Source organism: Taudactylus pleione, unplaced genomic scaffold, assembly GCF_031769625.1.
Source record: "Taudactylus pleione unplaced genomic scaffold, aTauple2 ptg000191l, whole genome shotgun sequence".
NCBI classification, from domain to species: Eukaryota; Metazoa; Chordata; class Amphibia; order Anura; family Myobatrachidae; genus Taudactylus; species Taudactylus pleione.
In genome coordinates, this window is record NW_028284593.1 from 3,405,077 (window position 1) to 3,682,530 (window position 277,454).

At 44.7% G+C, this 277,454-nt stretch overlaps 1 protein-coding gene across 5 annotated transcripts; it reads left to right on the plus strand.

The window, feature by feature from the left end:
* The first annotated feature begins 361 nt into the window (after positions 1–361).
* On the plus strand, positions 362–207,987 carry TANGO2 (transport and golgi organization 2 homolog). Of its 5 annotated transcripts, XM_088476716.1 has the most exons (11): positions 409–425; positions 19,291–19,377; positions 20,238–20,354; positions 101,579–101,719; positions 111,255–111,343; positions 111,606–111,725; positions 119,698–119,812; positions 182,146–182,216; positions 202,686–202,839; positions 206,682–206,786; positions 207,811–207,987. In XM_088476716.1, exons 4-11 carry the CDS (start codon positions 101,664–101,666, stop codon positions 207,929–207,931), a joined length of 831 nt encoding a protein of 276 aa, XP_088332842.1. In that variant the 5' UTR covers positions 409–425; positions 19,291–19,377; positions 20,238–20,354; positions 101,579–101,663; the 3' UTR covers positions 207,932–207,987. The 5 variants fall into 5 exon arrangements, with proteins under 5 accessions (XP_088332843.1, XP_088332842.1, XP_088332839.1 ...); XM_088476713.1 differs by lacking the exons at positions 409–425; positions 19,291–19,377 and adding an exon at positions 89,954–90,079 and having other exon boundaries at positions 20,336–20,354; XM_088476712.1 differs by lacking the exons at positions 409–425; positions 19,291–19,377; positions 20,238–20,354 and adding exons at positions 82,080–82,267; positions 89,954–90,079.
* Positions 207,988–277,454: the final 69,467 nt, after the last annotated feature.

Consider the following 277,454-nt stretch of genomic DNA (forward strand, 5'->3'; position numbering starts at 1 on the left):
CTGTACCTTTTAAGGGTGCTCATTAATTCCACCAATGGGACACACTGTTTCCCTCAATTACTGTAACTTATTAAGGATACCAGTTTATTCCCCCAACCAAGGAGAAGGGACTAGAAAGGTTGATTAAAAAAAAGAGAACATTCTGTTCCCTAAATATATTCCCTGCAATAACAGCACATTAAAATTGCAGTCTTGGAGAAATCAGTTATGTAGGCAATATGATTTCCTTTCCAAATGCCCTTTGAGATGATTTTAATTAAGGAGATAAGGACATTTTGCAACTGCAGTTATTTCCTGAACTCAAAACCCATTGCTCAACTGAACCAGCCCATCTGGTGCATTGTGAAACTTTCAAACTGTTTTCTCATCAGCAGTTAATCCTTGAAGGAGAGCTGAGGAAGATACGGACGTCAGAAAGTTACAAGGTAATCACAAATTGTTAAGGTATTTTCTTTGTTCGCCAAAAAGAATGTGACACATTAATTACTGTTTGTCGCTTTACTGAAAAAAAAAGTAGAATATTTTGGATAGTCAATTTCCCATTTGTGTATAAATTAGTAGACAGAGAGCAGCACATATAGGGAAAAACAGGAAAATTAGGAAATATTGTCAGAGGTGCAGAAGTGTTCTAACAAAAAATCAAACCTTCCTTAAACAAGTAAGCTGGAAGACTCAGGTGGACGTTCTGTCTTCATCTTTCTGCTGTAGACATAACAGTAGTACATTCATAAAATTGCATTGCTAGGAAGTGTACAAGAAGTCCAAAAATGTGTTATATGAATAATGAATATAAACTGGTTGATAAGCAGTACAGTGTGAAGGCATGTAGAAAAGGAATATTTACGCTCATTTACCTTATGTGGCAATAATTACCCATAATAAGAAATCTACATACAATGGACATAGTTGTTAAGTATGTTTTTACGCAGGTGTGAAAAGTAACCAAACAGATGGCGCAGGGGCTATAATGGGTGCACCCATTCTGCAGCCGCCGGCCCGGTGCTGGCTGCAGAAATCACCTGGAAAATGGCCACACGGAGGCTCCAAGCCGGACGCCCGATTTTATTACCAGTGGGCACCCGGCACCTTCTCTGCAGTGCCGCGGTAGCCGGAGGCTGGAGTCTCTCCCGAATTCCAGCTTCCGGTTCTCCCCACGGGCACTATGGGAGAGACGTAATGATGTCTCTCCCATAGTTCCGAGGAGCAGCCGGGCAGACTGGACGGCGGCGGACGTAAGAGCGGGGTTTAAGGTAGATATTGGTTTTTTTTGTGTAAGCAGCACTACAGGGACATTACCATATGGGCACTACTACAAGGGCACTACAGGGGCATTACTATGGGGGCACTACTACAGGGGAATTAATATATGGGCACTACTACAGAGGTATTACTATATGGGCACTACTATAGGGGTATTACAATGGGGGCATTAGTATATGGGCACTATTACAGGGGTATTACTATGGGGGCATTACCATATGGGCACTACTACAAGGGCATTACTATATGGGCACTACTACAGGGGCATAACTATATGGGCACTACTACAGGAGCATTACCTCAGGGGACATTACTAGAGAGGCACAGCTGGAGGGGGCATTACTATTGGGGAATTACCAGGGGAGGTGCCAAATTGCTGTGTTGCCGCGGGTGACAAAAATCCTAGTATCGGCCCTGCTATAGGAGATAAGATAAGTTAAATACTTTATTGACATTGTGCAAATTTCAAACCAGGTCAAAGACGTACACATTTCAGTACTGAACAGCATAATTATTAACGAACGCCAACTAGGTTCATCTTTACAATAATGGATGGAAAAAAGCTGTTCCTATACCGAGAAGTGCTGGATTTAATACACTGAAAATGCCTTTTAGAGGAGAAGAGAGAAAACACACTATGATACGGATGCTGGCAATCTTTTATGATACTGTTTCCTTTCCGTAAACTATTCTTAAAATAAATTTCTTCAGCAGATGATAACTCACGACCAATAATACCTTCAGCTGTCTTAACCACTCGTTCTAATAGCCTATGGTCCGATTTTGTGCTGACCCATACTAGACTGGAATACAATATGTTAACACATTTTCGATTACGCAGTGATAAAAATTCAATTGATTTGTCTTTGACAAGTTATCTGCCCGCAACCTCCTTAAAACATAAAGTCGCTGTTGGGCCTTCTTAACCATGGCCACAATATTAGAGCTCCATGACAAACCAGCCAAAATTATGAGCCCAGTAACTTAAACTCATGTACCCTATCAAACTCCAAATTGTTAATAAGTAATGGCAATAGTGTAGACCTGTGTGTTCTCCTAAAATCAATAATTATTTATTTCTTTTTTTTCGAGTTATAAATAAACAATCTCACTCCATTTATCCAAGTTATCCATCTCACCGCGATACACTTTCTCATCCTCATTAGTGATGACACCCATTATTGTCGTATTGTCAGCACATTTCACAATGGAGTTAGATTGAAATGAGGGAACGCAGTCATAAGTAAATAACTAAAATAAAAGTGCACTTGAAACACACCCCTGTGGGGTACCAGTACTTTTGCTGTTAGTAGAAGAACTCATATTACTCAGTCTGACTTGTTGCGGTCTATTAATTAAAAAATCCAATATCCAGTTGCATAAAGTAAAAGGAAATCCTAAAGTCAATAGTTTCCTAATCAAAGCAGTTGGTAGGATGGTATTGAATGCTGAACTATAGTCAACAAAGAGTACTCTGACATACTCTCCAGATGACAAAGGGAGGAGTGAACCACGGAAATCAGTGCATCCTCCGTCAATCTGTTATGCTTATAAGCAAATTGATAGCTATCAAAGCCAGCAGGCAAATGACATTTCATGGTATTGATAGCATCAATACCAGCCTCTCAAAACATTTCATTATTAACGATGTTAAAGCAATTGGTTTAAAATCATTTAGGCCCATAACTAGGGAGTTTTTTGGGACTGGAAACTCAAAGTGTATTTAAAACAATCAGGGACAGTGCCGCATGCTAAGGACAAATTAAAGATATATGCAAAAATCTGAAAAATTCCATCAGCACAATCTTTTAATACCTTCTCTGGAATGCCAACTGGGCCGGACACTGACACCTAGCAGACTATCCCTCATTTCTGTCTCGGAAAAAAACTAATACAGGATCCTCACAAGCAAAAGGCAGTTTAGAAATGACAGAGTTGTTGTTCCTGTCAAATCAGGCGTAGAAATTACTTAACTCTTCCACTAAATCAGCATCCACATGGCCGACGAATACAAATTTAGTTTTATAGTTGGTTAAACTATGGATTCCCTTCCACATATTCCGAGAATCCAAATCATTTTCAAAGCTAGACTCAATTTTATCGGAGTACTCCCTCTTAGCCTTCAGAATCCCCTTTTTCAGGTTAAATCTAGCTTCTTTATAAGCATCATGATCCTTAATCTTAAAAGCCTGATTTCTAGCATAAAGAAGTCAATGTTGTTAGTTATCAACTATATCTGTTAATATGTCTACTGATCTTGTATTTTTACCTAAATAATAGATAGATAGATAGATAGATAGATAGATAGATAGATAGATAGATAGATAGATAGATAGCAATGGCAAAATGCATGGAGAATGTGATTTTTCACCTCAGTATACTGACCGTGTGACCTGTTACATCATAAATAGCCTTTGTTATGTCACTCAGCTGTGGTAGAAATGTCACCATTTCGTAGAGAACTGTCAGTTATCAACTGTATCTGCTAATATCACATGTCACAATGTAAGGTATGCTTATTTTCACCAAAAAGTTATATGAAAATAATGATAGATAGATAGATAGATAGATAGATAGATAGATAGATAGATAGATAGATAGATAGATAGATAAAGCATTGATGAAATGCAGGTAGCATGTGATTTATAACCTCGATATACTGATAATGTAAATTTCTATAGAACAGTCAGTTATCAATTATAACTGTTAATATGTCTACTGACTGCGTAGTGTAACCTTATTTTAACCTAAATGATAGATTATAAATAAATGATAAAAAGATAGATAGCAATGGCAAAATGCATGCAAGAATGCAAAAAGTGATTTTTCAGCTCAGTATACTGAGACCATGTAACTTGTTGCATCATAAACAGCCTTTGTGATGTCACTTAGTTTACGTGGAAAGATCACCATTTTGTAGAGAACTGTCAGTTATCAACTGTATTTGACATGTCACAATGGGCCGAATTCAATTCAGTGCGATGTTGAATAGGAGGGAGCTCCCGCAGCTATTCAATTCAACGCGCTGTTTGTCTGGTTGGGAAACAGATAAGTCTGAGAGTGCCGGTTCTCGGCAACTTAACCTGAGTGTTAAGTCGCAGTAACCGGCATTCTCCAACTAAAGGGCCGGGCGCGCGGCTGCTAGCACCGCACTAAGCCGGCAAACATCTGCGCGCCCAGCACTTTTGTTGGATTTCTCCTCGCATCCCCAGGGGGGTGCGAGAAGAAATCCTTTAGCCGCCCAAACAGAGCGGTGTATTTAATAGCTGCGGGAGCTCTCTCCCGCGGCTATTGAACATCGCACTGAATTGAATTCGGCCCAATGTATAGTATACTTATTTTATCCTAAATGATATATATGAAAATAATGTTAGATGAACAGAGATAGATAGATAGATAGATAGATAGATAGATAGATAGATATGGTGAAAATTAGGTGGGATGTGATTTATAATCTCAATAATTTGATCATGTGACTTGCCATAGAACTGTTATATGCCTACTGGCCAGAGCCAGATTACCCCCACGGCGACCAAGGAGGGTAGGTCCAGGGGGCCCGCTGAACAGTTCCTGCCCGTCGCTACAGTGTCTGGCATACCTTTTTTTCCACTACTCTTAAGCTATGTACACACTAGACTATATGACTTCCGATCCCGCGGATCGGACCGACATGTCGGGTACATCATCTTGTGTGTACCCATGATATGCACGCTCCCGTGAGTCGCTAGATATGTCATCCAATCTCGCGGATCGGAGCAACATATCGGGTACATAGTTTTTTAGTGTGTACCCATGAAGCGCGTACTCCTTCGGATCGTTAGCAACATTGCCCGTCAGCCCTACTGCAGGGCTGACGGGGGATTTCGCTAATGATGCCATGCTGCAGAATGCAGTATGTCATGTAACTCCCCCTCCACATGGGACCTGTTATTGGCAAGTGTGTATGCACTTGCCGCATGCTGGGTCCCATCGCCAGCGATGTCGTGCTGGGTAAACATTGTGTAGGATGTACCCAGCATTAGTCTGTTGGCCGGGCTTTGATGTCTGGACCCTCCCCAGGACCAGCAACCAATCAGCAGCATTTTTCCCAAACCTGCCGCCTGCTCTTCTCTCTCCTTCTTGTCCTCCTTTTCCCTGCTGTCACTTCATAGTCACTGCTGCCATCTTCAGGGACTTGCTGACACCACCACTGCTCATCTGGCCATGAAGTCTGTGTGGCATGGAATTTAGTAATTGAAGACAGAAAACAGTGCTCTAGACTACCGTCCCTTGCCTTAGAGAGGTAGTGCAGCTTCAGACTTCTCGGGCTCCCCTCCTCCACTATCCCTCTTTCCTCACTGGTGGGACCTACAATCGTCACTACGTGGGCTGCATAGTCCAGGAAGGGGAAGCCGCAAGGTGTGTATACTACATCTCACTCTTCTCAGTGTCTGCGCCCCCCATCCCCTCTCTCGGAAACAGACTTATTATTACAGGTTTTTTTTTAAAGAGGGTGCCATCGGGAACAAGATTAATGGGTAAACAAGGCCGGATTAAGGTCTGTGGGGGCCCCTGGGCAACATATGTGGGGGCCCCTGGGCAACATATGTGGGGGCCCCTATTAAATATGGACGAAATTGGGGTATGCGCAATGGGGACTGCATTGCTCGTAAGTGGTACATTTGTCAAATACTGAAAGGAGGACATAACCCCTTTAGCAAGTGCTAAAGGGGTTATGTCTCATTGTGAAATGGGGCCCATGGGCTCCACATGAAAAAAACAACACAGGGGCTCATACAAAAAAAACACACAAAATACACCCACAGGAAAAAAAAAACACTTATAGGCACCCACATAAAATATTACTCACCAGTTGCGCAATGTTATGCACTTTATACCACACATAGTGCCCCTGATTCACATTACATCACATAGTAGTGTCCCTTATTCATGTAATGACACACAGTAGTGCCCCTTTTACACAATGCCCATAGTAGTGCCAATAATACACATAATGCCCACAGTAGTAGTGCCTCTTATACAATGCCCACTCCAGTAGTGCCTCTTATGCAATGCTGCAGTAGTGGTAGTGCCCATTATGCAGTGTCCCCAGTAGTGGTGCCACTTATGCAGTGCCCCCAGTAGTGGTGCCCCTTATGCAGTGCCCCCAGTAGTGGCAGTGCCCACAGTGGTAGTGCTCCTTATGCAGTGCCCCCAGTAGTGGTGCCCCTTATGCAGTGCCCCCAGTAGTGGCAGTGCCCACAGTGGTAGTGCTCCTTATGCAGTGCCCCCAGTAGTGGCAGTGCCCACATGGTAAGGACCCTTATGCAGAGCCCACAGTAGTGGCGCCCCCTATGCAATGCCCCAGTAGTCATGCCCCCAGTAGTAGTGCCCCCTGTAGTAATGCCCCCAGTAGTAATGCCCCCAGTAGTATTGCCCCCAGTAGTATTGCCCCAATAGTAATGCCCCAGTAGTAGTGCCTCCAATAGTAATACCCCAGTAGTAATGCCCTCTGTAGTGAAGCCACTTACACTGAAAAAAAACCCACAATACTTACCTTACAACCTGCTACTGCATCCGCTTCTGTCTGACAGGCTGCTCCTTGTAACTATGGGAGAGATGTCATGATGTCGCAAGGTGTGTATACTACAGTTGTGTATACATCATGATGTCTCACCCATAGTGCCCTGCACACTGCGGGAGCCGGAAGCCAGAGCTCAGGAGTGAGCTCCAACCTCTGGCTGTCGCTGGTGCTGCGGGGAGGGAGCCGCATGCGCTGGTAACTAAATCTCAGCAGGCACCCGGCAAATGTTGCCTCCCTGCGGCGCTGGACTGAGGTGGGCCAGAGGAGGCAGAACTGGTTCCGTCTCCCGTTTCTGGCCCACTTTAATCCCTGGTGGGTGTGGGGGCCTTTATGTGTGGGGGCCCAGGGATGACCGCCCCTATAGCCCCCCCCCCATGTTAATCCAGCCCTGTGGGTAAAAAGGAAAAAGGGTAGTTTATAATTTGGTTGCCTCAGAATGGGTGCTGACAGAAAGCACGGCTTTAAATGGGCGAAAGCTTCCTCTGACTCAGGCAGCCATACACAAGTGTCTTGACCCTTTCTTGTAAGAGCAGTGATGGGAGCTGCGATGGAAGAGTATTTTCTGAAGAATTGATGGTAGAAATTGCAAAAACCCAGGAAGCATTGTATAGCTTTCAACCCGACTGGACGGGGCCAGTTAACAATGGCAACAAGCTCCTTTGGATCCATTCAAAGGCAGGAGCCCGAAATGATGTACCCCAGAAATGTTAGTTCCTTCTGCTCGAATGATCATTTCCCAAACTTGCAGAAAAGCTGTTTAGCCCGGAGTCATAACAGCACCTCACACACATGTTGGCGGTGACTTGCTATATCTTCAGAAAATATCAGGATGTTGTCCAGGTATACCACTACGTACTTATATAATAGATCCCGGAAGATATTATTCATGTACTTTTGGAAAACAGCTGGGGCATTGCTTAATCCAAAAGGCATGACTAAGTACTCAAAGTACTCAAAGGCCATCTTCCACTCGTCCCCAGACCGGATTCTAATTAGATTGTAGGCCCCACGAAGATCCAGCTTGGTGAAAATCTTTTCCCCTTTTATCCGATCAAAAAGCTCAGAAATCATAGGTAGTGGAAAACGGTCCTTGTTGGTAATTGCATTCAGGCCCCGGTAATCGATGCATGGTCTCAAACCCCCTTCCTTCTTCTTAACGAAAAAGAGGCCAGCTCCAGCAGGTGATTTAGACTTCCTGATAAACCCACGTTCCAGGTTCTCTGTAATGTATTCAATTACTGCCTGGGATTCGGGAAGCGAGGGAGGAAAAATTCTTTCACGAGGCGGCACTTTCCTAGGTAATAAGTCTATAATGCAATCCCACTCCCGATGAGCAGGAAGCATCTCTGCAGCCTTTTGACTGAATACATCTCTGAAGGACTGGTATGGAGCTGGAAGCTGATCTTCGAAAGAGACGACTCAGCTCCGAATGACACGGTGTGGTGGTTTGACAGATAATAAACAGGACCCACGGCATTGAGAACCCCATGACAGGATTTGAAGTTCAAAACAGGAGCATGCTTGCGGAGCCAAGGAAGACGCAGGATGACCAGACTCTCGGTTGATGGGAGGATATAGAATGTTATCAATTTTCGATGAAGAGACCATATTTGCATGGTGAATTCTGTCGTCCGCGAGTGAATGGTAGCCGTAGGAAGTTTATTCCCATCCATACCAATGATACAAAGGTGGGTTTGCAGCAGCATATTTGTAATCCTTAACTCTTGGACCTTCTTAGCTGTAATGAAGCACCTGCAGCCTGTACATTAACTGTAAGAGATGGAACTGGTTGTACCAGAGCTACACCGACTCGTTGCATTAGCATCTGCAAACACTGAGCCTGGTCTTGTTCTTGTTTCTCGACTCTGGTGAGGAGGTTCTCAAGCAAGTCATGTGGAGATAGGTTACAAACAGCATCCCTGTTGGCCAGAGTATTCTGTCACAACTCTCAGGTGGATAGTGGATGCAACTTGTATTTGGGGTTTGGCGTGACCTATTTCTGAGGTGCGGAGTGTAATGTGCTGGCAGTATTTACGAGGGTCCCTCACAAGAAGGTATGGACTTGGCTGCGTCCGACACAAAGGTCGTGGCCCTCAGGATAGGTTCCCCTATACAGGTGCTAGTAAACTCTGGATGGAGTGGAGAAGACTTTCACCATAGTCATCAGACCGGGTCAAAACCAAATTGACAAGATGGTACTAGGGAGCAGGCGTATGCGGGTCACAGAGGATAGCCAAGGTCAGAACCAGATATCAAACATGGTACCAGGTGTCGGACGAAATCACAGTCACAAACAAACCATGGTCAAGAACAGGTAACAGGATTTGCACAGGAATGCTGGAGTAAGGTAATGGAGCCTATACTCTGGCATAGGAGTGCTCCAAGGGACTTCTTTAAATAGGCAGGCTTGAATCTGGCGCCTACTGTGACATCACCAATTAGGTGTATATGGCCCTTTAAATTTTCCTGCGGTTTGGCGCGTGCCCCTAGGAGAGCCGCGGCCACCTGCAGTTTGAGGACTGCACAGCGGGGGGAGCCGTATGCCCGCAGCTTGAATACCGCAGTCTATACCGAATAAATTTGATGGCAATCTTCTAATTGGGATTCCTCCCCATTCTGAATATTCCTCTAATGGGACTCTGGGTTTTCCGTCTCCATATACCTCTTCAAAGCATGTTAATCCCTATCTACAAGTGCTTTCCATGGAGGAATTTCTTAAAAACACCAAGATCATGACCTCCTCTGGGAATTCTAGGACTCACAGTATACAGAATCTTGACCAATTAAATCTTCTTCATCAAAAGTTGATACAGTTACAAAGACTTTTGACCAGTATACTTTCTGTGATACCTGAAATCCTCAGGAACACTACAGATTCAGTTAGACTTGGTTCATCATACCCAGTGACCAAAATTTTTTCTGAGTTAGGCTCCTTCAGAACCAAGATTTTGTCTCCCTTGCTGAGAATAGATAGACACCAGAGTTACCCGCGCCCCAAGCTCTCTGAGGCTGAACGCCAGCGATGCAAGGAAATTGTCACGACCGGCTGTATGGAATCCCCTGCTGAGGGGTGCAAGCTGAGATTCAGGGCTAGAGGAAGTCTGAGACGTGGGCCTGTACACAAGGTCTCCCCATCCACGAGTACCAGTCGTTGGCAAGACCTGACCAGAGGTGCGGGGTCTAACCAGCGGGATATGGGTTTAGCTGCACCCAGATGGCAGGTCGCGGTCCTTTTGTCAGGTAAATGGTACTCACGGGAATAGAGAGCCTTGCTACTGTGGCCCTAGAGGATACTACACACAAGGATTAAGCTACACCCTAGTGTAGCTACTAATATATACACTGGAGGACCCAGGAAGTAACAAGGCACTGAGGATTGGTGCTGTAGTATCAGCGGTACTGAGGTTGGATGCTGTAATGACAGTGGTACTATGGCTGGATGCTGTGGTGACAGCAGAACTAGGCCTGTATGCTGTAGTGACAGCAGAACTGAGACTGGATACAGTAGTGACTGCAGAACTGAGGCTGGATGCTGTAGTGACAGCGGTACTATAACTGGATGCAGTAGTGACAGCAGAACTGTGACTGGATGCAGTAGTGACTGCAGAACTGAGGCTGGATGCTGTAGTGACAGCGGTACTATAACTGGATGCAGTAGTGACTGCAGAACTGAGGCTGGATGCTGTAGTGACAGCGGTACTATAACTGGATGCAGTAGTGACAGCAGAACTATAACTGGATGCAGTAGTGACTGCAGAACTGAGGCTGGATGCTGTACTGACAGCGGTACTATAACTGGATGCAGTAGTGACTGCAGAACTGTGACTGGATGCAGTAGTGACTGTAGAACGGAGGTCGGATGATGTAGTGACAGCGGTACTATAACTGGATGCAGTAGTGACTGCAGAATGGAGGTCGGATGCTGTAGTGACAGCGGTACTATAACTGGATGCAGTAGTGACTGCAGAACTGTGACTGGATGCAGTAGTGACTGCAGAACGGAGGTTGGATGATGTAGTGACAGCGGTACTATAACTGGATGCAGTAGTGACTGCAGAACTGTGACTGGATGCAGTAGTGACTGCAGAACGGAGGTTGGATGATGTAGTGACAGCAGTACTATAACTGGATGCAGTAGTGACTGCAGAACTGTGACTGGACTCTGTAGTGACAGCGGTACTAACTGGATGCTGTAGTGACTGCAGAACCGAGGCTGGTAATTGCTGCAAGCACTGGAAAGATATTCTGAACTCACTGTAGCACAATACTTTGGTAATTACTGCAAGCACAGGAGAGATATTCTGAAAATACTGGAGCACAATGATTAGGTAATTGCTACAAACACTGGAGAGATATTCTGAACTCACTGTAGCACAAAGCTTTGGTAATTGCTGCTAGCACATGAGAGATATTCTGAACACACTGGAGCACAATGATTAGATAATTGCTGCAAATACTGGAGAGATATTCTGAACTCACTGTAGAACACTGGTCGGGGAACAGGGTAAATTACCCCAAATGGGGTAAAAATGAAATTCCTGGGGGTAATGGAAGGACAGCCGGGCATGCATATTAATCATTGCATGCCTGGCTGTCCGTCCATTACCCCTAGGAATGGAGGTCACTGGCGCCGGGTACGGCGCCAGTGACTTCCAGCCCGGCGCCGCAGGGAGGCTCTAAGCCGGACGCCCGCTGAGATGTTATTATAAGCGGGCGCCCGGCTCCTTCCATGCAGCACCGCGTTAGCCGGAGGTTGGAGTTCTCTTCTGAACTCCAGCTTCCGGCTCTCTCCATGTGCACTATGGGAGAGACATCATGATGTCTCTCCCATACTGCCGAGGAGCAGCACTTATTATGGTAAGTGTTTTTTTTTTTTTTGTACAAGCGGCACTATATTGGGGAACTACTACATGGGCACTTCTACAGGGGCACTATATGGGGGCACTGCTACAGGGGCATTATATGGGAGCACTGCTACAGGGGCATTATATGGGGGCACTTCTACAGGGGCACTGCTACAGGGGCACTATATGGGGCACTGCTACAGGGGCACTATATGGGGGCATTTCTACAGGGGCACTATATGGGAGCACTGCTACAGGGGCATTATATGGGGGCACTTCTACAGGGGCACTGCTACAGGGGCACTATATGGGGCACTGCTACAGGGGCACTATATGGGGGCACTGCTACATGGGCATTATATGGGGGCACTACTATAGGATTTCCTTCCTTTCAAATCAAGGGGGTAACGTCGGCGTATCTAAATATATTTTGGGGTAAAAGGTAAAAAAGTTCCCTGACCCCTGCTGTAGAACAATACTTTGGTAATTGCTGCTAGCACAGGAGAGATATTCTGAACACACAGGAGCACAATGATTAGGTAATTGCTGCAAGCACTGGAGAGATATTCTGAACACACTGGAGCACAAGAGTCGGCACAGGAGTAACACAAGGACAGACCTGGAACGAAGTAGCATCAGCAGACACTGGAAAACGACAACATTGCTCAGGCAACTTCCTGTGGTCTGCAGTCTGGCTTTATCCCCTGCATTAGCAGATCCTTGGTGGACAGCGTCAGCTGACCACTGTCATGCTACCATTTGGTATGGAGTCATCAGGTGATGCAAACTGTCATGGCCGCGTCCATGACGGCAACCGCAGAAACCAGGCAAGGAGCAGTCCAAGGCAATTCACATGACACTAAGTATAATACTCAGCGTGCTAACCTCTGCCGCACCTGACTTCTGACCCCACAGAAGATCAGGGGAAGTTGGCGCAAAGGTGAGCAACGGCCGATCCTAGGCCACAACCTGACAGAAATATATATCTGTCTCTACTGTGGGAATTCAGACCACTTCATTAAAGACAGTTCCCTTTACAAACCAAGCAGTGATGACAAGTATCAGCGTCACAGTGTCCATGCCTTCTTCCCATCAGCCATTGGCAGTTTCAGTTTCTTCAGCCCTGGGCAAGGGGGTAATGTCTGCCATGCAAAAGAAGGTTCAATTTTATGATTGAGAACCCATAACAAGATGTTCCTACTCTAGATTTGGGAATCAAGGGAGAATGTCCAAATCTCTCATAGCCAGAGAGACACTTGATTTGCCCGTCTCAGGAGAGGCATCTGATTTGCCTACCCCAGGAGGAATCTCTTCTGCCTATTCCGGTCCTAGCCCAGATTCTGCCTGTTCTGGTCCCAGCCCAGATGCTGCCTGTTCTTTTCACAGCCCAGATGCTGCCTGTTCCGGTCCCAACCTCTATTCTGCCTGTTCCGGTCCCAGCCCGAATTCTAACTGTTCCGGTCCCAGGCTGGATTCTGCTTGTCCCAGTAAGGGACTTCCACCTGCTTGTCCCAGTGAAGGACTTCCGCCTGCTTGTCCCAGTAAAGGACTCCAGTCTGCAGCCCCAGGAGGGGCATCTGTTTTGCCTCAGAAGAGAAATCTGATGCTTTGACTCCAGGTGGGTTATCTGATGTTCTAGTTGCAGAAGATGCATCTGAGCCTCTAGCTCCAGGAGGGAAATGTCAACCCCAGGAGTGGTATCCATGTTGCGAACCCCAGGAGGGGTATCTAAGTTCTCGGCCCCAGCAGGGGTACTCAGTACCAAGATTCCAGATGGAATTCATAGTGCCATGGAACAAGTCATGGATTACTGTCAGCCACTTTCTACGAGTGCCACCATGTTGCCTACCAGCATGGTTCAGGTCCAAGAAGGGCCATCTGAACATTTTGATTTTGCCCGTTCCAGTTCTAGTCAGATTCTGCTTCTTTCGGTTTCAAACAATTCAAGTTCCTCCAGACCGAATCTGGTTCTCTCCGTATGTCCGGTTCAGCCTCCTTCAGTTATTACTGATTCAAGTTCATCTGGACTCCATCCAGTTCCATCTGTCAGTCTGAGGTCATCTCTGGTTCTAGCCGGTCCAGGAAACTCTGATTCCAAAATTGTGCAATCCTGTTCGGTTCTTACTGATTCAAGCGTCTACTTGCCCAATTTGTTTCCAGCCGGTGATCCAAGTAGCCCAGAAGGTGCATTAGAGTCTTCAACTTCCGGAGAAAATTCTAACCTGCTAACCACAGAGCGAACTCCAGAGCCTCAGCCTCAGGAGGGACTTTCTGTACAACAGGTGACTTCTGTCAATCATCTCCTGAGAATATCATCCTATTGGACGACAGTCTGAATACCATTTCTTCAACTCTGTCTTTGGATTCTACCCATTCTGGTTTCAGCCAGATTCTGCCTCCTTCAGTTCCAACTGGTTCAAGTATTCCTAGACTCAATTCAGCTCCACCAATCTGTTCAGGGGCTTCTCCAGTTGCAGCTGACTCCAGTTCCTCTGGACCCCATCTGTTGGTTCGAGTAAGTGAGTTGCCAAACCCAGAGGAGGTCTCCGGAGCCTCAGCCCCAGAGGGGGTCTCCAGAACCTCAGCCTCAGAGGTGGTCTCCAGAACCTCAGCCTCAGAGGTGATCTCCAGAACCTCAGCTGCAGAGGGGGTCTCCAGTACCACAGATTCAGATATGGACTCCTGTCAGTCACATCCTGAAAGCACTACCGTGTTGACCACCAGCATGGTTCTGGCCCAAGAAGGGCCATAATCTCCTTCGGTTCCAGCCGATTCAAGTTCATCCAGGCTCAATCCGGTTCCATCCGTATGTCCAGTTCAATCTCCTTTGGTTCCAACTGATTCAAGTTATTCTGGACTCCATCCAGTTACATCTGTCTGTCCAAAGGCTCCTTCGGTATCAGCCGGTTCAAGTTTCTCTGGGCCCAATCCAGTCTCATCTGTTGGTTCGAGTAAAGGACACCAGTCTGAAGTTCTGCAAACGAATTCCTTTTCTACTCTTGAATGTGCAGCACAAGCTTCAACCTTCCAGAACTCGTCTGTTGCTCCACCGCCCATTTACTTCGATGGAGATTTGGCACAATATCACGCATTAGTTAATCAATACCTTACCAACATGGAGTCTGCTATATCATCTGGTATCACTCCTACCAACATTATTAAATACCTTTCCTTGTCCTTCACAGGTGTAGCTTTAGAATGGGCTAATCCGCTCATAGAGTCTAATGATCCTATCCTCCAGAATCTAGTTATGACATAATCAAAAATTGAGTTCAAAAACTTTGAAATCTAATTCTTCTAAAAACAACTTCTCTAAGAAAGTTTCCAATTCTGTGCCTTCCTCCAAGCATTCTGCCCAGTCCTCCACTCCTCTGAAGTCTGAGCAAAATCAAGCTTTAAAGGGCCAGCATGCTGACTTCCAAGCCTCCAAGAAAAGCTGCATTACAGAATCTGCATCCATGGACATGAGACTTGGGTACACTTCCTTGTCTCATTCTTACAGCAGTGCCAAGCAAGATCAATACATCTGGCATAAGAATAGTCCAGAAACAGTTCAAAGACAACAACCTGTTGACTTAAGAGTTGGCTATCTTTCCCTCAGCTCATCTTCTGATTCCTTTTGGGTATTCTAGTCATATAAATACTTCATCCAATTTAGCCTCTGCTTTTTCCAGGGAAAAGTATCCAATGCTTGCTTTGGATATGGACTCTGATTCTGATTTTGACCCTGTTCATGATAATACTCCCTTTCCTGATGGTCTCATGTTTCCTGACACTGTTTTACCTAGCCATATAGTTTCCCAAGAATTGCTGATGAGATCTACAGGTTTCCAGAAGAAGGCTCCAAATTACCATACAAAATATCAATTGAATATTCGTGGATCTACAGTTTCTCATTCCAAACCTCTTTGCACCTAGTCCCAGAAGAGCATCTTTATGCTGTTGGACTTTTGAAATGAAGAAAATTCAGTTTATTTTGATGGAGAATGGTCCACTTGTTCTGAAAACAAAGGTCTTTTTTCTGGATATGAAAATTGTGAGGATTGCTGAAAACTTCAGTTTGAGAGTGTGTTTCAAGATCCTTTAGTTTTCACTTCTCCAGTTACTTTTATGGAAAATATTCTTCAAAGTACTGTATTTCTGAGATTCATGTGGGTATCCGGAGTCTACCCATAAAGAAGGGGGTACTGTCATGACCCTGACTTATGTTTTACTAAAAGTCCTGTGACTTACCTCTGCAACCTGCTCTGCAGGTCAGGATATCCAGATTGCCTGCAGGCTGCAGCATGTCTGTGTTGCTAGCTCCTGGATTCCTTTCTGGACTGATTACACACCTGTGTGTCTCTCTGTCCGTGAGAGCTGATGAGTTACACCTGAGCTGCAGAGATCATGTGGATGTGCTGTTCCAGTCCTTTAGTGCTGATCATTCTCCCTGTATGGCTCCAGTGTGCAGCATTCACCGAGGAAGCAGGGTCTTCTCTGAGATACTAGTGTCCAGCGTTCTCCATGTGCTCTGGAGACTGGGCGCTGCCATGACACTTTCAGTCAGCTGACAGCTGATCCTCCAATCTCTGTGTCTGCAGTGGTCACATGATTCCATGCACCACTCAGCGCCTGGTTCCCTTTCTCCAATAATTCACTACAGCGGACACCTGACCCTGTTAGCCAATCAGTGCATGGTCAGTACTATAAAAAGACTTCCTGCTTCACAGTCTGCTTGCCAGTGCAAAGACTTCCACAACCCTGCCTTTGTCCAGACTACTTGTGCTCCTCAGAGACCTGTTCCTGAGTCTCTTACAGTGGATGCTGCTTGAAGTTCCTGTGCTGTTGCAGTTCAGCAAATCCCCTGTACTATTCTTATTAAGTCCAAGTCCGGATGCAGTCCGGTTCAGTCCAAGTCCAGTTCAGTCCATGTCTAGTTCCAGTCCGGTTTATCCAAGTCCGGATCCAGGCCATTTCAGTACAAGTCCGGATCCAGTCCGGTTCAGCTCAAGTACAGATCCAGCTGATTTCAGCCCAAGTTGCCTGAAGAATCCAGAGTCTTCAAGCCTCACACATTTGTCCTTCTCTCTGAATCCAAGCCAAATTCACAAAAACCTCAGAGCGTGACAATGGTAGCTAGATAGATAGATAGATAGATAGAAATGATGAAATGCAGGTAGAATGTAACTAATAATCTTAGTAGGGTGATCATGTGACTAACTGTCAGTTATCAACTGTATCTGTTACTATACCTACTGACCTTGTAATGTAAGTTTATGTTAACCTAAATAATGGAAAGAGAGAGAGAGAGAGATAGCATTGGCAAATGCATGGAGAATGTTATTTTTCACCTCAGTATGCTTAACGTGTGACTTGCTTACATCATAAACAGCCTTTGTGATGTCACTCAGCTTTGGTAGAAAGGTCAGATAAGGGCCACATGGGCCTGAGGTTGAAAATGTTCAAGGACCTATACCGAGAAGGGGAGGGGCTATAACCACTGCTGGTTAGTATACTGACTGATGGCCGCCCATTCTTGCCTAATCAATGCTTGTAATTTTACTTCAGTAAACCATAGTAACATCTGACAAAAAGGTCTAAAAACACTGAAGCAGCAAACTTTGTGAAAACCAATAAATAACATAACAATAACATAACAATCTATGCTATCTCATCACATCCCGCTGCATCTAACAAAAGCCTCCTGCTTCTTACTCCTATCCCCTGCATCTCACAACAGCCTCCTGCTTCTCACTCCTGCCCCTTGCATTTCACCACAGGCCCCTGCTTCTACTCCTGCTTCTTACCACAGCCCCCTGCATCTCACCACAGGCCACTGCATCTCACCACAACCCTTTGCTTCTCACAAAGGACCTCATTCAGACCCGCTCGCAAGCGCTGAGCGCTCATAAGCGGGTCGATGTTTAGGCCCTGTGCACGCGCAGCGGCTGCACTGCGCAAGCCCCGGAGCGAGAGAGAAATTTTCTCATTCCGGGGCTCGCTACCAACGGGGCGGCTGTCGATGTTGTTCGACAGCTCTCCCTGTTTAGTAGGCGGGGAGTGGGGGTGGTTTCACAAACGGAGGTGTTCCTTAGGGAACGCTTGCCATTTTGTGGGCGGCTGCACTGACATCAGCAGTGATGTCAGTGGGGAGCTTCCTGCTCGATCAGAGCAGGAAGCTCCCTGGGGCTTGCGGTTCCCGAAACCCAACTTCAAGGGTCTCTTGACCATCGCGACCATCAACCTGGTCGGTCGCTAAAGCTGTGGGTGGTAAACCACAGCTTAGCTAGCTACTAGGTGGCCACACTTCAAAATACAAGCAGCCGCCCACATTCAGAGCGAGCGCTCACATTTTGTGAGCGCCTCTGAATTAGGGCCAATGTTTTTTTTTCAGATGGCAGTGTGTTTACCATTTGATGGTGGCGGTCCGATGTTTGCCACCATTGTATGGAAATCATTCAATGGTGTTCCAATGGTTGTGTGTGTTTTTTTTAAAATCCTGATAGCTATGCCTACCCTGGCTCCTTCCTGGCTACTCTGTCTGTATCAGGACATCTTTATAGGTTCATTGGAGGCTGTCTTTCACTCTGTCTGCCTCAAACGTGACCCTGCTCAGTCCCTGACTCCCTCCCTCTCTAGGCTGCTGCTAAGAAACAGGGCACATTGCTAGCTCTGATTGCCTCTCACTGTCTCAGAGAGCCAATTAGAGCGCTGCCCTCACCCCTGAAGCAGCAGCAGCAGAAGTCAGTCAATCACACAGCACAACAGTTTTATCTGTGACTTGCTTCAGTAAAATCGTCACTGCTCGGCTCTCTTTTGTCACAGATGAATGGTTCATACACCTAAACTTCCTCGACCAATACTGTATAGAATAGTGAAGACCCCATCAAAATCCATCCAGTGGTTCAAGAGAGTAGCCCAAACAAACAGACAGACCCTAAACCGGGGAGTATATATATATATATATATATATATATATTTGAGAGATATAAGTGAGTGCCACACAACTACATACTTGGTTATTTTTCCATTTTCTTAGTATTTTCATGATTTTCCGAGGGACAGCTCCAGGTTTTAAAGATTTATCCCTAGTTTTCAGTATTGATCAACTGTACAATACTTATTTTGTACATTGAACTTAATCCTCTCTTTATAGTCATTAAAATACATTGAGAAAGAGCATGTAATGTGAAAAAAAAATACATTATAACTATGGTCAGTCAACATGCAATGTTATGAATTATAGTTTACCAAAGGCAGTGGCGTAACTAGGGTGGGGCGAGCAGGGCACATATCCTGGGTGCCGTGGCAGGCCCAGCAGAGGGGTCTCTGCAGGCCAGGGCAACATACCCTGGGACTGTCATCTCAAAGTTGCCGTTATAGAAGAAAAGTCCCGTCCTTCTCATAATGTTATGGCAACTTCCGGATGACATTGTGGCTATGGATACTGACTGCCCCTCCTCCTCCTCTCATTCCCCTAAGTTCAGCGTGTAGCCAATCAGGCAGCACAAAGTATGGAGGATGTACTGGCTGTAACTAGCAGCCACCTGCACATGCCACTCATAGCTTTATTTCTAGAGTAACAGCTGTATAGTCTAATGGTGTCCTCATGTATGGTGACTGGCTGCAATTTTCTTATAGTCTCCCAGTCACAGAGCAGAGGGGGCTGGACCACAGCAGCTTTAGCTGCCATTTTATTGTAGACATCCCTGACACAGCCGGAGCCAGGTAATGTGTTCTGTATATATTATTATTATATAGAGGGGAGGGGACTGTACAGTGATATATGAGGGGGAATAACACATCTCCCAGCACACACTGATATGTAGTATTTATTATATAGAGTGGAGGTGGACTGGACAGTGATACATGAGGAAGAATAACATCGCTCCTAGCATACACTGATACTGTATGTGGTATTATTATTATATAGGAGAGAGGGGACCGTACAGGGATATAAGAGGGAGACTAAAGCTGGCTACATACGGTACGATGTGTACCCAGTGATGCGATGAAGGATCTGCCAGGCGACATATTGGAAGGTCCCCACACACGGAGTGAGCCGATGCTCGACTCCCCGATATTCCCCCCCTGCGTAGACCAGAATGGGATCATTCGTCGATTCTACAAATCTCTTGTGCATGCAGAAAGATATGAAGGAGCAATGGACAACCCCACGTTAGCGCGTAGTGGACACTATCATGCCAACACACGGAACGATATAGATGCAATATCGTTCCAATCCATCGGATCGGCCGCTATATTGCTCCGTGTGTGGGAGCCTTAACACAGCTCCCAGCATACACTGATATGTGCTATTATTATTACTACACAGGGGGAGGGGACCGTACAGTGATATATGAGGGGGAATAACACAGCTCCCAGTACCGCCTGCCACAGACTCCCATTGATGATGGTGTCACTGAGAGATGACGTAGGGAGGAGATTATGGATGTGGCCGAGAGACTCAGGGGTGAGATGATGGTGCGGCTGTGAGATGCAGGGGGTAGAAAATGGCACAGGGGTCACTAGTCTGGTTGGTCCACTGTTGTATGATGATGACCTTCATAATATTCCAACACAAACAGGCATCTTCCGGACCATGTGATATCCTACCTGAATAGTGAATACCGACTGAAGACGCCGTCTGCCCAGGGAGGATACATTTCTTCAGAGGTTCCCAATTGTGAGTCACCACCATATAGGTAAGGAATGTTACTAGAGTGACTAGAAACTGCCGTGTCATGTTGATACTCCCCCATTTTTCAGTGGCCACACCCACTGTAGCATGTGGCCATACAAATTTTTTGGCGTACATGCTTTCGGCGCATGCACTCAGTTGGGGGGCCGCCATTTTTCATCCTGCCCTGGGCGCCAAAGACCCTAGTTACGTCTCTGACCAAAGGAGACTGATGTGCTTAGAAGTACCTGTTGAGCAGTAAAATGTCCCTAGAACAATTTTAAAATGTAGACAATTGTGATGTTTTCTTTTCTTCTCTTTTATTTACTAATGAATTTAAGACAAAATAGACAAGTGTACTCGCAGGTACATAATAAAACTACAAAAAATAGACAACAAAGCTGCATGAGGGTTTCAGATATAAAAACCCAGACAGTATGTAGAATAACAAACAATATTAATGGAGTAGCCAATAGCTTGAGTGCTAGTAGAAAATGTAAGCAAGCACTAAAAAAAGTTGACAAAAAATCTGCCCTTTATGTCAGTGGCATATTAATGTAGTGGCCCTCTCATCTGAGCAGCGGAACCCCCCATGCAGACATCGCTCCATCAAGCCGGTCTCTCCTCCTCCACGGCGCCATCTTCCCAGTGATATTTCGGAAGATAGCGCATGCGTATTAGTGAGTATAGGCTCTAGCACAGTGTCAGAGTATTTGCTATCACTGCGCAGCTCCATCTTCCAGAAGAAGTCACTGGGAAGACGGAGCTGTGTAGGAGGAGTGACCCGCTTGCCAGAGCAAGGTAAGTATACTTTGGGTGCAGGGTGTGGAGTGTGGAACCGTTTGCAACACAAACCATGCACTCGTTATAAAAACGACATTGCTTGCTGACCTCTTGGGTGCCTCATCCGGGGGGGGCAGTCAGGTCGGCACTGTGGGGGGACATGGCGGGTTTGTGGGTGTGATGATGCGATCGCATCATCGTAGTCCAACCCTCATTACACAATGCTGCAGTTACTGGTTTTGTGAAGCGAAGCAGAGCCACGATGATGTGATTCAACGCATATTGCGTCATTAACATTTTCCACCTACCTAGTCAGACTCGGCAGTATTAATTTTCACCGCTACTAAAGTAGTAGTGAAGGCATTAACAGAGATAATTAACATAATGAATAGGCCTCTTGGTAAATTTATATCTGTCTTCTAATAAGTTTATGAGCCAGAATTTGCTTGGTATTAAATTGCTACTTAGAGGAGGAGATTAGGGTTTATGAATGCTCGGATAAAAGTGAATTGGGAGAGTTTAGATGAAATACCGCAGGGAGAAACTTGTGGGTTCTTGAGTAACACCGGGTACACACTAAACGTTATGTCATCCGATCAGGTGATACGCAGCTGCGAAAAAATACTAATAGTCCCAAAGATCACCCGAGCATAGGGGCGCCCACTGCTGCCTTCTCATCTGTGTACGACGTCACTTACCTGCATAAATATCAATAACATTGATTCACATCGAGCAGCCATCTTGCCCTTGTAGGCAGCTCTAACCAGCCACACACACTGCAGCTCTTCTGACACCCAAAGAGCACTCATGCTGCGTATATGATCGCAATGGCAAATTTATGCACAGCCATGTAAACGGCATGACACACCTGCGTTTTTCTTACCACCGCCCGTTACCTCCCCCAAATGCTGACTACCTGTCACTCACCTTGCGTATCGATCCTCTGTTCATGCATAATCGCAAAACAATCGTAGCACATGCGCAGTGCGGCTTATACACATGCACAATGACTAAAAAAAAAATTTTTGAATCAGGCCCCCCATGCATAATTAATTCAAGGGGCCTGTGGAGAGGTAAATTATGATGGAAGTCAGAAAAAGTGAGTTAGGGTCCTAATTTTTATTAACGATGGGTCCTTGGGACCCACATAATTTTAAACTTGGAACAACCACTGGAGTCGAGTTTTTAAATAGCATTTAATTGCTTGGAGAATAAGGGCTCGATTCAGAGTTACATGCAAGTCCCTTTTGCAGATGGAACTTGCTGTTTTTCGCATGGCACATGCGTTTAATCATACACAACTCAAAGTAACAATGGGCAATTCAGAGTTGTCAGCCACAATTCCCCTTGTGGCTGAATGGGTGTATCTGCAGCAATTCTTAATCACGCCCTAAGGGCTCTATTTACTACAATCCGCATATTGAATGCAGATTGTAGTGTGATATTATCGACTGAATTCGCATTTCGAATTCAGGCAATATCACAGGGATTTACTACAAATCCCTTGCAGGGACAGAGCTTGTGAGACAGCTCTGTCCCTGCGAATCCCCTCCGCACACTAGTCACGGTATTTTCGCAAAAAATACCGTAACAAAGTGCCTGCGCAGGTGCCGACCGGCCGCCGCTGTTACCCCCCCCCCCGACGCTAAGCTCCGTCCCCCGGTGCTAGGCCCCGAGCCCTGCGATCGGGGACCCCCCGCGACCCCCCCTCCCTTAATTACACTTACCTGCATGATCCGGGCCTCAGTTGATATTCTCCATGCCTCCGATCAGGCATCTCCCATACTGCACTGGGACCCGATCACCTGATGACTGGGCCGCAGTGCACTATGGGAGACCAGCTGACCGGAGGGGAGACATCACCGGAGGCCCGATCACCGGTCCCTGGAGTCAGGTAAGTAAAAAAAAATTTTGACAATTTTTTTTTCTTTTTTTTACAGTAATCAGCCCGCTAGAGTAGAGTAGGAGGCCGGTAACCGGGGGAGACCCTGGATAACGCCACCTCCAGGTGGCGTTATTATCACAGGGCTTTCCCCCATATATTTTTACAATTTATTTTTAGTAACTCTGGTCGGATCACATTTCCCATTACAATTATGGGAAATGCAATCTGATTACTAAAAATAAGTGTTACTTAGGGGTTGGAGTAGAATTTTACGAATTCTACTCCAATTGCCCTGTATTAACTATAGGTGATACTAAAATAATGTGAAAAGGGTGTGAAAACACCCTTTTTCACTTTATTTTAGTAAAAATAATGTTAATAAATAGAGCCCTAAGTATCTTGTGGTGTGAGGAAGAGATTTCCAGAGTATAGGTGCAGCATGATAGCACCCCTGAGGTAGGTATAAGAAGAGGTGATCAGAGGGAAATGGTGGTACTGTTAGATTAAGATTTTGAGTACTTGAAATGAAGGTGAAGATATAAGGAGTGTCCCAATACTGAGGGCTGTGTAGGTTAAAACAAGAATTTAGAATTTTGTCTGGTTCATGATAGCAGCCAGCTTAGGCACAGACTGCCCTCTCCATCTCAGCCCATTTGAAATAGCTTAAAGGCAGGGTCATCTTAATGTATAGGCACACTGGGCAACTGCCCAGGGCCCAACAATTCTAGGGGCCTTCGAGCAGGTGTGAGCTGGACCAAGAGGCATAAACATGGAGTGTGTGGCCGCTCGCTCCATGCTGTCTGAGAGGGAGGCAGAGAAAGATGCTCCTGGTTGTTCTGATTGTGAATTACACACAATCAGAGTGGCCAGGCAGCATTCTCTACATGCCTCGCAGCCTGCAGCCACAGAGCCGGATTAAGGAGAAGGCACATCCCTCTCTAAGAAGGCGCCCCCATAATTTAATCACAGCTGCAGTGCAGAGCAGGAACTGCAATGCGAGCTGGAGAAGAGAAAAGGGAGGTGGAGTCTGTAATCCTTGCTTTACATCATGTTTTTGTATATTTAAGCATTGATTTTGTTGAAAAACCCATAAGTCTAAAGGTTTAATTTTACTGACCATTCACATTTTTATTACCGTGAATGAGTGGGTAGGGGACCCAGCTTACTGCTTTGCCCAGGACCTACAATGCTGTTAAGACAGCCCTGCTTAAAGATTATTTTCTACTTAAACATTAAATTCTGTTGTGGGTGCCATTCCATAAATTATGCAAAATTGTCGAATATTACATACATGGGGAATGGCATTCCACCAGATTTGGTGGTTCCTCGGTGTATGCTGAAATTGTTGCTATTATTTCTGCTGAAAAAAGTTTATGATAAGCAGCTTGTTGTCGATCAAAAATGAGGAGAGCATTAGCTTGTCTGATATTATAGGACCTACCATACCATATACTGTGCTAAGCAATATTCTGTGACAATGTATGTATAGCTTATGGTACTCCATCCAAATCGGGATATTCAGTTTTGGGTGTGGGAATATTAGGCTACCAAACTTGGCTGAGCAAAACACCATATGACATTATCTCTAATCACTGGCTACCGTGTCGTTGACAGCTTAACTCACACAAATGAAGTTGTCAGAACATAGTGAAAAATCTGCTGTTGTGTTTGTTTGCTCCATAAATTATACAGGACAAGTAGTTTGCAGTTTGACAACAGTGAGCTTCTGAATATCGAGCTATATGACAGCTGCAAATGTCAAGACATTTTAATTAAATAATGCCATGACTTTAGGGCACCAACAAAGGTTTATGGTTTAACGTATTCAATGAATGTCTTTCAGATGCTGAAAATATTAATTGCTACATAATTCTCAACACTGAGTACCAGTGGTGAATTTCTCATTATGCACATGCCTACTACCTACTAGGGGCCCCACTTTCTGGGGTAACTCCTCCTGATCACTTCCTCCATCCCACTGTAGACATAGGGCCATAAGGAGGGTGGTGCTCTGGTGCCATCGCACAGGAAGGGCTGCCTTGGGGGCAATACCAGCAGTACTCCCCCTATGCTGCAACCAGCAGTCTGCTCCAGTTCACAGCTCCTGCACTCTGTGGGGAGAGATGTTATGTGTACTCCCACAGTGCCATGGGATCTGTTCTGCCACTCGGAGTGTCTGTAAGATGCTCCAAGCAGCAGGCTAGCACTCCGGAGAAGGCACTCCCGCCCACCTAGCCACTGGGGCACTCAGTTGTGACGACTTAAGCACCGCTCAGGGGCCGGGTACAGCACAGTGCCACCCTAATATAGTGCTGTCTAGACAACTCAGCTATTCAAGCACTGGTGCACTCATCAAACTGGTATAATAGAGGGAATGGAAAGTGATTGGATGTTGGAATTAGTTAAGTGCTGGCTATGTCTCCCCGTCTGGTTTCATAATATTTTGATGGTCCCTGATTCCACAGTGGACTTTTCATACCCCAATATATTTTAATTTAGCAACCCCATATGTCTTTAAATGTGTAAATATTCAATTTGTTTCCACTGAATTGTTATTTTGAGTTAAATGTAACATAAAGAAGCATTTTATGAATTTATTGAAAGGGTTCCTTGGGTTACATGTACCATATACATCAGTGTTGGCTAACCTTGACACTCCAGCTTTTATGGAACTACATAACCCAACATGCACTGCTACAGTTTTGCTATTAGGGCATGCTAAAACTGTGGCAGGGCATGCTGGGATATATAGTTCCACAACAGCTGGAGTGTCAAGGTTAGCCAACACTGATATACATAGTGGCCAAAATGTTAAAATAGTTTCCAGTACAACTCTGCTGCTAAACCTATTTATGCATCTCATGTGTGATATTACCTCTGTGGTCTACAGTCCCTATCATGTTATCATGATTTTGAATATAATGTATGTTTTTTTTGCATATCAGGTAGTCCTCCTCAAATATTAGGCTGTGAAGTCCAAAGAGAAAAAATGGATGTGAAGAATCGTACTACCTTTAAAATTCTACTTAAAATGATGTGATGATGCTAGGAATTTTAATGTGCAGCTTATAGACATAAATTTAAAGTAATGAGTAACAATACCTAGATTGATAGATAGATTGACAGACAGACAGTAGATGCAAGAGTACAATATTAAAGGTAGACCTGCAGGAAACAGCATACAATGCATTTGAGCTCAGAAAAAAACACTCAGGGACCTATTCATCATTAGTAAACTTTCCCTGGAGGTAATTAGGTTTAGAACTCGCATGGAGTTCTACCTAATTACCAGACGAATTCATCATTCCTCCTCCCTATAACTATCTATTCCGAAAAGCTGTCATTTTTGCGATGACAGCTTTTCAGGAAATAGATAGTTATCCCTGTCTACACTAACTTACCGCAGCTGGAAACAGTGCTGCGCATGCGCTGTTAAATTCGTTAACCCAGCGCATGCGCAGCACTGCCTACACATGCGGTAAGTTTGTTTCCCCCCCGCTCACCTATCCCCCCCTTCAGTACTTACCTGTCTGTGCAGCAGCCTCCGGCTCCATCCTGCTGGTCTGTCACATGGTCTCCCAGCAGACCACAGTGCAGATTAGAAAAAAAAAAAAAAGTTTTTTTTTTTTTTCTAATCTTTATTGTGTTCTTCTGGGAGAACACAGTGTCCGACCAGCCTCCGGAGCCAGAGGACACACCAGAGCGCCGGAGGGAGACTCCGGGGGACCTGCACAACTGGAAGCAGGTAAGTTTCACCTGCTATTCGCCACCTCACAGTGGCGGATAGTACCTCCATCAAATTCCGAAAATTCTGAATTTTCGGAATTTGATGAATACCATAATTTCCATATCCCCATACTAATGTACGGGGAGTGTGGAAATTAACGCAGGGGGACTTAGCAAGGAGATATCAGTGATATCTCCTGTGGTAAGTGGCTTCATGAATACTAAAATAACGTTATTTAAGGAAAATGTCCTTAAAAACGTTAATTTAGTGTTGATGAATAGGCCCCTTAGTCAGTAGGATATGTATAATGATAAGATAAACATAAAATATATACCAAATACAACAACCTACATAAGTTCCTGTTGACAGGGTGGTTTAAGAGAGGAGGGGCCGTGTGCTGTCTCTATGTGGACCCCCACCTCTCTTGCTGTGCAGTAATCTCTGGCACAGTGACAGAGTCTACTGCGCATGCATAAATCTTTGGAAAATGGCCACAGTGCCATTTTTTCTGTGATTTCTGCAGGGCTGATGCTGAACTCTGGAGTGGTGAGTATAATATATGGGTGCAGGGTGTGTGGTGTGGTGCAATGCCCATGTGCACCACACAACCTGCATCCATTATAGATACGCCACCGTCTGTTAAGCTGGTGCACTTAAGTACATCACGTTGCATGCAATACTGTCCCTGTGGAACAAGGGGCACTACTTTCCATATTATAATTTGAATATTAAAATCTGTTTTGCATTTGTATTATAACTCTACAATTAGTATTCACAGACGAAAAATGTTTAGCAAGAATTGCATCAGACATATAGAAAAAGAGGAATTGTGTAAAACTGTTTGCCAATAATAAAAATTGGGACATTTACAGGGACAAATATTCTAGGGGCAAAGTATTAAAACCTGGTACTGTCCCTGGATACTAGAGATAGTGTATACAGTAATATGCTGTAACAAATTATCAACACATTAGAAGAGGAAATAGCTCCTGAAGCATCATAGCACTCTCCCTCAGCTCTCGTTCCCATAGTCTATGATTGGAAATATGAAGGTGTTGCCATGGTATCATGAGCTACTTACTTCTGCTTGCCCTAAGGGCCAAACAAATCCAGCCTTCCCCTGATAAAACTACTTGATTAACGCAAATCTCTTTTGATTTTATCTGTAGCATCAGTATTAAACTCCTTCAGACTGAAGGTACAGTGCAACTAATTTACCATTGTGCCATTTGTGTTTTGTTTTGCGCTTCTGCTCAGGGCATTGGTTAGGACCTAATGTTCAATGTAAGTTAACTACACAAATGAAGAACCAAAGAAGTGTTTATGCAGTGTCCCACTGAACACTTGAAAGGTTAACACACAGACTGTATAACTAAATAAACACCCAATTTTAGTGACATGCAAAGTGTCAGTATGTGGCCTGGGATCCTCCGCTACTCACTGCTGCGCCGGTGTCCTTGAGCTTAGGTGTTCAGTCGCCGGGGGTGGAGGTGAGTGGTGGGCTGAGTAATCTCCCCGGGGTCTGCTAGGGCTCCCATGCATGCGTCCTGGTTCCTGTGGTGTTGGTCTTTATCACCTGACTAGTCTCTCCCAATGGTAGTCTTGCAGTCACTCAGCTGATCTTCTGATCCAATGACCAACAACCTAAGGGTATTTAGCGTGTGTGCTCAGTACAGCATCCATGTACTGACTCCAGGTGCCATACTCTGGTGCCAGTCCTGCGTCTGGATCACCAGCATGTGTAGTTGGTACAGCATCCGTGTACTGACTCCTAGTGCCATTCTCCCATACCAAGTCCTGTGTCTGGATCACCAGCGTGTGTACTCAGTACATCATCCATGTACTGACTGCTAGTGCCATTCTCCTGTATCATTCCTACATCCGGTTCACCAGAGATACTCCCTAGTGCTAGCCCATGCTGGGTTCCCCAGTGTTCTCACGTTCTCAAGTTTCCTTTGGTGCAGACCAGTGCACGAACTCACAGTATTCTTTGTATTCATTATTCTGCGTACTCATCTCTGATCCATATCGTTACACAGCGTACGCAGAGTCTCAGTCATCCTACTCCCAGTGTCATCTCCCGGTCTCCTCGTCAATCTCAGGTACCTGACCAGACCAGAGGGCCGTGATCTGCTCACTTGGTTCTGCGAAACCCAAATCCCAATAGGAGGGGTCACTGGTGAAGACCACCAAGTGGGTTAGAGTCCGCGCCTCTGATTAGGTCTAGCCAACACTTGGGTTTGACCATTAAGGAGGACATTAGTACTGTCACCCCATCAGTTGCTTCCTAGCCACCATAACCCCCTGGCTCCCAATCCTTCAACTGAGGAAATCCTTGTTTCGAATAGTGACAGAAAACACCTATAGATAATAAATGCATATTAAAAAGTACAAAAATATAAATGAACAATAAAAACAATAGCATATATAGTATCAGTCAACACCAGAATGTAGAGGTAATACATTCTAACATTGAATAGTTCAATACAGTGGCTTAGAATTATACGTACATGTATTTTAGATATTGTCATTGAATGTGATGATTGGCATGCATATATGTTTAGACATCTACCAGTGAAATAATAGTATCCACTTTTGAAAAGACCGACTGTATGAATTCACCTAGAAATAATTGAAAACGTATGTTCCACTCAATGTGTAGATTTTGGGGCAGTATATAAAGTTAGTTGATTTTGTGGCTAATTCAGCATTGCATGCAAGTGCAATGCTGAACCCAGATTCCCGATTTTCGGAAACCTGATTGACAGGCAGAGGCATTTAAGGGGTGGAGTGGGGGCGGGGTCTGTCAGCGTTCCCGGAAATGGTGGGGGTGTCTGCCCTGTTTTCCGGGAGTGGCAAGGCCAGGGGCTGCGTCCACTGACATAGGGCTTGATTCAGAGCCGATCGCTAGATGCGGTCGCTCGCTCCCAGCATATGCAAATCCAGCGCATGCCCAGCAAGGCAGGCGATGGCAAGGCATTAGCACGCCCACTATGTCTTGGCGAGCGATCACTTTGTGTATGCAACCAGCCATTCATAAGACACCCACTTGTGCACGACATCTCCTGGAAGAGCAGGAAAACATTGGTACATCGAGCACCATCGGATGTGCTCGCAGTGCTTGAGGTTGACTATACTTGGCCGCAAGCACTGCGATCACTTCAGTGTGAAATACAACCAGGTGACATGTACAATGACGCTGCCTGTTAATTATGCATGTCTATGAAACGGCGTTGAAACACACAGGCACGCCTGCGTTCGTACCTCCACTCCCCCATTTCTAGTGGACTGCCCCTGTTACCACCCACAAACGGCCTCTTCTGTCACTCATTCAACTGGGCTGTGTATGCTGGGCGACCGAGCGCCACCCGATGTATCGCAGTGGTTCGCGCGTGCGCATTGTGATGCATACGCATGCGCAGAATGCAAATATCAGCCAGCTACGAGCGATCGCATCCTAGCTAGCAGGTCTGAATCAGGTCCAGGCTTACTCCGCTGGCTGGCGGCCCAGCGCCGTCCACCATCGCGACCGATGGTTGCAATGGTATCCTTGGTCGCAGTGCTGGGATCTCAAATGCAGCAGGGGTTGTCATTACAAAGATGTTTGCATGCAGCTTTGCAATTCCGTCTGAAGCTAAATCACCCCCTTTGTACCACCTAGTTTGTAATGTAATCAACAAGTGCAATGCCATTGGGAAAGCATACAATTCGATATGTAGCGTAATATTTTATCTGGCATGAGAGTACATTATATGAAAATAACTAGTTTAGGTTTAGAAATATCTTCCTAATGTGGCAGATGGAGCCTGAGTACCTTTTGGTGGCATACAGGAGAGCAGGACCTGTAGGAACAATGGGCTTGATTCAGGGCCAGATGCTAAGCCACGAACGAACGCTATGGCTGATAATCGCATGTTTGCGCATGCGTATGCGTCAATATGCGCATGCACGAGACACTGCGCTTGGGAATTGTGTGCTCGTAGTACACAGACTGGACGCTAATTTGTGGGTGGTAACAGGGGAAGCTGCTTGTGAACGGGGGAGTGGATGTGCGAACGCAGGCATGTCTGGGCATCTAAACGGTGTTTTAGGGGTGTACATAATTGGCAAAGAAGAGTCATTGTACACATCACTTTGTTGTATTTCAGCCTGCTGTCGATGGTTCCGATTATTTATACACTTCCTGGATATAACGTGTGTTAAGAGAGAAAAGTGGGCGTCTTTGTACTGGCGTGCGTTCGCTCTGCCGCCGCTCTAAGACATAGAGGGCGGCCTTCCACCAGACAGTGTGATCGCGTCATTTGCATACCCGGCCCCTTTTGGCTGCGTTCGCTCGCTGCTTAGCATCCGGGTCTGAATCAGGCCCAATATTTCCAGTAGTAACGGGTGCCGTAGATGGAGTCACATAGAAAAGGGTCATACTTGGATCCAATTCATATGATGCTGTACTATATGTTTAGTGAACGTGTGTAGAAGCATAGATGGTTTAGTTCTACCTTCCTCTTAATTTAATGGTGTTGTTAACTAATTACTAATTGTGTAAAACAGCCTTCTTGTTGCCTCCTCTAGATACCGTAATATGGAAGCAATATAGTATAATAGTATGACCCAACAAAATGTAAAAAAAATAAAGGGACTGATTCTTAGCCAGACGCAGCCGCGTCCATGTCCACACCTTTTGCCGTTTGCATGTCTGCGACTTTATGCAAATGCCACTAAAAAGCCCTTCCTTGGTGTACACATGCATGCATACGAATGTGCAAGGATTGAGACGCTGCAATCGGCCACACCATCGAAACTTAAACCAGCCCTGTGTCAGGCAGGGGTGTAGCAAGTGTGGTTCCAGTGGAGCGCCGGGCGCCAAAATGGATAGAGGGCGCCACCCAGGGTTCCGGAATTCATGGGGTGCTGCACAGTATGACGGCCACCTGTTAGTTTTATCTCGTGCTTGTTTGCTCTCTAACCTAAATAAGGGCCTGATTCAGAGCCGCTCGTAAGCGGCCGCTCATTCGCTCCGAGCGATGTTCGCACATCTGCGCATGCGTATGGGTCGTAATGCGCATGCGCCAACCAGTCAGTGCGGTCGAAAATCGTGCGCTCGCAAAATAGCGAGTGCCTGCTAATTTGAGTGACAGGATGAGGCGTTTGTGGGTGGTAACAGGGGAAGGTGCTTGAAAACGGGGAGTGGAGATCCGAACGCAGGCGTGCCAAATGGTCAAAATGGGCGTTTTAAGGGTGTGCGTAATTAACAAAGCAGCGTCATCGGCCACGTCACTTGGTTGTCTCTTAGCCTGAACTGTTCGCATGATTGCGGTAGGTAAATCCAACCACAAGCACTGCGAGCAGTTCAGATGCCTTTCGATGTACTCGATTAATCTAAAAAATAGCGGAGATGACGTAGGATGCGAGCGGCCAGGGGGCGTCTTTACAAAATAGAGAGCGCATATTTCTTTCGCTCGCTCAGACATAGAGGTGTCAACAGACCACAAAGAGCGAGCGCTCTATTAAAATATCCGGCCCCTTTTTCTGAACGAGCGAGCGCAAATAGCGTCCGGCTCTGAATCAGGCCCTAAGTTACAGATCTGAGATCCATTTCTACATTTCATGCTCCCTCAAGATGCCCAGATTGCCTCCCCTCCGGCCCACCCTCTTCTGTGATCATCTTCTGTCACCTCCTCTTCCCTGTCAGATTCATTACATTCACTTCTCACCTCTTTAATTCCCTCTCCTCTCTACCCTGTGATCAGCTCTTTGTCCTTCCCCTTTCCTTTTCTTATTGGCATCTGTCACCAGGGGCATCGAGAGGGGGGGGAGTGGGTACTATTAACCAGGCCCGGGCTTGCTGGAGAAGCCCGGCGGGGGCCCGGGTCCGGCACCGCTCACCGCCCCCTTACATCACAGCAGCCCAGCACACGCTGCTGTATGCTGGGCTGCACTGGGAGACTGCTCGTGGCTGCTAAGAAGCAGCCACAGCAGTCTCCTATGCCTCTGGGGGGAGCGATCAAGCTGATCATGCCCCCCCCTCGCCAGCGCGCGGCGCTGTACAACTGTTTTGTTTTTTGAAACCTACGGGGCGTGGCCACAGCTCCCGCAGTTAGGTCACGCCCCCTTTTTTACCAGGGCCCAGCGCGGCTCTTGGCAGGCCTGTCTGTCACCATCCCTCTCTGATCAACTCTTTGTCTCTCCCCTCTCCTTTCTTGTTGGCTTCTGTCACCACCCCTCTCCTGTCCTTTTCCTATTGGCTTCTATCACCACCCCTCTCTGATCAACTTTTTGTCCCTCCTCTCTCCTTTCTTATTGGCTTCTGTCACCACCCCTCTCCTGTCCTTTTCCTATTGGCTTCTATCACCACCCCTCTCTGATCGACTTTTTGTCCCTCCTCTCTCCTTTCTTATTGGCTTCTGTCACCATCCCTCCCCACTCCTTTTCTAATTGGCTTCTGTCACTAGCCCTCTCTGATTGGCTTTGCCCTTCCCCTCTCCTTTTTTATTGGCTTCTAGCACCATCAATCTCTGATTTACTCTTTGCCCCTCCCCTCTCCTTTCTTATTGGCTTCTGTCACCACCCCTCTCTGCTCCTTTTCTTATTGGCTTCTTTCACTTCCCCTCTCTGATCAGCACTTTCCTCTCTGATCCCCTCCCTCCTTCTCTCCTCATTCATTCATTGTGCCAGTGGCGTAACTACTGCCCCCGCAGCCCCCGCGATGGCTTGGGGGTGCCAGGGGCCGTAGCTTTGCCACTGTGAGCGCTGGCCTCTGAAGTGATCGGAGGCTAAGGAAGCCTCCGATCACTTCAGAGGCCATCGTTCCCAGGAATGCAGTGCGCGGGTGACGTCATGACGTCACCCGCGACATGAGGAATCTGAGCAGCCGCGTCTGCTGGATCAATTGATCCAGTCAGCACGGCAGCGGGAGTCGGGAGAGACAGCCCGGATGACAGCTGCACGGAGTCAGGTAAGTACGATGGGGGAGAAGTTGGGGGGGAACAACTACAGGGCGAACTAATTGAAGGGGCACAACTACAGGTCGCACTACTTGAAGGGGCACAACTACAGGGGGCAGTGGGCACTACTTGAAGGGGCACAGCTACAGGGCACAATTACAGGGACACTATAAGAATGGGCACAACTACAGGAGGCGCTACTTGAAGGGGCACAACTACAGGGGCACAGCATATGGGCACAGCTACAGAGGGCACTGCATATAGGCACAACTACAGGGGCACTACTTGAAGGGGCACAGCTACAGGGGCACTACTTGAAGGGGCACAATTACAGGGGGCACTACTTGAAGGGGCACAATTACAGGGGGCACTCCTTGAAGGGGCACAATTACAGGGGGCACAACTACAGGGGCAGTACTTGAAGGGGCACAACTTCAAGGCAGTACTAGAAGGGGCACTACTTGAAGGGGCACAACTACAGGGGCACTACTTGAAGGGGCACAACTACAGGGGGCACAATTACAGGGGCACTACTTGAAGGGGCAATACATTTAAGGGGCACAGCATATGGGTACAGCTACAGGGGGCCACTACTTTAAGGGGCACAACTACAGGGGGCCCTGGATAATGGGTACTACTACAGGGGGCATTGCATAAGGGGCACTTTTACAGGGGGCACTAGTACAGGGGGCATTGCATATGGGCCACAACTACAGGAGGCACTGTATAAGGGGCACTAACCAATAGGTTATAAACTATGTTCCCAATAATCTGGTTCTACATGGACATAAAAACTGTGCAACCTGTCTTGAGCTGAGGTGACAGACTGGCAGGAGAGGAGGGTTGATAAAGGGATGTAATGGACATTATTGTGTGGCATAATGTGTAATGGGCATTACTGTGTGCACAATGTGCTATTAGGGGCATTACTGTGTGGCATTATGTGTTATAAGGGGCATAATGTATAAGGGGCATTACTGTGTGGCATAGTGTTTTATGCGGCATTACGGGGTGGCATAATGTGAAATAGGGGCATTACGGCATGGCATAATTTGTTATAAGGGCATTACTGTGTGGCATGTGTAAGGTGCATTGCTGTGTGGCATAATGTGTTATAGGGGCATTCCGGTGTGGCATAATGTGTTATAAGTGGCATTACTTAGTGTGTCATAATGTGTAAGGCACATTACTGTATCATGAACATGAAACCACATACCTTAAACGTCGTCTTTGGGTGTGTTTGTTGTTTGGGCGGGGGCGCCTGAAATTTTTTTGGCATGGGGGAGCAAAATATATAGGTAAGCCACTGCATTGTGCTTCAATGGACTTAAAAGTGACACATCTGAGGTAAAATCCTACACTTCAATTTTAAGGTATGCATTTTAAAAAAGTCATTGCTTTGCTATTTAAAGTAATGAGGGTGATACCGCCACTGTTTGCTGTTTTGTTTTTCTCTTCACTTCAGTATTCCCCCGCAGGCTGAATACTGACCAAAAGTACTATGAAAGAAAAATTAATTGTTATATCTAATTTGACTTGCTGAATTGGTATGTAGCTTTAATAGATTAGTGATTAAAGGGTGGAGTTTTATAGGGATCAGAAAAGAATTCCAGTTAGAGAAGTGTGAAGAAAGCATATTGTTAACTATTTGAACTATTTAAGTTGCTGAAGTGAAAGCATTATATTTGGAAAACTACACAAACTAATATAAATATATGCAAGAAATAACAATATTACTGTCTTGCAAGTTGGGGATCTAGTTGATATATGAGTTATAAATCTGCCACACACTTGTCAATGGAGTGATAAGTCCTATATTTTGTTAATTAACAGTCAGAGAATCACAATACAGGAAGGACTTTATTAGCCCATGAAAGATTTGCCATTAGTATTTTCATTTCACTCAGGAGAGGAGATTGGTATAGGTTATTAGAATGCATCTTTGAAGACATCCTGGAACCAGGTAACTTTGGCAGAAGACAATGTAATTGCCAGAAAGGAGTTTAGGACACACACAGCCTTTGTCTATTGGCAGCCAGAGGAAGCCAACACAGTGTGGGGGAAATCAAACCACCAAAGTATATTCAGCATCACACAGATGTTTCTACACCAGATCACAGACACATGACATTTGATATGGTTTAGGACATAAAATATAATTTCCGAGGTATGAAGTATTGCCTTAATACCACATCACACAGCTTCATAATTACAGTCAACAGCACAGACGGTGTAATGGTTAGCATTGCTGCCTCATAGCACTGAGGTCGTGGGTTTGATTCCCACTACAGCCCTAACTGTGTGGAGTTTGTATATTCTCCCTGTGCTTGAGTGGGTTTGCTCTGGGTATTCCGGTTTCCTCCCACACTCCAAAAATATACTGGTAGGTTAATTGGCTCCCAACTAAAAATAACCCTAGTGTGTATGTGTGTGAGTATGTAGTAGGGAACTGATAGATTGTAAGCTCCTCTGGGGCAGAGACTGATGTGAATGGCCAAATATGCTAGGTAAAGCACTGTGGAATATGTGTGCACTATATAAATAACTAGTAATAAATAAATAATATTGCAGCTAAAATAGCAGAGATTAATATGATCACTCTGTATCTTAGGTAATCATTCCACAGGGGGAGTTATGAAGAATTATTTGGTTTTAAGTTAAATGTGGCTGAAGCAGTGTGGGGAGGGTCCCAGATCTACTTAACTAATCAACCAGTCAGCCGAGAATTGAATGACATCATCCCATGTGTAATGCTCTGCTGATAAAATGGATGAGTAGCTTTTGCTCTGGGGTTCAATCCAAGGCCCGTATTCAATTAGTTTTGCACCTGCGATACTTTTCCGCCTGCCGGACTTTTCACCTACATCGCGTGTTTTGCATGTGGAAACATATCAGGCGCGCTCCCGCTATTTGCCGTATTCAATTAGAAAGGACGCGAAAACGGCACCCGGCGAAACTCAAACAGGCGAAAAGTCCTGTCAAAAATGGGGAACTCAGCCTGACACCCCCCAAAAGATGCACTAACATTGGGGATCACTATAGATGCCCCCGATTAGCCCTAATGAACGTATTTGGGATACTTAAGTTGTGTCAATTGGTACCAATTAGCGCATTAACACAAGCGGTGAAGAATAGCATTAAGCAGTATTTTTTGTGTGAACATAACTACTCCCAGCAAATTTGGGGCACTTGAAAATGGGTGCTAGCATATTTTTAAGTTGCTAAAGTGAAGTTTTAAATGACGCAAAAAATCCACCTGCCACAAGCACCTGCAATCAAATAAACACCTGCCCCATACTTGGGGACCCCCCAGAAGTCTATTTCGCTATTTTTAAGTTTGTCCCCTAACTTTGAACATTTTCACCTCTAAAATCAAAGCTATTTGGGGTGTTCTAAAGTTTTTTTTTACTTTTTTTGATACAGTTTATCTTTGGGGGACTGTCCCAAGGGTGCAAGGGGGTTTCCCGAAGTTTGCACCCCAAAACCGCAATTCTGCACTTTTTTCCGCCTGAAACTTTTCCAACGATTTCAATGCATTGACTTATCGCATATGCAAAAAGTCTTTGGAATTGAATACGGCGGAAACTTTCCGCCTGGCGAAATTATGTCATCCGCGATACTTTTCCGCATATTCAGACTTTTCGCATCTAATTTAATACGGGCCAATGTGAGGGACTAATCTATGACTTCTGCAGTGCCCCCCAGCTAGGATTTCCTATGTGTTAATCTGTAATTTTGTTTTCTTTTATATTTAAAAGTGCAATACATGTATGTACCTTTGTAATCGTTTTCTTTGTAACATTTTTATAAATAAGCATTGTACTATTTTTGTAAATAAAGTGTTCTTTATTAGTTTATTTTCTATATGCTCCCAAACCCAGTCTTTGAAGAGACTATTAGACCGCTATGACTATGCTATATCTATTATTACTTGCTAGAAGCAGGGAGTGACCAGTTAACTAAGTAGGAATTGTGTTGGCGAGGTATTCAACTTACGGCGCTCTGGCCATAATCAGAGTGCAACCCACTCAAGGATACTTACTGAGGTCCCAGACATAATTGGTTGGCAAGGACCAGGATATATTTTTATTTAAATTTACTAAGAATCGAGTTTGGTTGTGTTTGGTTGTGTTTGCAAACTCATGCGAGTTTAGCCTTTTTTTCAAACTCGCAAATTTACTAAGACCAAACAGGTGTGAGTTTGGAAGTGAGTTTTCTCTTCTCACTGTTAAAATTCATGTGAGTTTGCAAACTCAACTAAACTCACCATCGGCCAAACTAGGAAGTACTTTACATGACAAAGTTGCAACTCGCAAATTTACTAAGAATCGAGTTTACAATCTGGGATGAGTTTTGTAGCAAACTCACTGTGAAATTGATGTTTCAAATAGACCACCTCCCGAGCTGCGAGTTTGGCAGAAACATACACAGATCAGTGTGATTTGTGTATATTTCTGCCTGAATACCTAATATAAAGTGTTTAAAAAAAAAAAATACATGGGGTTCCTCCCAAAAGCCTAACCAGCCCCGGACTTGCCAGCCAGTCCTGGTTCCTAAATTTATGGGTAACAAAATGAGTAGGGTTCCACCGTAATTTAGGAACCAGCACCTGGCTGCAGGGCCAGTACTGGTTTAAATATAGGGGGGAAAAAATGCATAGGGGACCAAACTCTCACTTTTGTAAATTTACCCCTAGGTGTTCTTCTGAACCTTTCCATATGAATATGATATAATCAATGTACTAGCTCCATTTTTGTAGATTTGTTTTATATGTTTCCTCCAAATAGTTTTCGTTATATTCCCAATATGCCAAGAAAAGGTTCACATAGCTGGGTGCAAAGCGAGTACCCAGCGTGGTGCCCCTTTTTTGCAAATAATAGTCACCGTTAAAAAAATAAAACATTGTTTTCTAGAATAAACTTGACAGAATCTTAAATGAAGTTCTTAACTGCAGTGGAGTGTTAATTTTGTGCCAAAAACCAACTTATGACTTCTCCATGATGATGTTCTATCACGGTGTATAGTGACGTGATGTCTGCTGTAACTAAAATCATATCGGATTCCCATGTGATATCTTGAAGTTTGTTTATGGTATCACCATTGTCTTGTTACTAGGGGATGTAGTAGATGGTTCACAAGAGCAGAAAGATTGGATGTAATACTGCCGGTCCCTGGAATGATGGGTCTTCCTGGAGGTATCGTGAAGTTTTTATGTACTTTCGGAAGTACATAGATGGTTGGAATGATGGGGTCTTCTATGTTGATAAAGCTATGTTCATCCTGCTTCCAAGTGTTCATTGATAAGTTTCTGAAAATTATTCCTAATCCTGATGGAAGGCCCTTTTTTGAGTTTCTGAAAGGTGTTGTCTTAGAATCTCCTTCTTATAATCATCTTGAGAATTGCGATTCCTCCTCTCTTATCAGAGGGCTTTATCACTATGTTTTCATCTTCCTTCAGACTAGTAATTGTCTCTCTTTCTTTTTTGCTGAGGTTTCAAGTGATATTCTTTTTCTTTTTTATTTTCTAAAAGTCATCTGTTGGCAGCTTTTGAAAGGTATCGATGAAATTCCCTTTGATGTGGACAGGGTTAAAGTGTGATTTTTTTTCTTGAACTTGATGGATGTGTCGTCCGTTGTGTCATGGACGGTATTGTCTTCGGGACTGTTATCTATCGGATTGCACTTTTTCTTCATCTCAAAACATTTTTAGAGAGAAATCTTTCTAATAAACTTTTGAAGGTCAATAAACTTCAAAGTCATCAGGTAGAGATGTCAGGGCCTTTTTTGAGGACTCCACTATGACTGTGAGGGATCTGGAGCTTAAATTGAAAATAATTTGTCTTTCTTCATCTTTTGCTTCTTCGGATGTGTTAGATCCTTTGCTGGTAGATTTACTAGGGTTTGATTTTCCGGTCCTTTTACCTCATTTTCTTTTTTAATAATTTAGTGGTTTTGGAAATACTGATTTTGTGGTTCTTCTTTTTATTTGGCAACTTCATCAACATTGTCTTCTCTGGTCTTGCCTTTCTTCGCGAAAAGGGAACTTTCATCCAGATGATGTATTTTCTCCTGGGTTCCTTTCATTGGGAATGGGCGGTTCAGATGTTAGTTGTCTTTGATGTTCTAATGGAGTCTGTAACGTTCCTGTGGCAAGTGTTTCTTCTGTTATCCTTGTATTGTGGGGAATATGATCTATCTCTTCTTCTTTTTGCCTCTAAGGGTTGGGGAAAAGAGTATCTGTGAAAGGAAGGATAGTAATGTCTTTTTTCTCTGAAGTCTTGTTGATATCGTTTGTGTTCGTAATTCCTTCTTGGTTTGGTGTGTCTGTATCCATTGAGGTATCTTATGTTCCTTTGTGGAGTCTGGGCCTGATTCAGAGCCGGACGCTCTGACCAGAGCGCTCGCTCTGAATCAGTGCCCTCCTACCTTAAAATGGAGCGGCCTCCAGGCCGCTTGCATAGCTGTGGGTGACCACCCACAGCATATGCAAGCGGCCAAAAAGATGGTCGTGATGGTCAAGACCATCGCGACCATCGGGCTTGCGACGAGACCCTTGTGGTAGGGTCTCGTTGCCGCAAGCCCTGGAGTGATTTTGGCTCTATCAGAGCCAAAATCACTCCCACTGACATCACTAGTGGTGATGCTTTTTCCATGCTTTTTCCATTTTAGAAATTTACGGGAATTGTCATGGGATGATTATATGATGTATTCATTTTGTTTTGAGAAATCTCAGTTTCCTGTTCTCTGTTAGGATTGGGGAATGTATTCTTATTCCTAAAATGTTTTTTTTTATGCCGAATTTGTAGAAATCAAAGTCGCACTGTAGTTTTTTCGCTTCTTTTTTATAAGTTCTTTTGTGCTTTGTTCTATATTTGATATCTTTTTTTCTAGAGCATCATATAAAGGTAGTTGCATTAATGTTAAAGATTCTAGACATAAACAATTCAAAATCATAATAAGAAAATATTGGCATATTCTTTGTAAAGATCCTATTCTAATAGAAATCATTCCCCCAAATCCTTGGCAGCAGCACCGTTGCCACCCTCCAGTGGCACCTGAGTTTGGCTCGCAGGATGCCTGGAAGGGCACCCTGCTGCCTGTAGGGCTGATGAAGAGCCGCCCTGAAGCTCAGGCATGCAGCCTGTAGAGGGGCCTAGAGTGTCCTTAGGACCCTCTGGATATTCATCTTCCTGGTCCCAGCATCCCCGCCAGCCTAATGTGACATCATGATGTCACATGTTTGGGGCGCCCTGCTATGCCACTGACATTGAGTTCTATGCAAATGGTTATACTTGCCTACATTTGAAAAATAATTTTGAGGAGATAACTATGGTGCACCATTGAGGAATGTGTCTAGCTCCACCCATGGGGTGTAGTAACATTAAACTGGAATATATTAGCTATTCCCTGTATTTTTATTTACATTTGATGATAGGGGAGTTTACTATTTACCTCCTAGCCCTAACAATAAAATTTCAGATGAATTTATTGAGGAGGATATAGCCACTAGTACTCTAGTCTCTAGTCAGAAGTACATAAATGAGTGAGGCAAAGAAAATATAAGCAGCACTATAGTGGTGTAAATTAATCACAAATAAATATGGGTAAAATACCTTATTTATTAAAAAATATATAATATATTCTATTAATCAACATATAATCATAAGCATCCTGTACAAAAACTTATTTGCAAACATACAGTGTACATACGAATTACATAAACCAATATGCATAGCACTCTCTGTGCGAATATATAAAAAATCTATTCATTGTTAGCTCAATGATTTGTTAAGTTCAGTCCAGAGCAACATGAGAAAAAAACAGAAAGCAGTCTTTGCTAGTAAATATGCAAGCAAAATGATTGATAGAGCCGGCTTACGACCTGCTGTGTGCTCCAATACAGTCACTCAATGCCTTAACCACTGTGGTGTAATTAAGGGGCAAACGGAGGTGGCTTGATGCCTGCCAGATGACGCTCCTATGCGATTGTATCCCCTGATACCTCCGGTATACACTCTCGCTGGTCTCCAGATATTGAGATGTGTAGTAATGACCTGGCAGGTCGCAAGCCAGCTCCGCTGGCCCCCCTCATTAGGCCCCCTAATAAGTATATTGCTTGACTCAAAACTTGTGCTGCGTGCTGGGCAAATATCTTAACTACAAACCCCCTTCTATTTGTAAATATATCAACTTTAACTTCCTCTTACCTTTATACAGTGCTTACCCAACAGGATGGCAAGCATAATCAAGCGGCCAATGGTAAAAGGTTGGTACAGGGGAGCAGGGCCACCATCAGGGGGGGACAGCCAGCACTCCTGTACGGGGCCCGGACAGCTGAGGGGCCCGGACTTCGGCAAGCAGAGTTAATTGCTAATTTATTGCCCTCATACAGGACAGCTGAGGCTGCTAAGTGCTGGCCAGAGAGTTCTATGAATGAGTCATCACTCACTGCTCAGCAGTGTGTGATGTGACTCATTCATTAATGATCTCTCCGGGCAGCACTGCATGATCATCATACACACACGCGGCACCAGTGTCCTGCTTCTGTTACTGTGAAATTGTGAATCAGGAGCAGCTGCAGGAGGACCAGCTTATATAATAAAGGTAGGAGCACTGGGCCCCCTCACAGACAGGTTCCCCTCTCAGGACCCTATCAAATTAGTTAATTGAATCACCTCTGCCTCCATAGTTGCTCCACCCACAGCTCCCCCCCACACTGCTCTCATTGGCCAGATATTGTGTGCACTGCGCTGAGGAAGGAAATGTGAGAGAGCAACTGCGGTGCACACACTGAGGTACCTCTGCCCCATCCCTCCCTCCTATACAATCTGCCCCATTGTCCCCTGTACTATGCCTATCTGCCCACCCCTCCCCCTCCTATACAATCTATCCCCTGTACTATTTCTGAATCCTGCTCTGTCCCCCTCCCCTCCTATACAATCTGCCCCACTGTCCTCTGTAATATTCATGAATCCTGCTTCTGTCTCCCCCCTCCCCAAATTTCTATCTCTGTACTCTCCCTATATGTGCCCATATCTGTGCCCCAGTTCCCTCATAGCTGTGCCTTTGCCCCCTCTCCATCTCTGCCTCTGCCCACTTCCCATTTTTGACTCTGCTCCTATCCCATCTGTGTCCTTTACTTAAGTGTGCCTCTCTCTATTTGCACCTCTGCCCCCTTGCCATATCAGTGCTGGGCCTGATTCAGACCCTGTCGGTAAGGAGCGATCACTCACTGCCGGGCGATTGTTGCTCAATGCGCATGCGTCTAATTCGCAGTGCGCATGTGCAAGCCAGTCTCTGCGATGGGAAATTGTGCGCTCGTAGCACACAGACTGCCCGCTGCTTTGAGTGACAGATAGTGCCGTTTGTGGGTGGGTAACAGGGGAAGGTGCTTGTAACGGGGGAGTGTTGTTGCGAATGCAGGCGTGTCAGGCCAACAAAACGCAGTTTAAAGGGTGTGCATAATTAGCAAAGTAGCGTCATTGTACAGGTCACCTCCATGTATTTCAGCCAGCACTGATCGCAGTGCTTGCGGTGGGGTAAGTCTACCTCAAGGGCTGCGATCAGCTCCGATAGCTCTTGATGTTACCGATTCATCCAACAATCCCAGGAGATGATGTGTGTTGCAAGGGGAAAGGGGGCGTCTTAACACACTTGCGAGCGCTCAGTGCCGTAGCTCGCTAAGACATAGAGGGCGTCCTTACGCGATGCAGTGCGATCACATAATTTAAATATCCGGCCCTTTTTTTTGCAACGAGCGAGCGCATCTTGAGAGCGGGTCTGAATGAGGTCCAGTGTTCCATACCACATACAGTAATTGAACCTCCGGATAGCAGGTTAGTACAGCTCTGTTGTAAATCATTAGGCTTTTCTCAATTTAAGAAACAAAAAATCTGTTTATTCTTTTTTAATATTTAAAGGAAAAAATAATATATATATATATATATATATATATAGATGTACTCCAGATACCAGAGCTCAACCCCACCCCTTTGCGTCCACCAGACCTTTGGGGGGAAGAACAAAGGGGGTGGGGGGGCCCTGCCTTTTTCATTTGTACCGGGCCCCACGATTTCTGATGGCAGCCCTGCTGGGGAGCACAACTGTAACACCTTTTTTACGCTTTATTCTAGTCTATCAGTGTTAGTGGTAGTACTTCTTCCACTGGAGAGCATTTGTATCCTCAGGGAGCAGTCTGGTCTATGTTTGAGCCATGTGCACTTGATCCCTTCATTCCGGCCGAATCGGAATGACCTTTCGGCAGGATCATCCAGTGTGTATGAACTCTCTGTGCACTCCCGTGGTCGCAAACGATATCAACCAGTTGGCCATGTTGCATGGACAACCGGACAATATCGCATGAGGTGCCATTGCAGGTAACGAAGGATGGAATGAGGGATAATTACGTTCATTACATTGCTCAATGGATACCCACGGTACAATATGTTGGCCCGTTGGGATGACATATCGTCCGAGTACACATTGCTAAGTGTGTACCCAGCTTTACACTTAATCAGTTAAGCTGACCACACATCTAAAGATTATCTGTCCAACCAGCCAACTAGTTGATTGGTTGGAATGAAAATCTTGTAAGGTATACAATCAGCAATTTGTTCCCAAACGCTGGAAAATGGGCCAAAACTGTTGTTTGAACAAATAGTTTAGATCAAACATTTAACAAACTTGTCTGACGACCATTTTCATCTGTTTTCTGGCATTTAGGAGCAATTTGCTGATCATCAGTTACTCCCATACGTTACCAGATTTTCATTCCAACCAATCAACAAGTTGGCTGGTTGGATGTAAGTTGGTCTAGTGTGTGGCCACCTTAAGCCATCAGATTGAGTTCCATCAGAGTAGAGAGGGGTCCACTCCGATGTGAATAATCACAGTTTATGTGGTACCCTGAATAATATTTGTTTGATGTGATTATAGATGGATTATGACAGGCCCCTGAAAGGAATGGCTCTTGCCCAACTCTTCTCTTTTACAGCTATCTCTCCACTTTTCCCTTTAACAGCACAGCAGAGAGGCACTAATTTCTCCCCCAGAGGCAGACAGTATTCAGACCAGGTGCCAAAATAAAGTAATAGTTATTTCTGAAACCATCACCAATAAGGCCATTTCGGAGCATGTCACTTGCATAGTTACTTTAATCAAAGTAAAGTGGTTTAGCATAAAACATATAAATGACATAGAATGGTATCATGTACAACAACAGCACTATCTTACAGCTTATTGCCACTACACAATACTATTACTAAACAATTTGAACAGTGCTTGCAATTATAATCCACTTATTTGGTTCCTAAATATCACAGAAAATGCTATTCACTAATTCCTGTCCCACTTAAATAAAACTTATGTAACACAAACTGTTATTAAGAACTCTTATTAATTGATTTGGTTAAATAGCTGTCTTAATTTCACTTCACTGATGAAATGGTAATTGGTTGCAGTTTTATCAAATGATGCAATTAAAACTGCTTATGCACCTTACTTAACGGAATGGAATTGAAATACTGGCAGCTGCGGACAGCGGATTCCTGACAGGATGAAGATCCCGACTGGGGCAGGTAAGTACCCTAACCCTCCCCTGTCCCCTTAGTGGTGTCTAACCCTAAGCTCCCTCCCTAGTGTCTAACCCTAACCTCCCCGGGGGTACCTAACCCTAACCCCCTCTTACCGCTCCCTAAACCTAACCCTCCCAGGTGGGTGCCTAACCCTAATCTCTCCCTGAGGGTGCCTAACCCTCACCCTAGGGGTATCTAGACCTAATCTCCCCCCCCCCCAAAACCTAACCCTAACCCCACTAGACTCCTTAATCCTAACCCTCTCCCCCCACGGTTTACGCTAAGGGCGCCCCGGATTTACCTTCATTTGGGCTGGTGTCCTCGGCGTTCCGGCAGCGGAATTAAGATAGGTGTTAATATTTCAATGCCTATCTTAAATCCCTTGCCGGGATTCCAATGTCGGTATTGAGATCTCTCATAACTACATCCCTACTTAACTAACTACAATTATACAGTCTATCTATCTAATATGTGCAGCACAATATTCACAATATGATTGTTCCTAGAGGGTTTGAATGTTGGCATACCTGTGTTTCATCTTAATCTTTGTGTGCAGAGTGTTGCAGCGCTGTTAGATACAATGGGCCTGATTCAGAGGTAGACGCTATGCCGATGTTTGTGCAGTTGACCAATGTTTTTTTCTATTGCGCACGTTTCTGAGTCACACTGCGCATGTGCCAAAATGGTTTTCCCGACGGCGGTCTTATTGAGTATTTGGATGCAGAGTGATTGACAGTCAGTGTGTGTTTATGGGAGGTAACGAGGGTGGCTAGTCAAACGCGGGTGTGTTGTAAGCATTTTCTGAGCATGTAGCGGCCAGCAACTGTAGTTTCCTGGACCCAGCAACTTACTTTCAATGGACATTCCAAGCAACTAAGAGTACAAGATATTTGTAGAATTTAATATGCATTTGTGCTATTAAGCCGATGTGGCTCCACGTTCCATAGAGAGTTACTACCAGTATCTTATATGTAATTTTAGGCCCTTCACTAAATTGTTGTGGGGATTATACCTGTCTTAAACCTACAATACTGGTATGCTTATACTCTAAATGTAAAGTCTAAATTGGTTTGGGTATGGGATCCCAGCAGTCAGGATGCTGACAGTTAGAATATTGACAGCGGCATCCTGACAGTCACAATCCCGACAGAATTAGATAAGTAACCCTAGCCCCATCAATAAAATTCCCTGAGGGAAGGGAGAGAGAGACAGCGGGAGAAAGGGAGGGAGAGAGAGATGGGGGGGAGGGAGAGAGAGAGACAGGGGTGAAAGGGAGAGAGAGAGAGAGACAGGAGGGAGTAAGGGAGAGAGAGAGACAGGGGGAGGGAGAGAGAGAGATAGAGAGAGACAGGGGAAAGAGAGAAGGAAGGGGAGAAAGGGAGAGAGACAGGAGAGAGATGGGGAGAAAGGGAGAGAGTGAGACGGGGGAAAGGGAGACAGGAAGAGAGACAAGACAGACAGGGAGAGGGAGGGAGAGAGAGAGAGACTGGGTGAAAGGGAGAGAGGGGGGGAGGGAGAGAGAGAGACGGGGAGAAAGGGAGAGAGATAGACAGGGAGAGCAAGGGAGAGGGAGAGAGAGACGGGGAGAGTGAGAGACGGGGAGTAAGGGAAAAATGGAGAGAGAGAGGGGGAGAAAGGGAGAGAGTGAGAGACAGGGGGAGAAAAGGAGAGTGAGAGAGAGACAGGGAGAGATACAGGGGGGAGTAAGTGAGAGGGAGAGAGATAGGGGGGAGAAAGGGAGAGAGACAGGAGGAGAAAGGGAGAGAGAGAGAAGGGGGAAAGGGAGGGAGAGAGAGGGGGGAAAGGGGGAGAGAGAGACAGGGGGAGTAAGGGAGAGAGAGAAAGAGAGGGGAGAAAGGGAGAGAGAGAGACAGCGGGGAGAAAGGGAGAGGGAGAGAGACGTGGGAGAAAGGGAGAAAGACGGGGGAGGAAGGGAGATAGAGAGAGAGAGACAGGGGGGAAAAAGGGAGAGAGTGAGGGAGATGGAGAAAGACAGGGAGTGAGATAAAGGAAGAGAGAGGGAGGGGGAAGAGAGGGAGACAGGAGTAGGGGACAGATAGAGAAGTGGAGGGAGGGAGATGAGTGAGGAAGGGAGAGATTGAGAGGGAGGAAAGGAGTGTGTGCATGCTCTATCTTACCTGATATAGTACCAGCATTTCTAAAGGAGGCGGGCACGGTCATCATGTCCATCAGTTAGGGTGCTGCTGCACTGCTGTGCTGTGTGATGCTGCCGGGAGGCGGTACGTGGGAGCCAGCCAGGGAGATTCTAGAGTGGCCAGGTTGCGGCCAATGTTTGCGGCAAGCATTGTGGGGACCCCCAAAGTGTGGAGGCCCCTGGACTACCACCCCGTCTGCCGCGCCTATAATTCGGTCCTGGGGCCTGCCAACACTGGAACATGATAGCTAGTTTATGGCAATACATGCTTTAGTAACACTGGTCTTTTTACATCTCTTAGGAACACTTGTTTGTGTTGGAAATATGTATACACAGGTTTGTAGGTGTAACAGAGTTCCAGTACACACCAGTGGATGCCTCGAGATAACAAACAGTGGAGTGGTTTTATTGGTGTTATATGAGATACAGCCATACTTACCATTATATATTGGTTGAGCGGAGCTTGAGCGGAGCTGAGTGAGTGTATCTGGTGACCGGGTAGCAGTACAGGGATGCTGGAAGGCGTTGTGGGTGGCTGTAATACCGGGGTCTCTCTAGAGCTAAGTGGAAGACTGCTGTCTCCCTACTGTGACACTCACAGTGACAAAATGGCACTGCGCATGCACAGTAGCAAAGTCCGGCAGCCGTCATGAAACAGGACTCCCTGGAAGAAGAAAATGGAGTGTGTCCAGAAGCGTTCTCCACTTTCAACAGTTTGGAGTCCCCATACACACAGGCAGATTCAATTAAACCAACAGCTACTCACTTTGTGGATTTATCAGCCCATTTCAGTGGGCTGATTTTGCTTTCACCTTCATAGGGCGCGAGCAGAATCAGTCTTCTTAAAATAAATTGTGTGCAGTAGTGTTCTCCACTTGCAACATCCCCCCCTCCGTCACTGCAAGCTTCTCTATGTTACACTGTAGCAAACTGTAAAAGAGGGTTAAGCACATAAGAATACATCAACATATGTGACTGATCCAATATTTTTGATCAATACATCAAACATAGGCCCTCATTCAGAGCCGCTCGTTAGCGGCAGTACGCTCGTTCCGAGCGATGTTTGCACATCTGCGCATGCGTACGCTTTTTAGTACGCATGCGCGAACCAGTCAGTGCGGCCGAAAATCGTTTGTACGCTATATAGCGAGTGCCAGCTATTTTGAGTGACAGAATGAGGCGTATGTGGGTGGTAACAGGGGAAGGTGCTTGAAAATGGGGAGTGGAGATCCGAACGCAGGCGTGCTTAAAGGTCAAAACGGGCGTTTTATGGGTGTGTATATTTAAAACAGCAGCGTCAATGACCACGTCACTGGGTTATTTTAGAGCCAGAACTGCTCGCAAATTTGTGGTAGCAAACACCAACCACAAGAATAGCGAGCAGTTCATACGCTGATCGATGTACTCGATTAATCTAATAAATAGCGGACATGACGTATGGTGCGAGCGGCCAGGGGGCGTTTTTAACAAATAAACGAGCGTATGTTTTGCTCGTTCGTTCAGACTTAGAGGTGTGAACAGACTGCAATGTGCGTACGGATCATTTGAATAGCCACCCCTTGTTTTTAAACGAACGACCGCAAATAGCGAACGGCTCTGAATGAGGGCCATAGTTCCCTCACTGACAGTATGGGCCATAACAACAGTCTCTTGACCCATTAATTCATAACTCCTGTGATTCTTGATGTCTTTCTAACTTGTGTTCTTTAAATCTTGCAAAGTCTCTTTTCCTATCGTGGATTTCCATTCACACCAATCAAACTTTATTTATGGATGTCTTGAGGTTTATTAAATGCAAAATTTGCAAATTCAACATCATAGCTCTAGGTGGCTTGCTGATATTTGATCTTACATAACAATTTTTCTGTGGTTGAACTTCCACGCAGGTAGCCTCTGGTTCAGGTACATCTCCAGCTGCTAGTATGTCCAGTGACACATACTTGTTCTGCATATCAACTTCCAACTTTTCTGTAACTTGTGCTGTTTCTTTGACTATAACATCTCTCAACTTGACAAATTTTCTGGTACTTGGATTCCATTATCTTTAGCCTTTACTTTCATGGCAATAGCCAAAAATGATATACTTTACTGATTTTGAATCCAGCTTGCGCCTTCTTTGTTTTAGTGTTAAAAAAATAATCCTCCTTCTTTGTTTGTTTTAGCCACTTCGGCCCGTGGGTGGAACAGCGGGACAGTACTGTCCCGCTGAAATCGGGATGATGGGGAGGGGTGCCGCCCTCTACTGGTGGCGCCCCTGTGCGACTGCACTGGTCGAACACCCCTAGAGCCGGCCCTTGCGCTATATAAGAAAATGTTAATAAATAATAAATAAATAAATCTCGGCATAAGTTAGGACAGTGTCAAGCTCTGCATAAGCTTGCCATAACCATTATGAAACGAGGCTTCCACATGTCTTCTGACTTTACTCTTTGGATGGCCCAGCTTCAGCTTTGGTAATGTTGCTAACAAGTGACACCACAAGACCTCGCTTATCAATAGCCTACGCAGGATTGCTACAGAGGGGTTCCCAAATGCTTGATTGTAAAGTAAGTATGGCCAGTCGATGTAGAATGTATAATCAGCACTTAACCATCTATAATATACATAAACAAAGTATAGGGTATGTAATAATTGAGACATATACAGTACAGGACCAGCGATCACAGAATGCCATTATATGCGGCAGTTGGGCCATCCTACCGCGATTAATGTTTCTATTTCAGATGTGGGCACCATTCCATGCCCTGGACATAGCTGTACAGATTGGTCTCCTTATGTACTGGATAGTGTATTATTATGCAGTATTAATAATTGACCCTATAGATAGTCTATAACAGTGCACTCCTAATAGTGCATGTTTTCCAGATCTTCTAGTTGGTGCACAAGTATGTTCATTACTGGCTGATGCATTTTAAAAAATTAAACTGGTGGTGCTAATTATTTCATTTGTGACACTGAGGGGATCTTAAAAATAAGTATTATATGCTACTTTTATTGTGGTCATCATGGTGTGGGCTAGGGAGGGAGGTTTCCAGGCAACCATAACCCCCCCTGCATTTGCCTATGCTTATAATCAGTTAATTCTGTATACAGAATCTATTGCAAAATGTCTGGATAGATATTTTAGATGGGATCTCCCTACCTGTAATGTATTTAGCTGTAAAGCAGGCATTCTAGTCTAAGCATTGTTCAGAAGCCTGTTTTGATTTTATGACATAGTGACAAACTGGTATTTATGTGTATTCCTGGCACATCATTTACCTTCCAATTGAATCTCTGCAATAATCACATCACTCTGAAAAGCTGGAAATGGCGAGCAATCCAATATCAGTCACTGCATGTTTCACAGCAGTAAGCTTCGAAGTGTCACTGTGGAAATAGTGGAGGCAAAATATGATATCCCTACTTGTAATCCAATCAGCCCTATGTAGTCAACCCTCTAAACAGTCCTTGTTGGACAAGCTGCTTTATTGGCTCATGTACTGAAGACTGAGCATCTGAGAAGAAAATCTGCTAGCATTTTAAATGGAATTCCTCTTCTTTGCCTCAGTAGAAACATATTTCACTCAGAGGCCTGTAAAGACCTACTATATAAAAAATAATATTCAACACTGTAATAAACCCTTGTTGTTGTCACCAATACATCTCTGCAGTTCTCATTATCCAGTACAAACATAAGTCAAGAGGTTCTGGCTCCATTATGCTTGACATATAAAGATCTAATTTCACACATTGGTGATTTTTTATTTGTAACAAAAACTATGCTATTTGCTTTAAATCATATTTAATGCATTTTATATCAGTGTCATGTAGAAAAAAAGCACTGTAATGGGAAGGGAATGCACCAGTCACATTGCAATGTAGCTGGTGCTTTCCTTTCCCTTTAAGATGCTTTTGCCAAACCAATCACTTGACACTTACGTCAAATCCTCTTTACCTTCTTCACACACCTTTAGGTACTTCCAAACTTCCCATGAACAAAAAAAAAATCCATTCTATGTTTGCTGATTGTAGATTTCATCTGCAGTTGCAATAGTTTCCAATTCTGGAACTGTGCTTTAATATTAGTTTTTCATATGCTCGGCTGGATTCTATTCAATATAATAAATGGCATACTTCTCAGTGCATCAAACAGATGCATTTTGTATGCACTCCTGAATGGAATCATGCTGAATGCAGCAAATTAGAATAAGTACTTTTTCTTTTTGCATAGTTGCTTATCGTCACGGAATATCCGAGAGACCCAAAATAAAAAGAAATATCCTGCTTCCCCAATAGGGTAGGAGAAGAATTGCAAATGTTGCATCCATTCACCCTATTTGAATTTTGGACTGCGCTGCAGGCCCACCATTGCAGCCACCACTGGCTGTATCTAATATAACACCAATAGAACCACTCTACTGGTTAAGCAATTGGGCTGTGCATTGTCTCAGGGCATACACTGGTGTGTACTGGAGTTCTCTAAATGATGCAGAGAAAACTGTGTGTGAGACCTTTATTTTAGGAAAACAAAGTTGTCAACCATTAAGTCAACAAGCAGAGCTACACACCAATTGAGATAGTGCATACAATTGTGATGTGACTACAAAAGACTTGTAGACAATAAAACCTGTCACAGATTCTCCTTTATCAGATGGAGAATACCTAAACAGAGAGGTGAAATTATTTTTTAGAAAATATGGATAAGAGCATCAATTGACCATTGCCTATACTCCTGAGCAAAACGGTGTAAGTGACTGAGCAAACCATACACTAGTGGAAGAAGCAAGATGCATGCTAAAAGACACAGGCCTAGACAAGCAATTTTGGGAAGAAGCCATGTGCCCAGTCGTTAAACTCAAAAAACATTCTCCTACAGTTGCCATAAAAAACATAACACCTTTTGAAAAGAAAAACAAATGTAAAACATCTCAGAACTTTCGGAAGTATAGCCTACATACATTTCAAAATTGTAATGGGAAATACGATCTGCCTGAGATTTACTAAAAATAAATTGTGAAAAAATACCAGGGGAAGCCCTGTGATAATAACGCCACCTGGAGGTGGCGTTATCCAGGCTTTCCCCCGGTTACCGGACTCCTGCTCTGCTCTAATAGGCAGAGCAGAGCACGGAGCCTGCCCCAGTGCTTTAGCGGCGGCCGTTCGGCTCATGCGCGGCACCTTGTCACTGTATTTTTTCCGAAAAATACAGTGATAAGGCTGCGGAGGGGATTCGCAGGGACAGAGCTTTATCACAAGATCTGTCCCTGCAAGGGATTTTTAATAAATGCCTGTGATATTGCCTGAATTCGAAATGCGAATTCAGTCGGTAATATCACACTACAATCTGTGGATTGTAGTAAATAGAGCCATTGAGGGAAAAAAGGCCAAAGGCATTTATGAATATAAAATGTTGGGCTAGGTGTTTATTGTAGTAAATTACTTTTCCATTTGTTCATAGACACGCATATGCGACAATGATAAAAGTGGAGATAACTTTAGAATTAACCAGAGCTTATTATACACCTCTGCTAACACCAGACATTGCTAAAACACCCCTACTCACACACTACAAAGTGCTACATCTCTATTAAAATCACATAGTACTAAAACACCTCTACTGCACCACAAAGGGCCATATTCAATTAGGCTGCGAAAACCCATTAACGCCATTTTCACTTTTCCCCATATTCAATTTCAAAGACTTTTCGCAGGTGCTAAAAGTATTTGCCAAAATCCAGGGATAAGTTTTCACCATAGAATAGGTGGCAAAAAAAGACCCCAAATACCTTTATCAGGGCTTTCCGGGGGTACCCATAGTGATCCCCCATGTTAGTGCATCTTTTGGGGCATGACAGGGCTGATTTCCCAAAAAGTGACAGGACTTTTCGCTACTTACCTTTTCGCTGGGTCCCGTTTTCGCTTATTTAAAATTGATTACGGGGATACACGGGCACGCGCCCGATACTTTCTCCCCCAGAAAAGCTCAGATGATGGCAAAATGTCCGGCAACTGACTTTTCGCCTTAGATTGAATATGGCCCAAAGTGCTAAAATACCCATACTAATACCATGAAATGTTAAAACACCAATACTTACACCACAAAATGCTAAAACAACCCTACTAACACCACAAAGTGCTAAAACATCTTTACTAGCAACACAAAGTGCTAAAACACCCCTACTAACACTACAAAGTTCTAAAACATGCCTGCTAACACCACAAAGTGCTAAAACACCCCTACTAACACCACAAAGTGCTAAAACATGCCTGCTAACACCACAAAGTGCTAAAACATATTTACTAGCAACACAATCCGAATCCATAAACATCGTCCTGCCCCTATCTCTGTGCATAGAGATCATCCGACTCCCAATCCCTCAACCCACCAATTGTAATAGACTGAACACCTGCAGTGCTGCCTCATCAGACTCACTGTAGGTGAACTACATGACACTTTGACAAAGAAGTCTTCTACTTTCAAACGCGTTGGTGGGGAGATAACTGCTGACATTATTATTCGCAGCAAGAGAAATATTTCCTTTCCTAGGACTTTGTAAATCTTTATGTTGATATGCCATTCTCAGCTGTTTTCCGGTAGGGATCCAGACACTCAATTTGCGGATTTGGTTTTATGTGATATGTTTTCATCCACTTTTCTTATGTGAGCGTGAGTAATTTTTTTCTATATATCTTATAAATGAGAACGTCTGTTAGTCTGTTTGTCTGATTGTGATAAACTCCAGAACCACTGAACCCATTGTGATGTGTTTTTACCATTGTGTAGGTACTTTTCCCAGGCAGGTTTTAGGTTAAGGATCATCACGATTGGTCATCAGGGGGGCTGTGGGAGGGGCTTCGTGAGGAGTGGTCCCCTGCACTGCTCCCAGCAAGTCTAAATTATTTTCAGCCCTATGCTCAGAAGAAGAGCTTTTGCTGTGAGCAGTGAGAGGAGTCCAGAGCCTGCAGTAAAGAGGGCAGCTGCCACATGAGGAGATCCATTACATAAGCGCTATGTACCTGCTGTTCAGGGACATGTTATGTGCAAATATTAGTGGAGCTCCCTGTCATCTGAGGGGGCTGCAGCACTGTCCTCAGTGACAAGAATACCGGAGGGCAGTCACTAAAGAGAACAGATGGGCCGGCTCAGTACAAGTCCCTAGAGGTGGTTCCTGTGCAGGAGGCACAGCTCAGTACAAGGGAACTGGGATCACCAGAGTGCAGCCTACTGAGGAAGGGAGCCGGCTGCCTAGGGAGAAACAGATTACCGACTTCCACCCGAGCGGAGCCGGGGTACTGCAGCTAGTATATTAATAAATATTTGAAAATAATGCAGTAGATGTGCCTTCTCTGATTTATGCTTCTATGATACATGGTGAATTGGAGCGTATATGGATACCTCAAGGGGACATCTTTACAACAGACACATCTGTGCAAATGGACGCATCTCCTGTTTTTGAGTCAACTGCGTATGTGTTTAAGAGGGGTATTCAATATGAAAGGTTAACTTCCCTGGCGAAGTTAACGTTTCATATCAGAGTTTTTTTCTGCGTAAAGGTATGGTGCGCGCTCCTGCTTATCCCCATATTCAAAATAAAATTAACGAAAACGGGAAACTCCGAAGTTGGATTTGCGTAAAGTTACGAATTTTTCCTTAAAATAATTGTAAGACCCCCCTAAAGTTGTAAAAACATGGGGGAACACTATGGGTACCCCCGTTTTAGCCTTTAATTGAAAGTCGGGGATTTAAATAGCCGCAGCAGGTGTTTTTTTCCGACATTGAAGAAGTGATGCAGAAGAGCACTTAGGTTATTTTTTTCGTTTTTTTAAGTGGTCCCATCAAATTTGGGGTACATGAAATAGGTACTAGCATATTTTTATGTCCCTAAAGTAAGTTTTTTAAATTTCTGCATTTGTGCACCTGCCGCTATAATTCTATTGTAGAAAACATCTGCCGCATACTTGCAGAATAGCCCTGAACCTATTTACCTATTGTTTAACAATTTTTTCCCTTTTTTTTTTTTGCACCCCAATTTTTTAGTTAATTTTTTGGGGTGTCCCTATTTTTTTTAAAAAACTTTTTTTGACACAGTTCTTTTTTAAATGTCAATCTCAGGGGTGCAGGCTATTTTTTTTAAGTCTGCAGCCCTAAACCCCAATTCTGCACTTTTTTTCGACACCTATTCAATGGTGAAAAGTTATCCCCGTTTTTTATCAAAGACTTTTCAAAACTGCGATAAGTCTTTGAAATTGAATACGGTGTAAAAGTAAAACAAGTGATATTAACGCAAAAACGTTAAAAAGTGCGATATTAACGCAAAAAACTATGTTATCGCACCCATATTGAATACCCCTATAAATCTCAAAACATGGTGTGCACATATGCGCCGCATGATATTCTGAAGTCACAAGTAGGTGTGTGCTTGCCACATCTTTTGCAATTGGAGACCTGCATGAAGTTGACGTTTCTGGGCGGCAATTGGGCTGTCAGTATCAAGATGCACGGAGCATCTATTTCTGATGGAAGTGTCGTGGACGTGTATGTATATTTCTGTGTGATTCTGAGTTGTGTGTATGGGTAAGGGACGCTTGTTTTAGATGGGTCTATTGCATCAAGCATGGGGCTGGGGCAAGTGCACATACAAATGATGACGTTGGCCAGGATAGGCTTGCACTTTCAAACAGTGGCGTCCCTCACTGAGGTGGCACCCACTTCGGGTGGGGCTGGGGATGATGTGCGCCACCAAAATGGAGGCATGTTCTCGTGGGACAGGGGGTGTGGCTTCACAAGCCGGGGTGTGGCCTAATGGGCCGAACAGCCATTTTAGTCACTCCGGGGGTCTAGGAAATGCGGGCTGTCCCCGGGGACAAGTCTGTTTCAAAAGTGCCGGCTTCCTCACTGTGTCAGGAGCCGAGTGCTGCACGTAATGCTACAGTGCAGCACCCGGCTCCTGTCACTGAGGTGGAGTTGGCAGTGTGGTGTCACCCAGGTGCGTGCCACATCCCCCGCACCCACCCTTGTGACACCACTGCTTTCATATTCATATTTGCAAATTAGGGCCTGATTCTGACCCGGTCGCCAGCGCTGTGCGCTCGCAACCGGGTCAATGGTGGGCCAGTGCGCATGTGCACGATGGAGCCGGCTCCGTCGTGCGCATGCGCGAGACCCGGATAGCGACGGGCAATTCATCGCTCCGGGTCTCGTACCAAAGGGGGCGTGCTGTCGATGTTGAGTGAAAGCATGCCCCCTTTGGTGGGCGGGCCAGGGGAGTGGCTGCCCAAACGGAGGCGTTCCCATGTGAACGCCTCCGTTTGGGGGCGGCCCAACGATGTCAGTGGGAGAGATTTCGGCTCTGCTAGAGCCGAAATCTCTCTGGGGCTTGCGGCAACGAGACTCTACCACAAGGGTCTCGTCACTAGCCCGATGGTCGCGATGTTCTTGACCATCGCGACCATCTTCCTGGCCGCTCGCTATAGCTGTGGGTGGTCACCCACAGCTATGAGAGCGGCCAGGAGGCCGTTCTAAAAAAAATTGCCCGGCCTTGATTCAGAGCGAGCGCTCTGTCAGAGCGTCCGGCTCTGAATCAGGGCATTAGTTCGGCTGATTGTCGCATTAGCATATTAAAGTGAGTACAGAAGACCCACCATTATCAGATACACATTTTGTTGATATGTTAAGATTAATTTGTTCTTTGTGTTTAGGGTAGAGCCAGACTATCATCAACCATTTTTTTTTTTTATATAGTATTAAATGTGTTTGGTGATACCTTGGTACTTGTTCACTAGGCTGCTTCCCTTCCACAGCATAAGTGCAGGTAAATATATATGTAACTGCATCCCTGGCTTCTGCATGCTGCCTCACTAATGCTACGGCACAAGACAGAATTACAAGGATACCGTGTTCCTTCCCCCTCTTGGTGTCCTCTCCACACCTGGCGCCAAAAGGGGAAAGGAACACAGAATCAGTTACACCACTGACGGACATCACAAAATGCTAAAACACCTCTACTAACACCACAAAGTGCTAAAACATCATGCAAAGTGAATGCTATTATACAAGGCAGACACATTTTAAGCATATGGAGTGATGTTGTGCATGTAAATGACTTTAAGTGCTAATCATTGGAAGTGGCACATTCATTCAGTGCAGTATTGCATATTATTTGAAGTGATAACCTTACAATGAATTATTCTACACTACAGCACAGAATGCCCACTCTCAACAGCACACCCAGCCACTATCAATATCCAGTGATCAACCTGGACAATACTTCCTGTTTCATGCCTAATCTCAACTAATTAGCTCTTATGGTTACACGACCATCCCGGGCACGCCCTGGCTGAGACCCCATCGAGACTGGCGGCCCGACCCGGCACTAATGCTGGGTTGATAACACCATCAGCAGCACGTGTGGAGCTCATCTCCAATAGCTGGCTCTTCCTATGCAGAGAACGGGACATGCATTCAACGCTTCTCGTCACCAGAGATGACTTGACCCAGCTTATTTCAACCCTGTCCTTTCACACTACACAATAACCCTGGTTGCTGTGCGCTCGCGTGCAATAACCGGGGTTATTGCTGGCAGTGGAAAGGGGTATTATTCAGATAATAGCTTTCACTAGCAAAGTTGAATATTTTCAGTAATTACCAATGATTTCAAACATACTTTACCCTGGTTAATGCACCACAGTGGTCTTTATAAAGTTGGTTAGAGATTTAAAAGATACAAAGGGTTACCAATGTACCCACAGTACTATATAGGGAGAAAATACAGAATATTGGAATATTCTGATTATCTTTCTACTGGTGCATTTATATTCTTCAAAGATCATAGGCCAAGGTTTGGCCTTCCAGTGTATTTTCTCCATTCAACAGTATCACACCACCTGTAGCCGCACAAAAACGCCAATTGCCAATGGCTACTTTAATATTGGTTGATGATGATGCTTCTGCCTAACCGTCACACACACAGGGCCGGAGTAAGGCTTTGAGCGGCTCGGGCATTTCACACGGGATTTGGGGAAGGCCTATTAAAAAGGAAGGCAGTTGCATTATATATATATTGTGATACACTGGGATAATTTATATGGGTAGAGGGGTCAGTGGTGCAGTATCTAGGTTCATAATAAGGGTTCACACGCAGCTTTCAGGTTAAATGAAACAAATGGTGCTTTACTGTCAGCATATAGGAACAAAATAATAAACAACCTAGCCCCCATGCAGGGAATTGCCTCACTTCTTGCCCCTCTCTATAATGGGCAGCTAGTCTGCAAGCTTAATACAGTCTCAGTCTTTAGTCCTGTCCCTCACAGGTATAGACACGGCCTCCTGGCATGGCTTGACTTCCACAAAGTGTGTGGCTGGGTGAGTCCCTCCAGCCACACACCGAATCCATGGCTCACTATCGCCACGTAGCTTCATCTTGCCTATATATATATATATATATATATATATATATATAGACACACACACGTGTATATGTATGTATGTGTATATATATATATATATATAGTATTTTTTTCAAATATAAAAATGTGCGTAGGTCATTCTTGCCAAAATCTCCCCTCATACCCACAGACCCCTGCCGCACCCCCCCCCCAATACAGACACACCCATGGCAGGCTGAATCACGTGATTGTGGCCCCGTCCCCTGCTTTACAATGCCGGCATGCCTCCCGATGGTTACTGCTGGGGGACAGGCATCTGAATTGCATGGAGATCCATGCAATTTCGATATGCGCTCCTGGGTGGGGACTGAGGGTGGTGGCTAAAGGTGCTGGGCATGCCGGTGTTGGGGACTTTGACGAAAGATGCAGATCTGGCTGACATTCTGAATAACCATGGGGTTGCTCTAATGTCCGATGGTGCAGCCAATGTTCGATCGATGGTGCGTCTTTGTGAGTACATCGGCAGATTTGCGCATGCCCAGTGGGCGTCTTAATATGATGCTTCTGACTGCGGCATTAGTATAAAGACACAGTGGTGGCTGTGGCATTGTCACAGCTACTACTGCAGCTCTGTCTACCTCTTAATCAGGCCCAGTATTACTACACCACCACTTCTCCATGTAGATAGCAGTAATATCCCCCCCATAACATTAATACACCCCCATCCCGGGAACATTATCCTCACCGATAACATTAATACACCCCCATCCCGGGAACATTATCCTTACCGATAACATTAATACACCCCACCTTCAGACTGCATTAATATGCTGACTACCACTGCCAATATACCACTCCCCAGGGGCGAATTGGTCATTAAAGTCACCGGGATGTTTCCCGGTGGGCCGACCGGACTGTGGGGCCGCCTGTCACCCCCCCCCCCAGTAGCTCATCACTTGTAGGATTGACAGCCCCAGCCTGTGAGCGGCCCCGCCTCCTGTAGCGCTTCTTGCGGCGTCACTAATCGGGGGCCTCCTTTGATGATTGACAGCCCGGCGCCGCCTGTCAGTGGCCCCGCCCCCAGTAGCGAATCCACCATTGCTTCACAGGCACTAGCAGCCCGCCGGCCCCTGGAGGGGCCGTTAAGTGCCAGTAGCAAAACAATTGAAGAATGTCCAAGAGACATCTTCCTGTCACATAGCATTGACGGCGGCAGCGGCTCTTATTAGCCACCGACGACGCCCGCTATTTCAAACCCCACTGTGCCTCATATTTACACACTGCTCAGTATAGGCTGCCTGCCACTGAGCCTCAGTGACAGCAGCCTATACCGAGCAGTGTGTGAGCTCCGCTGTGCCTGTCTCCCTGAGCGCAGGTGCCTGCTTCCAGCATTTCTCCCCTCCTCTAGGAGCCAGATCAGATGCCGGGCTTCCAGTTTGTATTGTGAGGCTGTGACTGGTATGTACTCTTATGCAAATTTGAAACTGTATATATGAATATATGTGTACTGTACATATGGATATGAATGTGTGCTTATGTGGTTGGTATCTGTATATTAGTATATGTGTCTGTATATATGTACCTACAGTGTGTTTATGTGTATCTTAACTATGTGTATTTGTATATGGATATGAGTGTCTGTATGTACCTATGCATATGTGTATCTGATAACTGTATATGGATATGAGTGTCTGTATCTATGCATATGTGTATCTGATAACTGTATATGGATATGAGTGTCTGTATGTACCTATGCATATGTGTATCTGATAACTGTATATGGATATGAGTGTCTGTATCTATGCATATGTGTATCTGATAACTGTATATGGATATGAGTGTCTGTATCTATGCATATGTGTATCTGATAACTGTATATGGATATGAGTGTCTGTATGTACCTATGCATATGTGTATCTGATAACTGTATATGGATATGAGTGTCTGTATCTATGTATATGTGTATCTGATAACTGTATATGGATATGAGTGTCTGTATCTATGTATATGTGTATTTGATAACTGTATATGGATATGAGTGTCTGTACCTATGCATATGTGTATCTGATAACTGTATATGAATATGAGTGTGGGGGTGCCATGTATTGGGCTGCCGTGACGGTATACTCCGGGTACATAGTAACAGCCCTAAGTGCAGGGAATATGTTGTTTTTAATGGAGGAGGTGCCCCTTCAGTGCTGGAGCCCGGTGGCAGGCGCCTCCATTGTCTCCCATAGTTCTGCCCCTGGCTGTGTATGATTGTATAGCTCTGCGTTATATGATGGGTATTAGTGCAAGGCTGTCCAAGTGTTCCGGGGCGGAGTGTTCCGGGCTTATTTGTTTGCTTCTACAGTACTTGTCTGATAATGAATCTCTAACTGATTTATATTACATAGTGGGTGAGCATGAAAGGCTGACGCTGCACAATCTGTAGGGTCTGACTTATTATTCTGGCATGAGATGGTTTCACTCTGTATTAAGGGGCTGATTCAGAGATAGGCGCTATAGCACAGCCACTGCGTCTTTGTGAAATTAGGCTAAAGCTGCAGAAGGCATCTTAAGCAAAGAGACACTTATTGGAGGTTCTCTTATCCGCTGCTGCATCAGAACAACTGCGTGATCAACGGACATCTGAGTAACCCTCAGGTTACTCACAATGTCCAGCAAAATGACGCTGCCAGGGCCAGTGAAGCTGCGTCCAAGGATGCTGCCATTTGGCTTTGGCACACCCAGAAAACGGTGCCGACACATCCCCAGCAGCATGCCAATCATGATTGGCGGGTGGGACACAGGGTGGGTGGGATTTAGGACCTCATTCAGAGCTGGACGCTATTTGCGCTCACTCGTTCAGAAAAAAGGGGTGGCTATTCAAATGAACCGTTCGCTCTTTGTATTCTGTTCACGCCTCTAGGTCTGATCGAGCGAACAAAACTTGTGGTCGTTTTTTGGAATACTACACCCCCTGGCCGCTCGCATCCTATGTCATGTCCACTATTTATTAGATTAATCGAGTACATCGACCAGCATATGAACTGCTCGCTATTCTTGTGGTTGGTTTTTCCTACCGCAATCTTGCGAACAGTTCTGACTATAAAATAACCCAGTGACGTGGTCAATGACGCTGCTGTATTAATTATGCACACCCATAAAACGCCCGTTTTGACCTTTAAGCACGCCTGCGTTCGGATCTCCACTCCCCGTTTTCAAGCAACTTCCCCTGTTACCACCCACATACGCCTCCTCCTGTCACTCAAAATAGCAGGCATTCGCTATTTAGCGAACAAACGATTTTCGGCCGCACTTACTGGTTCACGCATGCGTATTACGATCCGTACGCATGTGCCGTTCTGCAAACATCGCTTTGAACGAACGAGCGGCCGCTTACGAGCGGCTCTGAATCAGGCCCTTAGACCCGTTCACTAGGCTGCGTTCGCTCGTAGCCGGCCGATTGTTGCAAACTGCGCATGTGTATAAGTCGCAGTGCACGTGCGTGAACCAATCACTGCGATCGGGAGATGATCGCTTTCATCATACTTCCAGAGCGCTAGTTTGAGTGACAGAACGGGGCATGTGTGGGTGGTGGCTGGGGATGGTCTGTGTAAATGGGGTGCGCTTGCACTAGCGCAGGCATGGCTGGGCATCTTTACACCAATTTAAGGGCGTGCATAATTAAGACGCAGTGTCAGCATACACATCACTGAGCTGTTACACACAGGGATGCTTGCAGTGATTGCAGTAGGCTAGGGTCTACCTCAAGCACTTAGTGCTGGTTCGATGTCACCCGATGGTACCAATGTTTTCATACACTTCCTGGAGATGACGTCTGAAAGTGGACGTCTTTACTCCAGGCTGGTGGGCGTCTGACTTCACCCGGAGATCTCACGTTAAGACATAGAGGGCGTCCTATGTCTTAGCGTTCGATCGTGGCATTTGAGAGCGTACGCAGCCTACCGAAAGGATCTGAATCGGGCCCACAGTGAGCAATCTTGCAATAGGAGACCTGCACATGCACAGATCTCTAATCCCGCCTACTTTGCTATTGGCTCCGCCTACAGTTGATTTGGTGCCGCCTACTTGAGGGCACTTCCAGAGATTTTTCCAGGGCCACTTTTAATCCCCAATCCGCCCCTGCCACTTCCAATGGGGCCTACTCATCAACACTAAAATAAAGTTTTTAAGGACATTTTCCTTAAATAACGTTATTTTAGTATTCATGAAGCCACTTAGCACAGGAGATATCACTGATGAGGTGGCGAATAGCAGGACAGACTTACCTGCTTCCAGCTGTGCAGGTCCCCCGGAGTCTTCCTCCGCCTCTCTGGTGCATCCTCTGGCTCTGTCTGCAATGCTGACATTGTGTTCTACCAGCTGAACACAATAAAGTTTAGAAAAAAAAAAAAACGGAGCTGGAGGCGCTGCAGCGGGCAGGTAAGTGCGGGACGGGGGGAGGTGAGCGGAGGGGGCGCACACAAACTTACCGCAGTTGTAAGTAGTGCTGCGCATGCGTTGGGTTTACGATTGTAACAGCGCATGCGCAGCACGGATACCAGCTGCGGTAATTTAGAGCAGGCAGGGAAAACTATCTATTTCCCGAAAAGCTGTCATCGCAAAAAATGACAGCTTTTCGGAATAGATAGTTATAGGGAGGAGGAATGATGAATTCCTCCAGTAATTAGGTAGAACTCCATGCGAGTTCTAAACCTAATTACCTCCCTCGATATTTTAGGTATGATGAATAGGCCTCTATAAGAGAAAAAGCACACACATAGGGTATATTAGAGAAAGGGGTGTGACTTCATGAAGCAGAAGGGGCGGCGTCTTGGCCAGGACAAGAGGGACCGAAGGCTTCCTCGCCACAACCCATTGGTGACAGTGTGTGAAGTATAGTACTAGGAATGGTAATTAGAGTGTTAATTATCGAAGGCTACCATCAGTGGTACCATTAGTGGTTAACATCGATGGGGTGTAACCTTCTGCATGAAACTTTCGTTGGTTACACCCACCACCCACCGATGGTCAGCCCTGCTTTATTAGTCAGCACTGCTCTATTGAGCAGCGGGCCGATCAGATTTGGGGGTGGGACTTTGCAGGTAGCGGCGGGGGCGGAGCTATGCTCCATGTCCTGACGCCAGGCAGGGGAAAAAAAATAAACATCGTGGGGCTCTGTGACATCAATGGCAAAACCATCAGCATCGGTTGTTAACCATTGATGGTTGGTAATCATCAATGGTCGATGGTCATACCTAGACAGTACAGCAGAGCAGCAGTATCTGCCCCGATGATGGCAGCAATGCAGCTGCATGACCTTGGTGCCAGACTAAGAAAGTTTCATACGGGTCCAGGTGGACCCCTTGCTAGAGGCAGACCCGGGGTTATTTGCCCTCTGTGCCCTCCCCCCTTAATCCGGCTCTGCACAGACAGTACCTCATTCAGAGCCGGTCGCACAGAGCGTGCGGTCGGTCTGAATGAGGGGAGGACGTCTTGAATTTTCAAGACGTCCTCCTTTGCAGTGGTAAGGCTGTGGGTTAACACCCACAGCCTTACGACCGCCTAAGGTGATGGTCGCGATGGTCAGGACCATCGCGACCATCGGGGCTTACGACGAGACCCTAGGGTAGGGACTCCCTTGTCGTAAGCCCCGGAGAGCTTTCGGCTCTGTCTGAGCCGGAAAGCTCTTCACTGACATCACTAGCACACCCCTTAGATCAGGGGTGGGGAACCTTTTTCCTGCCAAGGGCCATTTTCATTTTTAGAAAATCATTCAGGGGCCATGCAAAATTATTAACTTAAAATTTGCCTCCTATATTTGGTTAAAAATTTTATTAACTCACCCTTAATGCGATGGCTGTAAGTAACTGCTTCTCTTTGGTATGTTGCCAGGCAGAGTCTGGAGGGGCAGTCCCTATGGATGTGTGACAGGCAGATTGATAAGGCAGCCCTGGGGTCCTCTCAGTCCTAACCAGCCTGATGACAGCACTGACTGTACACACCCCCTGCTGTGCCACCACTGCCTGCTTGCCCGCGCTGTTAGGGTGAGACCCTGCATGCCCCTGCACTAACCAGCTCAATGGCAGCCTTATGACAGCCCTGATTCCCCCCCTTGTGCGCTGCCTGCCTGTTGCTGCTGATGGGGAGAGAGCCCTGCATGCCGCTCAGTGACAGCCCTGACACTCTGATCCCCCCCCTGCGCTACCTGCTGCCACTGATAAGGAGAGAGCCCCTGCACTAATCCGCCCGATGATGACAGCCCTGATACCCTAATCCCCCCCTGTGCTACCTGCTGCCACTGATAGGGAAAGAGCCCCTGCACTAATCCGCCCGATGATGACAGCCCTGACACCCTCCAGGTGCTGTGCTACCTCCCGCCGCTGATAGCCGATGACAGCCCTGACACACACACCCTCCCCCCGCTGTGCTACCTGCCGCCGCTGATAGCGCAGCGGGGGGAAGGGGTGTGTCAGGGCTGTCATTGGCTACCAGCCGCCGATGACAATCCTGATATCCCCTCTCCGCTGACAGCTGCTACACTACGCTGATTCTGCTGCTGCCGCTGACAGCCGGCCGGGCCGGAGGTTCCCACCCCTGACTTAGATAGTAAACTAATTTTGTCATTTGTTTGTCTTATGATCAGCTCACTTTACAGTCAGGGTTTTGCAAATAAAGGATAATAAAGCTATACCACTGATTTCAGTGGGACAGTCCTGATTTGAGGGCCAATCTGCCTGGCAGTTGGGAAGGGTATTGCGTGTATCTACCACTTTTGTGCCCAGCAGTGAAAGTGTGATTTGGTGGGAACGTGAGTGGGATCAATCAGCATTTTAGCACTGACACAACCAGCGGTATGGCCACACCTCCCTATCCCATGCTCTCACAGTACTGAGTTGTATTATAAATCAGGCATATGAAAAAGGTATTACAAATCATGTTATGTTAATGAAGCGTTTCTTCTGCAGAATGAAATTTGTATGTTAATAAAGAGTGAACATCCCATGCACTGCTAGGACCATGCTGACTCTGCTCCTGCAAAACTTTGTGACATAATCTACCCTTATGAAGCATTCTCTAATTATCTCCGAATGCTCACACAAGATTAGTGTCACAGAATCTTCAGCCCACACAGTTCATTTAAATAATGGCAACAATATTATCACAGGAAGTGCGAGAGAGGAAGGGGCATACTGTTTTATATCTTATTTTTGACAATAATGGTATGTGGGATAATAATTGTACATCGCAATTATACTTTTAATCAAGCTTTACTATGATACATTTTTCAAAACTACATGACAGCTGCAGTTTAAAAGAAACATTTACATGTTTGCAGTAAGAAAACAATTCCTGAACTAATGAAAACAATACAATACTAATTGTACTTGGGAAGTATGTTACAGTACAGTGATCAGTCTATTATACTTACAAATGGGATGCAATCGGGAAGCCGGCTGACATATCTAGATGTAGACGCCGCTCATTTCACCGATGCCGGGAGGCCTAAGTCTAGCATCCCGATTGAAGGGATGCCGGGCGCCGCGAGCTGACAGCTGCGGGGGGGGGGTTAGGTTTAGGGCTACCGGGGGGGACTTAGGGTTAGGCACCCCACCGGGAGGTTAGGGTTAGGCTAGGGGGAGGGAGGGTTAGGATTAGGCACCCCCGGGGGGAGGTTACGGTTAGTCACCCCCCTCGGGGGACAGGTTTAGGCGACTGGGAAGGGGGGGTTAGGTTTAGGCACTTAGAGTGGGGGATTAGGGTTAGGCACTTGAGGGGGAGGTTAGGCACCTCTAAGGAGGGTTAGGGGGGTAGGTTAGGTTAGTTAATACTTACCTAGGGACGATCAGGATTTCCAGAGCTGTCGGGCTGCCACTACCGGGATCTGTTCCAGTGTCGGGCTGCCGGGAATCGAACCGCCAGCCATGCGACCAGCGGTATTTCATACCGATTCCCTTACAAACACACAAGAACTGATTGCTTTTGGGAGTCCTTTAGTTGGAGGTTAGGAAACATGAGCAGGTATGTGGTAGGAAAGTCTCGTAGGGGCCCATTTATCATTCAAGATGTGCGGTGCATTCCCCGAAAACACCCAACAAATAGTAAGTATCCCCCAGATGTATTATTGAGGGATTGCAGCAGATATCTCCAACATACAGTATGGTGCTGTCCATCCATTTTCGATAGCATTGCAACCCCTATAGTTTTCTATGGGGTTGCGATGCTTTTAGATTTACCAGGTTCTGGAATGTAAAGCATTTAGGAACTTGGGGCCTGATTCAGAGCCGGACGCAATTAGCGCTTGCTCGTCCAGAAAATAGGGGTGGCTATTCAAATGAACTGTTCGCTCTTTGCGGTCTGTTCACGCCTCTAGGTCTGAACGAGCGAACAAAACTTGCGGTCGTTTTTTGAAAAAATATGCCCCCTGGCCGCTCGCATCCTACGTCATGTCCGCTATTTATTAGATTAATCGAGTACATCGACCAGCGTATGAACTGCTCGCTATTCTTGGGGTTGGTTTTTCCTACCACAATCTTGCGAGCAGTTCTGGCTAAAAAATAACCCAGTGACGTGGTCAATGACGCTGCTGTATTAATTATGCACACCCATAAAACGCCCGTTTTGACCTTTAAGCACGCCTGCGTTCGGATCTCCACTCCCCGTTTTCAAGCACCTTCCCCTGTTACCACCCACATACGCCTCATTCTGTCACTCAAATTATCAGGCATTCGCTATTTTGCGAGCACATGAATTTCGACTGCACTGACTGGTTCGCGCATGCGTATAACGATCCGTACGCATGCGCAGTTGGGCAAACATCGCTCGGAGCGAACGAGCGTCCGCTTACGAGTGGCTCTGAATCAGGCCCTTGGTCCCCACAGCTTACGCCATCTGAAGATGAGGTAAGCCACTGTAGCCTATAGGCTACACATTGAATAACTAGACGGGAGAGGGTTCCATAGGGACCCTGTCCTGGCAATGCCTACCGCACATGTGTGGTCTGTAGGCCGCACATGCGCAGGATCCCCGTAGCAAATGTGATCATTAATAAATGGCCCTGTTAGACACAAAGCATAAATAAGTGCTAAATCTCTCAGGCACAAACAGATGCAAATCCTCGTAGTCACATATGTATCACAGACACAAACAGAAGCAGATGTCAGTTCTCACAGGCATGTAAGTCTCTCAGGTACAAACAAGCAGATGCATTTCAGTCTACATGGATGTTTTGTTTTTTAGAAATAAATTAAGATTTTCACAATTTGGAGGGATTTATTTATACCATGCATCTTGACCACCAGAATAATGTGAGCATGATTCTTTTCCTGCATTGTCAAACTTCTGCATGTTTACTCATGTAATGGTGCTTTTTTTTATTATGATGGAGAGAATTTAACCTAGAGCGATCATTAACCCTCTCTAATAATTTCTGAAAACCAGGAAGCTCACATTGAGACAGCATAAATTAGACTTAAGGTGCATATTCACTACACGGAATCGGTATGAATTACCGCTGGACCCCTGGCCGACGGTTCAAATCCCGACAGCACGTTGCCGACAGAGGAAGAAATCCTGATCGTCCCTAGGTAAGTATTCACTAACCTAATCTACCCCCTAACCCTAACCTTCCCCCCCTGTGCCTAACCCTAATCCCCCCTTTAAGTGCCTAAACCTAACCTCCCCTTCCCCACCGCCTAGACCTAAGTCCCCCAGGGGGGTGCCTAACCCTAACCCTCCCTCCCGCTAGCCTAACCCTAACCTCCCGGGGGGGTGCCTAACCCTAAGTCCTCCCCGGGAGCCCTAAACCTAACCCTCCCCCCCCATAGCTGTCCGCTGCGGTGCCCCGCATCTGCATGATTGAGATGCCGTGCCCCCGACGCCGCTCAAATGACAGGCGTCTAGATTTAGATGCCTGTCATTCGTCCCTAGTCGGGATAACAATGTCTGGAATCCGGCGGTCGGCATTCCGTCCGCCGGCTTCCTGAACGTATACCCACTACACGACATCGTTATCGTTCATTAATTGTGCAGTAATTATGCTGACAACGACCAGCGATGCGCACTCCCGCTGGTCTTTGTCGGCATCTGTCATCGCCTGAACATGCAGGCCAACCTGACGAGATAGTCAGGTTGTGTATATTCGGGATGAGGGAGGGTGTCTGCTCTGAACGACATATTGTTTAGTGTGGGCACATTATCCACTGCACAGTATGATGAACGATTGCACGATTACAATGTTGTAATCGTACAGTCGTTCTACACTTGTGGAGTGTATATGCACCTTTACATGCACTCATTTTAAAGGTGAACAGAGCACTTGATTAATATTGAGATTATGTGCTTATACAGTGTACACTATATATTATTTCCTTCTTGCCTGTTATTTCTATCCCAAGGAGATGCCTCTATTTTTTATTGTCTTACCTGTAGAAGGAAGTGGGACATCCTTCTACTCCCTATAGAGCACTGACCTATAACCAAGAATTTCTAACTCCTTGATTCCTATTGATAGAGAAATGTGGGTCATACCTTCTAGACATATAACGCAAGTAAGTGTGGTATTCACAACTTAAGCAAATAAACAAGCAGTATAGGTCTAAACACAGCAAATCCAGGTGCAGGCAGAGAAAGCATAAACAGAGCAGGCTAAGGTCAGGGAGCAGAGGGTACAGTGTGATCTCAAACCATACTTGCTTAGTTTAAAAAATATATATATATTTCAGGGAGATTGTAAGTCCAACACCTTTGTCTATACTGATCCACCCAAGGGACATGGCTAGCTGTATTCGCAGGTACATTTAGTGCAACCCTTGTGCATGTCAAGCACTACTAGGTGGAACCTTTAATATGTGCAGAATGCTGCTAGGGAGGGTTTGTCTATTGGTGACATGGCCAGGGTTGTAGAGAGCTGACCCGCGGCGGGGGAAGGGGCATGGCCTAATCTTTGGAGGAGTGACCATGCTCTCTTAGGGGGAAAAAAAAAACCTTTTTGCAGCGGCGCGAAGCAGCACTGTGCGCTGGAAAGGGGGTGCTATGAGCCCCTCAGCCCAGTGCAAATCCACAGGCAGAGGAGGGCTGGGCTGCTGACAGGTAAGAGGCGGCGAACCTGGTAGCGGGAATTCAATAGTTGCTAGCCATCGAATGCAGCATTCCAATGGCCAGGGGCTCCAAGCAGTGGCGGATTCAGTGGGGAGGGAGGGGCGATTGGAGCGATCACCCCCCCCAGCACAGCCAGTCCTTGATCATCTCTCTCCTCCTGCACTGAACACAGGCTGTGTGCCCGCCCCTCCCCTTAACTGTACACTCCTCCTACGAGTCAGCCTGCTGTGTGCATGATGAGAGGCTGTGCTGTGATCACAGGTGGTGGGTTATGGTGCATAGTTACACACTAGACGATATGCTCCCTGAGCGATATCGTCTAGTGTGTCCCCGGCAGGGTGTGCTTAATGTCGTTCACACTCGCTGAACGATATCATTAACGATATCGTTCAGCGCCGGGCTCTCTCCCCCATTCCCCAACATGCAGCAACCTAACGACATGGTCAGGTTGGCCTGCATGTTATCCCGATGAACGATGATGACGAACGACCCGCGGGAACGCGCGTTGTCGTTATCGTTCATCATGTTTGTGTAAAAAATGGACGATAAAGTGGACGACTGAACAATAACGATATCGTTATCGTTCAGTTGTCCACTTTAATCGCCCAGTGTGTACCCACCATTAAGTGCGAGAGCTGCAGTATCCTGTAAGTCATTCCTGTGTGCAGCGGGCTCCCAGCCTAGTGGCAAAGGGCACATACTGTAGCTCTTGCATCCTGTCCTCTCTCTCCCTCCCATCCACAAACATAGTACTGCCTAAGGAACTGCCTGCACATGTCCTGGAGGATGGGTACCTGCAGTGTACCAGTGACAGGCAGCTCTGCTGTCATCATTGCTCCCCAACTGTAGACTCTGACTTTGTATACATGCATTTAATACACTTTGCATTATACAGTACACACACAGTGAATACATAAACATTGTATATAAAATGTAATAATCATGTGGCCACAAAAAACTCTGTAGGGGAGGAGTTGGGACCAGAAAGGGGAGGTGCCAGTACAAGAAAGAGGAGGAGTCCGAATTCATTATTAGAAGAACCGTCTAGATCCGCCACTTGCTCCAAGAGGGAGGGGAGTGGGTACTATTTATTCGGTCCCCGGCTTCTTGGATCGTGAGCAGCAGGATAACAGATGCCCGCATCTATTCAGAGTGGTAGGGGGAGCCTGGGGCCCCCACAGTGACATGAACTGGGCCATGAGGCTCTGCCCCATTCACAATGGCTCTACCCCCTTTTCGGCTCTCCTCTTGACTGCCTCGCTGTAACACACTGGACTTCAGCAGCCTCCCCACCTGTGCTGGGCATGTCGGAGCCGGACTGTATGTATGCTCCTTCACTCCAGCGCACCAATGCTATACTACAGTGAGAACACACACAGTATACAGTGACGTGCGGTAAGGACAATAGCTGGGAAGGCACACATGTATAAAAGCACAGTTTTTATATCAATACTTTGGAGCATGACAGGGAATATGATAGGGGAGGAAGTATGACAGGCTACCCTGACACCACGTCCCTGACAGTATGTATGTATGTTGCTCCGGGTCATACCCCCAGTCACGCCCTGAATTCCGCCCCCTGCATCTGCACTGGAAACAGGGTTATTTGCGCATACACCAGCCACATAAAGTTTTTACCAACAAATTATTTTGATGATGGTTAATTACCATCGCATCGATAGTTTGAATGGTGGAAGCCCAGCCATTATTTTATGGTGGGCTTCCGATGTCCATCCCTACCCCAAAACATTGCTGTGCCTCTGCCATTGATAGCAGAGAATCGGATCTCCTACATCGATGGTAAAACCAGGGCCGGATTAACGTTTGAAGTGGTCCTTATGGAGGCCCCAAATAAAATTGTTAATAAGATACAGTATGCTTGTGATGCTATTAAAAAGTATAATCAGGAAACACAGAACACAGAAACCTTAGTTCACATTATGCCATAGTCAGGGCCAGTGCAAGGTTTCTGGGCGCCCTAGGCATCATTTCACCAACCTCCCCTGCTCACTCCAATTCATATTATGCCACACACCAGTCTCCCCAGTTAAATAAAATGCCACACAACAGTGTCCCAAATTCATAATATACTATATAGAATATTACACACAGGAGTGTGCCAAAATCATAATATGCCACACAGCTGTGCCACAAATACATTATATGCCACTCAGTCATGAATTATGCCATTCTTTTTTTGTGTGTGTACTCAGCGGCGCCCTCCAGTGGCCAGCGCCCTTAGGCGGCTGCCTAAGGTTGCCTAATGGTAGCAATGGCCCTGGCCATAGAGACCTTCCTTCCCCCCTTCCCACAGACTAGTGATGTAGCTATATGTAAAGGCCCCGATTACACTGTTGTTGCCCTACCTCTAAAAGGCTAATGGCATATAATAAAAACGTTTGCAGATTTTTACCTAAATTACCTAGGTGTAATGGTCTTTTTCCAAAGAGGAGGGTAATAAAGTTGCAAGACATGCAACACATCTGCATGCGCAGATGTGCGAACATCTCTCGGAGCGAACGAGCGGCCGCTTACGAGCGGCTCTGAATCAGGCCCTGACACACCACAATGATCCAGGATAAGATAACAATCCCTGTTGCTATTTGTGATGCTTAGGCCCTTATTCACTACAATACACATTTCAAATGCGGTTATAGTGTGATATTTTCGCCTAAGGTCAAATTTAGGAAATCTCCTCGCACAGGGAGAATGTGAATGAGCATGCGCCCCCTCCCCCTGCTGCCTGTCTTCCCCAGGTCTCTGATTCTGCAGCCCGGCTCCCTGCCTCCCATGCTCCCACTTAGACTGCCCTGGAACCCTTGCTGCTGCGGCTATGCTGAAGCCCCCTGCCGCCTGCACTTTGCTGTATCTCAGCTGATAGCAGTCATCTGCTGATCGCCGGTCCAGGTTTTTTTTTTACTATTTTTTTATATACTGTCAGGTGCATAAATATTGGGACATTGACAGAATTTTCATATTTTGGCCTCTATTCACCACCACAATGGCTTTGAAATGAAACAAACAAGATATGCTTTAACTGCAGACTTTCAGATTTCATTTGAGCGTAATTACATCCAAATCAGGTGAACGGTGTAGGAATTACAACGGTTTCTATATGTGCCTCCCACTTTTTAAGGGGCCAAAAGTAATGGGACTATCAACTCAAAAGCTATTTTATGGACAGGTGTTAGCTATTCCCTTGTTATTTCATTATCAATTAAGCAGGTAAAAGGTCTGGAGTTGATTCTAGGTGTGACATTTGCATTTGGAATCAGTTACTGTCGACTCTCAATATGAGATCCAAAGAGCTGCCACTATCAGTGAAGCAAGCCATCATTAGGCTGAAAAATCAAAACAAACCCATCAGAGAGATAGCAAAAACATTAGGTGTGGCTAAATCAATTGTTTGGAACATACTTAAAAAGAAAGAACGCACCGGAGAGCTCAGCAACACCAAAAGACCCGGAAGACCACGGAAAACAACTGTGGTAGATGACAGAAGAATTATTTCCCTGGTGAAGAAAAACCCCTTCACAACAGTTGGCCAAATCAAGAACACTCTCCAGGAGGTAGGTGTATATGTGTCAAAGTCACAATCAAGCGAAGACTTCACAAGAGTGAATATAGAGGGTTCACTACAAGATGTAAACCATTGGTGAGCCACAAAAACAGGAAGACCAGATTAGAGTTTTCCAAACAACATCTAAAAAAGCCATTACAGTTCTGGAACAACATCCTATGGACAGATGAGACAAAGATCAACTTGTACCAGAGTGATGGGAAGAGAAGAGTATGGAGAAGGAAAGGAACTGCTCGTGATCCAAAACATACCACCTCATCAGTGAAGCATGGTGGTGGTAGTGTCATGGCGTGGGCATGTATGGCTGCCAATGGAACTGGTTCCCTTGTATTTATTGATGATGTGACTGCTGACAAAAGCAGCAGAATTAATTCTGAAGTGTTTCGGGCAATATTATATGCTCATATTCAGTCAAATGCTTCAGAACTCATTGGACAGCGCTTCACAGTGCAGATGGCGAATGACCCGAAGCATACTGCAAAAGCAACCAAAGAGTTTTTTAAGGCTAAAAAGTGGAATGTTATGCAATGGCCAAGTCAATCCCCTGACCTGAATCTGATTGAGCATGCATTTCACTTGATGAAGACAAAACTGAAGGGAAAACGCCCCAAGAACAAGCAGGAACTGAAGACATTTGCAGTAGAGGCCTGGCAGAGCATCACCATGGATGAAACCCAGCGTCTGGTGATGACTATGCGTTTCAGACTTCAGGCTGTAGTTGCCTGCAAAGGATTTGCAACAAAGTATTAAAAAGTGAAAGTTAGATTTAGGATTGTTTAGTTTGTCCCATTACTTTTGGACCCTTAAAAAGTGGGAGGCACATATAGAAACCGTTGTAATTCCTACAGCTGATTTGGATGTAATTACCCTCAAATTAAATTTGAAAGTCTGCAGTTAAAGCACATATTGTTTATTTCATTTCAAAGCCATTGTGGTGGTGAATAGAGGCCAAAATATGAAAATTCTGTCAATGTCCCAATATTTATGCACCTGACTGTATATGTATATAGTGATCAGCTTGTGGTCTATGTAGACCCTGTCAGAGTTCAGCCGGGGATCGGCCGTCCCTTACCGTCCCGCCGGCTTCCTCTGACTTCCCAGGCAGTCGGGCGGCTCGTGCGGTGACGTGGGAGGTGCTGAGCATTCTCCCTGATGCTGTGTCCCGGGCGGCCTGGTGCACGGGGATTGGAGTCCCTGTCATGGGCGCCGCCATGACACTTCCTGCTCTGACTGCTTTTCCTCCCCTGACAGTCTGGCCGGTCAGCTGACGCTGTGGACCAATCAGTGGGCTTCTAGGGGTATATTTCCGGCTCCTGTGTATCAGGTAGTTGCCTGAACAACCATTGTCGCTGCTAGTGTTACTAGTGGTCTCTCGTTCCAGGTTCCCTTGCTTCCAGTGATCTATTCCTGTGTACAGCTAGATCGTCCATCTCACCAGTGCTTTACCACCTCAGCCTGTGTGCAGCTATATCATTCATCTCATCAGTGCTTTACCATCTCTGCCTGTGTGCAGCTATTCCATTCATCTCATCAGTGCTTTACCATCTCAGCCTGTGTACATCTATATCATTCATCTCACCAGTGCTTTACCACCTCAGCCTGTGTGCAGCTATATCATTCATCTCACAGTGCTTTACCACCTCAGCCTGTGTGCAGCTATATTGTCAGTGCGTTATCACCTCGCCTGTGTGCAGTATACCTCTATTCCACCAGTGCGTCACCACCGCCACCTGTGTGCAGTATACTATCCATTTCACCAGTGCTTTACCATCACAGCCTGTGTAGTTATACGTACCCACCTCTCCAGCGTCATAATCTCTGGCTGGCTCCAGTACCACAACCCACCTCGTTACTGGACTCTGTGGTCCCTACCTACGTGTTACAGTATTGCATCATGGTGCACTCTTTCTAACCGGCAACCCGGTAGAGTGTGTCCGCAGTGCACACTTCCTTGTACCTCAAGTACAGTGTCCCTATGTGCCCCTTACTGGCACAGACCCTTTGGGCCACGAGTGTTCATTTCTCCTTTTTCCCGCAGGCTTTGGTCACCTAGTCAAAGGACCGCGATCTGCTTACGAGGTGCAGCTCAAGCCCATATCCCGATTGGTGGGGTCACTGGCGAACACCATCTCGTGGGTTAGAATCCGCCAAAGACCAAGACCCGTGGATGCGGAGGTCGTACATTCAGGCTCCTCGCTTCCGTTTCCTCCCGCAGCCTCTGGCCTCAGCTTCCAGAAAACCGCCTCCCACCGTGACAGTTTGTTCAGGCCCAATGGAAGCTACGGGCTCCCCAGGTACTGGGAATCTCCAGGAGCTAACGGCTCGCATGGATAACCAAGAGGCGGCACAGCAACATGTGGCCCAGTACCTACAGGAATTATCTGGTGAGCTCCTGTCTATTCAGAACACTCTGGCTACTATGTCTCATGCTCCACCTTCTGTCGCTCCTACGGTTTCTCCGGTATTACCTTCGGGGGTCGTTCCTTAAAAATTCCGTTTGCAGTTGGCTACTCCCTTGAGGTTCGATGGTACGCCTCAACGATGTCGTGGTTTCATAAACCAGTGTGAGATCCAGTTCGAATGCCTACCCCAGAATTTCCCTACCTCCCGGTCTAAGGTGGCCTATGTAATTTCGTTACTAACCGGGGCAGCTCTAGATACGAGTGGATCTGCTCGTTCCCACAAGGGGGAGACCCACTCCCCCTTGTGGGAACGAGCAGATCCACTCGTATCTAGATATGAAGAGTTCGTGGCAGCTTTCAAAAGGATATTCGATGAACCCGGTCCGTCGGGCAATATGTGGTACAATTTCAAACCCTGGCGTCCGAACTAAAATGGAACGAGGAAGCACTGAAGGCAGCCTTCCTACATGGCTTATCTGAGAGGATGAAGGATGAATTGGCATCCAGGGATTTACCTCCCGCCTTCTCGGATGTTATATCCCTCTATATAAAGATTGACCTTCGCCATAGAGAGCGGTGGGGAAATAGGGGGCATGGAGATCGTCCTCGGGATCGCCCAGCCTTGGGAGGTAATGCCCCTCCTTCCTTCCTTAGCAGTGAGTAGCCGATGCAAATTAACAGATCCCGGTTAAGTACCGCCGAACGGAACCAGCGTTTTCAAAATAAATTGTGCTGATATTGTGCTGCTCCGGAGCACATATTAAGGAACTGTCCGGTATTGGCGGGAAACGCGAAACCCTAATTGATGTTGGGAGCATGCAATTGGGGGTTATTTCTGACTCCTCCCAAATAAATGACAGTTTATTGCCTGTGTCGCTTTCCTACCAGTCCAGGACAAGGAAGGTTAAAGCCCTTGTGGATTCTGTGGCAGCTGGCAGTTTCATTTCTAAGTCACTGGTTCAGACCCTAGGCATTCCGGTGGTTCCATTGCCAAACAGGTTACTGCTCTCAGGTGTAGATGGCAAAACCTTGCTAGGAAGATCTATTTCCTCTAAAACCCTGAGAGTGTTCCTCCAGATTGGATGTCTGCACCAGGAGACAATTTAATTTTTTGTTCTTCCCGACTCAGCCTATGAACTAGTTTTAGGCCTCCCCTGGCTACAAAAGCACAACCCTACGTTTGAGTGGTCCAGTATGCAGATTTTATCGTGGGTCCAAGTTGTTTCCATGGATGTCTCGTCCAAGTACTCCCTGTCCGCACTAATATGGTGTCCTCCAGTGGAAATATAAGCTTCCCCCGTCTGACAAGCCCAAGTGTTCTTCTGTTCCCGGTCTACCAGCAGCTTATCAAGATTTTGCCAATGTATTCTGCGAACAGGCTGCGGATAAACTTCCACCTCATCGTTCCTGGGACTGTGGTATTGAGCTCCTGCCAGGGAAGAACCCTCCTCGGGGTCGAACCTACCCATTATCAGTTCCTGAAACAGCCGCTATGGCGGCATATATAAAAGAAAATCTAGCTAAGGGGTTTATCCGGCCCTCCACTTCTCCAGCAGGGGCAGGGGGTTTTTTTGTTAGCAAGAAAGACGGCGGGCTTCGGCCTTGTATTGACTACCGTGGTCTCAACCAGATTACTGTAAAGAATCGATATCTGCCTCTGATTCTGGAGCTTTTTGATAAAGTTCGTGGGGCCTCTTTGTTCACCAAACTTGATCTGCGGGGTGCGTATAATTTAATTCGTATTAAAGCTGGAGATGAGTGGAAGACCGCTTTTAACACCAGAGACGGCCACTTCGAATATCTCGTAATGCCCTTCGGACTCTGCAACGCCCCAGCGATATTTCAAGGTTACGTGAATGAGATTTTCCGGGATGTTCTCTACAGTTTTGTTATAGTCTATTTGGATGATATTCTAATTTTTTCCAAGAATTTGCAGGATCATCGCCAGCATGTCCGCAAAGTCTTGTCCCGCCTCCGGAAGCATCACCTTTATGGAAAAATATCCAAGTGCCTTTTCGAACAAACCGCGGTACCCTTCCTAGGGCACATAATTTCTGGAAAGACCCTCCGGATGGATCCGGAGAAGTTAAAAGCCATTTCTGACTGGCCGTTACCCAAATCCTTGCTACTCAACGCTTTTTGGGTTTTTTCAAATTATTACCGGCGGTTTATACCAAATTTCTCTACACTAGTGTCACCTATCACAAATCTCACAAAGAAGGGGGCCAATCCCATTCGCTGGCCAAATACTGCCATCCAAGCCTTCCAAAAATTAAAAGAAGCCTTCTCCACTGCACCTATCCTATGCCAACCCCAATTGGACAAACCATTCACAGTTGAGGTAGATGCTTCTTCAGTAGGGGTAGGGGCAGTACTGTCTCAAATCTGAAGTGATGGAAAGTACCATCCCTGTGGGTATTTTTCTCGTAAGTTTTCCATTGCCGAAAAGAACTACGGAATTGGTGACCAGGAACTACTAGCTATGCGGTTAGCTTTAATGGAATGGCGGCATTTGTTGGAAGGAGCCAACTTTCCAGTTACCGTGATCACGGATCATAAAAACTTAATCTACCTCCAAACGGCTCACCGTCTAAATGCTACACACAGGCCCGTTGGTCCTTGTTCTTTTCAAGATTTAATTTAACTTCAATTTCGTCCTGGCAGTCTAAACAGAAAAGCTGACGCCCTCTCACGGTCTTTCTTGTCCAGCACTCAGGAAGAGGATCATCAACTTTCCCGACCAATTTTAGATCCTGTAGTCTTCGCCTCTACTCAGATTTGACTCCTTCCCCAGGGAAAATTTTTGTGACCCCAGAACTACGGGGAAAATTACTAACTTGGGCTCATAGCTCTCTGTTTGCTGGCCATTCTGGCATCCTCAAGACTTACTAGTTTCTTCAGTGTTCATATTGGTGGCCCACAATGAAAGGGGATATTTGAGAATTTATTCTTTCATGTGTAAAATGCGCTCAGCATAAAACTCCTCGCAAGAAGGCAGCAGGTCTCCTGCGACCCCTGTCCATTCCTAATACGCCTTGGACCCATATATCCATGGATTTCATCTCTGAACTACCATGCTCCCAAGGATACAATACCATATGGGTAGTTGTGGATCGCTTTTCTAAGATGGCACACTTTATTCCATTAATCGGTCTCCCTTCTGCTCCGCAGTTGGCAAGAGTCTTTATTAAGGAAATATTTAGGTTGCATGGACTTCCTAAAGAGATCATTTCCGACCATGGAGTTCAATTCGTAGCTAAATTTTGGAGAGCCTTATGTAGCACTTGTGGAACCAAGTTAAAATTTTCTTCAGCCTACCATCCACAAACTAATGGGCAAACCAAAAGAGTTAACCAAGAGCTGGAGACTTTCATAAGACTCTTCGTTTCCTCCTCACAAGATAACTGGCTGGATCTATTACCTTGGGCAGAATTTTCACATAACTTCAAATATCACACTTCCTCCAAAGCCACTCCTTTTTTTATGGTGTTTGGGAGACATCCTCGAGTCCCAGATTTTCAAAATTTGCCTACTGTAGAGGTTCATGCAGTTTCTAAATTGGTGGAGTCCTTCGTGACCATTTGGAAGAGGGTTCATTCTTCTCTGAAGCAGTCGTTCAAGAACTACAAAAACTTTGCAGATAGACGACGTGTCGCTGTCCCACTGCTGAGAGTTGGAGATAAAGTCTGGGTATCCTCCAGGAACTTCCGTTTGAGAGTACCTAGTATGAAGCTAGCTCCGCGCTTCATTGGTCCTTACCGTATTCGCAAGGTCATCAACACGGTCGCGTATAAGTTGTAACTCCCTCCTCAACTAAGAATATCCAATACCTTTCATATTTCTTTACTGCGTCCTCTAGTGCTGAATCGTTTTCAAACTTCTGCTCCCAAGTTACCTCAAGTGCAAACTTCTCAAGGTACAGAGTTCGAGGTAGGGAGGATTTTGGACTCTCGATTTACCCAATCTAACAAACTCCAGTATCTCATTGACTGGAAAGGGTAAGGTCCGGAAGAAAGGGCATGGATCAGGGCCACAGACGTTCACGCGCCTCAAATGGTTCGAGCCTTCAATACCAGATTTCCTGGTAAACCTGGTGGGTGTCCGGTGTCCACCCTGAAAGGGGGGGTACTGTCAGAGTTCAGGCGGGGATCGGCCGTCCCTTACCGTCCCGCCGGCTTCCTCTGACTTCCCGGGCAGTCGGGCGGCTCGTGTGGCGACGTGGGAGGTGCTGAGCATTCTCCCTGATGCTGTGTCCCGGGCGGCCTGGTGCACAGGGATCGGAGTCCCTGTCATGGGCGCCGCCATGACACTTCCTGCTCTGACTGCTTTTCCTCCCCTGACAGTCTGGCCGGTCAGCTGACGCTGTGGACCAATCAGTGGGCTTCCAGGGGTATATTTCCGGCTCCTGTGTATCAGGTAGTTGCCTGAACAACCATTGTCGCTGCTAGTGTTACTAGTGGTCTCTCGTTCCAGGTTCCCTTGCTTCCAGTGATCTATTCCTGTGTACAGCTACTGTAGATCGTCCATCTCACCAGTGCTTTACCACCACAGCCTGTGTGCCGCTATATAATTCATCTCATCAGTGCTTTACCATCTCTGCCTGTGTGCAGCTATTCCATTCATCTCATCAGTGCTTTACCATCTCAGCCTGTGAGCAGCTGTATCATTCATTTCATCAGTGCTTTACCATCTCAGCCTGTGTACAGCTATATCATTCATCTCACCAGTGCTTTACCACCTCAGCCTGTGTGCAGCTATATCATTCATCTCACCAGTGTTTTACCACCTCAGCCTGTGTGCAGCTATATTGTCAGTGTGTTATCACCTTGCCTGTGTGCAGTATACCTCTATTCCACCAGTGCGTTACCACCGCCACCTGTGTGCAGTATACTATCCATTTCACCAGTGCTTTACCATCACAGCCTGTGTAGTTATACGTACCCACCTCTCCAGCGTCATAATCTCTGGCTGGCTCCAGTACCACAACCCACCTCGTTACTGGACTCTGTGGTCCCTACCTACGTGTTACAATATTGCACCGTGGTGCACTCTTTCTAACCGGCAACCCGGTAGAGTGTGTCCGCAGTGCACACTTCCTTATACCTCAAGTACAGTGTCCCTACGTGCCCCTTACTGGCACAGACCCTTTGGGCCACGAGTGTTCGTTTCTCCTTTTTCCCGCAGGCTTTGGTCACCTAGTCAAAGGACCGCGACCTGCTTACGAGGTGCAGCTCAAGCCCATATCCCGATTGGTGGGGTCACTGGCGAACACCATCTCGTGGGTTAGATTCCGCACCTTTGACTAGGTCTCGCCAACGACCAAGACCCATGGATGCGGAGGTCCCTCAGGCCCCTCGCCTCCGTTTCCTCCCGCAGCCTCTGGCCTCAGCTTCCAGAAAACCGCCTACCAGCGTGACAGACCCACAAAGGTGATCACTGGGGCCGGCTCCCAGCTCTGCTCCCCTGTCAGAGCGGAGCAGGAGTCGAGGAACCGTGGGAAAACCCTGATAATCAGGGGCATATCTATAATGGGTGCAGGGTGTGCGGTGCGGGGCCCCTGTGTCCAGGGTGGCCCTGCACCGCACACCCTGCACTCATAGTATTACTTACCTCTAAGGAGTCCCACGTCAGCGCGGGGGTCTGGCACTGTAAAAACGACTGGAAAATGGCCGCCACAGCCATTTTCCCGGTGACCTGTGCATGCTCTATAGACTCAGGGCGCACTCTAGTGCCCAGAGTCTATAACTCCGGCGCAGGCCACACACAGCTCAGTGCACTACTGGCAACCGGACAGAGAGGAGGGGGCCCGTGTCGGAGACTGCACACGGGCCCCCTCCTCTCTAGAAACGCCCCTGCTGATAATACCATCTGAAGATAAGTGTTATTATCACAGGTCTTTTCCTGGTATTATTTTTAGTAAATCTGGGCAGATCACATTTTTCATTACAAGAATGGGAAATGCATCTGTTTACTAAAAATATGCGTACTGAAGTGATTGGAGTAGTTTCTCACAAAAACTACTCCAATTGCCCTTTAATACATTTGTGATATCAAAATAATGTTCCTGTTAACTTCATGCATGCTCTTACTGTATAAGACTTTTAAGCATTGACTTTAGACGCCCATAATCTTTATTTCCCGTGCAAAACAAAGCCAAGCTCATCAACTCAAAGACAAAGTAACCTGCTGTTTCCCCAGCTAAGCTATGATAAGCAGCAGCAGCAGCAGCCAATGCTACTAGCAGCTCAACTCCTCCCCTATTCCTTGCTGTGCTGGAGGCTGCAGAGAGCAGAGCCCCAATTGGTGTTCGGCAGGTCTGGCTGGCGATTTGCTGTGACCGGACCAGGTGGGCGGCTCTGCCTGCAGCAGGGAAGTGCTTTGTAGCTGCTATATCGCCTCTCGTCTTCCGGGACAGCATTCCCCAATGTACCGGATAGAAGGTATGTCTGCTGCAAGACCCCTGCACATCAGCAGCCTCGTAGCCCACCATGTCCCCTGATTTCTTTGTTTTCTGTAGCATCCTTGCTCACACCCCCATCATATATGGCTCTCCTGTTAAATAGACTTGTCCTCAGATTGTAAACATATGTAATTAATTGCAATAATCGTATAAGTGTCCCAGAACGTTATGGATCCTGCTACCGCTGCATTACACACTTTTTAAAGAAAACGATCTAAATAGTTCAGATCCGTATATTTAAAAAAATAAAATATGTTCCAAAATAAGCTGTTTGTCCTGTAATACGGTTGTGCTTCTTAATACAATGTTTAGTCCATTTATTTTCCTATGAACATTCAACACCTCTGATTGTAATACATAACAAATTAACTAGTAACAGATTCAGTTATATGTTACCTTCTTGTTTTAAGATATGTTTTTTTTTTTATTATGAACAGAAAAATACTGGTGCATCTTTTATTCCCACAGAATCTTACAGACCGTTTTTTTTTCTTAATAAATGATATGTTCCAGTGAGCTATGTTATGAAATCTAAAATGTACATTAACTATCTTTTGTACTCTTGCTAGAACATGTCAAAAACAGAAGCCTACTAGGACAATGCATTTGTGACGTGCTAAGCTGAATTGCCAGTATTATTTTGCAATGGGGGATAGTAACAGAGGAAATACATGTTAGTGGTCTGCTTGGTACTACATGACCCTATCATATCAGCCTTCTCATGTCCTTTCACCTAAAGTCACTTAAGGAACTAGTTACAGTTCAAATTGACTTTCAGAAGCAGGATTGGCTCAAAAGTAAGACTAGTGAGGAAGTTCGATGTCCTGTATTCAGCCCCTTGGCCTATTTCCTTGACTTTGTGTGTTCATATGATATCATGGAAATTATTAGTTCTATTGTATCTTTTAAAGACGATTAGCTGGAACTTACTGGAGTGACTCTGCCCTGATAGTTGCAGAGCATTTTTTTTTAAAATTTGACAGGGTATCTGCATGCTGAAGGGGAGATGGAAAGCGGGAAAGCAGAGACGTTTCAATTTATCTAGCACAGGGGCCTATTCTTCATCGAAGACGGTATGGCCTCCGATGATTTAGTATTGATCTCGCTGCAAGGGATACTTAAGCATCCAACTCGCAGCGGGGGATAAATTACATTGGAGCGATTCATCATTGCTCCGGTGCAGGGACAGCTGCTCTGAAAAACAGCTGTCCCCTCGGTTTGTATCGCAGCTACAGAAGTAGCTGCTTTACTTACCTCCTTCCCGTCGGCTCGGCTACGCATGCGCGGTCACACATGTGCACAGCCACCGGGGAGTCTGTGAGAAGGCGGCGGAGGGATCAGGTTGGATCACTCTTTGTATCCCCGGAACTCCTTCCCATAGGAAGGAGTGGGGCTACGAGAGCAAGCGTTGTCTGAAGATAGCGCTTGTTCTCGGCAGCAAACCCCGAAAACTTTGTTTGCTGAATATCAGGGGGTTCAATCGGACCACTGATGATGAATGGCCCGGTAAGTAAAATATGCGGAAACTAGTGTTTCCGCATGGTTACCGGGACATTTATCGATGATTAATAGGCCCCAATGTCTTTGAAATGACAGTTAAAAGGTGATTGGTTACTTTGACGAACTACTCCATTTTATCTCTCTCCAAGGGGGCGATTCATTTAGCCATGGGGTTTTAGCTCCTGGGTAAAGTGCCCATAACTATTCAGCTGTTTCTACTTCAGGGTCCATAGGGTATCCACAGGATACCTTGGGGTATAAGTGTGACGTCAGTCATCGGGCACCATAGAGTTAAGCTTTCAGCCTCCCAGGATGCACTAGGGTCCCCCTCCTATACCCCGCCCCCCGCCAAGGCACCCCAGTTTAGTTTGGTGCCCGGCCGGAGTCGGGTGCACCTGTTGGAGTGGGGGCTAAGAAGAGCCCCTGAAGCTTTTCTGCATGCAGCTGTGGCTGCACATCTGGTTGTACAGCATGGACAGTCAGTCCTGACGTCCATGCTGTCTTCCCTACACCCATGCCGGTACCAGAACGCCGGTACCGATCCGGGGATGCTGGTGAGCATCTGGGGTCACAGCTAGCGGTGACCCCAGATGTTCCGGACCATGGCCGGATTCAAGGGGGACAGCAAGGTAAGCAGCGGGGTCCCGCGGTGGGTCCCCGCTTTTACATGGTCCAGAGTCCCCAGGCAGGGGGCTCCCTGGGGTCTGGCTGCAGCGTGGAACCAGGTAAGAACCTGCTCTTCCACTACCCCTCTGGGACAGCGGACCGCAGCAGAGCGGTAGTGCTGCGGCGTCCCAGGGGTTAAATGCATGCCAGGGGAGCGCGCCTTCCCTGTCTCTCAGCTGGCGCCTCCCCCGCTGCACACAGCCCTCTCTGCACTCTGCCGACTGGCCCTGTGGAAGCGCTCCTCCCCAGGCCAGCCTCCTCTCTGCTCCTCGGCGGCCATCTTCCTGAATGCATGGTGAACGCTGCTGGAAGCCTGGAAGGAAGCATCTTGGTCTGGGTCCCCCCGCATACCTCTCCTCCACTGTGGTCAGGTCTGTGTATGCAGCGCTGTGTCCTACCAGGCCCTGTGTCTGTGTAGTTGAGTGATCAGCGCTGGTTAGTGCAGGAATTGATTTTCTTTGCATTGTATGTGACTGTGCTAGCGGTGCTGCCTGTATCTTCTATTCTGACTGTCAGCTTTATTACTGTCCCTGTTCTTTCTGCTAAGCCCTTGTGGTGCGGTGCTGCAGGGTGGTCTCTCACCTCTTTAAAATACAATTGGTGAGAGGGGTCACATACTTAGTACCATCATGTCTGAAAGTGATTTTCCTCTCCGGTTACAGTGTACTACGTGTAAAATACCTTTAGCGGAGGGGGAGGGTAGCGCGGAGGGCCTCTGCCGGCAGTGTTTGTCAATGGCGCGGCCTCTTACGGTTACAGCACCGGTACAGGAGCCGCTCTGGGCTTGTTTCGCTCAGGCGCTTACAACCTTAGTGGGCCAGTTAGCTCCGCAGCCCGCGTTTACACAGATGGGTTTGTCCCAGCAGTCAGTGGTGTCGTCACCCATGCAGGGTTTCCCAAGACAATTGGTGGTACCCCGCAGTCTCCCTATTTCCCCTCTCCTGGTTTCTCAGGAGCCGGCGTGGGTTAACTCCCTGACGAGTTCTGTACAGCACTTGTCGGATATGTTGCAGGGGGAGACTGTGATGCGGCCACATAAACGGCCGGTGGCGTCTCTGTCGGCTCCTTATGAGGATGACGAAGGGACGTCTGATGATGGGGAGATTCTGGATCCTTACGATCAGGAACCTTTCCATACTAAGGACGCTGACGCTAGGTCCAAGGTATATATTCCTGGACTTATTCGGGCAGTCCGCACATCCTTGGTGATTGAGGACGAAGTTCCCCCAGCTGCTAAATCCAAGTATGCCTTTTTTAAGGATGTCAAGGGTGACGCCACAGTCTTTCCTCTTTCGGGTCAGTTAATGGACCATTTAGAGGAGGCGTGGAAACAGCCTGGCAAGCGATACCAGCCGCAGAGGCGCCTGGCGGTGGCTTATCCGTTCGCGGATAATTATTTTGCTAAGTGGGAATCCCCTCCACAGGTGGATTCTCATGTGACACGTCTTGTCCGTAGTGCCACATTGCCGATGCCATCCATGTCCTCCCTTAAGGATGCTACGGACCGCAAGGTGGAGATGTGCCTGAAGTCCGCTTATTCCCTTGCGGGGGGGGGGGGGGGGCAGCGCGGCTGGCTATGGCCATTTGCTGGGTTACCAGAGCGATGGAGCGCTGGGCGGATTCATTGGAGGCGTCCTTTGATTCCGACTGTCCGGCCGAACAAACGGAGTTAATTGGTAATCTCCGTGATTCGGCCACTTATATCAACGAGGCGGCCTTAGACATTAGTACACTGGTGTCTCGAATTTCTTCAGCAGCGGTGGCTGCTCGTCGCACCTTGTGGTTGCGATCCTGGAAGGCGGACGCTGACTCCAAAAAGGGTTTGGAGGCGTTGCCCTTTAACGGCGAAGAACTCTTCGGTCCAGATCTGGACAAGATTGTGGCCACGCTGGCGGCAGCCAAATCGGCATGTCTCCCGTCGGCCGCGGCTCCTTCTGGTTCAGGACCATCGTCCTTTCGGTCTTATAGGGCCCAGGGCAGGCCCAAACCACAGTCTTTTCCCCGACAGGCTGGCCCCAAAAAATCGGCCAAGCCCCGGAAGCAGGCATGGAGTACCAGACGTCCGGCCCCTAAGCCTGATGACAAGCCTGCGGTCTGACGGTCCGGGCCTCCCGTTGGGGGATCCCAAAGTGGAAGGCCGCCTGCTGCAGTTTGCCCGGTGTTGGTCGGTCACCACAACAGACACTTGGGTTCTCGAGGTGGTCTCCCACGGGTACGCCCTCTCTTTCCGGCACAGACCCCCGGCTCGATTCTTCACCACGGGTCTACCATCAGACCGGAACAAGGCCACGGAGCTGCGGAAGGTCTTGCACACTATGCTCCAGGCTGGAGTTATAGTGCCTGTTCCATTCTCCCAGAGGGGCCAGGGTTTCTATTCAAATCTTTTTTTGGTGCAGAAATCCAATGGGTCGTATCGTCCGATTCTCAACCTCAAAGCTCTCAACAAGTCTTTGCGGGTGCCGAAGTTTCGGATGGAGACCCTACGGTCCATCATTCTGGCGCTGGAACCTGGGTACTACATGGTGTCATTGGACATACAGGACGCTTACCTGCATGTCCCTATTCTTTTGCGCCATCAACAGTTCCTCAGGTTTGCAATCCGCAGCGACCACTTTCAGTTTTGGACGTTACCTTTTGGCCTGGCGACAGCACCGCGTGTGTTCACCAAGGTGATGGCGGTCATGGCGGCTTCTCTGCGGCTGCAGGGAGTCCGCATGTTGCCGTACTTGGACGACCTTCTATTAGTGGCAGGATCTCCAGAGCTCCTTCTATGCCACTTGGACCTGACCATTGCGCTACTGCAACGGCACGGCTGGTTAATCAACTGGCAGAAGTCCACTCTAATCCCATCTCGGCGGATTCTGCACCTCGGAGCCTTATTGGACTCGGGACAGCAAAGGATCTTTGTGACGGAGGAAAAGATCTCTGCTTTACAGTCGAGGGTGCGCAGTTGTCTGCACAGTCGCCGGGTGTCTCTACACTCGGCGATGAGGTTACTGGGCTCCATGGTGTTGGTGTTCGACATGGTGGAATATGCCCAGTTTCACTCCAGACCTCTGCAGCACCTGATCCTGTCCAAGTGGAACGAGCTGCCTCAGTCTCTAAAATCCCAGACGATAGTGCTCACCCCGGAGGTTCGCCTGTCCCTTGCCTGGTGGTTGCAGACGACCCATCTCAGCAAGGGACGTCCGTTCTGGGTACCAAATTGGGTCCTGTTGACAACGGACGCCAGTCTTCGGGGCTGGGGAGCAGTTTCGGGTCCACACTTGTTCCAGGGCCGGTGGACGCCGACAGAAGCGGAGCTTCCAATAAATATCTTGGAACTCCTTGCGGTCTTCAATGCTCTCCAGCAGGCACATCGGGTTCTCCAGGGTCGTCCGGAGCAGGTCCAGTCGGACACCGCTACCACCGTGGCCTACATAAACAGGCAAGGAGGAACCCGAAGTCGGGCGGCTCTCGTAGAGGTGTCTCGGATCCTGGTGTGGGCGGAGCGCAATTTTCCGGCCATATCAGCGGTCTTCATCCCGGGAGTGCTAAATTGGGAGGCGGACTTTCTAAGTCGCCAGGACGTTCATCCGGGGGAATGGTCCCTGCACCCGGACGTTTTTCAACTGCTGGTGGACAGGTGGGGTCTTCCAGAGATCGACCTCATGGCGTCCCGGCACAACAACAAGTTGCCGGTGTACGGGTCTCGCACAAGAGACGAAGAGGCGTCTCTGGTGGATGCTCTGTCCGTCCGGTGGACGTTCCGGTTCGCATACCTGTTTCCTCCGGTTTCCCTTCTTCCACGGGTAATCTGGAAATTCAAACAGGAAGGAGGGACGCTCCTGTTGATAGCTCCCGCGTGCCCCAGACGGCACTGGTTCTCAGACCTTCAGGGTCTGTCCGTGGACATTCCTCTGCAGTTTGCTGCTACGACCGAACCTTCTGTCACAGGGTCCTTGTCTTCACCCGGACCTGGCTCGGCTGTCTTTGACGGCGTGGCTGTTGAGACAGCCATGTTGAGGTCCAGGGGGTTTTCCAGCTCTGTGGTGCATACCATGTTGCGAGCTCGGAAACCGTTGTCCGCGAGGATATACCATCGCGTGTGGCATACGTTCTTCCAATGGTGTCGACCGAGAGGTTATGCACCGCGTGAGTTTCGTCTGTCTAGGATACTTGCCTTCCTACAAGCGGGACTAGATCATGGGCTTCCCCTTGCCTCTTTGAAGGTACAGGTTTCGGCCCTGTCTGTCTGGTTTCACCGTAGGATTGCTACAATCCCGGATGTGCGCACCTTTATGCAAGGTGTTCTCCGCATTCAGCCGCCCTTTGTTCCACCTGTGGCGCCTTGGGATTTGGCTGTGGTCCTGAGGGCTCTCCAGGGACCGCCGTTTGAACCACTGGGCTCAGTGGATCTTAAATGGCTAACAGCTAAGACTGTTTTCCTTCTGGCCATAGCTTCGGCCAGACGTGTTTCTGATTTAGGGGCTCTCTCTTGTAGACCCCCTTTCTTGATTTTTCATGGGAACAGGGCAGTGCTCCGCACTCGGCCTGAATTTCTTCCCAAAGTTGTTTCCCAGTTTCATGTTAACGAGGAAATAGTTGTTCCGGCCTTTAACTCACCTGGTCTTTCAGTGGGTGAGGCCACTTTGAATGTTGTGCGGGCCTCAAGGACTTATGTTGACCGCACTTCTTCGTTTAGGAAGTCGGACGCCTTGTTTGTCCTCTATGGCTTCCGTAAAAAGGGTTGGCCTGCTTCAAAGCAAACTTTGGCAGCCTGGATCCGTATGGCTATTTCTGAAGCTTATCTTCATGAAGGTCTGCCGGGTTCCTCCTTCTTTGAAGGCTCATTCCACTAGGTCTGTGGGTCCTTCGAGGGCAGCTCGACGTGGTGCCTCTGCAGTCCAGATCTGCAGGGCTGCTACGTGGTCCTCTGTCCATACCTTCGTGAGGTATTACAGGTTTGACACCTTCGCCTCTCAGGATGCTTCCTTCGGGCGGCGGATTCTCCTTTCAGCACAGGAGCGTCCCCACCCTTAAAGGATACTGCTTTGGGACATCCCCAAGGTATACTGTGGATACCCTATGGACCCTGAAGTAGAAAATATGAGAGATGGTAAGAACTTACCTTTGTTATCTCTATTTCTACGAAGTCCATAGGGTTCCACAGGACTCCCGCCCTGTCGCACCTGTGCTGCAGATGGGCTTTGGTCTGGTCACCGGTTTTCCCGTCTCCCTCTGGTGAGAATGTGATTCTTGTGTGTATCCAGATCTTCTTTCTCTCTCTTCCTTCTCCTCCTCCGGCCTATGGCTTGGTAACTAACTGAGGTGCCTTGGCTCGGGGGCGGGGTATAGGAGGGGGACCCTAGTGCATCCTGGGAGGCTGAAAGCTTAACTCTATGGTGCCCGATGACTGACGTCACACCTATACCCCAAGGTGTCCTGTGGAACCCTATGGACTTCGTAGAAATAGAGATAACAAGGGTAAGTTCTTACCATATCTCATATTTTCCCGCAGTAAGCCTGCAACTAACGTGCAGTAGCCATAGCTCCTGGGTGCTGGATACAGGATTCCGACGCTAAGGCTCCTGGTGTGCGCAATCCTGACGCTGTCTTCCCGAGTGGGTCACAATCCCGACAGGAGGTGAGTTGGGAAATCTGTGGTAATTGCACCCTTGGGGCTAGTTGTTGGCAATAATTGAATATCTCTGGGAGCTAAATATACTGTGGAAAGTACTGCGGCTAATTGAATTGCCTCTTCGAGGCTTGATACATCTGCTCTCAAATTTCCAAACTGTGCAGCTGCTTTTATTATTTGAATAAGTTTAGTCTCTGCAACATTTGTTTGTCATATTAGTGTGTTTATAATGAGTTTATTGATGTGTTTTTTTTTTCAGTGTATCTCTATGCCACATTTTGCATTGTATATAAAACAAGGTAACCACAATATTGCTAGGGGCTCATACAAACAGATGCTAGTACAGTAGTATGCTTGCTCTGAGATCACCAGCGCGGTAATTGAGTTTAACGGAATTTCTTTTCACGTGTGATTTCATTACATAAAAGATGATTGGTTATTTTGCAGACTTAAGGCGGGTACACACTAGACGATATGTCACCTGATCTGGTGGATCGGGCCGACATATCGTCCACATCGACCAGTGTGTACTGGAAATGCGCGCTCCTGTGGGGTCTTTCATCGCATCGGCAGATCGAGCCTACATCCTGCTCAATCTGTCATTTGATGAACGACCCCATGCTTGGGGATACGGCTGGTGAACGACATATCGTGCGGTCATTCACCAAATCGTGTAGTGTCAAACGACCACACGATATATGTCATCTGTCGCATTATTGGTTGGCCGGGTACACACATCATGTAATGTGTACCCGGCACTACCTTTTGATTATGGTTTGTAAATTACCATCAGTGATGATATTCTGGGGCTGATTCTGAATCAAACACGTACAAATTCAGGCGATTCTTCCGGAATTCAGTGCTAAATAATTCTGTGATTGCGTATGCGTCAAATCAGACTTATGGATAGAGTTTGCTACTGTATATGGACAGCATGCACTGTCGGCAAACCATACTATCCATGATATGGGTGTTTAACTGAGTGGTGACTCGATCGCCTGGAACTTATCCATCTCATGGGAGTGTCAGGGGTGTGTCGGGCAACTTCAGCACTCATTCACAGTGTGCGGTTGGAGATGGGACGTCTGTTTCAGAAGGATCTTTTGCACCCAGTATGGGGTGGGTGTAAGTCAAGTTACTTATGGTGATAACTGAGATGTTAACAGTGGACGGGATTAGCTTCCACATTCATTCGCATGCATTTTAGTATACACAGTTGGATATTTGCATTAGCATAATGTAGTAAGCTGACATCCAAGGCCAGATAGAAAAGCGGCTACGAATGCGTCTAACTCAGAATCGGCTGCTCTGTGAGCAGTAAGGAGATCTGAGCTACTATCTTTTAGCATCCATATGTACTATCTTGTCTCATAATAATAGTTGCTGATGGGGAGACTGTGCTTGACAGCTGGTAGAAGCAAAGGGCCCAATTCAAATATGTACTCAAACCCAATGCTTTGCGTACAAGTCCGATTGTTAGAGATCTGTACATGTACAGGATCTGCACTGCACATGTGCAGGTCTCTATCTGCGAGTACACTCGCAGTGTCCCTAAGCTGCACTATGAATGACATGCTGCGGCGGTTTAGGGAGTAGGTGGGGCTGGCCAGCACTCTGAGAGTGCAGAGGTCAGAATCTATGTCATCTGATGCAGATTTTCTGGCCCTGGCTGAGCAGTTCCCGTTGCCCATTCTGAGTAAGCTGGCAATGACTGTAGCCATCAAAACTGATAGGCGCGATGGTGATTCGATGCTGTTAAGGGGTGTCTTTTGTCCTCAGACGCCTCATGCAGAAGGCAACGATGAGAATAGCGTACAATTCTGTATCAGGTCCTATAAGTGCAGTGAAGTACCAGCTCATTGGTGGCAGTTCAATTCCTAGTAATGGCCACGAGTTGCCAGCCTTTTGACCCTTTCTTTGGCGACCATGCAGAATTTCCTTCACAAACCATAGAGGTGCACAGGGCGATAAGCATTGTTGCTGCTCTGTAGCATCACTGAGAATTGAATTTCCCCCTCAATGAGTGTAGATTTCATACTTTGTGGATAGAAATGAACAAGATTCATGTATGTGTGAGGGTTGTTATCCTTTGTATAACGGCGATGAATTAAACAGAACATTTATGCACTGGTAACACTCTCTTCCCTATTGAGAACTACACACACTGGGGTCATTTACACGCCTGACGGCTTCAAACATGGGATGTGACTCTGTGCAATAAGCATGTGTGTAACATACATGAACAACTATGTTTTCACATAATCTTCTCCCAGCTGCTGGTGCTGGGGTAAAAGACGTTGCAGCACTGGTTGGTGGTGAGTACTTTGAAACTGTTTGGGTCTCTGACATGTCACACAGGGGATGTTGGAAGTTTGGTAAAAATAACATTTATGCTAGAGTTAAGTTTTCTATTAGTACCTTATTTAAACTGAATTAAAAATCTTATATATTTTGAACTTTTCTTGTCATTTATTTTTTGACATTTTTATTTAGCTCAATGAATTAGCTGCAGCTACCAAATTAGTCCATGATCTATAATATGGGTTCATGAGCCAGCAGGAGTCAGCAAGTAAGTTAATGAGAAAGTGGAATCAAAGGTAATGCCCAGGCAATGATCTTGGTGAACTGAGGAAATGGTGTTTTTGTTAATGGTACCAGAGAAAAATGGGGAGAGGTGATAAGAGAAAGTTGAAGACAATGAGCTTAGGCTTAGACATGTTAAGCTTGAGAGGGGGCCTAGGACTGGGCCTTGAACAACCCTTATAGGGAGAGAAGGAGTGACGGTTATGACAAAGAAGGATTGGTTAGAAAGATAGGCAAAAACCAGGAGAGAGCTCTGACACTGAAGAGTCTGTGTACTAAGCAGTTGAGAGAGGTAAAGGGCCAGCCTATTAGCTCCTAACTGTCATTTTTTCAAACACAGCCTGTAAAGTGTCAGAAGCTGATCGGTTGGTATTTTATCTCTTTTCACTGCTTTGTACATAAACCCCTAAAGCTGCTGCAGGGAACAAAGAAGTGGATGGTCGACTGTGAAAGTCTGCAAGAGAGGCCAAGAAGGATGAGGACATATACATTTTCCTTGGTTTTATTGGAGCTGAGGTCATTGGTAACTAGGGTCAGGGTGGTTTTTGTAGAGTGGAGTGGGCGAAAGCTGTATTGGAGGTAGTTAGCTGATAGAAGGGTGGATACTTTAGATAAGCCTGTTGAGTTGAGATGAAGGGAAGGAGACAAATTGGATGGTAGTTTGATAGAGAGTTGGGGTCGAGAGAGTGTTTTTAGAGGATGGGAGACACAATGGCATGTTTGAAGTGAATGCCAGAATAGAGGGAAAGATTGAAAAGATGGGTGAGCTGCAGGCAGACATTGGGGGAAAGAGCAGAGAAGGTGGGAAAGGATGGGATAAGTGGATGGGTGAGAATCCGAGAGAAGAGCATAAGTTTCCTCTGCAGTGCTGGAGAGGAAGGAGAGGATAGGAAAAGGAGTTTTCCTCCCTCATACAACAGGAAGAATGCGCTGCAGCACCAGTTAGCTGGTATAGTATAGAGTCATACACGTAAACATTTTTTTTTTGCCTTGAAATAATGTTACTTTGGTACAGGGCCTAAAAATATATTGTTACCACATAACATAAATTGTAGTCAATAAAATGGGCTGTTTTTGGAGGATTATTGCAATTAGGCTATTTAAGAAGGTACTGCAGTAGAAATAATAGATATTTGCAGCACTCCTTATCTAAATATTTACAACAGCAGTTCTCAGTTTCATATAGCGACAGCAATTATGCCCCATTTACCAAACTTTACATGGCATCAGCCTATGTAGCCTATTTGCTACTATGTCCACCGAGTGGTTAATCAGGCCCTCAGCACTGGATTTACCTTGAAGCCTGTAAAAGCCTTGTTGAACGTCCCACTCGCTTTTGTATACAAATCCCAAGACAAACTGATTTCCCACATTTGCAGTGCCGCTAAAACCCTCATAGTTGGGCATTGGAAAAATCACTGCCCACCTTCGATGGCTGCCCTGGTGGCTAAATTAAATATTTTGTTCACATGGAATTTATTACCAGGTTACAAAAAAACTTGATTGCTGAATGCCACACAATTTGGTCTCCATGGGGAAATTCAATTCAGTGCGCTGTTGATAGCGTTGGAAGGGAGCTCCCGGAGTTATTCAATCCAGCACGCTGTTTAGTCCGACTGAAGTGAAGTCGGAGAATGCCGGTTCTCGCGACTTAACCTGGGTGTTTAGTCACGAGAACTGGCGCTCTCCGACTAAAGTGGGGCAGCGAGACTGTTAGTGCCAAGGTATGCCAGAATACAGTTTTTCAGCCAGCACTTTAGTTGGATATCTCCTCAGGGTGCGAGAAGAAATAGTTTAGTTCCCCTAAGAGCTCTGAATTGAATAGCTCCCATAAACCGTATGCACTCCCATAAAATGCCGTTCGCATAATTAGGCACGCCTGCGTTCGGATCTCCACTCCCCCGTTTTCAAGCACCTTCCCCTGTTACCACCCACAGACTCCTCAATCTGTCAGTCAAACTACCGACCTGGCTGTGTTCTAGGAGAGAGAAATTTCTGATCGTAGCGGCTAGTTTGCGCACTCATTGCGAACTTTACGCATGCGCAGTATAGCGAACATCAGTGGCGTACGACCATGCGGCCGCTTCGACCGACTCTGAATGAGGTCCTATGTGCTCTGTATACTGACTTGCTATCTGTACTTCTTTTTGTCCTTCCCAATAAAATTAATTTGTTTAAAAAAAAATAATTTATTTATTATTTATATTTTGGAGTCTAGTTTGAAGGATCACTTCTGATAACTAATGGTGGGTACACACTGGGCGATATTACTGAGCGACTGCACGATTACGACATTGTAATTGTGCAATCGCTCAGTAATCGTGCACAAATCGTGCACTTTTATGTCGGAAACAACTAGCGATGCGCACTCCCGCTGGTCGTTTCCGACATTGTCCATCGCCTGAACATGCAGCACAATCTGATGACCTCGTCAGGTTGCTGCATGTTGGGGAATGGGGGAGAGAGCCCGGCGCTGAACGATATCGTTAATGATATCGTTCAGTGGCTGTGCTCAATGTCATGAACGACATTGAGCACACCCTGCCGGGGACACACTACATGATATCGCTCAGGGAGCATATTGTCTAGTGTGTATGCACCATAACACTTGCACATGTGCAGCCCAGTGGCTGCGCAATAAGCAAGCCATGTCAGAACCTGGAAGCAAAGTGATAACGTAGTGTTCACAGTAGGTGCAGGGTGCTGATCAGTGAGGAGGGCATATTTACATTTTGAAGTACAATATTTTAAACATGATGTATCGCTACAGTACCTTGCACCTAGAGTGAACTCTGTCAGCTATTTGAAGCCTTTGCCAGGATGAGTTCTTATTGGATCCGGAGTCCTGGCGCCTCTCCCATAATATTGCAGCACCTGTCTTTGTTTTCAAATGGGAAAGCAAAGGTCATGGTCTAATGTCCATTTGATCCAGTTTGTTATAATCCGTGTCGGACAAGTTCAAGTTGTAAAACTGCAATATTTTTCGACAGCCCCTACTGCAGGTGCAGTGCGTTAATTTGCAGATTGGCAGAAAAGCCGTGTCCTACGCTCCCTCCCCTGTATTGTGCATTACAGGGAGACTGAATGAAAGGACCTCAGAAATAAGAGCAAGAGAAAAGCTTCCTATGTTGGATCATAATTACTTAGCCAAGGTTGTTATTTAATCAATTCCTGATTACAATGAAGTTCATTGTGGCTGGAAATTGAAAGTCTTTCAGTGTATATAATTTGAATATCGTTCTCTTCTACACTAAGTGACCTATTATTAGATTTTAATGAGTTTCTGTGATATAAATATTGGTTTTTCCATTTAATTTTTTTTTTTTTTTTACCATTTTGTTCAATGTAGAATAGTGTGTGTTACCTTCATTCAAAACATGAATGGTTTGAGCCTGTGTAATCTAGCAATATAAATGTGACTTTTTTTATTTTTTATTCTTTAATGATTTTATTTGCATTTTTCCTTTCCTAGATCATCCTAGACCCCTTTAACTATGTTGATGGTGAGATCAGCTTGTCCTCTTTCAGTATAATTAATTCTGAGGCCCTGGAAGTACTTGTGCTATGTAAAGAAGTAGCGGTCTCTGAGTTTTCTGGTTCTATTCCTGTCATTGAGGTTCCAAGTCTATGAGCTCACACATTTGTGTTTGCGTTCCTGGAGTTTGGTATGAACAGTTTAGTACTTCACCTGGAGCTCTCACCCAGGAGGGGGACCTACAGGCTCTGTATAAAATTAACTCTCAGATTGATACATTGCCAGACAATTCAGATCTTAAGGCCCCCCCATACATCTGCGAAGAATTGGGGCGATTCCCCGGGTCGAGACATCGCTAAAAGCCAACATATTGGATTTCCCTGATTTGCTGATCCCGACCAGAATATGATCGAAATCAGCAAATAGGGGATTTTTTAACATGAAGAATTTCACAGATTCCCTGACAGATCGCTGATCTACTTTTTCGATCAGTGGTTCCGGTGGCATCGGGGAAATGGCAGGCAGTTGTATGGGGTCCTTAAATCCAGCACTTCTGTGTTCCTGGCCTATATCTCTGTATTTGACCTTGGATTATTATATGAAATGTCCATGTGCCTGATCCTGAATTGATCTTTGGCATGCTACCTGTTACTAAATTTACCACGGCTCAGATGGCTGGTGTCAACCTTTAGCCTATCAGAAACACTCCTGATCTGGAATCTACATTGGATAATGCCAGCAATACATGTTACAATTTGGTTAGGTATTGATAATCTGATTAATTTGACTCAATCTACAAGGCAAAATTGCATAGATCTCAGGTAATAAAACTCAGTTAAAACTGATTGCATATGAAGCAGTCCGTGCCATTAATTGATCTGCTTTTTTCTGCGTAAAATTGAATCCATGTGTGGCCAGTACAGCCTGGGTGCTCCATGGCAACGAATCCACCAGTGTTTGGAATTGTGAAGGAGAGACGCAGCCCTATTTTTCTTTAAGAAAATCACTCAGCTGACACCTGGTTAATAGTGATATAAAATTGTTACTCTGGGATTATTCCAGAATATACTACAAATACTTGATTTGGTTCAGTTATGGTGACAGAGAAGGTCATGCCCATGGGTGTTATGCTCCTCAAACCATAGGCTGATACCACAAGCTCTGTAGATGTAGACTTTGGCCCTGATGCAGAGTTGGAAGTAAGTCTGGCGTATCTTTTTCTGAAACTGCAAAAAAATTAGCTTAGAAAGGCACTCCTTTGTCTTATGCCCAACTGTACATTGCCCGTTGTGGCGTCAATACGCCCTCTCTAAGCTTTTCCTACGTGCTCATGCTCTGTTATAATTCCGTTCTCTCCGAAGTATAGCTACAAGTGAAACGCATTAGACTGCATACATTCAAATCCGAAGACACTTGTGATACGCTCCACAAACATATTGAAAGCTGCACCATTGGTGAGGATGTTCTCTTCGTACCATTATAAATGATTAGCAATGAGCTTGCCTCATGTGCCACCACCAAAAGGTGAACTCACAGGTTACATTAATTCCTATATTTTAGAACATAGCCATGGATGATTGATCTGACATGATCACCTTCCTCACCTGCTTGGTAGTACATTGCCTATGCTGTTTGCAACTCAACTGTGATATCTCTGAGTTTTTTCTTTATTCACTGCTAGTACATTTATAGTTAGTTGATCTGCAGTAAGCCTCATGTTTTGCTTTGCATTTCAATTAATGCCTTTTGTTGAACTTTGCTTATACTGTTCCTTCAGAGTTCCATGCTGATATCGTTTTAGACACAGTTGCTTGCGATAGATTCTTAGATCAGCCGTTTTAAATCTGCCCTAACAATCCCACCTTTTTCATTGTTTATAAAAAAAAATGTATTTAAGCAAAAGCAGTTTACAATTTATATTAGAGAAAACAGTATGAGTCCAGGTAATGCAATCACGGATTAGGTTAATGTAATCAGAAAACAAAACGATAACAATAAAATAGAAGCGTTACACAGTGTGACAAGATATTTTCATACGCCTAATATCCAAACAATAATAGATATACAATGCAATAAATAAGCCCACCTTTTTCACTAAAGTCCAGGAGACCACTTTGGATAACTGTGTTTATTATCATGAAGTTGATATTTATTTATTTTTTCATTGGTCAGCTACTTCCGAGCTTTGTTGCTTTGATTGAGATTGATTATGATGAGAAATCAATAATCTCATGATAACATCCTACCGCATATTGTATTACAGGTTGAGTCTCCCATATCCAAAATGCTTGGGACCAGGGAAATATCTTGGGAATGGGACCCCAATATACACACAGAATGCATTTGTGTTATATACACCTTATACACACACCCTGCAGTTAATTGTAAACAATATTTTCAATCATTTTGTGGCTCAAGCAAAGTTCGTGTACAGAAATTAAATTCCTTATACACACAGCCTGAAGGTAATTTTATACAATGTTTTTAATAATTTGTGGCTTAGACAAAGTTTGTGCACATTGGACCATCAAAAATCAAAGGTTTCATTATCTCAGTCATGATAAAATTATTTCAGATTTCGGAATATATGGATATGGGAGACTCAACCTGTATATATGTTTTCTTATTCAGGGTTAGTCTTTATTGAAAATATGAAAATATTTATTTTTCGACATAATCTCCCTGCTTTTCAATACGCTTTGTCCATCTGTCAACAAGCTTTCGTATTCCCTCATTTAAAAAAAAATGTTTTAGGCTGAGCTGCGAGCCACGAATGCACCTCTGTCTTCACCCAAGTCTGTCGTGGATTATTGCATAGGCAGAACCATGGCTGATTTGCAACATAGGAGCTGATTCAGACCCAGACGCTAAACTGCGCTCTCACGCAGCCAAAAGGGTCCGGGTATGCAAATGCTGCAATAGTACTGTCTGTTGGAAGGACGCCCTCTATGCCTTGCAGAGCGAACGCACGCCAGTATGAAAACTCCCACCTTTCTCTCTTAGCACATGTCATCTCCAGGAAGTGTGTGATTAATCGGTGATAATCGGTGCACGCAGCGCTTGAGGTAGACCCTACCCCACCGCAGGCACTTTAGATCAGTGCTATCTAAAATACAACAAAGTCACTTGTACAATGATGCTTCTTTGCTACTTATGCACACCCATAAAACGCCATTTAGACGCCCAGACACGCCTGCGTTCGCACATCCACTCCCCCGTTCACAAGCACTTTCCCCTGTTACCACCCACAAACTGCACTATCTGTCACTCAAATTAGCGTCCAGTCTGTGTACTACGAGCGCACAATTCCAGAGCACAGTGAGTAACTTGCGCATATTGACTATTACGCATGCACAAATGTGCGATTATCGGCCATAGCGTGCGTTCACAGCTTAGCATCCGGGTTTGAATCTGCTCCATAATCCACTGTCACTCGTCTATCCAACATTTATCAGTTCATGTGCACGCTCAATGCTCTCATCAGTCTTGGACAGGGACAGGCGCCCGGCTCGTTCTGCATGGCTAACACTTGTGCGACCTTCTTTGAATTTCTCTATCCATTCATACTTTTCTTTGCGACAAAACTCTCTCCATACTGTGCACAAAGTCTTCGATAAATATTGGCACCAGACACACCCTCAGACCACAAATCACGTGGGGCAGCCATTTTTTCTTGCACTGCAGTCACAAATGAACTGACGTAACATGTTCAAAACTCCACAGCAGTAACTGGGGAGACAGTGACGTAGTACAGAAAGCGCTGATAACAGTGCGGCCAACGGAAGTTCTAATATAACTGGAGTTTGATTCTTCTGCTAATATTTTACCTCATAAGTACATTTATACATTTTTGTGGTCTGATTCAGAGTAGTACACAGTTTGACCGAATTGTGTGCTTGAAAATAGATGCGGATCTCCATCTGTACTCAGAGTCGGCTAGTTTCTCTGTACATCTGCTTGTGAAAGAAGTTGCCACCATCATCATTATAAGCACGCATTGACATCAGCTCAATTTTTTGTTCAAAACATCCACCTGATAACGGGTGGTTCTCTGCGCGCACACTCTCACCTCTGAGTTCCATTTCCACACCCATTGCACGCCTATCCTATGCGGGAAGGCCCAGTTGCCACCTAGTTAGCCCATCAGGGCAGTATGTAAAATGTATGTAAAGCATATCTTGCGTAAAATCGCACTCTGCATGCTCCTGAAAATGAGCTCACACACGTGTGGCCGATGAAGGGTCCTATATGTTTTGATTGCATCTACACTTGCAGCTGAACAGATGGAAACCTTACTAACGAGGCATTTTCGCACATGCAAAATACAGTTAGGGTGTGCACGTGCAAATGGGTCCCTGGAGGAAAGCAAAGAGATGCCTGTTTGAACACGTTTTATACCTAGCATTAAACAGGTGCAAGTGCTCAGTGATGACGATGACTGGTCACAAATAAGGTGCAGAATATAAGCGTCTTTCCGCCCATATTTATTGTGAGCACAATACAGCAGATTTACTTCCAGCTCTGCATCGGGCCCAAAGTGGTAATGTTAATTCTAGGGAGGCATAAATGCACTGAACATCGTATTATTGCCTGAAAGCCAGCAGCCAGCATATTATATAGCACAAAGACGTGCAGAACAATAATAATTGAAGTTGTTGAGCTGATCTTTGTTTGTTATTGGTACGCAGTTATGTAACTGCCTGAGTAATATATCTGCTTATATTCTATATATCAAGCTATGTTTGTGTTTGAAAAAATAAATGTATTGTTAATAAAGGTATGGAAATGCATATCTTATACAAAACCTGTACCTTGAATATACTGGAGGTTGTACGTCATACAGCAGTGCTAAGCCTACATATTACTTTACATTTGCTGAGTCTCCGTATGAAAACTGATGAGAGAAGTTGATATTTTGGATATACATTATATATTGAGCAATTGCCCACTGATCATACATTATATACACCATGATCGCTATTAAAGGTAGAACTGTGTGATGTAATATCTGATGGGATTTTAGCTTTGTACTTGCCACAAGTCAAGTTAGTGCACTTCTCTATTGCTACTGAACATTGACAGTTCTGCTCCATGCAAAGCAATATATAGAACAAATTTGTGTAATCCATCTATAATTTAGAAATTGCAATGCTCCTATCTCTCCGTGGATTTGTTATTATTCACCTACTGGTGTTTCTCTTAGAACCCGCAATATTAAATTCCCATATAAGTGACACTTGAAGCTGAAAGAATGTGTTTGTGTGATCTAGATAAATGCAGCTCATTAAAGAAATGCGCCTTTGGTATCCTGTTGGTTTCAAAATTGAGTGTTGCTAATGGGTACAGTGTGAAAATGTAAACTTTGTCTTCAATAGAAAGTGATGTTTGCTTAAGAAGAAAAAATGTTAGTATGAAATAATTTATTACTTTTATTTTTTTGTCTACAGGCAAAAAGGATTCATTCATGAAATAACCAGTTCTCCATGTGGTGACACCTTAAAAATCTATTCTGCATCCTACTAGAAACTCCTCATGTGCATCATTTTTTTCAAGTTTGATCCCCGGCCGGTCTCTAAAAATGCTTATAGGTATGTGTACAGTACAGCGCTTCAGCCTCATTCATAGGTGTGAGTGGGCCAAGTCTAATATATATATATAGCACTGTTTACTGTAAGACAATCATTTATTATAGATCTGGCCCCTACTTTCTTTCATTTTTTCAAAGTATTCCATTTGAAACACTGAATTATGCTGGTTTGCTGAATCACGTAGTGGTTCTTTAACGTATCATGGATGTTGGCATGAAATGTCTCTTTAGATCTCTGCATGTCTTCTCACTTTACTGTGTCTATTCAAGCGCTTAATTACAGACAGGTGTGTAGGTCTCCATTGAGCATCCAATTCAGCTTATACAGGGCAAAGGCTCAATGAGCGATGTCTCTTCCAAGTTGAGCGCATTTGGAATACATATCACCTTGTACACTGGGGCCAAGCTTATGGTGTGCCAGTGAGTCAGTCCAAACATATGGGCAGGCAATGTGTGTGTATAGCAGAAGCCACAAAAGGAAGATATTCACAGTGCTTCATCTAGGGAACATCTGTCCACTGTAGTAACTGTGGACATTAATCATGTTTGTATTTTGTTTTCTATAGTTTCATCAAAATCTCCGGGGTCTACTTATTGCCTGGTGTTTAACTTATTAGCCGTAGAATTGCTTCTCCTTATCTATAAAATTTTGACACAGTCAAGAAATCGCTCTGATCTCCCCTGCTTTACTTTGCTGTGAGTGGAGGTTCCGGCCCCACAGCTTACAAAGTTGTGCACTTCTGCAGTTTAAAAAAATTATAAAAGTTTTGGATCTCTAGTAGGGGCGGTTTAAGGAAGGAGGGGGCCTGTGTGCAGCCTCCGTGTGGGCACCCTCCTCTCCGGCAGCGCAGTAGACTCTCTTTTTGTGCTAGAGTCTACTGTTCATTTGCAAGTCTCCGGGAACATGGCATCTGCGCTATGTCCCAGAGACTCTGCTATGCATGTGCAAATCATGGGGAACATAGTCACTGCGCCATTTTCCCAGTGATTTCTGTATGCAGCGCTGGTCAATGTGAGACATAAGTATAATTATATGGGTGCAGGGTATGTGGGGTGGCTCCCCCTGGACCAAGGGACCTATGTGCATAGCATTCTCTGCAGCCATTATAGCTAGGTCAATGTTTTCTAATCTTATGTAAAAAAACATAACTGAAGATGGTGTGATGTACACTTCCATGGCCCCAGACCTGGAGAAATGCAGGAAATAGACTAAAATCTCCCTAGTTTCTCCCATAATGCACCAGTCGCTCAACGCCTACTTTTTGTAGTGGCCTGGCACACCCCTGCTTTGCACTTGTGCGAGCTCTGTGCATGCACAGTACATGTAACAAACAATTGTTAACTCTTCTCCAGGACAGACCTTTGTCCCCCTGTTCCTTTCCAGGATAAGAATTAATGTAAATACAAAGATAAAAACAAAGCGAAATGCTGTGAACGTCAAAAAACACCCGACCACATTTATTTTTAAATAGAATAATAGTTGTTTTATAATTCTGTACCAGCCTCACAGCTCAAGAGCTGATAAACAAACAAGTACTGTAGATATTGCTTAGATTTGCTTGTTATATAGTAAACAGCTGAACCCTCTTTCCTCACAGTGCAATTAAAATGACTGCTATAGATAATACCACCTCTATATATATTTTCTTTGTGTTGCCTAAATCTCCAGTGTGTAATCATGTACATGTAACTGCTCTAAGGGGTCTATTTAATAAGCAGTGTTAGGAGACAAAGTGAAATGAGATAAGGTACCAGCCAATCCGCTCCTAACTGCCATGTCACAGGCTTTGTCTTTTCTCCTTTCACTTTGTCTCCTAACACTGCTTAGTAAATAGACCCCTAAGACTTTTATACATGTGAGTCACTGCGTCTAATCTGCACTGCCACAGGGAGATGAGCAGCACTAAAAATTATTTTCAGAAGTAGGGAGTGCCTAGACACTTCTAAATACAGCAAATAGGGGAGGGGCTCACACGATAATACTATTAATGTTAAGGATGGGATTTAACTAACTTAGGAAACTGCTTTAATGTTTTCTTTTGGATGGTATATTGGCACTAGCACTAACCTTTTCCTGTATCTGCTACATCTCCCTGTGCTAGTATATCTGTGTGCGACTGAGTTCCTGAATCTGTATATGAAGTGCTACAGTGTAGCAGCCCCAGCTTTTTTCATTCCAAGTTCTGTTGTGCTTCATATACAGACTCTGGTGCACATACAAGTGTCACATATCAAATTAATCAGCATAGTCTGCTGATTTGTCCTAATTGCATCACATTGTGATTTAGGCGCATTTTCGTAAAAAAAAATGACGCCTGACACTAGCATGGGACCTGGCTGCTCACTCACGCCGGGCAAGTCGAGCTGCGTGGTGTATTGTGTCTAGATGTATGAGGACACATCTGTACATAAGTGTGGAAAATGCACAGAATAAGTTATTTCCTGAGCTTATACAAAGCTGGATTTGTAATGTCACATATCTGAAGTTCTTCCAAAATGTGGAAAATGTGATTATATTTTTTTAATACAATGAGGAGCTCACGCAAGCCAAAAAAAAAACATTCTAGCTGTAATTTTTCATTTAGGGAGATTTAAACTATTTGCTAATACCTCTATTTATTCTTCTATTATAGAAAATATTTATCCAAGAACTATAGGGCAATTCAGCTTTCTTTTCATCCAAACTAATGGTGTTTAATTTTCAGGGTCCTGAAAAGAATACAGTTGGTGATATTTTTACTTGGAATAAAAAAAAAATAATCCTTAATTGAGATTAAGCCCATAACGTATTAAAGATAACACAAGTCAGGTCAATGGTTTCTGTAGTTCATTATTTACAGCTACACGGCGCTTCATGCAGAATGGTTTTCTTATAATTACTTTTGGAATAATGGGGAATAGCAGATACGGGAAAATTATCTGATAACAAGCAAATCCTTTCAGTGATGGGGAAAAAAAGAAATTGCTGAGGAACATGGGCCGTCGCATAAATCGCTTCATTTGGCCTTTAGTCACTTGCGTTTTCTGTATGCATTCATTGTCTGTCAGTCTCACATTTCCCTTATTAGCTGTTAGGAGATTAGCAGTGCCTGTAATTCCCCAATACTGTGACAAATCAGTTTCTACTGTGTGTGGATGTTTTGGGCTACAGTGTGACAGTTTCTTGTTTTGTGCGCATGTACTTTAATAGTATTAAAATAAGTTTTCTCTGGTCGCGTTCTCAGTGCCATTTTGAGGCTAAACCATTATTCAGGATAATACATTCTCTCAATCCACTTGGAACTTGTGATAACTGAGATACTCTGTAGTTATTACATGCAGTTTAGAGTTTAAAAGCCTGTTTAAGGTATCCTCTGATAAAGTTCCACACACATGTGCTAGGACCTGGATTAGCTGGACATTCTGTTATGCCCAAAACAGCACCCTATACTTGTGATAGATGGACCCAGCTTTACAGTGTATACAGAACAAATATAGCACCAATGCTATTAAAACCTGGCATGGACTCCGACTTCCCTAAATGTTGTGACTAATAAACCAACAAGTTTAGGTTGATTTGGGCCTGTCCTATAGTTATATCGCCTCCATATACTAGCGACAGACTGACGCGATGCAGCGATCCACAGATATTGGGTCGGAGGATAGATGAAATCCAACATGTTGTATTTCACTGATTTGCCAATCGCAATCAAAATATGATGCCTTTCACTGTTTTAGATCATGTTAATTTCGTATGGATTAAACCCCCCTTCCAGTGGTTTCCAGTGTCTGGTGAGAAAACAGATAGAATAGAGATGGTCATTCTTTTGTGTTCAGCATAGCTAAGGATTGAGTAGAGAATCTGTACTGTTGTGGAGTAGTGTAGCTCTGAAAAGCTTGGAAGTCCTATCATTATTGCAGTCACAGTACGTGTTATGGTTCACTGTTGGCGTCAATAACCTTTTTATACAGTGCATCTGGAAAGTATTCACAACGCTTCACTTTTTCCACATTTTGTTATGTTACAGCCTTATTGCAAAATTGAATAAATTCATTTTTGTCCTCAAAATTCTACACACAATACCCCATAATGACAACGTGTAAAAAAATTAATTTTTTTAGATTTTTGCAAATTTTAATAAAAAATAAAAAAAACACTAAGATATCACATGTACATAAGTATTCACGGCCTTTGCCATGAAGATCAAAATTGAGCTATGGTGCATCTTGTTTCCACTGATCATCCTTGAGATTTTCCTACAGCTTAATTGGAGTTCACCTGTGGTAAATTCAGTTGATTGCACATGAGTTTGAAAGGCATACGCCTGTCTATATAAGGTTCCACACTTGACAGTGCATGTCAGAGCACAAACCAAGCATAAAGTCCAAGGAATTGTCTGTAGACCTCAGAGACAGGATTGTCTCGAGGAACAAATCTGGGGAAGGGTACAGAAAATATCTGCTGCTTTGATGGTCCCAATGAGCAGTGGCCTCCATCATCCGTAAATGGAAGGAGTTCGGAACCACCAGGACTCTTCCTAGACTTGGCCGGCCGTCTAAATTGAGCGATCGTAGGAGAAGGGCTCTAGTCAGGGAGGTGACCAAGAACCCAATGGTCTCTCTGTCAGAGCTACAGCATTCCTCTGTGGAGAGAGGAGAATCTTCCAGAAGGACAACCATCTCTGCAGCAATCCACCAATCAGGTTTGTATGGTAGAGTGGCCAGATGGAAGCCACTCCTTAGTAAAAAGCACATGGCAGCCCGCCTGGAGTTTGCCGAAATGCACCTGAAGGACTCTCAGACCATGAGAAACTAATATTGAACTCTTTGGCGTGAATGCCAGGCATTATGTTTGGAGGAAACCAGGCACCGCTCATCACCAGGCCAATACCATCCCTACAGTGAAGCACAGTGGTGGCAGCATCATGTTGTGGGGATGTTTTTCAGCGGCAGGAACTGGGAGACTAGACAGGATAGAGGGAAAGATGAATGCAGCAATGTACAACGACATTCTGGATGAAAACCTGCTCCAGAGCGCTATTGACCTAAGACTGGGGTGACTGTTCATCTTTCAGCAGGACAACGACCCTAAGCACACAGCCAAGATATCAAAGGAGTGGCTTCAAGACAACTCTGTGAATGTCCTTGAGTGGCCCAGCCAGAGCCCAGACATGAATACAATTGAATATCTCTGGAGAGATCTGAAAATGGCTGTGCACCGACGCTTCCCATCCAATCTGATGGAGCTTGAGAGGTGCTGCAAAGAGGAATGGGCGAAACTGGCTAAAGATAGGTGTGCCAAGCTTGTGGCATCATATTCAAAATGACTTGAGGCTGTAATTGCTGCCAAAGGTACATCAGCAAAGTATTAAGCAAAGGTTGTGAATACTTATGTATATGTGATTTCTTATTTTTTTTTAATAAATTTGCAAAAATCGCAAAAAAACTTTACACATTGTCATTATGGGGTATTGTGTGTAGAATTTTGAGGACAAAAATGAATTTATTCCATTTTTAAATAAGGCTGTAACATAACAAAATGTGGAAAAAGTGAAGCGTTGTGAATACTTTCCGGATGCACTGTATTTTCTCCAATGGCCCCACTAAAATTATGTATCTATGGTTCCCAAATATTAGGTGTAAAGAGTGCTACTGTTGTAATGCAGAGTACATTTCATTTTGAAACCACAAATCAGGATTGGTGTGCTAAGCTGTGCTTTACCCTGCTCCATCTCTACCACCACATTGTGAGAGAAGAGGTATCAGCCTCCTATTTATCTCGCTATTCTCTGCATACTGCATTGCTGCAATCCGCTGAGCAGAGCAGCCGTCACATCCGTTAAATCATTCATTCTCTTCTAAGGTTCTTTGAACATCCTTTTATCTCTGCACATTGCTGGCACCCTGGTCCTGTTTAACAGGAGGTCAGCGTTTTGCCTGTGTTCAAACAAATGCTAGAACTGACTCCTTTATCAATTCGCCAGGATACAGATAAAGTACATCCCGTGTAAGCCTGACAATCACAAGAGTTTCCAGCTTGCAGCTTCAAAAGCTAGAAATTAGTTGATTTATATCATGGATCAAAATATATTACCCCCCTTTGCAGCTGAATGTTGGGCTAGAATGATTGTTGTATTCATCTCAACATATAATGCATTCTTTTCCCAGTATTGATATCATGAAATGTAACTGATGGTTCTGTAGATGTATACAGTGAGTTTTTCTATTTTTAGATAAGGGCAAAGTTTGATCAACCATCTGTATATTTTTCAATAGCATTTTAGAAATCCTAAGACACTATATAATGTGATGTAATCTTTAGTGATTGTCATTTTGAAACCCTCTGGCATCAGTATTCAAGGTAACACATCTGTCCTGAATTACATATCTGTGCAAAGGCTGCAGAAATGGAAATGTGACATGTTTACATATCGTATTCATCATAATCAGGACAATGGGTGAGGTAAAATCAGAAAATGGAGCCATTTTGTGATAATATCTCACACATTGTTTTTGATTTGTTTTTTTACTTTGAATAGGGTGACATTCAAGGGGTATTACTTAAAAGCACTGCTTTTTGTACTGTTTCAGTATATATATTACATATATCCTGTGTAGTACTGTGAGCTGTAGAGCAATGACGGTGGTTTACAATAGTAAAGCATTTTCTATTCAATGTGTATATTGCTGCAGTGCCCCTCTGCAGTTCCCCCCCCTTCTTGTGTCCCTCTTTTGATCTCTTGAAATGTTGGAAACTGTTATCTTTTATATTTATCTTATATTTACAAAGGCCAAGCATAGTACTGTGCATCATATGTCACCAGTAGCATTAATAAGCTAACTTGCAAATCATTAAAGGGTAGATGGACTTGGCCTTGGAGAGAGAGAAAGTGGAGAGAGACTTAGTACATCGGTATACAATCGGGAAGCCGGCTGCCTTAATACCGACAGCCGGCTTCCCGACTGTCATATCCCGGTGAGGGTGAAATGCCGGGCGTCTAGATGTAGACGCCTGACATTTTCCCGACGCAGAGAGACAGGCGCCCGGCATCCCGATCAAAGGGATGCCGGACACCGCGAGCGGACAGCCGCGTGGGGGGGGGGGGAGGGTTAGGTTTAGGGCACCCGGGTGACTTGGGGTCAGGCACCCCCCGGGAGGGTTAGGCTAGGGGGAGGGAAGGTGAGGGTTAGGCACCCCGCCGGGGGACTTAGGTTTAGGCAGTGGGGAAGGAGGGGTTAGGGTTAGGCACTTGGGGGGGGGGGGTGGTTAGTAGGGTTAGGGGGTTAGGTTAGTAAGTACTTACCTATCGACGATCGGGATTTCCAGCGCTGTCGGGCTTCCGCTGCCGGGAACTCTGCTGTTGTCGGCCAGGCGCTGCCATGCGGCCGGCGGTATTCCATACTGATTGATTCCAGTACATCTACCTCCTAGGTGAGCTGAGATGAGGAAAGTGTATGAGGGTGACTGGCATTTGTTTAATTTTTATCCCACAAAGTAGACATGGATAAATTTTAGTAGACATGGATTCAAGTGTAATGTTTTCATTGGTTGCTACACTAACATGCACATACTGTTTATATGTGTGTGACACAAAGGATTAGGGGGAGATTTATGAAATCTTCAAGTGAAATAAAATGGAGAAGTTGCCCTTAGTAACCAGCTTCTAACTGTCGTCTTATAGACTGTCGGGGACAGGGGACAGTCTATGACGTGCATTTTATTTGTTCTGAACTTGATCAAATATCAACGGGTCCTAAGCCAGCATTGGGGCTACAAGAAACACACAACTCAATAATGACCTCATATGTGTTTATGTAATAATTTAATGGTATATAATAAGTTATTACGATTTGTGGATAAATCATATCTATAGAAGTCAATACAATTCCATGTGATATCACGACAACGGGTGCACTCGACAGCAGCCCGAATTCGCATAAAAGTGCTTGCAGCCCCTTAGGGCTCCAAACAAAGTATGCAAATTCTGGCTCTGAGTCGGCCGCGAGGGGTGCGAGATGCAGTACCTTTGCCGGCGTCTTAACGTCATTGCAACAGCAACGCGCTCCATTTGCGTGGCATTAGACTGACTCCTAGTATAAAATGTGCCCCCGAAAAAGTTTGTTCTTTTTGTGCCTCCACATCCCCACTTCTTGAGTACCTAATATTCAACTCTTGGGAGCTCTGCCAACACAGTGATTTATACTTTGAGTATTATAATAAGTGTATAGATAGTTGGCCTCCTCACATTTATTTTACCTATCCGTATTATCCTGTGTGGAATCTATCCCAACTCCCCTGTCAAGGCTAAAAGAGCTGGCGGCAGCTAGCAAGACCAATAAACCGACCGAGCTTATAGATTAATCGGTCAGTTGAGGCTTTTTTGTATTGTTTGCGATCTGCACCTAACCAAATAAAGAAATAGCGCTTTTAAGTATAAAATATTGAGGCCTAAATTTAAGACTAAGCATAAATTGTTCCTAGCTGATAAACCTTCATAACTTTGCCAGGGCTGCTGTCCTGGACTAGAGTATAACAAACTGGTGTATACATAATGATAGCACAATGATTTGTGGATCATCAGAATCTTTGGAGCTCTCAAATGCACCAGGTCTGACATAGATACATTCACATGTCTGGTTGAACAAATTTGAGGACAAGATACTATCATCTCAAAACTGTAATCAATTTTCAATAGTGACTAAAGCTGTTGGCTCAGTTTTTGTTATGGCCATGGAATGGCCTCAAGGTGTTTTTAAAAATGTGGCTTCAGTTCAGATGTAATTTGCTGCAGCTAATAGAAGCACATTAAAGGTTAGCCTGGTCAGCTGGAAATGTGTGACATATATTTCTTTGTGAAGGGAAAGCTCAGTCCAAACCTGTCTGACGTAAGAGCTGCAGTGAAGGTGTTCCTGCGTGAATGCACATATATCATATTGACTTCCTCATAAAAACAATCAACTGTTTTATTACATATCATCCATATTTGAGTCCACACAACATATAGGGGGCAATATTTAGTGAACTGTACATTATAAAAATATCATCAGTAACTGAGACATTCCACATCCATATAAAAGCACAAGGCTGCTGATTTGTGTCACATAAATGAATGTGAAGGTATTCTAGATCACGCCGGAATGTAATCTATTCTGAGATGGGTAATGCAGTTTACAGTGTTCTGTTGTAAGAGAGGCAATTTCCCTAAGAACAGACTGCTCTATGAGAAGGAGTAAGAATACTAAGAGCTAAAGAGAATATAGCTACTATTAATAGAATTTAGTACTTTTCTCTATAAAGTAAAGGCTTAAAAAAATATATTATACAATTTTTTTATTCCAGCTTGTCAATAAATACAGGTTGGCAGTATGTACCACTGTAAATTTACATAAAACCGAACTATATATAAGCGACATTATAGCAGCTATAGTGAGCGACTGAGCTTGTACACTCATTTTATTACCTGTATGTAGGTATATTGTTTTCTTATATGTGTTACATGTGAATAGAAGTATTACATTGTGTCATTGGCTGACGTGTCCCTCTTTATTTATTGCAGGCTCATCCTAGCAGCAAATCGAGATGAATTCTATCACCGTCCTTCCAAACCAGCTGATTACTGGGGAAGCAATAATGACATCCTTAGTGGTTTGTATGAATCCAACAATTCCAGAGATACTGTGTCACACTGCCTCTATGTGCTTGTTCTCATTGTACCAATCCATAACTGCTTGTCTTCATTCCATCTTCTCAGGCTTTTTTCCAGATATATTAGTGATTGTAAGGCCTGGCATTTCTAGTGTTACTGTACATACTATGAGATACTTTCTTTCACATTTTACAGTATTCTGGTGGAGGTGGGGGGGGGAGATTCATGATGATCTGCAGCTTTGCCTGTTTATCATTGCAGGTTTGGACTTGGAAGCAGGCAAAGAAGGAGGAACTTGGTTGGGGATCACTAAAGGAGGAAAGTTCGCAGCTCTTACAAACTATTTGCAACCTAAAATAGATGTGCATGCAAAAGGCAGAGGTAAGGGCTGTCATGACCTAAAGTTGCTTTATAAATTTATAATTTGTGTTAGACACAACAGGATGCTGACATTTTGCTTTTGCACCATGGTTTAGCAATGTAATCAGATATAAAGTGATGGCTGTACCACAGATCTACGAGCCTACCTATGAGCACAGAATTGTCAGCTGTGCAGCAAAGAACTACAGTCAGCATGAAAGCAAACGGCTGATATACAGGAAGACATTGGATGCCCAGTTACTTCCTGGACACATGGGCCAGCAATCTCATAAAGATTGCTGTGCCGAGATGTCACAAATGTCCCCCGTGAGTTTACTCTGGAAGAAAGAGATCCTCTCTCCCACTGTAACCCTAGTGCTTAGCAGTCAGGGTCAGTGTTCATTTTAGGCAGAAATCAGATGAATTTCCTCTGCTTGGCACTCGAGCTGAAAAGCCAGGTCACTTCCAATTACAGTGACCTCTTAGTTTATTTGAAATAAATTGAAATAACAAGTTGTTCGGCTCATTGTCATTCATATCAAGAAAAGCGGTTGGAAGGTGGCTGCTATCACCATGTGTATTTAGTCATTTTTTCCACTGGATTTTTAACATGAGCAATAATAAGCAATGCCAGTAATTTCTAGAAATGGTGGCTCCTGAGGTGGGGCTGCAGCGCCTCTAGAAATTCAAATATTGGGGCCACACCAATTGCCACTGACTCCTGGACATCGATATTTGGAAGGCCAGTTGGTGTGGCTTCACTATTTGAATTTTGGACTGCGCTGCAGCCCCACCTCTAAAGCCGTCACTGACTGCTAGTTATCACTGTTGATGGCAAAGTGTGTTCTATGTACAATCTATTGTTGGCACTGAAGCTATGAAATTGTTTGTTAATCAATAGAAAAATCGTTCTAATTGGTTTTTAAACAATAAGCAGTATGCATTCTGTTTAAATGCCTATGTACTGTAAGGGGTTAATCCAATTAGGTGCGAGTTTGTTTCAGGGAACTCGCACAGTTCACATGAATGCTCGCTCCCGAGAAACACGCAATCCAATTAGAAATGCAAACTTGCGGTGAGGGTGAGCAAATGTTCTATAGCATGCAACTTGGGAAAAGTGGGGAGGCCATCCTGAACCCATAAAAAGTGTCAATTTCGTTAGCAGAATCATACAGAGGGATGTTAGTGGGCATAAGGAAGTAAGTTGATTTGGGGGTAATTTGAGGTATTTTTTTAAATGACATGTAATTATTGGGCCAATTAAGCTAATTTAAAACTTCTAAGTGCCTAATTAGTCATTAGGGGGGCTATCTAAGGGGTTCTGCACTGTGTCCTGACATTTTACCTTAAAAGGAAGATTTTTCCCTACCATCTCATACCCTCAAGGAGGTTCACAAAAAAAAAATGTGAGTTTCCTCTTGAAACAAATGTGAGTTTGGAATTTGATTGAAGTGTAGTGCCAGTTTCTAAATATCATTTTTTTTTTGCCATATAATTTATGTTTGGTTATTCCAGTCTAATGCTATTTAATTAAAATATTTCACTATGGTAACATATAAAAAGTCAGATCTGCCTTGAAAAACAATATCTAAAACTTTGCTTAGATACAATAAGAAAAATGGTGGTTCTACCAGATATGCAAGCTTGAGAATTGAAGGGATTAAGTAAAAGCATTGATTATGACACTTAAACGTTATTTTTTTTTATGATTGGCTATTTTTTAATTGAAATTTTCAATGACAAGAAAATGAACAAAACACAAAAGAAATAACAATTTAACATTAAGCTGTAGTTAAACAATATTACTCTGGGTATATCAACAATATATGATAGCAGATGTTGTTGAGATCATAATCATCAAAGATGTTAAAATAATAACATGGAATACAATATATCATAAGATATCAAACAGTAAATAGCACTTAATCAAGCACATTTATGCTAATTTGCATTACAGCTTAATACACATAGCCACACTGCACAATGTGCTAAGTATAGACATTATGATGGGGAAGACACCAGGTTCCCAGCCTTGTCATAGCAATCCCTACCTGTCTCACAGCTAAATACTGTATATAAGGGACATAACCACTAACGGGGGACCACCCAGGATAAAGGGTGTAAAAGTTATACTGAAGAATGTGGGGATGCATAACGTGAACATAGTCATCTACTCCAAAGACTGTCCTATTCGGATTCTGCCTTGCGAGTAATATATAAATACTTATTGTGTAACATTGACCAGAGATATCCAAGCCTGAAAGTCCGGCCCTGTAGGAACCATCCATGATCTAGCAAGGCATACCATAGCCAATGTGCACATGTTTATAGAGTTTGTCTGCTATATTTGTCCAGATCAGGATAATACCAGTACAGGTCGAGTCTCCAATATCCAAATATTCCGAAATACGGAATATTCCGAAATACTGATTTATTTATTTTTGGCATGACTGAGATAATGAAACCTTTGATTGTTGATGGTTCAATGTACACAAGCTTTGTCTAAGGCACAAATTATTAAAAATAATGTATAAAATTACCTGCAGGCTGTATTTATAGGGTGTATATGAAACATAAATTTAATTTCTGTACACAAACTTTGTTTGAGCCACAAAATATTTGAAAATATTGTATAAAATGACCTGCAGGCTGTGTGTATAAGGTGTATATAACACATAAATGCATTTTGTGTGTATATTGGGGTCCCATTCCTAAGATTTTTTTCATTATAAAATGCAAATATTCCAAAATACGTAATATTCTGTTATCCAAAATTCCCCTGGTCCCAAGCATTTTAGATATGGGAGACTCAACCTGTATTAGATAAAATACGTTTCACCTGGACTCAGACAGCATTAACCACTGAGCAGTCACTTAAACGTTATATTTGTCTCAACTTAGCGCAGTGACACGAGGAGGAAGATGGTTTTGTTTTTGATAGGTCCTCTTGCCTTATCTTTTGTGTTTGCTTGTCCTGTTTAACATTTTTATGGAATTCATTTTAAAACAGAAGCAGTTTAGTAGTTCTTGGTCACAGTAATGGAACTGTTTAATCTTCTTCTTTAACTTCTAATGGGTTGTTGTTTCTCCATTAAGTTGAATAAAGTTTTGTACACTAAAACATCGGGCCTTACTCAGTCTGATGCAGAAGTGGACGTAGCAGAGTATTTTAGCGGTCGCCCCACCTGTGACTTCATGTAAATGCTGCTACGAACTCCTTCCCTTGTATACATCTGTGCGGCAGAAAGTGTAAGGACTGAGATGCTCACTTTCCGTGTTTGTACACGCAGTAATACGGATTGGTAAATCCTTAGACGCCACCATTGAAACGTGTGCCGGTCCAATGGCAGTTGCTGTTTCTCCACCTGACTATGGCCTCCTATGCCTGTGGCTGTGCGTTTGTGTATGCAGCCGCTTTCACTGACAGACACTCCCATAACACGCCCACTGAACAGACCAGCGCCTTTGGTTACAGTTTGTAACTTATGCTCCATAGGAGTTTTCAGGAGGTTTGACGCATGCGCAGATGCTAAAAATCGCTGAACTACGTGAACATTGGCATCGTATGCTGTTTATGTGCAGCTCGGAATCATTTGTGTAGACATAGCAAAGCAATTGTTTTTTTTAACTATTAGCCCACTTAAAGGGATTCATGTGACTTTAAAAAAAGAATGTGGATACTGAATGCAGTATATACCCATTACCCACACATGTCTAAGTCCTGTATCAAGAAACTGTCTCTTACCTTCTGGTGGCCTCTCAATATAAATAGGCTGTTCACTTAATTCAGAGAGAACGTGTTATATATATATATATATATATATATATATATATATATATATATATATATATATGAGAGAGATTATATATAATCTCTATCTATATCTCCACTTGTGCTTAGGGGGCGTAGCTGGGCTGTAAAGGTATGTTATCCCATAGGCAAAGTTTAGTGAGGGTGTGCCGATGGAATCGCGGGCTGTACAGAGCTGGCCGGAAACATAAATACGCCTGTTTCCAGACATACTGTATATTTTGCATTAAGGATTGGGCTGGTGTAAGTTCACCATGATGAGGATGATGTTGAGTATGACACCAAGCTAAGGATATAGGCAGTACTCTTACATACATGTGTTTAAACTCTTGCATATGGGAAAATATAGACCATTAGTTCCATGCATATATTGTGGGAGCAATTGCAGGCGACCTATGTTCAACTCTGCATATTTCATGCAGATAATATATAGGAGACATAGAAACTAGAACTTGAGATTCTCAAAATCTGCCATTTGGGTCAGCTCTTTAGGTATTCGAATAGGGACACCATCCATTCCAGGTCCTCAGCACTGCTGTCAAGGGGCCAAGACTGAGCTGTCCCCTAAATAGATGGGCTGGAAAGAGGTTGTTAACAGATTGTGTCAACAGGGGATGTCAACACATGACTCAAAGTTAATTTTGAATTTTTGGCTTAAGTGTAATCTTTAGTTAAATTACAGCTGTTTTTTTTTATTAAATAAAATAAAAATGTCCAACAAATATTATAATTGTCTGTTGATATGGTGTCCAAAAATATGCAATGTCAAGCAGTGAAGACGTTTATCATAATACAAATCCATAGAGGACAACAGGCATATAAAGGTACATTTTAGAACAGGGGTAAGGGAACTATTTTACCTTTTTCCCCAAAATATATTTAGATACGCCGACGTTACCCCCTTGATTTGAAAGGAAGGAAATCCTATAGTAGTGCCCCATGTAATGCCCCTGTAGTAGTGCCCCCTTATAATGCCCCTGTAGTAGTGCCCCCATATAATGTGCCTGTAGTAGTGCCCCCATATAGTGCCCCTGTAGTAGTGCCCCCATATAATGTGCCTGTAGTAGTGCCCCCATATAGTGCCCCTGTAGTAGTGCCGCTTGTACAAAAAAAATAACACTTTAATCCCTGCTCCTGCATCCGCCGCCGTCATGTCCGCCCACTGTCCGCTGCTCCCCGGAACTATGGGAGAGACGTCATGACGTCTCTCCCATAGTGCGCATGGAGAGAGGCGGAAACTGGAGTTCAGATGAGAACTCCAGCCTCCAGCTAACGCGGCGCTGCAGAGAAGGAGCCGGGCGCCCGCTGGTGGTAACATCTCAGCGGGCGTACGGCTTAGAGCCTCCCTGCGGTACAGCTGGGCATGCATATGAATCATTCTATGCATGCCCGGCTGTCCGTCCATTACCCCCAGGAAATTAATTTTTACCCCATGTGGGGTAATTCACCCCTGTTCTCCGACCACTGTTCTAGAAGTATACATGCATGAATAACAAGAATGTAAGAATTGTTAGTCTGTGAACTGTGATAAACAAGAAGCTGTGCTGGTGAGGAATTAGTTACTATGTCAATGTTCATACTCTTGACAATTTGATATCGACGGGACAATGCCGACATTGTAGTAATGTTATTTAAAGAATTTTAACAGTGCCTGTTTTATAACTTTAAACATGATTGGAAGTCGTCATGTTGTAATACCGACACTGTTACAAAACTATTCTCATTCAATGTTTACAGAAGCTGGCCCTCACGTGGAGAAGTAAAGCCCTTATGTGGCAGCCAAGTCTAGAAGAGTCATTTGGGATGTGTTTGATTTGAAGCAACCAAACTGGCTGCCATAATTGCTGATTGTATGGATAGCTTTAGGCAAACCTCAGAGAGCACTTACAGGATGTGTAAACATACATCCAGATAAAGGACAAATGGATGAGAGTAGATAGCATTAATATAACTAATTTAATATAATGGGGTGGGTGACTGGGGTATTAACTTAATGGTTTGGTGAGGGTTAATTATTTAATGGCTTGTAGAAATTATTCATTTGTTGGTGGGCTTTTTTTTATTTGATGGGGCTGAGCTTGCTTCAAGTATAGTAGCCTAGGACAGCTGGAACCATTAACTAGACCCTGGCTGGGCACACCAGTTAGGTCAGTTAGTGCAAAGCCAGGGTATAGCTGTGCAGCCATTTGCTAAACTGCAGTAACATTGTTTAAACCGTTTTTTTTATATTCTAATTTTAAAGTCTTTGTTTGGAAAAATATTTTCATAAATTGGTAATCTATGTAATCGAGAGCGCGTCTGTCTGTTTGTCCTTCATGGACGGGCAGAGTTTTGGACCTAACTCCACCAAATTTGGCAGGGTGGTGTAGTTTTACCAGGATTAGTTTTAGTCTAGGTTTGAACTTCGTCAGGGCCACACACTGTCACACAATCCCTAAAAATAAGGACACTCTTAAATTACACAGGTTCTGGGGCTGGCTCAAGTGGAAATTGGCAGTATGCCAAAAACCTGTGTGAAAGTGGGGTCGTCAGCGTCATCGCCTGATCTTTTGTACATGCGTTAAAATCAAGCGATGCAGCCGACGATCCCATGCAGCGCTGTCTGGTGGGGGCCGGCATATCAGGCGGTTGGGCACCAGATCGCCCAGTGTGTATGGACCGCCCGATATGTCGGCCCGTCAGCAGCCGGGTCATGTGTCGCATCACTGGGTACACATGTCATTTAGTGTGTACCCATTTTTAGTCCTTTTTAAAGTGACCATATAAATTAGTCAGCCCTCTGTGTTTGCATGCAAAGGCATAGCTAAAACTTTGTGGGCCCCATAGCAAGATCTTAAAAGGGCCTCCCCAGAGGTAAAAAACAGCCCACATACAATACCCTTTACAGATTGTCACATAGTAATAGTGCCCCATATAACACATTATGCCACACAGTAATGCCTCTCATACATTATCCCCCCCAGCAACTCACCCCGCTGTCTCCCTCCAGCAGCCTCTCACCTCTTCCTGTGTGACATCAGAAGCCATCAGGCGTGGATTTGGGGCTGGGCCAATAGCTAATTACAGCTGGCACACCAGCAGGTGGCAGACATGGACAGACAGCGCCGGCACAATTTGAATCTGGTGCCGGTCGCAAGCTAAATTGAGCTTGCGGACTGGCAGCCACTGCTGATTGGCTGCCGGTTGGCGAGCTCTGATTGCCTTGCAACCGGTGACGTAGTCTGTCCATGTCTGCCTACGGTGCACCAGCTGTAATTACCTGGCGGGCCGGCACCAAATCAACACCACTGTCACCCGGACCCCATTCGGCGCCCCTGACTAAACCGGCCCACCTTGTGTGCGTGACTGGGTGCAGGGGGAGCGGTGAGCTGCTCGGGCACCATAGCAGCCGAACCCCTTGCACCGGCTGTAGTTACACCACTGTTTGCATGCATGTTAGCAAAAGAGTGGGGTCCTTTTCAGCATCAAGGGAATGGGATTATAGGCGAGCAACATGTAAACAAAGGCTGCAGGTGTACTTCAGGGTCCAGTTTTCAACCTGGGCAATGCCGGGTATCCCAGCTAGTCTTTTAATATACAGGACTATTTGATCCTTGAGCAACCCCACCAGATATGGGATATACACATGTACAGCTTATTATAATGTAATATGGTTTGGAACTTTTAAGCCGCATATCCACTACACGATTTGCTCCATGAGCGATATCGTGTAGTGTGTCCCCGGCAGTGGTGTGCTCAATGTCCTTATCGATATCGTTCAATCGTTCAATATATCGTCTAGTGGATACGCAGCATTAGACCTTACATAGCACAAATCCTGCTGAACTTTTACAGGACGTGCTTAATAGTTACAAAATACCAAACATGTAAGCAGTGGATACGTTTAAAATTATCTCTTTATTTGCAAACATTGAGCTATGTTTGCAAAGTGGTTATAATCAGTTTTAAGAATTAACTTTTCGAACATAAAATTGCTTAAAGTCGCAAAATCACATAAACTTGAGGTAACTCATAGATGTGTTTTGCCATTAATTCATTTTATATTGTATTTTTATAATGTGAACTGGAAGTTGTGACAAGCACATTTGCTATACATTTGTGCAGTTCTATATATGTAAGTTTTGTATATGTTGTATCCTATGGCTATAATCACAGTTCCTCCTGATTTTGTTGTCTCCACAGGTGCCCTGGTATCTAACTTCTTGACATCTGATCTTGACAGCTTTTCATACCTAAAGAAGATATCTGCTGAGGGACATCTTTACAATGCTTTTAACTTGGTTGCAGCAGATTTTAAGTAAGCCCAAATAGTTTATTTTTTTCAATTGTGTTTATTTTTAAGGTTTTGAAGATTGCAAACCAGAAAAACAAACCGCAATGAGCAAAATAAACAAAGGACATGGCAGAAGTGTACATACAAATAAAAAAAAGCAATATGGAGATTTGTCACTGGAGAAAGCAACATATGCAATAAATCAGACAGGAACATAGTACAACAAACACATTATAGAGGCTAGGTCAATTTCAGCGGTCCCCAAGTTAGTTAGGTAAACTACTACTATAGAAGCAGAGTTTTAGGTGCAAGAAACTGTCAGAGGGCTATTCAACAAGCAAACAAATGTGGACTGGTAGTAATTATTATTGTACATAAAGTCTAAAAAATTGTAATAGAATCCCAGCCCAGTAGAGAAAAGCATTGTATGAATGGGAGAAATAAGGGGATATTCCAACACCCAGAACCAGGCCAGACCACCTTAATATATGTTGATGCCTCTATAGAGTTGACTTATAGATTAAAAAAAAACCTCAAATTAACAAATTACACATCAACCAATAACCCAAAATATGGACAATAGCACAGAACAACAAACAACCTCCCCCATTACTCCCCACCCTATATACAGTACCGTACATCCAACCATGGCATATCTGGATCCCTAAACAACCCTTTGCCCCCCTAAACAAAAATGACAGTAACTAACAACCCTCCCATCCCGCAACTAAATATCACTCTTTCTACTTCAGGGTCCATAGGGGTCCACAGGGTGACCTTGGGGTATAGCTGGATCCTGGATCCTCGGGCACCACGGAGTTAAAGCTTTTAGCTGCTCCCAGGATGCACTTGGGTCCAACCTCCCCTATACCCCGCCCCCGAGCCACAGGCACCTCAGTTTAAGATGGTGCCCGGCCGGAGTCGGGTCACCCTGCGGGGGGGGGGCTGCAGAAGCTTTTTATTTTAACTTAGTTAATTTTTACTATGTTTTTTCTCTAGAGCAGCAGCGATGGGCTGTCTATACAGACACCCACGCTGCCGCTCCTTCTCCCTGCTGGCGCCGCGACGCCAGCACTGAACTGGGGATCGCGGCGGGGGAAGCCAGAGTCTGTACTACTAGCCGGACTCTGGTTTCCCCCGGGACTGCTGCCGGAAGACGCCGGGGAGATCAAGGTAAGCCGCGCACCGCTGATTAGCGGCGGTGCGCGGGTTCCTTCTAAATGCAGTCCCATGCCCCCGGTCTAGGGGACAGACCGGGGGCGCTAGCGGTGGCGGCGGGCCCCCCCTCCAGCGGAGGCATACCCCGCCAGACCACTAGACCACCAGGGTAAATTAAGCGGCAAGCGGGATGCCGGCAACCCGGGGGTTAAATTTGCTAGCTAGGGGAGGAAGCCTTCCCTGTCTAGCGGCTCCTCCCCTCAGCTCAGTGCGCCTTTCAGCACGTAGTCTGGCGTCGCTGAGCTGCAGATACTCGGCCACTCCTCCTCTGAGGTCTCCAGCGGCCATTTTCTCCAGTGGCAGCGCAGATCTTCAGGGAGCACGCGGACCGGTCCCCCTGTGTACCTCTCCCCCGACGAGGACAGTGTATACAGCACTATAGCCCTCCCAGACACTGAATCTGGGCAGGTTAATTGTAGTGGAAAGGTGCAGTGAGTATATCTTCCTGCATGGTATGGGACTTTTGCTAGTGCTGCCTGTCTGTGTCTTTTTTCTACTTACTGTCGGCCTATACCTATCCCTTTCCTTCTCCTACAGGCCCTACAGGTGTGCGGGGGAAGGGTGTTTCTACAGACCTCACCTATATAAATCACGTATTTGTGAGGTCCGTCACATACAGTTGTGTGCTACACAGTACCATATTGTGGGCTGTTGTTCAGCACACTGGTGAGTGCGCACGTTTTCTTCCTAAGTCATGTCTGAGGAGGAGATTGAGCACTCCGGGGCTCCGGTATTGTTCTCCTGCAGGCGCTGTTCTGCAGGAGTGGATAGGGAGGATTTGTCACAGGACGGCCTGTGCGGACGGTGCCAGGCCCTCCCTGGTATGTCTAAACCTCCCATGTCGCAGGAGCCACCATGGGCGATGTTTTCCCAGGTGCTGGTGTCCATCGCGGACCGTCTGTCGGTCCCGACTGCCGCCCCTACTAGGGCGTTGCCTCAGCCTGCCATCCCCCATTCCCCGGGTGTCCCACAATTATTGCAGACTCCCCCGGGGTCTCAGCCTGTTGGTCCCTATGCGGGGTTGCCAATGTATATTCAGTCCACCCCTGTGGCACAGCAGGCTGTGGTGCTGTTTCAGGCTCCTGTGGCAGCTCCTCCACCCTGGGTGGATGCGCTTTCCCACACTGTCCAAGATTTGGCGGCAGCATCTTCGGCTTTTCAGTCGATGTTGCGCAGTGACGTGCCCTCCATGGCGTTTAAACGCTCAGTCATGGCGCAGGCTGCGCATCTTTCGGATTCTGAGGGGTCCTCGGATGATGGTGAGGTGCAGGATGACTCAGCCTCAGATGCCTCAGTCCAGGAGGTAGACACTAAGTCTTCCATCAATGTGCGGGCTCTGGTTAGGGCGGTGCGGGCCATTCTTCTGATTGAGGATGAGGCACCCGCTCCCAAGTCGAGGTATCCTAGTTTTAAAAAAGCTAAGGTTACTTCTGCAGCGTTCCCCTTGTCTGATCAGTTGACTGATCACATGCCGGTGGCCTGGCAGACACCCAGTAAGCGTTTCCTGCCACAGAAACGCTTGGCGTCCAATTATCCATTCCCGGAAGCGCATTGTAAGAAATGGGAAACTCCGCCTGCAGTCGATTCCCATGTAACATGCCTCATCAGGAGTGCTACTTTGCCATTGCCGTCTATATCCTCGCTGAAGGATCCTGCGGACAGGAAGGTGGAGACTTGTCTAAAGTCTATTTATTCTCTCTCAGGGGCTGTAGCCCGGCCGTCCATGGCCATCGCCTGGGTGGCCAAGGCCATTGAGGGGTGGGCCAACGCCTTGGAGGACACGTTTACGGATGAAGCTCCGGACGTCCAGAGGGCGTTGTTAGGACAGATGAGAGATGCCGCCTCCTACATTGGAGAAGCATCGTTGGGTGCTAGCCTGTTGACCTCTAGGGTTTCGGCGGCAGCAGTGTCTGCTCGTAGATCCTTGTGGTTGCGGTCTTGGAGAGCAGACGTGGATTCAAAGAAAGGCTTGGAGGCCTTACCTTTTAATGGAGAATTACTATTTGGTCCGGACCTGGACAAAATAGTGGATACCCTGGCAAAATCCAAGTCAGCCTTCCTCCCTTCAGCTACTACACCTGCTAAGGTCCGGAGCTCGGCCTTTCGTTCCTTTCGGGTTCAGGGCAAGGCAAAGGGTCAGTCCTTTCCGAGGCAGTCCGCACCCAAGACCGCCTCAAAGCCAAAGAAGCAAGCCTGGAGTGCTAGGCGCCCTTCTTCCAAGCCAGAAGATAAGCCTTCTGCGTGATGGGACGGGCCTCCCTCTGGGGGCCCCCAGAGTGGGAGGCCGACTTCTTCAATTCGCCCAGTGCTGGCACAATACCAGCACGGATGCCTGGGTGCGAGAAGTGGTCTCCCAGGGGTACGCCCTGTCTTTTCGGCACAGGCCGCCTTGCCAGTTTTTTTGCACAAGTCCTTCTCAGGACAAAACCAAGGCCTTGCAGGTTCAGGAAGCCATAGAGGCCTTGCTGACGGCAGGGGTCATTATACCCGTACCACAGTCTCAACGTGGGATGGGGTATTACTCTACGCTGTTTCTGGTGCAGAAACCCAATGGCTCTCATCGCCCCATCCTCAATTTGAAGTCCCTGAACAGGTTTCTCAGGGTTCCCAAATTCAGGATGGAAACTTTGCGTTCCATCATTCTGGCGATGGAACCGGGGGACTATATGGTCTCCCTGGATATCCAGGACGCCTACCTCCATGTGCCTATAGCAACATCGCACCAACGGTTTCTGCGGTTTGCTATTCTCCACAACCACTACCAATTCAGGGCTCTACCCTTTGGTCTCTCCACGGCACCAAGGGTATTTACCAAGGTCATGGCGGCTCACCTTCGGAGCCAGGGAATACGGTTGCTACCGTATCTAGACGACCTCCTCTTGCTGGCAAGCTCCCCGGAGGTACTGATCCAGCATCTCCACCTGACGGTCGCTTGTCTACAGGCGCACGGCTGGTTGATCAACTGGAAGAAGTCCTCCCTCATCCCATCACAGCGGATAGTTCATTTGGGGGCCCTGCTGGACTCTCGTCAGCAACGGATTTCTCTGACTCCAGAGAAGGTCTCCTCCTTACAGCTGCGGATTCACAGTTGTCTGAGCAGTGGCAGAGTGTCGGTGCACTCAGCGATGAGAGTTTTGGGGTGCATGGTGTCGGCATTCGACATGGTGGAGTTTGCCCAGTTCCATTCCAGGCCCCTGCAGGGGCTGATTCTTTCGGAATGGAACGGATTGCCACACAGGATCCGCTCTCAGATGCTGGTGTTGTCCTCGGAGGTGCGTCTGTCCCTAGCCTGGTGGCTGCAGACTGCTCATCTCCTAGAGGGGCGCCCCTTTTGGATCCCGGAATGGGTTCTGCTCACGACAGATGCCAGTCTCCGGGGTTGGGGGGTGGTGACAGGCTCCTTATCACTTCAGGGTCGTTGGTCGGCGGAGGTAGCGATTCTTCCCATCAACATCCTGGAACTGCGGGCAGTATACAGAGCCCTGCAGTGGTCCGGCACCGCTCTTCACGGAAGGGCCGTTCAGGTGCAGTCAGACAACGCCACCACGGTGGCGTACATCAATCACCAGGGAGGGACTCGCAGTCGAGCTGCGATGTCGGAGGTGTCCCGCGTCCTGGATTGGGCGGAGCGCTATCTTCCAGCTCTCTGGGCAGTTTTCATTCCAGGAGTCCTCAATTGGGAGGCAGACTTCCTCAGCCGTTACGACGTGCATCCCGGGGAATGGTCGCTTCATCCAGAGGTATTCCAACTACTCGTGGACAAGTGGGGGCTGCCAGAGCTGGACCTGATGGCGTCCCGTCACAATCACAAGCTGCCTGTGTACGGGTCAAGGACAAGGGACGCAGGCGCAAGTCTGATAGACGCGCTGTCGGTGAAATGGCTGTTTCAACTGGCTTACTTGTTCCCTCCGATATCTCTGCTGCCTCGGGTCCTGCGCAAGTTCAAACAGGACGGAAGCACACTGATCCTGGTGGCCCCAGCGTGGCCCAGAAGGCCGTGGTACTCCGATCTGCGGAGCCTGTCCATCGACGCTCCGTACCTCCTACCTCAACGGCGGGACCTGTTGTCTCAGGGGCCCTGTCTTCACCCGGATCTGGGTCGACTATCTTTGACGGCGTGGCTCTTGAGACAGCCGTCCTGAGGTCTCGGGGCTTTTCTAGCTCCGTTATTACAACCATGCTGGGGGCGCGCAAGCCTGCTTCCGCGAGGATCTATCACAGAGTGTGGCACACTTACTTTCAGTGGTGCGAGGCCAGAAACGATGATCCCCAGGTGTTCCGGGTTTCGCGTATTCTGGCTTTCCTTCAGTCGGGTTTGGACTTAGGATTACGTCTTTCTTCGCTGAAGGTGCACGTGTCTGCTCTGTCGGTGTGGTTCCAGCGCAGGATCGCTGCTATGCCGGACGTACACACCTTTTTCCAGGGAGTTTTGAGAATCCAGCCTCCCTTTGTGCCACCTGTGGCCCCGTGGGATTTGGCGGTGGTTCTTCGGGCCTTACAGGGTCTGCCTTTTGAGCCCTTGGACTCAGTGGAGCTCAAGTGGCTAACTTTTAAAACTGTTTTCCTCTTGGCAATTGCTTCTGCCAGGAGGGTTTCAGATTTGGGGGCGCTTTCTTGTCGTCCCCCTTTTCTGATTTTTCATCAGGACAGAGCGGTGCTTCGCACTCGTCCTGATTTCCTGCCTAAGGTGGTTTCCAGGTTCCACATTAATCAGGAAATTGTTGTACCAGCCTTTCAGTCGCCTGATCTTTCGGCTGGGGAGACTTCATTAGACGTTGTCCGTGCACTCCAGGTTTATGTGGACCAGACTAGTTCTGTGAGGAAGTCGGATTCTTTGTTTATCCTCTTTGGTTTTCACAAGAGGGGTTGGCCTGCCAACAAACAGACTCTAGCCCGTTGGCTTCGTTCTGTTATTATTGAGGCTTATATGCAGGAGGGTTTACCTGTTCCAACCTCTGTTAAGGCTCATTCCACTCTGTCTGTGGGCCCTTCTTGGGCTGCTAGCCGTGGCGCCTCTGCTGTTCAGCTCTGTAAGGCAGCCACCTGGTCTTCCATTCAGACCTTTTTGAGGTTCTATGCGTTTGACACCTTTGCCTCTCAGGATGCATCCTTTGGGCGCCGGGTTCTCCTTTCAGCACAGGAGCGTCCCCGCCCTTAGTTGGACTGCTTTGGGACATCCCCAAGGTCACCCTGTGGACCCCTATGGACCCTGAAGTAGAAAACAAGAGATATGGTAAGAACTTACCTTTGTTATCTCTGTTTCTACGAAGTCCATAGGGTCCACAGGGCACCCGCCCTGACGCACCTGGCTTCATATGGGCTCTGTGTCTGGTCACCGGTTTCCGTCTCCCATTTCTGTGAGTATGGTTCTTGTGTGTTCCAGTCTTCTTTCTCTCTGTTTCGTCTCCTCCTCCGGCCTGGGCTGCTTACCAACTGAGGTGCCTGTGGCTCGGGGGTGGGGTATAGGGGAGGTTGGACCCAAGTGCATCCTGGGAGCAGCTAAAAGCTTTAACTCCGTGGTGCCCGAGGGTCCAGGATCCAGCTATACCCCCAAGGTCACCCTGTGGACCCTATGGACTTCGTAGAAACAGAGATAACAAAGGTAAGTTCTTACCATATCTCTTGTTATTAGGTTAAACTAACTGGAGCTTTGGTAAAAATGACCATAGAACACACTAGAGTCATTCGGCTATATTGTGTCATGGTAAAGACTAAGTTAGATCAAATGACTAATGCCTAAATATCCAGGAGGCATATAAAGAAAATAATAAATCAAACATTAACAAACAAAACCATACAGTATGAAGAGTCATAGTGAAAATATCAGGAGTAGTTGGAGGCAAATCACACAGCAGAAGAGTGCACCCCACAGGGCAATACAGCGAAGTAGCAAGCTATAGAGCACATTAGTGAGTACAGCACCACAAATGACTACGAAATAGTAGGGAAAAACCGCCAGTCAGTAGACCCTCCAATATAATGCATGGATTGGATAGTCCACACAAACTGTAGTAGTTCCAAGGATCTGGCAATAGAAGAAGGCTTGACCATGGAGATTACCAAAAACAGACCAGGAGAGTTCCGGAGACGAGGAAACTGAGGGGTATCCAAGTACTTTCCGACTGAAGCAAAGTGCGTTGGACCCAACACACAAATAGAGAAACGGGAGATTGAACAGCAAGAGGATGTAGTAACTCTGGGAAGTAGGTAAGTTTCAGGTCAGCATCCACAACTCCAGGAAACATAGGTGAAACAGGAGACTGCGACAGCCCTTATCTGCATGGTAACCATCCTGAAATGAAATATGTTACAGGAAAAGGAATTTGATCCATAGTAAAGTCCCAAACTGGGAAACCTCATCCTCCAGAGCCAGCACAATGAAACGGACATTACTGCGAGTTGTGATATATGGCGGTGATGACACTGTTCATATTAGAGAAATTAGGGTACTGCGGGAAGATGGGACAAAGGAACAAGCATTTTCAGTAGTAGACAGAATGGCTGCAGCCCTCACTCCACCCCTCCACCATTTGCAAATCACTGTGGAAAAGCACCAAACCTGATGTATGGCAACAGTTGTAAAGTTACACTCCTTTCCCTGCATAGCTCAACAAGCAGGAGAGGATGTTTCACCGCAGTAATGGCATCCTTAGAGTTCAGCCGGATGGCGGCCACAAGGACACTGCCGAAGTAATCCGCATCAGTAAAGCCATGCCGAGTAAGTGAATCAGGGCAGCACCACTCCGAACCACAAAGTCAGGAAGCCTCAATGTCCCCAAACACAGTGACCAGCAGACTGCAGAAGGAAACAGGGTCTACAGACTGAAGAATCCTCCAATGGTCACAGAATCCAACCAGCTGGTCTGGAGAGCTAAGGGGAAATAGTGGCTTAACCAGCTCCCAAACAAGAATAACACCATACCAAGGCAGGATATAAAATAAGGATGATTGAGAGAGAGCAAATGGAGACACCCCAAATAGTTAATTTTAATAGTACAACATATATATTATTTTTTATTTTTTTATTTTAATATTTGTTTATTACCAGTTATGTATATAGCGCACACTGAGAATATTTGCCCATTCACATCAGTCCCCCACGTGTACACACACACCCAGGAGATAATTTTTTAATTTTTTGTCAGTAGCCAATTAACCTACCAGTATATCTTTAGTGTGTGAGAGGAAACCAGAGTACCTGGAGAAAAGCCTCTCAAGTACAGGGAGAATGTAAAAACTTTACACATTTAGGGTCTTGGTGGGATACTAACCATTACACCATCCATGCTTCCCAATTGTAGTTTAACACAATTTTTTGCGATTTTAAGTGACTAAATGTTGAAATATTAAATTTTCTGCAAACTGTTTCTAGCAGCTAAAGAAAAACCACAAACAAAACAGAGAACTTGCTCTCCTTGCTCTTTCTCGACCCACAGACCACTCTGGCGTTTAACATTGTTTAGGTCTATTTCAGTGCTTTAAATAAGCAGAGTTGAACTGCGTGGTCAGGAAACTGCGTATTCTGCAGAAAGTATAACTTCCAGTAGTAGTCTTGTATTGTAAATATGTAGTTGGTGCTGTTGTACCATTGGGCGTTTAAATTTACCCCATGGTTGATAGTTGCCAGTTCTCCACAGGACCACTTCACTACTGCATTTGGGGAATAGACACGTTACTGCATTAAAAAGCCATGATTAGCAGCTACTGCTGTACTGTAGATCATATCTGCACCTATCCTTTAGTGCCTCACAGAGCCTCCCCAAATGCTGTATGTTACCTGAATCAGAGCTGAATGCATTTGCCAGCACAGCAGTGTTCCAGGTTGAGCACTGCTTCAGGAAACTGTTACAAGGGAAATGTATAGATTCGCTTATAGTATGAACAGATCTCAACAAATGTGTCCTCAATGTAGTAGCCAGCTCTGTAAGTTATGTGCAGAGCCCTAACCTGTGAAGACCTAATTCAGTGAAGTGCTTTATCTGGCAGGATCCACATAGCTGTTTCCTGCTCTCCTCTGAACTGTGACAGTCAGCTTGGCTTCAGTATAGAACAGGAAACCAAATGACTATCGGGTAGTGACAGAATTATATGTTCAGGAGAATAGAATGTAAAAGATGTAAGGTGACTGAGGAATAGTAGACTGCAACATTGAGAATATTAGCAGCCCTGCTTTTGAGGTGGGGGGGCTAACCTAAGAATTGTCTTGAGCCACAAGCTACACAAGCACATGCTGGCTTTGCACAATTGTTAAATACTAATAACAACTTGTTCTTATTCTGATAAAAATCTTTCTTTTATTCCTAATACAGCATACAACTTGCTGTGTAATAAATGCACACCACATGCACAATCAGTCTACAGTATTATGGAAAGGACTGTGAAGAAGGTGAAGACGAGGGTGGGGAAGGTTGTAAGGACAATGCATGTCGGCTAGATTAGACTCTTCACCTAAGTACACACAAGACTCTTACACTACTGATTACTAATCTTGACATTCTGTTTCTTTTGACGGAAAAAATAAATCAGGTTGCATTAAACTCAATCAAACGCCTTTTATCACTAACCCTGAGTGCCAAATGCCCGGAATTACATGGACAGTTATAGAGATTGGGACTTAATATACCTGAAGTTAATAGTCTGCGGTGAATATTGTGCTTCAGTGAGCAGCATTAAATCTGAAGTACAGCTTACCATACATATACATTTTAAATTATATAGGATGAATTATTTTAGAAATCCACATGTCACACATTCGTATGGATGGATAGTCGACAGTGTTTACATTTCTTAAACCCTTTTTCTCTGTAAAATGGTCTCAAATCTCTGCTATGTATTATTTTATTAAGATATTCACTTTAATTCTTTCTCAATCAGAAAACTGGGTCCGGGGGAATGGGGTATGGATAAAAGGGATGGTATGGGGTCGGACATAGGGTACAGCTCAGGGCCGGCCCGAGCCTGATTTTTTTGTTAAGCGGATATAGATTTTAGCGCCCCCTGTTGAAATAAAGCCTCCTATTTTGGTGTGTGAAATATCTGGAGTACATGTAATAATGTAATAATGTAACAATGACAAAAGGGAATCTGTGGATCAAAAGACCAGCTTTATAAAACCATGTTTATAATATATTAAATAAAGTTGGAAAATGTCCAGACCGCTGCGCACAGCTGCTCAAATGTTTTTACACACTCATATGATGATCACCCACTTCAAAAAAAATACAAACATAGACATAAAATAGAGAGAAGTAGATACACAATAGGGCGCTTCACAAAAATGGATAGTTATAGCCTACAGTTAATGCAATTGATACATTCCTTTTGTAGTCATAGATATCTTGTGCTGTAGTTTGAGGGTTCACATATGTATCTTCTCCTCGTTATGGACGATATGGCATATGAAAAAAATGAGAAACCACTATATCAGTCACCAATACTCTTATATATGGAATTTGGAAAGTGGAAACGGGGTGTATGGAACAGTGCGTGTAAAGCACCTCTCCACATAAACTGTGCGTACCCCACTCACAGAAAAGTATGACTATTGATTCCTCAAAAGGTATCTTTTAGCTCTCCAATCACCCAAAAGCGTGGTTCATCAATAGTATGGTCTGCGTACCATGATTCACTTATAGTGATGAAAACGGAAACTTCAAAAGGTATCTTTGCATGCAACAATGGCGTACCCCAACTCACTCTAACAACAGGCAGAATTTTCACATCAAGGTTTCTTTTCCTGGTATGGAATATTTGCACTATCTGTCCTCAGATCATAATGCAGTTTCCAAAAAATTTATATCTCAACATCAGGGATGGAAAAAATCCAAAAAGGATATGTTTATTCAAAGAAGGAACAGCAGCGTCCAGTCACACAAAAAACACAAAAAACGAACAAACATACATCAGTCTATTTTTCCAGCAGCAAGACTGTTTTGTTAAAAAATTTTGGACATCCAATTTAAAAATACATACAAGAAAAAATTATTTCAGCCTTGTGGAAAGTACAGTTCAAACTCTCATCCACATACCATCAGTAGGTTGAATGCATAAAAATACGGTCACAGGAATCCTTCAAGTCAACGCGCGTTTCGGCTCAACCTGGAGCCATTGTCAAGACATATGGATAATGTGACCTGATAAATGATTTATACTCCCCGCCTCCTATCGGCATAGGGCATAAATCAAGACAAATACTGACAGTTGTGAGAAAAACCTACCTCTAAATATACACCCACCCGTCTGACCTCACATACCATCCTCGCAGGGGTTGGTTACACAGGGACCCCCATAGTGTCTGCATCGTCCGAAACCGGAAGTATGTATCGGAAGACCCAGCGGCGCATCATATAAAACTGACCACGTCTCTCAAGATAGAGGGCGAACATGTGTTCCCTGTACCGCCCCACGTGGTGTCCGCGTCATCCGGGCCCGGAAACATGCATCCGGAAACCTAGCAGCGCGGCACCCGAAGCTGTCCATATCTCAGAATACTGAGGGCGGAAATTAATTCCCTATCTCGGCACACATCGAGGCGGAGCTAGCGGGCAGTAGTCTTGTAAACCAATTGGATAACTACATTGTTGTCCTGGTAACCTGATGCTATGGCATGTAGTCATAGTAACCTAACCTTACGCGTGACCTACTATAAACCTCCTTAATGGGAATTTTCGAACAAAACAACATGTATACAAATATATAATATACATACACAAATATAAAAACATAAAATCAGAATGCATATGTAAATTTAAGATTATATTTAGACTAATGAAGTCTTCATACGTAAATTCATTCTTGGATGACAATCGATGTTTGAAAAGATCGGAGACTTGTCTTTTTATACATATATATTCATCTTGTTATGGTCCATAGAAAACAGAAAGCATCCCAGGCTTTATCACTACAAGAAACATATTAGAATCAGCTCTACATAAAAACAGTGATTATGATGTCAAATAATAATACATTGCTTGTCCATAAGCATACAGTAGTCATGATGTCAATATTTCATAAGAACCATTTAAGTTCAAAATCTTTATTTAGCCCTATTGGCACCAGGGTTTTTAGGGTGTAAATCAGATTCATCTCGGTTTTCGCCAGAATGGTGGCCACATCCTTTGATCTTAAATTAGGTCTTATGGTCCTAGGTCCATAAAAACCTACTAAGCCACTTAAAGAGCACCCATGAACTTCTTTAAAGTGCAAGGAAAGGGCATGAGTCTCCAGGCCCTATTTTATATTCCGTAGATGCTCTGACACCCTTATTCTTAGGGGCCTTGATGTTCTTCCGATGTAAAATTTATTACAATGGCACTTGATAGCGTATACTACATTTTTACTTTGACACGTTATAAAATCTTTAATTTGAAAATCATTTCCATTGATGTGAATATTTTAAATTTTATGGTTTATTATTATTATTATTATTATTATTATTATTATTATTATTATTATTATCATTTTCTACAACCCTGACACCCCCCACATCTATAAAAACCCTTGGAAACAATAGTAGTTGGTCCCTTACATGGTGGGAGAGCACTGGAAACCAACTTAGATTTTAAATTAGGGGCCTTTCTGTATATACATACAGGTTTACTTGGAATCATTGCACCCAAAAGGGGATCCTTTTTTAATAGCCCCCAATGCTTTTACAAGATCCTCTCTACCGATTTATATTTATCCGAAAATTCTGTAATAAAGGCCCATTGGAATTTATCTCCTACTTCCTCTGATGTTTTTCCCGGGTTATCCCTAAGGAGATCTCTTCGTTCAAAGTTTTTTTAAAACAGCAAGGCCCCTAATTTAAAATCTAAGTTGGTTTCCAGTGCTCTCCCACCATGTAAGGGACCAACTACTATTGTTTCCAAGGGTTTTTATAGATGTGGGGGCTGTCAGGGTTGTAGAAGTATAAAGAGCGAAGGAAACCATAAAATTGAAAATATCCACATCAATGGAAATGATTTTCAAATTAAAGATTTTATAATGTGTCAAAGTAAAAATGTAGTATACACTATCAAATGCCATTGTAATAAATTTTACATCGGAAGAACATCAAGGCCCCTAAGAATAAGGGTGTCGGAGCATCTACGGAATATAAAATAGGGCCTGGAGACTCATGCCCTTTCCTTGCACTTTAAAGAAGTTCATGGGTGCTCTTTAAGTGGCTTAGTAGGTTTTTATGGACCTAGGACCATAAGACCTAATTTAAGATCAAAGGATGTGGCCACCATTCTGGCGAAAACCGAGATGAATCTGATTTACATCCTAAAAACCCTGGTGCCAATAGGGCTAAATAAAGATTTTGAACTTAAATGGTTCTTATGAAATATTGACATCATGACTACTGTATGCTTATGAACAAGCAATGTATTATTATTTGACATCATAATCACTGTTTTTATGTAGAGCTGATTCTAATATGTCTCTTGTAGTGATAAAGCCTGGGATGCTTTCTGTTTTCTATGGACCATAACAAGATGAATATATATGTATAAAAAGACAAGTCTCCGATCTTTTCAAACATCGATTGTCATCCAAGAATGAATTTACGTATGAAGACTTCATTAGTCTAAATATAATCTTAAATTTACATATGTATTCTGATTTTATGTTTTTATATTTGTGTATGTATATTATATGTTTGTATACATGTTGTTGTGTTCGAAAATTCCCATTATGGAGGTTTATAGTAGGTCACGCGTAAGGTTAGGTTACTATGACTACATGCCATAGCATCAGGTTACCAGGACAACAATGTAGTTATCCAATTGGTTTACAAGACTACTGCCCGCTAGCTCCGCCTCGATGTGTGCTGAGATAGGGAATTAATTTCCGCCCTCAGTATTCTGAGATATGGACAGCTTCGGGTGCCGCGCTGCTAGGTTTCCGGATGCATGTTTCCGGGCCCGGATGACGCGGTCACCACGTGGGGCGGTACAGGGAACACATGTTCGCCCTCTAGAGAGACGCGGTCAGTTTTATATGATGCGCCGCTGGGTCTTCCGATACATACTTCCGGTTTCGGACGATGCAGACACTATGGGGGTCCCTGTGTAACCAATCCCTGCGAGGATGGTATGTGAGGTCAGACTGGTGGGTGTTTGTTTAGAGGTAGGAGGTTTTTTTCACAACTGTCAGTATTTGTCTTGATTTATGCCCTATACCGATAGGAGACGGGGAGTATAAATCATTTATCAGGTCACATTATCCATATGTCTTGACAAAGGCTCCAGGTTGAGCCGAAACGCGAGTTGACTTGAAGGATTCCTGTGACCATATTTTTATGCATTCAACCTACTGATGGTATGTGGATGAGAGTTTGAACTGTACTTTCCACAAGGCTGAAATCATTTTTTCTTGTATGTATTTTTAAATTGGATGTCCAACATTTTTTAACAAAACAGTCAGCTGTTCTACTGTCCCAACATCAGTTGTAAGATAGCTGGGCTGGCGGAAACATGGTCAAGCAATGAGGTGCGTATTGTGATCAGATTTCTGCATCTTATGGTGGGTACACACTATACAAATATATTTGCAGATCGAGATCATACACACTGAACAACCATCAGTGTCTGCCCGCAGGTCCTGGCGACCAGGGGGTGTGTCCGGCCCCCCTCCTCGCGGTTACCGTTGTGTGTGTGTACGGGCGGTCTGCCCATTGCCCGTACACACCTGCCAATGGACAGATATGTCTGCAGACATATCTGTCCATCGGCTGTGCAGCACAGTCAATGCCATATGTCGGTGGTACACACTGCATCGCTGGTACACACTGCCTGACGGGCAGCAGATACATTGGCCGATCAATTGATCGGCCAATGTATCTGTCAGTGTGTACCCAGCTTAAAGGGCACATCAGCAGTTGAAATTCCTCGCCAACTTGTCAAGGTGTACAGTGATGACTGTAAACTTCAATGCATAATTCACTTTGAAGTATCCTACACAGCATACAGCAGGAAACCAGCACATCACTATATATGAAAAAATATAAAAAAAATGTATTATTTCAAAAGACGCCATCCATAAAAAGTCAACAAATCAAAGCAAGGCTATACCTATCAACATGGCATAAAAAATGGCATCATAGCTCTGGCCTTCCTGATGGCCGTTTTGGTCCACGTCCACCTTCATCAAGGATCAGATATATATACACCTCCTGAGCAGTTGCGAAGAGGAGTGCTGGGCCGTTTATTATATATATATATATATATATATATAGAGAGAGAGAGATCTATATATATAGATATAGAGATCTATATATATATAGATCTATCTATCTTACAAACGGCCCAGCATTCCTCTTCCCAACGGCTCAGGAGGTGTGTGTGTGTATATGTATGTATGTATGTATGTATGTGTGTGTGTGTGTATATATGTGTGTATATATATATATATATATATATATATATATATATAAACAAATATTCCACAGGTAAGGGATGGCAGTGGCATCGTCGTACCCACACTAATCCATTTATATGAAAGGGAAAAACAAACAAGGGTGCCTCCTAGTTCAATAACATCAATCCACCTCTGTGAGAGAATAACAGTGTACCCGTACCAGAGAATGTAAATAGCATGGCTTATTTGATAACTCAATAGAATCCCAGGAAACGGTTGTTTAAAAGATTTTTTTTCTTTAATGGCTCAATATTGTAAAAACAGTAGCGGCTTCTTCCACTACAGTTCACATAAGCCTTACTAAGTACCAAACACGTTTCGTCCTGTGGCGTCATTCATACTTCCTCAGTGGCAAGTCTCATGATTGGTGATTTGGGCACATGCCTTGAGTCCCTTTGTGTGGGCCACTAAACTGCAAGTGCTGCTGTGAATTTATATGCCCATGTTTTGTATACCTCACAGGAGCAAAGAAAGCCTGGCAACATTTTATTTGACAAACTATTATATCTACCAATGCTCCTTTCAGTGTTGTCATAGATTTGAGGATCACTCTTCTATGGAGACCATTTAGGTAAATTGGATTCTATGAAAAATTTAGTTTGCCAAGTGCTTCCAATGACTCTTCAAGGGATATGTTGTGTTGAAACCAGGGCCTGATTAAGGCTTCCAGACACACTAGGCTAATGAACTTGTACCCCCTGTAATGCTGCTAAACCCAGAGCACAGTGCATATGTTTGCTCAGGAGTCCATGCCTCAACCTCCATGCCTCAACCGCACGTGTGCAGGTGATGAAGGTCATACAACTGACATGTTTGATCTGTTCAGCTAATGATGTTTGTGGAGTGTAAAGGAGACTTTGGTTTTCTGGGGAATGCAAGGAAGACTCTAAAGATAATTGTATGCTACTCTCCAGGCTACCCAGATGGTGTTGTAGCTCAATGTGCATAAAGTAATGCTTTTAGCGGTAAGTTACATGGTTACATCAGCACAGCCATCTGGTGGTCTCTTTAAGAACTTCCCTCAACATCGCCTCGGGAAAGATGGATAACTAACAGGATTAATTGAGCTTTACGGCCGCCACCAACATGGAATGAATTGGGTCTAACATTTTCTAGTGGTTAGAAGTACATGAGAGACACAAACGTGCAAATGGGATAAGACTTATACATCTTTCAGACAGAGAAAACGACCTGGTACTTTTCCTACACGACCCGGGTCGTTTTCCTGTTTGAATGGGTCAACCCGGGTCGAAATTCCCGGGACTTGAACCCTGGTAGTTACCAGGGTTTTTTCCGGTTCTAACATGGGTTTGTCGCTGTGTGAAAGAGTGTAACTCGGGTTTTTCAACCCGGGTTGCGGTAAACGGTGCTGGATGGTTGAGTGTCAGGGAACTGGCTGATTGGCTGAGCAGGCAGGGCAATGGCATCTGAGATCATCAGGGAGCTGCAGAAATAAACACAGAGACAGCATGGCTCATTGGAAAGAGGAGGAGATCAGTGAGATGCTGGGGCAGTCAAGGATGCAACCGTGTTTTCCAATATAGACAAGGCCCTCACCTCCAGGGGCATAGTGCGGACACAGCAACAGGTCGTCAATAAATTGAAGGCTCTCCGAAAACTGTACAACAAAGTCCATGATCATAATCGCAGAAAGAGTGATGCTGCTGGAATGGACTGGGTTTATTACAACCAGTGCTGTGAGGTTTTTGGCAATTCGGCACTGGCTAATCCAATTTCCATCTCATCATCCAGCTTTGCATCATCTCGGGGTGTCATGCCGGAGAACCTGCAAAGCAGCCCACTGAGCTACCAATGCTTTTTGATGACATTACTGAAATCGGTGACCGCAATAACTCAGGAGCTCTGGGCTACTCAGTAGTAACTCATCACCCATGGTTAAAGCAATGCATTGAGCACTCACTATCTACTTTCATGACCTCATCTCTGTGTGCCCAAAAAACAATCCATTTCTAAAGACACACAGTATATTCCAGGGCTAACCCGGGTTCAGTGTGAAAGGGGTCGCCCCAGGAATAATCCAGGTCCAAGGTTCTGTGTGAAAGAGGAGTATTAGCTAAAACCTTGGTTGAAAAATCTGGGTCCAAACCCTGTCTTTTCTGTCTGAAAGTGGTATGATAGGTGCAGTGTTATCCTTCCCTTTTTATCCCTCCAGTGTTTCTTTTTTGGAACATACTAGTCTATATGGTTAGTTTCACAATATTAAATCCATGATTTGAAACTTTATGACCAGGCTGATCTGACTTCACTACCAATGTCGAGAATTCAGTTCCGCGACATTGGCGCAATGTGACTTTCTGAAACAGCATTGCAAGATTTCCCACACACTCCATTAAGGTGCAGAGGAAAACATGTGATGCCAGTGCTACTGTAAGTGCCCAATATGTGGGCATCATGGCGATGCCTGATGGCACTTTCTTCTGAATTTAATCCCCCCCCCCCCACCATTGAGGCCAGTAACTGCACTGGGGGTAATCTTGTCGGTGCATAAGGAATTATAGTGGTATGCTCCAGCTCGATTTTCCTGAGCTACTGTCGTAAGTTGTTGTTTTATGCAGTTCTCTATGCTGCCTTATTTGTTTGACTAATATTTTATTTTTTACTTTATTTATTGACCCACACATACAATTTGTTACTTCTAATTCCACAGTTTTATTTCAGTAGCTGCAGACTGTTGGTAACTTGGCTGTCCATTCACAAATTGCAGAACTCCCTGACCTCTCTGTCCTGTGAGCCGAGACGCTGGCTGTAGCAGGAGAGACAGAGCTGAAAATAGAAACAATTAGCTTTCTCATGCAAATAGCCTAGAGATGGCTCTGGCAGTTGATTTGATCTCTTGTGACTATAATAAATGTTAGAAATGGTCACTCATTTGCATTCTGTAGATGCACACTGTTGTGTCACTTAAATTGCCAGCACGCGTAATGGAAGATAGAAACATAGAATGTGACGGCAGCTAAGAACCACTTGGCCCATCTAGTCTGTTCTTTTATTACTTTTTGGTAACCTCAACTCTGTGATCCTCTGTTCTTTGTAAGTATATTCTTATGCTTATCCAGGGCCGGCAACAGAATTCTTGGGGCCCGGTATATTTGGATCTCTGGGGCCCCTTAACCTCCCCCCTCCCAGTGCCCGCTCCTTGACCCCTCCTCCAAACACACATGCTGGGTACACACACACACATACATTTACTCACACAAATATACACACACACATGCATACATATACACATACACACACATACATATATATACACACATGAAACATAGAATTTGACGGCAGATAAGAACCACTTGGCCCATCTAGTCTGCCCCATTTTTAAACATATTGTTACCTCAACCCTTACTTCTTCTGAAGGATATCCTTATGTCTATCCCATGCATATTTAAATTGCTCTACTGTCTTAGCCTCTACCACCTCTGATGGGAGGCTATTCCGCTTGTCCACTACCCTTTCTGTGAAGTCATTTTTCCTCAGATTTCCCCTGAACCTACCACCCTGCAGTTTCAGAACATGTCCTCTTGTTCTTGTTCTAATACTTCTCTTTGAAAAATGTCTCCTTCCTTTACCTTGTTAAAACACTATGTTTGAACATTTCTATCATGTCCTTCCTTTCCCCAACCTATACATATTAAGTTATTTTAGTTTTTCTTGGTACGTTTTCAGTTGTAGACCTTGCACCATTTTAGTTGCCCTTCTTTGTACAATCTCTAATGTATTAATATCCTTCTGGAGATATGGCCTCCAGAACTGAACACAGTATTTCAGATGAGGAAATACCAATGACCTATACATTGGTATTATCACTTCTTTCTTTCTGCTACTGATTCCTCTCCCTATGCAACCAAGCATCTGACTTGCCTTCCTCATTGCTTTGTTACAATGTTTGCTTGCCTTTAAGTCACCTGAAATAGTGACTCCTAGAGCCCTTTCCTCTTCAGTAGTTTCCAGTATAGTGCCAGTAATACTATACTTAGCCTTTGGTTTTTTGAGACCCCAAAAAACCATATATACAGAACGAACACACACACACACACACACACACACACACACACACACACACACACACACACACACACACACACACACACACACACACACACACACACACACACACACACACACACACACACACACACACACACACACACTCTGTTATATTTCCCCTCTCCTCTAACACTCTTTCTGTTCTGGCTAATGCTTCCTCCTCACCTGTCACCCCCTATTTCTCCTTTTCTGTACATTAAGTGGCAAAGCGGCTTAGGCCAATCATAGCAGCTCCAGGGCAGCAACCAATCATTAGATCCTGCAGACGAGGCCCGGCCAATAAGAAGTTCAAAATGCAGACTCAATCTCATTGGACACTGTTAGTCTGCCAGCTTCTAATGATTGGTCCTTCTGTGTCCATGACAGAGTAACTGCCATCCCCATCAGTGGGCTTAACGGCTGCAATTTGTTTGTGTGCAGCCGAGGACACCCTATGCTACTGCTCTGTGTGGCATTGATGAGGAGTCCCAGCCTCCCAGCTGTCTGACCTGTGGCTGCCCGCCCACCCCACATCTCCTCCGCAGGGCCGGTGCAAGGTTTCCAGGTGCCCTAGGCAAAGCTATACAATACTGCCCCTGCTCCCCTTCCACCTCCACTCAACCCCTTACAAAAACTGGGCTTCTTAAAATATTATCAGATTTATTACCAACATAACATAAAAAAAATAAAACACTTTAACAATATCCAAAAATATTAACACTGTTGAGACTGTCATATAATTCCGAGAGCATTTTTGTTACTGCCATAAACTACTCAGACTGGTTTTGTTACTGTCAAACAATACTGAGGGCACTATACTGAAGGCACTATACTGAGGGTTGCTGCTATGTCCTATGTGGCTGAAGGACCTCTGTGACGTATCCACCACGTGACCGCTGCAGGAGGCTGGACCGCTCCTGCGTTACCATCCACTAGGGCATAGAGGGGGAATAAATATTTGTGGCGAGCGTATCGAGCCAGCCACCGTGCCCGAAGCGTGGCGAGTGCAGCGAGCCCACAAGGGGACACTTTTGGTCCCCCGTTAGTATCCCCGCCCCTCCCCCTTTCAGGCCGGGTCACGTGGGTGTGACGTCACAGGTCCATCAGCCTTGTATAGTCTAGACCTAACCCTATACTGAGGGCATTTTCTTGACCGCCATAAACATCGCTGTTAAATAACCTTTCTCAAAATGAACTTACACATTTAGCATCATTGTACAGTAGAAACCCCATTCAGCATAATTAGCCTCTTTCTAATAATTAACTCACTATATACCCATCAATAATTAATCCCCACATCATCAGTTCTGTACATTATACACTTTATACTGTACATTTATAAATCAAAATAACCCATTTTTAAACCCCAATAAAAACATTAAACCATTAATCTTACCTATATTACATTAACCACATCACTCTCATTATAAAATCCACAAAGCTAACCCTTTATACACATTATCGTTCCTGAACTGTGACAGTACCCCCCACTCCACCCCTCCCCCATCTTCACATACCTGATCCTCTCAGCACTGTCACCCTGCATGCTATTGTCAGTCAGTCACACTTGCAGAAACACAGGGAGCAGGTCCCGCGCTGCTGGGTAGGAGGTGTTGGCTTCCTCTACACAGCTTACTGGTCCCCTCTTGAATGGTAGGACAGGAACAAGCTGTCCTTTCGCATCCCTGCTCTGATGTGTCTGCAGGCCATCATGATGGACAGGGCAAAGGTTAGATCCCTTAAGTGTAAATGTACCATGGATGGGGAGGAGGGAGCCCACGCGCAGCAGCCGAGGAAGGAGAGGATGGAGCTTACAGCACATGACATGTCATGTGACTGTCCGTGCCCCCCGTGACTACCAGTGTGCATCGGACCAGTGTGCTGGGACAAAGTGCAGCTCTAGCGGCGGCGGTGGCAGGTAGGATCCGCAGTAGCCGCCAATAACATATTATAGATGAAGGATGTCATTTATGGTGTAGGCAGACCCATTAGCGCCCCCACAGGAGCCGGTGCTTTAGGTAGCTGCCTAATGGAAGCGCCGGCCCTGCTCCTCAGGTCTATCCCCACTCTTTCTCCGGCCCGCCTTACTCCTCCTCCAGCCTGCCCCACTACTCAATGGCCTTCCAAACTCCTCCTCTGGCCCGCCCCGCTCTTTCTCTAACCATCCATGCTGCTCTTCTAGCCCGACTCCACTGCGCCTCCGGTCCGCCGCCCTCCCACAATCATGCGGCCGGGAGAATAAATGTGCCTTGCGCTGTGGGGGGGCGCGGGAACATGTGCATCACCTTGATTTGGCACTTTATATATCAGATGCTGCGGTGCAGAACAAGAACTCAACTGCTCTGCGCGCAGCAGCTGTTAGGGGAGGCCCCCCCCCCCTGGATCCGCCACTGCCTTGCGGAACACCCACAATTCATCACACTGTGGGGCGTGCCCAACACTTACGAAGGTGCTGGGTTTCCCCCAAGCTCTCCCCTCGTGGCGATTAATTGCCATGTGCAGTAATGCGCCTTACACAGTATGTCTTACACAGTAATTCCCTTTATAACACATTATGCCACATGTAGTAATGCCCTGTATAATACATTATGCCACACGCAGTAATGCCCTGTGACACATGCAGTAATGCCCTGTATAACACATTATGCCACACGCATTAATGGCCTTTAATAACACATTATGCCACACGCAGTAATGCCCTGTATAATACATTATGCCACACGCAGTAATTCCCTTTATAATACATTATCCCCATTTTCGAATTACGCCACACAAGTCCCTTATTCATGTTATGACACAGTGGTGCCCCTTTTACACAATGCCCAAATGAGTGCCCCTTATACACAAAGGCCCACAGTAGTAGTGCCCCTTACACAGTGACCCCATTAGTGGTGCCCCCCATGTAGTGCCCGCAGTGGTAATGTCCACAGTGTTAATGCCCCCATGGGTAATGTCCCCTATAGTAGTGCCTCCAGTAGTAATGCCCCCAGTAGTAATGTCCCCCTATAGCCATGCCCCCAGTAGTAATGTCCCCCTATAGCCATGCCCCCAGTAGTAATGTCCCCCTATCGCCATGCCCCCAGTAGTAATGCCCCCTATAGCCATGCCCCCAGTAGTAATGCCCTCAGTAGTAATGCCCCTTATAGCCATGCCCCCAGTAGTAATTCCCCTAATAGCCATGCCCCCAGTAGTAATGCCCCTAATAGCCATGCCCCCAGTAGTAATGCCCCCTGTAGCCATACCCCTTATAGCCATGCCCCCAGTAGTAATGCCCCTTATAGCCATGCCCCTGTAGTAATGCACCTTATAGCCATGTCCCCAGTAGTAATGCCCCCCTGTAGCCATGCCACCAGTGCTGGTGCTTCTGAAAAAAAAACAAAAAAACCAATTAAAATACAAACACAATACTTACCTTAAGCTCCGCGCCTGCATCCGCTGCTGTCCGGTCCCACTGGGCTCCACCACATATCTATGGGAGAGACGTCATTACGTCCCTCCCATAGTTCTCTCTGCGGGAGCAGGAGCTCAGCAGTGAGCTCCGGCTCCTCGCATCTATGGGAGAGACGTCATGACGTCCCTCCCATAGTGCTCTCTGCCGGAAGCCGGAGCTCAGGAGTGAGCTCTGGCTTTCAGCTGCCACTGCAGGGAGGGAGCCGGGTGCTGATAACCCATATCAGCGGGCGTCCGGCAAATGCAGCCTCCCTGTGGCGGCGGCGGGTAGCAGGGTGGAAAGCGGCGCTGGGGTTTTTTTTTTTTTCAGAGATTTTTTTTTTGCCTTTCTCCTGGGGACTCTATGGCACCCTCTAGGGGCCTGTGCTCCGGGCGACGGCCCTGTTAGCCCGCCCCTAGAACCGCCACTGATCTTGGCATAGACCACAATTCCACCTACATACCTATAGCATGCCCTGAGTACATGCAAATGTTCTGTCGCCACCCAGTTACATATATTCAGCCATTAGAGGAGATGCAACTGAGTTACCTGTGGCTCTAAATCGCCCATAGTTGAATAGACTTGGCCATGGAACATGCGTAGTGTTAAAAATTCAAATCATTGTGCGAAAAAGCCATTTGCATAATGGGTTTGCTGCAAATCTAAATCAGCCCCATTATGTTTAGTATTGCATTGTTTCTTTTCACTGTATATGGTCAACAATTCTAAACTTTTATTGTGTTGGCAGCAGTGGTGACATATTGGTTCTGTAGTGGGCTCTGGGTAAAATATTGTATTATTGCCTGTGCATGAATCTATTTTTACAATATACTTCTTTGTCACCCTTTATCTGCACTTTTTGGCCCAGACAATATTCATAGGTCAACTAGCAGCCTGCCCTGTGTGCCAGCAGGTTTCCAGTCTGACAGCAGATATGCTTCTATATTTCTCAGGCCCTCGTTTCCAGAGACCACTCTGGCCTATAGGTTAAATACTATGTCATCAGAAAGAGAGAGGCCCGGTTGCAGCTAGTTGTGTTACATTGTAGCTGCATGTAGTATTTTCTTTGCTGTCCGAAATAAAACATAAACTGTATTATGTTATACATCTTGGGGCCAATTCAATGCGATGTTGATTAGCCCTGGAAGGGAGCTCCCGAAGCTATTCCATTCAACGCAATACTTGGGCGGGCTAAAGTATTTTTTCTCGCACCCTCCTGGGATGCGAGGAGGAATCCGACAAAAGTGCCGGCTGTACGGCTGTTTTCCGGCTTAGCCGGAGAATGCCGGCTCTCTTGAATTAAACACTCAGGTTAAGTCGCGAGAACCGCCATTCTCCAACTTAACAACATGCTGGATTGAATAGCTCCGGGAGCTCCTTCCCGGGGCTACTCAACATCGCATTGAATTGAATCGCCCTCTTTGAAAACATTACATTAGAGAATACATGTTTTGTATATATGTCTTTGAGATAATCAGTACAGTGGTGGCGATACTTAGACAACATGAGCACTGACAGACATGTATACTTTCATTAAAAATGTTTACGTACCCTGCAAAAGGAGACTAAAGCAGCTTTTTTTCCAGTTATGGGAGGGTTTTATAGACTTATTGGTATGAAACTAGAATTTTATTGGATGATCAACCCATTTCTTTGTCTTCTAAAGGCTGAGGTGGGCTCTGTCTATTTTTGGGTCCCCCTTTCCTTTCTTGTTTATTTTACCGGCAATTTATTTATTTATTTTGCTCAAGGGGGTGTACATGCCATGTTTACATTGTACTAGTTATAAATTATAATGTGACATTTTTAGCGTTTGTCTTTTAATGGAAATGTTTTTCTGATTAATACATTATTATTTTTATACATATACCTTTTTAATAGGTCTTTGTTCTATTTTTATTATTTATTTTTTATTTTCTTATAAGATGTGTAATGTATTATTGCTCTGATGAAAAACAATTAAATAAAAAAATGTTATCCCTCACCATTAAATCTATTAGTGTCAAATCAACATTTCTACTTCAGGGTCCATAGGGTATCCACAGGATACCTTGGGTATAGGTGTGACGTCAGTCGCAGGGCACCAAAGAGTTAAGCTTTCAGCCTCCCAGGATGCACTAGGTCCCCCTCCTATACCCCGCCCCCGGGCCAAGGCACCTCAGTTTAGTTTGGTGCCCGGCCGGAGTCGGGTGCACCTGTTGGAGTGGGGGCTAGAAGAGCCCCTGAAGCTTTTTCTTCATGCAGCTGTGGCTGCACATCTGGATGAACAGCATGGACAGTCAGTCCTGACGTCCATGCTGTCTTCCCTACACCCCGCCGGTACCAGAACGCCGGTACTGATCCGGGGATGCTGGTGGGCGTCTGGGGTCACAGCTAGCGGTGACCCCAGATGCTCCGGACCATGGCCGGATTCAAGGGGGACAGAGGTAAGCAGCGGGGTCCCGCGGTGGGTCCCCGCTGATCACATGGTCCTAAGTCCCCAGGCAGGGGGCTCCCTGGGGACTGGCTGCAGCGTGGAGCCAGGCGACCAACCTGCGCTTCCACTACCCCCTGGGACAGCGGACCGCAGCAGAGCGGTAGCGCTGCGGCGTCCCAGGGGTTAAATGCATGCCAGGGGAGCGCGCCTTCCCTGTCTCACAGCCGGCGCCTCCCCCGCTGCACACAGCCCTCTCTGCACTGTGCTGACTGGTCCTGTGTCAGCGCTCCTCCCCCAGGCCAGCTTCTCTCTGCTCCTCGGCGGCCATCTTCTCTGCAACGCATGGTGAACGCTGCTGGAAGTCTGGAAGGAAGCATCGTTGACTGGGTCCTCCCGCATACCTCTCCTCCGCTGTGGCTCAGGTCTGTGTATGCAGGGCTGTGTCCTACCAGGCCCTGTGTCTGTGTAGTTGAGTGATCAGCGCTGTTAGTGCAGGAATTGTTATTTCTCTGCATTGTATGTGACTGTGCTAGCGCTGCCTGTAACTTTTCTTCTCTAAACTGTCAGCTTTATTACTGTCCCTGTTCTTTCTGCTAAAGCCCTTGCGGTGCGGTGCTGCAGGGTGGTCTCTCGCCTATTTAATACTTAATTGGTGAGAGAGGTCACATACGTGGTGCCATCATGTCTGAAAGTGATTTTCCCCTCCGGCTACAGTGTACCACGTGCAAAGTACCGTTAGCGGAGGGGGAGGGTAGCGCGGAGGGCCTTTGCCGGCAGTGTTTGTCCATGGCGCGGCCTATTACGGTTACAGCACCGGTACAGGAGCCGCCCTGGGCTTGTTTCGCTCAGGCGTTAACAGCTTTAGTGGGCCAGTTAGCTCCGCAGCCCGCGTTTACTCCGATGGGTTTGTCCCAGCAGTCTGTGGTGTCGTCACCCATGCAGGGGTTCCCACGACAATTGGTGGTACCCCACAGTCTCCCTATTTCCCCGCTCCCGGGTTCTCAGGAGCCAGCGTGGGTTAACTCCCTGACGAGTTCTGTACAGCACTTGTCGGATGTGTTGCAAGGGGAGTCTGTGATGCGGCCTCATAAAAGGCCGGTGGCGTCTCTGTCCGCTCCTTATGAGGATGACGAAGGGACGTCTGATGATGGGGAGATTCTGGATCCTTACGATCAGGAACCTTTCCATACTAAGGACGCTGATGCTAAGTCCAAAGTATATATTCCTGGACTTATTCGGGCGGTCCGCACAGCCTTGGTGATTGAGGACGAAGTTCCCCCAGCGGCTAAATCTAAGTATGCCTTTTTCAAAGATGTGAAGGGCGATGCCACAGTCTTTCCTCTTTCGGGTCAGTTGGTGGACCATTTAGAGGAGGCGTGGAAACAACCTGGCAAAAGATACCAGCCGCAGAGACGCCTGGCGGTGGCTTATCCGTTCGCGGATAATTATTTTGCTAAGTGTGAATCCCCTCCACAGGTGGATTCTCACGTGACCCGTCTTGTCCGTAGTGCCACATTGCCGATGCCATCCATGTCCTCCCTTAAGGATGCTACGGACCGCAAGGTAGAAATCTGCCTGAAGTCCGCTTATTCCCTTGCAGGGGGGGCAGCACGGCCGGCTATGGCCATTTGCTGGGTTGCCAGAGCGATGGAGCGCTGGGCGGATTCATTAGAGGCTTCTTTTGAATCCGACTGTCCGGCCGAACAGGCGGAGTTGATTGGCAATCTCCGTGATTCGGCCACCTACATCAACGAGGCGGCTCTAGACATTAGTACTCTGGTGTCTAGAATTTCTTCAGCAGCGGTAGCTGCTCGTCGCACCTTGTGGCTGCGATCCTGGAAGGCGGACGCAGATCCAAGAAAGGTCTGGAAGCGTTGCCGTTTACCGGAGAAGTTCTCTTCGGTCCGGATCTGGATAAGATTGTGGCCACGCTGGCGGCAGCCAAATCTGCTTGTCTCCCGTCGGCCGCTGCTCCTTCTGGTTCTGGACCATCGTCCTTTCGGTCATCTAGGGCCCAGGGCAGGCCCAAACCACAGTCGTTTCCTCGACAGGCTGGCCCTAAGAAATCGGTCAAGCCCCGGAAACAGGCATGGAGTACCAGACGTCCGGCCCCCAAGCCAGATGACAAGCCTGCGGCCTGACGGTCCGGGTCTCCCCTTGGGGGATCCCAGGGTGGGAGGCCGCCTGCTGCAGTTCTCCCGGTGTTGGTCGTTCACTACGACAGACACTTGGGTTCTGGAGGTGGTCTCTCACGGGTACGCCCTCTCCTTCCGGCACAGACCCCCGGCTCGATTCTTCACCACGGGTCTACCATCAGACCGGAACAAGGCTACGGAGCTGCGGAAGGTATTGCACACTATGCTCCAGGCTGGAGTTATAGTGCCTGTTCCATTCTCCCAGAGGGGCCAGGGTTTCTATTCAAATCTATTTTTGGTACAGAAACCCAATGGGTCATATCGTCCGATTCTCAACCTCAAAGCACTCAACAAGTCTTTGCGGGTCCCGAAGTTTCGGATGGAGACCCTACGGTCCATCATTCTGGCGCTGGAACCTGGGGACTACATGGTGTCATTGGACATACAGGACGCTATGGCGGTCATGGCGGCTTCTCTGCGGCTGCAAGGAGTCCGCATGTTGCCGTACTTGGACGACCTGTTATTGGTGGCAGGATCTCCAGAGCTCCTGTTACACCACTTGGACCTGACCATTGCACTGCTGCAACGGCACGGCTGGCTAATCAACTGGCAGAAGTCCACTCTAATCCCGTCTCGGAGGATTCTGCATCTTGGAGCCTTATTGGACTCGGGACAGCAAAGGATCTTCGTGACGGAGGACAAGATCTCTGCTTTACAGTCAAGGGTGCGCAGTTGTCTGCACAGCCGCCGGGTGTCCTTACACTCGGCGATGAGGTTACTGGGCTCCATGGTGTCGGTGTTCGACATGGTGGAATACGCCCAGTTTCACTCCAGACCTCTGCAGCACCTGATCCTGTCCAAGTGGAACGGGCTGCCTCAGTCTCTGAAGTTCCAGACGATTGTGCTCACCCCGGAGGTTCGCCTGTCCCTTGCGTGGTGGTTAAAGACGACCCACCTCAACAAGGGACGTCCGTTCTGGGTTCCAAATTGGGTCCTGTTGACAACGGACGCCAGTCTTCGGGGCTGGGGAGCAGTTTCGGGTCCACACTTGTTCCAGGGCAGGTGGACACCGACAGAAGCGGAGCTTCCAATAAATATCTTGGAACTCCGTGCGGTCTTCAATGCTCTCCTGCAGGCACAGCGGTTTCTCCAGGGTCACCCGGTGCAGGTCCAGTCGGACAATGCTACCACCGTGGCCTACATAAACAGGCAAGGAGGAACTCGCAGTCGGGCGGCTCTCGTAGAGGTCTCTCGGATCCTGGTTTGGGCGGAGCGCAATCTTCCGGCCATATCAGCGGTCTTCATCCCGGGAGTGCTAAATTGGGAGGCGGACTTTCTAAGTCGCCAGGACGTTCATCCAGGGGAATGGTCCCTGCACCCGGACGTTTTTCAACTACTGGTGGACAGGTGGGGTCTTCCAGAAATCGACCTCATGGCGTCCCGGCACAACAACAAGTTGCCGGTGTACGGGTCTCGCACAAGAGACGAAGGGGCGTCTCTGGTGGATGCTCTGTCCGTCCGGTGGACGTTCAGGTTCGCATACCTGTTCCCTCCGGTCTCCCTTCTTCCACGGGTAATCCGGAAATTCAAACAGGAAGGAGGGACGCTCCTGTTGATAGCTCCCGCGTGGCCCAGACGGCACTGATTCTCAGACCTTCAGGGTCTGTCCGTGGACAGTCCTCTGCGGTTGCCGCTACGACCGGACCTTCTGTCTCAGGGTCCTTGTCTTCACCCGGACCTGACTCGGCTGTCTTTGGCGGCGTGGCTGTTGAGACGGCCATGCTGAGGTCCTGGGGGTTTTCCAGCTCTGTGGTGCGTACCATGTTACGAGCTCGGAAACCGTCTTCCGCGAGGATATACCATCGCGTGTGGCATACGTTCTTCCAGTGGTGTCGACCGAGAGGTTATGCACCGCGGGAGTTTCGTCTGTCTCGGATTCTCGCCTTCCTGCAAGCGGGACTAGATCATGGGCTTCGCCTTGCTTCTTTGAAGGTACAGGTTTCGGCCCTATCTGTCTGGTTTCACCGTAGGATTGCTACAATCCCGGATGTGCGCACCTTTATGCAAGGTGATCTCCGTATTCAGCCGCCCTTTGTTCCACCTGTGGCGCCTTGGGATTTGGCTGTGGTCCTGAGGGCTCTCCAAGGACCGCCGTTTGAACCACTGGGCTCAGTGGATATTAAATGGCTAACAGCTAAGACTGTTTTCCTTCTGGCCATTGCTTCGGCCAGACGTGTTTCTGAGTTAGGGGCTCTTTCTTGTAGACCCCCTTTCTTGGTTTTTCATGGGAACAGGGCAGTGCTCCGCACTCGGCCCGAGTTTCTTCCCAAAGTTGTTTCCCAGTTTCATGTTAACGAGGAAATAGTTGTTCCGGCCTTTAACTCACCGGGTCTTTCCGTGGGTGAGGCCTCTTTGGATGTTGTGCGGGCCTTAAGGACTTATGTTGACCGCACTTCTTTGTTTAGGAAGTCGGACGCTTTGTTGTCCTCTATGGCTTCTGTAAAAAGGGTTGGCCTGCTTCAAAGCAAACTTTGGCAGCCTGGATCCGTATGGCTATTTCTGAAGCTTATCTTCATGAAGGCCTACCGGTCCCTCCTTCTCTGAAGGCTCATTCCACTAGGTCTGTGGGTCCTTCGTGGGCAGCTCGACGTGGTGCCTCGGCAGTTCAGATCTGCAAGGCTGCTACGTGGTCTTCTGTCCATACCTTCGTGAGGTATTACAGGTTTGACACCTTCGCCTCTCAGGATGCTTCCTTCGGGCGGCGGATTCTCCTTTCTGCACAGGAGCGTCCCCACCCTTAAAGGATACTGCTTTGGGACATCCCCAAGGTATCCTGTGGATACCCTATGGACCCTGAAGTAGAAAATATGAGATATGGTAAGAACTTACCCTTGTTATCTCTATTTCTACGAAGTCCATAGGGTTCCACAGGACTCCCGCCCTGTCGCACCTGTGCTGCAGATGGGCTTTGCTCTGGTCACCGGTTTTCCGTCTCCCTCTGGTGAGAATGTGATTCTTGTATGTGTCCAGATCTTTGTTCTCTCTCTTCCTTCTCCTCCTCCGGCCTATGGCTTGGTAACTAACTGAGGTGCCTTGGCCCGGGGGCGGGGTATAGGAGGGGGACCTAGTGCATCCTGGGAGGCTGAAAGCTTAACTCTTTGGTGCCCTGCGACTGACGTCACACCTATACCCAAGGTATCCTGTGGAACCCTATGGACTTCGTAGAAATAGAGATAACAAGGGTAAGTTCTTACCATATCTCATATTATTTTCCAATGTAACTCTGTACTTTGGAGCTTTACTGTATAAGATATGGTTGTCTGGCCGCCTCCTTGTTTTTTATCTCTGGGTAACAGACACTTACAGTATGAAGACTTAGCTAGTATCTGATTTGTTGCTATGAGCAACATCTCCACTTCTAAAAACACCTATTATTTTCTAGAAGGTGCTAGATAAAGAAGTAGAATTTGATTGGTTGCTATGGGCAACATCTCCACTTCTAAAAACCTGCACTTTAGTATATTTACTCCTTAGAATTGTCTGATTCGCCCATTTCACTTCAAACATATTATTTCTTCTCTTCTCTGCAACTGTTTGCTTTATGCAGGCAGGATTCAAACACTAGTTGCTATTTATGCAACTTTTTGATATCTCTGGTGAGAGACTGATACTTGTTTGTGATGAGCAGTGGCCGATTTTACCTAGGGGCTGCAGATCCCCTGTGATCCCCCAGGCTCCCTGTATGTGAATTAGCTGCAGTGGCTTCTCATTGGAAGCGCTTTCTGCTAATCACACATCAGACAGGTAGTGCCAGGGGGAGGTATTTTCTGCCAATGGGACTGCCAGTCTGGACTGTCATTAGCAGAAAGCACTTCCAATAAGAAGCTGCGCCTTCATTTATTTTGGCAGTCTTTTGGCTTCTTGGGGTTGTAGCAGATGCAGCCCCTAGCCCATGACATTTTTTTATTTTTTTTCCTCCTTCTTATGCATATGCGGAATAGGGACCGCGTGCCATCGTCACACAGGGAGTTTGGACTGCAGCCCCCCATTTGTAAAAAAGCAGCGGCCGCTGGTGATGATCGATGTCTGCAGGTAGCTGATGATCAAAGATGAAGTGTAGTGAGAGAGTCATGGCCTTTCCTGGTGAGAGGGTACAATGCAAAAATATAAGTCCAGCAAGCTGTTTCTGGGATTAACCAAAATCCCTCACAATGTTTTTTTTTTTTGGAGGGGGTCACAAATAACTGACAAATGTCTTTCTTACAGATGTTCTTTTTAAATGTTAAAATATAATGTAGCATTGATTCAAATCGTCTGTATTATGGTCAGACTTGACCGGACCAAATCAGTTTTTGCATGTTCTAAGCCCAGGTTAGTTGGGTGTCCATGTGGCTCAGTAACACACTGATGCATGTATCTCTCTTCACTGTTACTTAACGAGCTAATTTCATTGTTCAGAGCGGGGGGAAGCGGGAAAGTGATCAGCTTTACTGCCAGACATGTTACTTTTTAATGGTATTATTTAATCTTTGTTACTGTTTATTAAAGAGAAATAGAAGCGGCAGGAACCCTACATGTCTCATTTGTTGTATACGATGTGTCAGTCTCATCCCCTTAGAGAGCTCTTTGTGTTAGGAAGTGATAAAGCAAGACGTTTACTGAAACTATTCAGACTGGAATTATGGCCTGCTCATGCTGTCATTTCATGTACAAGAGAAGTTATCATTAAAAATGGAGCATGCAGTTGTTCCATACTACACACAGCTTGTCAGGCTGTACATTAGTTGGCGAGATAGCAGAGAGGATGGGGATCATTGCGGTAATGTAATTCACTAGGGCAACACCTGAAAATGAAAGCATAAAACTTTTAGATGTGCTATGGGGTACTTGGATAAATTTAGGGATATAGGACCTCATTCAGAGGCGGTCGTTAGATGCAAGCGGTCGCACAGAATCAGGGCGGCCGCTTGCATCCTGAACGGCCGCCTCCTTGTCGATCGTTAAGCTTAACGACCGACCAGGTTGATGGTCGCGATGGTGATCACCATCGGGGCTTACGACCAGACCCTAGGGTAGGATCTGGGCACTCGTAAGCCCCAGGGAGCTTTCTGGTCTGATGGAGCAGAAAGCTCCCCACTGACATCACTGATGATGTCAGTGCGGCCGCCCACAAAACGCCTCCGTTTTAGAAACCACCCCCCCAGCCAGCCTACCAAATGGGGGCAGCTGTCGATCAACATCGACAGCCGCCCCTTTGGTAACGAGCTCCGGAGCGACAGAGTTTCTCTATCGCTCCGGGGCTTGCTCACGCGCAGTGCGGCCGCTGCGCGTGCACAGGCCAAACCATCGAGTCTGTTACGAGCGCATCGGCGCTCGCGACCGACTCTGAATGAGGTCCATAGATACTAAAGGTCGATTCTGATCGATTTAAAATCATTCAAAATCGGGCAAAATTGATGTTGTGTTTTTGATTTTAAAATCAACCATTAGTAATTATACCCCGAAGATTATTTTTGGTTTGTGCTTAAATTATAGAGCACAGGCTTATAATCGTAAAATGCTTTACAGAATCTGTGCAATAATACGGGGGTAGTTCAATAAGTAAGGTAACAAGACCTCTCGCATGTGTAATGGTCTCTATTTCTCTATTGTGTTTGGTGCACTGCCTTTGATAACGTGCTTGGCCGGCCAGATCGCTGCTCATCTTGTATGTCTGTCCTGTTGTTATCAAAGGCAGTGCACCAAAACCAAACCGGTTTCCGTGACATGACGTTATCACCGTACACCTCTACAAGTTGGCGATGAATTTCAGCCGCTGATGTACAGCCATGGCCAAAAGTTTTGAGAATGACACAAGTATTGGTTTTCACAAAATTTGCTGCTTCAGTGTTTTTAGACCTTTTTATCAGATGTTACTATGGTATACTGAAGTCAAATTACAAGCATTTCATTAGTGTCAAAGGCTTTTGTTGACAATGACATTAAGTTTATGCAAAGAGTCAATATTTGCAGTGTTGACCGTTCTTTTTCAAGACCTCTGCAATTCGACCCTAGCATGCTGTCAACCAACTTCTGGGCCACACTGTAGTTACAGAAATCTGATCACACTACGCACCTCAAAGTTTGACCATGTTTCTGCCAGGCCCCTTCCCGAAAAAACCTCCCCCAAACCTACAACCGATGTTAGGACCATATGACTGATATGGGGCACAGTCTAATAGCTGTGAGGGGAAGCAGTGGTCTACCTGCCGGGAAATCAGAATGAAATAGAGAACGTTACGCACGTGAGAGGTCTTGTTACCTTATTGAACCACCCTGGTATAATGGTGTAAGGCTTGCTATATACACAACCGGCTGCTATGTGTATTCAATCTTGAATTATATAAAATAACAAAGAACTACAAAATATATGCACATTCTAATCATAAGTGAGTAGGCTTCAGTCCTTACATGATACTTCCCACCCGCGGAAGAGAAACAGGTTGGTGGTGATGGGGGGGCTTTTTGTGTTAAGCCCCGCTCCACGGTAAATTGCCGCGAACAACACATATCTAAATACGGGACGGTGCCAAATGACGAGATTCTTATAAAATAAAACTCTACCCCCTACTCCTACGGACCGCCGATCCCCGGAATAATCTCCCCATTCTGCCCACTTCACTAGGAAGTGGGTTGGATGCGGGAGTAATGTCTACTCTTCCAGGGGGGTGCTGGGGGTTACCCAAAAAATCGGGAGTCTCCTGCAGTTTCTGGGAGTGAAGGCAAGTATACCTTACATTTTCTCTTATTTTGATCTATGAATGAACAATGTAGTCATTAAAAAGTATTTCCTTTCCATGGGACATTAAAGGGGCAGCTCAATTAGCGATGATATGCGGCTGAGCACATAGCCGCTAATTACAGTAGCCCAACATCGCTATGTGGTGCGTTGGAAAATCTGCGAGTTGGTGGTCTTGAGGTACCGGCAAATTGGTCAGAGCACTGCCATCACGCATTATTGATTTCTTCCCAAAAAGTTTAGATTTTTTTTTTCTTAGTGCATTGCTCATCTACTGTACATAATGTAATATTTGTAGGAATAGCACTTCTTTGCAGTGTTTCCTGTGGTGCTACATCTGTTTACATTAAATCAAATGCATTCATGCAAATATAAATGAGTGCTCCAGAATAATCCCATGCTGCAAGGAAAAGGATTTGTAACGGAGACATCATAGCAGGGGAATGGGAAAATGGCAGGACCATCACATACAGATGTCCAATCCTGCAGGCTAAAGCCGTTTACCTTCCTTGTGTTTTGCTAAGACTCCAGGGGATTCTAAAACAGCTTAACTCGGGCACAGGGATCTCGCAGCAGATGGTAACTATGAGTATACTGTTTTCACACTGAATTACTATCAGTACCAGGGGCCATAGAGAGAGAATGGCCCAAAGGATATACTACATTTGTGTTACTAACACTAACAAACAACAATATTGCTGCTTAGTATAGACGAGCTTGCTTTTGGCATTCCGTTAACAAACATGATTTGACAAATTGCATTGTTCTTTTGAACCAAAAAAGAGCACCCTTCATATAACATACTAACATTTTCTTGAGTTTTCAACCTAACCTATGAGACCATTGAAAGCAGTTCTTAAAAATTCTGCAGAGTTGGGTCAGAAACTTTGCTTATTACTCTTTACTGGGAGGAACTACACCTGCAGCAGTCTGCTTCCTAGCTTTTCTGTTGCCATGGAAATCTCCTGCCCTAAGAACACTATAAAGTCTGAAATGCAGGCAAGAAAGCTTCTCTGTGTTACTAGTCGCGGTCACGACTTGTATTCTTCGAGCAGTTTACCCGGTCAGGCAGGTGTCACACACAAGCCGCACCATCGGCTCAAAAAGCCACAACATATCATCTGACCATCTACTAACGGCTATTGCCGCACCATCGACACACAAGCCGCACAGAGGACATGATTCAGACCCGGTTGCTAAGAAGCATTCGCTCGTAGCTGGCCGATGTCCGCATTCTGCACATGCGTATGCGAGAACCAGTGCGAAAGCTTGGGAAGCGTTCACTCGCTGCGCATAGATTGCCCAGCAGAGTTGGTGACCCGCAAAGCAGTACCGATGCTTGCATACACTTCCTGGAGATGACGTGCATTAGTGGGCGTCTTAAGACAGGCTGGTGAGCGTCTACATACACAAAGTGATCGCACGCCAATACATAGTGGGCGTGCTTATGCCTTGCAGTGTGATCGCCTGCCGTGCCGTCACTTAGCCGAATTTGCATACGCTGGATGTGAAAGAACGCATCTAGCAAACGGGTCTGAATGAGCTCCAGAAATCAAACTAATATGGTGGATCTGATCTTACTGAAGATTTTGTTTAGCTTTGTGATAATACAATACATTGTAATTTTTGCATAAATCTGACTGTTTCACTCCATCAGAAATGTATCCCAGTTGTTCTACGACTACAGTGCAATCATCCAAGATTCCTTATGTACCCAATGATCTGTGTTTAACTTACAGATTTAAAAATTGGGTTTGAGTGAATGATTACGTTTTTAAGCAGAGGCTGTTTTTTGGTTAGTAATGGACAGACTGACTAGGCTGTTGTCAAAAAACATATTTGTTATTCAGGTCCGTGCATTATAAATTTGATTAATATTCACTCTATTCTTGATGGAAGCTGTGGGGAATCTAGAAGTGTTCTTTGCATTTTCAGAGCTGTGTCTTGGAATGTCGTCAATGTAAATTGCAGATGCCATGATCTGTTGCATTTTAACAAAATCCCCTATTTAATTAAAATGAAGTTTGTCTGTCTGCTTTTTTAATCTGCTTGATTACTGATAAATCCATTTATATAACTAGTAACTGTATAATTCACCCTACACTTTTAAGCCGAGGCTGGCTAACAATGATTTCAGAGCTTTGATGGAAGCTTATTTTGAGCACTACATATATTAATGATACTTATTCCTAGAGTACAGTTCTAAAATTAAGGATCATAAATATCAGTGTTTTCATCTTTTACAGACTTTAAGCTATATGTATTAGAATGTGTTGCATGGATGATGCAGGTCTTAGTGTTGACCTCCTGTACTGAGCCCATTACTAACAGGTATTGGTCATTTGTATGCAGGCCATAGCTCCTGTCTGAATTGTAGATCTTTAGTTTGATACATGGGGGATTGAGTGCATGTCCACTAGTCTAGCACCTAAATGCATTGTCTGTATAAACACTGAAATGGCCTGGATAAGGGACCTAATATAGAGTTGGATGAAATTCAGACGTATGCTGTTACCAAACTACATACAGTCAGGTGCATAAATATTGGGACATTGACAGAATTTTTATATTTTGGCCTCTATTCACCACCATAATGGCTTTGAAATAAAACAAACAAGATGTGCTTTAACTGCAGACTTTCAGGTTTAATTTGAGGGTAATTACATCCAAATCAGGTGAACGGTGTAGGAATTACAACGGTTTCTATATGTGCCTCCCACTTTTTAAGGGGCCAAAAGTAATGGGACATGGGAATGGGTATGAAATACCGCCGGCCGTCAGCGGCAGCCCGACAAAAGCAGAGTTAGAAGCAGCGGAAGCCCGACAGCGCTGGAAACCCGATCGTGGATAGGTGAGTATATACTAACCTAACCTAACCCCCCTAACCCTCCTTAGGGGTGCCTAACCCTAACTTCCCCCCCCAAGTGCCTAACCACCCCCTTCCCCGCTGCCTAAACCTAAGTCCCCCGGGAGGGGTGCCTAACCCTCCCTCCCCCTAGCCTAACCCTCCTGGGGGGTGCCTAACCCTAAGTCCCCCCCGGGAGCCCTAAACCTAACCTTCCCCCCCCGCGGCTGTCCGCTCGCGGCGCCTGGCATCACTACGATCAGGATGCCGGGCGCCGGTCTCCCGGCGTCGGGGAAATGCGGGCGTCTACATGTAGACGCCCGGCATTTCACCCTTGCCGGGAAAAGACAGTCGGGAAGCCGGCTGCTGGTATTTAGGCAGTCGGCTTCCCGATTGCTTCCCAACTAAACAATCCTAAATCTAACTTTCACTTTTTAATACTTTGTTGCAAATCCTTGCAGGCAATTACAGCTTGAAGTCTGGAACGCATAGACATCACCAGACGCTGGGTTTCATCCCTGGTGATGCTCTGCCAGGCCTCTACTGCAAATGTCTTCAGTTCCTGCTTGTTCTTGGGGCATTTTCCCTTCAGTTTTGTCTTCATCAAGTGAAATGCATGCTCAATCGGATTCAGGTCAGGGGATTGACTTGGCCATTGCATAACATTCCACTTTTTAGCCTTAAAAAACTCTTTGGTTGCTTTTGCAGTATGCTTCGGGTCATTGTCCATCTGCACTGTGAAGCGCCGTCCAATGAGTTCTGAAGCATTTGACTGATTATGAGCATATAATATTGCCCAAAACACTTCAGAATTCATTCTGCTGCTTTTGTCAGTAGTCACATCATCAATAAATACAAGGAAACCAGTTCCATTGGCAGCCATACATGCCCACGCCATGACACTACCACCACCATGCTTCACTGATGAGGTGGTATGTTTTGGATCATGAGCAGTTCCTTTCCTTCTCCATACTCTTCTCTTCCCATCACTCTGGTACAAGTTGACCTTTGTCTCATCTGTCCATAGGATGTTGTTCCAGTACTGTAATGGCTTTTTTAGATGTTGTTTGGCAAACTCTAATCTGGTCTTCCTGTTTTTGTGGCTCACCAATGGTTTACATCTTGTGGTGAACCCACTATATTCACTCTTGTGAAGTCTTCTCTTGATTGTTGACTTTGACACATATACACCTACCTCCTGGAGAGTGTTCTTGATTTGGCCAACTGTTGTGAAGGGGTTTTTCTTCACCAGGGAAATAATTCTTCTGTCATCCACCACAGTTGTTTTCTGTGGTCTTCCGGGTCTTTTGGTGTTGCTGAGCTCTCCAGTGCGTTTTTTCTTTTTAAGAATGTTCCAAACAGTTGATTTGGCCACACCTAATGTTTTTGCCATCTCTCTGACGGGTTTGTTTTGATTTTTCAGCCTAATGCTGGCTTGCTTCACTGATAGTGACAGCTCTTTGGATCTCATATTGAGAGTCGACAGCAACTGATTCCAAATGCAAATGTCACACTTAGAATCAACTCCAGACCTTTTACCTGCTTATTTGATAATGAAATAATGAGGGAATAGCCCACACATGTCCATGAAATAGCTTTTGAGTTGATAGTCCCATTACTTTTGGCCCCTTAAAAAGTGGGAGGCACATATAGAAACCGTTGTAATCCTTAAACCGTTCACCTGATTTGGATGTAATTACCCTCAAATTAAATCTGAAAGTCTGCAGTTAAAGCACATCTTGTTTGTTTCATTTCAAAGCCATTGTGGTGGTGAATAGAGGCCAAAATATGAAAATTCTGTCAATGTCCCAATATTTATGCACCTGACTGTACATAGAAAAATGTATTTGCCCATATACAGAGTTGTACTCAACTTGCGGTGCACCCGTCCCTGTGTGGATGCTTGTCTTACTACTAATTATCACCTTTACACACATGCTCTTACCCTATGGAACCATTAAACTCTGCATAGCACACAGTTTGCCTATGTGAGCACGCCCTGTTACAGACCAGTGACACCTCTTCAGTTGTTAGTGTAAATCGATTCAAGTGCATCTGACACTGCATCGCCCCTATTTGTGTGTGTGCTCCATTTTGGTGCATGTGCAGCATGAAATCATGCAGATATGTCCCACCAACAGGCGTATGTTCCATTCAGCATTATCCTCATTCTATTCAGTCAAAAATAGCATTGGTAATATGCAGGCTATGCAAAAAAATAATTATTTGCATAATAGACAATCTTGGTAATTATAGTCATAGTAGTAATTATAATATGCCAATCATTGTCACTCCGCAGTATAAAGGCTAGACAGATGGCATTCTAGTACAGCACTTGGGCCATGCTGGGTGACATTTAATACCTAAATCTGTTTAATCCCCTTCACATGCAAAAGGGGACAATTCCTTTCATACATGTTAGTATAAAGTAGTGCAATGACAAGTTCATGATGCTCTTCATGGGTATTTCACCTTTTGGTCAGAAGTAACTTTTAGGTTACATTTTCATAATATGCCTATTGGTAATGAAAACAATATACAGTATGTGAAAACGGGTTACTATTATGCAGTCTATCTACTACAGTCTATCTTTCTCCACAAAGCTTGTGTTAAGCTGGGCACACACCTAGCAGATATATCTGCAGATCGAGTGATCTGCAGATATATCTGTAGATAATGGTCGTTCATATACACTGAACAACCATCATCTTCCATGCAGCCGCGAGTCCCGCTGGCTGGGGGACGCGTCCACCCCCCTCCCTGTAGGTGCCGATGCAGGCTACCCATACACACTTGCCGATGGACAGATATGTCTGTAGATATAAAGTATCTGGCCATCGGCTGTGCAGCACAGCCGACGCGATATGTCTGTGAACGACGTAGTTCACAGACATATCGCTGGTACACACTGGCCGACAGGCACCAGATATATTGGCCGATCAATTGATCGGCTAATATATCTGTCAGTGTGTACCCAGCATTAGAATGGGATGGAAGAAAAATCACAACACAAAGACACCAGATAGTCAAGTGGTACTACCCATTTTGGATACAAAGTTAAAGTGCCAATACAGGGCATCGGAGTGCCCTGTGCCGGCGCCTCTCCCTGAGCCCATGACATTGCGCCGAGGGGGCCGAGCCTCCAGCACCGGGAAGTCCAGCACTGCCTGGAGTGTCATCTGGAGGCTCTGGTCGGCTGTACTTACAGGCAGCAGGGTTAATGACATGCTCAGAGCGTCCATAGGATGCTAAGGACTGCACTGCCACAGTGATACTGGCTGCAGGATGTCATTCCAGGCACCTGGCTAGCCAGATTTTTTTGCCAGCTCTCAATCATCGTTTGCATCTCCTGCACTGTACACACTAGAAAGATATTGTGATGATTTGTTGTATTGGAATGAAAAATAGTCTACATAGTCTAGTGTGTACGCACAATTGCGTGCTCCCGTGGACGACATACGAGATTTTGATTGAATGATATTCAATCAGGTCAATCAAATGATATTGTGTATGAGGCAGTTAATTTTAATGAAGAACAGAAATTTTAATTGTCTAGTGTGTATCGGCACTCTCTGATGGTCCGGGTCGAAGGGAAATCGCCCCGACCACTTGCACGATTGCCGGTCGGCTTAATGTGTACCCACCATTAGCCTCTAGGCCATGGTCTGAAACTGTGCAATTGGACTATTTCACATAATGAAGATACGCAGGCCTGTTCTGGGGGGTTGGGTACGGGATGCCAGGGCTCGGGATCCCGTCAGTCAAACTCATGACACCGGCATCTTGACAGGGTTAGGAAACCAACACCTGTCGGTAGGTATCCTAACCCTTCCTCTCCGATGGCTAAATCTAAGCCCCCCCCCCCCCCAGTGCCTAAACCTAACCTGTCCTCCCCGCATCCTAAACCTAACCCTTCCCCTTTAGTCTCTAACCCTAAGCCTCCTCCTAGTGCCTAACCCTAACACTGACCCTCCCCCTAAATCCGCTACTTACCTTTGGGATGCTGGCACCGAGATTCTGAAAAGTGTAGGGACTCCGGTGCCAGTATTCTAAGCGCCATCATCTGCCGGGCTATTGACCGTATCCAGTTCTGGGAAGCAGTAAAGGGATTATGTGACAGGTAAATTGAACACCACCAATCAGATGGTAATTTCTACATGCCCATCCAGTGATTCCAGTGATCTGTAGATCAATGTTACAATACAGCTCTTCTGCCACTCATTTGTACTGTAATTTGCAATACTTTATAGCAAATTATAGTGGAACGTATCAAAATTATTTACTTACAGACCCAACATTTTTAAACTACAAACAGTAAGGCAAGTACACTATTAAGCACAGTATTAATATTTATGATTATCTACAATTATAATTTATGATCAGTGGAACAACTGTAGGGAATGTGATTGCTCTGGGGCCTGGAGGTTTTGAGGGCCTGACAATACCTTGGTTCCCCTGTCACCACCTCTGATGTCCAATTCCTGCTTTACTTTGCTTGTTCACATGCTCATCAGGATTGGGTATGGGATACTGGCGGCTGGGATGCCGGTGGTCAGAATACCAACAGCAGCATCCCGACAGACAGAATCCAGACCCAATTAGGTAACTGTCCTAACCCTCCCCCTAACACTTACCTACCTCTCCTGCAGCCTAACCCTAACTCTTCCCCCCCCCCTCCCCCGCAGCCTAAACCTCCACCGGCCCCTGCAGCCTAACCCTCCCCCTAGTGCTTTACCCCTAATCCTAACCCTAGTACTTACAATCGGGAATCTGGTGCCGTGATTCCAACTGCTGTCAGGATTCCTGCTCTACCTATTGCAGATTGGGGGCTCAGAGCAATAGAGAAACATCACTGGGTCCTTACCCAAGTTTTTGCCGTAGGACTTCACAATGCCCTGTTCTACCCTCTTTGTCATACATTTATCTCCTAATATTTAATTAGGCTAATAGAAAGTGGAACAATTAGGGTAGTGTTGGCTCTGCAATTACTGTAGAAAAAAAAGTTTGTGAAACTTCCAGACTTGTATATCTTTGGTGGTGGTCTTGTTTTTCACCAACCCCTGTCTCCTTTTGTTTATGCAAGCCTGGAATTATCTTTTGTGCATCCAGTTTAAAACATACAAAATATATTGTAATATACGCTGGTGTTTTTCAGTAACCTTCTATCCAAATTGATTTGCAGTCAAAGACTGCTGCAAGACATAAAGCACAAGCGAAGATGCAGGTTCTTTTGGCAAACGGGAGCTGTTGTTTGGGCCATTTAAATGCCTGTAATGAATTCTGCCACTCATTCACAGCAATACTAACCAGGTTACGACTCGCTCATAAAATGTCTTGCACAGGCAGTAAAATAGTCACAAATGTTATGCTTTTTCTTCCTCTTGATATATATGTATTTTTAAACTTGAAAAATGATTTGTTTTTAGGTGTGCTGGTACAAGATTTATCACCACTATAAAGGCCTTCTAAAACTCAGCTGAGTCAATAAAGAATGGAGTGTTAGTCCACGGTGTTCTAGAAAAGTTTTTGGAATTCCTGTAGACTCTAGGAGGAAATGTAATAGCCTGCGAGATGCAGGCATCGGCGCTATTTGGGCAAGTCTGTTTAAATCGGCAATGATTAAAAACACAAGACCAAGGCGTTTTCGGGATGGGCAAGGAGTGAGACGTGTCTCTGTTTGCTCTCTGGCTCAATTATCCATATGTATATCTTGCCTCAGTATTTCAGAATCTATGTTTGCCTCAGTATTTCATAATCTATTCGGGGATTTGGTTAAAGCACTGTCTATACTTACCTCTTCGGGACGGCTTATTGGCTTCTGTGACCCCCTTTGCAGTGTTGTGCTATCAGATAACTCTTCAGCTTGGGAATATTGGTGTCCGTATTCTTCTCCTGAAACCTACTGGTCATTGTGTTTGGAGACTTGGAGGCTTTGTGGATACGTAATTTGGTACAGTGCTGCATTATTTCTCTTTAGTTTGTCCTTGTGATCTCCATTGTGCTGGACCTTACCTTAGCCGCCATTGTTGGGACCATGCTGTATGTCTGCTTCTCCTGCTTGCAGGGGGCAATTGCACTGATTTGCTGCTATTTGTTATTTTGCCCTGTGGTCACTGTACAGCTTGATCAGTCTCCTCACATTTTCTCTACGGTCTCGTGATGAAGGGCACGAATTGTGGCTCTGTGGATGGTGGGCTGAATTTCTTTTCTGCATTTACTGATGGAGGTCTCCCTCAACTGCCATTATGATCCCAGTCACGTAAGCTTGCGTCTACAGCTAGTGCAGTTGACATGCATCAGGTGCTGACGGTGCTACATAACTATACCCAGTGGACACCTAATAATGTCGAAGGGTTGAGATGTGACCTGCAAATGTTGAAGATGAGTGGAGTAGAGGCTGAAGCCGCTCTGTATACTTTTCAAAATGCTTGTTCCTCTATCCCATCTCTAATCTATGAACTCACTTCTTTGATGAATGCAGTGTCACTGATGTCCATGTTACTGATCGTCGCATTGCTAATTACATTGGGCTTTTTAGGACTCTGTTGCCGAATGAATCCTTTAAATGGGTCGTTCTTCTGGATTGTCGCCTTGCGAACTGGCTTTGTTGCATTTTCATGCCTAGACTACTGTATCCTGGAGATGTGGACGCTGGTCTGAGACTTACCTAGTTATTCAATCTGGCTTGCCGTGTCGATCTTATATTCATCATGATGACAATTAATCCCTACTGTGATGCTGGCTTTGTGTTGCGTGGGCCCGAATGGCGTCTTCAGGTACCTGTCTCATTATTATCATGCCATATGACTTTTTGTGTATGTAGTCTTTATGTAGAGTAATAGTTACTTACCCACTTTGTACGTGTGACTATTTAAACCAGTTTCTTATTTCATTTTTGATCCTTTTGATATACTATCTGCCAGCCATACTGAATATTCGGTCCCTGTCTACGGCCGGGTCGCTCATATTTTCTGATGTTAATTGTGATGTATTTCTGCATGGTTCTTCACATTTGTTGATTTATTTTCTATTCCCCTGTCTCCATCTGTGACAGAGCTCAATATTGTTGCTTGTCATTTTATACCTGTCCTATCTCTTGTCTGTATTGCTTAATGTGTTTTTGTAACTTTCAAAATCTTATAAACAAATGCAATTAAAAAAAAAAAAAAACTAACCTGGTTATGATTTCTGCTGCAAAACATTGGGCAGACTCCCTGGAATCATGCTGACGCCTGCATTTCTAGATGATGGTTGTTCAGTGTGTACGAACAACCATCATCTGCAGATTCCTCGATCTGCAGATATATCTGTATAGTGTGTACCCACCATAAGGCTATTACATTTCTCCTCACATCATGTGTAGCAAACCAGTACAAATAATACAGGTGATAGTGCATCTTGTGCTGTACATATAATAGGTTGTTAGAAGTCAGAATAGTCCCATGGCCATGTAAAGGATGAGGTCAGAGTCTAAGCTTGCCACACACCTAAATATTATCTTTCCACCAGGCAACTAGTTGGCTGGATGGGAGGAAAATCTGGTAATGTTTGGGAGCAATTGACAATCAGCCGTTTGCGCCCAAATGCTGGAAAACGGACAAAAATGGCCGTTCAGATGAGTTGGTTAAATCAAACAGATTTAATTTACTTGTCTCATGGACCATTTTCAGTGTTTGAGATTGTCATTTGCTTCCATACATTACCAGATTTTCGTTACAACCAGCCAACTCTTGTATGTGGCCAGCTTTAGAATAAAGGCAGGAAAGGGTGAACGAGGGATTTTAGAACTCACAATTATTAAGTTAATTAAGTCTAAAGTTAAGGGTGAAATTCTAAATATATTTATTGTATTGATCAACTTATTTATATAGCTTCCCCTCCACAATGGATAAGATTGTGACCACCATAAGGCATACATATGAAATGATGTGTTAATATTTTAATATTGCCATAGGCTTTGCAATGCAGAATGCATTATTTTGATAGCAAGTATTTACTAATATTAAACATATATGTTGCTGCTGCTGTTATCATTATTGTTCTTATTATTATTTCTGTTGATATCATATTTGTAGTGCACTTACCAACCCCTTTACAGCACGAGAGTACTAATTTTATGATGCATGAACACAGAGCCTATTAGATCACTGAGGCTTAAAACAAAATGCTCTGTTGGGAGAAATAGAGACTGTTATCGTTTAGTGAATGTGTGTAACAATGCAAGCAGCATCCTGCATGCATAGTAGGCTGTATAGTCTAATTAGGCTCTCCTGTCCATAATGAGGAAGTTTGATGCATGACCTTCATCTTAGTCTAGGTGTGTTTCACACCATCTCCTGTATCCGAGTGACAGGAATCTCACATCACTATTCTCTGCTAATGGAGGACACTTCTCCCCTCTACCATCTAATCCGATTGTGACTCCCCTCCTCACCTGTAGACACTACTATAACATGCAGCCATTTACTCACTCAAATGGTCAGGTCACTGCCTCTCACACTATCAGAACGATCACTGCCTGTAATACTCTGCTGCTGTGAATATTCAATGTAAAAAAGTGTGAATATCTGCGCTAATAAAAATGTGTCTTCAAGAGGACTGATGTGAACGAATGACCGCTAACACACAGATTATAATGTATAAATATGTTTACTATTATAATTCAATTGACCGGTCAATGTAAAAAACAAATTAGCAATTACAATTAACAATCAATATAAAATTATTGGACACATTTTGATAATAAGTAGATATATTTTATGTATAAAAAAGGATTGCTGGAGGAGGTGGATCCAAAAAAATATAGTATTTATATGGATAATTGTTATCATCCCAGAATATATATGTGCGTTATTCCATGTATATCCACATCTGCAGTAAATAATCATTGATCTCACCATGGGTCAAATAAACTGATGTTCAATTGTATTAGGCTCCATAGAGCTGTATGTCCTGAAAGACCATATCATAGGGGATTACCTTACGAATTGCTTAATCCACATCCAGACAGGTGAGAAACCGTGCAGGTGAGGGAGGAGGCTGATGTCCTTGGAGAGACGGAAGTGCAGCGGCTCCTTTATAGTTAGCTGATATTGATCCGGCCGCGTCTCGATCCAAGCCTCTACTCCAGCTGCCAGCAAATACCCAGCGGGACCGCGAGTCTCGCGTCTCAGCTTGCAGATAGTAAAGCAAATGCTAAATGGATATAGATATTTCAACAGGTCCAAAAGAAGTCCTCTAAAGTCCTATAAAGAGGACTTCTTTGGACCCGTTGGAATATCTATATCCATTTAGCATTGGCTTTACTATCTGCAAGCTGAGACGCGAGACTCAGAAAGAGATTTTTGCATTCTGGGATTATGGGCCTGATTCAGAGCCGGACGCTATTTGCGCTCGCTCGTCCAGAAAAAGGGGCTGGCTATTTAAATTGACCGTTCGCTCTTTGCGGTCTGTTGACGCCTCTATGTCTGAACGAGCGAACAAAACATGCGGACTTTTTTTGTAAAAAATGCCCCCTGGCCGCTCGCATCCTACATCATCTCCGCTATTTATTAGATTAATCGAGTACATTGAAAGGCGAATGAACTGCTCGCTATTCTTGTGGTTGCATTTTCCTACCGCAATCATGCGAGCAGTTCTGGCTAAAAGACACCCAACTGACGTGGTCGATGACGCTGCTTTGTTAATTATGCACACCCTTGAAACGCCCGTTTTGACCTTTTGGCACGCCTGCGTTCGGATCTCCACTCCCCGTTTTCAAGCACCTTCCCCTGTTACCACCCACAAACGCCTCATCCTGTCACTCAAATTAGCATACATTCGCTATTTTGCGAGCACACGAATTTTGACTGCACTGACTGGTTCGCGCATGCGTACTAAAACCCATGCGCAGATGTGCGAACATCGCTGGGAGCTAACGAGCGGCCGCTTAGGAGTGGCTCTGAATCAGGCCCTATGTTCTGTTTCTTTCAGCTATTACAGTATTGTCCAACATGTCTTCCTTTCTGCTATTCCCAGGATGCTGAAATGTGTTGTGTGTATAGTCTGTGAAGGCAGGGGAGGTACTTTGACATGGGAATCAATCATTCTTAAATTGAATGCATTATGGATGCAATCTGTACACTACAACCACATTATAAGCACCTGAGAATGAGCCCTAAGATTTACCTGTTTTGCAGAGTGCATACAATAACTGTCAACAAGGTAGAAACTATAAAGAGTAGTCTTGGTTGTATGCTACATTATATGGAATAGGGGGGATAAGAGTTGTAGGGATGTGGGTGGGCTGACCTTTTATCTTGCTCCAGGTTGTCTTTCCTGCACAGAAGTAGATCAAAGACGTATTTATTGCATGCAACCAATGTGAAAAGTATTAGTAATTTGAATATTGAATGTAAATGTTCCCTTCCCTGCACATTGCTACATTGTCAATTTATAATTTCCCTGTTCTAGACCCGTCCTAGTTAGTACATTATGGGGCAGATTCTATTAGGTGCGGGTTTACTCACGGTCAGTGACGTGCGATGAGGTCAATGGCTGGAGAGGCACACATAGAGATAGGTCTGAGTGCTGGGAACCTGCCTCACCCCCTACTCACTGTAACTCTTCCCTCACTACACTAAGCTTCAGTGTCCATTGATTTTCCTACCTGCATCACTGTCTTCTCTTGCTGCTGTGCACTTCCTGGTCACATGACACATCCAAGGTGTCTATCACTGCTCAAGGCACACCCATCATACTCGGGGGCATGACTCTATTAGCTCTCTTTCTGTGCAGCTTCCTGCCCATGGTGAGGCCCTCGCCCCAGCACTGCAAGCAGTGTCTGACTATACAGAAGGGAGGCTGAGCTGATGCTGCCTCATCTCTCGTCTCCCTGCAGTCCCAGGGAGTTCCACAAAGCTGGTGAGTGTTAACTATAAAAATGATTACAATATACAATTAAGATGTTTATAAGTTATAAATCTCTTCTTTGTATTATTCTAATCATTTTTTATATCAAGTTTCAGGAGTATGACAGGGGAGGCTCTGCCTCCCCTGCCAACCCTGACTGCATGTTCCTGTTCACTGTTCCCCATGTAAAGTGCCTAGAGTTTTTCAAATAATGACCCGCGATCACCCGCGATCACCCTGTGAGCAGCCCTGGGGTAGCAGTTTCTGCTTGTATCTCTGGAAAACTGCTAACAGAAAGTATCATTAACTGCTGCCTTTGGGTCTCTGGTAGGATAACTCTGGACACTTTTCATGGGGCTACAGGTGGTGCTTGTCAGCTAATTGAAACTGCCCCTAAGTGTACCTAGACACAGTGGGTAAAAATCTAAACTAAGCCAGGGCTTTTCCTTTCTTATTGTCTAGCTTTTGGAGTTGTAGTAATATGCTGAGCTTTCTTTAGAGAATTTGGCCTCTAATGAAGCCCTATACCTATACAAACTGGCAGATATATTGGCCGATCAATTGATCGGCCAATATATCGTGTGCCCATCGTGTGTACCAGCGATATGTCTGTGAATGACGTTGTTCACAGTCATATCGCGTCGGCTGTTCTGCACAGCCGATGGGAGATATATCTGCAGATATATCTGTCCATCATGATTAAAGGTGCCCACACAAATACCGACTTGCTCCCAATCAGCCGATGTACACGATTTCCCCTGAACTCTTCCCCAGGCAGTCATGGTCACGATTTGGAGTTAAATATGTCCAATCTGACTTAAGATGCAGCCAGTGCATTGTATCCCAGATTGGCTGATCTGCCCTACAGCACGGCAGATCTGAAGATGCGAGGCACGACGAGCGGGGACGCGCATCGGCATCGTGATCAAGAGTAGAAACTCACGATTTGGCCATTTTTTACATGATTTGTCGTCACGATTCGTCGAAATTGGATGAAAAGTCGGTATGTGTGTGGGCACCTTTAGAGTTGATGCCTGCACTGAAATGCTCTCTGTCTAGAATAAAAAGCAAATTTGGTTTGAGGACTGCAGAGCCTTATAAGGAAACCTGGCAACTCCTAAGTGCCCCCCTGTACCTGCTCTGACATAACTGAACAATACACAGTTCCCTTGCACAAATACACAGCTACCTTCTGATCTTACAGATCTGTCTTAGTGCTGGAAGATGTAATCCATGAACAAACAGTGACAGCCAGACAAGATCATTGCATTATGCTTTTACAAGAGGCCATCCATCTGCTTTTTCCATAAAACTAATTTATAGTTCCTTACTACCATATTAATGTACACATATTTTGTGTGGCACCATTTAATCATGGTAATGAAATGAAGCAATTATACAGTCTATGAATATGTAATCTAGTTACTGCTGCAGTCAAACCTGAATGTGTCCTTATTCAGTCGTAATAGACTTGTTTATATTAGTGGTGGCTGGTGTTAGCCCCGTCATATGTAAGCAGTTTTCATGGAAGTTTGTTTGTTTTATATGCATTAAAGGCTCATAAAAGCTTTGGGTCACTTTAATGTTGTACACTTGCCATACTGCACGCAAACACTGCCAGTAATAATCACATTGGCTACCGGTGCAAGTCCTCCTCTATTTCATAATTCTCCTCTGTGCTGGGAAGTTGCTGTGAACGATGGCTCATTTGTTACAGTTCCAGCTGGTTCCCTATGATTAGAGATTCCATGCATAAAGTTATCAAATACTGTGTTGTAGCCAGAGCCATGGTCTTGTATTAATCTATAACTCTTTATGAAGTGTTTCAATACAGTGTGGCTCTGGCTGCAGTGATGGCATATCAGTACATCACAGATGCCTTGGAAAGAGGGGGAGGAGACTTGCAATATTTATCATGGGGTGCTGCTTGGTAATGTGTTACGGATGCAAAGGCTGATAAAATGTCTTTAATCATTTTGTGGTAATGTGTACTGGTAATGCTGGTCATCTTTAGGTATAATGATAAGATAAAATGTAATGCTAGTTCATTTTGTTTAGCTAATATATGAGCGAATGCCTCAGGTGCTTCCATTCCACTTAGAATGCCGGGTTTACATTACCCAGTAATATATAATTTTCTTTATAGTAATGTGGCAGCATCATGGCATTGTAAATTTGTGTGAAAGATACTATTTATCTGCAAATATTTATATATACACCGACGTGCCAAAAGTCATGGGATAGGTTCCTAGTATCGTGTAGGACCCCCTCTAGCCTGGCAAAGTGCAGCAACTTGACGTGACATCGATTCCAAAAGTGGAAGGAAGGCCTCTGGAGAGATTTTGCCCCATGCCATCTGGATAGCTTCTCACAGCTCCCTAATAATTGTAGGTGTATGATCTTGGGTGCAAATTAACTTCTCTACCAAGTCCCATAAATGCTCCATCGGGTTCATGTCTGGTGAACCTGGTGGCCACACCATTCATTGGAGCTCTCCAGATTGCTCCTCAAACCATTTCTGGACAACTTGGGACTGATAACGTGTTTTATTATCCTGCTAGAATATTCCATCGTTGTGGGGGTACATGATGTCCATGAATGGCTGAAAATGGTCACCAAGCAATGCAATGTAGCGTTTATCAGTCAATGAAGTGCTCAGATGGACAAGTGGACCCAACCCATGCACATGAACACACACCCCTTCCCATTTTGGAACCACCACCAGCCTGCATGGTGCATTGTTGACACACCCAAACCTTACCATCATCCCGAAAAAACTGGAACCATGACTCATTGGACCACGTCACATGTTGCCAGTCCTCCAGGGTCTAATTAGCGACCTCACGAGTCCGGGTGAAGCGCTGTATCTGGTGTCGTGGTGTTAAAAGGGGCACTCTGATGGGTCTTCTGCTCCCATATTCCATGGAAGCTAAAGAACACTGCACTGACCTGCTGCATATGCGTCTGGTACCACCTGCATTGAATGTGGGTATGATTTGATCCAGAATCGCTTGTCTTTTGTCACGGACAATTCTGGCCATATGCCGCAGGTCACGATCATTAAGGACACGTGGTTTGCCACTACTGTCCACGGTGGGTTGTATTGCTTTCAATAAGGCAGGGGTCGACAAATCCCAGGGGGCCAGGTCGCCATGGCTACCAGATTTTGTTGCCTGGCTACTAGATTTTGCAGTGAGGGAGGAAGCCGATCCTCATCAGCTCCGGCAGAGATTCATGCCTATAGTATTGCGGTGTTCATATCATGCACAGGAGTGCATGTGCTGAGTGTCGCCTGCGTGACTGCTGTGCCTCTGTCTGTCCCGTCCTGCACTGACGACGACTCTCCATCCTGGCCTGCTCTGATCCCTGCTGTCTGTCCCAGTCTAATCCTCTGATCCTCCTGTACGTCCCGGCTGTCTACTGTCTCCTATCTCCGGCTGCATAGAACTCTCCGGTAGTAAGGTCTATGCATGGCCAGGGATTGCGGAGTGGCTTCGGAGGGATAGTGGTGTGACCACGAGGGGAGGCGGGTTTTGTTGTACTTTCTGGCACCATTATTTTATGTGAAATGTGGTCTGTTATTACTGGAGGGTGGAGCAGGGGAACTGTGCAGAGCAGTGAGGGGGCCTCCATTTTACTGTATCCATTCAACTGACCATTTTGTGGACTAGTATAGTGTGTATAACAGTTGCATAACACAGAGAACTGTTCTCCTCACTCCTGTAATTTTTTTGGGGGGGACGGTGGTCTGGCTCCTATACTTTCATCCTGGCTCCTAGATTTTAGAAAAATGTGTCAAGCCCTACAATAAGGTATTCCCGGTACACATGTGACACCGTAGATCATGGATGGGGAACCTCAGGCCAGGGGACCGTATAAGGCGCCCGGAATCATTTTGTCAGGCCCTCAGCTTTTTTCTGCTAGCCTCATCTGGATAGCAGGATGCCTAGAATGGCACCCTGCAGCCAGAATCTATGCGGCCAGGAGTGTCCTTAGGATGCTTCAAATGGTCACACCGCTGCCCTTACAGCTCCCCGGAGCATCCTGAGGATGCTCCGGGCATTGCTGCAATCACCGGAGATTGTGGTCCCGCCCCGTGTGACGTCACACGGAGGGGGCGTGGTCTGCTCCAGGCCCGCAAATAATGTTATATATATCAAAATTGCCCTCGGCAGAAAAAAGGTTCCTCACCCTTGCCGTAGATGGAGGACTGTTGAATGTCCGCTCAACTTTGAAAATGAAATGTTCCATCCGCCAGGCACCCACTATCATGCCCCGTTCGAAATCCGATAATTCACGTTGCCTTGCCATGTGCAGCCTAGCCAGTGTACAGACTGACTCACAATATGTCAGATTACAACTGATGTAGGTCTGGGCATTTCCAAGACCTCACAGTACGGTGGCACCACCTACCTTTACGTTTTACATACTGCTATCGCATGACTTTTGGCACTTCAGTGTACATCAGTAACTGTAAGGTAAGTGACACTTTAATTCCATGTCTGATTATAATATTGCCTATAATATAGATATATATAACTATAGGTAACAGTTATGAAGTGGAGAGTTGTGTATGTCAGAGTCATATGGGAATATGAAAATTAGTAATTGCGGGCATATGTTAACAAATATAACAAGTATATTGATCACTTTTGCAATTCATCCTTGGCTTTCTTTGCATTGCATGTTCATCCTAGCGAGGCTGGTGACTGAGCTAACCACTCCTGGGGCCTCAGACATGTTTGGAATTCATTCATTCATGTTGCTGTGTTTAGGGCTGGGCAGAGTGTTTGATGTGAGACATAATGGGAAGACAGGAACTGTAATGGAGCTTGGGATAGTGTGAGATGATGCTGCCCTCAGAGCAGGGGGTCTGGCTGAAAGCGGGCAGGTGATGTTCAGCACATTACATTTCTGCTGATGGAATTTCATTCATCCCATAAAGTCAATTGACTTCTTTGCTTTCGCCTAATAAAAAAACATTGAATGTCAGTAAAGACATCTGCAGTTCCTATGCCTAGTGCAGGTCCCAACCAACAGCCAAGTTTGTCAGTCTGATTTCTGTTTACAGCCGTTGCATTATAGATACACCTCAATGTGTTTCATTTCCACTCAACACATTACTTGTCACAGCCATGAATCAACCTGTTCAATTGGAATGTATTTTCCTTGAGAATTATTAATGAAATGATTGCTAAATTAGTTAATTAAATAAGTATTAATTGTTATTGTGAAGTCAAAAGGTGCATACACACACGATTTTTTGAACGATTATCGTTAAACGATATCATTTAACGATAATCGTTTGTAAAAATCGTTCACTTTCTGAGTCAAACGATGAACGATTTTCATTCATGCGCGTTCACGTTTGTAGTTCAGTCAGACTTGTCAACTCAACGATTTTCAGTAAGGGAATATGCAAAAATCGTTTGTAGTTCTAAAAATCATTCATTACATTTAAATGAACATAGTAAATGAACAACTTTAGAAAACGATTTTAGTTAATTTTTTCAAGGGAGAAAATCGTTTACTAAAATCGTTCATTAACTAAATCGTTGTGTGTGTGTGTGTATGCAGCTTATTAGACATAATTTTCCTTAAAATATTGTTACTTGAAAATAGGCTCTTTCTGATCACAAACATAGAAATGTGTGGACGTGTTCTTTTTTTTTTTTTTTTTCTGGAGCAATCTGAAGAGCGATTGCAAATTATTACAACCAGGAATTAATCAGTTCTTACAAGGCCATGGCCTCTGTTTCTCTGATCTTCTGCATAAAATTGGGAGTTATATATATCGTGTTTAATCTCCATTAGAGAAATGTGTGCCTATACCCTTATTTACCAAGTTGCAATTTATATATAAATATATTTTGATGCGACTCAGACTTAAACAGCTTAAATCTAATCACCTGTCTGTCTGTACTTGAAGAGTGGATAATTACATTGCAGATTTTCAGCAACACAGCGCCCCCTTCTGCATACAAAGTGCATGCTATTTTAATGTTTAAGTACATGCAATTGTCACTGAAGGGTTTACCTAGATGTATTATCCTCACTTATAAGATACTTGTCTCCTTAAGGACAAGCCCACAAATCAGCGGATTTTAATAATAGTTCCCTGTTTCTATTGAAAGAAAATTCTACAATATAATTGTACCCAACATTCTATTGCTGGGTACACTCTAGTAGACGACCAATCCGCCGCCCGTGCGGCCTATTGGTAAACTATGCACACTTACCAATCAGCCACTCGATGTGTCTGGACTGACATCACAACTGGATAGGCATTTAAATTTGCCCGCCAAGTTGAGATGTCAGTGTTGGCGGTCCCAGCAGTAAGTGTACTGGTATCACTCAGCGGGTAACCCGAACACAAATGCAGATGCACCAATATATCGGCATTGGCTGTGCTGCAGGGCTGACCTGATATGTCTGTGAATTACTTTGTTCACAGACATATCTGCCGATGCACTTGAGATACATTGTTCGTCTATTGAACAAATAATATATGAATTACTGCAACTTACAAATCCTCATAATAATTGGCTCTTCTTTTGATCTTGTATCTGCTGTTAGTGCATTGCATAGCGATTTTAATGGCAAATGCTAACCACATTGGAATAGAAGACTGTTATTATGGAGATTATAATGGAGCTACTTCAGTATGATAACCGTTACAGAGAGGAAAACAATCTTTCTACTTCAGGGTCCATAGAAGGTCCACAGGGTGACCTTGGGGTATAGGTGATGCAGAGTCATCTGGGCACCTTACGCAGTAAATTTCTCTCCCAGGATGCAACGGGTCTCCCTCTACACCCCACCCCCGGGCTAGAGGCTCCTCAGTTTCGTTGGGTGCCCGGCCGGAGTCGGGTCACTGAACACACAGTGGGGCTGTTTCAAACAGCCCCTGAAGTATGAATATCAGAAGAATACTTCTCCTAGTGCGGACAGTCCAGTGGAAGTCCGCACTGCCGCGTCATCACCCCGCTGGCGCCGAGACGCTGTTACCGATCCGGGGATCTCGGCGCGCCTCTGGGGTCTTGGCTAGCAGGGACCCCGGAGAATCCCTAGACTGCGGCCGGACGCTATGGGGCAGGAGGTAAGCGACACGCCGAATCGCAGTCTTTTCCCTCCAGGGCTGGGAACTCCCTGGGGTTGACAGCATGTGGAGCCAGGCACTGAGTCCTGCACTTCCACAAAGCCTCCTGGGACAGCGGGCTGGAGTTTTGCGGAACACCCCAGCATCCTAGGGGTTAATCGCTGGCCAGGGGAGGCAGCCTTCCCCGTTTTACAGCCGTCTCATCCCCGCTGCACAGCGCGCCTTTCCACCGCGATCTGGCTGGGCTGTGACAGCTTCCTTTTTCCGGCTCCACCCCCCCTGAGTTCTTCAGTGGCCATTTCTCCTGGCTGCGTGTCGCAGATCTCGGCGGGCGGTGCGGAGTCCGGGTCCCCCTACATACCTCTCCTCCTGGTGGTGGTCAGTGTATGTAGCGCTTTGTCCTACTAGAAGTCTGTGTAGTTGACCAGTAAGTGCCATTAAGTGCAGGTATTGTTATTATTCTGCATTGTCTGCGACTGTATGCTAGCCCTGTCTGTCTGAGTTTCTTTCTGTAGTGTCAGCCATTTTGCTATGCCTGTACCTATTCTGCTATTCTGAGCCATAGCACTATGCGGGTTCTGTGCGGATAATATGGGTATTATGCGGGTGCAGCTAAAGTCGCAGTCTCTTCACTATGACTGGCAGTGAGAGTGATATGCCTAATTTGGCTCCTACTAAGCTGTTCTGTAAAAAATGTACAGCGGTGTTAGGGGCGGGGGGCATAGCCTCTGAGGAGTTATGTTTGCGCTGTTATACCCCTCCAGGTCCCTCTGCGGTTTCTGCCGCTCAGCAGGAGCCGCCATGGGAGTGCTTTATAAAAGTACACACAACCATTGCGGGACGTTTAGCAGGCCCTCCTGTGTTTCCACAGTTTGATTTACAACAGCAGCACCTTTTGCCAGCGCAGAACCTGCTGCAACCATCTGCACCCATGCAGGTGTTGCCCTCCCAGTGGGTTAATACATTTCCCGCTGTGTTACAAAATGTGTACAAAAAGGTACAGCCGAGTGCCGCATCCGTCAGCAGACCGGCTAAAAGGGTCTTGCTGTGGTCACAATTTACTATGTGGGATAAAGATGATTTGTCATCTGATGATGGACTGCTCCTGGATGAGTCTGACTCTAAGAGCCTGATTCAGACCCGGTCGCAAGCGCTGAGCGCTCGCAACCGGGTTGATGGTGGCCCAGGGCGCATAGGCACGACGGAGCCGGCTCCGTAATGCGCATGCGCGAGACCCGGATAGCGATGGGCAATCCGTCGCTCCGGGTCTCGCACCAAAGGTGGCGTGCTGTCGATGTTGAGTGACAGCACGCCCCCTTTGGTGGGTGGCTGCCCAGACAGAGGCGTTCCCATGGGAACGCCTACCGTTTGGGGGCGGCCCCACTGACATCACAAGTGATGTCAGTGGGAGAGCTTTCGGCTCTGTTTGAGCCGAAAAGCTCTCTGGGGCTTGCGGCCACGAGACCCTACCACAAGGGTCTCGTCGAAAGCCCAATGGTCACGATGGTCAACTTATCCTGGCCGCTTGCATTAGCTGTGGGTGGAAACTCACAGCAATGCGAGCGGCCAGGAGGCCGCTCCATAAAAAAATGAAGACGTCCTGATTCGGAGCGAGCGCTCTGACAGAGCGTCCGGCTCTGAATCAGGGCCTAAGCCCCCTCCTCAGGAGGCAGGGGTCAAGTCAAAAATATATATTCCAGGTTTGATACAGGCTGTGAGGGCAACCCTGATCATTGAGGGAGGATGAGCCTCCTGCGCCTAAGTCTAGGCATGCATATTTCATAGAAGAAAAGGTGACTGAGGCTATTTTAATTTGTCTGACCAACTGGTGAATCACTTGGAGGTAGCATGGAAAATGCCAGGGAAACGTTATCAGCCACAGAAGCGTCTAGCCTCTGCTTATCCTTTTGCTGAGAATTATTTTACCAAGTGGGAGACTCCACCGGCAGTGGATTCCCATATCATGTGCTTGGTAAAAAGCGCGACGCTACGTATGCCTTCCATGTCGTCCCTGAAGGATTCTACAGATAGGAAGGTAGAGGTCTGCCTTAAATCTGTTTATTCCTTCCCTTTCGGGGGCTGCGTGCAGACCAGCTATGGCCATCTGCTGGGTGGCTCGGGCCATGGAATGTTGGGATAACAGCCTGGAAACATCCTTAGCCCCAAATGCTACCAGAGAACAGCTGAATCTTGTGGGAAACCTCTGAGATTCTGCTACTTACAAAAATGAGGCAGCATTGAATGTTAGCTTACTAAATGCCAGGATTTCCTCGGCGGCCATTGCGGCTCGCCGCTCTCTGTGGCTCTGTTCTTGGAGGGCTGATGCGGAATCCAAGAAGGGATTGGGGTGTTTGCCTTATGATGGTAAAGTCTTGTTTGGCCCTGATTTGGACAAGATTGTGAATACCTTAGCAACAGCTAAGTCGGCTTGTCTGTGTCTTCTGCTCCAGCCTCTCTGGGGGCTCGGACCCATTAGGCCCCATGTAAGGCTAGAACTCAGTCCTTTCCCAGGACATCCACTGCCAAGAAATCTGCCAGGCCTAAGAAGCAGCCTTGGAGTATCACAGTTCCGGCTGCCAAGCCTGATGACAAGCCCTCCGCTTGACGGGACAGGCCTCCTCCTGGGGGACCCCAGGGTGGGAGGCCGACTTCTTCAGATCGCCCAGTGCTGGTGTCAGACTACCCCGGATTCCTGGGTGAGGGAAGTGGTCTCTCTGGAGTACGTCCTCTCCTTATACAGATGGCGTCCCCATCAGTTCTTTTGCACAGGACTTCCGAAAAGCATGGACAAGGTCTTGGCTATTCAAGAGGTGGTACAATCCATGCTGCAGGCAGGGGTCATTGTACCGGTCCCGATGCCCCAAAGGGACACAGGTTATTATTCCAGCCTTTTTCTAGTCCAGAAACCAAACTGTTCTTACCGTCCTATCCTCAATCTCAAGTCCCTGAACAACTTCTTCAGGGTACCCAGGTTCAGGATGGAAACCCTACACTCAGTTATACTGGCTATGGAACCTGGGAATTTTATGGTTTTCTCTGGATATTCAGGATGCATACCTGCATATTCCGATTGCTTCAACTCACCAATGTTTTCGCTGGTTTGCTGTGTCACAACAACATTTCCAGTTTCGGGCTCTGCCGTTTGGCCTTACAACTGGACCTCGATTGTTTTACAAAGGTCATGGCGGTAATGGCAGCCCATCTGCCTGTTACCATACCTGGACGACCTCTTACTACTAGCAGGGTCCCCAGAGGTGCTTCACCACCACCTGCAGCTAACGATATCTGTACTCCAGGTACACGGGTGGTTGACCAAAGGATGCTCCATCTGGGAGCTCTGTTGGATTCACAATAGCAAAGGATTTTTCTGACAGCAGAAAGGATCTCCATTTTGCAGATGCATGTACGCAGATTCCTTTGCAGTTGCCGAGTGTCAGTCCACTCAGCAATGCAGTTACTGGGACATGGTGGAGTATGCCCAGTTTCATTCCCGGCCTCTGCAGAAATTGATCCTCTCCAAGTGGGACGGATTAACCCCATCATATATACGGACTCAAACGATGGTGTTCACTCCAGAGGTGCGCCTGTCTCTGACTTGGTGGCTACAGACCGTCCGCCTCACCAGGGGGCGTTCCTTTTGGATCTCGGACTGGGTCCTTCTGATGACTGATGCCAGTCTTCGGGGTTGGGGTGCAGTGACAGGTCCACACTCCTTTCAGGGAAGGTGGACCACAGAGGAATCTGCGCTACCAATCAACATATTGGAACTTTGCCCAGTTTTCAGGGCCCTGCAACAAGCCAGGCTGCTGCTTCACTGAAAGCCCGTGCAAGTGCAGTCTTACAACGCCACGACGGTGGCTTACCTAAACTATCAAGGAGGAACTTGAAGTCAGGCGGCAATGACAGAGGTGTCACACATTCTGACATGGGTGGAAGGCCATCTACCAGCCAGCGGACTTCCTCAGCAGTCACGACATGCATCCCGGGGAATGGTCTCTTCACCAAGAAGTGTTTCAGCTCCTAGTGGACAAGTGGGGCCTTCCAAACGTGGACCTCATGGCCTCTCGATTAAATCACAAGCTGCTGCAGTACGGGTCCAGGACAAGAGAAGTCAGGGCTCTCCTGTGGACGCTCTGTCAGTCAAGTGGACCAGTTTGTTTACCTGTTTCCTCCGTTTTCCATTCTTCCTCGCATTCTTCGAAAGTTCAAGCAAGAGGGAAGCATGGTCCTGCTGGTGGGTCTAGCATGGCCCCGACGCTCCTGGTACTCAGATCTTCAGAGTCTCTCCATCGACACTCCATTGTTGTTGCCTCAACGCCTGGATCTGTTGTCTCAGGGTCCTTGCTTCTACCCGGATCTGGGTCATCTGTCTTTGACTGCGTGGCTCTTGAGACATCCCTCCTAAGGTCCCAAGGGTTTTTCCGGCTCTGCGGTTAACACCATGCTCAGAGCACGTAAACCTGTTTCTGCTAGAATTTACCACAGGGTGTGGCATACCTATTTTGAATGGTGTCACCCAAGGGCTTACGACCCCCAGGTGTTTAGAATATCCAGAGTTTTGGCTTTCCTGCAGGCGGGTTTGGACCTGGGTCTCTACCTTGCTTCACTGAAGGTCCATGTTTCAGCCCTTTCAGTGTGGTTCCAGTGTAGGATTGCTCCTCTTCCTGATATTCGCACCTTCTTTCAAGGGGTCCTTTGTATCCAGCCTCCCTTTGTCCCTCCTGTAGAACCTTGGGATTTGGCTGTTGACCTTAGGGCCCTCCCTTTGAACCACCGGGCTCAGTGGACCTCAATTGGCTTACTGCCAAGTCTGTTTTTCTTCTGGCCATTGCTTCAGCCAGAAGGGTGTCCGATTTGGGGGCTCTCTCTTGTCATTCCCCATTTCTGTTTTTTCATCAGGACAGGGCGGTGCTTTGGACTCACCCTGGTTTCCTTTCAAAGGTGGTCTCTAGTTTCCACATTAATGAGGAAATTATTGTGCCGGTCTTTAATTCTCCAGACCTCTCGGCAGGTGAGGCCTCATTGGATGTGGTACGTGCCCTCAAGATTTATGTGGATCGTACCAGTTCCCTTCGGAAATCCGAGTCCTTGTTTGTACTTATGGTTTCCACAAGAAGGGATGGCCAGCCAATAAACAAACTTTGGCTAGATGGCTTCGCATTACGATCTCTGAGGCTTACATTCATGAGGGCCTTCCTGTGCCGCCCTCTGTTACTGCTCATTCTACTCAGTCTGTGGGTCCTTCGTGGGCAGCTCGTCGCTTTGTAAGGCGGCCACATGGTCTTCTGTCCAGATCTTTTTGAGGTGTTACACTTTTGATACCTTTGCCACTCAGGTTGCTTCCTTCGGGTGGCGGATTCTCCTTTCTGCAAAGGAGCATCCCCGCCTTTGAAGGTACTGCTTTGGGACATCCCCAAGGTCACCCTGTGGACCTTCTATGGACCCTGAAGTAGAAAAGTAGAGAGATGGTAAGAACTTATCCTTGTTATCTCTTTTTCTACAAAGTCCATAGGGTCCACAGGGCACCCGCCCTGACGCACCTGTGCTTCAGTTGGATTTCGCTCTGGTCACCAGTTTTCAGTCTCCTTCTGTGTGAGTGTTCCAGACTTTCTTCTCTCTCATTTATCTTCCTTCGGCTTGCTACGTAACTGAGGAGCGTCTGGTCTGGGGGCGGGGTATAGAGGGAGACCCATTGCATTCTGAGAGAGAAATTTATTGCTTAACGTGCCCGGATGACTCTGCATTATCTACACACCAAGGTCACCCTGTGGACCCTAATGACTTCGTAGAAAAAGAGATAACAAGGGTAAGTTCTTACCATACCTCTACTTTTTAGTATACAGAGCGTGTGGGTTGTTTTCTTTCGTTGGGGATTGGGATTCCAGGACTTGTTGTTAAAATGTACTTCCATTTAAATTTGCAGTTAAAAATTATGTCTCTCCTAAAACTACTAGAACAGCTGCTGAATCTGTCTCTTCTTTAACCTTGCTGAAAATGCCATTGACATTAGCTTGGAGCTAGACACAAAGGAGAGGTAGGAAACGAACATGAAACTGATGCGTCAGAGCCTAGGTTCCCTGTTGGCTGCCCTGGGCATTTTGTACTGCATGAAAATATTTGTTACATTTTAATGCACTATTCAGGCGCAAATATAAACTGGTATAAAGACCTAGAGAGGAATTCAGCATATGCTTCTTCACACATCTGCTGGTGAAAAATAACAAAGACTTTAGATATCGCTTAGTTGTGTTTTATGCATTTTCCATACACATTACTTGTATTGCGTTATTGTTACAAACTTTTGCACTATTTGCACATACTAACACATGAGAAATAGGTCATGTTGTGTTGTTCAATTTTAAACAAGGTGTTTACGTGTCAGGATGCAGTATTGGGAATTAGTACAAATAAGAAGCAATTCAACATAATTCTAATGCAGTTTTTAGGTGTACCTGCTGTAAAGATCATGTTAATGTAGTGCCAGATTAACAACTGGGCTGCTGGGGTGGTCGCCTCGGAGTCCCAGAACACTGGGGGGGCCGCCCACACATAGCTATATGACTAGTTTGGGAGGCACTGTGGCATATGTGAACTGGGGTTTCTGTGTGGCATGATGTGAACTGGGGGCACTACAGTGTGTTTATTACATTTGTGGTGCTGAGAGTATTTGCACATTATACTTTTTTAATAACATCACCAGTATATTATGTTGATCATTTTATTGGTAGGGGCCCCCACAAGTTAGTTGCCCTGGGACGGGCACAAACCTTAATCCAGCAATGTATTAATGCCTGTAATAAGAGTCTGAAAATCTTGAAAAGCCATGGTGTTTCCAGGTCAATCTGTCTTATGCAGCTCTGTACACATGTGCCAGACTGTTTTCATTGTGTTCTGGAGACTCACTTTACTCCACAGGTGTAAAATTGTAGAGTGTACCTGTGCAAGGAGCCCATGGCGTCGTGCTGTCAGCTCTTGTAAAGGGTGGCCTGGCCCTGCTGTTTTTCTTTTTCATTTACTGTTCTAGCAATTTATAGACTGAGAAACATAAAAGTGTTTTATTTTATTCTTTAATAACTATTTGTTAATTATTTTTATTTAGCAACACAAAGGGAGATAAAATTTTCTATTATGGATCCAAAGGAGAACGAGAACCAGTCCAATTAAAACCCGGTGAGTCATCACTTCAGCTTCTTCACCAAGTGTAATAAAATATTAATCGTTTCAGAGGAAAACTGCTGAATGTGGCATAATCCATTGTTATATTACATTATTGTACTGTAACATGACAAAGTAAACTGCTATAGTTTATTCGGTGTACTGTGTAAGTACTTGTAAAATCTTTCATATTTTTTAACAAATATGTCCATAGAACACATATTCACCTAAAAAAGGAAAGTTTCTCAGATAAGAGGATAAATGAGATAACCACTTTGGTTCTATCATATTGTAGAAAACAACTAAAGGAATTTTAAATTTCTAGTGTTAGATTGATTATTTGATTCTACAATGTATGCTGGGAATAGACATGGATTACCATCTTATTTGGAAATGTTGAGAATTAGAATTGGTTAAACTATTATAGAGCAAGGCTAGCTATTGCAGCCAAGGTACTTCTTGTTTTATAAGATTTCTGACAGCAGGAATATATCACAATGACCTCCCAGTGGGAATGTAGTAGCATCCCAGCATTAGTGATGCTGGCTTTCAGAATACCAACAGCAGTAGGAATCCTGGCACCAGAATCCTGTACAACGGCATCCCGACGGGAAGTATTATGGGGAGTGGTTAGGCTGCGGGGTGGGGATGAGGGGGAGAGCAGTTGTGTACAACTGTGCATACAGGTGAATACGCCTTTAGTTCCATGCATGCGGTGTAGGTGTAATTACAGCATTCATGTGTTTAGCTCTTCATCATCCCACAGTCTTCTGCTGTAAGTAGTCTCCTTGTCCCCCTGTGGTTGCTGCTTTTAGGAGTCCTTTCAGATTGAATGGGTAAGTGGGTTGATTAATATTTAGATCTATATCCTGAGGAGCCTGTCAAACAGGCACATAAGGATTGCTGTAAAACCAACCTCTGCATGATAGAAAGGTCATATATCACATTTGTTTTGTATACAATTTGTACATCCAGTGTTGGACTGGGACATGAAGGGCCCACAGGGGGAATGCAATGGTAAGGGCCCACAGAAGGGTGCAGTGCAAAGATGAAGGGGTTTGGCTAGCAGAGGAGCATAAGTAAAAAAAAAAAAAATGCACAGGTCCAGAACTAAATTAAAAATAGCAATAATGCTGATCTGGCATTCTATCTATAGTTTAAAACCAGGTAAGTAATAATTTTTACATCCAGTGTCCAGAATGCATAGGGATTAGAAGCTGTAGCTCTAGTCACACTTGGCTAGCTTGGATACAGCTATCGGCATTGTAAAGTCTGAAATGTATGTACGGTGAGGGAAAAATCCATTGTTAGCCTTGTTACATTAAGGTGCCAGCGCCTGCTGCACTTTGTGGTTCTGGGATATCTACACTTTTCAATGGAGCATGCAAGCTCAATTGTCTCACTACTCAATGGCTAAGTATTGCTGCCTGTACTACACTACCTCACCTATCGCAGAGCATTACAGTCACCGCCATACTATACAGTAAGCACCACAGTGACTGCCATATAATACATAGACCATTGCAGTGACCACCATATAATACAGAGAACATCACAGTGACTGTATATTGCAGAGAACATCGCCCTGACTACCATATAATGCAGAGAATGTTGTAATGCTGTCATATAATACAGAGTGCCGCAGTGCCCACCATATAATGCAGTGTTGCAATGCCCACCATACACGTAGTATAGTCTCACAGTGCTCGCCATATAATGCAGTGTCGCAATGACCGCCATATAATAGAGAGTGCTGCAGTGACCGCCATGTAATACAGAGAGTACCACAGTGACCACCGTATATTGCAGAGAACATCGTCCTGACTACCCTACAATGCAGAGAATATTGTAATGCCACCATATAATGCAGAGTGCCGCAGTGCCCACCATATAATGCAGAGTGTCGCAGCGACCGCCATATAATACAGAGGGTCACAGTGAGCGCCATATAATACAGAGAATGCCGCAGTGCCCATCATATAATGCAGAGAGTTGTCGCATTGCTCACCATATAATGCAGACTGTCGCAGTGGCCACCATATATGTAATGCAGAGTGTCACAGTGCTCACCATACAATGCAGAGTGTCGCATTGCTTACTATTAAATGCAGAATGCTGCAGTGCCCACCTAATAATAATAATGTGCCCATCATATAATAGTACCACAGTGACCGCCATATAATAGAGTGTGGCAGTGCCCACCATATACTGCAGTGTGGCAGTGCCCACCATATACTGCAGTGTGGCAGTGCCTGCCATATACTGCAGTGTGGCAGTGCCTGCCATATACTGCAGTGTGGCAGTGCCTGCCATATACTACAGTGTGGCAGTGCCTGCCATATACTACAGTGTGGCAGTGCCTGCCATATACGGCAGTGTGGCAGTGCCTGCCATATACGGCAGTGTGGCAGTGCCTGCCATATACGGCAGTGTGGCAGTGCCTGCCATATACTGCAGTGTGGCAGTGCCCGCCATATACTGCAGTGTGGCAGTGCCCGCCATATACTGCAGTGTGGCAGTGCCCACCATATACTGCAGTGTGGCAGTGCCCGCCATATACTGCAGTGTGGCAGTGCCCGCCATATACTGCAGTGTGGCAGTGCCCGCCATATACTGCAGTGTGGCAGTGCCCGCCATATACTGCAGTGTGGCAGTGCCTGCCATATACTGCAGTGTGGCAGTGCCTGCCATATACTGCAGTGTGGCAGTGCCTGCCATATACTGCAGTGTGGCAGTGCCTGCCATATACTGCAGTGTGGCAGTGCCCGCCATAATACTGCAGTGTGGCAGTGCCCGCCATAATACTGCAGTGTGGCAGTGCCCGCCATAATACTGCAGTGTGGCAGTGCCCGCCATAATACTGCAGTGTGGCAGTGCCTGCCATATACTGCAGTGTGGCAGTGCCTGCCATATACTGCAGTGTGGCAGTGCCCGCCATAATACTGCAGTGTGGCAGTGCCCGACATATACTGCAGTGTGGCAGTGCCTGACATATACTGCAGTGTGGCAGTGCCTGACATATACTGCAGTGTGGCAGTGCCTGACATATACTGCAGTGTGGCAGTGCCCGACATATACTGCAGTGTGGCAGTGCCCGCCATATACTGCAGTGTGGCAGTGCCTGCCATATACTGCAGTGTGGCAGTGCCCGCCATATACTGCAGTGTGGCAGTGCCCGCCATATACTGCAGTGTGGCAGTGCCCGCCATATACTGCAGTGCTGCATTGCTCACCATGTAATGCAGAGAGTGCCACAGTGATCACCATATAATACAGAGAGTGCCGCAGTGGACGTGATATAATACAGAGAGCATCAGTTACCCACATATAATACAAATATGAATACACTCTTTACACGCACACAATATTAATACACCCCACCCCGACACACACATATATACAACATTGATACACCACCATAGACCAGATTAAAATACAACTCCCACCCCCATATACCAACCCCCTTAGATAACACTAAAACATTTTTCACACCACCACTTACACTTACCTGCCCAGAGTCTCTGTGTCTGTGCAGCCTGGGCTCTTCCCCTGTTGGCTGCGCATGACATTACTGCGGGAATCAGCAGGTAGTTGCTGCTTTTATAAAATACACTGCCACAACAAACAATATAAGCCACTGCTCGCCTCTCCCTGCTACAAACCACCCAGCCACTACCTGGGTCAGTGAACAGGAGAGCCTCTGGGCCTGATTCAGACCTGGCCGCAAGCGCTAAGCGCTCGCAAACGGGTTGATGGTGGCCCAGAGCGCATGCGCATGACGGAGCCGGCTCCGTCGTGCACATGCGCGAGACCCGGATAGCGACGGGCAATCCTTCGCTCCGGGTCTCGTACCAAAGGAGGCGTGCTGTCGATGTTGAGTGACAGCACGCCCCCTTTGGTGGGCGGGCCGGGGGAGTAGCTGCCCAAATGGAGGCGTTCCCATGTGAACGCCTCCGTTTGGGGGTGGCCCCACTGACATCACGAATGATGTCAGTGGGAGAGATTTCGGCTCTGTTAGAGCCGAAATCTCTCTGGGGCTTGCGGCAACGAGACCCTACCACAAGGGTCTTGTCGCAAGCCCGATGGTCGCGATGATCTTGACCATCGTGACCATCTTCCTGGCCGCTTGCTATAGCTGTGGGTGGTCACCCACAGCTATGAGAGCGGCCAAGAGGCCATTCTAAAAAAAAATAGTCCGGCCCTGATTCAGAGCGAGCGCTCTGTCAGAGTGTCCGGCTCTGAATCAGGGCCTCTGTTCTGACTGCCCAGTAAGGGAGGAATGTCTGCACACTGCAGTGGCTTTGCTAAGCTCCACCCCCATTACTTCACCTGAAGCCAACCGCTCGCTGCCTGCTCCCCGCAGCCTGAGCCGCCGTGTCAGTCAACTGACTGCCCGGCAAGCAGCTGCAGTTTGTAACACGGTGCAGGTGACATGGGCTAGGCCCCTCATATATAATACACAGTAATTAATTTGATGCATGCCAATGGAAATCTCCAATTCACTAGTTGATTAGAAACAACTTTACTATATGTGTATTATTCTGTGAGAATGCAATGAATAATCATAATAATTAGATATTATATAATTAATAGATGGACACAAATGTTTTGTTTGCCAAATTCATAGTATTGCTGACAACGGCTGACCTACTAGGATAAGGTTAATATTGTTAATTATATTCCATGATTAGTCACATTGCCATGCCAACATAATAAAGAGGTCCTTCTGGAAGCCTGATCTCTTCCTAATCACAAAGGCACATGAACTGTCCCACTCAGCCCAATTGTTGAACAGTCGGAGCTGTCATCCTATTGGCTACACACTTAGATGGACAAATTACACTAAGCACTGAATATTTAATTATCCCTATTATTGTTGCACGTTAATACTGCTAATAAACATGTTTTCTGAGTGCAACATATTCTAGTTTTCATATGTAAAAGTGTGTGTGTGTGTGTGTGTGTTTTCCCATTCTTTCAATGTAATAGTCATCCATCAACAGTGCTTTTTGCACGGTGACCACATTTACAATTAGAAATAAATGTTTCATCTGTAGATAACTCTGTGTAGGTCACTATATATTTATGGGTGAATAAATACTGTCTTTGCCCTGTACTTCATATGAATGGCAAAGCTCTACTTAAAAGCAACTGTTGCATTGAAATGAATAGTAGAGGAAAAGATTACTTAACATAGACGGTATGTGCCAGTGCCAGTGCCAGATATATTACTCCATGTGCTACTGTACAATACAACCTTGTAATGTCTTATTATAAGCTATATAATTATACCCATCTATGTTCACAGTGTGGCAATAAATCAATTTAATGTAGGAATCGCATGGTCAGTTTTGTACTTAATCAGGAGATGTGCAATATGTACAAACATTAGTTTGGAACTGATGGGTGGATAGGGAACATTTTATTTTGCCCTTTTTCTATGTAGTCACAAAAATGACCTATTAGGATGTTACGGTTTAAAATTATCTTCTCACAATGGTCAGGCCTAGACATCGATGCCACCCCTTAAGGTTCCAAGCCCAGACATCGATGCCTTCCTCCAAGGTGAAAATCATAAAATACCCTGAGGATTTATTTGATAAAATTAAGCTGTGCCTTTTGCCACCATCTGTCACACAGTATCTATACAATATAGTTACACCATTATATACTCTCTCTCACTAAACTAAAGATAATTGCATTTTTGTGTATGTTATCTGAACTGCAATAAAGGTAACCATTAAGACCAGTTCAGCTGAGAGAACTTTTCTTTATCTTTCTTTTCATCATTACTTCAGATAAAATATGACTAAGTGGGGTTGATTTAATTGTTTTATTGCACCCAATTTTTAGTCTGAAGTCACGGTATAACTGGGTGTGATATTCAATTGTTTTTTGGGCACCCATGCTTTATCACACCTGTTGTGCCCAAAGAGACAGGGTTTAGCTGCGTAAAGTAGTTCTGGCACATTTCTACTCGCCACCTCAGGAGAGAGCGAGGAGAAATGCCAGCGGCAGCAGCTATTGCGCCTCTGAGCAACAATTAAAGTGCGCCATCGGGTGCTCAGTAGTTAGTCGCTGTCGCAAACAGTTGAATTCCCCCAATATGTCATGGCACAGTTACAAGCCCCAGCTTTAATATGCATTTTTACATGTCATGCAGTGAAAATGATATTCACTTTTTATGCAGTGTTTAATGACCTCTAAATAATGTTGTCATTATCCACTTTTCCCTTCACAATACTGACAACATGCACATTAATAGGTTTTCTTATGCTATGCTCACTCGATAGCAAGCACTGCAATAGCCTGTGCCCTGTACTGCCAGTAATATAGTGAGGGCACAGGAGGTATGTAGTTATGAGATCAGCGGACGCATGGCCACCGGTCTCAATACCGACAGTGTAATCCTGGCAAGGGATCCTAACATAGGCGTCGAAATACCGACACCTATGTTAATCCCGACTCCGGAACTCCGACAGGACGCCGGACCTATCTTCCAACGCCAGGGGTAAGTATCCACGTGGCGTGGCTAGGTTTAGGGATCCCCCCCAGGTTAGCACCCCTAAAGGTGGGTTAGGGTAGTAAAGGGTTAGGAATAGTATATTTACCTCTGCTGTCGGGATCTCTTCCTTCGGGCTGCTGGCGTCGGGATTTGAATTTCCGGGCTCACGTCCGGCGGTCAAACATACTGATTCATAGTTAACGCGAGACTTCTCAGCTGTGGTCCTTACATACCCCCCAATGAGTTATATTTTGGGGATGGATCTCTGTGGGAACAGGTGAGATAAATATCCAGTAAAACTAGATGATGATGATTGATGTATAGTATGTTCAGTGAATTTCTGCTTGAGCTGCTGCTGATGACGCTTTCAGCGGTAAAAAGAAGAAATGGCTCCTTACATAACCATTTATGTTTACAGGGCGGTGCGGGTGATCTGCTGACCTCTTTACCTTTCCTGCATACTCCTAATTGGTACACTCATTACTGTGATGATCTCTTGGTTTTCCTCATTAAACTCTTATATAATGGCTTCTCCCATTTGCTGGCAGAGATATGTATTTGGTAAGCTGCTACATCAACAACACTAAAGCTTGGTACACACTATACAATTGGGCTGATCAGCTGATAATAGGCTGGTATGTCCATGTATAGTGTGTATGTGGGAGTATTTTCTGATAAACGGCCTCAATCGCTCCTGCAGCGGTCAGATCGGGAGGCCCGGGATGTGGTGTGCTGCGCACACTGGGCCGGATTCAGAGGTGCATGCACAGCTGCGATTTATTTCTGGTTTGCGGCTGCGATAATATGTTAATGTTACTCTCAGCCTTCCCCCTATGTAATTGTGGTAATTAATAATTATGTGAGTGCCGGAGATTGTAAGCCCTGAGACTGCCACTTTAAATGTCCGTGAACAATGGATATCTGCCAGTGGACTCAAACACCATTATCGCAGCATCATTGCGATGACCATCGACACGATGCCCTATAGCTGTCTCCTTCTAATGTTTCTCTAAACATGGCATCTGTGGCTGCTGCTCTGTCGTATTCACTGACACGCCATTACACGCCCGTGACACAGCTTTTTTTCGCATCAGGCCACTTCCCAAACACCTCCGCAGTCATCGGAAATGAGCGTGTTAGCATATGCAACAGCAGTCTCTGCGTGCACTCCGCGGTATGCTTGTGCGGTAGGGGATGTCAGGACTTTTTGTGCATGCGCAGTAGCAAACAATCGCTCAACTGCACAAACATTGACACTGCATCTGCCTCTGCATCAGGTGCACTATCTCGCTCCCAACCTCCCAATCCTGATAGTGGCCTTCATTCAGAGGCGGCCGTAAGGTCTGCGACCGCACGGCCGCCTCGATGTTTGTCAAGTGCCGGCTCCTTCGTGCGCATGCGTGAGACCCGCTACGACCGACAGCGCCGGTCATAGCGGGTCTCTTTCCAAAGGGGGCGAGCTGTCGATGTTGATTGACAGCTCGCCCCGTTTGGAAGGCGGGCCGGGGGGGTGGCAGCCCAAACGGAGGCGTTCCCATGGGAACGCCTACCGTTTGGGGGAGGCCCCACTGACATCACTAGTGATGTCAGTGGAGAGCTTCCGGCTCTGACAGAGCCAGAAGCTCTCCGGGGTTTACGACAAGTGAGACCCTACCCTAGGGTCTCGTCGTAAGCCCCTAGCGGTCGTTAGAGCTGTGGGTGTAAACCCACAGCCTAACGACCGAAACAGAGGCGGGCGGTCAGGATGCAAGCGGCCGCCCAGTTTCTGAGCGACCGCTTGCATCCTCCGACCGCCTCTGAATGAGGCTCAGAGATCTGAAGGAAGTACACACACAGCTAGAAATTCCTCAACCAATGTTACTACTTCTTTCCTGAGTACTTAAAGCTGGGCATACATGGTCTGACAGACTTTTTATCTGACAGTGATATGTCATAGTGTATAGCCACACAATATCCGGATTCCTCCCCTGCAGAGGAGACATTTCCTTGTTTCTCCCCTGTGTATGAACAGGAGAAATGACGGTCACTCGGCCTTGGGCAGCACATACACTGCCTTATATGGCTGATTAGCAGCTCACAAGTTATCAGATCTTTCGGACGATTTAGCATGTCCGACAGACCGATAATTTGTGGTCACTCGCGCAAAATACGCTATAAAATTTATCTGGCGGATCGGCCAGATAATTGTAGAACATTTGCCCAACATTAGTGATTTAATTGGGCAAACAAGGAGACCCCTCTCACCTCCACCCACACACGCAGCCTTTGCAAAATCTTCAAGGAGATGGATACCATAATTACATTTTATGTCATGCTGTTGTGTTGCCCTGAGTTGCAGGTGAATGCAAGAGAGTAACACATGAACACATATAAACCAGAAAGCTTATGTCTGTAGTGGTAAAGCAGCTGCAACATTAGAGGTTACTAATTATTAGCTTTGGACAACCATCATTTAGACATGTTTGAAATAAATGATGTTTGCTGAGTTTTCGTGGTGGTAAGGGTTCATCTGTGTACCACTTTAAGTCATTAAGCAGTTTAATGGTTACAAGGATTCTAGTGCATTTTAAATTTTGTATGTTAAAACTAAAAGCATGCTTAATGATGTATGATTAGCTAGGGAGCCTTTGAAAAGACATTCAATTCAGGTGCAAAATGTTTTTCAACACCAGTTGATGAGGATAAGAAGACTCAATACTAATATGGATTTTCTCGTGATTGCTTCACATTCCATCACTGATGTCTCTTGATGCTGCAGTTCACTCCCGAATCAGATGGTTTTACTGGCTGCCTTCTGTAATGTATCCCTCGCTGATCCATTGTGATTCCCTACTGTTACATTCCAAAGCACTAACTGACATTTAATAGTTACATTCGGTTGTTTAAAGACTGCCGAATGCCTTGTATATGCTGCTCTAGTCTGGTTGTGTTTGAGAAGATAGAATAATCAGATATACAGTCAGGTCCATAAATATTGGGACATTGACAGAATTTTCAGATTTTGGTCTCTATTCACCACCACAATGGTTTTGAAATGAAACAAACAAGATGTGCTTTAACTGCATACTTTTAATTTGAGGGTAATTACATCCAAATCAGGTGAACGGTGTAGGAATTAATGGGACTATCAACTCAAAAGCTATTTCATGGACAGGTGTGAGCTATTCCCTCGTTATTTCATTATCAATTAAGCAGGTAAAAGGTCTGGAGTTGATTCTAGGTGTGACATTTGCATTTGGAATCAGTTGCTATCAACTCTCAATATGAGATCCAAAGAGCTGTCACTATCAGTGAAGCAAGCCATCATTAGGCTGAAAAATCAAAACAAACTCATCAGAGAGATAGCAAAAACATTAGGTGTGGCCAAATCAACTGTTTGGAACATTCTTAAAGAGAAAGAACGCACCGGAGAGCTCAGCAACACCAAAAGACCCGGAAGACCACGGAAAACAACTGTGGTGGATGACAAAAGAATTATTTCCCTGGTGAAGAACAACCCCTTCACAACAGTTGGCCAAATCAAGAACACTCTCCAGGAGGTAGATGTATATGTGTCAAAGTCAACAATCAAGAGAAGACTTCACAAGAGTGTATATACAGGGTTCACCACAAGATGCAAACCATTGGTGAGCCACAAAAACAGGAAGACCAGATTAGAGTTTGCCAAACAACATCTAAAAAAGCCATTACAGTTCTGGAACAACATCCTATGGACAGATGAGACAAAGATTAACTTACCAGAGTGATGGGAAGAGAAGAGAAGGAAAGGAACTGCTCATGATCCAAAACATACCACCTCATCAGTGAAGCATGGTGGTGGTAGTGTCATGGCGTGGGCATGTATGGCTGCCAATGGAACTGGTTCCCTTGTATTTATTGATGATGTGACTGCTGACAAAAGCAGCAGAATGAATTCTGAAGTGTTTCGGGCAATATTATATGCTCATATTCAGTCAAATGCTTCAGAACTCATTGGACGGCGCTTCACAGTGCAGATGGACAATGACCCGAAGCATACTGCAAAAGCAACCAAAGAGTTTTTTTTTTTTTTTGTATTCGTTTATTGAAAATAAATGGTGGCATAGTACTTTTGTACAAATAATGTCAGACAAAATTATTCAGTAGTATATCAACAATAGACAGGCAACGACATTTGCCACGGAATATATGAATAATTAACAGTCAAAAACCATTAATAACGTGAGTATGATGGAGTAGAAAAGGGAATAGTAGAGGGTAGGGTGAGGATGAGTTTATATGAGTGGGAGGGAAGGAGCAAAAAAAAAAAGAAAGAGAAAAGAAATGGGGGAAGAAGTGTAAGAAGAAAAGCCATAATAGTTATTTATATATAATTATATGGAAAGCGTTGAATCGAAGCTAACCAAGGCCTGGGAGAGGTGAATTTTGAGAGGTGTACCAGGGGTTCCAAATGATATGAAATTTCCGAACAGCATTGTTTTGTAGACTGGTGATATATTCCATATTTGCTACAAACCAGATTCTGTTTATTAGCTCCTGGCGGCTGGGAGTGTGTTGAACTTTCCAATTACGAGCAATTTGAAATTTGGCTGCGCAGGAAACGTGAAGGATTAATTTATTTGTGTTGGGGATGGAATCAATCAGAGCGCAAAGTAAAAGAGTAGCTGGAGAAAGAGAGATCGGGATGGTAAGAATTTGGGAAAGTAGGGTACGGACCATGTTCCAGAATGGGACAATTAGGGGGCATGACCACCACGTATGAAAATAAGTTCCGAGTTGACCGCATCCTCTCCAACAGAGATTGGAGGTGCTGGGGTAGATTTGATGTAAACGCTCTGGCACTAAGTACCATCTGGTATATACCTTGTATGAGTTCTCACGTATGGCCACACTAATGGAGCATTTAGAAATAGTCAAGCGTATAGTGTCCCATGTTTCTTCCCCGAGAGAGAGGCCAAGATCCACTTCCCAAGCCTGCTCATGTGTTTCGAGCGGAGGAGGCTTCAACGTCAGTATGAAGTGATAAAGGTGCGAGATAGCTCCTTTGTCATTAGGTCTATGTATGCATAATCTCTCTATAGGTGTGGGGTTAGGAGGGGAGCGGGTGGAGGGATACGAGTTAGCGAAGTGGCGAATTTGTAAATATTGATAATGAAGGTTATTGGGAATTTTATGTTTGTCTTGAATGTCCGAAAATGATCTAGGTGAGGAAGCTTCAACTATATGGTGAAGCCTAGTAATGCCTGCTGAAATCCAGGGGGAAGCCACTGTCTGGGATAGACCAGGGGGGAATGCAGGGTTATTCCAGATGGGGGTTAGAGGGGAAGGGTGTGGAGAAAGATCCAGTTTTTTATTAAGGGAATCCCAGTTATTAAGTGTCAGTGCTATAGTGGGGAATAAAAGAGCGGATCTAGGTCTGTGTTTACGGGGCGTGCAGGGGAGATAAGAGACCGAGTGTACACCCACCAAGTCGCTCTCCAGGTCATCCCATCTCTTAACATGGCGAAGTGAGTGCCAGGTGGCCAATTGACTTAATCGGGTTGCATTATAGTAGCGGTGCAGTGAGGGCAACCCCAAGCCTTCATCCCAGGGACGCTTAGTGAGTATGTCTCGACGGATTCTGGGTTTTCGGTAGTTCCAGATGAATTTACAAAGTGCAGTTTGGAGAGTGTTGAGGGTGTGGGAGGGGATAGGAATAGGGAGAGTTTGGAATAGGTATAATAGTTTGGGAAGAATGTTCATTTTCACAGCGTTGATACGACCCACCCAGGAGAGAAAATGTGTTTGCCATTGTTGTAGGTCTTTTTGGATTGAGCTGATGAGGGGGGGGTAGTTAGCTTTATATAGAGAATCATAGGATTTGGTAATGAATACTCCTAGATATTTGAGGGAATCTTTTTTCCATATGAAATTAAAATTTGATTGCAATAATGACTTCATATTGCCGGGTAGATGTATACGAAGGGCTTCGGATTTGGTATGATTAACCTTGTAACCAGACAGGGAGCCGTATATAGAGAGTTCTCGAAATAGATTGGGAAGAGAGGTGAGTGGTTTTGTTAGCGTAAAAAGTATATCGTCCGCAAATAGAGATAGGGTATATAGAGAATGTTTAACCTTGACCCCGGTAATATCGGGATTGGCCCGTACACGAGAGGCGAGTGGTTCGATAATAAGGGCGAATATGAGTGGCGATAGAGGGCATCCCTGTCTGGTCCCATTTGTTATTGAGAAGGAGTCGGAGAACAGGCCTCCTGCTGAGACCGTAGCAGAGGGATTGGAGTAGAGGGCTTGGATGGCTTGCAAGAACTGTCCTCGGAATCCGAATTGGCGCAATGTTTGGAAAAGAAAAGGCCAGGACACCCTGTCAAAGGCTTTCTCCGCATCCAAAGCAAGCACCAGAGAGGGGAGTTTGTGAATATTAATATAGTGGACTAGATCGATTGTGCGCCTAGTGTTGTCTAATGCTTGTCTGGACGGGACAAAGCCCACTTGGTCGGGATGGATTAAAGAGGGAAGGAGGGGGTTTAGCCTATTTGCAGTTACCTTAGCAAAGAGCTTTAGATCAATATTGAGTAGTGAGATGGGACGGTAATTAGTCACTAGAAGGGGGTCCTTATTAGGCTTCGGGATGACGGTTATGGTAGCTCTAGTCGTGTGCGGATGAAATGAGGAACCTTCTAAAATACAGTTGAAAGCCACAGTAAGGTGAGGTATCAAGGAAGTTTGAAAAGTTTTATAGTAGGACATTGGAAGTCCATCAGGACCTGGCGCCTCCGAGGACTTTTGTGTTTTGAGAGCTGAAACAATTTCTTCTGCAGAGATAGGGTCGTTTAGCGCGGAAGAGGTGGCGGTGTCAATTCGGGGGAGATTACAAGAGGCCAAATAGTCCGCAGTTCAGGTGTCAGCGGTAGTGTTATTTGTTGGGGGGAGATTGTAAAGGCGTTCATAATAATTTTTAAATAAAGATTTGATAGTGGAAGGACTATAGTGGCTGGTGCCACGATCATCATTTAATGCTGGGATAGCAGTCCTGGCTTTGCGGGCCTTCAATCTATTGGCCAGTAGGGAATCAGCTTTATTGCTCTTTTCATAAAATTTTTGGTTGAGCCAACGTAGGGCCTGTTCAGTCTTTTCAGCATTAAGGGCATTAAGGGCATTCCTGGAGGAGGTCAGTTGGGCGTATAGTGAATTAGAGGGAGTACATTTATGAGCGGTTTCAAGGCGTTGAACCTCTGAGGTCAGGAATTTAATTTGGGACCTACGCTCCTTATTTCTAAAAGAAGCATAATTAATGATGTGCCCACGAATAACAGCTTTATGCGCTTCCCATACCAAAGGGGTGCAAGTAGGGTCGTTATTTAAGGAAAAATAGTCCTCAAGAGTGGACTTCACCTTTTCCTGAAATTTCGGAATGGTAAGCAGAGTTTCGTTCAAACACCACGGCGGTCGTGAGGGTGGAACATCAAAAAAATCGAAGGACGCGGTGACGATAGAGTGGTCTGACCAGGCGTTAGACAAAATAGAGGAGTCAACAAGGTGTTCACTGGCTAACGTATTACATAAAATAAGATCTATTCTCGAGTAGGACTGATGGGGTATTGAGAAGAAAGTAAAATCCTTGGATGAGGGATTAAGGGCCCTCCATGTATCAAACAGACCCGATTCACTGAGGTGATTATTTAGAGAGCGAGTTGCCGGGCAGGGTCGTGTTCTGGTAGGGGTAGGACCTTTATCAAGCTCGTGGTTAAGGACTGCGTTGAAGTCTCCTCCGACAATGAGGCTACCTATCCTATATTTGTTTATTTTAGAGAAAACAGACCTGAAGAATGATGATTGATCTGAATTGGGAGCATATATATTAACAATCGTGCATTCTAAACTGCCTAATTTGCCTGTCAAAATAATATACCTCCCGTCTGAGTCTGTGTGTACTGTATGTAAAGAGAAATGGATTTTGCTATTGATCAGTATCGTTACTCCGTTGTGTTTAGACCGACTAGAAGAGTAGTATGCGGTGGGGAAACTTTTAGTATGTAGTGAGGGATGTGACTGCGCTTTAAAGTGGGTTTCCTGGATTAGAATAATCCCTGCCTTGAGATCTCGAATAGTTCGGAAGAGCGATGAGCGCTTCTGAGGGGTGTTTAAGCCCTTGGAATTAAGGGAGGCAAAAGTTAGCGACATTTGGTTAGAGCGTGATACCTAATGTGGATAATGTAGGTGGAAGATTCCTGGTTCGCTGAGAGGTAGAAAGAAAAAGAAAATAAAGACAGAGGGGGAATAAATTAAGACAAACAAAAAAAAAAAAAAAAAAAAAAAAAAAAAAAAAAAGAAATGAGATATAGAGAGAAATTAGAAATGTGGAAGATAAGCGGGAGAGAACCGAATGGGAATTCCCCGTGTCCAGCAGGGGAAAACACACTCGGAAAGTGGGACTAGGAGGTCCAGGAAGGTAGTAGGGAAGGGAATCCGAACTACCTTTAGGTAACTTAATTAAGGTAGGTTAGAAAACAAGTAACTGTATGTACTGAAGAATGCTGAGAGTAGAGGAGAGAGATGAGGGTGTCAGAGAGCCTTGGCCCTCCAATTGTGGTTGTGTAGTAAAGGTAAATGAAGACCTAGGGACGTCCGAAGAGATGTCAATGTGAATTGTCAGAGGGGGGGGGAGAGAAAACATATAGAAGAAGAGCCCAGGTAAGGGTATACTTATTAAATATAACATCAATTATAACTGCATATAAAACATACATAAACATTTCAAATATGTTTGTCAGATATTCTTAGAAACAATGAAAGAATAAAATAATATTGCTCGTGTGGGACCCACATGCGAAGTCCTAATGAACAGAGCATTCCTGTAGCTCCGATGAAGTGGTAGACTTACTAATAATATAACTACAAGAGACAACGTTGATATATAGCAAAAAAGTTCTACTATGAATCAATAGAACAGGTAAAACAACTATAAATATCTTAACTCATAGTATTATGATTAGGAAAAAGGATATGAAATGGCTGTCTGTGTAGAGATTCAGGACCAAGATTAGGATCCCATGGCGGAGGATGGTAGTCTCCGCCCAATAGTAGTATGTTTCTCGAAAGCGTGTTCAGGTATAGCGAGTGAACCCAAATGGGAATAAGAAACAACATGTAACTGTAGTCATATTATATGTCCTCTGAAGCAGTTGGAGAGGGGCCGGAGTCTTCCAGATGGGAAAGAAGGTCTTTGCCTTCTTTAGGGTTTCTGATGATAATTGTTTTGCCGTTGAAGTCAACCATTAGTTTGAAAGGGAAGCCCCATCGATAACGGATCCCCCGTGCTCTTAGTGCTGTCGTTAAATCTTGAAGTTCTCTGCGTTTCAAAATTGTAATGGGGGCCAGATCTTGGAAGAATTGTAGTTTGATGTTGTCATGGAGAATATGGGGTTTTCCACGTGTTGGAGCCAAGACTCTTTCTTTGTCCTTAAAACTTAGGAAGCGTATAACTACATCTCTTGGGGGTTCACCTTCTCTTGGTTTAGGTCTTAGGGCTCGATGGGCTCTTTCAAGGGGCAGCGAGTGGGGGGATAGGTCAGGGAGAATGGTGGAGAACATGTTATGGAGATAAGTCTCTAAGTTATCCGGAGTGACCGATTCTGGAATATTTCGTATGTGGAGGTTGTTTCGTCTTTCTCGATTCACCAGATCCTCATTCTTGGTACGGAGATCAGCGAGATCCTGGATAATGTGATCGATGTCCCTATGAGTCTCATTTTGGAATTTTTGAAGGGTGTCTTGGCGTGATTCTAATTTAGAGGTTCTTGTAGAAAGTGAGGATAGGTCTGATTTGATCGAGGAAACAGCCTTATCCAACTTAGACTCAAGAGATTCTTTGAAGTCAGTAATAAGGGATCGCAGAGCCATTATGTCTTCTTTTGTGGATAGAGCTGAAGAGGGTGTGTCCTCTCCCTCTGTATGGGGAGGACTGGGGGACGAAGGGTCGACAGCCACCGATGACTTGTCACCTTTAGGAAAGTGTTGAGAGATGTCACCACCCACACGTTTTCTGGTGGTAGTATTTGACTTGCTCATAATGACGATGAGGGGGGAGGTAGTTAGAGGTAAGTATGGTGATTGAAAGGACTCTATAGGCCTGATTGAACAGCGACAGAGGACTTGAGATGGCGGACGTCTGCAAATATGCACAAAGTGTAATTGTGCGGTCTTTGTTAAAAAAAGAACCACAGGAGGGCACTGCTCCAACACTCTCAGGGAGTCATTGCTTCAAGCTGCAAACATATTTATTTCAGTATCGTAAAGCGGTTTATAGGCGGCAGCGAAGCTCTGCTGGGGTCGGATATGCGTGTTCGTTTAGAGCTGCCTGTCAGCCCAGCCAATGGTGTTGGAGGATGAAAAAGTTTAGGGGCCTCTAGTAGGTGCAGATCTTGTAAGAGGAGGTGCAGACCTTCTGATTAGTAGCAGGTGACCAGGCGACGTAACCAGAGTGGGGGAGACCCTTGATGCTGGAGCACAGTGTACGTTGATGTAGTTGGCGGAGTGTAGGTTGTAAAAGGGTCTGCCAGTGGCGTGAGGATTGTCAATCCAAGGTGAGTAACTCAGAAGGGGAGAGAACTGCAGTGGAGGAAGGATCCAGCAAGAAAGGTGAGTCACCCAAGGGCCCACACGCTGCAGGGCAGGGCTGAGAAGCAGGTCCGACAGGAGGGAGGCAGCACAGCAGGGGAGAGGTAAGCAGGAGAGGTTGTGAGCATACTGGTGTGGTCTGAAGTGCAGGCCAGGCTCCAGGGCCGTTTGCAAAATGGCGGCCACCCGCGATTTGCGGCTCCAGCCGCGGCTGCTGGTAAGGGGCCTCCTATCTAAATGTCTCCCCTCCAGAGGTCCACACACCACCAGGGAGGTGAAGGGAGGGGACCGGGAGGTAGCGCCGGTGTTTGGGGCTAATCGCGGCTAGTCGCGGCGCCGCCGGCCTGCGGAGCTCCAAAATCGAGCCCCCGACTTCTGGAGGTGAAGTAGGCCGCGAGGCTGCAGGAGCCAAACAACACTCCCGGAGTTCAGGTAAGGAGTCAGAGGGGTAGTAGGGGAGCAGGAGGTGCGAGGGGAACCATTGGGACAGCTGGGGCAGCAGAAATGGGGTGGTTTGAGGCAGCTTTCTGGGGAGCTCTGGACAAACACAGCCTCTCTGCTTGCTAGTCAGGCCACGCCCCCACCAAAGAGTTTTTTAAGGCTAAAAAGTGGAATGTTATGCAATGGCCGAGTCAATCCCCTGACCTGAATCCGATTGAGCATGCATTTCACTTGATGAAGACAAAACTGAAGGGAAAATGCCCCAAGAACAAGCAGGAACTGAAGACATTTGCAGTAGAGGCCTGGCAGAGCATCACCAGGGATGAAACCCAGCGTCTGGTGATGTCTATGCGTTCCAGACTTCAGGCTGTAATTGCCTGCAAAGGATTTGCAACAAAGTATTAAAAAGTGAAAGTTAGATTTAGGATTGTTTAGTTTGTCCCATTACTTTTGGCCCCTTAAAAAGTGGGAGGCACTTATAGAAACCGTTGTAATTTCTACACCGTTCACCTGATTTGGATGTAATTACCCTCAAATTAAATCTGAAAGTCTGCAGTTAAATCACATCTTGTTTGTTTCATTTCAAAGCCATTGTGGTGGTGAATAGAGGCCAAAATATGAAAATTCTATCAATGTCCCAATAATTATCGCCTTGCTGTATGTACTGTAATTTGCTGTACTCATGCATGTAATGGCAGCAGCACTACAGACAGGTGGGTACACACCGGAAAAATATATCTGCAGATGATGGTTGTTCATACACACTGACCCACCGTCATTGCCATCTAAAGATATATCTGTTGTGAGGACATCGACCAATTAATCTTTAATGGTATGTAATGCCGCCAGATGTACTGCCGGCGGACTAAATACCGACGCTGGAAGCCCGAACCGTCAGGATCTGGTAAGTGCCCTAAACCTCCCCTCCCTTCCCCCCCCCCAACCCCTTAGTGGTGCCTAACCTCCCCCCGGTGGTGCCTAACCCTAACCTCCCCCCCCCAGTGGTGCCTAACCCTAACCCCCCCTTCCCCTAGCATAACCCTCCCCGGATAACCCTAAGTCCCTAAAACTAACCCTTCCCCCCGCTGCCAACAGCTAACAGTCCCCACTTACCTTCGTTTGGGATGCCGGGCGTCGGGATTTTGGCGTCTGGCTAAAGATAGGCATCGGTATTTAGACGCCTATCTTTAGTACAGAGGCGGGCTTCCAGCGTCGGTATTCCGACATCTGGCATTCCGGACGCTGGTAAATAAACTGCATCCCCTTGTAACCATATATTGGGAAACAGCCTAAAAAGTTCCCTACTTCTAATAGTTATGGGACTGGTACAATGGATATGCCCAATTCTACATTACCATCATCCTATGTTTAATATAAAGAAAATGCCTGAGGTCATAAAGACTAGAGGCCTCCAGTGCTACTTCCCGGTGTCAGGCTTTATAGTGAATGAAATACAAATTACCATCCAGAGTGAGGAGATGCTACCTCCTCCAGTGATTGCCCTCCAGCATCGTGCCTGCCAGCCTGCAGTAATTGCCCTCCAGCACTATGCCAGCTAGCCTGCAGTGATTGCCCTCCAGCACCGTGATCACACAGGGAGGTCATCTGTCAGTACAAAGCAAAACACTACAACGTACTGCTGATGGAAGCTTGCACACACACACCTTCGCGCTGCACACCATTGCCGGGTCACCACCGAACAAACGGGGGTGCCGCACTGACCACATAATGCCAGTGTTCTCCGCTGACAGCGCTTGCGTGTCAGAAGAGGCCACAAACCCTCTGAGGCTTGTTTAGGAAGGGACTGGCGCCGCAGCGCAACCCCGGCATCCCGGCCATTTATTGAAGGCGAGTTCCCGGTCCTCAGATCACTCCCTCCCACACTGTCCGGTCCCCTGCTGGCTGTGCAACTGCACACTCCTCTGCCAGAGCACCGTTCCGGATCTCTAGCCCCTGGGATCCCACGCTGATGCCGGCTGCAGCTCCCAGTTGCTTTGCATAACCTGGCCCATCCTGGTAAGGCAGCGAACGGCCAACCAATTGTGTGGTTGGCGGGTCGGTCATACACACAGCACAATATGTCTGCAGATATATTGGGCATTGGCTGTGCAGCAGAGCCGACACGATATGTCTGTGAACGACGTCGTTCAGACATATTGTCTGTACACACTGGCCGACGGGCGCAAGATATATTGGCCGATCAATTGATCGACCAATATATCTGCCAGTGTGTACCCAGCAATACTCAAACCTAGATCTGTAATCTGTAAGTGACCTTTTCTGTTTAAATGCATTACTATTACATGTTGATGTGGTGTTATACCCGCCCAGCAATAGATGACACACACACAGGGTCGGATTAAGGGTCACATGGGTCTTGGGTCTAAAAATGATCAAGGACCTATACTGGGAAAGGAAGGAGATATGACCAGTGCTGTGTGGGTGTGACCAGAGCCATATGGGTGTGTACACTCGTTACACCATCAGCCCCAATGTCTCTCTAAATACATAAAAATAAAGAAATTGCATAATTTTGTGAGAACTACAAATACAGTTTTAATAATAATAATCTCACCGCCATAATGAGGGGCCTATTTTGATATGGAGGCCTGGAACTGTAGGTCCAGCCACACACACACACGTCTTTGCTGATCTGTTGCTGTATGGAGCTGGCTTGGTGCACTGTGCTGCAGACTTACTTATTCATTTCCTTAGTTTAACTTTGTGGAAGACGTATGCGGTACACAAGCCGACATGGACTTTTGTTTTCCTGGATAAGATTCACTATTGTACTTTAAATCCAAATGCACACAGAAAGCAAATGAACATGTAGATTATGCCACATGTAGACTTCTTTTTTTAACTGCTTCCTCACTCTAAAAAGTGCAGGTGTGGTTATCTATTCAGCTGTGTGACATGTCTATTGCTCTATCCCACAGGACTGTATGGCCTGAGCTGCAGCCTGCTGGATACTCCTTGGAAGAAACTCCAACATGGGAAGAATCTTTTTGCCGACATCATCAAAAGGAGCCAGGACTTTGCCAGGGATGACTTTGTGCAGGAGCTCATTAAAGTGATGAATAATGAAGAGCCGTAAGTACATAATGACCTACATTTCTTCTTCAAAATGCCGCAGCAGCGCTTTTCTTCCTCAGTCTCAAGAAGTCCAAGCTGTTCTCGTAGCTGTAGAATTGCTAGATCCAGCCAAGTAATGATTTATGTGCATATTGTACAGATGTATTACATTATTATATGCAGTGCTTGCCGCATAGTTGTCCTGCAGGTTCCATGGTGAGGAAATTGTGAACAAATGCCCTTTTCCAAAAGTAAAACAATGAACTACAAAGGGAATGCATTTGTAACATGCAAGAGACCCTCTCTGCGCATATATGCAATACACTTGCTGCTGGTATAGCAAAGTTATTGCAACTGTACCATAGCCATTAATATTAACACATGATATAATTAAATGTTCTTGTCTTCATTGGTGTATTATAAGGAGCTTGAGAGTAGATCATGCAGTCTGCATACTTCCAGTGTCTGCTGGATGAGTTTCAGAAGGAAACTGCTACTTGTTGTCATAGGATTGTCCCAGAGGTAACTTTAACAACATGCTGAGTTCTAAGGATGAGGATGAGAAGGATGAGCTCTAAGTATGTATATAGGATAAATAAGGGGGTTTTGTAATACAATCAGTTCCAAGAGTACAGAACCACAGTGATAATGGCGAGTTCCCTCTAAAAGCGGCAATTGGTACAAGGCCAAACCAGCCTTACAACCAATTGGCACTTTAATTTTAGCAACGAACTTGCTGAAAACACACCTGTTCTGTAATCTTGGAACCTATTAAATAATCCACATAATCAATTATCTATATTAGCTATATATCATATAATAAGTTTAGTATTTCACCTTTCCTTATTTATACCTTTGAATGCAATCTAGGGTTATTACAACATTTTAGTGATTCTCAATTCTAGAAATATACATTGAATGGTCCTCTGCTAACTAAACACACACAAAAAGAGGGGCAGGGTTTGTATACTGTATAAATTGCTACAATACATTGCTTCGGCAGTGTGACACACACACACGTTCACTTTCAGATGCCACATAGCCTGCCAGTGTTTTTTGAGACTGTAGAAACAGAGCACCTAGAGAAAACCTTCTTGAATTGAGAGAAGATACAAACACAGTGGTTAATATGGATGTGGAGCAGCAATACTAACCACTGTGCCACCCTAACAGAATTTTTTATTGGGGGGGCGGGTTTGTATTTTCAGAAAAGTGATCATTCCCGATTTAAAGTGGCATTCTTATTGGCTTTTATGTCTCACTCAGTTCTTAACAGTACTTAAGGGCTTCTTTAAGAACATTGAATGATGAAGTAACATTTGTATTAAATCGTAGCAACTCAGATACTTGTTTCATTTTTTAAATCGTTTTAGACATATAAAAGCTGATTGGTTGATATGGTTCAGTCCACTGTTCATTGTTCACAATATTGTTAGTAAATGTAAAAACTAAGCAAACAAAACCCTTTTTTATGTCACTACACTAAATGGCTACAGCAGCTCCATGTGGGGTCTGCACACAATCTCTTAAAGGTCGTACACACAGTGCGATATCTATAAATGATAACGATATCGGTCAATGTCATATTGTTAATTTTTATGTAGTGAACGACCAACGATGGGTGTTCCCGCATGAACTATAACGATATCTATGACCGTCCGTACATGCAGGCCAACTTGCACGATATCGTCAACTTTGCCTGTTCAGAGATGTGGCAGGATGACTTCACTGAAAGATATATTTCAAAGATCTCTTAAGATATCTTTGAAAGATATATCTTTCAAGTCGTTGGTGGTACAGATCGTACCGAGTGTATGCAGCTTAACACTCTTCACTTTTCGTAAATTGTTTCTGATACCACTACTGAGTGAAAAACCCAGGTTATTGCGAGTCAACCTGTGTCGAGCCTCATTAGAAGGGGCTGCCAAAAAAATAACCTGAGTCCAACCTGGGTAGCAAGCAGGGTAGGACCCAGGTTAAGGAGCAGTGTAAACCGGTAACCTTGGTGGGACGGCCGTGGTCCTATTTACATCATGGATGTCATCTCCAAGTGCCGGCAGAAGAATTCCACTTCACACGTCTGTGTTCACACTGCAGACGGGTGCAGTGTGAACGCAGCTGAACCGGGAATAACCCGGGTCAAAGTGCAGTGGAAACGGGGTGTGAAGCCGGTTCCTACCCGGGTTGGACCCATGTTCAGAATCCTGGGTCAGACCTGGGGCTTTTGTGTAAAAGGGGTATGTGAACCCTTAGAGGTGCCTAGTGTATTTGTACATGAGGTCCATAGAGCTCTAAATATGTTTTTCCTATATACAGTATGTAGCAGGGGCAGTTTAAGAGGGGAGGGGGCCCATGTGCAGTCTCTGTGCGGGCCCCCTCCTCTCTAGCATGCAGTTGTGAGTAGACTCTGGCACCACGCATCCGGTACCCATTATAGATATACCACTGAAATACTCTATCAGAAGCAGTTACAGACTATAGGAGGCTGGAGAGACAAGTGACAGTGGCGACTTTGCATGCTACATAAGTGCCTGTGTGGTTTAGCAAAGAGAGGCATGGTTTATGCTTATGTGCTTGTCCCATTACCACAAAATATTACCTGAATTCGGTGGTGCTCACTTGCACACATGGTAGGAGAACTCGATGCACCAGGGCTCGTGGAACAGAGAGCAGGTTTCCAGGATTACCACACGATATAAAGGCAGGAGGGAGAACCACATAGAGGGTAAAATGCACCAAGCCTGGTAAATAGTGGAGAAGTTACCAATAACAAGCAATTTGCTTCTAGCTAGCATTTATTAAATACATTCTATAAGGGACGTAGTCAATTGGCCAACATTTACAATGTTGCCATTCATAATGTCGACACTGCTAAAATGTCACCAGTCAGCACGTCGTCATTCTCAGAATGCCAACATGTGAAATGTCGACATGTCAGACTGGCTGCTGGCAGGAGGTTATGGGTAGGAATTAGGGATAGGGGAGAAATACTCACTACAATGCTGGAGCATCGGAGCTCTGATTCAGAAGTGATGGTCACATGATCACCGGGCTACCAGGGAAGATATGTCAACATTGTAGCATGTCAACATTTCATCAGTATCAACATGATGAATGTTTACACATTATACCACACCATTCTATAAAATGATAGGTAGAAACTGATTGGTTAGTATGGACAACTTCTCCATTAGTGTACTTCTCCACTGTTTACAATGTTTCATACATATCCCCCACAGGCACTAGTCACTGTGCCAGCCTCCTACTTTTGACTCAGTTCACCTTATTAAACTACAAGCCCATCACCCTGACAACTACCTAATCTAATCTGGCAAGCGCACTAATCATTAATTGGTCAACTATATGTTCCCTACCTGGTAACCCCAAAATGGGTAGATTTGGCTGGCATTTGGGCACCCCTGCTATGTGCCAATAGACACTTCTTATTGACAGTTGGCAGTCTATAATATAGCCTATATTGAAAGGCACATGATTTAGCTAATAATCTCATTTACGCACATATTATTCTATGTTCATCTGCCTTCTATAGCATGTGGCCTACACACAATGAAATCACTCTGTGCTGTCACTGTGACATGTGCACTGAGCTCCCTCTAGTGTCGTTTAGTAAGAAATACTTGCACGATGATACTTGAGTAATTCTATGCATAAACAATCTCATGCCGAGAACATTGTCGCATTACACTAATCCTTACAGAAATGATTAGCAAGACTGTAACTATCAAAATATGTAAATTAAAATGACAGTATGAGATATGAGCTTAATAGTTTTCTTACCATTTGTACCATGTTTGTGTATATCTTATGGTTTATCTGTCCTCTCTGGATGTATATTATAGGCAGTTACCAGATCCAGCTATAGAAGAGCAGGGAAAGGAATTTGTCCTGCCAATCCTTACCAGCTATTCAGCAGTGTGTGTACGGTGCCCGGGCTATGGAACAAGGTAAGGTTAGCCTATGTCCAGCATGGAAAGTGCACAGGAAACTCCCATAGTTAACCCAAGATGGGGTGGTGGGCAGAAATAACATTAGGGTAGGGGATCCGTTTGAGGAGTATATTTACTAAATGTCGGTTTTAAAAATAAAAGATTTTTTTATAGTTTTGCTACAATTTCTTTTAATGGCTATATGTACTGCATTTTTTAAAAATTGCCACTTTAGAGACCACAACTGACTTTTCCAATAAAGGATGAGGTTAAGTGTGTGAATTTTTTAGTGGAAGATGTGAGAGGATGCTTGCACGGGAGATGAAACATGAAATTGCTGATTATTTCTACACTATAAACTGTAATTACATTTTTCATATGGTGTTTTACAGTTAGGTAATACCTCAAGATCAGTGAGAGTCATCCTGACACCTCTTTAAAACATACTTGCCTACTCTCCTAGATCGGGTGGGAGGCTCCCAAATCTCTATTGGACGCCTGGAAGAGTGGCAAATCTCCCATAGGCTACCCGCTGGCCACTTCCTGAATCATTGTGGCCCCATCCCCGCTTCACAATGCCGGTAATCCTGGCATTGTATAGCTGAGCTAGGGCCACAATGATGCAATTGCATCATCACAACCCTCATGCCACCCACTTGGTTGTGACATGCCCTTCCCCCGCAGTACTAACCTTGCTACCCACTCTCAAGGGGGGGCAACTCAAAGGTCGGCAACTTTAAATATGTGTGATCCAGTAACTGCTGATCCCGAGCAAAATTGAGTAAAGCTTTCATTTTTGTCAGCTTGTCATTTAGGTTCAGTGGACCTTTATTGAATTGCTATTCCCACGCTACAGAGCAGGGTAACAGTGAGTGTCAACCAGTGTCATGAACAAACTTCAGCGATCAGATGAGTTTTAATTATATCTAGCAACAGCCAGCTGCAATAGATCAAGAACTAATGATTTTTTTTATTGTAATGTTGTAATAAACTATACAGTTGTATTTGTTTTTACTAATATATGTTATGTCTTTTGTTTTAGGACTAACACCATAGTTCTGATTGATGGGGAAGGACATGTGACCTTCACAGAACGTACAATGCTAAACTGTGACATCACTCAGTGGAAAACTAGTACTTATCAGTTTAAGCTGCAGCAGTAGCACACCACCAATACAAGAAGTCTCTGTACCAAGGATAAATATACATATCAAACTCATTGCACTTCTCTGTCTCAAATAATGATAAAGCAGATTAAATTATTAAAATATCTCAACCAGCACAAAATCCAAAAACCAAAAATTTCCAGCAATGCAATTGAAAGCACAGGCACTAACTTGGTGTAATTTTATCTTTTGTGTATACAAATACTTTTTAATGTATTTTTATTTTCTCTACCTTGAAAGCACATCAATGATCTATCAATTGCTTAGGACCCTGAAAACCTGAGATGCTTTGCAAGTACATCAAAATGATTGATTTAGATTTCATATGAGGCAGAAAATGTAATGGTGCCCACACACATAGCGATCTGCACACGATCAGCCGATGTGTACGATTTCCCTTGAGACTCTCCCCGGCAGCCCTGCACACGATCTCCACACGATCTGCACACGATTTGGTGTCCGATCTTCATACGATCTCTCCTGCATCCAGACTTTCACAGTGCATCGCCTCCTAGATTGTCATATCTGCCCTACTGCATGGCAGATCTGACGATGCAATGTGCGACCAGCGGGGACTCACGATTTACTCAGGATTTGGCCATATTTTACACGATCTGTCGTTCCAATGTGTCGGAATCGGCCAGATCAGATAAAATATTGCTATATGTGTGGGCAGCTTTAGACGGTAGTGTCTCGTCGCTACCCTTCGGGGTATGTCTTGTAATGATTAGTATGCTATGTGGCTAATAATGTAAGCAAATAATTGCTTTGATTTGCAGTGAGATGTCCTACCATTAAGTTCCTTTCCATTAGTTGTCATGTTTTCATTTCTTATTATCAAACCTTAAGATTTATTGTCTTTTTACGAGTGATCTTAGGAGGCAGGTTCTTATAACAAAAAAAAAATGGTCTCCACATAGAAATAGGCCCATCATGATGGCATGACTACCAGCCACCCAGTTGGCCATAAATCATAAGTATTACATTTATATTTCCCTTACAGATTGATGCAATTTTTCTACTTTAACATATTTAGGGAGACTTTGGGGCTAATCGTGCAGGGGATGTACACACCCACATGGCACTGACCACACCCACATGGCACTGACCACACCCACACAACAGTGGTCACAGCTCCTCCAATTCTCACAATGGATCTTTGATTATTTTCAGATCCAGGCCAATTTGGTCCTTAATCCAGCCCTGCTTTTCTTTCAGGGAAAACCTAATAAGTCTGTACACCATAGTATATCAATGTGCAGATTTACATTTTACAGATCTCATTCTGTTTAATGGGGTAAGTAAACATAAATGTTCTATGTTGGTTGTTAAGTGTATTTTTACTTAGCCCTGACTATGGAAGAGTTACTATATGTGACATTGGATAGTTTTGTGACACCCCTTAATGTTCTCCTTGCATAAATTATTTATATAGAGCAGCTGAAGTTCTTGCCTTTTCCCACAAGAAATGGGTCTCAGACAACACTCCATGCCCCATGCTTTTTAGAGCTATTGTTTGCAATTAGGCTTCCTTCTTTCAGCTTACCTCTATGTACTTTATGACCTATTGTTTCCAAATGAAGTTTTACCAAAGACGTGCAGGTAATGGTGGGATACATATTGTAGTTAGATTTGTTACCAGACTCCTAATTGCCGTAAACTACTAGAATATTGGAGAAAAATTGTAAGCAAGCGTTTCTATTACCATTTTAGAGAGTGGCTTTGTCAGTGGTATGGCAACACACCCTTACATGAACAAGGTGCAGCCTCCTTAAGGTGTGTACATAGTATGAGATCCATCTAACGATATATATCTTCCTGATGTGGATAAGAATGATATATCGTGTTGATCGTAAAGTGTGCATGACCAATCACGTGTGCACGCGTTGTAGGTCATTGCTTCCTCCCATCTGCTCTCTGCACATGTGGCATGGAATGTCATATCTCGCCATCATACACTGCATCATGCAGTGTGTACGGATGGCGTGATGTATCGTTCCATCGCATCAGTTGGGTACACATTCACAAAGTGTGTACCCAGCTTAACTCCTGAACTTTTTATTTTTTTAAAAGAGCCTGTTTACCAATGATTACTTATTTATGAATGTTTATACTTTGTTCCAGCTATTATATAAGATATAACACCTACCCAGTACAAATTATACATGGGGTTTTTGACCTTGTTCGCATGTAAATGTATTTAAAAAACAGCACAAATGTATATTATATTCTTAGTTTATATTTTACAATACACATAAGAATATGTAGAAATGATATGTTCAGATGTAATGCAGAGTATATGATATTACATATCAGTATTTGTTACAAAACAAAGTGAGGCAGGTTAGAAGTAATAAAGAGCACCATGATGGCATCTATATGTCGGGCTGTTTAGGATGGTATGATTAGGCACTAATGAGTATATGCTTTTTTTAAATTTGTATTTAAGTTTCTATTGCAAGTAGTATTGCATTCTGTAAAACGCGCACATTAAAATATAATGATCAAAAACTAAAATATAGTCAATGTAGCCTGATCTGCTAATTATTGTGCTGTGATTATTGTGCCTGTAGCAGGTTTTCTTACCAGCACATTTGTATACAGTTCATGGCCTGTTCAGTTTGGCTTTTCCCTTTATTCTGTAGCCAGGAGTTACCAGTCCTCACCTGTTTCATACTATGGGCTGTAGTCAATTAGAAGCGAAAAGCCATTTTCCACGGAGAAGTATCGCAGATCTGGGTTTTACGTTCGGTCGGATCTTATCTCCAAATTCAATTCCAGATGGTTTTCGCTTACGCGGAAAGTCAATGCAATGTAATAGGCGAAAAAGATTTGCCTCTGAATAGTAGGAGAAAAGAAGTGCAACATTTTTATTTTGGGGTACAAACATGGGAAACCACTCAGAACCCTTGGGAAAGCCCCCAAAGGACAACTGTGTCCAAAGATCCTGGGGAAAAACTTATTAACTCCCCAAAAAATTACTTTAATTTTGGGGGCGAAAAAGCACAAAGTGGGGGGACAAGCATAAAAACTAGGGAAATAGACTTCTTGGGGCTCTGCAAGGATGGGTCAGGTGTTTTTATGATTGCAGGTGCATGCAACAGGTGCGTTTTTCACATTTTATAAAACTTCACTTTAGAGACATAAAAAGATGCTAGTACCCATATTCATGTACCCCAAATTTGACAGGATGACTTATTTTCACCAAAAAATACTGTTTAATGCCATTCTTCACCACTTGTGCAAAGACGCTAATTAGAAGCTATTGAAACAACTTAAGTACCCCAAATACATTTATTAGGGCTATTCGGACACATATTGATCCCCAATGTTAGTGCATCTTTTCTGGGGGGTTCAGGATGATTTTCCCAATTCTGACAGCACTTTCCACCTGTTCTGAATTCGCCGCTTGCCGTTGTCGCGTGTTTTGTAATTGAATACGGCGAATAGCGAGGACGCACACGATAAGTTTCCACATCCAAAACACACGATGTAGGTGAAAAGTCGGGCAGGCGGAACTTTATCGTGGAGTCGAAACTAATTGAAAACCGTCATATATAAGAATGTGTGCTGTGAAGTCTAACAAAGTGAAGTGTGTTTGATTCCCTGCCATCAAGTACAGACCTCCTTTATTATTTGTGATGGAATACATAATATCATCTTGTTCTTTATCATACTTTCTCAGAATATAGGCAGCTATTAGAATTACTTGTGCAACCTTTTTACTGATAAGCCTAAATTGAAGCTTTACCAATCAGATAAAAAAAAAAAGTAAAAATTTAAAAAATCAGCTAAATGTATTAAATGTGCCATTTGGCAATGAATCGATTGGCACATACATTCCCATCCCTTCTTCTGTTTGCTAACATTCTTTGTCTAGAAAGTTTTTTTTTTTGTTTTTTTTTTACACTATCATCAGGTAACATTGCTCTTGAAGACAGTACTTAAGGGGTCCACAGCTCACAATCCATATAACATGCCAGCTCTGTGCACACTGCAGCCCCTGAGCAATGGGTATCTTAAGATTTAATGCTTCTTTAGATTTGTGTTATTTCTGCTTTTTCCTGACAATACAGTTGTTGGTCAGAGGTGCGCAGCTAGGCCCTGTATGAGAGGCGGGAGCTGCTACAATATGAAGGTACCCTGACTTCAGACTGAGATCAGGATAAACCGGTAAGAATAGCAGTGCTATACTACACGGCTAAACACACTAAGGGGTAAATTTACTAAAGGTCGATTTTAATCAATGAAAAATCATTCAACATCGATGTCTTTTAGCAGCTAAATCATACATTTACTAACACTTAAAAAGGGGTGTGGCATGACCATTGACGAAGACAGACGTGGGTGTCCTGAGCTCCAGCCAATATATAAAATTTTTGGCCAACTGGCCCAACCTGGTGGATCGTTTTCACCCCCCTCTACCTTCCAGTTACAGTTCCATTATGAATATTCCCCTCACCAATCCACCTTCCTTTCACTACTGTTCCCACAATATCATTAATAGATCTAACGCAAATACCAGAAAAGGAGTGGGCAGTGACATAGCTCAACACTTTTCCAAAGGCGAAAAGTCCTCAGCTGACCCTCTGTCACCACGCCCTCACCAGACAGATGAAGATGATTCCCCATCTCCAGCCCTGCCCACTAAAGAGGACATTATGACATTACGATCCCTTATAACAGACTTCAAGGAATCTCTGGAGTCCAAACTCGATAAATCTGTCTCCATCAAATCCGATCTCTCCTCATTCTCCTCCAGAACCTCTAAATTGGAGTCTCGCCGAGATACTCTCTAAAAATCCCGAAACGAAAAAAATACAGAGATCTCAACCACATTATTCAAGACCTTGCGGATCTTCGCACTAAAAAACAAGGATTTAGAGAACTGGGAAAGAAGAAACAACCTCCGTATCCGGAATATTTTAGAATCTGTATCCCTGGACAACCTGGAGAACTATCTACACAAGATTTTCACCTTTATTATCCCTGATCTAGGATCCCAGCAACTACCATTGGAAAGAGCCCACCGGGCCCGTAGACCCAAACCTCGAGACTGTGAACCCGCACGGGATGTAATCACGCGTTTTCTCAGTTTGAAGGATAAAGAAAGAGCGCTTGCTCCAACACGCAATAAACTTCACATCTTGTATGACAACATAAAACTCCAGTTCTTCCAAGATCTGGCTCCTCTCACGATCATCAAACGCAGGGAACTACATGATCTAACTAGTGCATTGCGGTCACGAGGTATTCGATACTGCTGGAGCTTCCCCTTCAAAATGCTTATCGATTTTAATGGGAAAATTGTCTTCCTTAGAAATCCCATAGAGGACAAGGAGTTTCTCACCCATTTAGAGGACTCCGGACCTTCCACCGTGTCAACCTCTACTTAAAGAAGATTACTGTTCCCCCATTCTACCAATTCTTATCAATATCCGATAAGGATCTTACAAATCTGAGACTTGACTTTACCATTAATGACCGTCCCAGTTTTTTCAATGGCTACCCAAACCATTTCTCTGGCTTTATTCCAATAACCATTTTATATCCTTTTCAACAATAACATTATTTTATAATCTGATATATATAGTTATCTTCATTGTTCTACTGTATTAATGTTTGGTTGTGTCTCCAATTAATGGAGTTATGTCCTTAAAAATATGTTTACCTAGATATTTCTATAATTTTTCAGCTGCTTTATATGGCCCTTATGAGTATATTATTGATTCAATCTTAGCGCATCTCTAAGGATCCCCACATGACTGTTAAAGTATGCTTATATAATGGGTATATTGTTACTTTTGATCTCAATGACTGTATTTGTTTGTTTCTCACCCAACCTCTTGCTGACCTCTTTACTCCCCACCTCTGCATCTTCCCCCCTTTATTACCTACAGCGACATACCTACAATTCTTATTAAGTTTTTATATATTTTTCTCTTTTTCACTATGTGACCACCAATGGAGGGTTGCGACTCTCTGGCACTCTCATCCTCTATTTCTGGCTACCCCCACACACACCCCATATTGAATACTACTCCATTTTACAGTATATATTTTCTAAATTTCTTAAGGTGGCTTGGACTGTCCTCCTTGCTACCTTTTTGGACTTCATTGTCCCAAATACTGTGTGCATTTTCCTCTGGAGGACACGATGAATTCCCATTCGGACCCTTCCCTATTATTCCTTCTTACTCTAATCTTATTTACCCCCCTTTTTTTCCCTATGAGTCGGATTCCCCTTATTTTCACCTTAAACTACTTTTTTTTAACGAACCTGATCATTATGTCACTAACCTTCATCTCCTTAAACGCCAAGGGTTTGAATACCCCACAAAAGCGATCTTTGCTTTTCCGATCTATCCGTAGTCTCAAAGCTGGGGTTGTTCTAATAAAAGAAACTCACTTTAAAGCTAATATGCACCCTTCTTTACACTCAAAGCACTTCCCTACCTCATACTACTCTTCTAGTCAATCGAAACACAATAGGGTGGCAATACTAATTAGCAGTAAAGTCCCTTTTACCCAACACTCAGTACATGCTGACTCTGATGAAAGATACATCATATTAACTGGCAAATTGGACAACTTGGAGTGCACAATAGCCAGTGTATATGCCCCTACCATTGTCAGATATCATTTTTGAACTCCTTTTTTTCCAAATTAAATAAATATAGCATGGGCTGTCTTCTTGTGGGTGGAGACTTTAATCCTGTCCTCAATCATGAACTTGACAAATCCCCTGCCCCTTCTACTTTGCAACCTTGCTCTTTGACCAGATCTTTGAACTCACGTCTTCATGAATCAGGTCTTTTTGACACTTGGCGAGCTCTCCATCCTACATCCCATGACTTCACCTTTTTCTCAATTCCCCATCAATCTTACTCCAGGATTGATCTTTTTCTCTGTTGCACCCTAGCATCTAAACACCTCTCCAAATCATCCATAGTCACTAATCACTGGTCTGACCATTCTATAGTCACTGCATCTTTTGATTTTTTTGATGAACCCACATCTCCCTGGCGTCTGAACGAAACTGTCTTGAAGATCCCAAAATTTCAAGAGAAACGTAAATTTGCCCTCGAAGAATATTTCTCTTTGAATGCCGCAGACTCCACTTGCACGCCATTGGCCTGGGAAACACATAAAGCAGTCATTGGGGGGCACATCATAAGCTATGCATCTTTCAGAAACAAAGAACGTAGATCCCAAATTACTTCTCTGACAGAAGAGGTCCAACATCTGGAAATCTCTCATAAACGTCTCCCTTCCCGTTCTTTATATAACCAATTAACTTCTATAAAAGCATCCCTTAATGCCCTTCAGGCTGAAAAAACTGAACAGTCTCTATCTACGATGGCTTAACCAAAAATACTATGAAAAAAGTAACAAAGCAGATTCCCTTCTAGCTAATAGGTTGAAAGCACGGAAGGCTAGGACCGTGATCCCAGTATTAAAAGATGATCACGGCACTCATCAATATAATCCTACCACCATAAATTCGCTATTCAAAACATACTACGAACAACTCCATCTCCAACCGACACTTCGATTTCAGATTACTTAACCTCTTGTAATCTTCCCTACATAAACCCCACGACTTCCTCTACTCTCAACCTATTTCCGCATCCAAAATCATTTCGGCCCTTAAAACGCAAATACCCTCTAAAGCCCCAGGTCCCGACGGATTTCCAATGTCTTATTATAAAACTTTTCAATCCTCTGTGATTCCCCATTTAACAGCGGTTTTCAACCAAATTCTAGAAGGAGCTTCATTCCACCCAGATACAACCAAAGCCACTATCACCGTCCTCCCAAAACCCAATAAGGACCCATTATTAGTGTCTAACTACCGCCCCATTTCACTGCTTAACACAGACCTAAAACTTTTCGCCAAGGTCCTTGCAAATAGGCTGAACCCACTTCTCCCCACTCTTAATTCACCCCGATCAAGTGGGCTTTGTCCCGTCCAGGCAGGCATTAGACAATACTAGATGCATGATTGATGTAGTTCACTATATCCTTCTCTGGTGCTTGCCTTGGATGCGGAGAAGGCCTTTGACAGGGTCTCTTGGTCATTTATGTTCCAAACACTGCGCAGCTTTGGATTTCACGGAATGTTCTTACAGGCTATTCAAGCCCTTTATTATAACCCTTCCGCCACAGTTTCCGCAGGTGGCCTACTGTCCGACTCATTCTCCATCACCAATGAGACTAAACAGGGGTGCCCTTTATCACCCCTGATATTTGCGCTTATCATAGAACCGCTCGCGAGCCGTGTCAGGGAAAACCCTAACATTGCCGGTGTCGAAATCAAACAATCCCAATATACCCTTTCCTTATTTGCTGATGATATTCTCCTCACACTAACAAAACCACTCACGTCCCTTCCCAACCTAGAAATACTTTGGGGTATCCATCACAAAATCCTATGACTAACTCTATAAAACCAATTATCCCCCCTTCATCAGATCAATTCACAAAGACCTACAACAATGGGCGAACATATTTTCTTTCATAGATAGGGCATATTAATGCCATTAAAATGAATATTCTCCCCAAATTGCTATACCTTTTCCAGACTCTCCCTGTACCTATCCCTTCCCACACTCTTCAATCTACGCCTGGCAAATTTGTTTGGGACAACTAAAAACCCCGAATTCGTCGTGACATACTTGCCAAATGCACATGGGAGGGAGATGTGGGTTTACCCAATCTACGTGGTTATAATGCTACTCGAATGAGTCAGTTGACATCATGGCATTCTCCTCGACACATCAAGCGATGGGTAGACCTAGAAAGTGATCTGGTAGATATACACTCAATCTCTTACTTGCCGTGGCTGCCTCGTAAACACAGACCCAAATCCTCCTTCCTGTCCCGCACCATTACATTGACACTTAATAACTGGGATCTCATCAATAAAAAACAAAATCTTTCCTCACATTCTTCTCCTCTAACTCCCATCTGGAATAATCCTGCATTCCCCCCGGCCTATCTCATGTCATGGTTCGCCCCTGGATTTCGTCTGGCATTACAAGGTTTCACCATATCGTCGGGGCATTCTCCCCTTTGTCCGTCGCAGAGATTTGAGAAAAACACGAATTCCTAATACACTACATTACCAATACCTACAAATCCGCCATTTTGTCACTTCATTTTCCTCAGCTCTCTCCTCAACTAATCCCATACCCTTTGAAAGATTTTGCATTTAGAAATTTAATAACAAGGGGGCTATTTCATCTATATACCAATCTATCCTGGCATTGGTGTCTCCCCCACTTGAAGCACATGAACAGGCATGGGATCAGACCTGGGCTTAATCTTTGGAGAAGAAGCTTGGGATGCCATACATCTAGCTATTTCAAAGTGTTGTATCAGCGTAGCCATCAGAGAGAACTCTTACAAGGTGTACACCAGGTGGTACTTAGTACCAGACCATCTCCATCAGCTGTATCTTAAATCCTCTAAGCTATGCTGGAGAGGGTGCGGCCATGTAGGTAAATTTTTTTCACACATGGTGGACTTGTCCTCAGATCGTCCCATTCTGGAACATGGCTCGCTCCCTGCTCTCTCAACTCCTTAGACTCCCGACTTCTCTCTCTCTTGCTAACTTTTAACTCTGTGCCCCGATCTATAGCATCCCCAGCATCTCCAATAAACTAGCTCTTCACATATCTTCAGCTGCAAGGTATCAGCCCGTAATTGGAAGGTCCCGAACACTCCCAGCCGACAAGAACTTTTAAACAGAATTTGGTTTGTAGCAAAAATGGAATACATTACTAGTTTACGGAACGACACTGTCCAGAAGTTCCAATCTAACTGGAGCCCTTGGTATTCCTATCAAAATTTACGTCTCCCCGGTCTTGGTTAGAACCGTGAAGATCACTTTCAATGTAACTTCTAATTAGATATTTCCCCCCGACTCGCGCATCCTCACCTTTTCCTCTACTCCATTTTGTTTTCCCTTTCTCTTCATATATCTATTCCTTTATTTATTTTTATCTTCTTTTCCTTTTCTTCCATCCCTCTTTTTTTTTTTTTTCCCCTCTTTACCTTCTTCACCCCTATTCCCATTCCTACCTACTCTGGTCAATTCTATAAGCCAACTCTAATTATATTGTATACAACTGTTTATATTTTTACCACTGATTTGAGTTGTTTTGTAACAATTTCATATTATTGTTTGTTGAGTTTTTTCAATGTACTGTTATATTTACCCAATAAACCAATACAAAAAAAAGAATTGATTTATAAAAAAAAATCGGCTGTAAATGTGTGATTTATCCCCTGAAACACAACATCGATGTTGATCGATTATTATTGTTTTTTATTGATTAAAACAACGTTTAGTAAATTTACCCCTAGGTATAGGGCTGAGATTCTTACATGATCTCCTTTTAACTGGCAGTGCTTGTATCTGCTGTCTCTTTGCCTAGCTGAATATCCGGTACTAACCTTGGCTTACCTGACCTTGCATTTGTCTCAGTGTGACCCTGACCACCTGCCTGCCTCTAACCACATCTCTCTCATTTTACAAATACTCTTTTGACTATAGTTAGCTAATGCATAGTGGGGTAACCTGTGCGTAAATCACTGCGAAGACCATCTCATTACAGGGGTCTCTGGGGTAGACTAGACAATTGCTAGCACATTGGGCTTCATTCAGAGGCGGCCGTACGGTCTACGACCGCACGGCCACCTCAATGTTTGTCCAGTGCGCATGTGCACGAGGGAGCCGGCTACTTCGTGCGCATGCGTGAGACCCGCTACAACCGACAGCGCCAGTCGTAGTGGGTCTCTTTCCAAAGGGGGCGAGCTGTTGATGTTGATTGACAGCTCGCCCCGTTTGGAAGGTGGGCCGGGGGGTGGCAGCCCAAACGGAGGCGTTCTCATGGGAACGCCTGCCGTTTGGGGGAGGCCCCACTGACATCACTAGTGATGTCAGTGGAGAGCTTCCGGCTCTGACAGAGCCAGAAGCTCTCCAGGGCTTACGACAACTGAGACCCTACCCTAGGGTCTCGTCGTAAGCCGCGATGGTCTATGATCATCGCGACCATCACCCTAGCGGTCGTTAGAGCTACGGGTGTAAACCCACAGCCTAACGACCGAAATAGAGGCGGCCGGTCAGGATGCAAGCGGCCGCCCAGTTTCTGAGCGACCGCTTGCATCCTCCGACCGCCTCTGAATGAGGGCCATTGTCTCTACAACACCTCTAACACAGTTACATGTGACCTGTCACTCTTCAATTGAAAAATTCTGCACATAGAATTTTGCCATTATGTGTCACTAATTAAAACAGGTTTTTTTTGGTGGGGGGGGTTTGGGTGGGAAGGGGGTTCTGCTTCAGTGCATCTATGGGGGTAGCAAAGATAGAAGCACATTTGGATTGTTACATCGCACCATAATGTACCACGGAATTCACGCTTTGATGTTCAAATTCAAGTGTAATGCTCACCTTGTGAGATAACAACTCCAATTTTAACTGATCACATGACTTAAAAGCAGGACTGTGCCATTAGCTGGCATGAAGAAAAGTGAATACTAAAAATAGGAGTCTGTTATTGGGCGAATCCACACAATTAGCAAACCAATAAACTGTTTGCAGGAATAGTAATGTACCTAAATTAAAAAAAAAAAACAACTCAGAAACATTCAAGCATTCAGCATGTGCTGTAAGTCATGCAGCTACAGTATCTTTGCTTGAGATATGCATTATATTTTATTAAATAAGCAAATTACCTTACAAACATCTATCCTGATCTTGTAAACACATGAACATATCTGCTCCACATAAAAAAACACATCTCACCTCACTGTCTATTCTGCTTTAAAGGGGAAGAGACTTTGGATAAACCAGTTTCTTATTTTCATCAACTTTTTTTTACACATTTTTGTTGTTAAGGACATGTTTAAATCGCTAATTTTCAATGCGAAAAAGTATCGCGCGCGTGCCTGCTTTTCCCCGTATTCAATTAGAAATCGGTGAAAATGGGACCCATGTGAAAAGTACTGTCAGTTTTGGGGAAATCAGCCTGACACCACCCCAAAAGATGCACTGACATTGGGGATCACTCTAGATACCCCTGAATAGCTCTGCTGAAGGTATTTGGGGTACTTAGATGCTCTCAATAGCTGCTATTTAGCGTCTTTGCAAAAGTGCTGAAGAATAGCATTTTGCTGATTTTTTGGGTGAAATAAGTAGTTCCAGCAATTTGGGGTACCTGAAAATGGGTGCTATTATATTTTTAAGTTGCTAAAGTGAAGTTTTAAAAATCATAAAAAATCCACCTGCCGCTAGCACCCGCAAACTTAAAAACACCTGGGGCATACTTGGGGACCCCCCTGGAGTCTATTTCACTAGTTTTAAGTTTGTCCCCCAACTTTGGACTTTTTTGCCCCCAAAATAAAAGTACTTTTTTGGGGTGATCTAAATAATTGTTTTGCCGCAGTTTACCTTTGGGGGACTGTCCCAAGGGTGCAGGGGGTTCCGCAGCTTTGCACCCCAAAACACCAATTCTGCACTTTTTTTTCGACACCTATTCATAGACGAAACTTTTTCGCAGGTCCCGACGAACAGTCTTCGGGATTGAATATGGAGGAAACTTTTTGCAAGGCGAAATTACATCACTTGCGATACTTTTATGCAGAAACTGACACTTCGCACCTAATTGAATACGGCCCTATATTCAGTTTAAAATTAATCCTTTGATAAAAAAATTTTTTACTCGTTTAAAAAATAATGAATGTGGCAAAAATGCTATTTTTGCTAATGCCCTCTGTGCATATTTGTTTAAGGCAGACTCTAATGCCTTTTGGTAATTGTGTTAGTGGGTTCAAGTTAAGAACATGGGATCCTCTGGATTAGCATACAACAAGTGTGTATGCGACAAAAAGTCACATGGGGCCAGGTCTGGACTGTACGGGATGACAAAGGTCCTGGATGCATTCATGGTCTGGAAAATTACCACTGTCCTGGACTTGTGGGCAGGTGTATTGTCGTGGTGGAGAAGGGCACCACAAGCGTGAGTTCTTGGACGGCACCTGGAAATGTCTTCCAGCACTTGAGGCAAGCATTGGTTGGCGTACCAGTCCCCAGTGACTGTGCACTGCTGTCCGAGTGGTGCGGTAGTTACATGACCAGTCTTGGCCACAAAACCAGCCACCATCTGCTTGGCCACGCTGCACTCACGTCCGAAGTTCTGTAGTGATGCACCTCCAACTGAGTTCCACTAGACCAACAGCGGTTTGCTCTTGGAATCGAAACTGTAAATCCAGGATTCATCACTACTGATGATCTCCCAGACAGAGTTTGAGCGACCGCCATCAACCTTGGCCAGCAAGCTCATGAGTCAGCTGATGGTGCACCTAACGTGCAGAAACCTTTGCGAGGAGTATTGAGCTGATGGATCCCGATGAGATGCCTTTCTCCTCTAACTGGGCCACAGTCACCCTGGCATCCACCTCAACTATGGCCACATGGCAGCAACGTTATCTTCGGCGATGGCGGACACAGGTCAGCCACAGCACTCCTGGTCTCCAGCACACACATTCTGCAAACTACTCAAACAGAGTGGATTCCGTAAGGTGCTTCCTCCCCAAAAGCAGCTCGCATTCGGTCAAAACTCTCCTCCTGTCGCAGGCCACTCTTGTAGTTGTAGAAGATCATGGCTCTCTGTTGAGCTCCATAACGAGTTTGTGAAGGAGGTGAACAAGCTGACTTTGTCACAAACCTGGCTAGTTCTTTACCTTTTGCCATGAGACTTACCTCTGCCAGCTGCTTCGTGGATCTGTGTGTGCAAATCTGCTCTAAATCATACTGGCTGTAACACTTCTGTGTGTGCATTTGGACTGTGCTCTCCTCTCCACATTGATTATTCACCTGGATCCTTTCCTGTTTGAACACTGCTAGTCTTGATTGGAATTGCAGGTGTAGTTCTGACTGTCAGTGCTGCAGATATGTTTGCCCTCTCTGCATGTTGTGCCCTCCACCACTCAGAATGCTACTGCCAGACCACCTGACTGTATCCACAAATTCCTGCGAGACCCAGGGTATAAACATCCTCCTCTGATAGCTTTCAGGGTCTGAACATCTCGTTACTTCCCATGGTGTGCAGTGCTATTTCTGTCTCTGTGTACAAGTGTATCCCAGGCTCCTGCTGGCGGTAATCCCTGGTGCATCTGGAAAACTTGCTGGTTTTCAGACCAGTCATCCTGCTAACAGCAATACTTGGCATATCCAAAAATCCTGCTAATAGCAAGCCTTCCTGCCGGTCCCAGTCCGGTTCCTCCAAGTTATGTACTGGTTCTCAGTCCAATTCTGCAAGCCTACCTACTGGTACCCCATCCAGCTCAGCAAGCCTTCCTGCCAGTCCCGATCCGGTTCCTCCAAGTTTTCTACTGGTTTCACTCCAACGTTACAAGTTTCCTGTTCCTGTCATTTATCATCAAAGGCAGTTCTCACTGCCATACAATTCTTATGCAAACAGAGCTATCTACATCATCCATGGTTCCAGTCAAGCCGGTCTCCGCTGAATCCAGTTCAACACCTGAGTCAGGTAACTCTCAAGCACCAACCGTGACAGACTTCTTTGGTGTGCAGTGCTGTTTATATACAGTTCTGTGCCCTGAAATTTCACAGGAACTTTAGTCAGAGATTATAGTTCACTAGTAGATAGTCAGATTGTGTCTACTCCACCTATGAACTGCACATCCGGAACTTTATTGCACCATAACTAAACTGCTTCAGAACATCTTACTAATGTAACACTTAGGGGTTCATTTATCAATATAATCACATCTCTCCATAATAATTCTGGGAGATAATTAATATTTGCTGGTGTCCCCTGAAAAAAAATGTATTTTTGGAGAATATGCTGCAAATATTTAATGATAATTAGGTTCTTCAAACTGCTTCTTCTTACTAATATAATGCTATAGTAAACTGTATGATGCATGTTCATTTGTTTTGACTGAAAGCCCCCAAGTGTTCTCTACGCCTTTTTACACAGCAGCTGCTGTACCTATATGACAGTTGCTAAGCTGAATGGAACCTACCGCACAGTCCCAAATGCCGATGCTGGAGAGTAGGCATGTCTGCAGTGGACCCGGACCGCAGACATGCTCCCATGCTAATACAATGGCACCACCTCTGCAGGAGTGTTTGTCTTAGATCTCCAGTGGAGTTGGGGACTGTATGGCGTCGCTGGCTGTTAGCTTTACCATAAGAGCAGGTCTGTGGTCCGGGTCCTCGGCAGACGTGTTTCCTTCAGTCAGGACACGGGTGTTAATTTCTGAAAGAATCGGAAGATACAGGAAAGCGTTACATTAGTAACAGCTTACTAACGCATTATATTAACAAGAAGTAGCAGTTTAAGAGCCTGATTCAGATATGGCAATAGAGTAAGAAAAAGCAAATAACTGATCTTGGTAAAACTATGCTGTACTGTAGGTGGGGTAGATGTAAAATGTGCAGAGAGATATAGATTTGGGATGGATGTGTCCAAGCTGGAATCTAAATTGCAGTGTAAATATAAAGCTGTCCAGCATTTTTGGGCTACATGCAAAAGCAGCCAGTATTTACCCTGCATGCAAAAAAATGTATGTATTTGCATTGCACCCCTTGCATTGCAATATGGTTTGTCCATGTGCACAATTACTTGCTCTATTTTACTCGATTCTTAAATCTGTATCAGGCCCTATGAGTTAAAAAATGTTAATTAGTAAGAAATAGCAGTTTAAGGCCCCTATTTAACAACGAAGCATAACCACTCGCTAAAGGGGTTATGCCACCCTTTCTGGATTTAACAAACAGTGGCATTCTAAGATTACCACTGTTTGTCAAGCATCGCTCTCGCCACCTTTTAGATGGCGAGTGGGATGCGGTCCCCATTGCCGGAAATGGAGACCCGGCAGTGCCTTTCCGGCTTTAGCGAAGCCTTCCAGGCACTGCTGGGTCCCCGTGTTATGTACATGCGCAGACTAGTCGTCGCACATGCGAATTACACCGGCGCTAGCAGCGTTAGGCTGCCAGCAGCCCAGCAGGGGACCTCGGAGAGGAGGAAGACTTCGCGGGACCTCATTGGAGGGGTAATTATTTGTAAATACCAGTGGAATTTTTTGTTAGTACCACAGTGATACTAAATGAAAATTTCTGCTGGTATTTGCCTTCGTTGTTAAAAAGGGGCCTAATGGAGCATACACACGGTCAGATTTGTCAGACTTGTCAGATTTGTCAGATGAACGATTGAACGATTTTACCAAAGTTTTGAACGATTGAACGATTTTTGACTGCATTAAAATGAATGGAATCATCCAAGTCTGACTGCAAACACATCAGATGTCAGATATCGTTATCTGACAAACGGGAACGCGCATCGTTGATCGTCCATCGTTCAGGCATGTCAGATATGTCAGATTTTCTTTCAGATATGAACGACTGAACGATTTTTAAATCATTATCGTTCATATCTGAAGGAAAAATCTGACCGTGTGTATGCACCATAAGTGTTAAATTATAAGGACGAGGTGAAATTGCGCACTGGACTGTAAATATTGAACCGGGGGGGGGGGGCTGCACTTACAAAGATGGATGTCTGACCTCCTGTTAGTATTATATGGTTTAGGGATGGTAACTGCGCTCTACTAACCCCCTTAATGTTGAATGAATGTTAATTCAATGACAATGATATAATTCAAGTGGTTTAATGACAACATAAAACTAAACAATGTGCAGTGGGTTGACAGTAAGGCCTATGTTAGAGCTCGAAATAGTGACAAATGGCAACACAATATCACAATGCAGTGGACCTGCAAAACACAGTTCACTCGATTGAGTGGGATGACTCACAATAATATGAGTCACACTGAGCACATATCTGTAGGATAATATTCTTGCAGGTATCGTGGGAGTGTGTGACCAGGGGGCGAGGGAGCATATATAGCTCAGTCAATTGATGAATAATGATGCTGACTGCAGCGTCTCGCTAGTCAGTGTTAAAGTGCCTGCTGGAAATATTTAAGACCGGCGGTGCCTGGGATGAGATGTCCTAGGGGTGAGCGATCGGATGCCGGAGATGGCAGGGATATAGGTCTCCTGGCTAAACAGTCCGGTATGATGCGTTGCAGCGACGCCAGCCCAGGTGAGCGGAAAAGCACCGCCGGTGCACGATAGCGGGCTGCGTGTGCCTGGGGAGGAGGTGTAACGGTAGAGGTTCGTGACACCAAGGACCGCACTCATCCTCCGGTAAGTAGACTTACCTCCCTGTCGCCTCGACGGGGCCTCGATCCTCCCCTTGCCGGCTGCAGCTTGATTGGAGTCCTCTCGTCTGCAGTTGGTGCTTCCGGGTCACGTGAGTGGCTGGTGGATGGTGGACGTTGCGGTGAGGGGTGGTCCGCGCACTATCAGATGGCTCCTGGTCACTCTCAGTGGAATGTGATGGTGGTGTGAAAGGGTTGAATAGGCTGCCACACGTTTCGACCCTCTTGGGGTCTTCTAGGCATGATAGTATGGAAAAACTCTGTATGAAGAAACTTTATGTAGTGGGTTGAATACCCTGCCTTCTTTCTGATAGGTTGTTGAGCATGTCATCAGATTGGAGGATGCTCGTGATGTGTATTGACTGGTTAAAGAGCTTGTCAATCAGAAGCACAAGTGGATATAATGAATTGTGCATATACCAGAAAACATGTTAGAGAAGGTGCTCATAACATGGTGGCACAAATGTGAAGCAATCGAGTGAACTGTGTTTTGCAGGTCCACTGCATTGTGATATTGTGTTGCCATTTGTCACTATTTCGAGCTGTAACATAGGGCTTACTGTCAACCCACTGCACATTGTTTAGTTTTATGTTGTCATTAAACCACTTGAATTCTATCATTGTCACTGAATTAACTTTCATTCAACATTAAGGGGGTTATTAGAGCGCATTTACCATCACTAAACCATATAAGTGTTAAATTAGTTTACTCTACCTAATGTTTATTGTTAACAAGTTTACTAATGTTTTTAAGCCGTTTAGTTATGCTAACCCAGCGGGTCCCATATTCTGAACATGAACCATGTTATACCCCTTTCACACTACTAGCAAATAACCCGGGTCATTGCACATGAACGCGCAGCAACCCGGGTTACTGTGCAGTGTGAAAGGGTCTAGTTGAAATAACCTGGGTCGAGCTCTTTATAATATATTTTAATTGAAGCAATGTAAAAGACAGCAGATGAGTAACATGATACAAAGTAACAAGTGTATGTGCACGAACATATAGACCCAAAATGAAAGCATATCAAGGGCCAATTAGGCATGACAATAATAGTGGCTGATATGCGTTTGGCCATCAAACAATGAGAAGAACATGCAACAATAGGTCCATAGGAACAGTAAAACACACAAATACAAAGTGTACAATGAGATTGAGATAAAAATAAACATAATAATTAAATCAAAGTTTGCCCGCATCCCCTCGCCACCATGATCACACTAGAGTTTTAAATGGGGAATCACCCCAATCATTCGTAAGAGATACCAGGAAGTATTGCATAGGGAATTTCAAATTTGTTTTTGAAAGTATGTGGAAAGGGTCATAATAAAACGTTCCCAAATTCCAAAAAATCTTTGGTTTTTTTTTAGCTTCTTTTTCCAGCACTACCTCCACCCATGCCATGCAATAGAGATATAGGATAATTTTGTTTTAAAAAGGTATAAAGTGGCGGGTTCAAGATGTATCCATACTTGCAGGATATACTTGTGAGTAGCGGTGCTAACTGCTAATAGTAATAGCGACCCGGCATCAACCCAGTTCGCAGTGCAGTGTGAACAGGTAACCCGGGTCCCATTCACAGCATAGGAAGAGCCGGCGTTTGGAGATCACATCTCCAAGCGCTGGCTCAGCAGTGATGGCGGTGAAGTCATCGATCCAGCATTATTGACGGGTCGCACCTGGGATGGACGTGTGTACAAATCCCGGGTGCTACCCGGCACTTGCGATGTGAAAGGGGGTATAAGTGATATGCTTCTGGCATTTAAAGTGAATAGATCATAACATTTCATTATAAGTTATTAAACATTATTACAAGAAGGAACACTTACTTTATTAATTTTATACTAGCATAGACAATACTGATATACCGGATAACCAGCCGTTGTCACTAATAATCCTGAGTTATTCCAGAGAGAATTATTCATATTTTCAGAATCCAAAGAAAATTGTGCAACACTTACAAATGTAATTGTGGAAGCTCATACATCCTGGGTAAAGCAATTGTGGTTTAACCGCTGTGCAGGTCGTAGCTTGCATACATCGGAAACATTTCTTAATCAAGATCATATTGATCTCTATGACTAAAATGCATCATCTATAACAGTGGTGTCAAACTCTGGTCCTTCAGCTGCAGTGGAACTACACATCCCAGCATGCACTGCCAGAGTTTTGCTATCAGGGCATGCTAAAACTGTGGCAGGGCATGCTGGGATATGTAGTCCCACAGCAGCTGGAGGGCCCTAGTTTGACACCACCGATCTATAATGACTTTAAGCACTGGAATGCAGCAAGTTTGCTAGTGAGGGTGTTACGGAGGATAAAGATCAATGTTATCTGTTAGACCACTGGTAGCATGAGGAACACACAGAAGTTTGTATAAAATACATTCACTGAAAATGTTTGTCAAATAGTACAGTATCAACAATGTAACTGATACACAAAGGATATAGAAAGTCTTCTACCTTTGATACTGTAAAGGCCACAATGGCAGAACATATCATGTAGTTTCAACCATATAAACAGATGCAGACAAAATAAAAATATAGAGTCTTCTTTAATACTGTAATGTACGCAACTGTAGAATAGAAAATCTACAAAAATCTCAAATACAAATAATGTTATTGGGAGTGTAAGTCAGAGAAGAGGTGGATTGTGAAGAATCTTTCCCTAATCACCAATACCATTATAGCAATGACTATAAGCACCTCCATTTGCAGGACTTTGTCTATGCTGTTGCTCACTTTTGGAACGCTATGCCCCACCATGCAGCTCCAGGCCGTGTGGTTCCCCGGCTCCCCACTCACAGGCAATTCTGCTCTGGCTCCTTTCAATGCTGCATTATAGCATCAGATGTGCTGCAACTCTGGGTGTGTGTCTCTTTGGTCCTGACTTTGGCTATACCTTGACTATCCTATGGCATTGTCCTTCTGTCATTTATACACTAGTTATTTACTAGTCCTCAACTAAACTGACAACTCTGTCTCTCCAGTAACCAGCCATCCAGGCCACATGTAAAAACGAATCTTAATATCAGCTGCATATTTGTGTTGTATCGCTGTGATAATAAATATACTGTCTGTTTTTAACATTACTTACCCCTCTGGCGAGATCCAGCGATGTCCCCCTCTTCGGCAGCATCCTCCGCTCTGTTGCTGGCAGCCTACCGATGTCTTAAGGCCCCCATACATCAGAGATGGATTGCAGCAATCGTGCAATTTGCAATTGATTGTGTATAAAAATCTGCAATGCATGGGCTTCACAGATCGCAGATTGCAACCAAAAAGTGATTGGAATTGTTTAATCAGATTGTCCAACATGTTGGATTTCACAGATGGATTGGGGCTGTAGATTGCTAGTGTATGGCCATGATCAGCAGACTGTTACCAGTAAAATGATGGGCCTTTCAAGATTGTCTGATCTGTTTTCTGCAATCGATTTGCAAATCACTGAAAAAGATCTGTAATGTATGGGCGCAGATTGCTCGATTGGGAAATCCTAAGATTGGGCAATAAATCTTCAAATTGTTCAATTGTGGTTTTTAGATTGCTGATGTATGGGGGCCTTTACTCGTAGCAACCAATTTGATTGTAACTATCATCTGGTTGCAATGGGCAACACAAATCTCTGTTCTTTTGAGGTTTGATAAATCCCTAAAAATCTGGGCAGGGGCTGTGACTTGCGTATTGGGAGCAGCAGAGCCCAAAGCTCCAGGCGGAGCCTCTGGTGAAAACACCAGTGCATTAAACTCCTTTTCTCTGTCCCAGGTAGCAGCAATCTTCAGGGTCCCATACATCTGCCTGCCGTTTTGCGGATTCCCCCGATCTGTCAAGAATCAATGATCTGCCAGTTGGCCGGCTATCGATGTTCGCCGATCTGTCAAGGAATCAGTGAAATTTTTCATTTTAATCCCCGATATCCTGATCACAATTATTTTGATTGGGATCTGCAAATTAGGGATTTCACCGATGTCCCGACCATCAGCGACAATTTGTTGGTTATGTATGTGGGCCGTAAGTTGATGGAACAAAATCAGTGAAATCATGACACATGTGGCAGAGAAGTGGTCCTTTACCGAGGTACCAGGATAGTATAGGAGACTGTTGAAGGAAAGGCTACAGAACAGAGAACACATCTGTCAGCTTGCTAGTTGGAGATGGAGGAAGGGATGGAGTTTTAAATGTAATTCATATTTTAGCATAGGAGAGCACCTCTTTTAAAAAGTACTATATGTATAACTTTGTATCTGTATACCCACAAATGTTGGTTTGGAACGAAGCAGAGCTGGCATTTTATCACACTATCGCTCGCATATTTCTTTTTTATAGAAATAATTTTATTGAGGTTTTGCAGAAAAAAGCTATAGCATACAGAGAAATAACAATATAATATCCGATAATGATCACAAAGCGTTGAAATCCGCATACAAATATAGTAAGATACAGAGAAATAGCAGAATGGAAGATAGAGTATTTTGAACAGGCGGGGGGGAGATTAAAAGAGGATGGGGAGGCAGGGAAGTATGGAACTGTTAGTAAAGGAAGGGAGGGGGACTGTTGGCAAGTGTTGCATATAGTCAGGAACTACAGATTGTCAAGTACCAGCCTCATGATAAGAAATCCAGGGTCGCTCGCATATTTTATAAGCCAGCAGGTACAGTGTTGATTATCAGTGCCTAGTGTGAGGAGGGAGGAACTTGTGTTTACTGTCAGTGCTATTTCGTACAAGCTGGTTCTTTTATCCAAGTGTGGTATTCTTCAGCGCTCAATCACTTTTTTTTATATTAATCATGTTAAAATAATGTTTTGTATATCTGTTTGCATAGAGAGGTGCTTTTCTAGCAATTCGTGTTAACAAGCTTTGAATAACCACATTTAGGGAATTGCAAAATGTTCATGCAGTTTTAAGGGAGAGACATCCTTGAGATGAACACTGGCAAAACAAATGATTACATATTGCTAGGTAACCAAATCCCAGCACCTGCTCACTCAGGCAAATCTGTTGATTATCACCTGCTCTCTGCAGACATTATATAATTTAATCGCTGCAGGGATTAAATCAAGAAGGATGTTCACAAACCTCTCCTCCTACAGCTAGTTAAAATCCCCATTAAATGTTGCATTACCCATGCCTTGTGACAGGTGTGGTTATGTTACAGCCACAATGTTTGCCCCCCCTCCCCTGACATTCAGCATTAGCACATCTGTATAGATTAGATTTATACCTTTTGATCAGTGCTGATGAGCAACATTCTATGCAGTAATACAAAAATAGGATGGCAGCAGGGCCGAAACTAGGGTTTTTGTCACCCGGGGCAGAACAGTAGTTTGGAGCCCCCCCTCCCTCTCAGGTGATGATGTTTAAAATGTCTTAGGGAGCAAGTTTTAATGCACTCTCAAACATGATATGATATCAAAGAGAGATATAAAGAAACCACCATGAAAATGTAAAGTTTGAGGAAGCTACAGTTTAAGCAGTATGATATGCAATTTACGACATATTGCAATTTACAATGGTGAACGCTAATCATATTGTGTAGGTCAAAACTATAGGGAACACCGACCAGCCTAATGTTATATATTTAGCATATTATTTTCTACCTTATAAGCACCTTGTTTAGCATACAGTATATTAAATATTAGTTTGAGGACCTTTCACTTGCCAGGGCAGTGGGCACTAGCTTGTGCCCAGCATTGTTAGGCTTTTTTTTCACCCATCCTCTCTTTTGCCCTCTTGCCATCTTGCTCCTCCTTCTCTTGTCTTATCCTTACCACCCCGTATCTTTCTCTACCAGCTGCCTCTCTTTCCCTTCATGTGCCAGCGCCCAGCACTGCAGCCCACTGACTTTTCACTGAGCCCAGCACCGCCTGCCTGTCCCCTCAGGCCACACACGGTCCTCACCCCAGGGCAGCTTAGCTTTCGCTGAATAGATCACACAGCCAGAAGCGGAGCACCCGCTATCCAGCCCTGTATCACCCCCGGCCGGGGATTAACCGGATCCCACGCGCCTGCGGTCCACCTGACAGTCACTCCGGCGGCAGCGTAGTCACTAGTGCTGCTCTCCCCTCACCACAATGAGGCTGGCGCAGCCTCATTCGGCACCGCCCCCAAGCCACCGCGGGGGCTGCAGAGACTGTAGATATGCCGCCGTTGTGTTCGAAGCCCCACTTCACCCACTCACATCACCTTTGTGCTGCTGAGCCAGAGCCAACAACAGCCCTCAGAGCGCTCATCATCCCGATCAAAGCAGCGGCCATCATGCCGCTCGGTCTGTGTCCTGCGCACACTGCACTGCTTCCTTGTCTGGAGAGACTTTCGTCTCGTCACCCCCTCAGATCCGGCACCCGGTGCACGTGTGCACCCTTAGTCCCACTCGAGTTGCGGCACTGATAGCAGGGTTATTTTACAGACCTGAACTAATGCCCCCAACAGGACATACTTTTAGTAATAATTCAATCATGCCCAGGTGATTTAATCTATTAAAAACATGATTTGTTTTGGGTACATGAGGACTGAGCTAATAGTATAAAACATTGGTTCTCAAACTTGGTCCTCAGGACCCCACACAGGTCACATTTTCCAGGTCACACAGCAGGTGCACAGGGGTAGTCATTACTCACTGACCTATTTTATAAGATCCACAGATGGAGGTAATTAGCTCACCTGTGATTCTGTGATTAGAGCTGGAAATTGTGCACTGTTTGGGGTCCTGAGGACCGAGTTTGAGAACCTGTAGTATAAAATATATCTCCATTTTTTTCCATTTATAAATTATACCCCTTCTCCACTGACCTCAAAATCCTGGGTTATTGCATGTGAATGCCCATCAACCCAGGATTTTTGTCAGTAGAAAAGCCTGTACCCGGGTCCAGTCACCCGGGAAGCCAACCCTGCTAGAGAGCAGGGTTTTTCTCGGGAAGGATCCGGGTAAGGCTCAGTCATGATGTCATCTTCAAGCACCGGCACTGCACCCATGTGCAGTGTGAACAGCACAGATCCGGGAATAACCCAGATCGGCACCTTAGTGGCAAAGGGTTATGTCCCGGGTCTGACCTGATTTGTAACTGTGTTACAAATGTCAGGTCAGACCCGGGACTTAGGTGAAAAAGAGGTATTATATAATCAGCTTTTGTTGATTTGACAAAATCCTAAAATGTGTGGCATCCCTTACACAAACTCAGAAAAATTTTCAAAAGGTTTACCCAAACTAATTTACCAACTCAAATCTCAGAATGAAATATTACTACTTTACAGGGTAAATTTGGAAGAAGTAGTGGGAATATATTTTAATAATAAATGTAAAAGCACCCTCTGTTATATATTTGACCAAAGCTAGAGGTTATTGTTTCTTTGTAAAGCTTTACTTAGCTTTGATGGTAATTAATATTGCAGGTAAAGTTGTTGAGACCTGTACATTTGAACAATATACCAATGTGGCACGTTGTAAGGCATTTTTGTTTTTAGCAGATGATCACTATTCTTCTTCAATGAGAGATATAAGGAGCTTTTTCTCCTGTATAGACACATACAGAATACTATTTAGTATCTGTTGCTGAGTGAGTCTCGCATTTATCTTACCTGTGAGAGATCTTCTTTGGCAGCAATGTCAGGTGTGCAAAGTGAGTTTAGGAACAAGTGACACCTCTTGTTTTTCCCTGTTACTAGTAAAGGGACCAGGCATATGCCAGGGCACCTCTGTCTGCTCACTGCGCTGTTCCACCCTGACCTCTTCTCTGCCTACTGCTCTGTCCTGCTCCGACCCTCACACTGCACCCTCCCACCTCTTCTCTGCTGCTCCATCCAGCCCCTATACTCACCCATTCCCGGCAGCCCAGTGGTTCCTCCTCCTCGCAGGCTAGGCCATGTTCTGTCCCTTCCTCCCTGCACTCATTGGATGGGAGACCTGTGCCATGGCTCCCACTAGCATACATTTTGAAGATGGAACAGACCATAACAGATTACTATATAGTTTTAGAGTGCATCTAGTAGTTAAAAGGCATTATTGGGATTGCTCCTCCACATGGGCATAGCTATAGTGGGTGCATGGTATGCTATTCCTATAGAATCCAGGGGCTTAGGAGGCCCCTGACCCAGGTCATATAGTTATCTACCAAATTGCTGGAATTTCCTACTAAGCAATTGGGTAAGGCCTGTTGGTCAGGGATTCGTCAGTGCTCATAGAGACCCTATCAGTAAAACTCCACATTGCTATGATCTATGAGTACCCTTAAATTGCTAGAGAAATAATTGCTCTCCAGACAAGTTCTTATTGTAATAAAAGAAAGTTACACGCTTTCATCTAGCACAATTAGCGCAAAGACAATGAAATACAGAATACGATGCAGCCCAATACATACGCGTGCGCACTGGTCTCAGCATTGAGTTATCAGTCCAGAAGCCTGTGGTCATCCAAAAAAGAGTGGCTGTATACTAGAACCAGCATGCAAGCTGTATACCCTCCCAGAACAAGGAAACTAGTTAACAGGTTTCCATTGGATCTTGCTCGTGGACATTCTGGTATGATGCAGGTCATTGGACAGTTCAAATAGCATACTAGGGGTATGTCCCAGTTCCTCAGAAGTTACTTTGTGTGGTTTTCCCACCGAAGAACTGGTTTAAACTAATAAAAAACACTTCATACATTTTCACATTCTAACCATTATTTTCATATTGTTCATATCTTTATCTTTAGAATGGTACCAAACATGATATGTTTACTAGCTTATGTACCTTAAATATCGTATACATTACATTTCACAACATAAGTATTCGCTAATATAACTTCTAATATTAAATCTTTAATGTGGAGAAACCTTTTTATAAGTTTTGGTATATGTAAGTGTGAGAATATTGCGTATAGTAGCTAATAAGAATGGTGCGTTTATGTGTAGAGTGCTTTGATAAACAGCGCAACTGTGTGCTGTGCATCTTATATATTATATGTATGATTTACTGTGCGTATGTTAGGACTGTTAACAATATGCAGTAGCAATCCAGACGGACGATGCTAATAATAGCATATTAGCATCGCACACAATGGTTTCATGCTGACGACGCAAGATGGCGTCGTCAGGGGCAACATAAGATGGCGTTGCTTGAGATCTGGTCTCAGCCAATCATCTGGCTCTGACAGTCCACTCTTTGATGGCAAACAATACACTATCACACCCTGGTCTTAAAGTTTATTCAGGCTTACACTATGAAATATTATTTAATGTTATATTATGGGATGGCACAATGTAGTCATTAAACCATCAATAATGTGTCTCTGGGAGGGACATAAAACTACCCTTATACGCACACCGTGGATCTTGGAAGATCATGGGAAAGATGTGGGGATGCACCTAACCTATAAAGGAAGTCTTGAAGGGGATAGGGACTTAAATTATTTAGGATGTTTAAAATAACATTTAATAATACCTTTCATGCATGGCTAAATCTATACATCATCTGATGGTACATTCTAGTTCAGGATTGTAATACAGTTCTTCATTTACCTTGGTATTCATACTATTACTACTAACCATCATCATAATTTAATTCTCCCGGTTTACCTTAGCATTACATTTTCCACACTTCAACACAGCAGGAACACACCTGACACATAAGCCAATTACGAAGATGACAACCAATATGAGGATCAGGAGTTTACCTATACTAGCAACTACGAGAACCACTCTTCTACCTTTTCATCTACCTCAGTCAATGAGGCATTATGGTTCTTCCGAAATTCCCATTTTAGCTGCAGAATTTCGTTCATTTTCCAGTCTATCATCTCCTTGGGGTCACTAGTGTTATTTGTGATGTACGTGCAACACTTTACACCAAATTGGTCACACAGTACCCTCCAGTGACAGCTGTTAAATAATTTAACAGTAGTCTATGTTGCACAAGTTCTTTCTTGTAGGGCTGTAACTCCTTACCTGTGTACCTAAGCATGTCATCATACATCTTGGTGATATTATCTATTAATTTAGCAAGATCTTGTATGTATCTAAAATTTAAATTCCCCTTGGTGGGATCCAATGCTACTAAAACTTGAAAGCCAGTTGTTTCACTAATCAACTGTGTGGCTTTATGTACATCACCAGGTATCATGTTTCTTTTGTCTCTGTGTTCATACTGTATGTGAAGATATGGCGATGGTGTGTTTTTATGAATACCAAGCATATCACCATGTGTAAGAGTCATAACCTCTGGGAGTACCCTTCCCAGATAACGTAAACCTTCTGAACTCGGAGAGAGCCACTTATACGCTTTCCTTTCACATATAAAATACACATCATCGGGGAGAACGTTACCCATCGCTAGTATGTGGACCGATGGATGAAATTTCACAAGCTGTGTCCACTCAACTTCACCCGCTGTGTACAACCAACTCGCTAATCGTTACAGTTAACCTACGCAACAAGCAGCAGAAATCCGCTTATACAATATCCTGCCTTCAGGATAGGGAACACAAAGTACCTCCTAACTCATGGGAACACACAGTACCCCGTAAAAAAAAGTCCCTTTTCGAGTACTGTCCACTACTTAGCAGTGATTTCCTCCACCACAACTGAGTTCACAATCACGATCTGCCGCAACCGTGCGGTTCAATCACAATGCCCAAAGAACCTAACTGATCATTGGATTCTGCAATCACACTGACAGCCGAGTTCACCTCTAGGGAACACACAGTACCCCTATCAGTAGGAAACACACAGTACTCCTTTATGCAATACACCTGCTTTTTGTGTACCCTAGGAAACACACAGTACCCCTAGTAAATAGGGAACACACAGTACCCCTATTCTCACCATACACATACGTCTATCATGCACCTTTTCTGCGCAGAAAAGAAATGAAACTTTTTCGCAGATATGGCAGTATGATTAAGAGACTTAAAACAATGTAATCACACTATCAATACAACAATGCAATCTTAAACAATGTGTTTGAACATGTGGCAGCAATACCAGAAACACCCATACGCTATTGTGTGCCTAGTCGCATACACAATAATGCGACTGATGCACACTAGCGTGGAAATAAAAATTACGCTATTTTGCGACTACTCGCATACACAATAACGCGACTAACACATAAAACATGGACAGACAATAAAAGAAACAAACCTTTCTCCCTTGTCCCCAAGTTCCTAATCAGCGCCCCTTTAGATCACACAATAAAGGACATCGATTCCACAATACTGAATGGTAGCAGGATTTCGAACACAGGGTCTCATTCAGACCCGCTCGCGAGTGCAGGACGCTCGCAAGCGGGTCGATGGTACCCGCATGCGCACGACGGAGGCTGCTCCGTCGTACGCATGCACGAGACACGGCGAGCGACGGGGAAGCCGTCGCTCAGAGTCTCGCACCAAAGGGGGCGTGCTGTCGATGGTGAGTGACAGCACGCCCCCTTTGGTGGGCGTGCCGGGGCATGGGAACGCCTACCATCTGGGGCCGGCCCCACTGACATCACTATGATGTCAGTGGGAGTGATTTTGGCTCTGATAGAGCCAAAATCACTCCAGGGCTTGTGGCAGCGTGACCCTACCGCAGGGTCTCATCGCAAGCCTGATCATGGCATAATCATGGACGCTCGCATAAGCTGTGGGTGGTAACCCACAGCTATGCGAGCGTCCAGGAGGATGCACCCAAAAAAAAAAAAAAAACGCCCTGATTCAGAGCGGGCACTCGTTCAGAGCGTCCGGCTCTGAATCAGGCCCACAGTGCATTCTTGCCTGCTTATGGCACCTTCCACCCTTTGTTGCTGAATCGAAGTACGTTTGCTATCGTGCGAACCCTGGTGGCGTGATATCAACTGCGAGCCCCCATCTATGAATACCCTTAAGTTACTAGAGCAAAATAATCGCTGTCCAGACAATAATTGTGTTTCCAATGCACAAAAGTTCTTATTGTAATAAAAGAAAGTTACACGCTTTCATCTAGCACAATTAGCGCAAAGACAATGAAATACAGAATACGATACAGCCCAATACATACGTGTGCGCATTGGTCCCAGCATACAGTCATCAGTCCAGAAGCCTGTGGTCATCCAAGAAAGAATGTCTGTATACTAGAACCAGCATGCAAGCTATATACCCTCCCAGAACAAGGAAACTACTTAACGGGTTTAAATTGGATCTTGCTCGTGGACATTCTGTTATGATGCAGGTCATTGGACAGTTCATATAGCATCACTAGGTGTATGTCCCAGTTCCTCAGATGTTGCTTTATGTGGTTTTCCCGCCGAAGAACTGTTTTAAACTAATTAAAAAACACTTCATACATTTTCACATTCTAACCACTATTTTCATATTGTTCATATCTTGCGAACGCATGATTCGATTTCCTTGCGGGTCGAACCGGAAATCTGCAAACAAACAGTGCTTTAGAATGGTACCAAACATGATATGTTTACTAGCTTATGTACCTTAAATATCGTATACATTACATTTCACAACAAGTATTCACTAATATAACCTCTAATATTAAGCTTTTAATGTGGAGGAATCTTTTTATAAGTTTTGGTATATGTAAGTGTGAGAATATTGCATATAGTCGCTAATAAGCGTGGTGCATTTATGTGTAGAATGCTTTGATAAACAGCGCAACTGTGCGCTGTGTGTCTTATATGTATGATTTAATGTGCGTATGGGGTATGTTAGGACTTTTAACAATATGCGGTAGGAATGCAGACGCACGATGCTAATAATAGCATATTAGCATCGCACACCATGGTTTCATGCTGACAACGCAAGATGGCGTCATCAGGGGCAACATAAGATTGCGTCGCCCGATATAAACTTGAGATCTGGTCTCAGCCAATCCGGCTTCGACAGTCCACCCTTTGATAGCAAACAATATGCTATCACACTCTGGTCTTAAATTTATTTTTAGTCTTACACCATGACATATTATTTAATGTTATATTATGGGATGGCACAAAGTGGTTCTTAAACCATCAATAATGTGTCTCTGGGAGGGACATAAAACTACCCTTATACGCACACCGCGGATCTTGGAAGATCATGGGAAAGATGTGGGGATGCACCTAACCTATAAAGGAAGTCTTGAAGGGGATAGGGACTTACATTATTTAAGATGTTTAAAATAACATTTCATACTACATTTCATGCATGGCTAAATCTATACATCATCTGATGGTACATTCTAGTTAAGGGTTGTAATGCAGTTCTTCATTTACCTCAGTATTCATATTGTTACTACTGACCACTATCATAATTTCATTCCTTCGATTTGCATTAGTTTTACATTTTCCACACTTCAACACCGCAGGAACACACCTGATACATAAGCCAATTACTAAGATGACAACCAGTATGAGGATCAGGAGTTTACCTATACTAGCAACTATTTAATGGACGCACTCTCCTAGACCGGAGAACCATTTCACTGGGTTCAACCAAGAAACACATTCTTCTACCTTCTCCTCATTATGGTTCTTCCAAAATTGCCATTTCAGCTGCAGAATTTCGTCCACTTCCGGTTTATCACCTACTTGGTGTCACTAGTATTATTTGTATTATTTGTAATATATGTGCAGCACTTGACACTAGATTAGGTGGCCAAAGTTACACAATACCCTCCAGTGACAGCTGTTAAATAATTTAACACTACCCTATGTTGCAGAAGTTCTTTCTTATAAGCTTGTAACTCCCTACCTGTATACCTAAATGTGTCGTCATACCTCTCGGTGATATTATCTATTCACTTAGCAAGATCTTGAATATATCTGAAGTTTAGAGTACCCCGAGCGATCCTGGTGGGCTCTAATGCTACCAAAACTTGAAAGCCGGTTGTTTCACTAATCAACTGTGTGGCTTTATGTACATCACCAGGTATCATATTTCTTTTGTCTCTGTGTTCATACTGTGTGTGAAGATATGGTGATGGTGTGTTTTTATGAATACCAAGCATTTCACTATGTGTAAGGGTCATAACCTCTGGGAGTACTCTTCCCAGGTAACACAAACTTTCTGAACTCAGAGAGAGCCACAAATACGCTTTCCTTCCACATATAAAATACACATCATAGGGGAGAACATAAGGAATAGAATGCATCATAATCATCCAACACATTTCTCTAACAAATGATTCTATCTCAGGTTCTCCCATCTGACTAACACACGTTTCTTGTTGTATAACCCCGACACAGTACCCTTCTGGTACTCTACCAACCATTTCTTTGATGTCACTTAGTGTGTACTGATACCGGAAGTGTTTCCCACTTAACCTAATTGTGCGTAACAGTTCAAAATTTATAGGCTCATTATCAGCTCTTAGTGAGAAGGTCATCGTCTGGTTATTCCCAGTCACCTCCCAACTTCCTGGTTTATTGAAGTTGGTGATGTTCAAACATAAAAGTGATCTATCCACTTAGTACTGGTGGAGTTTAAAAGGGGTGGTTTGGACCTCAGAGACATTTAATGGAAATGGCACTAACCCTACATTATGCTGTACTTGAGGCACGTGAGAGCACACCCAACAGTCAGTTTGGTTTAAAACTTTGCCCACAATGGTATGATACCCACCCCAATACTGGTTATACTTAGGTTGGCACTGTTGGATGCACCTTCATCGACTAGGGACCCACAAAACTCACACATACAATAATCCTCAGATGATAGACCTTCACACTGTCTTCAAGTTTCCAAAATAACAGATCTTTTAACAATTACTGTACTGGGTTTGGTCAGATACTCCCCTGATTGGTTTAGTACTCCTTCTCCTGACTCCACTCCATCGATATCACCATCAGCTCCCCTCTCAGTCATCTGTCCTCCATCACAGAAACGAGAAATCCCGAAACAAACTAGGATGATGGAAACTCTGGAAGAAGACACAAACGTAACCCCAGCATACCACTCTATTGCTGGATCAGTGATCTACAAATTTCTTTAGCTCAGGTCTCTCACTGCAACTTTTAACTCTCCTGGAACAGACTCGCAATTGACAGGTCTACATTATCTGCCTCGACTCCACCTTGTCTCTCCACGGGTTGGTTGACCTTCTTACAGTGAGTGGAATGGATCCAGGCATCTCTCTCTGCCACTTTCAAGGAAGTTGTACTCATCAGCAACACTTGATACGGAAATTCCCACTGATCTGTCAAACAACCTAAATGCAAGAAATTTCTGATCATAACAAATTCTCCAGGTTCAACATCATGACAGCTTGTTTCTGGCATATCATGTGACAACAATTTCAGTTTCTGCTGTCGCTGCTTCAACTGTTTACTCATTGTTATAAGATACCTTACAGTAACCTCGTTATTACTTTTCAAATCTTGCAGACTTATAATCAAATGAGGTTGTCTACCAAACAGTATTTCAAAGGGGGACATATTGAGGGGGGGTCTAGGAGTTGTCCTGATATTATGAAGGACAAGTGGTAGTGCTTCTGGCCACCCCAGTCCAGTTTCTGCCATGATCTTAGTCAGTTTATTTTTTATTTTTTTTAAATTGAGTACATTTTTATTGGTTTATAGAAATACATTAACAAATAACCAAACAAAATATATATACACATACACATAAAACATATATATATAAAAAAATACCACACTATACAAATATTGGAATATTGTCAAAAATAACACCTGAAAAATTGGCAAAATCAACTAGATCCCAACAAATTCTCAACTTATCACACAGCACATTACCTCCAACAAAGTAATAATCTACCTAATTATCCTAACAATAATATACCGGTCAATCATTAGGCAATGCACGGGCATAACAGGATTTAAGCCAACTGCTCCAGATACGTTCATACTTCTTCTCAGCTTTGCGACAAATAAACACATGTTTTTCATGTTCAACAGTGGTACGGACCAAGGACAGCCAAGCATTATAATCTGGTCCTGTAGGAGCCATCCACGACCGAGCCACACATACCTTAGCTAGTGTACACATATTGACAATGTATTGTTTAAGATATCTGTACACTACCTCATCATCCATAGAGCCTAAACAGCACGTCAATGGCGTAGCTAAAGTGGGAGCAATACCTGTATTGGACAAAACTCTCAGAACCTTATTCCAAAAAGTGCTAACCACCGGACAATCCCATAGAAGATGCCAGAAAGTACCGCTACTAATTTTACACTTAGGGCATATGTCAGATGCTCTCCCCCCAAATCTCAGCAAACGAACAGGAGTTAAATAGGTACGGTGTAAAATAAACAGTTGAATCTGTTGAAATCTTATAGAAGTTGTGGAAATACGAGGAGCTTCTAGAGCATTATCCCATTCCGCATCACTTATAAGGCCAATATCTCTCTCCCACTTTGATCTAAGATGTGGTAAACTATCCTTATGATAAGAAGACAATATATAGGAGTATAAGTAAGAAAGCGTCTTCCGGGGACCTAAAGATAAAAGGAATGACTTCAATGGGGATATTTGAATTAGAGGAGGGCCATCTGAAAATTGAGCCGAGAGACCATGCCGTAATTGTAAATATCTATAGAAATATGATTGAGGGAGATGATGAGCTTCTTGGAGTTGTGCAAATGATTTAAGAATTGAAGTGTCATATAAATGACCCAATGTAGTTACACCGTTAGAACCCCATGTCACCTCAAGCTGTAAAGAGGCCAGTTCAGGTAATATATGATAACTACATAGAGAAGTGTCTGGATCTAATCCCGTAAACTGTAGAATACTAGATACCAATTTCCATATCTTAATAGCTTGCATCAACAGGGGAGGGCCTTTCTGTATAATTCTACCCGCAAGCAAGGCCTGCAATGGTGTAAAGTTAGGGAAAATCTGAGAAACCAACAAAACGTGCAGGGCATTAGGGGAGTCATCTTGAAGCCATAACCGTATATGTGCCATCTGCGCCACATAATAATAAAATTAAAAATTTGGAAGAGCCAAACCTCCCCCAGACCTAGATCGGGTCAGAGCTGCCAATTGAATACGTGGTCGACGATTCACCCAGACCAATGAAGAAAGAAGACTATTCAAACGCCTAAACAATGTATCTGTAATAAAAACAGGAGAATGCTGCAAAACGTACACAAATTTTGGCTGCACCACCATCTTTATTAAGTTAATTCTACCAGTAACGGTAAGAGGGAGCCGGCGCCAGGACTGAAGTTTGCCCTTTAAGTAGACAAACAGGGGCTCAACATTCAATACTATATAGTCCTTTGGGGAATTAGTTATCCAGATACCTAAATATTTAAATTTATTTACCCAACAGAGAGGGAGAGTGACAATGGGAACAGTCGGATACAACCCCCTAAGAGGAAGGATAGATGATTTGTCCCAGTTTATCTTAAGACCAGAAAAAATACCAAATTGTTCTATGACTTGAAGAACCACAGGCATAGCTGTTACATAGTCAGACAAAAAACGTAATAAATCATCTGCATATAAGGAAACTTTGTCCATTCTATTACCCAATTGTAGACCTATAATATCATGGTGAGAACGTATAATACAGGCTAACGGCTCAATAGCCAATGCAAACAGGGTTGGGGACAAGGGGCAACCCTGTCTTGTGCCCCGAGACAGGGGGAAGGATGGGGAGATAAACCCATTCACTGACACCCTGGCAGTAGGGTTCGCATACATAAACTTTACCCATTTCAAGAACACCGGCCCAAACCCAAAACATAACATGACCTCCCACAGAAAGGGCCACTCCACAGAGTCAAATGCTTTTGCAGCATCTAATGACACAATAACAGAGGACGATTCTTCGCCATGGGAGGCCTGTAAGTGAGTGTGCAGCCTTCTAATGTTCTCCGACGTCGACTTGCCTGGCATAAATCCTGATTGGTCTGGGTGAACAATCGAAGTAATAACAGTGTTTAGCCGAATAGAAAGGATCTTAGCCAAAATTTTGGCATCTGTGGGAATTAGAGAAATTGGCCTATAGGAATCAGGGTATCTAGGGTCCTTCCCGGGTTTAGGGAGCACAACAATTATGGCTTCAGACATAGATGGAGAGAACAAATTATCTTCATAGAGCCCATTAAACAGATCTAAAAGTCTTGGAACAAAGATACGAGCATGTTTTTTATATATCTCTATGGGAATCCCATCAGATCCGGGTGCCTTGTTACCGGGAAAGGAACTAATCGCAGCATCTACCTCCTCCAGGGTCAACGGGGCATCTAAATACGCCCGAGCCTCGGATGACAATTTTGGAAGCCTAGCAGAAGCAACATATAATGACAAAGCATTCACGTCCTCAGTCAACTGTGTTTGATATAAGTTTTTAGAAAATAAACTAAAAACCTCTGCAATATCTTGTGTAGATGTGACCATAGAACCCTCAGGCCCAATTAGTTCCGAGACAACAGCAGAAGGACGATCAGCTTGAACCAAGTGTGCCAAAAAACTGTCAGCCTGCATATAATATAAATGAGAACGGAATAACAGTCTACGGTTCATTCTATCTGTCAAATGATCAGTCCACTCTGTCTGTGCAGTCAACCATTTTAAAACGTGAAGATTCCAACCTGTCCCCCAAGTAATCCAACTCAAGATTTCTACAGGCCATCTCCAAAACACGTTCTTTTCCCCTATAAAATGTTTTTAATTCTGCTACCCTTTTGATCAGAGACCCACGTAAATAGGCCTTGAAGGCGTCCCAAACATTAGCTACAGAGGCAGATCCCACATTGTCAGTGAAATAGCCATCCCACATAACTTCCAGCTCTGAACCTGCACCCATTTGAAGAAGCCAAGAGGGGTGTAGTTTCCATAAACGGAGACCTCTAGGACTACACATATTCAATTCTACTAGAAGTGGGGAGTGATCTGAGATTCCTCTGGCTTTATATTCAATGTTAGATATATTAGGTACAATAGATGGGGACACCAGGGCCAAATCCAATCTAGAGAAAGAGTGATGCGCGGAGGAAAAACAGGAGAATTGTTGTACTCCAGGGTGTTTAACTCGCCACGCATCAACGCATCCCAAGTCAGTTACAAACTTAGCAAAGCCCTCACCACCTTTAGAAAGAGAACTTGAAGACTCACGCCACTTATCCATAGACTGGTCCATTATATTATTGAAGTCTCCCAAATAGAGCACTGGCGTATCTGGAGAACGGGCCACAAATTCAGCAGCTTTTTTTAAAACGTCATATGAAAAAGGAGGGGGGATGTACACTGCTAACAATAAAATGGGCTTAGAATACAGTACACAATCCAGAAACACATATCTGCCATAAGGGTCAGTTTGGACCGCAGTAAAAGAAAAAGGGACAGATTTATTAATAAGAATGGAGACACCCCTGGATGATGAAGTATGCGAGGAGTGATAAGCCCATCCCACCCATGGTCTTTTTAGAGCTAGTACCTTACTCCCGACCAAATGCATCTCCATTAGACAAGAAATATCAGGCCCATATTGCTTAATCATTTTAAAGACCAAAGAGCGCTTTAAACGATCATTAACCCCCCGGACATTCCATGTTAAAAGTTTCACCATTGTAATACATTGAACTATAAAGCATAATTGATGTTACCTTAAAAATAGTGTGGTACAGAAAAAATTAAAAAAAACATTTGTAAGAAAAAGACTGGACAACCCATCCAAAACCACCCCCCACCCTGTATACCCACCCAAACTTAGGCATACTTAAACCCAAAACTAAACTAAACTACACTAAAACCCACAGGATACAACTACTCGATCCTTATAGGCGTAAAAGGCACTGGAATAAAAATAACCACCAATGCAACGGAACTCTCCGGCCATATTTTGACCGAAATATCAACATAAACAACAAAAGAAAAAGAAAAACCCTACCAGGAAAAAAAAATAAATATACCCAGTAAGGGGAGCGGGACATAGAACAATATCCAACCAATATCACAACATAAATATTATTATAGAAATATAAATATTGGAATATCAGAAAAAGGCCTATTTAATGTCGTAATGACACTAGCAATTTCTGGCCATAAACAAATATAATCAGCAAATGCAATCAGTACAGTCATTCCGGTGCCATTTGCCTGTTCCCAGGAGATCTCCGGTCCAGCCACACCGCAGCCTCCCGTGGTGTAGAGAAAAGTTTTGACTCTCCATCCGCAACCACTCGCAGCTTAGATGGAAAAATCATAGCGTACTGAAGATTTAAATCCCGGAGACGACGCTTTATTGGAAGGAATTTAGCTCTGTCTTTTTGGACATCCATTGCGAAATCAGGAAACATAGAAATTTTTACACCGTTGCGTTCCAGTGGCCCTTTAACTTGAGCCAATCGAAGCACAGTATCACGATCCTGGTAATGAAGAAATTTGGCTATAAATGTGCGCGGTGGAGCGCCAGGCGGCAGGGGACGGGTAGGGATCCGATGCGCTCTCTCCACAGCAAATTGGTTAGTAAATGAGTCTCTGCCATATGTATCCCCCAACCACTTCTCAAGGAATGTTTCAGGTGAAGACCCCTCCTCTCTTTCCGGGAGACCAACGAACCACACGTTATTGCGGCGCAGTCTGCCCTCCATATCGGAAATTTTATGCTGCGGACATTTGGGATGTCAGGGAGGCCACTTGAACCCGTAGTGGGGTCTGGGAATCTTCCAGATTAGATAGACGTGTTTCTGTCTCCCCGACTCTTTCGCGGACCTGCTGGAGACCTTGATGAAGAGAAGATATATCGGATTGAACTTTCTCAATCTTATCTGCCAATTTAGTCTCGCAGGAGGTAACTGCTTCCAGCACTTGTTGCAGCGTAACTTCTGGTGATGAATCTGACCCAGATGCAGCAGGGGGAGGTGGGGTCACAGACTTGGATGTACCCTGGGGATCACAACACACTGGGGGCACAGGAGTAGAGGAACGGGCAAAGCGTTCCAGTTTTGCAGCAGCAGCAGCATGACCTGTTTTCCCCATAGTATTAATATAATGTAGGAGACTAGTTATAATATATAAATGCACAGGTAGTGACACAGCAGCAGCAACAGGCAGAGATTCCTCCAAACTTAGAAATCACTTACAAGGAAAGAAGTGTTGCTGAGTCCCACAGTTGCAGAGCTGACAGTTCTTCACACAGAGCAGGGAGCAATAGTGATGTCTGGCAGAACTCCAGCAGTATCAGACTCAGAGATAACCTCCCTGACTCTAAACACAAGCCAGGCAGGAGAAGCAGACCAGAAGCTCCCAGCAAAGCCCCCTTGTCAGGCACAGACAGGCTGCATAATACAGAAGCCAACAGGAGAGGAGAGGCCTGGGTGCAGCTCTGGAATCACAGATAGGCAGGCCCAGGGAATGCAATGGAGGCCCTCAAGAGCCACTCTCCTCACTCCACACAGCTCCAACCAAGTCAGCAGGTTCCTGGCAAGGTATGTGAGAGACAGCAGGGTAGTAACGTTGATATAGGGGTCTCAGGAGGGTTAAGCAGGATTATCAGCCGGAGAGCTCAGAGTCCCTGTGTCCTACACTATTGCTGCCGTGGCCACGCCTAGTCAGTTTATTTTTAATAGTACCGTTCATCCTCTCCACTTTGGCGCTGGCTTGCGGTTAATACCCATCAACTTACACATGTTCTGGAAGACATCACCTGTGAAATGAGTACCCCTATCACTTTCAATAATTCTAGGGATACCGTATCTGCATACAAATTCCTGAACAATCTTTTTAGCAGTAAACGCAGCAGTATTAGTGGCAGCTGGATATGCCTCTACCCAATTAGAAAACACATCGGTACAAACTAATACATACTTGAGATTCCTGCAGGGTGGTAATTAGATGAAATCAATTTGTATTACCTGAAAAGGTCCGTCTGTCGGAGGAACGTGGGATGGCTCGGTTGGTATTGTGTTTCTAACGTTCTTCCTCAAGCATGTCAAACAGGACATTGCCCTCTTTTCAGCTTGGGAAGAGAAACCTGGTGCACACCAATATGCTTTATCCAACTTGCACATACCTTGCTTTCCCAGGTGAGTCAGACCGTGCGCTGCCTCAGCCAAGCTTTGGTATTATGCCTTGGGTGCCACCGGCTTACCTTGTCCATCTCTCTAGAGTCAAGAGGACTCTTGCTCACATCACTTGGATCTCCAGACTGCCCTTTCCTGAATGGAACACAAATTTTGCATCTCAATTAATTTCTGCATATCAATCATTTGGAACATCATCATTTGGTTAATTCGCATGTTACATTTTAAACCTGCTGCCCATTTGGCAGCTTCATCTGCCCTATTATTGCCCAGTGACACCGGATCATCCTCACATGTATGGGCTTTACACTTAATGACGGCCACTGCCTTAGGCATTTGGATCGCTGTCAATAGTCCTTTTATATATTTTGCATGTGCGACTGGTGTGCCTGCTGCTGTCATAAAATGTCATAGATGCCATAGAGCACCAAAATCATGTATTACCATGAAGGCATACCTAGAGTCAGTGTAGATATTAGCAGATTTGCCTTTTGCTAATTCACATGCTCTCCTTAGTGCCACCAGCTCCGCCACATGGGCCGAGTGAGGTGGACCAAGGGGTTTGGCTTCTATGATGTCTTCGTCATTTACAACAGCATAAACTGTACATAACTCTCCAATGTCAGTTTGTCTATGATAACTCCCATCCGTGTAAAATTTCACATCTACATTTCTAAAGCTGTATCACGTATGTCAGGTCTTGCAGTAATGGTCTGATTTAAATATTCCATACAATCATGTGCATCAGTATACCTGCAAAACTCACCTTCCACCAGCGACTCACCTCTCTTCACCCCACCTGAGGCACATATGGTAAATATGTTGCTGGGTTTAACGTACTACACCGTTTAATGGTGATGTTTGCAGGTGCTATTAGAGCTAGTTCCCATTTCGTGACCCTAGCTTAGGAAACATGTCTGGTTTGGGCAGAATTCAGCAAAGCAGATACAGCATGGGGTGTATAAACAATCATATCATGGCCTAATACTACAGCCTCACTCTTACTGACCAATAGATCAGTTGTTGCTACACTTCCTAAACACGTTGGGAGTGATCTTGCCACAGTGTCCAATTGTGTACTGTAGTATGCTACGGGCCTACTGGCATCACCATGTTTTTGTGTGAGGACACCTGCTGCACAACCGTCAGCTTCCGTACAATACAAATCAAAAGGTTTTTCATAATCAGGTATTCCCAAAGCAGGTGCTCTAGTCAGACTATCCTTAAGATTAAGGAAAGCCTGCTCTGTTTCCTCTGTGTGTACGACACGATCGGGCTTTGAGGAAGAGACTAAGTCCTGCAATGGTAAAGCCAAAATATAAAAACCTGGGATCCACATTCTGCAATATCCACACATTCCCAAGAAGGTACGGATTTGCTGTTGCTTCTGCGGCAGTGTCATGGTCTGTATGGCCTGGATTCTGTCAGTAGTAAGATGTCGTAATCCCTGGGTTAGACAGTGTCATAAGTAATCTTGGACTGGCATGGCTGTAGTTTGTCCTTAGCAACCTTGTGTCCTGTTTGCGACAGATGAAGCAATAAAAGTTTAGTATCATTTAAACATGACATAATAAATCAGAACACAACAATAAATTGTCCACATATTGTATTAGAACAGATCCATTGGTAGGTTGAAAAGATTGTAAACAGTCGTGTAAGGCCTGGGAGAAGATACTGGGGCTGTGTATGAAGCCCTGGGGCAATCGTATCCATGTGTATTGTACCCCCCTGTATGTAAATGAAAATAGGTACTTACAGTCAGGATGAAGAGGGACAGAGAAGAACGTAGAACAGAGGTCAAAGGCAGTAAAATGGGTTGCATTTGGTGGGATCTGCATTAGAATGACAGCTGGATTCGGCACCACGGGGAATTGGCTCTCTACTACCTTATTAACGCCTCTAAGGTCCTGTACCAGCGTATAACCCCTCCCACCACTCTTCTTCACAGGAAAGATGGGACTGTTGGCTACAGTCACTGTACGGACTAAAATTCCCTGTTGTAATAACCGCTCATTTATGGGATAAACCCTTATCTCTACCTCCTGTTTTAACGGATACTGGGGAATTTTTGGAGCTTGCCTACCACTTTTTAGATTTACCATTACGGTAGCTACATTTGCCATCGATCCAGTGTCCTGTCCATCTTTGGTCCAAAGTGAACCTGGTAACATCTGCTCTACCTGAGATGGATTCTTATCTGAAACAGTAGAGTGAAGCATTAACCTTTGGGGAGTGTCCAATATATCCCTCACCTCGTGAGCTACTCTCTCTGGGATATCAAAAAATATACCATCAGGGGTACAAAAATGACATCCCATTTTACATAAATCCCTTCCCAGTAGGTTAGTAGGGGCCACTGCTGCCAGGAGAAAGGAATGCCTGATATGCAATGGACCTATAGTAACCTCTGCAGATTTGGTTAAAGGATAATGTTGCACTTTACCAGTTACACCCATTGCTGGTACTGTTTTGCTGTTCACCTGTAAATTAGATGGAGATTTTATCATTGATCTGATCACCCCTGTGTCTACAAGAAAATAATGTTTAGTACCAGCTACATCAACTATCATTACAGGTTCTTCTCTAATACCCCCAGTTAACCTGACTGGCTGTAGACTACAGGTGTGGCCTGACCCCTAGAGCTGACTATCTTCTCCCAGCAAAGCATTCACTGCTGTGACATGAGCAGGTGATGGCTGGAATTGTCCTGACTGCTGTGGGTATCTCGGTGTTCCCTGGTTTGGCGTTTCCCACTTTCTGGCCTTACAGAACTTACTTATGTGGCCCTCCTTGTTACATCTATAACACCTTTGTGGTTGACGTATTGTGAAAGGTTGTTGTGTGGGTTGGGGAATGAAGAAAGATTGTGGTTGTGTATAGGGATAAGGGTTTTGAGGTTGTATGGGATGAGTGTATTGTGGCTGAGTGTGATTAGAATGCAGCGGTGTTATTTGCTTTCCTTCCAGAGCTTGAATACTAGTAGCCATTAGTTTCTTGCTCTGCATTTCTCTCTTCCTAAAGATGTTTTTGTCATGTTCAATTGCAGATTCCCTGAGTGTGTCTACTGTAACTCCCCTCCAACCAGGAAGTGAGGTCTGAACCCTGGCCTTTAGAGTGTCCTTAAGACCATTCATAAGCACTGTGATTGTCATTTCCCTGTGATGGGTGTTGTCTTTTATATCCTCTATGCCTGTGTATTGAGTAATAGTCTGCAGCACTCTGGTAAAATAATCTGCTGCAGACTCACTCTCTTTCTGCTTAATCGTGAAGATTTTACTCCAGTTAACAATTAATGGGAAAAATATAGCCAATTAGGTGACAATGTGTGTTATATTGTCCTGATCACGTTCATCAGTTATGGGACTATCTCCATCCAATACACAGGCAGTGATAAACTTTTTCACATAGGTATTGTGTGGAAGTCATGCCCGTAATACCAATCGCCAATCTTTATTGGTTGGCTCATGAGCATTACCTAAATCCTTTACAAATCTCTGGCACTTTGCTAGTTCTTTCCTAGGGTCGCGGAAATATGTAATTATGGAACATAGTTCTGCTCTTGTCCATGGACAATGCATCGCTACATCTCTTGTGGCCACTACACCATGTGCGTCCGGATTCCCATTTGGAACAGTTATTGTCCAGACGGGATGGATGCCTGCCACACTGCTACCTTTGACCTTACTACCTGTTTGAGGGTTCAGCCTATTGCTACTACGTATGGTATTAGCAATCTCCGCTATTGTTAATACTTCTTGCACTGGTGGGGCTACCTCCATTTCTGATACTAGCGGGGCAGGTATCTGTGCTTGCTGTGGTGGTACATTTAACATTTGTGCAACATGGGAAAGAGCGGACATCACAACAGGTTCATCATCTGCATCATAAACATGTTCCTTATAGTTACTTAGAAGAGGGTACAAGTTACTTGTTACATTTTTATGATTTTTGAGATCGACTGTACCTTCACCCCCATCCGCATAGGGTGGTGGTGGTGCGCGTGTGCTACTAACATTACCTTTTGCAATGCTACCTTGCTGTGCGTGCACGCTACTTTGCGGTATGCAATGCTATTTGCATGCATGCTCCCTTGCATCGTACACGCAATGCTAGTTTGCATCGTATGTACACCACTAAGCCACATGTTCCCCTCGTACTGCCACAACTTCAAGCAATCATTAAACTTTACCCTTTTCTTCAGAGACTTCACTAAACATATATTGTCTCTGAGATTGTTCAGAACCTCCGAATCTAAGCTACCAATCTTAGGAACAGGTATACTACATTTCTTGGTCATTTTGACCCATATGTCGCAGTACGCAGTAGCGTACGCACCATACTTTTTAAACATAACATACCTGGCCGATCCTAGCGGCCCTTCCACCAGCAGCACATCATCAACCATTACTAGAGATTGCCTTGCACCCATCTGAGAAAACGCTTAGCAATTTCTAGAGAATTTCGATTGGTGAACGATTTTCAGTGAGCTACATTCACGCACTCCCTCCCGTTATACACAACAGACCCACCTGGCGTTACAGTCGGCTTGTATAACGAGGAGCAGAATAACCACCTATTGAAAATTACTCTACCTGCAGCGATATTAACTCAAGCTTCCGCCGCTCGCTTCCTACTTTGAGTTTACTCCCACTGGTAGCATCTAGAAGATCCAATAACTCCTAACCTTGCCAGCAATTTCACACCCACAACAACCCACTTCACAATCACAGTTTATATAACCATGCGGTTCGATCGCATTGCCCAAAGAACCTAAATGATCAATGGACTTTGCGATTAATGGGTGCTGGACCAAGAAACCCCTTAGTTTCTCGATAACCACAATGTACTTGCTTTGTACACTGGCCCAGTAGTTTGTACGGCCCCGTCAGGCACCTACCGAGTTTTCACTGAAGTTTAACAGACAGTAACCTCCACTATTTAGGCTTAACAGACACACGTTTCAATTTTCATACACCTTTTCTGCGCAGAAAATAGAACCTTTTCCCTTAATATAGCAGTATGATACAGAGGTTTAACAAGCCATCACGCTATGCATATAATGACCGTTTGAACACGTGGCAGTACTACAGGAAATATGCGTACGCTATTGTGCGACTTCCCCTTTTAACTCGAAAATTTATCAACGAAGGAAAACAAACTTTTTCCATCCTTGTCCCTGGATTCTAATCAGCGTTCCTTGAACTCACACAATAACGGATAGTGGTCTCTCAGCATCAAGTGGTAGCAGTTTTTCGAAGGCAATGCATTCTTTCCTGCGTATGGCGCCTCCATCCTTTGATGAGAGACTGATAAACGTGTGTTACAGTGTAAATAGGCAACGTGCTCTCACTCTACGAGCCCCCAACTATGAATTCCCCTCTATAGCCTAAAGTCGCTGTTTAGCTTTGCGTACGCATATGAAATAATCGCTTTCCAGACTTTGAGTGTAGTTCCAAAGCACAAAAGTTATTATTCACATAAAAAGCATATAGTTACACGCCTTGATCTATAATACAATTAGCGCAAAGGTTATACAAAATACAAGGTACAGTCGATACATACACATGCGCTCTGGATCCAGATTTCCCGACATCAGCTATAAAGCCTCCGCCAACAGAAAGAAAAAGATGACTAACTACCAGATCTAGAGTGCTTGCATATGTACCCTTGCAGAGATAGGCAATACAATAGAACGAGTTGGCATAATCCCATTGTTTCTTCCTCCTGGTTCTTCTGTTACGATACAGTTCATAGGTCAGTTTGTATTGTAATAGTTCAGCTCTCTAACAGCTCTTTGTGTGCATTTTCCCGCCGAAGAACAAGTTTAAGCTGGCTAATAAACATTACATTACAGAGTACATTTCATTGCCTATCTCTCTATGATCCATAATTCGCAGATGCATGTTGCGATCTCCTTGCCGATGGAACCAGAAGTCTGCAAATAAACAGTGGTTTAGAATGGCACCAAACATGGTCTGCTTATCATGTACTAAACCTTAGATACCAAATATATGTATTTCACAATAGACTTGATAACGTATAAAACCTCTAATATTAACTTTATACTTAGGCAACCTTTTTATAAGTTTTGGTATGTGTAAGTGTAAGCCTATTGTGTGTAGTTGCTAATATGCATGGTATGTGCAGAGTGTTTCAATAAACAGCGCAACTGTGCGCTGTGCATCTTGCATATGTATGATTTAATGTGCGCATGGGATATGGTAGGACTTTTAACAATATGCGGTAGCAATGCAGTCACATGATGCTAATAATAGCATATTAGCATCGCACACATGCTGACAACGCAAGATGGCGTCATCAGGGGCAACATAAAATGGCGTCTCCCGATATTAACTTGAGATCTGGTCTCAGCCAATCATCTGGCTTCAACACTGCCTAATGGGGTGACATTCCATTTTCAATTAGTAGTATGTGTAGTAGATGCTGAAATTGTAAAGGTGGATGTTATAGTTAGAGATGTGCAGGCTCGGTTCGGTTCAGATTTTCCCGCTAAAAATCGGGTCTCATCAAGAGGCAAAACATCCATGAAGATGTTTGATACAGCTGTGGGACACACAGGGAAACACTTCAGGAGTATTTTGTACTGGACTATCCTTTGCACTGGGACTTTATTATCATTCCTAAACACCTGGACCAAGCCTTGGATTTTTTTCACCTGGGCTCACTACAGCGTTTTGTCACTAACCATCTGCTCAACAACTCTATCCACTTCTATTAAGGGACTACCAGCGTGCAGGACAAATTCTGCTAAGAACCCTACATTTCTGGATCATGGTGGTAATTATATGAAACTGTCTGATACCCATATATGCATTACTTTATGTTATGTGACATCAGCCAAAAGATTCTATTACCGTAGGAGGCTACAATAGGAACAGGTGTTTATTGTATTATACCTTGACCAACCCAGATGCCTATGATAAATTGATTCTTTTGAAAATACACTCATTTTTAAGATGATATGCCAATTATATATAAATTAATATATATGGCTAAATAATTGTATAAAAGCCTTTTAAAAATATTTTCATTCATTTATATTAAATATTTCATTATACAATCCATACCATTCTATATATGTATTATTCATATGCCGACCATAGCGCTGTTTATCCTTTCTGATTTGTATATCAGTCCTGGGAGTTTGCTGGTTTCAAATAAGGTAGCTGTCCAATACATTCCCATTCAGTACATTCAAAATAGTTCCAAAATGGTCCTTATCACTTTGCTTAACATGTTTCAAACCCTAATGGGTTCTTCATCAGAAGCATAGGCAATATTTGTCCTCAAGCTCCTCTATACTCAAATTGGTATTTTCCCTCCCACTTCTGAAAAAAAAAGTTTCCTGTGTTGCTGGATCCAAACAGGAACTGAAAGTAGTGATCGAAACCGGATTAATTAAAGTAACAGACAAATCTAGTATAACTCCCTCTGATTCAATGGAAAATCAAAAGGATCAAAGTAAGGTTTTTAATCTTAGCCAGAGAGTGTTAAATACACACAAATAAAATGTCCTCCTAATGGGTCTAAGATTTGCACCTATTTATAGATGTACAAAAATATAATACAAAAATTTACAGTAAAAAAAAATATTTTTTAATAAGAACAAAGATAATGTTGAGAATGTGGATACTGAGGTACCCCTAAGATCCACATTCAAGAACAAATCTACATTCTACCCCACCCAAATCAAGGGTAGCTTTATAGACTGTTCAATAAGATTGTCAGTGAACAAGCTGAAAAAGTGCTAAAAAAATAATTAAGAGAAAGTGTAACTTGACAAAGGAGGAACATATAGCTCTCAAATCACTAAAGGAGGATAGAGATCTGGTATTTAAGCTAGCTGATAAAGGGATGGAGTGGACCTAAAGGATAGGACCAAATTAGAGGAGATACATGGACAACTAGATAATTGTGCTACATACAAAAAAAACGTAAAAATTATCCAACCCAAAGAATAACAGAATTGTTATTAGAGTTAACCAATAAAGCTTTGGAGAAAGGAATACTTACTAAATCAGAATGTGAATTTATTAATATTAAACATCCTTCAGTACCAACTATTTATGTATTCTCAAAAATACATAAGGATCATATCCACCCCCCAGGTAGGCCAAGAGGATTATATTTTCTGTAATGCTGATGTAAGCACATTTTATACTATTATAAAGTCTGAAAAAGGCCTACAGGGAGTGTCTTATTTTTAAATCAAAGTGATCTAGATCCCAATACAAAAATTTTAATTTTAGAAATTATTGAATTCATTTAAAAAAAAAAAATGTTTTTATTATAATGGGATATACTATTTACAGCAGGTCGGAACTGTCATGGGTACCTGGTTCGCCCCTAGCTGTGCCAATCTATTCAAGGTTCAAGGCATTCTGGGAAGACAAGGTTATCTGGCAAGGTGACAAGTTAGGGGTGAACCTGATATCTTGGCAGAGATTTCTTGATCCTTTTTATTTGGAGTGGAACAGAATTCTTTGTCATTTTTTTTAAACTTTGAATTCAAACAATTTTAATATCAATGTATCTTTCTCTGTCAGGAAACAAGAAATTGTATTTTTAGATCTCTATATTTATTCTAAAGAGGGTAAAGTACATACTAGGAACTATAGGAAGCCAACTGATTCCAATAGTTATATTAATAAGGACAGCCAACATCAAGTTGGCTTGAAGGGATACCGTTTGGCCAGTTCTCGAGAGTAAAGAGAAACTGTTCAGAAAAGGAGATTTGTGATATACAGATACAGAATATTACACAGATTTTTTGGATATGAAACCCCATTTTATTTTTGGGTTCCCCACTTTTCTGAGGATTTCCAGCCCTGGGCTGACCAGTTTGGGGCTGGCTTTACATTATGGTAGGGGGACCCCACATTGTGTCTCCCTGCTATAGTGTAAGTTCAGCCCAGTGCTGGAAAAATGGGAGGACCCTACTCCGAGTTAGTTAAGTTTTAAGTAACACACCAAAGCTTGCACAGATCATACTGATCTGTGCAGTGCTTTGAACAAACTTGCTGCTCACAGGCAGGTCTATTGATTTTGTGCATTGTGCTGCGATTTGAGTGAGATTTTGATCAATTTGACAAACACAATTCTTAATAAATTCTTGATTTTTATTATTGTCTATGTTAATCATACAATGTTTGGTCCGATGATCTAATGAAGTCTATTGCAGTCAAAAGTCGTGTTTGACATGCAATTTCAATTCGAGTTTGCCTTTAGTACATCTCTGATTTTCAAAATCATAGGAAAATCGCAGAAAACATGCAAAATGACCAAAATCAAACCTTAGAAAATTGCAGAATCTCTACCACTACTCTCATAGGATTGCATTTATTTGGGTGGAAAAATAGTAAACTGACCACATATGGACTGATTCAGAGCCGCATGCAATCCACATGCAATTCTGATGTTCACACAATTATTTGCTACTGCGCTTACATGAAAATTATTTACATTTCCTATGGCGCGTGCGTTACTGAGTATAAGCACAAAGGTGTTGTTCTGCATTTGATTTAGATAGTATCAGAAAGGTGGTGAAAAAGTGATGGGTATTCTTGGACCGTGACCGGGAGGTGACTAGTGGTGCATGCAAAAATGGTCTGTTCAGTGGGTGTGTTATGGGAGTGTTGCGGGTGTGTCAAGTGGTTGCTTTCACAGATGCAAAGCTGCAAGCATAGGAGGCCATGGTTAGACTGAGACATTGCACCTGCCATAGGGCTGTACCAATTTTCGATGGTGCCCTTTTGGAATGAAATCAACACTCTGGTTCACTCCATATTGGATTTACATGTTCCTATCACTCCTAAATACTTCTTACTACTATTGTCCCTGCAGCCACTCACAATCAATATAAACTACTTTGACATATAGTTATGGCAGTCACATGTCTTTTAGCGGCCTCTTGGAAAAAGATAGCTGCTCCGTCTATGGGAGAGATCATAGCCAAAATCTGGCATATTCACTCTACGGAATATATGACCTGTATTCTTTTTTTTTTTTTTGTAAACACTATTTTTAGATTTTCAAAATAGGGTACAATCCAAAGATATACCATATAACATTTCACACACAAAAGAAATTGAATGAAATACAATACAAATTAGGAAAAATCTTGCATCTTTAACATAACAGTTGCAGATAACAAAATGGTATAGTATGGTTAAAAAAATCTATTTTTGATATCAACAAAAAGAAAGGAAGAAACACAGAAGGAGAGATGAGGCAAGGGGAGGGGAGGGGTGAATAGAGAGGACAAGACCACATAAATGCTCATATATAGTAACAATGAGTTAGACCAATCAGAATATGTTCCAACACCTATATAAGAAAGATCATATGGTAGAATCCAATTGCCGAAGCAAGAACCAGATAGTGGACTGAAAGATTTTATGAATCTGTAACTGTGTCATTATCCAACTGATCAATATATTAGCCCCACTTTTTATAAAAGCATATCACACCCTTTTCCACATCTGGCAATGCGGCCTGTCACTCAAAAAATTAATTTTGGAGAAGCATACTGTACATTTGTTACCTGCCACAGTGGGAGGAGATCTAGATGTCCATTGTTTGAGAATAAGTTTCTTAGCTATGGTAAGAATTACAGTAAATAAAGGGACAATAGATTTACTTCTAGCATCTAAGTCCCAACTCACATAATGTAAGAAAAGGCATGGAGTAGGATCATTAGTTAGACATATAACCAGTATTCTTAAGAATTTTTCCAAAAGCTTTACTAAGACGTGGGAGCCATGGACCTCTCATTTTCATATCCCCCCAACATAATTTATTACTGTAAAGTACTGTTTGACGTCTTACCCTCATTCTTCCCTCACATAGACATGGTCTTCCTTAAAACAAGCTTATTACTTAGTGGACTCATGGGATAATGCAGCTGAGTCTGCTCCCCCTTTTTATCTTTCTTGTTTGTGGGCAGCCACCCCACGTTTCTCATGTTTCTACATTTTTATGCTTGTATTTTCCATGTTTCTATACTTTTTTTTTTCCCCCAGCATAATGTGAAATGTGGATGAATCTTCCTTAATGGTATATTAGTGCTGTGGCATTTAGTCGTTTAGCTCCACCACGTTTACTTTGGAGACATAAAAAACAGTTCTGTCAGTGTATCTAGTATTAGTTCTATCTACATTGATATGTAGAGCAAGAAATCTCCTTGCCCTATACCTCCCGACACCAGGGCTTGCTCCAATGCTCCTAAGTGGTGGAATGTCACATGTTGACTCGTCCGAGGGAAGAATTCAGTGTTCTCCCCACGCTTTATTTGTCGGGTGGTCCGCCCGGTAAAAATGCCCCACCGCCCGGCAGTTGAGATGCACTGAGAACTAGCAGCCGTGCAGCTGGTGCATTGTACAGGGGCCCGCACCCGCCGCAAGTCCCCAGGGCCCCACAAGTGTAGGGCATATTGCAGTGAATAGCGGTCTGCCCTACACAAAAACAAACACACAGCCGCCAGCAGCAGCTGTGTATTTGTCATAGAAGCGCAGCCAGCCAATGAGAGTCATACAGACTCTCCCTGCTGCGGCCACAGAGGGAGCCGGCTAGAGCTCACTCATGAGCTCCCATTCCGGCTCCCCTCGCAGCGGCTGATGGGAGAGACATCATGACGTCATTCCCATAGTGCAGAGTGGGCCGGGAGCAGCAGACAGCGGCGGTCGTTGGCTGGAGCGGGGTTCAGGTAAGTTGTCTATTTTTTTTTCTTTTGTGAGTATGCGTTACTGTATAAAGGGTGCTGCTACTGGGGGCACTGTATAATGGGGCTTCTACTGGGGGCACTATATAATGGGGCTGCTACTGCGGGCACTGTATAATGGGGCTGCTACTGGGGACACTGTATCATGGGGTTGCTACTGGGGGCACTGTATCATGGGGCTGCTACTGGGGGCACTGTATCATGGGGCTGCTACTGGGGGCACTGTATAGGGGCTGCTACTGGGGGTACTGTATAAAGGGGGCTGCTACTGGGGGCACTGTATCATGGGGCTGCTACTGGGGGCACTGTATCATGGGGCTGCTACTGGGGGCACTGTACAGGGGCTGCTAATGGGGGTACTGTATAAAGGGGGCTGCTACGGGGGGCACTGTATAGGGGGGCTCCTACAGGGGGCACTGTTTAGGGGGGCTGCTACTGGGGGAACTGTATCAGGAGGCTGCTACTGGGGGCACTGTATAAAGGGGGCTGCTACTGGCGGCACTGTATAGGGGGGCTGCTACTGGGAACACTGTACAACGGGCTGCTAATGGGGGCACTGTATAGGGTGGCTGCTACTGGGGACAATGTATAGGGGGCTGCTACTGGGGGCACTGCATAGGGTCAGCCTGGGGGCACTGCATAAGGGACACTAAGCCTGGGGGTACTGCATAAGGGGCCAGTCTAGGGGCACTATTTAAGCCTGAGGGCACTACATAAGGGACCAGTCTGGGGGCACTACATAGGGGCACTACTTCAGCCTGGGGGCACTGCATAAGGGCAAAGCTAAACTACAGGGGGCACTGTATAAAGGGCACAAATACAGGGGGCACTGCATAATGGGCACTTTTGACTGAGAGCCAGTGGGGGAGCAGCCTGAGACTTGTCGGGCTGGATAGGTAAGGGAGATAACCCTTTTGCCGGCGCACATAATTGCAAAGGCCCCCGCCCGGCTACTTTTTGATGCCACCCGGCTGGAAAAAAATTCTGGGGAGAACACTGGAATTGTTTTTGATGTGTAATGTGTTCCACTTGCTCTCCCATCAGGACATATTCTTAAGATGTGGTAGAAGCCTCAGCTGCCTGTAGTACAGTGGGGAGGCTCGTATTTTACGAGCTGCAGTGGAAAGTCTGGGTATCTTGCCTTCATGGTGTGCTTATGCAAAACCGTAATGTTTGACTTTACTAGGTCTCGTGTATATATATATATATATATATATATATATATATACACTACAGCCATGGTCAAAAGTTTTGAGAATTACACAAGTATTGGTTTTCACAAAGTCTGCTGCTTCAGTTTTTATGATGGCAATTTGCATATACTCCAGAATGTCATGAAGAGTGATCAGATGAATTGCAAAGTCCGTCTTTGCCATGACAATGAACTTAATCCCAAAAACAGCATTTCCACTGCATTTCAGCCCTGCCACAAAAGGACCAGCTGACATCATGTCACGTGATACTCTCATTAACACAGGTGAGAGTGTTGACGAGGACAAGGCTGGAGATCACTCTGTCATGCTGATTAAGTTAGAATAACAGACTGGAAGCTTTAAAAGGAGGGTGGAGCTTGAAATCATTGTTCTTCCTCTGTCAACCATGGATACCTGTAAGGAAACACGTGCAGTCATCATTGCTTTTCCCAAAAAGGGCTTCACAGGCAAGCATATTGCTGCTAGTAAGATTGCACCTAAAGCAACCATTTATCAGATCATCAAGAACTTCAAGGAGAGATGTTCAATAGTTGTGAAGAAGGCTTCAGGGCACCCAAGAATGTCCAGAAAGCACCAGGACAATCTCCTAAAGTTGATTCAGCTGCGGGATCAGGGCACTACCAGTGCAGAGCTTGCTCAGGAATGGCATCAGGCAGGTGTGAGTGCTTCTTCACGCACAGTGAGGTGAAGACTTTTGGAGGAAGGCCTGGTGTCAAGAAGGGCAGCAAAGAAGCCACTTCTCTCCAGGAAAAACATCCGTGACAGACTGATATTCTGCAAAAGGTACAGGGATTGGACTGTTGAGGACTAGGGTAAAGCTATTTTCTCTGATGAATCCCCTTTCAGATTGTTTGGGGCATCTGGAAAAACACCTGTCCGAAGAAGGAAAGGTGAGCGCTACCATCAGTCCTTTGTCATGCCAACAGTGAAGCATCCTGAGATCATTCATGTGTGGGGTTGCTTTTCTGGCAAGGGAGTCGGCTCACTCACAATTTTGCCTAAGAACATAGCCATGAATAAAGAATGGTACCAAAACATCCTCCAAGAGCAACTTCTCCACACCATCCAAGAACAGTTTGGTGACGAACAAAGCCTTTTCCAGCATGATAGTTATCACTTTTGCCTTATGGCAAAGTGCTCCAAGTGGCTCGGGGAACAAAACGAAAATTTAGATCCATGGCCAGGAAACTCCCCAGACCTTAATCCCATTGAGAACTTTTGGTCAATCCTCAAGAGGCGGGTGGACAAACAAAAAAACCATAAATTCTGACAAACTCCAAGCATTGATTAGGCAAGAATGGGCGGCTATCAGTCTGTATGTGGCCCAGAAGTTCATTGACAGCATGCCAGGGCAAATTGCTGAGGTCTTAATGTAATTGTCAATAAAAGCCTTAGACACTTATGAAATGCTCGTAAGTTTACTTCAGAATTTACCATAGTAAAATCTGTCAAAAAGGTGTGTGTGTGTAATATATATATAATATACGCAATCCCAAAAGTCTGGCTCTCCCTTTAATAGTTATATAAAGGCCGGGTGCCCACATGAATGCAAACAGAGTGCAGTGAAATATACATCACAAGTCGATGTGGCACTCCTGGCTCACAATCCTATCCACAACGGCATCCACGTTGACTGGTGATGTGTGTATATGTGTGTGTACTAGGGATGTGCAGGCTCGGTTCTACTCGGTTCCGTTCGGTTCTTTTTACCGAATCTTATTGGCTATCCAAAACTCGTGACAGCTGAAACCCAATAAGATCCGGTAAAAAGAACCGAACGGAACCGAGTAGAACCGAGCCTGCACATCCCTAGTGTGTACATATATATATATAAATATATATATATATATATATATATATATATATATTGTGACAGGGTCAGCATAATTCCACATGAAGTAAATGTGGAATATCCAGATCTCCCAGGTTTGGCAGAGCAAAGACATTAGGAATGTGTAACGTTCAGTTCAGGTGTTGCCTCAATCAGAGCCTGGAAAGGCAGCTGATTAGACACCTGTGTAAGGCTGATTTAAGAGCTGCAGAGACACTGGGAAAACTGAGCCTGACGTGTAGATAGTCGCCCAGCTTATAGGCCTGGGGGTGACAAGTGTTAGAGGTCCTGGACCTGCAAGTCCACTGAAAAAATATTTGTGTTTGGAAGACTTTGTGTAACATCTTGCCTGTAAAACTGCCATATCCTGTATACCTGCCTGTGGTGAGCAATAAAGCTACTGATGGATTTTACCCGGTCTCTGTGATTCTTGTCATATTTGGCACCCGAACAGGGAATTGCTGGAAATAACTACTAAGCAAGAGCCCAGATGCAGTGACCGGATCCACCCACAGTGGCAGTGAGATACTTTGCAGGACGCTACCCACTGTGCAGCGGCTTGGTGAGTGAGTCCCTTTACTAGCAGCTGGATGGGTGAGTGTGGCAGGCCAGCCATAAAACTGCAGTTGTTCACAGTGATAATTTGTCTATATATGCAATATAAAAACTGCTTAATTCCTATATATGTGGTTGAGTACACAGGGAATGTAGAGCAGTTTTAAAGCAAATTGTTTTTATTAAATAATAATAATAAATCATTACAGACATAAGAAGAAAAAAAAAAGAGAACCATTTCAAAATTGGTAGTACAAAATGAACCTGCAAAACGAGGTTTCAATCAGATTCTAAAAATAAAAAATTTCCTGATCAGAATATAAAAAACCTCTATAGTCAAAATAAAAAAATATTATATATTAAAACATTAATTAGATACTATAACATTTAGGGGAAAGACAAAATAATTAGGTAAAATAAAAAAAAGAGTTGCTGCATAATTGGAGTGTAAATCAACAACAAGGCCACAACAATTTTAATAATGTATATCGGCTCCACTAGGTCACATAGGGCCCAGGCAGGGTGATATATGTAACTTACACAGGTGTAGGTCGGCTAGAGAGAATGGTTTTATATGACACAGAGGGCAAAATTTACTAAGCTGCGGTTTGACTGCAGTTTCTATTCTATTCTAAATCCCGGCGGTTTGGTGGCGGTTTCTATTCTAAACCCCGGGGGTTTGGTGGTGGTTTTGCAGCGGTTTCTAAATGACAGCCCTGTTCTATTCTATTCTAAAATGTGTTTTGACTGTGGCTTGGCGGCGGTTTCTTCTTTCTGCAGATTTACTGAGGCCAAAACTGCCATCAAAACACATTTTAGAATAGAATAGAACAGGGCTGTCATTTAGAAACCACGGCAAAACCTCCACCAAACCCCCGGAGTTTAGAATAGAATAGAAACCGCCGTCAAACTGCAGCTTAGTAAATTTTGCCCAGAGTCTTTAAAATCCATCCAGCGAGACCAGGTATCCCTAAAGGATTCGTAATCTCCATCAGCGGAGGTTATCAAATCGTCCATCTCCATATATAAATCTATTCTCGTGTACCAGTCAGTCACCGCGGGAGGAGAAGAGGAGCGCCATCTCCCCGGGATAACAGCCTTTGCTGCGTTATTCAAATGACATCATAAAGACCTTTTGTACCTCGAGAGGGTCCCGGACGACAAATGGAACAACCAGAACAGGGGGTCTGTGGGAACCTGTTCACCAAGAATTATGGCTGAGATGTGAATCACTTCTGACCAAGAGGGTCGGAGGAGTGGGCACTGCCACCAGATATGAAAAGGGTTACCCGGGGCATTCGAGCAGCGCCAACATATATTGGGCAGCCCGATCCCCATTTTAGAAAGAGTATCAGGGCATCTGTACCATCTCGAGATGAGTTTGTACTGAGTCTCATCAACGGTGGTACTCTTGGAGCAAGCGTGTGCTAGTGCAAATATTTTTCTTCATTGAGTTTCATCTAGACTGGAACCGAGGTCATGGTACCAACACTCAGTAAAGCTAGGGAGGGAAATGCCAGCATCTGAAGAGAGAAAGCTGTAGAGTAATTAAATAATATGGGTGGGGGGGATGGGACTTGCACATAACTGCTCAAAAGGAGTATAAACCCTACTTAAAATCTGGGGTGTTCCCAAGGAGTGTAAGAAATGACTAACCTGGACATAGCGCCAATATTCATTAACCTTCAGCTTCCATCTCTCACGTACTTCTGCAAAAGATAATACGCTACCATTGCTAACCAACTGTCCAACTCTGAAAAGGCCTGCCCTCAACCAAAAATGGAAGGTAATATGGTCCATCCCCGGAGGGAAACTATCATTATAGAGGAATGATGTTAGAGGGGAATTAGGAGCGAATATCGATGGGGATATCCTCATGGTCCTCCAACAGGAGAGTGTAGGACCAATAGTGGGGTGCGTGAGATTGGGGAGGACAGGAAGCCACGGAGCTATCGACAGGGGGATCTCAAGTGCTTGTTGTTCTATACATATCCATTGTTTAGGGGAGTAAGATCTAGTGCATTCTAAAATGTGGTGTAGGAGGCATGCTTGATGGTATCTTTTAATATATGGAAGGGAAATGCTGCCTCTATCCTTGTGACAGGACATAAGATCCAACCTCAAACGGGGTCTATTTCCCTTCCAGATGAAGTCTCTAATTAAAGTTTGGACATCTAGTATCCACTTAGGTGATAATTTGATTGGGAGAGTTTGTAGGAGGTATAGGATCCTAGGTAAGAAGTTCATCTTCAACACACCTAGTCTTCCAAACCAAGAAAAAGATTTGGTTTTCCATATCTGCAAATCCTAGCGGAGTTTGGCTAGTAGGCGGACAAAATTAGATTCAAATAGGTGTGTAAGGTTTCTAGTTAAAGTAACACCAAGATATTTTAAATGGGTTGTATGCCAGGCAAAGGGGAATGATAATTTGAGACCAGCTACTATCTGGGAAGGGGCAGTAATGTTTAGAGCAACAGATTTAGAGTAATTAATTTGGGATGCAATCGGGAAACCGGCTGATGTGATCCCAACAGCCGGCTTCCCGACTGCTTTATCCCGGTGTGGGTGAAATGACGCCGGGAGATAGGCGCCCGGCATCCTGATCGTAGTGATGCCGGGCGTCGCGAGCGGACAGCCACGGGGGGAGGGTTAGGTTTAGGGCACCCAGGGGGGACTTAGGGTTAGGCACCCCCCCGGTAGGGTTAGGCTAGGGGGAGGGAGGGTTAGGCACCCCTGGGGCGGACTGAGGGTTAGGCACCCCCCCGGGGGACTTAGGTTTAGGTAGCAGGGAAGGGGGGATTAGGGTTAGGCACTTGGGGGGAAGGTTAGGGTTAGGCACCCCTAAGCAGGGTTAGGGTTAGGGGGGTTAGGTTAGTTTGTACTTACCTCAGGACATTCAGGATTTCCAGCGCTGTCGGGCTGCCGCTGCCGGGATCTGTACAGCTGTCGGGCTGCCGCTGCCGGGAATCGATTCCATTAATACCGATTCCATTAATTTTAAAGTTAGAAATGTCCCCAAAGGTCTTAAACTCTTCTAATATATTTGGAAGTGAAACTATAGTGTTCGTGATTTTGGCCAATAAGTCGTTGGCAAATAGAGCTAATTTATATTCCTCCCTGCCCACCCTGAAACCCGATATATATCCGAGTTTAGGCGTATGGATCATGCCAGGGCCTCCATACAGAGCACAAAAATCAGGGGAGATAATGGGCAACCCTGTTTAGTTCCATTTGTTATGAGGAAAGAATTTGAAAGGGAGCCGTTAATTCTGATTCTCGCAGATGGAGACCTATATAAGGCAAGGATACGTTGAAGACAAACAGGACCCAATCCCAATTGCCTCAAAACTCCCGTCATAAAGTCCCAATCAACGCGATCGAATGCCTTTTCGGTGTCGGTAGATAACAGAATAGCTGGGGTATCAGTCGAGGAAATATGGTGGATAAGCGCTATTAGTTTGGAGGTATTATCTCTGGCCTCGCATCCCGGGACAAACCCCACCTGGTCGCTATGAATGAGAGAAGGCAGGGAATGTTTCAGTCTGTTTGCGAGAAGCTTTGCGAATAGTTTTACGTCAACGTTAAGGGAAAGTGGTCGATAGCTGGGGCAGAGAGAAAGGTCCTTACCTTCTTTAGGAATTACTGTGATATGGGCCTCCATAGATTGTTTAGAAAAGGGTGAATTGTCTGAGATATTGTTAAAAGCTTGCAGGAGAAGGGGGGCTAGTTTGTCCCCGGAAGGCCTTATAGGAATTAATGGTAAAGCCATCGGGGCCAGGGCTCTTACCAGAAGGGGTAGACTTGATGACTTCTTACAGTTCCTGTAAGGAAAAAGGTGTCTCTAATTCATCTCTGACCAAGGTGTCAAGTTTGGGAAAACTAACCTTGGAAAGATGTGTCGATAGCTCGGTGTTTCCCGCCCACATTGGGGAAAGCCATTGAGACTGGTAAATTATAAAGTGAAGAATAATACGAACAGAAGGCTTCTGCAATTGAAGTGGTATCATGAAGGGTCTGACCCCCTCTATCCTTGACAGAAGAGATAAAGGAGCGCATTCTTTGGGTTCTGAGAGCACGTGCCAACATTTTCCCGGGTTTGTTACCCCAGTGAAAATAGCGACTCCTACATTTCCGGAAAGAGTATCTAACTTTTGCCAGTAAAAGTTTATTTAAGGCAGAACGAGTTTGAGTTAGTTCTATAAGAACATCAGGGGACAGGTAGGATTTATGAACAGATTCCAATTTATGAATTTTTTTGCAATAGGGAGTCTATTTGGCCGAGACGTTGTTTCTTTAATAAAGAGCCTAATTGGATACATTTTCCCCTCAGGACACACTTATGCGTCTCCCATATGGTAAGATTAGAGGTATCAGGGTTATCATTACATTCAATATAGGCATCTAGTGCTTCTAAAAGCTGCACTCTACAATAATCATCTGTCAGCAATGATTCATTGAAACGCCATGTTCTAAAGAGAGGGCTAGAGGGGGCGAGAGAAAGGTGAACACTAATAGGGGCGTGATCTGACCATGTAGTTACGCCTATCAAGGTAGCCTGGACTAGATGTAGGTGACAATGGCTAATAAGTATATAGTCAATTCTTCAGTAGGATTGGTGGCAGCTAGAGTAATGGGAGTAGTTCCTGTCAGAGGGGTGAAACAACCTCCAGATATCGGACAGCTGGTGAGCATGCAACAAGCGCCTTACCTTTCTCAATGATCGGTATGGGACGGAGGAGGAACCGGTTGAGGTATCTTGAGAGGGGTCAAGTGCCCAGTTGGAATCGCCCCAGACTATCAGAGTTCCCTGCTGAAGCTCATCCACCTTGTCCAGAACCCTCTCGAGGAAGGAAGGTTGACTATGATTAGGGGCGTAAATATTAACAAAAGTAAAGAAATGGTTGAAAATGGAATATCTGAACAGTAAACCCCTCCCCCTCCTCTAGGCAGTGTACTTCCTGGCTCACAGTAGGCAAATGTCTAGCAAACAAAATGGCGACACCTTTAGATTTAGACAAGGAGAAATTTGAATAAAATGCAGTAGGGTACCAGTAATTACTTAGCTTCATAGGAGTAGAAGAGTGGCGAAAGTGGGTCTCCTGTACAAGAGCCACATCCACACCCTCAGAATGAAAGGATCGAAGGGCTTGGGCTCGTTTCTCGGGGACATTCAATCCTCTTGCGTTAATGGGTACTATACGGAATGGAGCAGCCATGGGGGAGAAGAACTAGGGCACAAATTGAGTATCAGTAGGCACTTAGTTTGGAGCAGCAGAAACAATAATAGCAGCAAAAAGTGAAAAATAAAAATGAAAAAAAAGGGAACTTAACAAAAGGAGAGAAGGGAAAAATACAATAGCAGAAATATAAATCAATCACATACATACACAATGTGGCAATATATAGCACCAAAAAAACGCTACCGGACAAAAGGAGAACCATTGGGGCTCCCATGTCACGGGGAAAAATTTTGCGGCAGGGGGCACACAGGGGGGTAGTGACCCTAAAATCCTAAATGGAAAAAAAAATACATAGAAATAAAGACTTGAAAAAATATATATCATTCCGACATTGTATAAAAGTAGAGATATTCAACATAAGTTTCCAGTAAAGAGAAACCAATTCCCAACTTCTCCCAGAGGAAGAAAAAACAGTGAAACTCGAGTACACAGATATTCAACATTAGAAATATAAGAGTAAACGAGTAGAGCAGAGTAATTTGATTATCCGGCCTCAGGTGGATCAGTGTTGGTTGTAGATTAATTTCCTTTAGCTTGCTTCTGTACTGTGGGCCTGATTCAGAGACGAATCAAGGCGTTTTTTTTTTTTTTTGTGCGGCCACTTGGCCACTCGCATAGCTGTGGGTGACCACCCACAGCTATTGCGAGCGGCCAGGATGATGGTCTCAGCCATCGGGGCTTGCAACAAGACCCTTGTGGTAGGGTCTCGTGGCCGCAAGCCCAAGAGAGCTTCCGGCTCTAATAGAGCCGGAAGCTCTCCCACTGACATCACTGGTGATGTCAGTGGGGCCGCCCACAAACGGCAGGCGTTCGCTTGGGAACACCTCCATTTGTGAAGCCACCCCCCCACCACGCCTCCAAAACGGTGTGAGAAAATCGACAACCGCCCCCTTCTGGTGCGAGACCCGGAGCGACGGAGCGCCCGTTGCTAGCCAGGTCTCGCACATACGCACGTCAGAGCCGGCTCCAGCGTGCGCATGCTCAGTGGCCAAACATCGACCAGCTCGCGAGCGGGTCTGAATCAGGCCCTGTATGCCATTGATCTCTCTTTGGCCAACCTTGAGTGATCGGAGATGGTGACAGAAAGGCTTGCCAATCTGGGAGAGCAACAGGATCTATGCCCAAAGATGAGCAGAAATCTGGTAAATCTAGAGGCGTTTGGAGAGACACAAACTTGTCAGCATGAGATACTTGGTGTAGTGCAGTTTTAAAGCCAGCTGTTATAGATTGCTGGATCTGGCTTGCAAAAGAGAATTTATAAAGTCTGCTAAATTTGTCCATAAAGGGATAAAGCAGTGTAATATGGAGAAATTTATGAAACTGTTTGCTGAATTGGCTGTAGGACAGCAAGCTTTGGCTGCTGGACAACAAAGTGAAATTCAGCTATTACATGCAGAGTTAACTGAAGTGAGGAAAGGTGGGCAGGAGCGAGAGGTGTTACAGAAGCTTACTCTATTTGATGACATTGAAGCTTTTCTGTGCACCTTTGACCATACTGCCTCACGTTTAAAATGGCCTGAGGAGGAGTGGGCTGCCAGACTTCCTCCCTGTCCCACAGGATAACCTCAGAGTGCATATGCTGATGTAAACGTGACTGAGGCAAACTCCTATCCGCATTTGAAAACGGCCATATTAAGCAGAGTTGGAGTGACTGGACCTAGCAAAGATCAGGAGCTTCAGGAATGGTGGCTAAACCCGTCTGAAGCTCCAAGGGTCCAACTGGCCAAATTAGCCAGGCTGAGTAAGGCGTGGTTGCAGCCGGATAAGAACTCTGCTCAGTGTATAGTAGAGATGGTGGCTTTGGACCATGCTGTGCAGGAACAAGATCGTGTGGTGCAACAGTGAGCTCTACAGGCTGATCCTCAAACGTTTGAGGAGTTAGCGGTGGTTATTGAACGGTACCTGACTCTTGGAAAGTTAAACAAAGCCAAACAGGGATTCCAGCCAGTTCCCAAGCCTTGAACCTAGGTCCCAGTTGTTAAAGTCAACAAACCACCTCCAGCTGTGTGTTTTGACTGCGGTGAGCCCGGTCATTTGCGCCGGCACTGCCCAAAGCAGGGCGAGCCGATGGACTGTAGTGCTGTAAAAACTCGACCGGTGGTCAACATGGCTGCTGGAAGCACTTCCCTGGCGCAAAACACCTTGTTTCGTTTGATGGTGGGAGTGGAAGGCCAGGAGGTCTGGGCCTTAGTGGATACTGGAAGCGAATTAACCATCATCTCTGCCAACCTGGTTCCACCTGGGGCTGATCAGGTGCTATCCCCGGTAAAGATTCTAAGTGTACATGGGGATGTAGAAGAATGCCCCCGAGTACACTTCCCAATAGTGATCAAAGGGTGATCCCTGAAGGTGATAGCCGCAGTAGCCGCCAGGCCACCCTACCCATTGATCCTAGGTCGGGACTTTCCGTTGTTACAAGAGGTGGTTACGTGGCATGATGACAGCAGAAGGTCCACATCAGAGGTGTCCCAGGAGCCAAGCTCTGCTGTTTTCCAAAGTTTGGTGGTTGTAATGCCCTCCTTGGCCAGTGAGCAACCGGAGTGGAGTGAGACCGAGACACAGTGGGTTCCCATTGGCAAGGAAGTGTCCTTGCAGGACTTTGGTCAGGATCAGCAGAATGATGGGAACTTGATAAATGCATTTTAAAATGTTGTATGTAGAGATAAATGGTAGAGTAATCACGGCTTTACCAGCAGAAGGTGTACCATACTTTGCATTGAAAAATGATTTGTTATATCGTGTAACCTAATTGCAGGGTAAGGGGGTAGACCAATTGTTGGTGCAGTTGGTGTTAAGGGTGGCTCATACACACTTGTGTGGTGGCCATTTGGGGGAGGAGAAAACTCTCCAGCATATTCAGTTAAGATTCTTCTGGCCCGGCATTCATGCAGCAGTAAAATAGTATTGTCAGGAATGTCCAGCCTATCAGAATACAGCACCGCGGCCAGGGTTTCGGGCACCCTTGGTTCTCCTCCCTGTCATTTCTGTACCTTTTGGAGAGAATTGTTATGGATCTGATAGGGCCGGTGGAAAAATCTGCTCGTGGGCATCATTACATATTAGTGGTAGTAGATTATGCCACAAGTTACCCGGAGGCCATCCCGCTATGTAACATGAAATCTAACACTATTGCCTGGGAATTGTTGATGCTATATACCTGTTACGTTCTGGGTTATTTGTGGACCCGGGGTGGTAGCAGGAGCGATCACAGAAGCGGATTTGTAAATAAAACTAGGATTTTTAATAAGTGCTCGAGTGGACATATAATGTGGCAGTAAATAAAAGTCCAGGAAAATATAAATGTGCACAAGAGTTCTGTGGTGGGAGCAAAAGGGTTAATGTCCAGGTAGAAACAATTAGAGCAGTCCAGGTGTGCAGGTAGTGAAACTGAAAATAAACAAGCCAGGTTTGCAGATAGTGAAACTGAAAATAAACAAGCCAGGTTTTCAGATAGTGAACTGAAGTGCAGGATGTCAGCAGGCTCAGGCACTCAGGTATGGGCAAGGGTGATGGAGGTAGCGGGGTAGTCCAGTGGGAACTAGGAGCTGACAGGCAGACTGGCAGACAGCGGATTCACAGGAACAGGAAAGCACAGAGAACTCCCTATCAGCTAGGCTGAGATACACGTTGCACTGGCAAAGAAGGAAGGCACTGACCCTTCCTAAATACCCCATGCCGTGCTGTTACTGGCTGGAGGGAACATGTGACTCACCAGGATTGGCCAGCCGCATCACATGGCCAGAAGGCAAGATGGCAGCGCCCATGCCAAACGGAATGGAGACGCCGCCAGGCCTTACCAGCGCAGAGTGACAACAGGCCCGCACAACAACGCGTGCAGCCAAAGCCCCCCGCCAGACACCAGCTCCGCCACCAGACAGCCCGCGCCACAATGACCTCACAGGTAACACTCGCCTAGCACCATGCTGAAATACCCTGGCCGTGACAATACCAAAGGAGGTCTCAACGGACCAAGGTACCCCTTTTGTCTCTAGAGATATGTGCCGACTATTAAAGTTGGATAGGATTACTACCTAAGTTTAGCACCCGCAAACAGATGGGCTTGTTGAACGCTTTAGCCAGACCCTTAAACAAATGATAAAAAGGGCAGTGTCTGAGGAAAAGCGAGATTGGGACTTACTTCTACCCTATTTAATTCTAATTGCAGTGCGAGAGGTACCCCTATCCTCTACGGGATTGTCGAAGCCGGATAATTGGCTGAGACAGAATCTGTTGAAATTAAAATCTGTACACCATTTTGCGAATGGCAACAAGACGCCATTTGCGAATGGCCGCCCAACTCCATTTTTAGCGAATCCCACACAATATCAGTACATACGGCAATGTTATTATTTAGCGTCGTGCGACTCCTACGCAATAGAACATTATTAAAAGTCCTCATTTTATAAATACATACATTTACTAAAACATATAATATGAACAATCCTGCAAAACACGTACCACGGTGTACTCCACAAACACGTAGACGCACAACGCTAACTAGCGTCTTTTCTTAATATTCCTACACGTATACATTGCACAATTACATAGAAAGGTTCTCTAGCATTAAGGTTAATATTCAAGGTTATATTCATTATTAATTATGTTATGAATTGACTGTATTTAAGATCTAAGGTTTAGTACATGATAAGCAGATCGTGTTTGGTGCTATTCTGAACCACTGTTTATTTGCAGATCTCCGGTTCCATCGGCAGGGAGATCGCAACATGCGTCTGCAAATTATGGATCCTAGAGAGATAGGCAATGAAATGTACTCTGTAAATGTAATGTAATTAGCCAGATTAGACTTGTTCTTCGGCGGGAAAATGGACACAGAGCTGTTGGAGGCTGAACTATTACAATACAAACTGACCTATGAACTGCATCATAACAGAAGAAGCAGGAAGAAGAACCAATGGGATTATGCCAACTTGTTCTATTGTATTGCCTATCTCTGTAAGGGTACATAAACAGGCACTCTGAAACTGATAGTTAGTCATCATTTTCTTGCTATTGACGGAGGCTTCACCTTTGATGCCGGAAATCTGGATCCAGAGCGCATGAGTATGTATTCGACTGTACCTAGTGATTGTATAATTTGTTTGCGATAATTGTATTTAGATCACAGCGTGTAACTATATGCTTTTTGGTGAATAATATCTTTTTGTGCATTGGAACCACAATCAAAGTCTGGAAAGCAATTATTTCTTGTGCGACTTACAACGCTAAATAGCGACATTTAGGGTGTGTAGATCATTAGGAATTCATAGGATTTAGTCCCTCATTCAGAGGCGGTCGTAAGCGGCTGCTCGGTCGTACGCCTAACGATCGAGAATCTAAAAAAAAAACAATCGCACGGCCGGGCGATAGCAACCAAAGTGACGCCCATTCATGAACAAAGCACCTCCTTTAGCTAGCGAGTGATAGCAGTTAGCGATCAGGTCAATCGTTGTCAGTCGCTGTATGTTAATTTTCTTCTTATGGTTGCGGCCGCTTGTGTTGGGTGCAAATTACACCAAAAATTAACAATAAAAAAGGAATAAAAGAAGCCATCCCCATGAAATTTATTCTTATTATTTGCTAATGCTAACGCAACTGAATCAATTACAAGCCAATTAGCAGTGTTATTAGCTTCAACAATAGATTATTAGCTGCTTGCATTGTGTGGCACAAAACAGAAACATCAAACATAACATCAGTCACATTCGATAGTATTGATTGTACTCTGGGGCTTGAGAGAGCACATACCCAATCTCAAGCTGTAACAACAGCCAAGCCTCTAACCTGCTCGCAGAGTGACGTTTTACTACTTCCGGCCTTCTATGTCAGTCGTAGCAGTAAATTTATGTACGCCCCTGAAACGCCCTGAAAACGGTGAGGAACGCCTGGGTTTTAGACCACCACCCCCGTTAACACCCACAAACGGCCTTTCATGTCAATCAACTCTCGTAAGCCACTTCCTGCTCATAAGCCGTACGCTCGACAGATTTTTGGATCATAAGGTCTCGTACATGTGCATGCGCACAACTAACCGTACGCATGCGTGGTTTCAAAACATCGGATGCGTATGACCGAGCGGCCGCTTACGACCGACTCTGAATAAGGTCCTTAGTCCATTTGAACTCCTCTATGGAAAGCAACCTAGAGATATTTTAGATCTATTGAAAGAAGGGTGGGACCAACAGTCATGCCAAGAGCCTAACATCGTTCAGTTTGTGACCCAATTGTATGGCCGTTTAAGGCAAACTGCGCCACTCATGAACGAGCACATGGATAGAGCACAACAGCGGCAAAAACGTCGATATGACGTGACCGCTGTTAATCGGTCTTTTAAACCAGGAGACAAGGTACTGGTTCTGGTACCCACCACTGAAAGCAAAGTGTATGCCCAATGTGGAGGCCCTTATGAAGTTATAGAGGCAGTGGGACCTGTTAATTATAAGGTTCAACAGGAGGGTAGAAGGCAAGAAGTGCAAATCTACCATGTAAAACTGTTAAAACCCTGGAAAGAGAGCGCTGGTCAGCCATCTTTGGTTGCCAAGAAAACCCCGGAATGTCAGGTACCCATTGAAGTTACCCTTAATCCCTGCCAGAAACAGGAGGCAGTGAGTTTAGTAGCACGGCACCAAGATGTGTTCTCTGCCATTCCAGGAAAAACCCAATTATCCAGCATAATACAGTTACTCCTCCTGGGGTGGTAATAAAATAGAGGCCATACCATATACCCGAGGCAAAGCAGGCAGCGGTTAAACAGGAAGTAGAGGAGATGCTGCGCCTAGGAGTCATAGAGGAATCAAATAGCGAATGGAATAATCCCATAGTTTTATATACATACATACTACCGTTCAAAAGTTTGGGGTCACTTACAAATGTCCTTATTTTTGAAAGAAAAGCACTGTTTTTTTCAATAAAGATAACATTAAATTAATCTGAAATACACTCTATACATTGTTAATGTGGTAAATGACTATACTATCTGCAAGCGTCTGGTTTTTAAAGGAATATCTACATAGGTGTATAGAGGCCCATTTCCAGCAACCACCACTCCAGTGTCCTAATGGTACATTGTTTGCTAAGCGCGTTAGAAGACTAATGGATGATTAGAAAACCCTTGAGCAATTCTGTTAGCACAGCTGAAAACGGGTTTGCTCATTAGAGAAGCTATAAAACTGGCGATGAAATTACCGGTATAGGTCAAAAAATGTCACAGTCCTTGGCGGCATGCAGCGGCCATTGCAGTAATTTTTCAGGACTGTGGTGTTCCACCATAGAAGACCAAGCTCCTGAAGAAACTGGATGTATTCTTAGCCAGTGAAACGCGTTGAGTTTACAGACCCTGTGATACTCCTTCCAATTGCTGGGAATATTTACTCCTTGGACTTTCAAACCCTGTTTACTTTGGCATCATCACTCTTCTCCGGTGGAACACCACAGCCCTGAAAAATGACTGCAATGGCCACTGCATGCCGCCAAGGACTGTGACAATTCGTGACCTATACCGGTAATTTCATCGCCTAAGGGATACCTTTAACTTTACCATTCTATATACCCAGCATTTCACTGTGTTATATCTGGAGGGAGTATCCATCAAGGAACTTATTACATGGTTCTTTCACGCCATTATTTGTGGCATTTCTAACCATCAATACTGTTTTGCATGTACATCTCTGTTTTTTAGGATTATTGTCATTGATTTATTATATTGTTTTTTATATGTGATATCAACTGGCCATTGATACTCATTTTTTGGTAATTAGTTTTACGTCTAGATTGGTATTTTTCATTGCTTTGTTTCATTCATTCTTCTTACTGGCTTACATCCCCTATATACGGGCAGCTCTCTGACAGCGCTCAGTATTTTTGTTTGCTAATAAATCAAAATTAATTACTCTTACTTTTGAATTAATTAAAAAACACAATTTTTGCATAGCATTCGTCCGCTACAGGTCAGGTACAGAATTACAAAAGGATTTAGCTTATGTACTATTTTATCTTTTCTATCTTCTCTACTATAGCAAAGCGAAAATTTGTCCTTCTGTCTTTCTATACAAATCCACAGTTTACAAGTGAAGATCGTGACATTTTACATACGAGCATATTAAAACACGGCTGAGGTAACTAAAAAAAATTTAAATTGAAATGAATTACTGTTAATTTTTAATTAATTTAAAAACACTATTTTTGCTGGGCGCTCATTGTGGGGCCTCACGGCATATGGGTAGGGCCTCGGAGCAAGAGTTTTGTGTTATCATGATCTTAATGTTTATTATCAAAGAGAGCTTTAGCAGGCTTTGCCAGCATTCTCAGCTCTCTGACTATACCAAATTACGCAACAACATTTACTTCTTTCTTCTAACTGTGTCAAAATGATGACTTTGCAAGGACCCTGCTGTACTGTGAGCTGCCAAAATATTACACATGGAATGCTTCTCCCAAAGCAGAAAACAGGGAGTCGCTGTAGATGGTCATCCTGGTATCAGAGCAACAGAAGCTCTTGGCCGTGTTTACACTGTACATCCTACAAATTTTGAATGCTTCTATCTCCGAAGTTAACTTTACACCGTTACAGGTCCTACTTCCTTCGAAGACCTTAGGACTGTTGATGGGGAAGTTTGTCACACTATTTGTGAGGCATGCCTAAGGACAGTTTTGTTGGAGGATGATTTGTAAACAAACATTCTTAAAATCCCGGGCAACGCCAGGTACTCCAGCTAGTTTCAAATAAAAATCATTATTTCTAACCTTGCCAATGTCTTGACCATATGTTGTATTCATTTTGCAACTCCTTTGATAAATAATCAGTTTTCATGTAGAACACGAAATTGTCTGGGTGACCCCAAACTTTTGAACGGTTGTGCGTATGTATGTATGTATATATGTATCTGGGTGTGTGTGTGTGTATATATATATATATATATATATATATATATATATAGCAATAAATGTGGGGGTGCTCGGATAAATATAGTGATTCAAAAAATAGTAAATAAAAAGTAACACTCCTCATATGATCAGTGAGTGGCTGCTGCTTACACAATAAAGACGTGCTAGTGTACACATAAAGAAATCAAACATACGAAGTGAAGTGTAATATAAGGGCCTAAACGTGTCCAATAAATATGGAAAATAACTTGTGCAAATATAAAGAAAGAATCGACACCTCTTATCTGGTGGTATAAACTTCGGTCACATGATCACCATTGGAATTATGGCATATGAAATAGAAAATAAATGCAACATAGTGTGTACCATATTCAACAATGCATAAGCATGGCTGCAAAAAGCCTCATTAGGAACATATCTGTCCCAGAATGAGCCCACATCACAAGTAATGAAGGGTAAAAAACATAAATTGAATCCAGCATATAACGAATAATGGCTACAAAACACCCATACAAAATGTATAACAAAAAAAGCTTATCTGTCCATAAGAGGTGTACAGGTATTGTAGACCCAACGTGTTTCGTCTTTTACTTTTCAGACTACATCAAGGGGAATGCTGGTCACGCGTGGTATCACTGCCACTCATTGCCCAAGCAGCTGGACCTGGCCAGCAACGGCCAACCCTGTGGCGGCAGCCCCCCTCAGGAATGAGGGCAGGAGCCGCTGCTGATTTGCACCTCTTGCATTGCAACATGGTTTGCAACATAATACAAAGTTACTAAGTTACTTGCATTTTTGCTTTACTCCCAACTCAGAATCAGCCCATAATCTTAATATTGATGATTATACTGTATGTTAAAAAAATAAAGATCATAAAAT

Excerpts from the sequence above, each read along its gene's own strand:
- TANGO2 (XM_088476717.1), top strand. The coding sequence starts at position 101,664 with ATGTGCATCATTTTTTTCAAGTTTGATCCCCGGCCGGTCTCTAAAAAT. Across the intron at positions 111,344-111,605 it reads CAATAATGACATCCTTAGTG|GTTTGGACTTGGAAGCAGGC; the intron begins GTTTGTATGAAT and ends TTATCATTGCAG. Across the intron at positions 206,787-207,810 it reads TGCCCGGGCTATGGAACAAG|GACTAACACCATAGTTCTGA; the intron begins GTAAGGTTAGCC and ends CTTTTGTTTTAG.